Source organism: Lissotriton vulgaris, chromosome 3_2 (assembly GCF_964263255.1).
Source record: "Lissotriton vulgaris chromosome 3_2, aLisVul1.2, whole genome shotgun sequence".
NCBI lineage: Eukaryota > Metazoa > Chordata > Amphibia > Caudata > Salamandridae > Lissotriton > Lissotriton vulgaris.
Genome location: NC_141690.1, coordinates 268,182,433 through 268,470,790, shown reverse-complemented (window position 1 = coordinate 268,470,790; position 288,358 = coordinate 268,182,433). Strand labels below are relative to the sequence as shown.

The 288,358-nt window shown below is 46.8% G+C and overlaps 1 protein-coding gene across 1 annotated transcript; it reads left to right on the top strand.

The window, feature by feature from the left end:
• Positions 1–140,729: 140,729 nt before the first annotated feature.
• LOC147725656 (uncharacterized) lies at positions 140,730–288,148 on the top strand. The gene is made up of 2 exons (XM_086964477.1): positions 140,730–141,682; positions 288,028–288,148. The coding sequence occupies exons 1-2, from the start codon at positions 140,730–140,732 to the stop codon at positions 288,146–288,148; spliced, it is 1,074 nt and encodes a 357-aa protein (XP_086820603.1).
• Positions 288,149–288,358: the final 210 nt, after the last annotated feature.

The window sequence follows — 288,358 nt, the reverse complement described above, 5'->3', positions numbered from 1 at the left end:
AGACAGACACTGTCTGCTCTTGTATGAGCTTCGGCCTGCTCCACACAGATCCTGCCTGATCTGGTGGGAGCCTCGGTCTGCTCCAACCTAGACCTGCTTCGGATAGACAATGCTCGCTCTGGCTTGAGCGTAGACCTGTTTCGGACAGACACGCCCTTCGGCACCCCGGCCTGCTTTGAACAGACACTGCCTGCTCTAGCTTGAGCCTCGCCCTGCTCCTCATACTCCACACAGAAACCACCTTTTCTTGTGTGAGCCTAGGCCTGCTCCACTCAAACCCTGTCTCCTCTGGGGCAACCCTGGACCTACTTCAGACAGACACTGCTTGCTCTGGTGTGAGACACAACCTGCTCCATACAGACACTTCCTGCTCTGGTGTGAGCCTAGACCTGCTTCGGACAGACACTGCCTGCTCTAGAGTGAGACGCAACCTGCTCCATACAAACACTGCCTGCTCTGGTGTGAGCCAAAACCTGCTTCGGACAGCCACTGCCTGCTCTGACATGAGCCTAGGTCTGCTCAACACAAACATTGCCTGCTCTGGTGTGAGCGTAGGCCTGCTAAAGTCCGACACTGCCTGCTCTGGTGTGAGACACAACCTGCTCCATACAGACACTGCCTACTCTGGTGTCAACCTAGACCTGCTTCGGACAGACACTGCCTGCTCAGCGTGAGCCTAGGACTGCTCCACACAGATCCTGCCTGTTCCAGTGCCAGCCTACACCTGCTCAGTACAACGTGTGTCCTCTAGTGCGAGTCTAGACCTGCTTCGGACAGACACTGACTAGCCTGGTGTGAGCCTCAGCCTCCTTCACACAGACCCTGCCTGCTCAGGTGTGAGCCTCACCTCCTTCACACAGACACTGCCTGCTCAGGTGTGAGCCTCGGCCTCCTCCATACAAACAAGGCCTGCTCCAGTGTCAGCCTAGGCCTGCTTCACACACACCCTGCCTGATCTGGTGTGAGTCTAGTTCTGTTTCGAACAGACACTGCCTGCTGTGGTGTGAACTTCTGCCTCCTCTACATAGACACTGCCTGCTCTGGTGTGAGCCTCAGCTTCCTCCACACAGACCTTGCCTGCTCCATTGCCAGCTTAGATTTGCTTCAGACAGACACTGCCTGCTCTGGTGTGAGCCTCTGCCTCCTCTACACAGGCAGTGCCTGCTCTGGTGTGAGCCTCTGCCTCCTCCACACTGCCTTCTCTGGTGTGAGCCTCGGCATCGTACACACAGACACTGCCTGCTCTGGTGTGAGCCTTGGTCTCCTCCACACTGCCTTCTCTGGTGTGAACCTCGGCCTCGTCCACACAGACACTGCCTGCTCTGGAGTGAGCCTCGGCCTCCACCACACCGCCTGCTCTGGTGTGAGCCTCGGCCTCGTCCACACTGCATGCTCTGGTGTGAGTCTCCGCCTCCTCAACACAGACACTGCCAGATCTGGTGTTTACCTAGACCAGCTTCAGACAGACACTGCCTGCTCTGGTGTGAGCCTAGACCTGCTTCAGACAGAAACTGTCTGCTCTAGTGTGAGCCGCAGCCTGCTCCACACAGATTCTGCTTGATCTGGTGGGAGCCTTGGTCTGCTCCACACAGACACGGCCTGCTCTGGTGTGAGCCGCGGCCTCCTCCACACAGACCCTGCCTGCTCTGGTGTGAGCCTCAGCCTCCTCAACACAGACACTGCCTGCTCTGGTGTGAGCCTAGGCCTGCTCCACACAGACCCTCCCTGCCCTAGTATGAACCTTAGCCTCCACCACACAGACACTGCCTGCTCTGGTCTGAGCGTAGACCTGCTTCGGACAGACACTGCCTGCTATGGTGGGACCTAAACCAGCTCCACACACACACTGCCTGCTCTAGTGTGACCCTAGACCTGCTCCGGACAGACACTGCCCGCTCTGGCTTGAGCGTAGACCTGTTTCGGACAGACAAAGCCTGCTCTGGTGTGCACCCCTGCCTGCTTTGAACAGATAGCTCTAGCTTGAGCCTTACCCTGCTCCACACACTCCACACAGACACCACCTTTTCTTTTCTTGTGTGAGTCTAGGCCTGCTTCACTCAAACCCTGTCTCCTCTGGGGCCACCCTGGAGTTACTTCAGACAGACACTGCTTGCTCTGGAGTGAGACGCAACCTGCTCCATACAGGCACTGCCTGCTCTGGTGTGAGCCTAGACCTGCTTGGGACAGACACTGCCTGCTCTGGAGTGAGAAGCAACCTGCTCCATACAAACACTGTCTGCTCTGGTGTGAGCCAAGACCTGCTTCGGACAGCCACTGCCTGCTTTGGCATGAGCCTAGGTCTGCTCAACACAGATCCTGCCTGTTCCAGTGCCAGTCGAACAGACACTGCCTGCTCTGGTGTGAGCTTCTGCCTCCTCTACACAGACACTGCCTGCTCTGGTGTGAGCCTCAGCTTCCTCCACACAGACCTTGCCTGCTCCAGTGCAAGCTTAGATTTGCTTCAGGCTGACACTGCCTGCTCTGGTGTGAGCGTAGGCCTGCTAAGGACCGACACTGCCTGCTCTGATGTGAGATGCAACATGCTCCGTACAGACACTGCCTACTCTGGTGTGAACCTAGACCTGCTTCGGACAGACACTGCCTGCTCGGCGTGAGCCTAGGACTGCTCCACACAGATCCTGCCTGTTCCAGTGCCAGCCTAGACCTGCTCAGTACATCGTGTCTGCTCTAGTGCGAGTCTAGACCTGCTTCGGACAGACACTGGCTAGCCTGGTGTGAGCCTCAGCCTCCTTCACACAGACCCTGCCTGCTCAGGTGTGAGCCTCACCTCCTTCACACAGACACTGCCTGCTCAGGTGTGAGCATCGGCCTACTCCACACAGACAAGGCCTGCTCCAGTGCCAGCCTAGACCTGCTCCGCAGTTATCCTGTCTGCTCTGGTGTGAGACTAGGCCTGCTTCACACACACCCTGCCTGATCTGGTGCGAGTCTAGATCTGTATGAACAGACACTGCCTGCTCTGGTGTGAACTTCTGCCCCCTCTACACAGACACTGCCTGCTCTGGTGTGAGCCTCAGCTTTCTCCACACAGACCTTTCCTGCTCCAGTGCCAGGTTAGATTTGCTTCAGACAGACACTGCCTACTCTAGTGTGAGCCTCTGTCTCCTCCACACAGGCACTGCCTGCTCTGGTGTGAGCCTCGGTCTCCTCCACACTGCCTGCTCTGGTGTGAGCCTCGGCCACCTCCACACTGCCTTCTCTGGTGTGAGCCTCGGCCTCGTCCACACAGACACTGCCTGCTCTGGTGTGAGCCTCGGCCTCCTCCACACCTCCTGCTCTGGTGTGAGCCTCGGCCTCCTCCACAATGCCTGCTCTGGTGTGAGCCTCGGCCTCCTCCAGACTGCCTTCTCAGGTGTGAGCCTCGGCCTCGTCCACACTGCATGCTCTGGTGTGAGCCTCGACATCCTCCAGACAGACACTGCCTGCTCTGGTGTGAGCCTCAGCCTCCACCACACAGACCCTGCCTGCTCCAGTGCCAGCTTAGACCTGCTTCTGACAGATACTGCCTGCTCTGGTGTGAGCCTAGACCTGCTTCAGACAGACACTGTCTGCTCTTGTGTGAGCCGCAGCCTGCTCCACACAGATCTTGGCTGATCAGGTGGGAGCCTCGGCCTGCTCCACACAGACACTGCCTGCTCTGGTGTGAACCTAGATCTGCTTTGGACAGACCCTGCCTGCTCTGGTGTGAGCCTAGCCCAGCTTTGGACAGACCCTGCCTGCTCTTGTGTGAGCCTAGGCCTGCTCCACACAGACACTGCCTGCTCTGGTGTGAGCACCGGCCTCCCCCACACAGACCCTGCCTGCTCAGGTGTGAGCCTCGGCCTCCTTCACACAGATAAGGCCTGCTCCAGTGCCAGCCTAGACCAGCTCTGCACTCATCCTGTCTGCTCTGGTGTGAGCCTAGGCCTGCTTTAAAAACACCCTGCCTGATCTGGTGCGAGTCTAGATCTGTTATAAACAGACACTGCCTGCTCTGGTGTGAGCTTCTGCCTCCTCTACACAGACACTGTCTGCTCTGTTGTGAGCCTCAGCTTCCTCCACACAGACCTTGCCTGCTCTAGTGCCAGCTTAGATTTTCTTCAGACTGACACTGCCTGCTCTGGTGTGAGCCGCTGCCTCCTCCACACAGGCACTGCCTGCCCTGGTGTAAGCCTCAGCCTCGTCCACACAGACACTGCTTGCTCTAGTGTGAGCCTCGGCCTCCTTTACACTGCCTGCTCTGGTGTGAACCTCGGCCTCCTCCACACTGCCTGCTCTGGTCTGGTGTGAGCCTCGGCCTCCCCCACACTGCCTGGTATGATATGAGCCTCGGGCTCCTCCACACTGCCTGCTCTGGTGTGAGCCTCGACCTCCTCCACACAAACACTGCCTGCTCTGGTGTGATCCTCAGCCTCCACCACACAGACCCTGCCTGCTCCAGTGCCAGCTTAGACCTGCCTAGACAGACACTGCCTGCTCTGGTGTGAGCTTCGGCCTCCTCAACACAGACACTGCCTGCTCTGGTGTTTGCCTAGACCAGCTTCAGACAGACACTGCCTGCTCTGGTGTGGGCCTAGGCCTGCTTCAGACAGACACTGTCCGCTCTTGTATGAGCCTCGGCCGGCTCCACACAGATCCTGCCTGATCTGGTGGGAGCCTCGGTCTGCTCCACACAGACAGTGGCCTGCTCTGGTGTGAGCCTAGATCTGCTTTGGACAGACCCTGCCTGCTCTGGTGTGAGCCTAGACCAGCTTTGGACAGACCCTGCCTGCTCTTGTTTGAGCCTAGGCCTGCCCCACACAGATCCTGCCTGATCTGGGGTGAGCCTTGGTCTGCTCCACACAGACACTGCCTGCTGTGGTGTGAGCCTCGGCCTCCTCCACACAGACCCTGCCTGCTCTGGTGTGAGCCTCGGCCTCCTCCACACAGACACTGCCTGCTCTGGTGTGAGCCTCGGCCTGCTCCACACAGACCCTCCCTGCTCTGGTATGAGCCTTGGCCTCCACCACACAGGCACTGCCGGCTCTGGTGTGAGGGTAGACCTGCTTCGGACAGACACTGCCTGCTCTGGTGGGATCTAAACCAGCTCCACACACACTGCCTGCTCTGGTGTGACCCTAGACCTGCTTCAGACAGACACTGACCGCTCTGGCTTGAGCGTAGACCTGTTTCGAACAGAATTACCAAAACAATGGAGGAGTATCCCCTCGTAGGCAGAGAAATGTTTCTCTGGATCTAGGCTTGAGTGCTCTAGTCAGCACAATATGCCCCAACCTGTTATCGGATAATGCATATCCTTATAGAAGACCCCTCACTCACCAACCTAGTTGGTGACATGCTTCATCATCGGGGTCCCACCCCATAGGCCGAGTGCCTACAGGGTGTGCTGCGACACCTGACTACAGTGGAGCTGGTTAGTATTTTCTTTTATGTGTGCATAACTATCAAGAAGTGTGTTTAAAAAGGGTCAAAACTACTCACTACAAGTATTTATTCTTAAGTGCTTGAACCCTTATTAAAAATGGTGTGGCACCTGTGCCTAATTAGGTAGGCTTTGGTGTCATAAGTAGTGTATTAAAAATAGCGAAGTGTGCTATGTGAGATGTGAAATTTACAAAACTATTGATTAAAAAGGTCTACATGTTTCAACCATTAAATACATTCATAGGTTTTCGTCAGGACCGTGGTATTTTGAACTGGGTGGTCCGCACACGCTAAGGCGCGTCCTGCCCTAGTCCAAATAAGAGACCGCAAATTGCGATCTCATGTAAAAGGGTGCGTTTTTCCTTGTTCAGGAAAAAACCTGTAAGGAAACAGGAGAACAAAAGACAGGAAGGGGTCACATACCAGGGTAGACAGAACAAATGTACAACATTTAACACATATGTCACTAGTCTTTTCCCCAATCGTATGATCAATAGATGGGGTCATGCCAGCATTTGAAATCAAACAATAGGGTCCATCTATTGCGGTCACGCAACAGTACTTCAGTGATTATTACCGGACTGTGCCTTTCGGTAAAGAACCAGCGCCAAACAAAGAGGTGTCGGACTCGTTTTGGCGTCTGGGAATATGGTGTAAAAAGGGGGGGCCATATTATGGGAGAGTGATCTTTTATCGTGCTGCGATGTGGGCGGCTGCAAAAGTTAGTTTGTGAGCAGTCGTGACGTCGCTATCGTGAATCATAGAAGCGACTTGTTTTTAGCTTACGCTTAATTGCGGCACTACCGCTTCATGGGCACCAGCGTTTCCAAGACGTTAAGAGTCCGTCTCCTGTAAAGTGATAAAGAACAGATGCCAAATGTAAGCTATTAGCTGCCCTGGTCGGGCAGTTCGGTACAACATGGGCGATCGTGCGGTAAATGGTTTCCGCATTCAGGTCAGCCAGATAGTACTTACTTGCAACTTCTGATCATCAAGCGGAAAACCTACTTGGTTCCTGCTGGAAGTGCCCCGAAGAATGACCGGGTTATCCGTGCAGTGCCGGTAATGTAAAGCGATTACATTTCCTGGTTGGGCATGGCCTCGTCACGTGGTCTTAGCACGTGGTTCCGGGAGAGCCAATCGGATCGTTTTGGTGGAGAAGGTAGGAAGTCTACTCCTTCCCCGAGCACCGATTGTTAGAGGCCTGTTTACGTTGCCATGGAGATTATGCTGGCTTTATATTCATTAACATGAGAGGGTAATGGTATGGCATGGGAAACTACCATGCAGGCTCTCAGTATCAGTGGGAGTTTACTAGAACAGAGGACAGAAAAAGGGGGTTAAAAACCACAAGGGTTGATTTTGCAATATTGGCTTTGAATAATCAGAGGATAGTGCGTGTAGCAATTGAGAATAGCTGTTTGTTTTAATAATCGTATGGCTATGAGGACAGCACTTAAGTCATCACGCTATTCCCCGGGGTATTGTCATTCAAACCGTATTTGTGGGTGGAGAGTCTGTAAACCCTCCTCTGTTCTTTTTCGAATAATCGTTGGGTCAGGTTGGCTCCTGGTTTGACTTGTTCAATGATTGTCCATTGGAGGTCATCTGGTGTATGACCTACGGACAAAAAGTGTTCAGTAAGTCTTGTATTAGTCTTTTTGCATCTAATAGTGCTTCTGTGCTCTCCGATGCGTAACTTGATCTTCCTACTCGTCATTCCTATGTAGTGTAGGTCACACGGGCATGTTAGTCTGTAGATGACATTTTCACTATTGCAATTTGTCTGCCCTCTGATTGTCCAGATCTTATTCGGTTCCAATTGTAATGTTTTGGTATTCTTGGTGTACGGGCAAATGCTGCAACTTCCACATTTGTAGTGGCCTGTCACCTTCAGTAGACCCCATAGGTTGGCTTGTGTTTCTTTCTCAGGGGACACCTTTATGGGTCTTGTATTGACGACTGCATCTTTTATGCTCCGTGCCCTCTTAAATGAGAAAAGGGGTTTCACCCATCTCAAATTGCCTGTATTCAGGATGTTCCAGTGTTTCTTTATTATTCTGGAGACATCATTGGATATGGTGTTGTATGTAGTAACACTGGTCAAGGGGATTTCTTCCACTATTGTATGTTCCAATAGGGCTGCACGCGGTTGATTCCGCGCTCGCTTTTGGCTTTTTTGGAGAATTCTGTTTGGATATCCCCGGTTATGCAATTTTTGAGTGAGATCCTCAAAAATTGCATAACCGGGGACCCGCGCCAGGATACTATTTTCTTAGTAACAGAGCGCGCTACAAAAGCCTCTATAATAATAATAATAAGCTCCTGAGCTTGTTTTTTATAGTCTTCCAGCTCGCTACTATTTCTGCGGATCCTTAGGTATTGCCCGTAGGGTAAATTTTCACGTAAGGGTCTGGGGTGGAAGCTTTCAAATCGCAGTAGGTTGTTTTTGGAGGTTGGCTTGTAGCAGACCAAAACAGCTACCGCAGATTACCAATGGACCCAACAGAAGACCTGAGAAGTGAGATAAAATCACTAGTGGAGTACGGTGAAACAGAGGGATTCATATCAAAACAGGAGGCAGATTTCCTTTGTAAAAGTGAGGGGAGAATCCCCTACTTCTATACACTCCCGAAAATACATAAAAACAAGACACCACCCCCTTTTACATTACAATTGGAACCGAATAAGATCTGGACAATCAGAGGGCAGACAAATTGCAATAGTGAAAATGTCATCTACAGACTAACATGCCCGTGTGACCTACACTACATAGGAATGACGAGTAGGAAGATCAAGTTACGCATCGGAGAGCACAGAAGCACTATTAGATGCAAAAAGACTAATACAAGACTTACTGAACACTTTTTGTCCGTAGGTCATACACCAGATGACCTCCAATGGACAATCATTGAACAAGTCAAACCAGGAGCCAACCTGACCCAACGATTATTCGAAAAAGAACAGAGGAGGGTTTACAGACTCTCCACCCACAAATACGGTTTGAATAACAATACCCCGGGGAATAGCGTGATGACTTAAGTGCTGTCCTCATAGCCATACGATTATTAAAACAAACAGCTATTCTCAATTGCTACACGCACTATCCTCTGATTATTCAAAGCCAATATTGCAAAATCAACCCTTGTGGTTTTTAACCCCCTTTTTCTGTCCTCTGTTCTAGTAAACTCCCACTGATACTGAGAGCCTGCATGGTAGTTTCCCATGCCATACCATTACCCTCTCATGTTAATGAATATAAAGCCAGCATAATCTCCATGGCAACGTAAACAGGCCTCTAACAATCGGCGCTATGGGAAGGAGTAGACTTCCTACCTTCTCCACCAAAACGATCCGATTGGCTCTCCCCGAACCACGTGCTAAGACCACGTGACGAGGCCACGCCCAACCAGGAAATGTAATCGCTTTACATTACCGGCACTGCACGGATAACCCGGTCATTCTTCGGGGCACTTCCAGCAGGAACCAAGTAGGTTTTCCGCTTGATGATCAGAAGTTGCAAGTAAGTACTATCTGGCTGACCTGAATGCGGAAACCATTTACCGCACGATCGCCCATGTTGTACCGAACTGCCCGACCAGGGCAGCTAATAGCTTACATTTGGCATCTGTTCTTTATCACTTTACAGGAGACGGACTCTTGCCGTCTTGGAAACGCTGGTGCCCATGAAGCGGTAGTGCCGCAATTAAGCGTAAGCTAAAAACAAGTCGCTTCTATGAGTCACGATAGCGACGTCACGACTGCTCACAAACTAACTTTTGCAGCCGCCCACATCGCAGCACGATAAAAGATCACTCTCCCATATTACGGCCCCCCCTTTTTACACCATATTCCCAGACGCCAAAACCAGTCCGACACCTCTTTGTTTGGCGCTGGTTCTTTACCGAAAGGCACAGTCCGGTAATAATCACTGAAGCACTGTTGCGTGACCGCAATAGATGGACCCTATTGTTTGATTTCAAATGCTGGCATGACCCCATCTATTGATCATACGATTGGGGAAAAGACTAGTGACATATGTGTTAAATGTTGTACATTTGTTCTGTCTACCCTGGTATGTGACCCCTTCCTGTCTTTTGTTCTCCTGTTTCCTTACAGGTTTTTTCCAGAACAAGGAAAAACGCATCCTTTTACACGAGATCGCAATTTGCGGTCTCTTATTTGGACTAGGGCAGGACGCGCCTTAGCGTGTGCGGACCACCCAGTTCAAAGTACCACGGTCCTGACGAAAACCTATGAATGTATTTAATGGTTGAAACATGTAGACCTTTTTAATCAATAGTTTTGTAAATTTCACATCTCACATAGCACACTTTGTTATTTTTAATACACTACTTATGACACCAAAGCCTACCTAATTAGGCACAGGTGCCACACCATTTTTAATAAGGGTTCAAGCACTCAAGAATAAATACTTGTAGTGAGTAGTTTTGACCCTTTTTAAACACACTTCTTGATAGTTATGCACACATAAAAGAAAATACTAACCAGCTCCACTGTAGTCAGGTGTCGCAGCACACCCTGTAGGCACTCGGCCTATGGGGTGGGACCCCGATGATGAAGCATGTCACCAACTAGGTTGGTGAGTGAGGGGTCTTCTATAAGGATATGCATTATCCGATAACAGGTTGGGGCATATTGTGCTGACTAGAGCACTCAAGCCTAGATCCAGAGAAACATTTCTCTGCCTACGAGGGGATACTCCTCCATTGTTTTTGTAATTCATTTCGGGGACCAGGAGTTCCCACCTCACATAATACTTGTAAAATTTCCCTCACTCTCTCTTTTGTAAAATTTCCCTCACTCTCTCTTTTGTTATTAAAAAAAACTGTTTCGAACAGACACAGCCTGCTCTGGCGTGCACCACGGCCTGCTTTGACAGACAGTGCCTGCTATAGCTTGAGCCTAGCCCTGCTCCACACACTCCACACAGACACCACCTTTTCTTTTATGAGCCTAGGCCTGCTCCACTCAAACCCTTTCTCCTCTTTCTCCTTGTGGAGAAGTGTGGCTCAGGGGTTAGAGGCGGCAGACCCGGAATCTGAGATCGGCCCTGGACCAGGGTTCAATTCCCCTCCCCGGCGGGTCTTGGGCTCAAAAATTCCACGGACTCGATAATTCTCGCTCCGGTGCCTTCTCGACTCACGGGTTCACACTCTGTGACTCTGGGCAATAGCTTGCCCCTTGCGGCGGGATGCCTGGCTTTCACCTTGTGGATACCCTGCCGGGGTTATCTCACAGGGGAATACCAGGACGGGTTCCCTAAGCAAGCGCCGGGAAACCCACTGCGGGTAGCTGTGCGCTATATAAGCTCAAATACATTTACATCCTCTGGGGCCACTCTGGACCTACTTCCTCTGGAGTGAGACACAACTTGCTCCATATAGACCATGCCTGCTCCTGTGTGAGCCTAGACCTGCTTTGGACAGACACTGCCTGCTCTGGAGTGAGACGCAACCTGCTCCATACAAACACTGCCTGCTCTGGTGTGAGACTAGGTCTGCGCAACACAGACACTGCCTGCTCTGGTGTGTGCATAGGCCTGCTAAAGACCGACACTGCCTGCTCTGGTGTGAGACACAACATGCTCCATACAGACACTGCCTACTCTGGTGTGAACCTAGACCTGCTCCAGACAGACACTGCTTGCTCGGCGGGAGCCTAGGACTGCTCCACACAGATCCTGCCTGTTCCAGTGCCAGCCCAGACCTGCTCAGTACATCGTGTCTGCTCTAGTGCGAGTCTAGACCTGCTTCGGACAGACACTGGCTAGCCTGGTGTGAGCCTCAGCTTGCTTCACACAGACACTGCTTGCTCAGGTGTAAGCCCCGGCCTCCTTCACACAGACACTGCCTGCTCAGGTGTGAGCCTCAGCCTCCTCCACACAGACAAGGCCTGCTCCAGTGCCAGCCTAGACCTGCTCTGCACTCATCCTGTCTGATCTGGTGTGAGCCTAGGCCTGCTTTACACACACCCTGCCTGATCTGGTGCGAGTCTAGATCTGTTTCGAACAGACACTGCCTGCTCTGGTGTGAGTTTCTGCCTCCTCTACACAGACACTGCCTGCTCTGGTGTGAAACTCAGCTTCCACCACACAGACCTTGCCTGCTCCAGTGACAGCTTAGATTTGCTTCAGACAGACACTGCCTGCTCTTGTGTGAGCCTCTGCCTCCTACACAGAGGCACTGCCTGCTCTGGTGTAAGCCTCGGTCTCGTGCACACAGACACTGCCTGTTCTGGTGTGAGCCTCGGCCTCCTTCACACTGCCTGCTCTGGTGTGAGCCTCGGCCTCCTCCAAACTGCCTGCTGTGGTCTGGTGTGAGCCTCCGCCTCCCCCACACTGCCTGCTCCGGTATGCGCCACGGCCTCCTCCACACTGCCTGCTCTGGTGTGAGCCTCGGCCTCCTCCACACTGCCTGCTCTGCTGTGAGCCTCGGCGTCCTCCACACTGCCTTCTCTGGTGTGAGCCTCGGGCTTCTCAACACTGCCTGCTCTGGTGTAAGCCTCGGCCTCCTGTACACAGACACTGCCTGCTCTGGTGTGAGCCTCAGCCTCCACCACACAGACCCTGCCTGCTCCAGTGCCAGCTTAGAACTGCTTCAGACAGACACTGCCTGCTCTGGTGTGAGCTTCGGCTTCCTCAACACAGACACTGCCTGCTCTGGTGTCTCAGCCTCCTTCACAAAGACCTTGCTTGCTCAGGTGTGAGCCTCACCTTCTTCACACAGACACTGCCTGCTCAGGTGTGCGCCTCCGCCTCCTCCACACAGACAAGGCCTGCTCCAGTGCCAGCCTAGACCTGCTCCGCATTTATCCTGTCTGCTCTGGTGTGAGCCTAGGCCTCCTTCACACACACCCTGCCTGATCTGGTGCGAGTCTAGATCTGTTTCGAACAGACACTGCCTGCTCTGGTGTAAGCTTCTGCCTCCTGCACTCAGGCTCTGCCTGCTCTGGTGTGGGCCTCGGTCTCCTCCACACTGCCTGCTCTGGTGTGAGCCTCGGCCTCTTCCACAATGCCTTCTCTGGTGTGAGCCTGGGCCTCGCCCACACAGACACTGCCTGCTCTGGTGTGAGCCTCGGCCTCCTCCACACCGCCTGCTCTGGTGTGAGCCTCGGCTTTCTCCACAATGCCTGCTCTGGTGTGAGCCTCGGCTTCCTCCACAATGCCTGCTCTGGTGTGAGCCTCGGCCTCCTCCACACCGCCTGCTCTGGTGTGAGCCTCGGCTTCCTCCACAATGCCTGCTCCTGTGTGAGCCTCAGCCTCCATCACACAGACCCTGCATGCTCCATCGCCAGCTCCAGCTTAGACCTGCTTCAGACAGATACTGCCTGCTCTGGTGTGGGCCTCGGCCACCTCAACACAGACACTGCCTGCTCTGGTGTTTGCCTAGACCTGCTTCAGACAGATACTGTCTGCTCTTGTGTGAGCCGCAGCCTGCTCCACACAGATCTTGCCTGATCTGGTGGGAGCCTCGGCCTGCTCCACACAGACACTGCCTGCTCTGGTGTGAACCTAGGTCTGCTTTGGACAGACCCTGCCTGCTCTGGTGTGAGCCTAGACCAGCTTTGGACAGACCCTGCCTGCTCTTGTGTGAGCCTAGGCCTGCTCCACAAAGATCCTACCTGCTCTGGTGTGAGCCTCGGCCTCCTCCACACAGACCCTGCCTGCTCTGGTGTGAGCCTCGGCCTCCTCTACACAAACACTGCCCGCTCTGGTGTGAGCCTCGGCCTGCTCCACACAGACCCTCCCTGCTCTGCTGGGAGCCTCGGCCTCCTCCACACAGACACTGCCTGCTCTGGTGTGAGCCTCGGCCTGCTCCACACAGACCCTCCCTGCTCTGCTGGGAGCCTCGGCCTCCTCCACACAGACACTGTCTGCTCTGGTGTGAGCGTAGACCTGCTTCAGACAGACACTGCCTCCTCTGGTGGGACCTAAACCTGCTCCACCCAGACACTGCCGTCTCTGGTGTGACCCTAGACCTGCTTCGGACAGACACTGCCTGCTCTGATGTGAGCGTAGACACGTTTCGGACAGACACGGCCTGCTCTGGCGTGCACCCCGGCCTGCTTTGAACAGACACTGCTGGTGTGAGCCTAGACCTGCTTCGGACAGACACTGCCTGCTCTGGAGTGAGACGCAACCTGCTCCATACTGACATTGCCTGCTCTGGTGTGAGCCAAGACCTGCTTCGGACAGTCACTGCCTGCTCTGGCATGAGCCTAGGTCTGCTCCATACAGACACTGCCTACTCTGGTGTGAACCTAAACCTGCTTCAGACAGACACTGCCTGCTCTGGTGTGAACCTAGACCTGCTTCAGACAGACACTGTCTGCTCTGGAGTGAGCCTAGACATCTTTTGACAGACACTGCCTGCTCTGGTGTGAGAGTAGACCTGCTTCGGATAGACACTGCCTGCTCGGCATGAGCCTAGGCCTGCTCCACACAGATCCAGCCTGTTCCGGTGCCAGCCTAGACCTGCTCAGTACACATCCTGTCTGCTCTGGTGCGAGTCTAGACCTGTTTCGGACAGACTCTGGCTAGCCTGGTGTGAGCCTCAGCCTGCTTCACACAGACACTGCGTGCTCAGGTGTAAGCCTCGGCCTCCTTCACACAGATACTGCCTGCTCAGGTGAGGTTCCGTGACGATTTGAACCCGTGTTTTCAATATTGTCGGAAATACATAATCTTGGTATCAGCGAACCGCAAATGGTCCATTTAGCATATCCTGGTGTTTTCGCTATGCTACGAGCAAGAGTACTCCTGTTACAAGCACATTTCCGATCTACCCATGGCATCCATCTTAGATTATGGCAGCCATTTTGTGTTTCTTGCCCTCACATAGACAATGGATACGCAATGACCTCTGATTACTCCATTTTGATTAAGGACACGTAGGCTTAGCCGGAGATTTACCTCTCTAGTGACACGTGCACCTTAGAACAGAACACGCTGTGGCTGCATGACTCGACAAAGGCTGCCTCCTCTGCCTGAGGCCAGTCCTGCTATACTGGTTCTCGTGTTCGTTGGCCTGATCATGATTAGGCGGCCGAAGCTGGTAGCCTTGCCCATTTACGACCCACAAACATCTCTTATCCTGCTTTTCTATCTTCCGCACCTGGCTCCGCTCCTTTCTTTCTGAATCTTTATTAGGGGGAGGTAACGAAATTTACGATGAGGAGGTCCGGCTCTTGAATGTAATGTTGACAAGGGATTGTGATGGAATAGTGGGAACCCCTCTTCGTAATGTTTGACATCAGATAATTATCGACGATTCTTGTGCAACGCCAAATATTTATTGTTTAGGACACAAAGGTTTGGGAATGTACCAACATGTGAAGAATTCGCCTGAAGGCCAATATTTTGTATATAAGGAGCAACCTTTCTTGTACAAATCGAACAGGCTCCTAGATACTGCCCGTGTGTAGTTTCTGTGACTTCTGTGTCCCTGCAGTAATAAACCTTTGGTCTTTGACGCCACCATCGAGAAGCCCGTGTTTCTGTTTATTTGTGCACCGAGACAGGTAGAACTCCGGGGTCTTCGGGTGTTATCCCTGACACCTCTGGACGGAACCAAAAAGTCCAGAACTCCAATTGGCGCCCAACGTGGGGCGACGTCATTCGGTACCGGTCCAAAAGCCTGAAGAGTTCGAGAAGCTTCGTGTGAAGATTCCTGAGGGAGGCGCCCCACTTCATCGATCCCGGCATATCGCAAAAGTGGCCCGACGTTCTCTTCCACGAGGGTTCCCGTTCAAGACGGCTGCAGTGGTCCGTTGCCTTGACCGTCGCCCTGTCTTGGACCCGAGGTGCAGTCCTTAGTACGGCGAGACGAGACGGGTTTCTCCTTGGTGACGTCTTCAGTGCCTCAGTTAAGTATTTAGTGGTTGCTAGTTGGTTACTTCGTAAGGGTTGTTAAAATCCTTTTTGGTCCTTGGTTTGGTTTGGTTTCGTAAGATTATCACTGGTTGTTCTGGTTACGATAATCTATTGGTTTAGTTTGGGTATCGATACATTGGTTCGCTTTTGGTAGGCCTAAGTTCTTGGTTCGAGTGCACATTCCTGTTTGTGTTTTTGTTCGTTCTGTGTTTCGAATTACAAAATGGTAAGTCGGAAAAATTGTATGTTGTCGTGTTTTGGTTGCAACAGTGATTCCCGGTTGGAGGACTCATGTCTGGTTCCTCCGATTGGAACTCCTCTTTATGATCTTTATTGTAAGTTTGGTGTGGGTCCTATATCTTATAATGAGGTGTGGGTCCGATATACAGAAAAAGATGGTGTCCTTAGTTGGCCACTGCATGGTAGTTTTGAACCTGAAGTCCTAGACAATTTAGAAGTGAAATTGTTTAAGAAGAAAGCCCGGCCGGCAATGTTTGATTCTTTCCGTTACTGGCGAAAAGAATCTAAACAAAGAGAAATTAAAAGGTTAAAGAAAGAACAGAAAGAGCAAGAGTTGACTTTAGAGCAAGCTGCTAAACAGCTGCAAGTCAACGAGTCTGAGAAGGCATTAGAGGTGGCTACTAGAGAGCGTAATTTAGCGATAGACAAGTGCTATCCTGCCTTGCCATCGAGTACGGCTAAGATAGTAGAGGACCCCGAAAGTGATCCTCTGTTGTCTTACTTGTTACAGTCACCTCCACCGTATGCACAAGGTGCAACGGCTCCGCCTTTACCGAATGTTCAATTGCCGGTTGCTGGACAACCTGGTATTCCTGCTCCTGCTCCCCTGAACCAAGCTCCTGTACCACCTGTGGTCAATGTGAATGTTCCTTCGGCACCCCCTCTTCCTGGGTTGCCGGCTTCTTTGCCTATACCTGTATCGCTTATACCTGCTGTTTCACAGGCTACCTTGCCTGATACTCCTACTGTTTCTAGTCTATCTGTTCCAACTGCTACTGTGTTTTCTACATCTGCTAGTATTATGACTCCGCTTTCCGTTCGTCGAAGAATCACTGATTCTGTCTCTAATATTCTGTCTCCTTTCTATAAAACTTTAATTAAGACTCCTACTTCTGACTCTGTGCAGAGGCGTAGTCAGCTTCCAAGTACTGAGGAACGGGGAATCTTAGATTCCACGGCTCTCAGATGGATTTCGAAGAGTAGGAGATATAGTACTAGAGATGTATTAGATACATTTATGCAGTGGAAAGAACCAACCCAACGATATGTGTTCGACGAGATGTGCTCCCTTTTACGTGAGGAATTAGGAGAGGATGATTCTGAATCGAATTTGGAAGAATTAATTAATGTCCAGAAAGAGTTTGCCGCTGGTATGATAGTTGGTCAAGATATAAAGGAAGCGATGGAGCTAATTTTAAGCTATAGAAATGATCCATCTCTTCGTTCACCGAGAGATTTAGAGAAACATAGTACGAAGCAAAATCGCCAATATCCAATGAGGGAGGTTCCTCCAATTTGGCGCGAAGCTATTCAAGCTGACGCAGTGAATGGTGTTGTTGGCGCCCCGGCGCAATTCCAGAGAGTGTGGATACACATTCCGTGGAAGCGAGCCGAAGTGCTAGCAGTGAAACAGGCCTTGCCAGATCCGCGTAAAAATCCTGCTGGATATTATAAGGAGTTGGCGCAGACAGTTGAGGCTTGTGTGATGAATCTAGCGGACATTGACATGTTATTTGGAAATGTAGTTCCGCAACCAGTTTGGGCTAAAATACGTAAAGAGAATCATCCAGTTGCCCTAGGTGGTGATTGGGCAGCTATCATAGCAGCAGATGGTCAGCAAATAGGTGGTTCCAAACCCGAACCTCTAATTGCTAACCTTCCAGGTAGGATAATTGACTTAATGAAGACTCTGATGCCAGCATTGCGCGTTAACTGGGACAAGTTGTCCGCGTGCAGACAGAAGAAAGACGAAAGTGTCTCCGACTTTTTCACAAGGTTCGAAGAGACTTTTGTAGATCACAGTGGTCAGGATATGAGCACAGAAGGAGGACAGAGATTGTTCGTCGATAAATTTGTACACAATCTGCTACCAGAGCTCTGTAATAAATTGAAAGATTCCGAGAGTGCGTGGGCTGTCTCTACAACTGCGCAAATACTTGCCACTGCACAGTATTATGAAAACAGGGATAAAGAGGAGAAAGAGAAGTCAGATAAGAAAACGAAAGATTTAAAGACTAAAGTTCTTTTGCAACAGGCATATCCGCCTCGTACGAATCAGACAAATACACAGCAAGGGTCATATCAAAGGACAGATTATAGTTCACCGAGGCCGCAATATCAGTGGAACCAGTGTGCCTACTGTAAGAAAGAGGGTCATTATAAGAATGACTGTCCAGTCTTAGCGCAAAATAATGCTGCAGCAGCTCAGAGAGGTCGTGGTGGTTCCATGCACAATTCTAGAGGCCGAGGACGAGGTGCTATGCCTCCGCAAACGAATGATCGCCCTTCTAATCACTTTGATCAGCGAAATGGACAGTCTGCCCAACAGAATAGATCTCAACAGTATCATGTTGAAGACTATTGTGAAGTAGATGAGGGATTTCAACAAACTGAATATTAGGACAGCCATGGACAGAGAGAGGGAGTAGTATCAGTTCCAGTGGATCAGAGTGGGCCTTATGTCGCAGTAGCAACATCAGGTGTAGTCGAACCGTTTCTGTTGGATACTGGTGCCGCAAAAAGTTCTATCATTCATGCGAAACTCCCTGGCGCACCTTTGTCTGGCTTAACAAATGTTTCTGTAGGTTTTTCAGGCGCCCCTGTTTACAACCCCGTGTCTGGTCCTTTGTCTATTTCTGTTGGACCGTGTCAATTGAAGGCACCCCTGATTTTGACGACAGGTTGTAATGAAAATCTGCTTGGTTTAGACTTGTTAAAACGCCTATATGCGACATTGTACTGTTCTCCGTCAGGAGTGCAGCTTACGTTGGGTAAAAGAATCACTTCTCCGATGTACTTATCAATGGATGCACTCCCGCCCGAGCTGCGTTCACTCCCTGATACTCTTTGGGCGACTGGTCCTAACGATGTAGGCCTTCTGGAAATACCACCATATGTAGTTACCTTGAAAGCAAATGTCAAATTTCCACGAATTCCTCAATACAAGATTTCTAGTGAAGGTGAACGTGCGCTCTTATTGATTGTGCAAGATTTGATTAAGAAGGGTGTGGTTGAAGAAACTAGAGGAAATGTCTGTAACAGTCCTGTATTACCAATTTTGAAACGTACTGATCCTTCAAAGCCTCCAGTGTATAGGTTTGTTATAGATCTCAGAGAGGTTAATAAAATTGTGGTTCCGCAGTTTCCTGTGGTTCCAGACATTACTGCCTTGTTAACATTGATTCCTGCTACAGCCACATGGTTTTCAGTTATCGACTTGAAGAATGCCTTTTTCAGCATTCCGATAGCCGAAGAAAGCAGGGATATTTTCGGCTTCTCTCTAGGAGGTCGAAGCTTCAGGTTTAAACGTGCTCCACAAGGCTATTGTGAGAGTCCGTCCATTTACAGCCAGGCATTAAAAAGTCAGTTAGATTCCTTTGTACTTCCTCCTGGTTCTGCCCTAGTGCAGTATGTAGACGATCTTCTAGTGGCTGCCGATGATAAGGAAACTTGCAAAGTAGCTACAATTTCGTTATTGCATCATTTGTCTAGTTTGAATCACAAGGTATCACCTTCAAAAATGCAATACTGCTGCCAAGAAGTGACCTACCTAGGTCATCTCTTGTCAAAGGAGGGAAGGAAGTTGACCCCAGAAAGAATAAAAGCAATTACGCAGATGAGTGTTCCCCGCACACAGAGAGAAGTACGTGCCTTTTTAGGTATTACCTCATACTGTAGGCAATGGATCCCAAATTTTTCTCTTTTGGCAAAACCATTGGTAGCTTTGACTGGGAAAGGTGTTCCGAGTCCGGTGCCATGGTCTGCTGAATGTCAGGAGAGTTTTTCTGAACTACGAAATGCACTATGTTCAGCTCCTGTATTGGGTACACCCGATTACAGTAAACCATTCACGCTCTATGTTCACGAGAGAGAAGGTTGTGCGTTGAGTGTTCTGACACAGAGATTTGGTGATAAACAACGCCCTTGTGCGTATTTTTCATCAACGTTAGATCCAGTAGCTAGAGCGTTACCTAGTTGTTTGAGAGCTACAGCAGCAGCTGCGGCTTCCATTCGACAATCTGCTGGTTTGGTGATGAACAACATGCTAGTGGTCATGGTTCCTCATGCTGTGGATACACTCATGAATCGAACCAAGACGCAACACCTTACCAGTGCTAGATTATCAGGTTATGAGCTGACACTGTTAGCTAGTCATATTCAGATCAAAAGATGCAATGTATTGAATCCAGCAACATTGTTGCCGACTAATCAGGAGTCGAGTGATTCTGAACCCCATGATTGTTGTTTCAGAACCGAGGAAGAGACAAAAGGACGAATTGATTTAAAAGACACTCCGTTGTCAGAACCAGATGGCACGTTGTATGTTGACGGGTCATGTTTTAAATTGGAGAATGGTGATGTGACTGCTGCCTATGCAGTAACGACTTTGAGTACGATTGTGGAGACTGCAAGAGTGAGTCAGAATTCTGCCCAAGCTGCAGAATTAATCGCTCTAACTAGAGCGTGTGTTTTAGCTAAGGGAAAGAGAGTGAATGTGTTCACAGATAGTTAGTACGCGTTCGGCGTGGCCCATAGTTTTGGCCGTTTGTGGAAAGAAAGAGGTTTCATTACGTCCCATGGGACTAAGATTCAACATGGTCAACTAGTTAACGACTTGTTGGAATCTCTAACCTTGCCGACTGAAGTTGCAATTGTGAAATGCAGTGCTCATAAAGCAATCACGGATGATGTTGGTCGTGGGAATGCTTTTGCTGATGAAACCGCTAAACAGACAGCTAGAAATATGATGAGTAGAATGTATGTTGCTACGTCTGCAAGATGGATTTCCGAGTCTGGAATGTGTGAGGACACAGTGGAAAGTGTGAAAGAAATTCAGAAAGAGGCGACTGAGGAAGAAAAGCTTGCATGGAAAGAGAGTACGGGCAAATTGGACTCGAGTGGTTGTTGGATTGATTTGTCAGAACAACAGCGTTGGATGTTGCCTGATGCGTACGTGCTTGCAATAGTAACGATGGCGCATGGAGCAGCGCACATCAGTTCTAAAGGGATTTGTAAGATGTTGGCTCCAGTCTGGAAGAATGATGGGATTAGTAAGTGTGCAGAGAGAGTGGTGAAAAATTGCATGGTATGCCTGATGCATAATCCTGGCAAGGGAGTCCCCACACCAGCTGGTCACTTCGCTCCTCCTTCTTGCCCCTTTGAAGTGATTCAGTTAGATTTCATTCACATGGATCGTTGCAACAATCTCAAATACGTCCTGGTGGTAGTCTGTGCTTTTTCCAGATGGATCGAAGCATATCCACTGAAGGACAATACTGCCTTATCAACTGCTAAAATTCTTCTCAAAGAGTATTTCCCTAGGTACGGAATGCCACGGATTGTATGGTCAGATAACGGAAGTGAGTTCGTAGGGAAAGTTATGCAGAGTGTGTGTGCCGGTTTAGGGATCAAGCAAAAATTTCATAGTGCAAACCATCCCCAGTCTGCTGGTTTAGTTGAGGGTTACAATGGCACCCTCAAGCTGAAACTTGCTAAAATACAAGCATCCACGGGTTTGTCCTGGCCAGATGCACTACCCTTGGCTTTGTTATCAACGAGAGCGACTGTACATTCTAGAGTAGGGCTTAGTCCCTACGAGATAGTTTTCGGTCGTCCCGCTAACGTTTGGGGAGTGCCTAGGCCAAAAGAATTCTGTTCTCTGGAATATCCAATGTTGATTGATTACCTTTACGACTTGACTGCTAAATTGAGTCTTATTCACCAACAGGTTTTCGATGCATTGCCAAAGCCACCGGAGAGTCCAGGTCATCAGCTGAAACCGGGGGACCACGTGGTTATCAGGAACTTTGCAAGGACGAAGAACCTTCAACCCAGATTTGTCGGCCCCTACCAAGTGCTGCTAGCGACGAGAACTGCTATTCGTGTGGCTGGTAGGAAAAACTGGATACACACGACGCATGTCAAACGTGTGCCTCTGCCACTTCCATATGATCACTGGGTGAAGAAGGGAATTGGTGCCTCTGAGTTTGAACGGACACCCAGGTTTATCCCTTTCAGCGATGCCGAATTGATAACTGACACATCGAACTCTGACTCTCCTCCTGAAACTACTCCTTTGAATTCTGAACATTTGTCCTCTGCATCAGAAGAAACTTTGCCATCTGCAAACTTGAACATTGCAACGTCTGCTGAAAATACACTGTTTCCAGATCAAACAGCTCCTGCAAAACTGAGATACAATTTACGGTCTCGCAATATGGACAAATAAAGCAGGAAACTGCCTATTGTAACATTTGAATTTTTGACACTTTTGCCTTCAGCCAGGAAGTTTGCTATTGTTTTGTTGTTTTAAATTGCCTTGCCGTCTGGGTAGCCGTAGGGTCGTGGCTGTGTGCCTAGTTGAATCTGCGGGGGTCAGACACAAGGTCGATCTTTCTGTTAGTTCTGGGAACTCCCAGGGCTGATAGAGGCATTTTCATCTACGTACACATCATCAGTGGTCGCGAGCGGATTGTAGAAGATGGAGCTTCCTGCGCTGCAACGAGAAAATGTGATCTATGTTCGCAGAAATAGACTTTACAGAATTCTCCACAGCAAATGCTTTCTGGTGCAATGTGCTATTACATTTTTGATTGTTTTGATAACGTTGGTGGGTGGAATCGTCTTTGGTGTGAACTTGATTTTTATGCCAGTAACTACAGTACCTCCCCTTGATCCTGCTACTTCTACTGCTTCTTCTATGCACTCTTTTCACCCGTTTCCTGAACATGAGCAAGCTCGACGCTCAGAATTCATAAACAACACTTTCGTACAGCTCTTGCATCAACACCAACTGGTAGTTAACACTACAGACTGCTGGGTGTGTGGATTGATACCCCACACTATGGATAAAGGGATTCCCTATCTGGTTTTGCCTTTTAGCTATAATGGATCATTTCAGGCCCTTCAGACCATTTTTGCCTATGCCCTTGAAACCTATCCTCCGCGTCCACAACGTTCCACTAAATACAACTCTGCCAACAAAGCTTTAGTCCAGGGAATTATTGACATGATCAAGGACGTCAATAATACTCCATCTTACCCTAGAGATGAATTACGAGTATATTTGAGTTGGAATTCTTCAGAGTATCGCCTTAGTTTGGGAGAAAGCAAGCGTAAAAGCTCAACTCCAATCTGGGTCGTACCTCACCGAGGTCAGGTCTGTTTGCAAGGAAATGGGAGAAATCCGAGAGCTCAGCTAGGGAGGAGTGAGTGCGTTGAGACTTATGTGTTTCCGTCTAACTCTTCCCCTGCCTTCCTTACTGCTAGGGGTACCTACTTCATCTGTCAAGACAGAGCGTATACATGGCTGCCTGCTGACTTTTCAGGTTCATGCTATATCGCTCGATTGTTGCCTCCGACATACACTGCTTCTTCTGATTATCACAAGACCAGAGTAGCAAGAGGTGTCTTCAGCAAGGAAGATACCGCTGGTCAGGAAGCTGGAGACTTCTTCAAAGGTTTCCTTCCGTTCTGGGGGCCTATGGCCAATAGTAGAAACATACGTCAGCTAACACGGGTAGTTGAATCTACTATTACCGAAACTGCTGGTGCCCTTAGCAACTTGACAGCTGAGCTTCAGGCGGATAGACTCATGACGTTGCAGAACCGTATGGTTCTAGACGTGATACTTGCAGATCGAGGTGGGGTATGCAGAATGATCCAATCGAGCTGCTGTGTTTTTATTCCCAATAATGCTCCAACTGTCTATGAGGCGATCTCTAAGCTACACAAGATTTCCGACTCTATACACGTAGAACAGGGAAACTGGTCCTTCATGGAGTGGTTTTGGACTCTGATATCAGCGTGGGGATGGAAGGTTCTGATGGTCATTGGTGTCATATTAGTATTTCTGTTCTCGTGCTGCCTGATTATCCAGTGTGGTCCCGCTCTGTGTAGTCTCTGTGCTGCAACATGTTTCAGAAAACCACCTGCGTTTGGAGAAAAGGCTCGAGAAAGGATGATGATACAACAGCATGTCACTGGCCTGATGAGCATAGAATTAGACTCTGACATAGACTGAGTAATTGCCTATGTAAGGGCAAAAGGAGGGTCTGAGGTTCCGTGACGATTTGAACCCGTGTTTTCAATATTGTCGGAAATACATAATCTTGGTATCAGCGAACCGCAAATGGTCCATTTAGCATATCCTGGTGTTTTCGCTATGCTACGAGCAAGAGTACTCCTGTTACAAGCACATTTCCGATCTACCCATGGCATCCATCTTAGATTATGGCAGCCATTTTGTGTTTCCTGCCCTCACATAGACAATGGATACGCAATGACCTCTGATTACTCCATTTCGATTAAGGACACGTAGGCTTAGCCGGAGATTCACCTCTCTAGTGACACGTGCACCTTAGAACAGAACACGCTGTGGCTGCATGACTCGACAAAGGCTGCCTCCTCTGCCTGAGGCCAGTCCTGCTATACTGGTTCTCGTGTTCGTTGGCCTGATCATGATTAGGCGGCCGAAGCTGGTAGCCTTGCCCATTTACGACCCACAAACATCTCTTATCCTGCTTTTCTATCTTCCGCACCTGGCTCCGCTCCTTTCTTTCTGAATCTTTATTAGGGGGAGGTAACGAAATTTACGATGAGGAGGTCCGGCTCTTGAATGTAATGTTGACAAGGGATTGTGATGGAATAGTGGGAACCCCTCTTCGTAATGTTTGACATCAGATAATTATCGACGATTCTTGTGCAATGCCAAATATTTATTGTTTAGGACACAAAGGTTTGGGAATGTACCAACATGTGAAGAATTCGCCTGAAGGCCAATATTTTGTATATAAGGAGCAACCTTTCTTGTACAAATCGAACAGGCTCCTAGATACTGCCCGTGTGTAGTTTCTGTGACTTCTGTGTCCCTGCAGTAATAAACCTTTGGTCTTTGACGCCACCATCGAGAAGCCCGTGTTTCTGTTTATTTGTGCACCGAGACAGGTAGAACTCCGGGGTCTTCGGGTGTTATCCCTGACACCTCTGGACGGAACCAAAAAGTCCAGAACTCCACAGGTGTGAGCCTCCGCCTCCTCCACACAGACAAGGCCTGCTCCAGTGCCAGCCTAGACCTGCTCTGCACTCATCCTGTCTGATTTGGTCTGAGCCTAGGCCTGCTTTACACACACCCTGCCTGATCTGGTGCGAGTCTAGATCTGTTTCGAACATACACTGCCTGCTCTGGTGTGAGCTTCTGCCTACTCTACACAGACACTGCCTGCACAGTTGTGAGCCTCAGCTTCCACCACACAGACCTTGCCTGCTCCAGTGCCAGCTTAGATTTGCTTCAGACAGACATTGCCTTCTCTGGTGTGAGCCTCTGCCTCCTCCACACAGGCACTGCCTGCTCTGGTGTAAGCCTCGGCCTCGTCCACACAGACACTGCCTGCTCTGGTGTGAGCCTCGGCCTCCTCCACACTGCCTGCTCTGGTCTGGTGTGAGCCTTGGCCTCCCCCACACTGCCTGCTCTGGTGTGAGCCTCGGCCTCCTCCACACTGCCTGCTCTGGTCTGGTGTGAGCCTTGGCCTCCTCCACACTGCCTGCTCTGGTGTGAGTCTCGGCCTCCTTCACACTGCCTTTTCTGGTGTGAGCCTCGGCCTCCACCACACAGACACTGCCTGCTCTGGTGTGAGCCTCAGCCTCCACCACACAGACCCTGCCTGCTCCAGTGCCAGCTTAGACCTGCTTCAGACAGACACTGCCTGCTCTGGTGTGAGCCTCGGAATCCTCAACACAGATAGTGCCTGCTGTGGTCTTTGCCTAGACCAGCTTCAGACAGACACTGCCTGCTCTGGTGTGGGCCTAGGCCTGCTTCAGACAGACACTGCCTGCTCTTGTATGAGACTCGGTCTGCTCCACACAGATCCTGCCTGATCTGGTGGGAGCCTCGGTCTGCTCCACACAGACAGTGGCCTGCTCTGGTGTGAGCCTAGATCTGCTTTGGACAGACCCTGCCTGCTCTGGTGTGAGCCTAGACCAGCTTTGGACAGACCCTGCCTGCTCTTGTGTGAGCCTAGGCCTGCTCCACACAGATCCAGCCTGATCTGGGGTGAGCCTTGGTCTGCTCCACACAGACACTGCCTGCTCTGGTGTGAGCCTCGGCCTCCTCCTCACAGACCCTGCCTGCTCTGGTTGAGCCTCGGCCTCCTCCACACAGACCCTCCCTGCTCTGGTATGAGCATCGGCCTCCACCACACAGACACTGCCTGCTCTGGTGTGATCGTAGACCTCCTTCAGACAGACACTGCCTGCTCTGGTGGGACGTAAACCAGCTCCACACAGACACTGCCTGCTCTGGTGTGACCCTAGACCTGCTTCGGACAGACACTGCCCTCTCTGGCTTGAGCGTAGACCTGTTTTGGACAGACATGGCCTGCTCTGGCGTGCACCTCGGCCTGCTTTGAACAGACACTGCCTGCTCTAGCTTGAGCCTCGCCCTGCTCCACACACTCCACACAGACACCACCTTTTCTTGTATGAGCCTAGGCCTGCTCCACTCAAACCCTGTCTCCTCTGGGGCAACCCTGGACCTACTTCAGACAGACACTGCTTGCTCTGGTGTGAGACGCAACCTGCTCCATACAGACACTGCCTGCTCTGGTGTGAGCCTAAACCTGCTTCGGGCAGGCACTGCCTGCTCTGGAGTGAGACGCAACTTGCTCCATACAAACACTGCCTGCTCTGGTGTGAGCCAAGACCTGCTTCGGACAGCCACTGCCTGCTCTGGCATGAGCCTAGGTCTGCTCAACACAGACACTGCCTGCTCTGGTGTGAGCATAGGCCTGCTAAAGACTGACACTGCCTGCTCTGATGTGAGATGCAACAGGCTCCGTACAGACACTGCCTGCTCTGGTGTGAGACACAACCTGCTCCATACAGACACTGCCTACTCTGGTGTGAGCCTAGACCTGCTTCGGACAGACACTATCTGCTCTGGAGTGAGACGCAACCTACTCCTTACAGACACTGCCTGCTCTGGTGTGAGCCAAGACCTGCTTCGGACAGCCACGGCCTGCTCTGGCATGAGCTTAGGTTTGCTCCATACAGACACTGCCTACTCTGGTGTGAACTTAGACCTGCTTCAGACAGGCACTGCCTGCTCTGGTGTGAACCTAGACCTGCTTCAGACAGACACTGCCTGCTCTGGGGTGAGAGTAGACCTGCTTCAGACAGACACTGGCTAGCCTGGTGTGAGCCTCAGCTTGCTTCACACAGACACTGCGTGCTCAGGTGTAAGCCTCGGCCTCCTTCACACAGACACTGCCTGCTCAGGAGTGAGCCTCAGCCTCCTCCACACAGACAAGGCCTGCTCGAGTGCCAGCCTAGACCTGCTCAGCACTCATCCTGTCTGATCTGGTGTGAGCCTAGGCCTGCTTTACACACACCCTGCCTGATCTGGTGCAAGTCTAGATCTGTTTCGAACAGAAACTGCCTGCTCTGGTGTGAGTTTCTGCCTCCTCTACACAGACACTGCCTGCTATGGTGTGAACCTCAGCTTCCACCACACAGACCTTGCCTGCTCCAGTGCCAGCTTAGATTTGCTTCAGACAGACACTGCCTGCTCTGGTGTGAGCCTCTGCCGCCTCCACACAGGCACTGCCTGCTCTGGTGTGAGCCTCGGTCTCCTCAACACTGCCTGCTCTGGTGTGAGCCAAGACCTGCTTCGGACAGTCACTGCCTGCTCTGGCATGAGCCTAGGTCTACTCCATACAGACACTGCCTACTCTGGTGTGAACCTAAACCTACTACAGACAGACACTGCCTGCTCTGGTGTGAACCTAGGCCTGCTTCAGACAGACACTGTCTGCTCTGGAGTGAGCCTAGACCTGCTTTTGACAGACACTGCCTGCCCTGGCGTGAGAGTAGACCTGCTTCGGATAGACACTGTCTGCTCGGCATGAGCCTAGGCCTGCTCCAAACAAATCCAGCCTGTTCCGGTGCCAGCCTAGACCTGCTCAGTACACATCCTGTCTGCTCTGGTGTAAGTCTAGACCTGCTTCATACAGACACTGGCTAGCCTGGTGTGAGCCTCGGCCTCCTTCACACAGATACTGCCTGCTCAGGTGTGAGCCTCCGCCTCCTCCACACAGACAAGGCCTGCTCCAGTGACAGCCTAGACCTGCTCTTCACTCATCCTGTCTGATTTGGTTTGAGCCTAGGCCTGCTTCACACACACCCTGCCTGATCTGGTGCGAGTCTAGATCTGTTTCGAACAGACACTGCCTGCTCTGGTGTGAGCTTCTGCCTCCTCTACACAGACACTGCCTGCACAGGTGTGAGCCTCAGCTTTCACCACACAGACCTTGCCTGCTCCAGTGCCAGCTTAGATTTGCTTCAGACAGACACTGCCTGCTCTGGTGTGAGCCTCTGCCTCCTCCACACAGGCACTGCCTGCTCTGGTGTAAGCCTCGGCCTCGTCCACACAGACACTGCCTGCTCTGGTGTGCACCTCGGCCTCCTTCAAACTGCCTGCTCTGGTGTGAGCCTCAGCCTCCTCAACATGCCTGCTCTGGTCTGATGTGAGCCTTGGCCTCCCCCACACTGCCTGCTCTGGTATGCGCCTCGGCCTCCTCCACACTGCCTGCTCTGGTGTGAGCCTCAGCCTCCTCCACACTGCCTTCTCTGGTGTTCGCCTCGGCCTCCACCACACAGACACTGCCTGCTCTGGTGTGAGCCTCAGCCTCCACCACACAGACCCTGCCTGCTCCAGTGCCAGCTTAGACCTGCTTCAGACAGACACTGCCTGCTATGGTGTGAGCCTCGGAATCCTCAACACAGAAAGTGCCTGCTCTGGTGTCTGCCTAGACCAGCTTCAGACAGACACTGCCTGCTCTGGTGTGGGCCTAGGCCTGCTTCAGAGAGACACTGTCTGCTCTTGTATGAGACTCGGCCTGCTCCACAGAGATCCTGCCTGATCTGGTGGGAGCCTCTGTCTGTGTTCCACACAGACAGTGGCCTGCTCTGGTGTGAGCCTAGATCTGCTTTGGACAGACCCTGCCTGCTCTGGTGTGAGCCTAGACCATCTTTGGACAGACCCTGCCTGCTCTTGTATGAGCCTAGGCCTGCTCCATACAGATCCTGCCTGATCTGGGGTGAGCCTTGGTCTGCTCCACACAGACACTGCCTGCTCTGGTGTGAGCCTAGGCCTCCTCCACACAGACCCTGCCTGCTCTGGTTGAGCCTCGGCCTCCTCCACACAGACACTGCCTGCTCTGGTGTGAGCCTCGGCCTGCTCCACACAGACCCTCCCTGCTCTGGTATGAGCCTCGGCCTCCACCACACAGACACTGCCTGCTCTGGTGTGATCGTAGACCTCCTTCAGACAGACACTGTCGGCTCTGGTGGTACCTAAACCAGCTCCAGACAGACACTGCCTGCTCTGGTGTGACCCTAGACCTGCTTCGGACAGACAATGCCCGCTCTGGCTTGAGCGTAGACCTGTTTTGGACAGACACGGCCTGCTCTGGCGTGCACCTCGGCCTGCTTTAAACAGACACTGCCTGCTCTAGCTTGAGCTTCGCCCTGCTCCACACACTCCACTCCACACAGACACCACCTTTTCTTGTGTGAGCCTAGGCCTGCTACACTCAAACTCTGTCTCCTCTGGGGCAACCCTGGACCTACTTCAGACAGACACTGCTTGCTCTGGTGTGAGACGCAACCTGCTTCATACAGACACTGCCTGCTCTGGTGTGAGCCTAGACCTGCTTCGGGCAGACACTGCCTGCTCTGGAGTGAGACGCAACCTGCTCCATACAAACACTGCCTGCTCTGGTGTGAGCCAAGACCTGCTTCGGACAGCCACTGCCTGCTCTGGCATGAGCCTAGGTCTGCTCAACACAGACACTGCCAGCTGTGGTGTGAGCATAGGCCTGCTAAAGACCAACACTGCCTGCTCCGATGTGAGATGCAACATGCTCCGTACAGACACTGCCTGCTCTGGTGTGAGACACAACCTGCTCCATACAGACACTGCCTACTCTGGTGTGAGCCTAGACCTGCTTCGGACAGACACTATCTGCTCTGGAGTGAGACGCAACCTACTCCTTACAGACACTGCCTGCTCTGGTGTGAGCCAAGACCTACTTCGGACAGCCACTGCCTGATCTGGCATGAGCCTAGGTTTGCTCCATACAGACACTGCCTACTCTGGTGTGAACCTAGACCTGCTTCAGACAGGCACTGCCTGCTCTGGTGTGAACCTAGACCTGCTTCAGACAGACACTGTCTGCTCTGGAGTGAGCCTAGACCTGCTTTTGACAGACACTGCCTGCTCTGGGGTGAGAGTAGACCTGCTTCAGACAGACACTGGCTAGCCTGGTGTGAGCCTCAGCTTGCTTCACACAGACACTGCGTGCTCAGGTGTAAGCCTCGGCCTCCTTCACACAGACACTGCCTGCTCAGGAGTGAGCCTCAGCCTCCTCCACACAGACAAGGCCTGCTCGAGTGCCAGCCTAGACCTGCTCAGCACTCATCCTGTCTGATCTGGTGTGAGCCTAGGCCTGCTTTACACACACCCTGCCTGATCTGGTGCAAGTCTAGATCTGTTTCGAACAGACACTGCCTGCTCTGGTGTGAGTTTCTGCCTCCTCTACACAGACACTGCCTGCTATGGTGTGAACCTCAGCTTCCACCACACAGACCTTGCCTGCTCCAGTGCCAGCTTAGATTTGCTTCAGACAGACACTGCCTGCTCTGGTGTGAGCCTCTGCCGCCTCCACACAGGCACTGCCTGCTCTGGTGTGAGCCTCGGTCTCCTCAACACTGCCTGCTCTGGTGTGAGCCAAGACCTGCTTCGGACAGTCACTGCCTGCTCTGGCATGAGCCTAGGTCTACTCCATACAGACACTGCCTACTCTGGTGTGAACCTAAACCTACTACAGACAGACACTGCCTGCTCTGGTGTGAACCTAGGCCTGCTTCAGACAGACACTGTCTGCTCTGGAGTGAGCCTAGACCTGCTTTTGACAGACACTGCCTGCCCTGGCGTGAGAGTAGACCTGCTTCGGATAGACACTGTCTGCTCGGCATGAGCCTAGGCCTGCTCCAAACAAATCCAGCCTGTTCCGGTGCCAGCCTAGACCTGCTCAGTACACATCCTGTCTGCTCTGGTGTAAGTCTAGACCTGCTTCATACAGACACTGGCTAGCCTGGTGTGAGCCTCGGCCTCCTTCACACAGATACTGCCTGCTCAGGTGTGAGCCTCCGCCTCCTCCACACAGACAAGGCCTGCTCCAGTGACAGCCTAGACCTGCTCTTCACTCATCCTGTCTGATTTGGTTTGAGCCTAGGCCTGCTTCACACACACCCTGCCTGATCTGGTGCGAGTCTAGATCTGTTTCGAACAGACACTGCCTGCTCTGGTGTGAGCTTCTGCCTCCTCTACACAGACACTGCCTGCACAGGTGTGAGCCTCAGCTTTCACCACACAGACCTTGCCTGCTCCAGTGCCAGCTTAGATTTGCTTCAGACAGACACTGCCTGCTCTGGTGTGAGCCTCTGCCTCCTCCACACAGGCACTGCCTGCTCTGGTGTAAGCCTCGGCCTCGTCCACACAGACACTGCCTGCTCTGGTGTGCACCTCGGCCTCCTTCAAACTGCCTGCTCTGGTGTGAGCCTCAGCCTCCTCCACACTGCCTGCTCTGGTCTGATGTGAGCCTTGGCCTCCCCCACACTGCCTGCTCTGGTATGCGCCTCGGCCTCCTCCATACTGCCTGCTCTGGTGTGAGCCTCAGCCTCCTCCACACTGCCTTCTCTGGTGTTCGCCTCGGCCTCCACCACACAGACACTGCCTGCTCTGGTGTGAGCCTCAGCCTCCACCACACAGACCCTGCCTGCTCCAGTGCCAGCTTAGACCTGCTTCAGACAGACACTGCCTGCTATGGTGTGAGCCTCGGAATCCTCAACACAGAAAGTGCCTGCTCTGGTGTCTGCCTAGACCAGCTTCAGACAGACACTGCCTGCTCTGGTGTGGGCCTAGGCCTGCTTCAGAGAGACACTGTCTGCTCTTGTATGAGACTCGGCCTGCTCCACAGAGATCCTGCCTGATCTGGTGGGAGCCTCTGTCTGTGTTCCACACAGACAGTGGCCTGCTCTGGTGTGAGCCTAGATCTGCTTTGGACAGACTGCCTGCTCTGGTGTGAGCCTAGACCATCTTTGGACAGACCCTGCCTGCTCTTGTATGAGCCTAGGCCTGCTCCATACAGATCCTGCCTGATCTGGGGTGAGCCTTGGTCTGCTCCACACAGACACTGCCTGCTCTGGTGTGAGCCTAGGCCTCCTCCACACAGACCCTGCCTGCTCTGGTTGAGCCTCGGCCTCCTCCACACAGACACTGCCTGCTCTGGTGTGAGCCTCGGCCTGCTCCACACAGACCCTCCCTGCTCTGGTATGAGCCTCGGCCTCCACCACACAGACACTGCCTGCTCTGGTGTGATCGTAGACCTCCTTCAGACAGACACTGTCGGCTCTGGTGGTACCTAAACCAGCTCCAGACAGACACTGCCTGCTCTGGTGTGACCCTAGACCTGCTTCGGACAGACAATGCCCGCTCTGGCTTGAGCGTAGACCTGTTTTGGACAGACACGGCCTGCTCTGGCGTGCACCTCGGCCTGCTTTGAACAGACACTGCCTGCTCTAGCTTGAGCTTCGCCCTGCTCCACACACTCCACTCCACACAGACACCACCTTTTCTTGTGTGAGCCTAGGCCTGCTACACTCAAACTCTGTCTCCTCTGGGGCAACCCTGGACCTACTTCAGACAGACACTGCTTGCTCTGGTGTGAGACGCAACCTGCTTCATACAGACACTGCCTGCTCTGGTGTGAGCCTAGACCTGCTTCGGGCAGACACTGCCTGCTCTGGAGTGAGACGCAACCTGCTCCATACAAACACTGCCTGCTCTGGTGTGAGCCAAGACCTGCTTCGGACAGCCACTGCCTGCTCTGGCATGAGCCTAGGTCTGCTCAACACAGACACTGCCAGCTGTGGTGTGAGCATAGGCCTGCTAAAGACCAACACTGCCTGCTCCGATGTGAGATGCAACATGCTCCGTACAGACACTGCCTGCTCTGGTGTGAGACACAACCTGCTCCATACAGACACTGCCTACTCTGGTGTGAGCCTAGACCTGCTTCGGACAGACACTATCTGCTCTGGAGTGAGATGCAACCAGCTCCATACAGACACTGCCTGCTCTGGTGTGAGCCAAGACCTACTTCGGACAGCCACTGCCTGATCTGGCATGAGCCTAGGTTTGCTCCATACAGACACTGCCTACTCTGGTGTGAGCCTAGACCTGCTTCAGACAGATACTGCCTGCTCTGGAGTGAGCCTAGACCTGCTTTTGACAGACACTGCCTGCTCTGGGGTGAGAGTAGACCTGCTTCGGATAGACAGTGCCTGCTCGGCATGAGCCTAGGCCTGTTCCACACAGATCCTGCCTGTTCCGGTGCCAGCCTAGACCTGCTCAGTACACAACCTGTCTGCTCTGGTGCAAGTCTAGACCTGCTTCGGACAGACACTGGCTAGCCTGGTGTGAGCCTCAGCTTGCTTCACACAGACACTGCTTGCTCAGGTGTAAGCCCCGGCCTCCTTCACACAGACACTGCCTGCTCAGGTGTGAGCCTCAGCCTCCTCCACACAGACAAGGCCTGCTCCAGTGCCAGCCTAGACCTGCTCTGCACTCATCCTGTCTGATCTGGTGTGAGCCTAGGCCTGCTTTACACACACCCTGCCTGATCTGGTGCGAGTCTAGATCTGTTTCGAACAGACACTGCCTGCTCTGGTGTGAGTTTCTGCCTCCTCTACACAGACACTGCCTGCTCTGGTGTGAAACTCAGCTTCCACCACACAGACCTTGCCTGCTCCAGTGACAGCTTAGATTTGCTTCAGACAGACACTGCCTGCTCTTGTGTGAGCCTCTGCCTCCTACACAGAGGCACTGCCTGCTCTGGTGTAAGCCTCGGTCTCGTGCACACAGACACTGCCTGTTCTGGTGTGAGCCTCGGCCTCCTTCACACTGCCTGCTCTGGTGTGAGCCTCGGCCTCCTCCAAACTGCCTGCTGTGGTCTGGTGTGAGCCTCCGCCTCCCCCACACTGCCTGCTCCGGTATGCGCCACGGCCTCCTCCACACTGCCTGCTCTGGTGTGAGCCTCGGCCTCCTCCACACTGCCTGCTCTGCTGTGAGCCTCGGCGTCCTCCACACTGCCTTCTCTGGTGTGAGCCTCGGGCTTCTCAACACTGCCTGCTCTGGTGTAAGCCTCGGCCTCCTGTACACAGACACTGCCTGCTCTGGTGTGAGCCTCAGCCTCCACCACACAGACCCTGCCTGCTCCAGTGCCAGCTTAGAACTGCTTCAGACAGACACTGCCTGCTCTGGTGTGAGCTTCGGCTTCCTCAACACAGACACTGCCTGCTCTGGTGTTTGCCTAGACCAGCTTCAGACAGACACTGCCTGCTCTGGTGTGAGCATAGGCCTGCTAAAGACCAACACTGCCTGCTCCGATGTGAGATGCAACATGCTCCGTACAGACACTGCCTGCTCCGGTGTGAGACACAACCTGCTCCATACAGACACTGCCTACTCTGGTGTGAGCCTAGACCTGCTTCGGACAGACACTATCTGCTCTGGAGTGAGATGCAACCTGCTCCATACAGACACTGCCTGCTCTGGTGTGAGCCAAGACCTACTTCGGACAGCCACTGCCTGATCTGGCATGAGCCTAGGTTTGCTCCATACAGACACTGCCTACTCTGGTGTGAGCCAAGACCTACTTCGGACAGCCACTGCCTGATCTGGCATGAGCCTAGGTTTGCTCCATACAGACACTGCCTACTCTGGTGTGAGCCTAGACCTGCTTCAGACAGATACTGCCTGCTCTGGAGTGAGCCTAGACCTGCTTTTGACAGACACTGCCTGCTCTGGGGTGAGAGTAGACCTGCTTTGGATAGACAGTGCCTGCTCGGCATGAGCCTAGTCCTGTTCCACACAGATCCTGCCTGTTCCGGTGCCAGCCTAGACCTGCTCAGTACACAACCTGTCTGCTCTGGTGCAAGTCTAGATCTGCTTCGGACAGACACTGGCTAGCCTGGTGTGAGCCTCAGCTTGCTTCACACAGACACTGCGTGCTCAGGTGTAAGTCCCGGCCTCCTTCACACAGACACTGCCTGCTCAGGTGTGAGCCTCAGCCTCCTCCACACAGACAAGGCCTGCTCCAGTGCCAGCCTAGACCTGCTCTGCACTCATCCTGTCTGATCTGGTGTGAGCCTAGGCCTGCTTTACACACACCCTGCCTGATCTGGTGCGAGTCTAGATCTGTTTTGAACAGACACTGCCTGCTCTGGTGTGAGTTTCTGCCTCCTATACACAGACACTGCCTGCTCTGGTGTGAACCTCAGCTTCCACCACACAGACCTTGCCTGCTCCAGTGCCAGCTTAGATTTGCTTCAGACAGACTCTGCCTGTTCTGTTGTGAGCCTCTGCCTCCTCCACACAGGCACTGCCTGCTCTGGTGTAAGCCTCGGCCTCGTCCACACAGACACTGCCTGATCTGGTGTGAGCCTAGACCAGCTTTGGACAGACCCTGCCTGTTCTTGTGTGAGCCTAGGCCTGCTCCACACAGATCCTGCCTGATCTGGGGTGAGCCTTGGTCTGCTCCAAACAGACACTGCCTGCTCTGGAGTGAGATGTAACCTGCTCCATAAAGACACTGCCTGCTCTGGTGTGAGCCTAGGCCTGCTCCACACAGACCCTGGCTGCTCCAGTGCCAGTTTAGAAGTGCTCCGCACACACCCTGTCTGCTCTGGTGTGGTGTGGTGTGAGCCTAGATTTGCTTCGGACAGACACTGCCTTCTCTGATATGAGCCTAGACACCTGTCTCTCTCTCTCACACCTTCTCTCTCTCTTTCTCTCTCTTACCTTTCTCTCTCTCGTTCTTTCTCTCTTCCTCTCTCTTTTTCACCTTTCTCTCTCACTTTTCTTTCATTCTCCTCACCTTTCACTCTTTGACTTTGTATCTCTCTCCCTCTCTCTCTCTTTGTCTCTCTTTCACCTTTCTCTCTCACTCTTCTCTCTCTTTCACTTTTGTGTCTTTCTCTCTCTCACCTTTCTCTCTCTCTCTCACGTTCTTTTTCTCACTCTCGGATTGAGACACTCATTTACACACACACACACGCACACACAAACACACACAATTCCTTTCTCTCGCTCTTTCTCTCCCTCACATTTCTCTCTAGTTCTCTCTCTTCCTCTATTGTTTTCTCTTCCACGTTTTTCTCTGTCTCTCTCTCTCACCTTTTCCTCTCTCTCTTTCACCTTTCTCTTTCCTTTCTCTCTCTCACTCTGTCTCGCTCTAAATATGTATATATATGTATCTCTCATCCTTCTCTCTTTCACCGTTTCCCTCACCTCTCTCTCTCTCTCTCTCACCTTTCTCTCTCTCTCTCTCCATCTTCCACTCTCTCACACATTTCTCTCTGTCTCTCTCTCACCTTCCTGTTTCTCGATCTTTGTCTCTCTCTCCATCTCCTCCTACATTGCTTTCTCTCCGTCTCTCTCTCTCTCACACCTCTCTCCCTATTTCTCTCCCACCCTCCCTCTCTCACGTTATTTTCTCTCTATCTCACCCTCTCTCTCCACCTACCACCTTTCTCTCTATCACACCTTTTTCTCTCGTGCTTTCTCTCTCTCTCTTTTTCTATCCCTCCCTCTCTCTCACCCTCTCTCTCACATTTCTCTCTCTCTCTCTCACTCTCTTTCTCTCTTCCTTTCTTTCTCTTTAGCTGTCTAGAGGTGTCTTTATTTCAAATAAACTCGAGGCGACTTTAAAAAGTAACATCTCCTTCGGCCGAGGCTGTGTTTCCTGCCCTCTCTGCGGCTTCGGAGACGGAGTCAGACAAACCCTCCTTCCTGCCTTATCTGTGAAATGCTTCGCTGCATCACTCCAGTGAGACTGTTTCTGATTATCGAGCCCACCCGCTGGGCGGGGGCACCCCAGAGGTGTCTGTGATGGCCTCATCGCCCCTCCAGCTAGTGATGGGGAGGAAGGCAGCTCCATCACTGGAGGCTCAGCAGGTGGGAGCTCAAAGAGAGGTGTAGACAAGGAGAGAGATCCTCGAAAGCAGGTTCTCACCGCTGCCCTGCCAAAGAAAACAAACAGGGGAAGCAGTGAGCTGCCATGGAGACAGAAGCTCTTCGACCATGAACCGTGTGCTCTTGTGCACCCCTGGCCGTGCCAGGAGGGTGGGGGGAAGGCTGGCAGGAAGGGCACTCTTTGAGGGTGAGCTGCCATAGAGACAGAAGCTCTTCGACCATGAACCGTGTGCTCTTGCGCGCTCTGGGCCGTGCCAGGAGGGTGTGAGGAAGGCTGGAGGAAGGGCACTCTTTGAGGGTGAGCTGCCATGGAGACAGAAGCTCTTCGACCGTGAACCGTGTGCTCTTGCGCGCTCTGGGCCTTGCCAGGAGAGTTTGCCAGTCCTCCGGAAAGCTGGCAGGAAGGGCACTCTTTGAGGGTGACCTGCAATGTACACAAGTCTGCTGAATGTGGGCAAACGCCCAACAAATAGCAGAGCCTGAACAAGGCCAACCACGGGTAACTGACATCCGACACACAGAAGATTCATCATCTCTGGGTCAAACACTGGCACACAGGGCACAGCACTGCACGGCCAGCACTGTCACCTTACTCGCCTGTGCCACCACCCTGTTGTACATTACTGCGCACAGGATATTGTTTTATCCGCACACAGCTGTACAGCTAGCATAATGCAGGATGCCCGTGGTCCCTGCAGGGGACCCCATAGGAGGGCAGGCCCCGTAGTATCACGGAGGACTAAGACAGTCAGCTTATCCTGGGAGGGTGGGCGGCCCGAGGGACAGGGGAAAGGGGCGGGGTTATAAGTATATAGCGGTGGCCCCTCCTCCCACACGCTCTCTTTGCCTGCTGCCCCCTCTCCTGCCAGGTCGCGTCCTGGTCTGCCACCAGGCCCATTCAGCCGCAACGACTGTAGCCAGTCCCCTCCCCTGACCAGGTCCCCTAGAATCCCCCCTTTTTCATCTCCCCTCCCCACCGCTCACCCGCTGAAAAGGGGGGAAGTTTGTTTTTTCTTGTTGCAGGAGGAGTTACAGGGCGATCCCGATACAGGAAAGGCGCAGGAACAGGACCTGAAGCCTCCAGTCCTAAGCGCACCATGCATAAGTCATACAGGCTCCAAGGGGTCCTTCTTGGGAACTTGGAGTTCGACGGTGCCCCGTTAGTCTTTAGGGCGGTTGTAAACCTGAACAACCGGGGGCTTGCTTTATAGGCTCCGCCCAGCTGGGGAAGGTGTGGGTCCCTCTCCCTTGTTCAGCGGGCGGAGTTGGTGGACGATAGGTTCACCGGTGGGAGGAGAGATCCTCCCAGGTACCACACCGGGCTATGGCCGCTGGTGTTTCTCTTGGCTGAACTTCAGGTGCCCTGCAACGAGGGGTTGCGGGGCGAACGGGATCGCCTGTAAGATAACCCACCTTCTATTTGTATACCAAATAAACCTGCAACTTTATCTCTCCAATAATACTGTGTCTGTGTATTATTGTAGATTATTGTGGGGTTGCGGGTGGCGGTGTACCGATGGAGATACTATGGCCTTTGGCGAGTAAATTGGACATGGACTGTTTCCACATGCCTTATTACTCTTTGATTGAATGCATTACTAATGGACATCAAAGGCAACATCTCACACTGGGGCTACAGCTGTGCTTATGTTGAACCAGTGGTTTCTGGAGCTCGTCACTGACACTTAGGGCTCAATTACGAAGTCGGTCGGGGACACCGTCACGGTGTCAGAACCGTCGACCAACCTACGGTCGAAAATCTCGACACTGCAATCACAATACAACCTCACATGGTGCGGTCGCATACTCCCATTTCTCAACAGGACCTTGTGTTGCTGACGTAAACCGGCCGTAGCACATGCTACCATTGAGAAATGGTAGATTCTGTTAATCCCTGCTCCGTGTGGCAGGCACCCACAGGGTGCAGGGATTAACAGGGGGGCACCAAAGGTGCTTCCTTGGCCCCCAACCAGAGACCACAGGGAGAAGGGCGCCCTGCTAGGGGCCCCTAAACTCGCTTTCCAACAGGCTTTCCATATCAGAAAGCTCAGCATGGAAAGCCTGTCGGAAACCGAGCATTGTAATCCCAACGGCAGAAACACCATACATTGGGACTACGTGCCAGTCTCGGAATGGCCGACGGGCTCCTTGAGCCGGTCGGAAGCCAGCCGGAATAACCATCCGGTTTCAGTTTAGACTGCACACACTGTAAAGCAGCGTTCGGAACTGAAACAGCGAAGAGGCCCTTAATTGTTAACACCGGCACTTACCACAGACTGCCACATGATGGCGCTGTTTGCCCAATTCAGAACCAACAGAGCAGTTGTTTAGTAATTCAAAATAGATTTTAAAAAAAACTAATATCTGCTGCCAGAGCCGTTCATATAGTGGAGGGGGTCGGGAATAGTCAGAATTGTAACACTTATAGTAGTGTGAGGGTTAGTATGCGAGGGTTAGTAGTTGTGCTGAAACTATATTTGGCAGCGATGACAGCAGCAATGGGTGATGCAAGTGGAAGCTGACTCCTGGCAGGGCCTTGCACTTATTTTTTTTACTAATTTAGGGGCCCATTAGGACGGCAGGCGGATCACCCCTGCAGTGCCGGTGGTAGCCTCCCCCAGCCCAGTGGGGGCGATCCGCCCGTCATCCTCACTACAATGACCCCCGCCATATTATGATGGCTGGGGTGTCCGCGGCGGACGGCAAGTGCCTGCATATGGTGGCGGTGTCTGCAAGACACAGCCATCCATGTTAGGTTGCTGGCGGTCAATGTCCTTTCCACGGCGGCGTTGCTGCCGTGGAAAGGCATACGGTCCATGCTTTGGGGGCCCGTTGAGGCCCCCTAGGGCGAAGGGGGGTTGAGGGGTGGACATGGGGGTTACCTATGGTACCCCCCTCATTGCCATGCACTACATGGCAGGCACCATGTGGGGCCTACCATGTAGGGTATGGCAGTGCTGTGCACAGTCCTTTTCTGTTGCGGGTGAATCTGCAGCCAGCAGATCCACCCGCAATGGAAAAGGCACAGGATGCGCCGCCAGTGTGGCGGGCGCATCCTAATGTGCATGGCAGGATCGCCACAGCATCGGCGGGCAGTCCCGTGCTCCGTTACGGTGGCGGGCGGACTATGGGGTCTATTAGGATGGGGGGCGGAGGGCCACCGCCAGACCGGTGGTAGCAACCACTGGACCGGCGGTGGACATCTGCCCTTTATCGAAACTCTGAAAACCGTCGGTCCGATTAGCATTGCGGTAGTGACTGCAGCGGTGTGATTTTCTGCCCACCACTTTTCCGCCAGTTGCATTCAGCCCACTTGCCTGGCGGGTGGAGTGGGACTGCTATTATTGTGGCTGATCAGGGCCACGCACCGCCGGCATGATTATGATGCCAGCGGTAGCCAAACTTTCCGCAGCGGTGGGACCGCCATGGAAAGGCATGCAGAGAATGTCTCGGGAGGTCTATTGCGGGCCCCCAATTATTTGGGGGGGTGTGGGTGTACTGAGGGGTGGTACCATGTCCCTGTACCAGGTGGCAGGCACTGTGCATTGCCTATAAACAAAAAACTTAGGGGTCTAGATTAGAATCCTTTGGTGATTCTTAGGTGTTGTACCTATGCCACTTCGTGTGCGTAGGAACAGAAAATTAGTTACTCTAACAAACCAAATCACCAGAATGCGAAACACCAGCAACTGTAAGCCACCCTTAGTTGAGGATTCCCATCAAAGTCTTGTATCGATCAATATTTTCATCTGGTAATCCTTCCAGGGTATTGTGTCTCTTGATCATTGAGACCACCAACATACCCTGATGACCGGTTCGGGGTAACGGCCCACAATCACTCGGTTGTACCACATGGTGTAGGTATGATGGGAATGTGCAGTGCAAAAATGATATATGTGGTGGTTAAAAAAGGATAGGGAACTTAACAAAAACCTATTTTAATAAACGTCAGCCCCTTCCCAGTTAAAAACAAGAACAGTGTAACACAATCATCGCAGTACACACAAATAACTGCGAAAAGACCAACATGTTTCAGCCTAAACGGGAAATGTCCCAGGCTTTCGTCAGGGTCTCTGTTCTATAATAGTGCTACTGCCTATCAGTGAATAATGTGTGAAAAAACTATATGAAAAAACACACAAGTGAAACACAACAGTAAAGGATATAATGTTCCCTCATCTGTATAGACTCCTCTCTTCGGCACCTGGTGTTTCAGTAGTGTCTGTTGGAGACAAACGTACAAGTGAGTCACATTCAGCTACCCTGGTGTGTTTAGAGAGATACATTGTTCGTAAATATGTACAATATGATAACTCACCCAGTGTGTCCGGGGAGTGGACTTCACCTCTTCCTGGACCTGGCTCAGGATATGTGAGACCCCGCTCTACAAGGACAGAAACCGACTCCGTGATTACCGTGAGCAGAGAGACAAAACGCTGATCTGCTCTGACAATTCACAATCTACGAGGTCACAAGGTCTTCTGCACGTATATTTAACTAGCATATAACAACTAGTTCCTAATTAAAACCTCCCATCCGCTCTATCACTAGCTACAAACTTGCGATGTAGCCATGTTTTTACACATAGTCAAAAGTAACCAAACTAGTTGAAAAGCTGGAAACAGACTCACTATTAGTTAAGCATTAATATCCGGACCAAATTCCGTACAGCAAAACTCTAGAGCTGCAATCCTACCTGTCCGTCGTTGTCTCGAACAGTGACTGAGTCAGGGGGAGGCACCGGGCTCTCTTCGTCACTCCCATTTCAATTGTCCTGTCTGCACTTCCGCTATTTCCGCTACCAATCAGAGCCTCCGAGGGAGGGGCTGGATCAAAAGACCAGTATGGATAACATTATCTCCCTGCAAGAATAGATGCTAAGAATGTTTAAGATTCTAACTGTAACAGTACCAACCTGATCTATCTCCTCACATGCACGTGCAATGAACGTTATGTGGGAATGACCACAAGAAAGGTGCGTGTAAGGATGCAAGAACATAAAAGCACGTTTCGGTGCAAAAAGGACATTTCGAAACTCACTAAACACTTCATAACACACAACCACGGTGAAACAGACTTTAAGTGGCATGTCCTGGAAAAGCCGTTCATTCCACCACATGTGAGTGACGTGTCGAAATTTCTGTTTCAGAGAGAGCAAAAGTGGGTCTTTAAATTGGGCACAGATAGACACGGACTGAATGATGACATACCCTGGTTCAATCTAGCTGGAGATTAGCATGATCTGCCCTTACATGACTACACTAACTTTTGACCATAGCACCTTGTTGGTCACATAGATTCTCCTGACATTTATCTGTCATCCACAGAAAGTTTATGCATTAAATACACTATAGTGCAGAGACCTATATTTAGTTGTGTTTACTGACTGACTAAATCTATTAATGGCAGACTTTTAACGGAAAATGTGAGGTTTTCATTCACGCATGGGCTTACGACAGATTTGAACTACCGACATTAGAAACATCACGTCATTTGGTAGTTCTTAGGACTATCTCGCGAGATCACGCGATGCAGATGATCCGTTGTTTAGGATTCAACACGGAGGTTCAGCCTTTCCCTTCTGTACCCATCTACAACTATTATTGCAACTTTGTCCAATAGATCTTTCTACTGACCCTACGAACGCTTCATAGTTGATAGGCGCTCGATCGGAACCACACGCATTGAGTGTGTGTTGTTGTTTAGCTCTTGATGAGCAAGCGAATAACAGCGCTACTCTCAGCGGAGGCTAGTGAACTACACAAGCTCTATGCACCACATCACTCTGTAGTTCTCTGTACGATAGCCCCGCGTGACTACGCGCTATAGCATTATCCTGACTCTAGTTAAACATCGAGTGCATACTGAGACTTAAAGTCGACTCTTTTAGTCTATAATACATTCTTAGCATCTATTCTTGCAGGGAGATAATGTTATCCATACTGGTCTTTTGATCCAGCCCCTCCCTCGGAGGCTCTGATTGGTAGCGGAAATAGCGGAAGTGCAGACAGGACAATTGAAATGGGAGTGACGAAGAGATCCCGGTGCCTCCCCCTGACTCAGTCACTGTTTGAGACAACGACGGACAGGTAGGATTGCAGCTCTAGAGTTTTGCTGTACGGAATTTGGTCCGGATATTAATGCTTAACTAATAGTGGGTCTGTTTCCAGCTTTTCAACTAGTTTGGTTACTTTTGACTATGTGTAAAAACATGGCTACATCGCAAGTTTGTAGCTAGTGATAGAGCGGATGGGAGGTTTTAATTAGGAACTAGTTGTTATATGCTAGTTAACTCTACGTGCAGAAGACCTTGTGACCTCGTAGATTGTGAATTGTCAGAGCAGATCAGCGTTTGGTCTCTCTGCTCACGGTAATCACGGAGTCGGTTTCTGTCCTTGTAGAGCGGGGTCTCACATATCCTGAGCCAGGTCCAGGAAGAGGTGAGGTCCACTCCCCGGACACACTGGGTGAGTTATCTAATTGTACATATTTACGAACAATGTATCTCTCTAAACACACCAGGGTAGCTGAATGTGACTCACTTGTACGTTTGTCTCCAACAGACACTACTGAAACACCAGGTGCCGAAGAGAGGAGTCTATACAGATGCGGGAACATTATATCCTTTACTGTTGTGTTTCACTTGTGTGTTTTTTCATATAGTTTTTTCACACATTATTCACTGATAGGCAGTAGCACTATTATAGAACAGAGACCCTGACGAAAGCCTGGGAGATTTCCCGTTTAGGCTGAAACATGTTGGTCTTTTCGCAGCTATTTGTGTGTACTGCGATGATTGTGTTACACTGTTCTTGTTTTTAACTGGGAAGGGGCTGACGTTTATTAAAATAGGTTTTTGTTAAGTTCCCTATCCTTTTTTAACCACCACATATATCATTTTTGCACTGCACATTCCCATCATACCTACACCATGTGGTACAACCGAGTGATTGTGGGCCGTTACCCCGAACCGGTCATCAGGGTATGTTGGTGGTCTCAATGATCAAGAGACACAATACCCTGGAAGGATTACCAGATGAAAATATTGATCGATACAAGACTTTGATGGGAATCCTCAACTAAGGGTGGCTTACAGTTGCTGGTGTTTCGCATTCTGGTGATTTGGTTTGTTAGAGTAACTAATTTTCTGTTCCTACGCACACAAAGTGGCATAGGTACAACACCTAAGAATCACCAAAGGATTCTAATCTAGACCCCTAAGTTTTTTGTTTATAGCTATAGTTCCGATGGGGGATAATACTTAGGCATGGTCTTTAAACATCCCTCTAGCCCTATACTACCGTATGGTTTTTTGTTTTACTGTGCATTGCCTACCACACAGTGCAAGGACATGCAGGACATGCTTATTTGGACATCACGGCGGTGCTGCTGGCAGCAGCAACCGCCGCAATGTTAACTGCAGTGATCCGACTGCCGTGGTCGGATTTCGACTGCGGAGCATACTAATTGGACCAGCGATTTTCCAGCGGTCCTAGCAGGCTGTGTTTTCCTGCTACCATGGCGGTCAGAGTGATTTTCCAACCGCCATCCTAATAGACCCCTATGTCCGCCCGCCATCGTAATAGGACCCTAAGTACTGGACTAAATGTGCATCTGAGGATGACTTCTTGAAAACACTTATAAAACACTACAACACAATGTATGTAGGCATCATGTATTACATTTAGAATAAATCTCCTTTTCAGAAAGTTCAGGTGATGCCCAGTAGCACTCTCTCCATCTCTTCCTATTCTAAAGACATCCAACCCCACAACCTCAACAGAGGTGCAATATGGCACACATACATGCATGAGCCACTGCTAAATGCACTTTTAGGATCCTTGGGCCCGATTCACAGAACTAACTTTAGACAAAATCCTAAACTTACTACCATTTGGTATTCACAGAAGGCACTTACTCATTTTGGTATTCACAGAAGGCACTTACTCGTTTCGGTATTCACATTAAGTTAGGAGTCCTAACTTTTGGACTCCTAAAAGCCTTCTGTGAATATGGAAAGTCTTAAAATTAGGATTCTTCTCAGTTTAGGAGTAGTAAAGTTAGGACTCCTAACTTTAGGACTCCTAAATGCCTTCTGTGAATACCGAAAGTCTTAAAGTTAGGATTTTTCTCAGTTTAGGAGTCCTAAAGTTAGGACTTTACTACGTCTAACTTTAGGACTCCTAAATGCCTTCTGTTAATACCAAAAGTCTTAAAGTTAGGATTTTTCTCAGTTTAGGAGTCCTAAAGTTAGGACTTTACTACGTCTAAACTGAGGAACATCCTAACTTTAAGACTTTCAGTATTCACAGAAGGCATTTAGGAGTCCTAAAGTTAGTCCTAACTTTTAAAACCCACCACAGCGTGCGTTTGCACACTGGTGAAGGGAGGGGGCTGAACTGACGTGTGCCAACGCCCTGTGGCTGTTTTAATTTGGTGGATAAAGTCCCCTTGAATCCTAACTGTCCCTTGGGTACAACTAGCCCACCAGGTATCTCTAGTTAGCACCACAGAGCTGAGTTGCAGAGTGGTGTAAAAAGGGGCACGGCCTGGACCACCTCTCTGCAAAGCAGCACAGTGGCGCTTACAGGAAGCACCTGGTGGACTAGTCGACCCCCATGGGCCCTCAGGATTGAGGGGGAATTATTTCCCCAACTTAAAACGCGTCAAAGGGCGTGCTGGCACATGTCACATCAGGCCCCGTTCCCTCCCTTTACCACTGCATAAACATGCACTGTGGCTGTTTTAAGTTGGCTGATTAAGTCTATTTGAATCCAGAGGGTCCCTGGGGTCCAACTAGCCCACTAGGTACCTCCAGTAAGCACCACAGAGCTGCGTTGCAGAGAGATGTCAAAAGTGGCACGGCCTGGACCACCTCTCTGCAAAGCAGCGTAGTGGCGCTTACTGGAAGCACCTGGTGGGCTAGTTAGCCCCCAGGGGCCTTCAGGATTGAACGGGAATCATTTCCCCAACTTAAAACACGCCATAGGGCGTGTTTGCACACGTCACCTCAGGCCCCATCCCCTCCCTTCCCCACTGTGTAAACATGTTCTGTGGCTGTTTTAAGTTGGGAGAATAAGTTCCCTTGAATCCTGAGGGTCCCTAGGGGCAAATTAGCCCACTAGGTACCTCCAGTAAGCTCCATTGCAGAGAGGTGTAGAAAGGGGCATGGCCTGCTCCACCTCTCTGCAACGCAGCGCAGCGGCGCTTACTGGAAGCACCTGGTGGACTAGTCGGCCCCCATGGGCCCTCAGCATTGATGGGGAATTATTTCCTAAACTTAAAATGCACCACAGGGCGTGTGTGCACACATCACCTCAGACCCCGTCCCCTCCCTTCCCCACTGTCTAAACACGCCCTGTGGCCGTTTTAAGTTGGGAGTTTAAGTCCCCTTGAATCCTGAGTGTCCCTAGGGTCCAACTAGCCCACTAGGTACCTCCTGTAAGCGCCACATAGCTGCGTTGCAGAGAGGTGCAAAAAGGTGCATGGACTAGACCACCTCTCTGCAACGCAACAGTGCTTACTGGAAGCACCTGGTGGGCTAGTTGCCCCCCCCCCCCCCCCGGAGCCCTCAGGATTGAAGGGCAATTATTTCCACAACTAAAAAAGTGCCACAAGGCGTGTTTGCACACTTCACCTCAGGCCCCGTCCCCTTCCTTCCCCACTGTATAAACACGCCCTGTGGCCGTTTTAAGTTGGGAGATTAAGTCCCCTTGAATCCTGAGTATATATAGGGGAAAATTAGTCCACTAGGTACGTCCAGTAAGCGCCATTGCAGAGAGGTGTAAAAAGGGGCACGACCAGCACTACCTCTCTGCATCGCAGCGCAGTGGCACTTACTGGAAGCACCTAGAGGGCTAATTGGCCCCCAGGTCCCTCAGGATTGAAGGGAAATTATTTCCCAAACGTAAAACTCGCCACAGGGCGTGTTTGCACATGTCATCTCAGACCCCGTCCCCTCCCTTCACCACTGTGTAAACGCACTCTATGGCCGTTCTAAGGTGAGAGATTAAGTCCCCTTGAGTACTAGTGGAGTGGAGAGGTGTGGCTCACTGGCTAGAGGCGGCAGACCCGAGTGCAGAGAACGGCCCGGGACCAGGGTTCGATTCCCGACGCGGCAGGGTCTTGGACCAGGATCAGCGGACTGATAATTCTCGCATCGGTGCCTACTCCGACCGGGGAGCACACTCGGCAACTCTGGGCATTAGCTTGCCTCATCTCCACAACGGCCCCACACAAACGCCGGGGATGCCTGGTTTCACCTTGGAGACCCCCAGGAGGGACTATCTCACAGGGAAAGCCAGGACGGGTTCCCCAGCGGTCTATAGCGCTACGAGGCCTCCGGGTAGCAGTGCGCTTTACAAGACACAACAATTTACAATTTACTAAGGGTCCCTAGGGTCAAGCTAGCCCACTAGGTACCTCCAGTAAGTGTCACAGAGCTGCATTGCAGAGAGGTGTAAAAAGGGTGTGGCCTCTGAACACCTGTCTGCAACGATGGTGAAGGAAGGGGGCGTGGCCTAATGTGACATGTCTGCAAACACGCCCTGTGGTGCCTTTTAAGTTGGAGAATTAATTCCTCCTCTATCCCGATGGTCCCTGGGGGCCAACTAGACAACCAGGTACCTCCAGTATGCGCCAGAGAGCTGCGTTGCAGACAGGTGTTCAGAGGCCACGCCAGTTTTTACAACACTCTGCAACGCAGCTCCGTGGCAATTACCGGAGGTACCTGGTGGGCTAGTGGCCCCCAGGGACCCTCTGGATTGAAGAGGAATTAACTCCCCATATTAAACCGAGCCACAGGGTGTGTCTGAACACATGTCAACTCAGGCCCGCCCCCTCGCTTCACCACTGTGCAAACGCAGGCTTTAAGTTGGGGGATTAACTCCCCTTGAATACTGAGGGTCCCTGGGGTGCAACTATCCCACCAGCTACCTCCATTAAGCGCCACAGAGCTGCATTGCAGAGAGGTGTAAAAAGGGGCGTGGCCTCAGAACACCTCGCAGCCCCGTAGCGCATACTGGAGGTTCCTTGTGGGCTAGTGGGCCCCCAGGCACCCCCAGCATTCAAGGGGAATTCTTTCCCCATCTGCAAACGCGCCAGGGGGCGCAAATGCAGAGTGCTAAAAGGAGGGGGTGTGGCCTCCGGCGAGATGCCGGTCGTTTAAATTTTTTTTTAAAGGGGGGCTGTGTAGCACCCCTTCTTTTACTAATATTCTTGGCCCTGGAGTGATGTGGCTCACTGGTTAGAGGCGGCAGACACGGAAGCAGAGGATGGCCTGGGACCAGGGTTCAATTCCCGACGCGGCAGGGTCGTGGACCAGGGTCAACGGACTCGATAATTCTCACTCGGTACCTACTCTAACCAGGGATCACACTCGGCAACTCTGGGCATTAAGCTTGCCTCATCTCTACAACGGCCCCCCACAGATGCCGGGGATGCCTGGTTTCACCTTGGAGATACACAGAAGGGACCATCTCACAGGGAAAGCCAGGACGGGTTCCCCAGCGGTCTTCAGCGCCAGGACACCCTGAGATGGGGTAACAGTGCGCTTTACAAGTATCACCATTACATTATATTATTTTATCTGAGGCCATAATCTGCCCTGGAGACCCCATCTCCCGGGGCATGGCCATTTGTTTATTGGAGGGGTTTTTGGAGGGGGGCTGCCTTGCCCCTCTCCTGAGGCCACTTATGGCCCGGGGGACCCAATCCCCCAGGGCGGGCCTTTTTTTTTAAAAACACATTTTTGAGGAGGGGGGTTGCGTGGCCCCCTCCTGGGCTACTTCTAGCCCCGGGGACCCCATCTCCCGGGGCTGGCCCTCTTTTTTGGGGACCATGGGGGGTCCCCAATCCCCCCACTGTCCCATCTGGCTACCCGCGTCCTGCGGGATCCGGCATTGCTTTTCCACATGGGGGGCAGCTAACATGCTGCTCCCCATGGGGAAAATCAATCTGCTTTGCTTCATTGAAGCAAGAGCAGGTTTTCCTGCTCTCGCTTCAATGAAGCAAAGCAGTTTGCAATGACAGGGTGGGAGCCGTGAGGCTCCCGCCCTGTCATTGCAAACTACAGTGTACCTGGGTGCCCACCCCGGGACACTACAGGAGCCGGCCCTAGAGGGTGGCGGTCACTAGGGCCATCATTGGCTCCAGAGGGGGCCCGGGCGGCACCCTCCTAACCTTTTTCAAAACCCCAGGGGGTGGTGTTCCTCGGGGCTTGGGGGTCCGTCACGGACCCTTCATTTCTAATTATTAGTGCCCCGGGGAGGTGGTGGTCCCCGGAGCGTGTAGGGGAGGATCGAGCCCTCCCCACACAGGTTTTTTTATTTTTAAAAAATAGAAGCCCCGGGGGTGGCAGTCCCCGGGGCTTGGTGGGGCCTTTCAGCCCCCCCACCGTTTAATTGTACAAGCCCTGGGGGGTGGCGGTCCCCGGGGCTTGGGGGGCCTTTGAGCCCCCCGCCCATTTATTTATGAAGCCCCAGGGGTGGCGGTCATGGGAGCCCCCCACACATAATTTGATAAAGCCCCGGGGGTGGCGGTCCCCGGGGCGGGGGGCCCCTCTGGGGGCTAACTAGCAATTTATCGGCAGGATCCGCGCATCCTGCTCAAGTTTTTCAATTCAAAAACATTTTTTAAAAAAATTGGGGGGTCCTGGGGGTCCTTGTGGGAACCCTAAGCAGGTCTAGGGGGTCAGGGTGTGTATACCCTGCCCCCTTTTCGTGTTTTCGCATTTTTTTTTGCTGCTTTCTTGTGCCTCGGTTCTACTGAGGCACAAGATGGCTGCCAACACTTCCTGGTTTGGAGGGTTGACAGCCAATTAGCATACAGCTTGTCATCGGGAGGGTGCACGGCTTCTGCGCGGCCATAGATAGATAGATATATATATATATAAATCCAACCTTGATCCCCCATATGCCTTTACCAATCATGATATTACAATGAAATTAATTATAAAGGCATGCGTTGTAAAGGCATATGCGTGGTAAAAGTTTGTGTTGTAATGGCAATTTGTTGTAATGGTATATGGGTTGTGATAGCCACGTTGAAATAGCATGCGTTGTAAAAGCATGCAATGTAATGTCACACAACCAAGAAACGTTGCTCCTGATTTCCTTCTTTGTGTGCAATCCGTTCACTTTGTTGATTATTCCTGTACACTTTCCCACCTCTGACGGGAGCAGTGTGTTAGACTTTTGACTCCAGACAATGTGGCTCTTATATCAATGGATTCATCCACCAACACTAACAACTGCTCTCATTGTGGTCTTGTTTTGTGTGATTTTGTTCCATTTCGTGTTCAAACCAATTGCTCTGCAATAAATTCACTTTTCACAACAACACTAGCTCATGTCATATCAATTACATCTAGCAAGTTTTATTTTATTTACTACGTGATCCCTCAGATGAAAGTATAAGCTACTTCGGTAATGTTAGAAGTGGCTTTAACTGCAGGTTTATCCCCAGATGTCTTTAGCTTTGTGACCTTCTGTTTCTGACCTGTTTTTGTTGGTTTTATGGCTCTGGGCACTTTACCACTGCTTATCAGTGCTAAAGTGCATATGCCCTCCCTGTAAAATGTATCTATGGATTGGTGTTTCCATAATTGGTGGATTTGATTTAGTAGTCAGTCCCTAGTGCAGTGAACTTTGTTTTTGAACGAGGTTGTTATCGTCAACTCGAGACTGCGAGGAAAAACTGACCCGAGTCTCGTTCTTTACCTCCAAAAAATAGCAAGTTCGTTTGTCTGGAATTAAAGATACCAGTATTACGACATCGTTGAATGAGCTCTAACTGTTGATAAGAGCTACGGCAGATTCTTCTGTTCAAACAAAATCCAATCCGAAGATCAGCCCTATACACTAAGTATATCTGAGGGGTTTTACTTGATGAAACACTAGTCCTGATGATGGTCTTATAGATGTCAACAGGCAAGACCGAAACGTCGACCAAAGTCATCAACTCCTCAGCTTTCATGCACTGAAGGACACCTTTATACATTTTTGATTTTGGTTTTCTTCATCAAATTTCTTCAGGAGCTGATGAAATGTTATGAATTGATTAGTGAATGTAGTTATACTGCTTTTCAGGACTTTTATTCAAAGTTTTGTTCTATTATTTGTACCCATGATTTGTTCTTTGTGATTTACTCTAATACAATTTACTTTAAACATAACTCCTTCTGGCTGTGTGCTTCTTCTCTTTATGCTCCATTTTTACTATATTGAATAGATTTATTTGAAAAACTGTTCACTAATGTTGAAGTAATCCTGTGGATACATTGGGCTTAATTATCTAAGGAGCCTACGATGTAAATACACTGAAATCACTGTGAACAAGCTAACAAACAAAATCCCTTGTAGTCACCCTCTACATAAACTAATCAGTAGAACCGAGGCACCAGAAAACCCCCCAAAAACCTCACAAAATGCGAAAAGGGAGCAGGGTAGACACGCCCTGACACCCTAGGCCTGCTCAGGGGGTCCCACAAGGCAAAAGACAGCATCCATGTTTTTACCAGACAGCGGAGAAGACCCGACAACAAACATGGGAAACATTCAACAAATAAAGGCAGATTCAAGCCTAAAACAACTCTTTTTTCAAGTAGAAAAACAATACAAACATGAGATTAATAAGAGTTGGGAAATACTCACTTTGCAAAAATACCTAGAAGTGGACAGAGTGCCGCGAGGGCTAAGGATATTCACCATGCCTACACACCCAGACACGAGGATGGATATGTTGGAAGAATGGGGGATGAATAATATGATGTGCAGTAAAAATATGATGCGCATACTGATTAAATATTCAGAGAAAGATTTAGAGGACATACATACTTTGATCAAAAAGAATTAGAAGAAAAAATATCAAAAAAAGAGAAAAATGATTCAGACAAACTGAGCAAAGAAATGGAGGACCGTCTACAAAGATACGAAGACGATATCCAACAGCGCAAACAGAGGAAATTTCTGAGAAACGAAGCTGATTATAAAAAAGGCCAAATATTAACCTTTTCCAGAAGATTTTATGCTCTAAAAAGCAACTACACCAAAAGACAACCACAAATTGAATCTGAAAGCGAGTCTGATGTAAGTGTAAATGATAATGACGCCACTACAAGTAAGAATACAAAAATCACAACCCCTACTCCATTCTCTTTTTTTAGAGGAAATGCACCTGGTCAACTTAGACCAGAACATCTCTCGCAATCGTGGACAAGACAGAGGCAGGGGGCGAGGCAGAGACGCTTCAAAATCTTCAGAAGCCACAGAAAAACTCGAAGATCAAAGCGCAAACAGATTCTACCCACTCAGAAATCGCACAAAGAGGAATTAATATCGGAAGATCTAGTAATCAACCTATAGGACCATCCTTTGACACAAATAGAACATCAAGTACTCAATAAAGGACTCTCTTTTTGTCCTCAAAAACACTTCAATTATACAGACACAAAAATCGATATGTGTAAATATGTGCGCAAACTCAAACTTGCGAAGATTCATGCAACTAAATCATCATCCACCAGTCGATTACAAGATACATCTCAGATGCAAACTTGCAAACTTCGTAACGCTAGCGCTTGGCAGCGAGCTAGACTGCTACAAGTGATATTGTGTTTTTAAGTGCTATTTTAAAACCTGTGTTTTCTCACCTGTATTCTGCTCGCTCACTCCCCGGTCCACCGCAGCAACTTGTGCTGTTTGTAGTGGAGGGAGGCAAGCGGCACCACTTCCTGGTTGTTCCAGCATAGGCGGCCATCTTAGGAGGGTTGACGCGCTAGTCTACCCTTTGCCCTGACTACTTAAGGGTCAGAGTCTTTCGCGCTCGATAATTGACTTGCAAACTTCGTAACGCTAGCGCTTGGCAGCGAGCTAGACTGCTACAAGTGATATTGTGTTTTTAAGTGCTATTTTAAAACCTGTGTTTTCTCACCTGTATTCTGCTCGCTCACTCCCCGGTCCACCGCAGCAACTTGTGCTGTTTGTAGTGGAGGGAGGCAAGCGGCACCACTTCCTGGTTGTTCCAGCATAGGCGGCCATCTTAGGAGGGTTGACGCGCTAGTCTACCCTTTGCCCTGACTACTTAAGGGTCAGAGTCTTTCGCGCTCGATAATTGACTTGCAAACTTCGTAACGCTAGCGCTTGGCAGCGAGCTAGACTGCTACAAGTGATATTGTGTTTTTAAGTGCTATTTTAAAACCTGTGTTTTCTCACCTGTATTCTGCTCGCTCACTCCCCGGTCCACCGCAGCAACTTGTGCTGTTTGTAGTGGAGGGAGGCAAGCGGCACCACTTCCTGGTTGTTCCAGCATAGGCGGCCATCTTAGGAGGGTTGACGCGCTAGTCTACCCTTTGCCCTGACTACTTAAGGGTCAGAGTCTTTCGCGCTCGATAATTGACTTGCAAACTTCGTAACGCTAGCGCTTGGCAGCGAGCTAGACTGCTACAAGTGATATTGTGTTTTTAAGTGCTATTTTAAAACCTGTGTTTTCTCACCTGTATTCTGCTCGCTCACTCCCCGGTCCACCGCAGCAACTTGTGCTGTTTGTAGTGGAGGGAGGCAAGCGGCACCACTTCCTGGTTGTTCCAGCATAGGCGGCCATCTTAGGAGGGTTGACGCGCTAGTCTACCCCTTTGCCTAATCTTTATAGTCCCCTCTTTGCCGCGCAGCGGTGACGCGCAGCGGTAGCGCCGTAGACGCGCCGAAGAGAAGCCAGTCTGCGCCAGTCCGCGTCCAGACGCTTCCTGCTGACTGGTGGCTAGGTCCTGTTGCATTGTACGATGGTAGGTCCTCCGCGGTGCTATGATTCCTCTGCGCTTCTTGATCTTCTCCCCTCTACTACTCAGACATGTGATCACACGTTCTTACCACACAATACTGACTTTGTCTGTAAAACTTGCAACTGGAGCCCATCCCCCCTTCTATCCCATCCTTCATCTCCTATTCATGAGTGGAAAATGTTTCTACTAAATTGTAGATCTGTCTGTAAACACTACACCGAATTATGCACACTGATCGAAGAGCTTAAACCCCACGCTCTCTTTTTAACGGAAACTTGGCTTCATATAGACAATGACCCAGCCATTGTCTGGGCGATCCCACAGGGATATACGTTAAAAAGATTGGATCGCCAGATTGGGAGAGGGGGAGGCGTGGCTATTGTTTATCGTGACACCTATAAATGTCGAACCACCCCTGCCACTTTAGCAACCTGTGAAAGTTTACACTTTTCGCTAGAACTCTCCCCTACTACCACCTTTTCGGGCATCCTGGCTTACCGTCCTCCGGGCGCTCTTAATGATTTTATTACGAAAATCACAGAGCTTACAGCAAGTATCGTATTATCCTCATCCAATTTCACCTTGCTAGGGGATTTTAACTTGCATCTGGATGATCCCCACGATACTGCAGCTAACACCCTTTGTACTAACCTTCAAGCGCTGGACTTACATCAAAAGGGGTTTTATGTTACCCATAATAGAGGCCACCTGCTCGACCACATTTATAGCAATATTGATGTTCTTATAGTTGAGCCCCCTATCCCATTACCGTGGACGGATCATTTCTTAATTCCTTTTACCTGGCGTACAAATCCACCTCCCCTCGCCCACGGCCTTGTTAAACATCACGGTAGGAAATGGCCCTCTCTTCCCCTTTCGGATTGGGAAGATGCCTTGGTTAGAGATAAACCTAAGAAGACACTGAACGCCTACACTGCAGCTAACAACTTTGATGACTGGATCACCTCCACACTTGATAAGGTACTCCCGGTACAGGTCTGCAACCCCACAAAAAGACATAAAGCTTCCCCATGGTTTACGCCCACTCTTAAGACACTGAAACTAGCCTGTCGCAAACTCGAAAGAGCCTGGAGACAGGACTATTCCGAACTGAGGAAGGACAAATACAGAGTGGCCATTAGGCTTTATAAACAGGAATTAAAGGTGGCACAAGCTTCTTTCTACGGTAGCAAAATCAACACAGCCGCCAATGCCCCTAGGGAAATTTTTAAAATTGTTAAGTCAATCATTTCCCCCCCTGCAGAATGCCCCTCTACGGACGATGCCCAAAACCGTTGTAATGATTTAGCTGCTTTCTTTTCTGATAAAATCCAGACTATATACTCCTCCTTTGGGACTGTCAATAACGATTTGGTACCCCCTATCCCCACAGTCCTTGAGGATTCTGCCCCCAGTAAGCTGGACACAATCCCACTCTTGGATATTCCAGTCCTAGACAAACTTATTTCCAAAACTACCTCTGGCTCCCCTAATGACCCTGCACCCCCTCAGACCCTCAACAAAGCTATGGACGTGATTCGCCCGGTCATATTAGATGTGCTCAACACCTCCATCTCCTCAAAAGTCGTACCTCCTTCATGGAAATGTGCGATGGTGAGGGCTTTGTTGAAGAAGCCCAATCTTGACCAGTCCAACTTGGCGAATTACCGTCCTGTCTCCTTGCTTCCCTGGCTAAGCAAACTGCTGGAGAGGCACGTAAATAACACCTTGATGAGCTATTTGGAATCAAATAGCCTTCTACGTGCCTCCCAGACAGGGTTTCGCCCTTTACATGGGACTGAAACAGCCCTTCTGGCGGTAACAGAGGAGGCAAGAGCAGTGTTAGACCGGGGAGGAAAAGTCGCCATTATTTTATTAGACCTCAGCGCCGCGTTCGACACGGTAAACCATGTCACGCTATTACAACGTCTGGCGGACATGGGCGTGTCGGGCGCGGCCCTGGAATGGTTGACTTCCTTCCTGGCTGACCGCTTTTTCCAGGTTTTTGAGGGCGAGGTGGTGTCGCCTAAACACCCACTCAGGTGTGGGGTTCCTCAGGGCTCATCCCTGAGCCCCACCCTGTTTAACACCTACATGGAGCCCCTAGACAGGATAGTCCAACCCTTCGGTGTGCGTATTGTCACCTACGCAGACGATACCCAACTGGTGGTCTCGTTAGACCACTCGGAGGGATCGTCTAACACCTTAGGCCCCTGTCTAGAGGCCGTTGCCAGATGGATGCAATCTTCCTGTTTAAAGCTAAATGGGGAGAAGACAGATGTCATGCTATTGGGTAATCCTTCACCCTCTGTCTTTTCATCCATCTGGCCACCATGTTTGGGCCCACCTCCCGCCCCCAAGCCCCAAATAAAAAGCTTGGGGATCTGGCTGGACACCGCCTTGAACTTCTCAGCCCAGGCCATAAAAACTGCCGCTACCTGTTTTGGATTAATGAGGATGCTGCGGAAGGTGCTCCCTCTGCTTCCATTTCAAGCAAGGAGGATCCTGGTCCAGGCCCTCGTACTATCTCGCCTGGACTATGGGAATGCCCTCTATATGGGAGCCCCATCCTTTGTCACCCAGAAGCTCCAAGTCGCCCAAAACAGTGCGGCCCGGCTGCTTTACAATCTCCCTCGCTGGCAGTCAGCAAGGAATGCCCTAAGGGAACTTCATTGGCTCCCTATAGCGGCCAGAGTTCAATTCAAGGCCATGTGTATTCTACACAAAACCTTCTATCGCCAAGGCCCTGCAATCTTACAGCCCCTGGTTACTCCCTATGTTCCTCCCCGTGCCCTCCGATCCAGTACCCTCCAATTGGCTACCTTGACCAGAATCAAGAAAGCCCGCTGGGGAGGCCGCTCTTTTTCACACACTGCGGCTAAACTTTGGAATACTCTTCCTTTACCCCTGCGAGAAACCACTAATCATCTCGCCTTCAGGAAAGCTTTGAAAACTCACTTATATGCTAAACTCTGCTGATCTGCCCGAGCCTGCGTTAACTAAGCTTTCAGTCACAAGCGCTACGAGGCCTCCGGGTAGATAGCGCTATATAAGTGCAGTTAAAAAAAAAAAATGCAGTCATGGACGAAATTGACAAAATGGAGAAACTAAGAACTACCAAAACAAGAGAAAATCTGTCAACCTGTGAAAATCAAGCAATCCAGGCACTAGCAAACAATACCAAAATAGTGATAAAGCCCGCAGACAAGGGCAGCAACATCGTCATACAAAACGTGGATGACTACAAAAGAGAGGCTTATCGCCAACTCCTCGATCCCAGCAAATACAGGAAATTATCATCAAATCCAATACACAAAATGATCAATGAAATTTGGAAAAATCAGGATGAATGGCATGAACATAAATTACTAAACACTGAGGAACGTCAAATTTTATTTAAGGTGAATCCAACCATCCCAACAATCTATTTTTTGCCAAAAGTGCATAAAACAATGATAAACCCTCCCGGGAGACCAATTGTGTCCTCATGTGATTCAGCCTATGAAAACATTTCATCTTACATTGATCATTACCTCGCACCTATGGTTACGAATTTAAGTTCATACATTCAAGACACAGGAGATTTCCTTCGTGTTCTTTCAAATATATCATGGAATCCGTCCTATCTATTAATCACAATCGACGTGGTCTCTTTATACACGTCCATCGCACATTCAGTTGGCCTGAATGCATGTGCTTACTTCTTAAGACAAAGGAATATAAATTCATTAGAACATTCTGCCATGCTACTCACCATGATTCAAATGTGTCTCAACAATAACATCTTCTTCTTCAATCATGAAATTTATCACCAACTCTGCAGTTGTCCTTCTCCCCCAGCTATGCCAATCTGACCATGAGTTGGTGGGAGAAGGAGATAGCGTGGGGCCCCGAACATGGTGACATTTTGGACAAAATCATACTATGGACAAGATACATACATGACCTCTTTCTAATCTGGAATGGAAATAAAGAGGAATTCATCAAATACTTCGATTCATTAAATTAGAATGAAATTGGGTTGTCCTTTACTTATAACATCAGCCATCACAAAATAGATTTCCTTGACATCTGTGTATACACCGACCAAGGCCAAATACAAACAACGCTATACAGGAAGAAAACAGCCACCAACAGCATCTTGCACGGCAAAAGTTTCCATCCACACTTGTTAATCAGAAGTATCCCCTATGGGGAATTCATAAGGATGAAACGCAACTGTTCACAAGATGAGAATGCCAAAAAAGAAATTGAGAACAGTGCCAACAGATTGAGGAGAAGAGGTTATCGAGAAAGAAAATTACAAACATGCATGAATAAAACTGAGAATCGAACACGAACTGAAATCCTGATCAAAAAAACGAAAATACCAAATGCAGCCGATCATGAAAACAACCAACAAACTCCAAGATTGATTCTATCATACAGCAAGGAGTCCCACAAAATACGCCAGAGTGTACAAAAATATTGGCCCCTCTTAAAACAAGATCCAGACATGGAGAAACTTATAGGCACAAATCCACAAATTACCTTCAGAAAAGCACCATCAATCCAAGACATACTAGTCCAAAGATATTTTAGCCAGAAAACAAAAACACAAAGTTGGCTAGAAAAACAACAGAAGGGCTTTACAAAATGTAATGTCTGTAAAGCGTGCAAGATCGGCGTAAACAAAAGAAATATAAGAGACCCAGAGGGAAGATTTATCCAAATCAACAAAAGAATCACATGTTCAACGAAATTTGTGGTATATGCCATTCAATGTAACTGTGGAATGCTCTATATAGGAAGTACTATCTGCCTAGTTTTTGGAGATCAAGACCTTTGTGACACTTGCAGTGTAATGGAAGATTAACGGTCAGGTAAGAGTGGAGTGGCCCACTTCTTTGGTGAATTGTATTTTGGTTTTGGGTATTGTTTGACTTTTGCAAAAGCCGAAGCCAGGGGGTAAGTACAGTTGTATACTGTAAATATTAGATTTTACCCTTTGATGTTTGGAATCAGGATACACGTCTAGAGATGCCTGGATTTAGTACGTTTCGGAAATGGTGTTGTTGTTATTGTACACAGGACTCCGCATTGGAGGAACCTTGTCCGATTCCTCCTTTGGGGACCCCTAATCATGAAGTCTATGCTAAACATGGTGTTGGCCCGATTATGTTTTCCTCACTTTGGCACAAATATACAAAAGGTAGTGCTGAATTACAATGGCCAATGTACGGTAGTTTTGAACCTCCTGTATTAGATAACTAGCAGCCCGTCCCGACGTTGTCCGGGTAGGCTTTGCGAGGTGAAAGGTATTCACCAGCATCGCGCACCCCGGACTCGGTCTGCCTGTGAAGCTCAGATACTGACGGCTTCCCTTAAAAGGCGCAAAGCCGTGCTAAGTGTCATCAGGATCGGCCACGGCTGCCATTTTGCTGCAAAAGGATTATTTGAAATCATGTTATTGCCTTGAGCCGTGTGTCTGTGGAAGCGGTGGGTAGTGATACCAGCACTCTGCGTCTCCCCGCTCGGGCCCTCCCTCCAGCCCGGAGATCAGAATCACTCCCCCGTATAATAATGGTTTGAGTGGCTGTGCCTGGTTTTCGCCTAGAAGAGTGTGCCTTTTGCATCTAGCGCATAAATACCCACAGTCTTGTTTAAAGGGGTTTCTCCTACTGCGGGCTGACGTGTTTTACTCTCCATGCCTGCTTTCACTTTCAAACATGGCATAACTTTACTTTAGCGGGCATAACTGTAACTTTCGGGCCGTGGCTTAAAATAGATGTTTGAGATTACATCTCTGTTACGTCAGCCATATAAACACCAAGTATAGTGAATCAACTTAAGAACAGATTGATGCATAAGACCTGCTCTGGGAGTATTCCCTTGTATCACATAGCACTTCACCCACCATCCGAGGGTCCTCCCTCACTCAGGACATTCCCTCTGCCTGATTGGGCGAACCAAGGAGGGAGCTCTCACACTGTGCACCCCACTTGGTAAGGCCCTTCAGGAGAAATGTACCTTATACCCCTACACACCGTTAGAATACACACTGGCGCAATGCATGATGGTCCTGAGCACAGCATCCCTATGTACTGGCACCAGTATGCCTTGTGCACAGGCCCTGCTCAGTCGTCTGTATGTATTAGTAGCAGTATGACTTGAGGACAGGCCATTACCAACTGCTGTGTGCTGCTCAGACGCCCAGTACACACTGGTACCAATATGTAGTTTACACTGCCACTTTCAAAGGCCATACACTGCCCACTGTGCCAGGACGTACAGTTGAAGCATGTACTTCATGCAGGGCATTGACAGAGGCCAGGTCCTGGCTGCAGTGCCAGCGTATAATGACATTCTGTACTACTACCAGTATGCGTGAACAGGCCCATAAACTGTAGACACCAGTGTAGGGAGAGGGCAGCATAACAGTAAGAAATGGTTCCATTATTGTCTGCAAGTGAAGCATAAACAAAGACTGGAAAAAGTATATACGCATGGGCCCAAGGGCTGTATCCACTGTGTAGAGATAATTGTGCACTATACTTACTGGTCATAGGGTTGAGTAAACACACTGTCTGCAATAACAAACTCTCAAAATATCTGCTATTAAAATATCAAAATATCATAAATACCCACAGTCTTGTTTAAAGGGTTTCTCCTACTGCGGGCTGACGTGTTTTACTCTCCATGCCTGCTTTCACTTTCAAACATGGCATAACTTTCTGCTATTAAAATATCAAAATCTCATAAATACCCACAGTCTTGTTTAAAGGGGTTTCTCCTACTGCAGGCTGACGTGTTTTTCTCTCCATGCCTGCTTTCACTTTCAAACACGGCACAAACTTTACTTTTACTGTAACTTTCGGGGCCGCTGCTTGCTCCTAAGTGCCTTAGCGCCCCTGGCCGTGGTGCCTCTCAGAACCTTCTCCTCCCCGCGCTCCTGGCCGCTCTTACCTCTGGGCAGGTCCCATGTCCTGAAGCCATCGGCCACACGCCTCCGTCGGGTGTCGGTTCCGTGCTCCTGGCCGCGTTGTATACAGACGCCCATGACGCCGCGTTTACCTAACGCCACGCCCACACGCCAAGCCGCGTTCTATCACTGTATGCATACGCCCGGACTACTTTTCCCCTAACTTTCTCCCCCCCCTAATGTATATGGTGTGGTGATGTATACCCTTTGTCCATCTCCTGGACCTCCCCTTTCCAACGCTGTATTGGGTGTTGTGATTGGTGGTGTACTTCTGGAGTTTACCCGCCTCAAAGGACACAGTTCTCTCTTTATAATAGTAGTATAGATTACGCTGTGCGCTAGTTTATATGAACACCCCAGGATATTAAAAAAAGAAAAACGTTATGGAATAGTTTGTTTGTTATTTTAACCCACGCCTTTGACCCCGCCCCTCTCTCACTCCACCCCCACACTTCCCGTACTTTTTAATGCACTTCGACCTCTGATTGCATGGTAGGCGCATCCTTCGTCACAGGGCTTCTCGGCGCTAGCATCCCGCTGGTCTGCTCTCCCCCGAAGCAGGCGCGTCCCTCCATGTTTATCAATCCTCGGGGGCGGTGCCAGTGAGAGCCAGGGTGGAAGCAGCACTTCTTTTTTTAATTTCAAGAGTTTTTATTAAGAACATTTCCATTACAGTACAGTAGTGATGCTAGGGCAGTACATTGATTCTTGGCGCCTTCTTGGTTACATTAGGCTTACTGCTGCATAGGCTAGTTTCAGCTGTGGTTATGTAGAGCCCCAAGAAGAGGGTGGCTCACTGCTGAGCCTCCGGGGAAAATTAAGCTTTGACTGAATTCTGCAAATGCAGAAAAATCACTCTTTTTATAGTTTTATGAAACCAAGGGATTGGTTTAGTGACGTAAATCCAAGAAGTCACCTCAAAGTCGGTTCCGGCTCCGAGTCAAATGTTTGTTGTTAATGACACACGTCCCTCCAATTAATTAATGTGCGGCAGGATCAGTGGCACCGGGGCCCAGACTGTCCCTTTTTTTGCACCAGGGTCCCCAAGGCAGCCTCACTGTGCCTCTGCCCGTGTTCCTGGCAGCCAGGGTTTATTGCCGTCTCTTCACTGCAACACCCCACCCCTCCCCTACCCCCATGATGGCCCCGCCGTGACTTCTGCTGACCCAGAAAGCGCCCACTCTGGAGGGCGCTTCCCACCCCGTCCCCACTGCCCCAGCCGAACCCCCATTTCACACCCTCCGGGGTCCGGAGGCGCCCCTGCTCTGTCTCGTTTTATTCTTTTTAAGCACCCCACTTTGCTATTAAACTTATTACGAACCTCTCAGTTGTGTTTTTACTATCAATGTTTGCTTTTCACGAGTAAAACTTTATTGTGCTTTTCTGTTGACACGCAGCGCCAGAATTTTGAACACTCCACACTCAGCACCTGGATCCAGTCGGAACCATTTGTAACTGGTCGACTGGAATTTCAGCCGATATAACTGAATTGTGTTTACAGTCGGTATCGCCGATAGGGGGCGAGTGAGAGAGGGGGGGGGGGGGAGGAGGGTCTGGTTTACATTCCACCAAAACGACAAGTCGTGATATCGGGCGCTATATAAGTAACTCCTTGATGTGAAACCGCAGGAATAGATGCACTTGTGTTGAAAGGTGGGACACGCCGTTCACAATGCTTGTGAATACACACCATCACAGGAACCTCTGCGCGGTCTGTGGTTCTTACATGGACCCCTCAGCCCGGCCCCCTCCCTCCCTCCCTCCCCCGCAGGCAGATTCAGGGCATGGGCGCTGCGCAAGGACTCTTGGCGCTCTCCGTCCCACTCAGGGAATGGGGCTGTAATGACTGACAGACACTTACCACAGGGACTCCCTGCAGTGGAAGGCTCCTGCTGCACTTTACCTGCACCTAAATTAATCTTAACTTACTACAGTGTCCAAGAAAACCTTGCTTTTACTTGCACAGATCGGTTGCGATCGGAGGGGGTTGTAGAGAGCCACCCGGGCTCTCTCCTACAATGTATCTCTTTCTTGCACGCACGCACGCACACCCCGGGGCGGGCTCGCGCCGGGGTATAAATAAACATGCGGAAGACCGCTCGGGGTCTTTCCGGCTAACTGTTATCCTGTGTATGTGTCTTGACTTCAGAGTATTACTTGCCCACGTGCTGGGCCCTACCAGAGTGCCACATTGGCGATGAGGCCGGTCTGTCTCCACGCGTGCCCCACTGTTTCCTGTGGCACCGCGTCGCCTGCCTCCAGCTGCAGTGCCCACCCGCGTTGCTGTGCCGAGCCCCTTTCATCCCGAGGCCCGCCCACGCGTCTCCCGTGAGGGAGCGCCTTCAGCTGGCGGGGCTCGAGGGGGTCGGCGTGCCGCCAGAAGGTCCTGCGGGTGAGTCAGCCGTCTGCCCCGCTTGTGCGACACCCGTGTGTGTCTCTCCCCCGGCCTGCGCGGAGGAAGTGAGCCCCGCCCGCCGCGAGGGAAGATCTCCGCGGCCGCACCACGTGGCCGAGGCCTACAGCGGACCCCGCCTCTCCTCGGCTGCAAGCGCGCGTACCGCGCCCCAGACCACGTGTGCGCCCAAGTCAGCGTGTCGAGCCTCAGCGCGCTCCGCTCCAGGCCGCTCTGCTCGGCGGAATCAAGCACTGGTTCATGCAAATCGGCATCGCCCATCACCAGGCTTCCCAGGCACTCATCCTACCACGCTCTTGGTCCACAGGCAGAAGGAAGGTGCACACTATCAGCTGTCCTCACTCGCATAGTGTCTCCAAACCATCAACCACTGGCACAACCAAGTGACTTTCCTGTTGAGCCATAGAGGGCACCTCCCACTGCCGTGACAAGGCCCTGTCACCACACGACAACGGAAGGTTCCAGGACCACATATTCTAGGCCACACAATGAATCAAGACGCGACTGGGGCGACCCAGGACGGGGCAGGTCAGTCCCCACCTCCAGCGGTCCAGCCGCCACCAGCAGTGCCAGTGCCACCTCCGCAGGCCCAAGCCCAGGCGGGAGCCCCCATGCCAGCGGTGCCTGCCCACCTCCACTCCGGCGCAGCGCCCATCCCGCCCTTCAGCGAGACAGCGGACCCAGCGACAGCGGCGCTCTGGTGGAAGGCGTGGGTGGGGAGACTCAACCTCTACTTTAAGGGCACCAGAGAAACGGACGGTACAGTGAAGAGGTCGCTCCTCATTTCATACGGAGGACCCGAAATCTACGATCTGTTTGAATCGCTCCCCAACACAGGGCCTGAACATGACTACGATGCCGCAGTTGCGGCCTTAAATGCGCACTTTGATCCCCAGCTCAATAATGACTTCGAAAAATTCAAGTTTAAACGCGCCTGGCAGACTGACTCCGAGTTTGTTGATATGTACTATGCCCGGCTCCGCCGGCTGGCGAGCACGTGCCCGTTCACTAACCCACGGGAAGAAATAAGAGACCAGATCATAGTGGGGTGCAAATCAAAGCTACTAAGAAAGCTAATCCTGAGACAACCAGGCATATCACTCGACGAAATACTAATCCTAGCCAGGTCGCACAAACTGTCCGACGCCAGGGCAGAGGAATTGGAGGTAGCACTACGCACACCGGTGATTGCCCCGCCTGCTGCGAGAACAACGCCGATCAAGGAAGAAAGGGTCTACGCGATTCAGAGGAGATTCCCACCAGCGAGACAGCGAAACGCCCCGCCAAGAGGAAACCAATGCGGATATTGCAGAGAAGATCACCCTGCCACGGCCACGTGTGGCGGGAAAGGAAAGACGTGCCTCAAGTGCGGGCGCATGAATCACTTTGCTGCCGTCTGTCGGGGCGGGAAGTTCAGATCAGCAGGCCCACGTGCCAGGGCAGTGACGCAGCGCATCCGTCAGCTGTCCCTCGACCAAGACCCATCTCCTCCGGACACTCAAGCCCAGGAAAGACGACCCAGGTACGAGGACGACGAAGATGACGAAGTGTACGTCGTCTCCTATGTAAGCAGAGCGTCCACAAGGAGGAGACCGCCGCCCATGTGTTCCATAGCTGTAGATGGCAACAAGGTCAGCGCCCTGATAGACACGGGGGCGTCCGTGAATGTCATGGACTCGGACCAGTACGAGAGGATGTCCCCAAAGCCCGTACTGACACCCTCCGCAGCGAGAATCTACACCTACGGGGGAACAGACCCGCTACCCCTTCGAGGAGTAATCCAAGCGACCGTAATTAACGGAGAGTATTCCACGGAAACCAAATTTCACATCACCGAGGGAAAGAAAGGCATTCTTCTGAGCTGCCACACGGCAGAAGACCTCGGCCTAGTTTTCTTCGCCAATCAAGTGCACCAGGCGCACGCGGATTTCATGCTGAAGGACTTTCCGGAGCTGTTCAAGGGCCTAGGAAAACTAAAGGGGCGAAGATTCAAGCTGCACATAGACACGTCAGTCAGGCCTATAGCACTCCGACACCGGCGGGTGCCCTTCAACCTCAGGCCGCAGGTCGAAGAGGAGCTCCGGAAGCTTGAAGACCTAGGAGTAATCGAGAAAGTGTCGGGCCCGACACCCTGGGTCTCCCCGCTGGTTGTCGCACCGAAACCGAAGCAGCCAGGGGCCATCCGTCTATGCGTAGACATGAGGCTCCCGAACACAGCCGTCAAACGCGAAAGACATATCACTCCCACCATGGATGATATAGTAGCAGACCTCAACGGGGCGAAATGGTTTTCAAAGCTAGACCTTAACTCGGGTTATCATCAGCTCGAGCTGGAACCAGCCAGCAGATACATCACCACCTTTTCGACCCACGTGGGGTTGCGACGCTACACCCGGCTCCGTTTCGGTGTCTCCTCCGCGGCGGAGGTCTTCCAAAATGCCATTCGAGAGGTACTGTCGGGACTGAGGGGGGTGATCAACCTCAGCGATGATATTCTGGTGTACTCCGCAACCCTAGAAGAACATCACGTCAACTTGAGGGCAGCCCTACAAAGACTTGCGGACAGCGGCCTGACCCTGCACAGAGCCAAATGCTCCTTCTACCAGGAGTCGATAGACTTTTTTGGGTACATCTTCACGAGGGAGGGCCTGAAAGTAGACCCCAAGAAAGCGGAGGCGATCAAGGCAGCCAGCAACCCCCGCAACCCAACCGAAGTACGCAGCTTCTTGGGCATGGCCACCTACTGCGGTCGGTTCATACCCAACTTAGCCGCAACCGCGGAACCTCTCAGAGCCCTCACCAGAGCCGACCAGAAGTGGGACTGGACGGGAACCGCAAACAAGGCATTCCAAACAATCAAGGCCAGCCTTCTGGGTGACACCACTATGGCCTACTTCCAGCCACGGCGTCGGACCGAGTTAATCGTAGACGCCAGTCCCGTTGGCCTGGGAGCAGTCCTCCTGCAAAAATATGGGCCCGAAGAGTGGAAACCGGTTGCCTACGCCAGCAAGGCACTGTCTGACACCGAGACCAGATACGCGCAAATATAAAGAGAAGCCCTGGCCATCAAGTGGGCATGCCAGCACTTTCACCTCTACCTCTGCGGGCAGGAATTCACGGTGGTAACCGACCACAAGCCACTTCTACCCCTCTTTGCGGGGTCATCACGGCTAGCACCCCCACGCATTGAACGATGGGCAGTCCAGCTGCAGGGTTACCGCTTCAAAATCGTATTCCGCCCAGGGGCCCACAACCCGGCCGATTACCTGTCCCGGCACCCGGATGTCATCACCCAGTGTCCGCCCAAAGAAGAAGGAGAAGAGGTGGAGGAAATTGTCCACATGATCACGCAGGCCGCGTGTCCGGAGAACATGTCGCTCAGAGAAATTGGAGAAGCCACCGCTGGGGACGGGACTCTGATGAAAGTTCGCCGAGCTCTGGAGGAAAATCGTTGGGCCCACTTCCTCGATGGTGCGTCAAGCCTCCGGCCGGAGGTGAGCCACGCAAGACAGCAACTGTGGCAGGTACGCAGCGAGTTAAGTGTAGGAGATGAAGGAATCATCTTACGAGGACACCTCATCGTCATACCAGAAAGCCTCCAACAAAGGGCTTTGAGTCTAGCACATGTGGGGCACCAAGGCATGGCCAAGACAAAAGCACGGCTAAGGAGCAAAGTGTCGTTTCCTGCAATGGACAGCCAAGTGGACGCCATGATACGATCCTGCCATGCCTGCACGATCACGGGCGGAGAACCCGCCCCGGCACCGGTTATCACAGAGGACGCACCTCAGACACTCTGGACACACCTCTGCATAGACTTTGGCAGTTTTCCAGACGGAAGACACATGCTGGTGTTAGTTGACTCGTTCTCCAAATTCCCTATAGTTGAAGTCATACCATCAACAGCATTCCCGCAAGTTAAGAAGGTGCTGAGCCGCGTCTTTGCTACGATGGGGCTCCCCGAAGAAATCAAGTCCGACAACGGACCCCCTTTTCAGGGGAGAGAATTTCAGTCATACTTGGAGGCCCTCCGGATCAAGCATAGAAAGATCACCCCACTGTGGCCCCAGGTAAATGGGGAAGTGGAGAGACTAATGCGGACACTGAATAGGGCCCTCCGGATCGCGGTGGACAATGGGGAAGACCCGGAGGCAGCCCTTGACCAATTCCTAGGAGCGTACCGACAAACGCCCCACTCAACAACCAAATGTGCTCCTGCCCACGTGCTGTTCAAGCGTGCACCTCGGGACAGCATCCCGACCGCTAGCACATGGGTGCCAGAGGAGAGAAATGCCGAGGCTACTCAAGCGAGGAGACAGAACACAAACATCAAGGCGAGCGTGTATCGCCATGCCAGAGAACCGAACATTAAGGAAGGGGACTTGGTAGTCGTCAAAGACCGCCATCCAGGATGGAAATTCCGAACTCCCTTTGAGTCGGAAGTGTGGAGAGTGGACAAGGTCCAAGGGACAATGGTCACCGCAAAGAGGAATGGACAAGTCGTGACACGGAATGTGTCATGCTTCAGAAAAGTAACAGAGACCACTGGGGGACAAAGAGTGGAAGAAGAAGTGGAATCTGGGGAGTGTGAAATCTGGACGTCCGCAGGAGCTCCCCGAGGCCACCTGTGGTACAACAACGAGGCGAAAACCAGTCCAGGCCGACACCACAGGACCCGGGTGCAGAGCAAGGTCAACCAAAGGCGACTGATGTGATTGAAAGCACAGAGGCAACCCCGGCTGGGGTTGTCGAATCATCAGGGACCCGGAATCCCCGATATGGTCTGAGGCCCAACCCAAGGCCTAGCCAGCGGATGAGAGACTTTGCCTGGACATCGCCGTAAAAGTGAAGTCCGGGGCATGCAGTATGAACAGAACTAAATCAAGGGAGGGATGTAGAGAGCCACCCGGGCTCTCTCCTACAATGTATCTCTTTCTTGCACGCACGCACGCACACCCCGGGGCGGGCTCGCGCCGGGGTATAAATAAACATCCGGAAGACCGCTCGGGGTCTTTCCGGCTAACTGTTATCCTGTGTATGTGTCTTGACTTCAGAGTATTACTTGCCCATGTGCTGGGCCTTACCAGAGTGCCACAGGGGTTTGAAAACAGGTCTGTCTCAGAGCTCTACTTTTCGTTACATTGAAGCGCCCAAAAAGCCCATGAAGTTTTATGGGCGAAAGACGCACAAGAGCAGCGCCTAGTTACACGCTCTGTAGTTTTAGGTGCTATAAAAACTCAGTTCGATAGTGCCCGTATCATTGTCTCTGTGAAGATGAAAGCATGAGTCTGGCCGCCGGGATTCAAAGGTGTGGCCTCCGTGCCCCTAAATTGGCTGCAACCGAAAGGACTGACATCAATACATCTACCAGGACTTTAAAACACACCTTCAATAAGTTATTTTTAAAATCACTTCAAAGTTAGCTTAATTCTTCGTACTGCCTGATTAATACACCCCGAGGCCCGTCGGCGCTTTTTATGCGCTTTATAAACGAATAGCAGCCCGCCCCGACGTTGTCCGGGAGCAAAAGGCTTGTCAGCTGTCAGTGTTCATGGCCCCCGCCCGCGCTCACCGCTCCTCCCTTTTGATTCTGTGGAGCCATTTCAGCGCCGCACCTCCCCGCGCTCCGTCCACCGCTGTTCCTCTTCCTCCTATACGCCGCTCCTCCCCGCGCTGCTGATGTCAGCACGCACGTCGCGGCCGGCCAGCGCTACTTCCAAGGGACTACTTTTTTTTAATCGTAAATTTTTTAAATAAGGTATATATTTTTTTTTTATATAGCCTATGTCCTCCTGCTTGTCCTGACGTTTTCAAAAATGTATTGGATGTTTGGATTGGTGGTGAAGTTTTCGAGTTTACCTGGCTCAAAGGTCACAGTTCTCTCTTTATAATAGTAGTATAGATATAGATTTAGAGGAAAAGTTGTTTCAAAGAAAAGCTAGACCTGCGATGTTTGATTCCTTTCGGGTTTGGCACAAGGAGTCCTAAAAGAAAGAAATCAAACACAAAAAGAACAAAGCTAAAATAATGCGTATGAGTGTGATTCAGAAAACCCAGAATCATGATCATCAGAGAATAGAAGAGGGTATAGTAATACAGGATAGATTAAATAGAATGCAGGTAGATGGATGTTACATTACAAAGAAGGTTCCCGAAAAGGCCCGGGACAAGGAGGATGACCCTCTAATGTCCTCCATGTTGAACACCCCTCCACCCTATACTCCCGCCATGTATCCGACCCTTGATCCCGCCCAATTGACCCCCGCTACTGCTCCAGTTATTGCACCTGCCCATGCCCTGGTTTGTCCGATTCCTCAGCCACTTGTTCCCAACGCCCCGACTGTTTAGGCCACTGTACCAATGCAAGTCCACCCTTCTTTTTCTCTTGTTGCACCTTCCACTGGTCCCGTACCAGTCCAACCTAATATGCCTTCAACTCCCTTTGCAACCAACCCATTTCTTGTTGACAGTCATCCGACACCTTCCCCCAGTGCAGGGCTATTAGCGAATGCCTGGTCAGTGGTCCGTGATTACATCCCTTATGAAACTCCGCATAGACCACCCACTTCCAGACGACGCACCTTGCGCAGACTGATAGGTAGTACACAGGAACAACTCGCTATGAGTCAACAAGCTCGTATGTGGATGGAAAATAACACTATGTACACCGCTCAGGATATATGGATGACAATGGATCAGTGGACACGCATTCAACAGATTGACATTTTTTGTGAAATGTGTGACATACTGATCCAAATGTGGGAGGATTTTGTAGAATCAGGTACACCCCCAGGTCTGTCTGACCTTCGCCATAAGGTGGTTGAAAAAAGGGGACATTCAGGGCCCAGCACTATTATGCGATCTAATCACGTTAGTAACCTACTGAGACTCCTTATCTGGTGTTACGTTAAATAAGGGTTTCCCAATGAGGGAGGTACAGCCTGCTTGGAGAGACTGCGTTGTTGACATAGATGGCAACCCTGAAATACCGTCAGGTTTTAGGCAGATGTGGGTCCATGTCCCTTGGAAAAGGTCTGACGTCCTCCAACTTAAAAACCAATTGCCTGACCCGCGTAAAAATCCAGCAGGTTATTATAAGGAATTGACTCAGACACTCCAATCTTGCGTAATGACTTTAGCAGATATAGATATGTTAATGGGACAGATAGTACCGACTGAAGAATGGTCCAAAATACGCCATAATGATCAGACAGAATTTGGCCATACGTGAAAGGATTTTGAGGAAGCTGACAGAGCTCAAACTGATTGTGAGAAACCCGATCCCATGATTTTAGCCCTTCCGGCCCAGATACTTACTGCCTTGAAAAAGATGTTGACACCTCACCGTATCAATTGGGACAGATTAGCTGCTTGCAAACAGAAGAAAGATGAAAGTGTCTCTGACTTTTTCACACGATTCGAAAGGACATTCACCGACTATAGTGGACAGGACATGACTTTAGAAGGGGGGCAGCGACTGTTTGTGGATAAATTTGTGTCCAATCTATTACCAGTGTTCGGAACTAAACTAAAAATGTCAGAAAGTGCATGGCCCATCTCCACCCGTCTGGTATTTTGACAATGACCCAGTACTGAGAATAGGGAGAATGAAGAGCGAGATAGAAAGGATAAAAAGACTATAGACTTAAAGACAAAGTTATTACTCCAACAAGCATACCCGACCCAGACCCAAAACAGAGGTGCCCCTAAGTTTCAACAAATAGCTCAGAAACTGCCCCTGTGACTCCTCGCCCACCGATGGGAATCAACCAGTGCGCTTAATGTCGCCAGGAGGGTCATTGGCGCGATGAGTGTCCCTTGTTGGGCCAGAACAACTCTGCCCCCACTGACCGCTTCACAGGACAACGTCCCCAGAGAGGACGAGGGCGAGGCGGGCCTAGACCACAGTTGCAGGACAGGCGCCCCCTTATGCAAGAGAATAGATTTGATACTGCTAATTATAAGGACCGCAATTATTTTACTGAGGATTGTTAGCCTGAAGAAGGGATAGGGTTCCTGTCTCAATAGTATTCCCAAGGACAAGAGAAGGGACCCATGCCTATTCCTGTTGACCAAAAAGGACTGTATGTTCATGTTACAACACTGAGCTCTACAGAAAAATTCTTGGTCGACACTGGTTCAACCAAAAGTTCTATTGCTAGGTCTAAAGTCCCTGGGGCCCCCTTGTCTGGCGCAAATAACATTTCTGTGGGGTTTTCTGCTACCCCAGTATTTAGCCCCGTTTCACTACCACTGGAACTTACAATAGGACCCTACACAGTTGATTCCCCCTTGGTTTTGACTTCCACGTGTGGCGAACATTTGTCGGGTTTAGATCTATTAAAACGATTACATGCAACCATATACTGTTCTGTTGATGGGGTTTACATTACTATGGGTCCCCCTACCACACACCCAGTATATTTGGCCTCCCCAGATCCCATTCCCCAGGAACTTCAGAATATCCCTCCTGCTCTTTTGGCCCAAGGTGATACTGATGTCAGCCTTTTGTCCATACCCCCTTTTTATGTTACCCTGAAGGAAAATGCTCGCCCTCCCCGGCTTGCCCAATACAAAATACCCAAAGAAGGGGAAAGGGCATTACTCCAGATCATTTCTGAACTTTTTGACAAGGGCGTGGTTGAAGAGACAAGAGGAAATGTGTGCAATAGCCCAATTTTGCCTGTCCTAAAATGCACCGATCCTTCCAAGTCCCCTGTTTATCGTTTTGTCATTGATTTGCGCGAGATAAACAAAATAGTAGTACCTCACTTCCCTATGGTCCCAGATATCACCACCCTACTTACTATGGTTCCCCCGTCTGCATGTTTTTTCTCTGTCATCGACATAAAAAATGCCTTTTTTAGTATACCAGTTGATGAACAGAGTAGGGATCTTTTGGAAGTTTCCGGTTCTTCAAAGCACCACAAGGATATAGAGAGAGTCCCATAATTTACAGTCAGGCCCTCAAGGGCCAACGTGATTCCCTGACCCTACCCCAAGGTACCGCACTACTCCAGTACGTTGATGATTTGCTTGACTCGAATACACGGATGGTTGTGCTGCCTTGAGGATCATGAAATGCGGTTTGACTCTGCTGTGCGACCTGGATCTAAGAAATAAAAATAAGGAGGTCTCAGGACTACCCTCAGATTGATACTATCTGCCACGGTAGCCGGACGAGTGTGTGGACAGTTGGACCTTTTAGCGGATGCCTTCACTCTTTGGAGGGCTCGCCCTGTGTGCACCAGACGAGGAGGCTTCCCTTGTTCCCAGGATTAGTTTCTCAGTGTGGATGACACTTTTCTTTGAAGTACCACTGTCCTGATGAAGCCAAAAGAGACAACTGGTGGAAACGCGGCCGCGACTGCGTCGATACCTTTGTGATAAGGAGTCCCCATATTTTGCACTTTGTGTTTGATGTCAGGCGCCTTGATTAATATATATTTCTTTTGTTTGTTAAAGAGAATTTACACACTCAGGCGCTGCGAGGACTTCCTTTGTTGTGATACTTCACTCAAAGTTAGGAGTGGGTATTGTTAGAAAATTGATTCACTTTATCTTCAGTTTTTTGTAGGGTACACCGTTGTACATATAGTGTATATATTGTATATGTAGGTTGTTGTATATATTGTATTGTTTTGATTACTAGGTTGGTTTGTGCAACCTTGTCTTGTGACTCGTATATATGTCCTTATTAAATTGTATAATTTGATGTCGATACAAATAACTGTAAAAAACAGGATAAATAAATATATCTTGTTGTGAAAGTATATGCTTAATTGATTCCTCAGTACCTCTCGTTTCTACTTCCTCATCTTTTTGATGTCCCTTGCCCAGGTATGGGAGGGTAATTTGTGCAGAACCCCTTTATAATTTTCTATGATTTGCTTATAGCGGCAGATATTGAGGCGTTATGTAAAGAAGCTACAATGAAATTGCTCCTGCATCTGGCACGATTCAATCACAAAGTTTCCCTCTTCAAACTCCAATATTGTCGACATGAGGTGACCTACTTAGGTCATCTCCTGTCGAAGGAGGGACGCCGTCTCACCCCTGAACGAATACAGTCAGTAAGATGCCCCCACCAAAAACGCAGAAAGAGGTATGTGCTTTTATTGGTATCACCTCCTACTGCCGCCAGTGGATACCCAATTTTTCTTTACTCATTAAACCTTTATTGAGCCTCACACTTAAAGATGTTCCCCACCCACTCCCTTGGACAAATGAGTTCCAGCATGCATTTGAAGAACTGAAAATAGCCTTGTGTTCGGCCCCGGTGCTAGGCACCCCTAGTTATCGGAAACCCTTAACTCTTTTTGTACACAGAATAATGGTTGCGCATTGTCAGTGCTAACACAGTGTTTTGGTGACAGACAACGCCCCTGTGCATATTTTTCTGCAGTTCTAGATCCCGTAGCCCGCGCACTACCCAGTTGCTTGAGAGCAGCAGCTGCCGCTGCCATATCCATTCGCCAATCTGCTGGCCTGGTCCTTGACACTGCACTTACAGTTATGGTTCCTTCCGCAGTTGACACTTTATTAAATAGGACAAAAACCCGACACCTTACTAGTGCACGTTTGTCCGGTTATGAATTGACCACTGCGCCCTTGGCCTGGTCGCCCCACACCCCCCGCCTGCTCCTCCTTATCTGCTGCCTGCTGCCTGAGCCTCGCCTTGCATGATGCCCCAGCCGCCGCAGAGCCACACCAGCCGCCGCAGGGCCGCCCCAGCGCCGCCCCAGCCACCACAGGGCCGCCGCCGAGCCCCCAGGCTTTTCCTTTTCCCGCCGGACTCCCACGAAACCCCGCCCCCCTGCCCGCCGATTGGTTGCCGCGCTCCCCGCCTCCCCGCAGACCCTCCCTCCCGGCTCCCCTCTTATGACGCCCCCAGAGCGACCGCGCAGCGGACGCGCGCAGCGGGAGCACCGACTGAGCGCCGAAGGTGCGCCAAAGGTAAGCCCGTCTGCGCCCGTCCACGCCTGGACTGCGCCCAGTGCCAGGACCCCTGGCCCCCGCAGACCCCAGCCCACCCGCCGGACGTACGACGCCGCCACCCTCAACGCACTCAACACCGGCCGAACCCCGCGATGCTACCGAGCCACCCCGAGACGCACCCACGGACCCTTCAGCTGCCACCCCTGCAAGTTCACCTGCATCCGGACCTGCCTCGCACCAGCACCCGCCAAGCCGAACACCAGCAGCAACCACCTCAAGTGCATCCTGCTCAACGCCCGCTCCGTCCACAGACACGCCATCGATCTCTGGAACCTCCTCGACACCACAGCACCTGACGTTGCCTTCCTCACGGAAACCTGGATGAACGACTCCTCATCGCCCGACATTGACATCGCCATCCCAGAGGGCTACAAGATCACCCGGAGGGACCGAACCGCCAACCAGATGGGAGGAGGCATCGCCATCATCCACAGGGACACATCCACATCACGACCAACACCGACGACACCCTGACCACCGCCGAACACCTACACTTCCAGAACCACACCGACCCGAAGACCACTCTCAGAGGCATCCTGATCTACCGACCCCCGGGACCACGCACACAATTCAGCGAGGACATCGCCGACTTCGTCAGCCCGCATGCCCTCCCCTCCGCTGACTACATCCTCCTGGGGGACATCAACTTCCACCTGGAGAACAACAACGACCGCAACACCATCACCCTGCTCGACAACCTCGCCAACCTCGGACTCAAGCAGCTGGTGTCCACCCCCACCCACCTCGCCGGAGATACTCTCGACGCCGTCTTCTCATCCAGCAAAGACATCGCCTTCAGCCACGCCACAGGACTCCACTGGACGGACCACAGCTGCGTCCACTTCACTTTCAGAAGAACCACGATCCACCACCACCAGCAACAGGTTGCTCGAAGAAGCTGGAACAAGATCACAGCCGACCAGCTCGCCGCTTCCCTGAGCCAGCACCCTCCCGCCAGCTCAGCGAACCCCAGCCAGGCCGCCGACAACCTCACGAAGTGGATCAGCAACTGCGCGGACGAACTCGCCCCACTGAGGACCCCGCCCAGCAGACCAGGCAGCAAGAAGGCCCCATGGTTCACCGACGAACTCAAGAGCTCCAAGAAGAACTGCCGAGCCCTCGAGAAAGTCTGGAGAAGGGAACCAACACCGGACAACATGACCACCTTCAAGCTTGCCACCCGGAAGCACCACCAACTGATCCGCGCCACCAAGAAAACTGCATTCAAGGACCGGCTGGACAACAACGCACACAACTGCAAGGAACTCTTCAACATCGTGAAAGAGCTCTCCAACCCCAACGCCGGAAACAACGACATCACCCCATCGCAAGACCTCTGCAACTCTCTCGCCTCCTACTTCCACAACAAGATCGCGGACATACACAACAGCTTCAGCACTCAACCGACGCACGCCACGACCGCACCAACGCCCCCCACCACCACCCTCCGCGCCTGGACTCCGATCAGCACCGAAGACACCGTCCGCATGATGAACTCCATCCACTCCGGATCTCCGACCGACCCCTGCCCTCACCACGTCTTCAACAAGGCCGACGCTGTCATCGCACCCCACCTGCGGGACATCATCAACACCTCCTTCGACACCGCCACCTTCCCGGAGAGCTGGAAGCACGCCAAACTCAGCGCTCTACTAAAGAAACCAACTGCGGACCCCACCGAACTCAAGAATTACCGCCCCATCTCGCTCCTCCCGTTTCCAGCCAAAGTCATCGAGAAGACCGTCAACAAGCAGCTGGCCGCCTTCCTCGAGATGAATGGATCCCTCGACCCCTCACAGTCTGGCTTCCGAGCCAACCACAGCACCGAGACCGCCCTCATCGCCGCCACCGATGACATCCGAGCCCTGATGGACAACGGAGAAACAGCGGCCCTCATCCTCCTGGACCTCTCCGCGGCATTCGACACTGTCTGCCACCGCACCCTAGTGCAGCGCCTCAGCAACGTCTGAATCCAGGAGAGGGCACTGGAATGGATCATCTCCTTCCTCGACGGAAGAACACAGAGAGTCCGTCTACCACCGTACAAGTCAGAGGCCACCGAAGTCATCTGCGGCGTCCCTCAAGGATCCTCGCTGAGCCCCACCCTCTTCAACGTCTACATGAGCCCCCTCGCGGCCATCGCACGCCAACACAACCTCAACATCATCTCCTACTCAGACGACACCCAGCTGATCCTCTCCCTGACCAACGACCCTGCCGCCGCCAGAGCCAACCTTCACGAAGGGATGAAAGACGTAGCCGAATGGATGACGACCAGCCGCCTGAAACTGAACTCAGACAAGACGGAAGTCCTCATCCTGGGCTCCTCGCCCTCCGCCTGGGACGACTCCTTGTGGCCCCCCGCCCTGGGCACCGCACCCAAACCGACGGACCACGCACGCAACCTGGGCTTCATCCTGGACTCCTCCCTCTCCATGACCAGACAAGTCAACGCCGTCTCCTCGTCGTGCTTCAACATCCTGCGCATGCTACGGAAGATCTTCCGGTGGATCCCCACCGAGACCAGGAAGACGGTCACCCAGGCCCTCGTCACCAGCCGACTGGACTACGGCAACGCCCTCTACGCCGGAACCACCGCCAAGCTCCAGAAGAGACTTCAGCGGATCCAGAACACCTCAGCCAGACTCATCCTCGACATCCCACGACACAGCCACATCTCCGGACATCTGAGAGACATGCATTGGCTCCCCGTCAACAAAAGAATCACCTTCCGTCTCCTCACCCACGCACACAAAGCCCTACACGATCAAGGCCCGAGCTACCTCAACAACCGCATCAACTTCTACGCACCCAAACGCCACCTCCGATCAGCCAGCCACGCCCTCGCCGCCGTCCCCCGCATCCGAAGAACGACTACAGGAGGAAGGTCCTTCTCCTACCTGGCTGCCAAGACCTGGAACTCCCTCCCGACCGACCTGCGCCTGACCCAAGACCACCTCTCCTTCAGGAAGAAGCTCAAGACCTGGCTGTTCGAGCAGTAGCAGCACCGCCCCCCCTCCCCCAAGCGCCTTGAGACCCTCCGGGTAAGTAGTGCACTCTATAAATGTCTTGATTGATTGATTGATTGATTGACTCACTTAGCCAGTCATATCACCATCCGCTGATGCACTATGCTCAATCCAGCCACATTGCAACCCTTTGTTGATGAAGACACTGGTTCTGATCCACATGATTGTGTCCTCCGGACGGAGGAAGAGACTAAAGGCCGTGTGGATTTGATTGACACACCCCTAACTGACCCTGATGGTACCTTGGAAATGGATGGTTCTTGCTTCAAACTTCCTGATGGTAGCACAACTGCTGCCTATGCCATCACCATGTTACAGACAGTAGTGGAGAGTGAGAGAATACCTTACCAATCAGCCCAGGCTGCTGAGTTAGTGGCACTGATCAGAGCTTCTGAACTAAGTACATGGATGGCCGTCTACATCTACACTGACAGCCAGTACGCCTTTGGCGTGGCCCATAATTTTGGGCGACTATGGGCTGAGAGGGGATTTTTTACTTCTCACTGTACTAATATACAGCATGGGCATCTGGTCAGCAGGCTGTTAGAAGCATTGACTCTTCCTGCAAAGATAGCTGTGGTCAAATGTAGCGCCCACAAGAAAGTAACTGATGACATAGGAAGGGGTAATGCATTTGCTGACCAGACTGCAAAGGCAACTGCTAAAAATGTCTCTGCCCGTATGTATGTAGCTGGCCCCTCAAACTGGGTATCGGAGAAAGGGATGCACGAGGACACTATTGAGAATGTGAAGGAAATACAGGCAGAGGCGACCAGAGAGGAAAAGGCTCTCTGGGAAGAGCAAACAGGCCTATTAAATGAGAATGGCTGTTGGACGGATCTGTCTGAACAACAGCAATGGTTGTTACCCGATGCCTATGTTTTGCCAGTGGTCACTATGGCTCATGGCCCAGCTCACATTAGTGCAAAAGGTATTTGCAAATTGCTAGCTCCGGTATGGCAAAACAAACACATCCCAAAATATGCTGAGAGGTTAGTCAGGCATTGCATGATTTGTTTGATGCATAACCCCGGAAAAGGCACACCGACACCTGCTGGGAATTTTGCACCCCCCTCTTATCCCTTCGAAGTGCTCCAAATAGATTACATACAGATGGAAAGATGCAACAATCTCCGATATGTCCTGGTAGTTGTGTGCGCCTTTAGTAAGTGGATCGAAGCCTACCCCCTTAAGGACAACACTGCTATAAGCACTGGCAAAATACTGTTGAAGGAATTTTTTCCCAGATTTGGGATGCCCAGAATTATCTGGAGCGACAACGGAAGCCACTTTACAGGGGAAATAATGAAGAAAGTGTGTATAGGGATGGGGATCAGAAGAAATTCCATGCCGCCAATCACCCCCAGTCAGCAGGTTTGGTTGAGCGCCACAATGAACACTGAAATTAAAAATGGCCAAGATACAGGCTGAAACGGGACTGTCTTGGCTGGACGCCCTGCCCCTTGCCCTCCTATCAACTAGAGCCACAGCACATCCTTGTACCAGACTATCTCCGTACGAAATAGTGTTTGGTCGGCCAGCAAATATTTGGGGAGTACCCCGCCCCAAGAAGTACTCTGACATTGAATACCCATTGTTGATTGATTATTTACATGAACTGACCACTAACCTACGTCTCATTCATCGTCAGGTACAAGATATCCTGCCACCCAAACCAGAGGGCCCTGGTCACAACATCCAGCCCAGTGACTGGGTCTGTATCCGGAACTTCCAGAGAACAAAGAACTTGGAGCCGAGGTGGAAGCCGCCCCAGCAAGTGTTGCTGGCTACCAGGTCTGCAGTGAAGGTGGCAGGAAGAAAAATCTGGGTCCAAGGAGTGCATTGCAAGAAGGTGCCTCTACCACTACCATACAACCGGTGGGTCAAGGAAGGCCTGGGAGACGACGAATGTGAGAAGGTCCCGCGATTTGTACCCTTCAGTGACGTCAACATTGCCTGGGCTACATCAGAACGAGAGGATGATGACATCCTGCAATCTGCCGTTCCTCTGCATCTGAGGTTGCGGGACACTCAACAGCCAGAGCCCTTGTTTCCTGATCAAACAACGCCCAGGTCCACCCGGCACAACCTCCGACCCAGAAGAAAGGACTGAAGAGACAAAGGTCTCTGCCCTCTGCTTGACATGGTCCGATAAATCGCTGCAGGGCTGTGATACACCGGCGCATTTTTTTCTCTTTTGACCGGAGCCAGTACAGCGGACCGGAACGTGCCAATAGGGCCGTCGGAATCACTGACCGGTGAAGCAACCACCAATCACAGGCAGCAACTAGGGAAGACCAGGTGAAGCAGACGATGAACAAAATGAACACTGAAAGCTTGAAGAGCAAAGAAATAAAGAAACAAGAGTACAAGAAGACAATACGTGGCCGGTAATCGATCAATCTAATCGTACTAATGACTATTTCACTGGGACTGGCCTGCCTCAGATGGGTAATACACGCTGCCCTTGCAGCACCTGAGCCTCCTACCTCTACAGAATCGCCTTATCAGCATGTGTCATTACCCACCCATGAGAAAAACAGAAGGACAGGTTTCTTTAACAACACTTTCATTCAAATGTTACACCAGCACCAGCTTGTGGTGAACACGACAAACTGTTGGGTATGTGGGCTGCTGCCCCACACTGCAAGCACTGGAATGTCCCTGATTCCCGCTCCTTTCCCTCGAGCTGGTTCGGCCTACGGCTGGTATACTGTGTTCTTTGATGCATTCTATTCAGGTGATACATCCACACGATCCCTGGGGAAGATCAGTAGCAGACAAGCCTTCCACCACATCATGGCTGCGGAGGGGCCAAGCATTAATAAAGATTCAGCAGAAAAGAACAAATATGAGAACAATCATGGGTCCTTTAATCCATCGAACATCAACAATGGTGGGGGTAAGAAAAGACTGCCACCTCTCAGGGATCTCCCTGTCTACCCACATCCCGGAAAATACTGCATGAGGAGCAGTGGAACAGTGCAGATGTCATCAGTGATGTCATGAGTGATGTCACTGACCATGTCATGAGTGAAGTAATATGTGACGTCATCAGCACTGCATTGCGGGCGCGCGAGTTATAGTTAGCTGAACTAACTATAACGGGGGAATTTCAAAGGTTTTGTATGAGTGAGATGCCCAGCTAACTATAACATGTGTGAAACCTATGGTTTTTTCAGTGAATTTCTAAGGTTTTTTTAATGCTAATTCTTAACTATAACGTGCCTGAAACCTATGTTTTTTTCAGTGAATATATAGCAAAAAGCTCCACAATTGGCAAAGAATTGGCTTACTCACTAAAGAAGAATCTAAGTTTTGGATCGTGGAACATCCGATAACTCCAATTCTGTACTTCCTCCCCAAAGTCAATAAGTTGGTTACTACTGTCCCTGGTCGCCCGATAATTTCGGCACAAGGAAGTATCAATGAGAACATTTCCAAATATGTTATTTTTTTCTCCAGCCACATGTTATTAACTTGCCATCGTATTTGAAAGATACTACTGATTTTTTAATCAAGATTAAGAATGTTAATTGGTGTCCTGACTATTTTTTTGTGGTGATGGATATGCAATCATTGTATACTTCCATCAATCACCACCATGGCATTAGGGCTACTGAGCACTTTCTGGATAGCCGTGATGTGTCCTTACATGGACACAACAAAATGGTAACTGAAATGATTGAAATCTGTCTCAATACCAATTTCTTCAGATTCCAGAATGACATCTATCAGCAGTTGCGTGGGGTGGCAATGGGTTTGTGCTTCTCCCCCAGCTATTCATGCTTGCATGTTGGCTAGTGGGAGAGGCACGTGCTCGGCACTACCCACCGACACTGGTGGCAACACATTGTCCATTATTGGCGTCATATTGCTGACGTGTGTATAATCTGGAAAGGATCTAATGATGAGGCTAAGGCATTTGTTCATGACATTAACAGCAATTAACTTAATCTTAAATTCACGGCCACGACAAATGAGAGTTTGGCAGATTTTTTGGATGTACAACTTTATATTGAAAAAGACATGCTACACACTAGGCTTCATAGGAAATCCACGGCGGGCCACTCCATTCTTCATGCCCAAAGTGCACATCCCGTACATACCTTCAACAGCATTCCGTACGGAGAGTTTATTCGTATCAGTCGGATATGCAGTAGTAGAGCAACTGCTGACATTTGTTTAGCAGAATCTGTACAAAGATTCCGCAATAGGGGCTATAAGAATAACGTTCTAGCTCAAGCCTTAGAAAAAGCCAAATTACGCACTTGGTATGATCTATTGCTACCAACGTCCAGGGAACCTGCCATGCATGCAAACCAATGTTCAGTGTGCCTTGTCACCACTTTCTGTGCCCAAGAAAGAGCTATTCGTCGCATTATTTGCGCTGAGTGGCCCATTGTCTTAACTGATAATATCTTGGGTCCCATTATGCCTAGCCAGCCAGCCATCACATTCAGAAGGGCACCTTCTATGCGTGATGCCCTAGACAGACCTATGCCAGAACTTCCTTTTAAAAAAACTTGGCTCTACAAAATGGGTTTCTTCAAATGCACGTCATGTCGTGCTTGCACTTTTGCAAAGAACGGCACCCACTACACAACAGCTTTCAGTGAGGACAAAAAAGCTATTCAAGAGTATTTAACATGCAGGTCAGAATTTGTGATATATAAACTCAAATGTACCTGCAATCTTGAATATATCGGTAGTACTAAGCTCCCCGTTTATAAACGCATCTTGCAGAACATTAGGGCCATCGTGAATTCAGACAATAACTATCCGGTGGCAAGGCATTTCAATTCCATCCATAATAATCAATTAAAGGATCTTGAATACACTGTCTTGAGTTCAGTTTCTAACCCCGGACGGGGTGGAAATCATGAAAAGCTTCTCAGACAGAAGGAAACCCATTTCATTTTATCCCTCGACACTAGAGCTCCAAATGGATTAAACTTAACTGAGGATTTACATAACTTTCTTTAGAGCTTGCCTCATCGTAGGTCCATTTGTATCTTTCTTTCATAACGAGCTTCATCTGTATATATGTCTTTGCTCTGCATAGCAGTAATTTTCCCTAAAAAACTGTTGATTATTAAGTATACACACACACATTGATATGTGCTATTACACATGACCAAGTTTAGTCACTGTATATATATTTGTGTAGAAAAGAAATTTTGAATTTATTAGGAAGATGTTTCATACTTTAGCATCCATTTTGCTGCTAAATGATCGATAATATTTTATGCATTATTTTTGCACTTATTTTACCCACTTTATATCACTTAAGCACTTTTTGACGATAATGTTGATGCCTTACAATATATCATGAAGATTTGGAAAAATATATTTTAGGTGATCTGTAAAGCCACTTTAGTCTACATACAAACAACTGTTCATGATTACGGCAATTTATTCTAATTTGGCTTACCTAGATATGTTTGATTAATTCCATCATTATTTGATTTCAAATATTGTCGGGTTGTCTTTTCCGTAAAAATCATTCAAGGTGGCATTTACACTTTTTTGATGATTTCATAATGTATTGACTTGTGAAACTATACATGTCACGACTGATATATTCTCTGATGTGATTAGACATCCCCATGTGGCAAGCTAATCTTTACTTGCTTTTCTTTTAACTGTAATTGAATATAGGCACTTGCTGTTATTATCTCATTTGCATTCGTGCTTCATATACCTTTAAGCCTTTTTGTCTTTTCAATTGCAACATTTGTTTTTCGTGACACTAGTCAAAACGCATATTTTGCACTGTGGTTTTTTACCTCCTGAAATAAGTTCATTGTAAAATGTATAAACCCCTTTTGCATTCACATGAACGCATATTTCTTTGTTCTTTCAAATATTGCACTACAATATTCCATACAATGTATTAAGGATGCATATGCAATACGTTTTGTATAGAACTTCAGGCCGTTTTTGCATATAGTCTGTTTTTTATATTTATCACTGTGGGTGTGGTGCTAACTAAGCTTTCTATGTTTAATATAAAAACGTAATGCTTTTTGGGGCGCATTATGTGACCAAGCTCCTTTGTGGAGCGAAACGCGTCATGGATTGACACTTGTCGTAAGATTTCCGAATAAAATCTACACTCTGCTTTGCACCTTGAAACTGCGTGCTGGTCGATAATTGCTAAGAGGTTTTTAAGAGGTCCGCACCTGTATCTTTCCGTCATGCATTGACGGCCAGGAACCTACTTTGATATATGACTGTGAACAAGGGCATCCACCCGAAACGCGTCAGTTCGCTCTGCTGCTAAGTTTGCCTCAATAAAATCTTTCATGCCTTATATTGGATTCGTTTGGTCGTCTGTGCCGTTCTTGGGAACTGGAGTTGCAGTCTGGCTACTTTGTGCATATATATATATATATATATATATATATATATATATATATATATATATATATATATATATACATATTAACTACTGGCGGTCGCCAGTAGGTAGTTATAGTTAGGACCTAGTTTCCATAGGAAATCCACAACATTCTATTTGGCGCCGGTGGACGAATCTTTGTGCATTTCTCAGAGAAAATGCCCTCTTCGGTTCCGCTCCTTTCCTGAAAGTTTGGGGGTGATTCGTCAAGGGGGCGAGAAAAAAAGGGTGGTCCCAAAATGTGTTTTCCCCATGCAATTTTCCATAGGGACCTTTAGCCAGGGCTACAGTCCGAATGGCTGAACGGAATTACACAAAATGTGGCAGAGAGGTAGAGTTCTGTTTGCAGATTGTGCTTTTTGTTAAATGGTGTAAATCCGTTCAGGAGTTTCTGAGAAAATTGCAAGTAAAATCATAGCGATATCTAGAGACGGAGTTTAGCACGCGTACGGAAATCCGTTCAATTACGAGCGCGAGCTGCATGCTGATTGGCTGTCAACTGTCTGTCAACACTCGAAACCAGGAAGTGTTGGCGGCCATCTTGTGCCTCAGTAGAACCGAGTCACAAGAAAAGAGTAAAACAAAGTTGCGAAGTAAGGGAAGGGGGCAGGCTAGAAACATTCTGACCCTCTAGGCTTGCTCAGGGAGGTCGTACATGGATGTTTAGGCTCTATTATTTCTTTTTTTTTAAAAGAAAAATCGCGGCGTACGCGTACAAAAATGTGTTGAATTACGAGCACAAGCTGCATGCTGATTGGCTGTCAACTGTCTAGAGAAATGGGAATTCCCTTGAACAGGACTATATAGAATGTGACAAGAAACAATCAAGGCCTAAATGACAAATTCATAAAGAAATCAACAAAAAAAATTTTTTGTAAAAAAGGGGAAATTTCTATTTATTGTGTATACATACATGAATAAAATACACACTAAGGTATTACATTGAACACCAATGAGTAATTTAAAAAGCAGTAACAATAAAAAACACAAATATCATTCAATTATGACCCGCATAATTGGCACTAGAAAAGACAGAAACAGAAAGACATGAGAAATTGTACAATACTACAAGTACATTCGGACTCCTGGCTGATCACATCGATGTCATGTATATAAAGATCTATATATCTACAGCGATGAGGAAGTCATGAATTATACAAATGTTGGAAAGTGTTGACGCGTTTCGGTGGAATTTCTTAATTCTTGCCACCTTTTTCAAGACTATATGTAATGTCTGTCAAAACCAGGGGGTCATACAATTTCCCCTATTTTGTGCTCACAAGCGCTGTGCCAAATGCCGTATTTTTATATATCACAGTTTCACGCGATGCACAAGCTCGGGGCTTTTCAGCTCAGAATTGCAATCTTTAAAATGATCCAGGTATTTTCTTATCTTTCTTTTATTCTGTACTTTTATGGGTAAAACATAGCTCACTTTGCCTTTAAAAGGGATGTTAGGCACCTTCTTGTGGTTATGATATGTCCCTGTATGCAGGTTGTTAATTAGAAAGCGAGAGGGCAATGAAGGGGCATGCTGAGGCACCGGCTCCTTAAGAACGTCGTGTAAGGCACAGCCCAATTGAGTCTGCGCTGCCCGACCACGGAAGTGGAAAGCTGAGATAAATTCTTTGCGCCAAAATCTCCTTAATCCATGGCGTTACCATCTTGTGCCTCAGTAGAACTGAGTCACAAGAAAACAGTAAAACAAAGTTGCGAAGTAAGGGAAGGGGGCAGGCTAGAAACATTCTGACCCTCTAGGCTTGCTCAGGGAGGTCGTACATGGATGTTTAGGCTCTATTATTATTTTTTTTTAAAGAAAAATCGCGGCGTACGCGTACAAAAATCTGTGGAATTACGAGCACGAGCTGCATGCTGATTGGCTGTCAACTGTCTGTCAGAACTCCAAACCAGGAAGTGTTGGCAGCCATCTTGTTCGTCGAAAGAACCGAGTCACAAGAAAACAGTAAAACAAAGTTGAGAAATAAGGAAAGAAGGGAAGATAATGAAACATTTTGACCTTATAGGCTTGCTCAGGGGGTCGTATATGAATGTATGAATGTTTAGGATATATATATATATATATATATATATATATATATATATATATATATATATATATATATATATATATATATATATATATATATATATATATATATATATATATATATATATATATATATATATATATATCCATCAAACAAAGTTTGCCCATGAAGGAGAGCCACACCAGGAAGGTAAGTTTTTCGTTTTTAATCACGGAGGAACAGCACATTGGAAGGAATTCTTCTGTCACATTTAAATGCCTGCCTGACGCGTTTCATGCTTCTTAGCATTTCTTCAGAGGCAGTTCCGGCAAGACAGCGTGGTGCAAAGGCAGTACTTATGATTTTAATTCAGACCACCTGTCCCTGTGGGCGGAGGCTCGCACTGAGCCTGCTGGTCCATGTAGTGCCAAAAAATAAAACTTCAGTGAGTTGCTGCCACGCTCTGCTTATTAAGCCTTTGAAACCCCAGTGGGTATGAAAGAGTCCCAAACTCACTGTGCTGTACTGTTTTTCACCATGAAACGACCTCCTGCCCTTCACGCTGATCGTCGCTTGACTCCAGCCAGGACCACTATACAGCAGCAGGGCTTCTCCCACGACCGGGACCAGCCGTAAAACATCCATCAAACAAAGTTTGCCCATGAAGGAGAGCCACACCAGGAAGGTAAGTTTTTCGTTTTTAATCACGGAGGAACAGCACATTGGAAGGAATTCTTCTGTCACATTTAAATGCCTGCCTGACGCGTTTCATGCTTCTTAGCATTTCTTCAGAGGCAGTTCCGGCAAGACAGCGTGGTGCAAACTTTGTTTGATGGATGTTTTACGGCTGGTCCCGGTCGTGGGAAGTGTTGACAGCTTGGTTTATTTTGAAGTATGCGGGGGGTCACAGGTCTCCTACATTCTTCGGCGACCGCCACCTTCCTGGGGCAGTAATATTTAAAATAGTATTACTCCAGTGACTTTGTCATCCATGTATCTTTTTCACTTTTTCTTTATTTGAATTCCGCTTTATTTACAGTATGTTTCTACCTTTCTTCACAATGAGTTCCACAGCGTAGCGTCCGTTGCAGTGTTCTTTTTTTTTTTTTTTTTTTTCAATTTTTATTTTATTTTCACCTGGTACGAGACAACAAAATATTCACAATTATTTCACATCATACTGTGATTTGATTTGGATGACCTTAATTTTTACAAAAAGTTTGATTAAATACAGAAATTGCTATTAATAAGGTCAAGTATATCACATACATACACAGAAATCTATAATTCAAATAACATAATAGGGAGGCTAAGATATACCAACATAATCCCCTTGTCAGTCAGAATTAATCTTTACGTCATTAAGTTCAATCCAAGTCCCCCCAAATTTTCTCAAATTTCTTTAGCGACCTAATGCCTCTTAATTCTGCTAGAGTACACTCCATTGTTTTGATTTCAATGACTAGATACCACCAATCCATGATGTTAGGTACATTAAGGCTAATCCAGGCCCTTGCTAAGGTTAATTTGGCACATGAAATTAGTATTGATGCCAAAGCAGGTCGTGGTTGATTAGTCAGATGTAGACCAAATAATGCCATAGGCGCCGTTATAAGGGAGCTAAGGATGTTTTTAGCAGCCATAATTTTTCCCACTTCTTCCCAGTATTTCCCGAGCATTGGACAGGAAAACAGCATGTGCACCAAATCCGCAGCATATTCAGCGCATTTCGGGCATTTATTTTTGTCTCCCAAGGCATTGCTTGCAAGCCATTTCGAGAATTTTTCTGGCATATAGTAAAGCATGTAGGTGGTTCTGTATTGTTGAAGTCTTAAACTAGATGACCGTACAGAGTTATGAATATTGGTGTAAGATTGAATTATATGTTTTCCTGTAAAATTTGTTCCAAGTTTGAGGTTCCATTTTTTGGCAAGTATATCACTGTCGTCAGGTCTGAGGCCTGTAAGAAATTTGTACGTCGAGCTGATAATTGATTTCTGTTTCCTAGAGTTTAAGCAATCCCAGATACCACCGGTTGACACGCTATTGATTTTATTTTTGTGCACTAAAAAATCATAGATTTGTAAATATTTAAACCTATGTATTTCAGACAGGCCATATAAATGTTTTAGAGTGGGAAAGTCTAGCATGCCTTGAGAGTTGTACAAATCACCCAAAACTGTTACGCCTTTCAACTGCCATCTACGAGATTCTCCATCGCTGAATATGCTCGGTAGGCCGGGATTGTCCCATAGAATCAGCTGAGAGTGATATATAGTGGTTTTGCAATAATCAAGAATATCCTTCCATACTCTTATTATATCACGTGCAGTCTTAAACTTGACCCGTTTGTAGTAGTTTGGGTCTGTTATGTGTAGTAAGAATTGGTTAGAGTTGCCTTTTAGCAATAATTGGTGGTAAAATAGCGTATGCTCAATATTTAATAATGACCGTATGCGTCTTACATATGATGCCCAAAAGTATAATTTCAAATCAGGAAAATTAAGGCCTCCAGACCCTATCTGATTTTTCAATACCTTTAATGATCTTCTAGCCTTCTTGTACCCCCAGATGAAGTTACCAAAAATCCCATCTAAATGTATGAAAAAAGACCTATTCAGTATCAAAGGAATTGATCTAAACAAATATAAATATTTGGGTATGATTTTCATTTTGATCAGATTCATTCTCCCAATTAGACTTAGTGGAAGTCGATGCCATTTTTTCAGAGTCGAAACGGTAGTTTTCATTAGATCGTTATAGTTTATAGTGTTAAGTTCTTTAATGTTTGAGGTGATTTTAACTCCAAGATAGGTTGCAGCCTTACAGATTTCTGGTACTGGTGTCGGGGGGGTGGCAAAATTAGCTATTATTTGAGTTTTATGTGTATTCAGTTTATAACCTGAACCTGTGCCGAATTTAAGTGCTTCGAGATTAATGGCTCCTAGGGACTCGATTACTTCAGACGTATAAATAGCAATATCGTCTGCATATGCAGTAATTTTTAGGCTATGCGTGCCAGTCTTGAATGGTGTTATTCCAGGTTGGGTATCCAAGGCCTGTAAGAACGGTTCAAGTGAGAGGGCAAATAGCAAAGGTGATAAAGGGCACCCTTGACGAGTGCCCCTCAAGATTGAAAAACACGGCGAAGTAAGCCCTCCATAACTAATGTGTGCCGTGGGTTTGTCGTAAAGTGCACGGATCCCGTTTAAGAATCCCCCTTCAAAGCCCAAAGATCCCAGTGTGCGCCATAAATAGTCCCATCCCACCCGGTGAAATGCCTTTTCGGCATCAAGCATTATCATAGCAAGAGGGGTGGCCTCTACCTCTGCTATGTCAAATGCTGTTATTGCTGTATTGACATGGGCTGATGTGTCCCTCCCTGTTATAAATCCGTGCTGTTGTATATTTACAATTCTGGGCATTAATGGTGCAAGTCTTTTGGCCAAACATTTTGCGAAAATTTTTGCGTCTGAGTTAATCAGGGATATGGGTCTATATGAGCCCATCTCCTCTTTAGGTTTGCCCTTTTTGTGGAAAAATATTATTTTAGCTTTATTCCAGGAACTGGGGGCCAATCCTGTCCTGCCAATATGTAATATCACTTCTAAAAGAAAAGGTATTAGTTCATCTGAGCAAAGTTTATAGATTTCCAATGGAATGGTATCTTCCCCTGTGGCTTTCCCTATAGGCGATGATAATATAGCCTATTTTAGTTCTTTTCTCGTTATGCCTATGGCCAGAGCATCTACTTCAGGCGCGGTTAGCTGATTCGTTAGATTTTCTCTTAAGTAATCCTCAATTACAGAACCGTTAGGCGTACATTCCGGGGTATACAAAGCTTCGTAATATTTAGCGAATTGTTGGATGATATCATTTGGTTGACTATATTTCTTGTTGTCAAGTCCCGTTATTTTAGTAATCGTAGAATCTACTCTATCTTCTGCCACTTTAAAGGCCAAAATTTTGCCTATTTTGTCTCCACCCTCATAATTGGAAAATTTATATTTATGTATCTGAGCACTATTTTTAAAAAAAAGATTTTCTTTGGTCTTACATTTTAGCTGGCTGAGATTTGCGCAGATTTCCAGAGTAGGTAAGTTATCTTTTAAGGCTAGTGCTAACCGAATCTCTCCAGTAGCAATATCAGAAGTCAAGGCTGCATCGTTCTTACGTCTTTCATAGTTCTGTTTCAGGACATACGATTGCGTGAACCCTCGGATGCTTGCCTTACAAGCGTCCCATACTATTAGACATGAAGCGGTATTTCTGTTGATGTCTAAAAACTCTATTATATGATGTTTTAACTGCAAGATATAGGACGTGTCTGATATTAAATTCCTAGGGAACGTAAAAGGTCTGGGAGGTTTACGACTCGAAGAGATAGAAAATTCCACCATGATGGGGTTATGATCAGATGAGATGCGGGGGTAGATTACTATTGATGCAGAATTCATCAAGAAATCTGAAACAAAGGCCATGTCTAGTGGGGAGCATAATTTGTGAGGTGCTGAATAGTATGTGTAGCCAGGAGAATTTGGGTGTAAGTATCTCCATACATCTTTGACATTGTGCGTCTTACATAGATCTAGAATAAAAGCTCTAGTTTTGGACATTCGTTTGTGATTACCCGGCCAAGTAGTGTCTATTTGGCAATTCAAGATACAGTTGAAATCTCCCATCACTATTAATTCTCCCTCCCAGTCTAGTAATGCTATATTTAGCTGATCAAATATTCTGGGTTCATCTTTGTTAGGGCCATATACAACACAGGCTACAAACTTCGTATTGTTGATGCAGAGTTGAGTAATCGCCCATCTTCCCCTTTTGTCGTGTGTTGATTTAATTATTTCTGCTTTAAATCTTTTATCTTTCAAGATTGCTACCCCCCTAGTTGAAGAAACCACAGCTGAGCTTATTACCAGCTCCAATCCCAGTTGATTCAGCAGTTTCTTGTCTTTATCTGTGATATGTGTTTCCGACAAGAATACTAAATGGGGGTTATAGAGTCTTAGCTCTTCTGCAACTAACCGCCTTTTGCGTTTGTTATTCAGCCCTGAGACGTTCCATGCCAAACATTTAATATTATACATCACTGATATAAAGTAGAATGACAATAAACAACACCCATTCCATCAGCTCTATTAAGCCATATAAATTGTTCTTCAAATACTGTTCAAAGACAAAAAAGTTTTTTACAAAATCAAATCTTACGTTGTGTCCCTCTACCAGGTTGAAAATATTTTTCATTTTTCCTTCCACCCTCCCCCCCTACCCTCTCCTTCCACATCCTCCCCTGACTGAGGAGACCCACCCCCCCACACCCCCCTCACCTTCTGCTGCCGTTGGTGAGGCAGCGCCTGCGGCAGAGAGTCCGAGCCTCCCTCCCCCCTCCCCCTGAAGTTGCAGCTATTAATAATGCAGCGTCGAACCATGATACCATAATGATATATTTAATAGAGTAATTTGTAAGTTCACCACTATCTGGTAATACCTAGTAATACCTTGTGATTAACAGTTCGATCACCCCCCTCAACCTTGAATTTCCCGTGTCCCTTCACATTCCCTTTACTATCTGTCTAACATATTTATATCATATGCGAAAAATAGGGGTAACCCCCCCCAAAAATTATTTTTTTTCTCCTTTTTTTTTTTCCCCCTTTCCTTTCAGTCCTTGCTCCTATTGATACTAGACAAAAATGCCTGTGCCTCGTGAAAGTCACTAAAGAAATTTGTACGCCCGTTCATGGTCACTTTAAGTCTGGCAGGTTCCTGCAAATATGCTTGACCTCCCAGTTTATTGACTGGATCGATTAGTTTTCGCATTTCCCATCTTTTGTCCATCGTAGTTTTACTAAGATCTGAGCGAGTAAAGATGGAGAGATTGCCAATAGTTATTGGGGTGTTGGGTTTGGCTTTTTGCCATACGGCTTGTCGAAGCAGGAAATTGCCAAAGTATATTAAAAACGGGTGTGGAAATTTATTGTTCTGCCGTTTTAAGCCGTGTGGAAGTCGGTGTGCTCTTTGTTTTTGGGAGTCCCAATCCCAGTCAGAGAGTTCCGGAAAGGCTTGAGGTAACAGTTTCACCAGAAATGCCCTTGGGTCAGACCCCTCTAGCCCCTCCGGAATTCCATAAACTTTAAGGTTGGATCTCCTTTGCCGGTTTTCCAAGTCCTCGACTTTCCCCTGTAATTGGGCTAACTGGGCATCATGACGCTCCGCAGTGAGACCTATCCGTGATGTCTCCTCTTCTACCGCGACTGTGCGTTGCTGAAGCTCTATTATCTCCTGTGTGACGCCATTTAAGCTGGAAGTTAGGTCTGATATGGAAGTTTGAAGTTTTACATTGTCACTTTTCAGTTGTTGATAATGCTCTTCCGAGTCTCCCCTTTGGCTAATCAAAAGTTTTAATATTTTATCCAACTGGGATTGGCCGGTATTCCCCGTCCCAGTCCCCTCTGTTGGGTTCAGTGTCTCATCAGATGATTTATTTGGGTTTGTATTTGTATTTACAAAAACCGGCTGATTTGAACCTGCAGCTGATGACAAATTATCCTTCTCTCCTGTGGCGGTCTCAGAGGGAGTGCTCCAGGGGGTTTGCGCACTGATTGGCCCCGGTATAGGGACCTGTGACGTCTCGATATCTGTGGGGCTACCCCCTGAAAGCCTTAGTGCCATGCTCTTGACTAGCCCCTTGGCCTCAATCCATCTCCTTAGCGGACTTTTGTCAGTAGCTAGTTTTTTAGCAGTTAAGGGCACTGCTCCTGCAGGGCGCGCCAGGTTAGACAAAACTTTCCCCCTCTTCTTGTAGCTTGCCTTGGCTTTACCTCTACGTCTTCGTGAGGACAACCTAGTCAGAGAGTTGTCTGTAGGCTTATCCTGCTCCTCCTCTGTCTCATCATCAAGGTCCTCAAAGGAGGGCTGCTCCTCAACCAGTTTCAAAAAGGAATCGCCGGTTAGACTCACCCCAAGTCCATTATCTTCTTCCATTAGCGCTGAGGTTGTGGCAGTGGCCGTAGAGATATCAAACAGAGTCTCTCTAGAGCTCTCGGGAGCGCCGGGCGACATTGTGGAAGTTTCTGCTGAGGGTAGCCCCCCCGCTGCCTCATTAACTCCTTCTGTTACCTCCAAGTCCTCTAGGATCTCCTGGGTCCCTTGAGTCTCATTGCCCCTAGGAGAGGTGGCGTAGTCATCGCAGCTGATTTTATCCACTAATGGCACAGTTGGGGGGACTATCTCTGCTGGCCCTATTTCTGAGATGGGGGTGGTTCCATCCTTAGACAATCCTGATGGTGGATGTGTTAGCGCCTGTGTTTCGATTTCATCATTTATTGCTATGGTAGTGTCTTGTGTCCTGACATTAAGCGGTGGGGCTGATATCTTCCCCGAAGCCACCCCAGTCTTTGAAACATCAGCAGTGTCAGCAATAATGCCCTTCTGAACAAGCACTTTTGGTATTGTTCCACAGTTTGTTAGTACAGGAGGGTGCAGAATCGTCTTACCTGCTGCCTTCCTGTTGCTCCCCTTCAGAATCACAGAGTCTTGGGATGCATTGTGCGAAGATAGGGGCTGTAAGGAAGAAGCAAGATTCGCCATGAAATTCACCTGGGCCAACACTGCTGCCGTCGCCCCCGAGGTTGTAGTAGTAGATGCTGCCATTGATACAGCTATCGCAGGGGTCGAGGTAGCCAAGGCAGTAGAGGCCACAGAGATAGAGGGAGCGGCCGCCGCCGCTGCCGCTGCAGTTGCGGATTTTTTTGTGTTCCGTATGCGGGGGGTCACAGGTCTCCTACATTCTTCGGGGACCGCCACCTTCCCGGGGCAGTAATATTTAAAATAGTATTACTCCAGTGACTTTGTCATCCATGTATCTTTTTCACTTTTTCTTTATTTGAATTCCGCTTTATTTACAGTATGTTTCTACCTTTCTTCACAATGAGTTCCACAGCGTAGCGTCCGTTGCAGTGTTCTTAGCCTATTTGTTCTTCTGGTGACTTACCAGTTTGTGTTGCTTTCCTTTGTGTATCTTTTATGCAGCCTTTTTTTGTGTATGTTGTTTTGTATCTAACTTTATTTATTCAGCTCTTCATCCAGTGTTCTAAATATAGGAGTACATCTGTAGACATGTAGTTTACTCCTTTCCTTTGCCTCCCTCCACCCTAATTGAGAACGTAAATGGGGTGAGTCAAACTTAGGCAGTGCTGTTGTTATTGTTTTAAGTTTGCAAAACAGTAGGTAGTATAAATAAATAAATAAAGCACTTGACACAATTCAGATTGAAACTGTATTTACTGTATTTAATTTTAGAATATTTTGAAAATAATATACACTCATGTACAAAATATTGTTAGTTTAATTGTAAGATATTTCATATACATCATATATTATGCTGATATTACAGTGAAGATAAAATTAAGTGTTTATGTTTTTGTACAAGGACCTACAACATAGGAAATTCAGTATGGAAAATCAACAAAATTTGAAAGACAGTTTCGACGTTAGTAAGTGTCATAGAAGAGCTAAACATAATTTCTATAAGCAGTGAGAATGAAGAGGAAGATATAAATGTTGTAGATATCTGGTGTGATTTTCTAAACTAAACTTTAGATGCTGATTTTGTGGAAGCATTAGATAAGATCAAGTATGATCATATGAATTTGTGTAATCAAGAAATTGAAGTAAATCATCCCAAGCATAGTCAGCAGAGCTTAGCGTAAGGAACTATGTAGGAGTTTCTAAGTTCCTTAGAATACATTTTAGTTCTCCATGACAAAGGTACCAGTACTCATTACTACAACGCTGACATGCCATGAGATTAATGAGGTGAGATTCCAAAATATTATCTTTCTGCTGTACTTTATGCATACATTTGTTTGCTGAAACATTTTGCAGATGTACACGTGTTTTCAATATATTGCTTTGTGCATAAGGAGTCCAGACAAATCACTCTCAAACAAAAGATGGAACAAATATGGAATACATTGTTGAAATCTTGGATTTTCTGCATATAACATTGATGTCTGGTATTCAGATGCAGGAATCTGCACAGGTCGGTCATCATATCGTCCTCTTTTTCGTGTGGGAAGGAACTGAGGGAAAGAACGATCTTCCAAGCTTTTTTCGCATACAGTAATGGGACTTCCCTTTGCTTCTTTCATTTGGAATAACTCTATAGTATTCCCCATCACTTCTTTAGAATGAAGTGGATGAATACTGTAATGTTCGTAGATTTCTTCAGTTATTGAAACATCCAGTTTTATAATTTATCCAGATGGGAAGTCAGTATCTTCTACAGTTATTTATTCTTTTCTCACATACACATTTTTGTAATATTAAATTTTTTATAGCAGACAGAACAGAACGTTGCCTTTTTCACTTTCCTAATATCTGCAAATGTTTGCCATATTTTCTTACTCTTAGAAGGAACACCATTGACAAGAAAAACTAAATGTTCATAGTGTACATTTTCTACACCAATTGTCTGTGTTTTAAGTAAATCAAGATTGTATTGAATGTTTTCTGTAGTGCTAGCGCTCTTGGTGTCTAGTTGTGAACTATACTGAGCGGATAATTGAATGAAGGTACTTCTAAGCACACATAGTGAAGAGAAGTTTACATTGAAAGCTGAATTAAAGTTGTGATTCCCGCTGTCTGTAATGTAGATCGAAGGTACTAATTGATACAAATATTGATGAATGCTATTTTGTACAGTTACCAGAATCTGAGGACAGAGTACAATTGTCTCTACGTTAAGGAAAGCAAGGGTAGATCTAATGGTGTCCTTAATGTACAAGGAAAGCTGAATTGAAGTTGTGAATCTGGCTTTCTGCAGTGTACATTTAATGGTGGACTGTATCATCTGTAATCACGATTGAAATGAAAGAAAGAACTTGTATGGAATGCATTGTCAAAATATGTATGTTTCAGGGACATAATAGTTCAAATTGTGACCTGTGTTGTCTGTAGTGTAGACTGTCATTCAGTGTTCTTTTGGACTTGCCAGACAAATTTTGTATTGTACTAAACCTATAACTGATATAAAAGAAGTTCATGAAATTCAAGAATAATTGATAACCCTAGCCAAGTAAGGTAGCAAGTGTGCAAATGTTTAACTGCATTTGGGTGGGGTAGTAGCTACATCAAAAAGGCTTGATAAAGGGCCTTGAGTGAGCGGAAAATTGATTGAAAGCCCTTCTCAGGACACATAGTGAAGAGAAATTTACATTGAAAGCTGAATTGAAGTTGTGAACCCCGCTGTCTGTAATGTAGATCGAAGGTACTAATTGATACAAATATTGATGAATGCTATTTTGTATAGTTAACAGAATCTGAGGACAGAGTACAATTGTCTCTATGTTAAGGAAAGCAAGGGTAGATCCAATGGTGTCTTTAATGTAGAAGGAAAGGTGATTTGAAGTTGTGAATCCGGCTGTCCGCAGTGTACATTAAATGGTGGGGTGTATCATCTGTAATCACGATTGAAATGAAAGATAGAACATGTATGGAATGCATTGTTAAAATATGTATGTTTCAGGGACATAATAGTTCAAATTGTGACCTATGTTGTCTGTAGTGTAGACTGTCATTCAGTGTTCTTTTGGACTTGTAAGACGAATGTTGTTATTGTACTAAACCTATAACTGATATAAATCAAGTTCATGAAATTCAAGAATAATTGATAACCTTAGCCAAGTAAGGTAGCAAGTGTGCAAATTTTTAACTGTGTTTGGGTGGGGTAGTAGCTACATCAAAGAGGCTCGATAAAGGGCCTCGAGTTTGAATCAGAATATGAAATAGAAGAATAGTTGATAACCACAGTGAAGAAAGGCAGCAAGTAGGTTTGTGTATGTGTGGATGATATGTTGATTGAGTGGAAGATGAATAAGGTAAAAAATAGGAAATGCTGAAGATGTGCAAGCTACCCATTTCCTTGTAAGGGAAGTGGGTGTTTGGTTTTCCAGTCCATTACACCGAAGGGGTGTCGGATTCTGCAGTGGGAGCCTGAGAAATGGGTACCATATATAAGGAGGCAAGCTAGTGCAGAAAGTACACACTCTGTGCGGTAGAAAGGACGCAAGAAAGGACGTAAGTGTACAAATTACCCATTGCTATTCATGGGTAGTAATTAACAAGAAGGGTCAATGAAGGGCCTGTAGTTTGAATTTCAATTGCAAGAATAATAATTGATCGAAGGAAGGCTGCAAATGTGGAAACTTCTACAACAAAAAGGCTTAATAAAGGGCCTTGACTTTGAATCAAAATATGAAATTGAACTATAATTGATAATCCCAGTCAGGAAAGGCGGACGCGCGCAGCGAGATTGGCAACCTTGCTGTGAGTTCGTTTGCGCTCTGATTTGTGCGGGATTGGGGGTTAAAACATCAAAGTGAAAGCCAGTAAACTGCTTTGTGTCTAGAACGTGCATTCTTTTAAACACTGATCATGGTGACTACAACCGCGTTATTAACTATGAGTGCATTTCTGTTCTTTTGTTTTTAAATTGTTGCGGTGACTAAAGATCGCATTACTCTCACCTGTTTACTTTAGTGCTGGTCCCTGGTCTGCCACGGCTTGTGCCGTTTGTGCGGAGGGACAGGAAGCACTCGGCGTATTAGCAGCGTCATCAGAGCTGCCCACCCCTTCCCTACTTAAATCCACCTCATAGCGCGGACGCGCGCAGCGAGATTGGCAAACATGCTGTGAGTTAGTTTGCGCTCTGATTTGTGCGGGATTGGGGGTTAAAACATCAAAGTGAAAGGAAGGAAACTGCTTTGTGTCTAGAACGTGCATTCTTGTAAACACTGATTGTGGTGACTACGACCGCGTTATTAACTATGAGTGCATTTCTGTTCTTTTGTTTTTAAATTGTTGCGGTGACTAAAGATCGCATTACTCTCACCTGTTTACTTTAGTGCTGGTCCCTGGTCCGCCACGGCACGTGCCGTTTGTGCGGAGGGACAGGAAGCACTCGGCGTATTAGCAGCGTCATCAGAGCTGCCCGCCCCTTCCCTACTTAAATCCACCACTTCTCACGTCGCCTGAGTGACTCGTATATTCACCATGTTTCGCTATAACCGTCAGGAACTGCTTCTATTAAATCAAAATAATTCATCAGACCCCCAGTTGGCTTGTTCAACGGATTGTCCTCTTAGGAAAGATTCGGTTGCTTTGGCTGCCGGTTCCCCCCCGTGTAGGGTTGTGGAGGAAATTAAGTCCGATAATTTGCAAGAACCTAGCAACATCTGTTTGAATATGGACGCCAAACTATTAACTGCCCTGTACCTTAATACAAGATCCATTCCCAAACATGCTTTAGAACTTTGGTGTCTACTAGATACTCAGAAGCCAGACATTTGCTTTTTTACGGAGACATGGCTCCATAACCAGGCTTCTCCTGACATTGTCACTGCATTCCGCAGTGAATACCATCTGATCAGGTTGGATAGAGAGGGCAAGCGAGGAGGCGGCCTCGCTGTTGCTGCTAAGGCCCCCTTAGAAATCACACGTGTTGACTCGTTGTTATCCGACTCACTCGAAATACTGATAATTAATATAAAATATAATATGGTGGTGGTTGGTAGAGCTGCCCTGGTTTATAGACCTCCGGGAGGTAAATCCGAATTTGTCAACAATCTACTGGATTTACTAGTCTCGCACGTGTTGGCTACAGATAATTTTATTTTACTCGGTGATTTTAACTTTCATGCCGAGCTATCACACGATGTGGACTCCTGTAACTTAATTTCCACCCTAGAAACCATGGGACTAACCCAACGGGTTCAGGGCCCCACACATTTAGCTGGTCACTTATTGGACCTGGTATTTTCTAATATGACTGATTTGCACTGCGACCCCCCTCTGCAGATGCTTTGGACGGATCATTTCTTAATAAATTTTAAAATTCCCACACCTTTTCGGTCCCAGACCGCCACCCATAAAGAATCTCGGCATATTCGACCGTGGCATAAAATGACACTTGAGGCATTTATGAGGTTCTTTTGGTCCCAGGACAATTATCTCAATGATGTAGGATCAATGGTTTTGTCATTGGAAACGTCTATCAGAAATTCGCTTGATAAAATCATCCCGGAATGAGAGGTAAACTTAAAAAGAATTGCTTAACCCTGGTTCACCGATACCTTGAAAGGAGAAAAAACTGATTGTAGGTTGGCAGAGAGACTATGGCGCAAGTCCAAAACTCCTGAAAGTCATTTGAAGTATAAATTAATCCACCATGCTTATATGAAACACATAAAGGAAGCCAAGTCTCTTTACATTACGCAAAGAATAAATAAGGCCTCCCAATCTTGTAAAGAACTGTATAATATAGTTAAGGAGTTTACCACCCCGCAGGTTGAGCAATCTGATTTTACGCCTTCGCAAGAATGGGTGAGCTCATTGGCTTCTTTCTTTTATAGTAAGATCCAGTTAATATACTCCTCATTTCCTCCTTCACCGCAAAGAGCGGTCGCAAGTGAGGTGGCTCATCTTAACTTGGAGCATACCCCCGAAATTACAGATCTTCCATCCTTGACAGAATTGGAGCCAACTTCTCCAGCTGAAGTGCTATTGGCTCTCAAAGAAGTTAAGTCAGGTTCTCCCAATGACCCTCTGCTCCCTTGTAAGTGCAGTGAATTATTTCCATTGTTAGCTGATGAGTTAACTAGTATTTTTAACATCTCCTTTGAGAGTGCCTCTTTTCAGAGTAGCTGGAAATTGGCGCAAGTTAGGCCAATTCTTAAAAAACCTAACAGTTACCCCTCTATTTTCTCCAACTACAGACCTATTTCTTTGTTACCTTATTTTGGCAAAGTCCTAGAATATTTGGTTAATAAACGTCTGTCTTCTTATGTTGAAATCCATTCACTTTTGGACCCGTCACAATCTGGCTTCCATGCCGCACATGGCACGGAAACCGCAATCATAGAAATAGTGGATAACCAGCTCTGACGCCAACCTCGCCAACTCCGAACACCTTCACTTCCAGATCCACATTGACCCCAAGACCACACTCAGAGGCACCCTCCTCTACAGACCACCAGGACCCCGCGCAAAATTCAGTGAAGACATCACGGACTTCATCACTCCTCACGCGCTCCCCTCCAAAGACTACATCCTTCTGGGAGACCTCAACTTTCACCTTGAAAAGATCAATGACCGCAACACCGCCACCCTCTTAGACAACCTCGCCAACCTCGGACTTAAACAACTGGTCACTTCCCCCACTCACATCGCAGGTCACACACTCGACCCCATCTTCACCTCCAGCAATCATGTCTCCTTCAGCCACACTACGGATCTCCTCTGGACTGACCACAGCTGCGTTCACTTCACCTACAACAAGCCAAAACCCACCAACCACCTCCAACCAACTCTGCAAAGAAACTGGAACAAAATCACCACGGACCAGATCGCCTCATCGCTCCTTCTTAACACCCCAGCCCACTCTTCTAACGTAAACGAAGCCGCCACCAACCTAACCCTATGGCTATCCAACACCGCCGACACCTTAGCACCACTGAAGAAACGTCAAAGCAAACCCGGCAGCAAAAAGGCCTCATGGTTCAACGATGATCTCAAGAAGTCCAAGAAACTCTGCCGCTCCCTTGAAAAGGCCTGGAAAAAAGACCCAACCACTAGCACCAAGGACGCCTTCAAAAACGCCACCCGCACTCACCACCAACTAATCCGAAAGGCCAAGAAAACAGCATTCAAGGATCGACTTGACAACAACGCCCACAATAGCAAGGAACTTTTCAACATCGTCAAGGAATTTTCCAATCCCTCAGCCAACTCCAACGACATCACCCCCTCTCAAGCCCTCTGCGACTCCCTAGCCTCATTCTTCCACAACAAGATTGCAGACATCCACAACAGCTTCGACAACCAACCCGGAAACCAACCCACCCTACCATCTGCTGAACATTCTCCCCCCGTGAACATCCTTAACGACTGGAACCCAATCTCCATTGAGGACACAATCCGCCTGATGAATTCCATCCACTCAGGATCCCCCACAGACCCATGTCCTCACCACATCTTCAACAAAGCAGACTCCGTCATTGCACCGCACCTCCGAGACGTCATCAACTGCTCCTTCAACACCGCCACCTTCCCGGAAGACTGGAAACACGCTGAACTCACCGCCCTCCTGAAAAAACCCACAGCGGACCCCACCGAACTCAAGAATTACCGCCCCATCTCGCTCCTTCCATTCCCGGCCAAAGTCATCGAAAAAGCTGTCAACAACCAACTCGCCGCCTTCCTCGAAGCCAACAAATCCCTCGACTCCTCACAATCTGGTTTCCGAGCAAAACACAGCACTGAGACCGCCCTCATCGCAGCAACAGACGACATTCGAACTCTATTGGACAATGGAGACACAGTCGCCCTCATCCTCCTCGACCTCTCTGCAGCTTTTGACACAGTCTGCCACAGCACCCTTTTACAACGCCTCAATAACATCGGAATCCAAGGAAAAGCACTTGATTGGATCACCTCGTTCCTCACCGGAAGGACCCAGAGAGTCCGCCTCCCACCATTCAAGTCTGAGGCCACTGAAGTCATTTGTGGCGTACCACAAGGATCCTCACTCAGCCCCACCCTCTTCAACGTATACATGAGCCCCCTCGCGGCCATCGCCCGCCAACACAACCTCAACATCATCTCTTACGCGGATGACACTCAACTAATCCTTTCCCTCACCAATGACCCCAGCACCGCCAAAACTAACCTACACGAAGGAATGAAAGAAATTGCCGAATGGATGAAACAAAGCCGTCTGAAACTGAACTCAGACAAAACAGAAGTCCTCATCTTAGGTACATCCCCCTCTGCTTGGGACGACTCCTGGTGGCCGGAAGCCCTCGGAAAAGCACCCATCCCGACAGACCACGCACGGAACCTAGGCGTCATCCTTGATTCTTCACTCTCAATGAACAGACAAGTCAGCGCCGTATCCTCTTCCTGCTTCAACATTCTTCGCATGCTCAGAAAAACATTTCGCTGGATCCCCACCGAAACAAGGCAAACAGTCACCCATGCTCTGGTCACGAGCCGTCTGGACTACGGAAACACCCTCTACGCAGGCACTACCGCTAAACTCCAGAAGAAACTCCAACGAATCCAAAACGCCTCAGCCAGGATCATACTAGACATCCCACGCAACGAACACATCTCTGGTCACCTTAAAGACCTCCACTGGCTACCCGTCAATAAGAGGATCTCTTTCCGACTGCTAACCCACGCACACAAATCACTCTACAACATCGGACCAGAATGCCTCAACTCACGACTATCCTTCTACACCCCCTCCCGCCAACTACGTTCTTCCAGCCAAGCCCTCGCCACTGTACCTCGCATCAACAAGACCACCATGGGAGGCAGATCCTTCTCATACCTGGCTGCTAAAACATGGAACTCACTCCCCGCTTACCTCCGCCTTACCCAGAACCACCTAGCATTCAGAAAGCAACTTAAAACGTGGATATTTGACAAATAATCCTCCTCCCCTTTCTAAGCGCCTTGAGACCCTCTGGGTATGTAGTGCGCTATATAAATTCTCTGACTTGACTTGACTTGACTTGACTTGACTTGACTTGACTTGACTCTCCTTGGATAGGGGCGAATCAGCTTTCTTGGTATTATTGGATCTTTCCACTGCCTTTGATACCATCTCCCACAGCATTTTGAAACATCGGTTGTGGGAGGTTGGTGTCAGAGGCAGTGCCTTGGCCTGGTTCGCGGACTATCTCACGGACCGTCATTCTTATATCGGGATGAATTCTTTTTCATCTGACACCACTCCCCTTTCGGTTGGGGTCCCACAGGGATCTATCCTCAGCCCTTTATTATTTAATCTCTATCTTCGCCCTCTGGCCCTCATTATAAAATCTTATGGCTTCTTTACTGTGTCTTACGCAGATGACACGCAGGTAAATATTACCTGTAAATCTAATATTCAGGAGACCTGCACCAGTTTTAAACAATGTATGACTCACATTAAAAACTGGATGAGTGAAAACAAACTCCAACTCAACTGCAGTAAGACCGAAATATTACTATTTGGCAAGGCCAAGACCTTCTGGTCGCAGGACTGGTGGCCCTCTGATTTAGGGCCTTTCCCTGAGCCTAAAGAAGCTGTAAGAGATTTAGGGATTTTGTTTGACGAGGATCTCTCCATGAAGACTCACGTCAACCATGTGGCTGGGACTTGTTTCGGCGTTCTCCGATTATTGCGCAAAATCTTTAAATGGCTCCCAGTTGAGGCCAGACAGCCTCTGGTTCAGGGATTGATTGTCAGTAGGCTCGATTATGGTAATGCTTTATTTGCTTCCATTAATGCGAGCTTGCTGACTAAATTACAAACTATACAGAATGCGGCGGCAAGGCTGGTGCTGGGCCTGCCTCCTAGGTCTGCTTCTAAATCCTCCCTTAAACAGCTGCACTGGCTCCCTGTGCGCCAAAGATGCCATTTCAAAATCCTAAGCTTAACTCACAAACTCTTACATGGGATCGGCCCGTCTTATCTAATAAAGAAATTGGCCTGGTATATTCCATCTAGAGCTCTTCGTTCTAGTTCTAGGTTCTTGTTGACCCAGCCTAGAGCTCGATCAGCTAGGAATGGGTGCCGCTCTTTTTCATATGTGGCTCCCCAACTATGGAATAAATTACCCACTCACATTCTGTCCCTTGTTAATCATTTGGAGTTTCGAAAGGCTCTAAAAACGTGGCTCTTTCCCAAATAAAGTCCCCCCATACTTGTGTTTCTCCAGGGGGTCAATGCCTTTTCCTGCAAAGCGCCTTGAGACCTTTCTGGAGATAAGTGCGCTATATAAAAGCATTTGACATTGACATTGACATTGACTCTGCAGACATTTTCAGCCAAAACGGTGACTGTAAGGGAGACAGTGTTATCAGATTTTTCGAGCACTCCCTAGCTCAGTCACGAGAAACAATTCTTCTTTAGAAAGCATTAACAATAGTGAATAGTGTGAGTGCACCGGGATTAGTGTGAGGGCATTGTGATCTCTGTGTGTGCAGGGTGAGCGTGAAAGCATGTTGTGAACAGCGGCGTAGGGTTTCAGATATAAGTTAAACTTTTGTTATAATGGCATTAACCAGGGATCAGGGTGGAGGAAATAAATGTGCTGATCTTGCAATAAACTTCCAGTTTTATGGTTAGGGTTGCCAGCTCATTATTTTGATGTCCCAGGCGGTACAAAAATGAGCAGTCACCTAAAGATGCATTGCCAGCACTTGTCTGTGCATACTTTGAACCTCAAATATAAATAGAGGGCACTTTTGCTTGTGTTCTATGGTTTCCTGAATGATCCATGATTGATGATAAAAGGGAACAAAGGCAAAAAAGTCACATTACAAATGGAGTGGTGTGGCTCACTGGTTAGAGGCGGCAGACCCGGAAGCAGAGGTCGGCCCGGGACCAGGGTTCAATTCCCGACGCGGCAGGGTCTTGGGCCATGGTTAGCGGACTCGATAATTCTCGCCTCGGTGCCTACTCCAACCATGGGTCCCACTCAGCAACTCTGGGCAATAGCTTGCTTCATCTCTACTAACGGCCCCATCAGTGCCGGGGATGCTTGTCTTCACCTTGGAGATGCTCAGGAGGGACCATCTCACAGGGAAAGACAGGATGGGTTCCCCAGCGGTATACAGCGCCGGGACGCCCCTTTGCTGGGGCAGCTGTGCGCTTTACAAGTATATGACGACGACATACTTCTTTATTTATAACCATATTTAGTGTCAGGACCAGCAATTTATAGGCTGTTTGAACAACACAACGTCCTCTGGGCGTTGTGCGCCTGCCTGCCTGTGTACTTTTAAAAGAAACTTTGTCACACTTTCTGCTAAGAGCTAAGCCTCCCAGGACGGGGTTAAATTGGTAGAGCTCATAGCTGCCATGGTTTCAGATTGCTATGTGTGACATTTTCATAATTTGAGTTAAAATATGAGTGACATTTCAACGACTGAGAGTGACACTTTCTCGGGAGCAAAAATCAAGCAATGAAGATGAGAGAAACATATAAATATCAGAAATTACATCCATTTGAGCATCAATAAACTCTAAGAAGATCTTACAACTGCTGGAAAGCACCAGAAATGGAACAATGCTAATCTGAAACACACTGCGTGACTGAAGTTCTCAGTAACCAAGGACAGGCAGGCACTTACTGCTCAGAAGATGATCTAATCATTCATGACCACGCACTAGCCTAAAAAGCACATTTTATAGCATTGGTCAGCTTGTTATTGAAACTACCCTCACAACCCTATCCCTCCTGCATCTCTCCCACCCCAGAGAACAATTACTATAGCCAGATATACAACATATTAACCAACATACCCTAAAACACGCCAGTCCTGTTGGTGTAACTTATGCTTGTTGGTAGTACGAGGTGAATGAGTAATTAATACATATTTTGTTGTGAATTAGAGTTCAAAATGATGGAATTCTAAAAATGTTAGACTATGATTTAAACATTACTAAGGTGTGTGGAAGGGAAGCAGTCTTCGCAGTGCTTCAATCTATCACTTTTTTTTCCTTCATACTGTCTTCTGCATTTTCTCATTTTGTACACTTTCATTCTTTCTCTCTCAACATGTCTCTGAATGTATCCATAAGCACCATCTAACTGTTGTAAAACTCTACAGAAACATAACAGTTGGTAAAACGAAATAGAATAGTCTTCAGGAATGCAATATAGAGTAAACCATCTGAAATGTAAGCTGGCACAGCGTGGGTGTTGTGGATTGCCTTCTTTTAGGGTGCTAGGTTTTCTTGAGCAATCGTTTAGCACTCTTAGAGAACTTCCACTGCCAGTCACAGTAGCCACTCTGCTGGTTTTGCTGCAGAGTGGACTGGCCTCCGTGGACAATGATCTGCTCTCTGAGTCACACCGGCAGCCTGGGACCGAAATTGTGTTTGAGGGCTGGAGGGAGCGTTCCATTAACTGCCAGGAGGCCCTTTGGTAATTGCAACAGTAAGGGGAAAAACATCCTGCCAACACCACTCAAGTTTAAAAGCAGGGGCAGCCTTAGTGAGGCAGCCCGGTAAAAAAAAAATGGCCCGTTTTCGCCTGGAATGTCTACACTGCTAGTGTATAGTAGTGACTGGGGTGCCTTGCCAGCTTTTACACGGAAAGCTAGACACCACCAGATCAGCGTGGGGGCTGCAGCCAGGGTCCCGTTCGGATAATAATCTGAAAGCCTGTGAGGCGGCGCAGACTTGAGGCTTGATTGATAACAAATTTTGAACCGGGCAGGTCTTGAACTGAAATGCTTCAGCTGCAGTGGGAGGCAAGGAGTCTCCTCTGAAACCGAAAGCGAAGGAACAGGACTGTCTCTTCCTTTGCTTTCGGTTTTAGCAGAGGAGACTTCCTGCCTCCCACTGCAGCTGAAGCTTCAGCTCGAACAATTAACCCCCGCCTGGGACGGTGATTAACAGACAGAAGCATGGGCTGGTCGGCCGATGATTTCCCCTCCCTCCCCTCTACCAGAGTTCTCTAGTGAAAGACAACAAAGGTAAGATTTTTTTTGGAGTGCGCACCCCCCCTGAGATGGCGTCGCGCCCCCCTGAGGGGCGCGCCCCACAGTTTGAAGAACTATGATCTAAAGCAACAAAGTTCTGTGGAGTGTGTGATGATGTGTGGTGCAAGCAGCACGGATTGGTAGGAAAATCTTTAAAATCCAGTTTTCTAATAAATATTGGTTGTCCATTCACAGAAGTAAGTTGAAGTATATTTTCAAAAAGTATGATGTATTTTTTTCTAAATAAGTCATCTCATTCAATATGGTGACGTGGTGATGATTTGTGGTGCACTGAGTTAGTAATACCTTTGGCGCTGAGCTTGAATGTACCCTGTGATGATATGTGGTCGGGGTGAGGTACAGTAATTGAAGTAATGTCTTTTGTTGATTGAATCCGGCATCAATTCCATTTAAAACGGACAGTATGTCTCACTGTGACATAAAAGTGTTCACTCTTGTTTGTGATTATTTATGGTGCGCTGAGTAAGTAGTATCGTTGGCGGTGAGCTTGTATGTTCCCTGTGCAGTGTGGATTGAAGGCAGTTGTTAACAGACATAGATTAATGTTTTTGTCACTTATTTAAATTAAATGTGAAACACATATAGTAGTATTTTGTCTGCATTAAATCAATGAAGGCTGAATTTCCTAGTGTTCAAAGTTTAAGAAAATGTGAGGATATTGTGCATTTATCTGTGTTTTAAGTAAATAAAGATTGTATTGAATGTTTTCTATAGTGCTGGCGCTCTTGGTATCTAGTTGTGAACTCTACTGAGCGCAGAATTGATTGAAGGCAGTTCGCAGCACACATACTGAAGAGAAATTTACATGGAAAAGTAAATTGAAGTTGTGAACACTGCTGTCTGTAATGGTATTTTGTACAGTTAACAGAATCTTAGGACAGAGTAGAATTGTATCTGCGTTAAGGAAAACAATGTTGAATGTAATGCTGTCCTTAATGTAGAAGGAAAGCTACATTGAAGGCCTGAACGCATCTGTCCGCAGTGTAGATTGAAGGCAGTTGTTGACACAAAGATCGATGAATGCTATTTTGTACAGTTAACAGAATGTGAGGACACAGTATAATTGTCTCTGCCTTAAGGAAAGGAAGGCTGAATTCAATGTTGTCCTTTATGTAGAAGGAAACCTGAATTCAAGTTGTGAACCCAGCTGTCCGTAGTGTAGATTGAAGGCAGTTGTTCACACAAAGATTGAAGAATGGTATTTAGTTACAGAATGCTACTTTATCTTAGTTAACAGAGTCTGTAGTGAGGCACAGTATAATTGTCTGTGCGTTAAGGAAAGGAAGGCTGAATATAATTTTGTTCCTAATCTAGAAGGAAAGCTGATTTGAAGTTGTGAACCCAGCTGTCTGGAGTGTAGATTGACGGTAGTTGTTGATAGAAAGATTTGTCAATGTAAGTTGTACAAGATAACAGTATCTGTGGACGCAGTATAATTGTGTCTGTCTTAAGGAAAGTAAAGCTCAATACAATGGTGTCCTTAATGTAGAAGGAAAGCTGAATTCAAGTTGTGAACCCAGCTGTCTCCAGTGTAGATTGAAGGCAGTTGTTGACACAAAGATCGATGAAAGCTATTTTGTCACTGTTTGCATAACCTGAGGACACAGTATAATTGTCTCTGCCTTAAGGAAAGCAAGGCTGAATACTATGCTGTCCTTAATATAGAAGGAAAGCTGAATTAAAGTTGTGAACCCAGCTGTCTGCAGTGTAGATTGAAGGTAGTTGTTGACAGAAAGATCTGTCAATGCAAGTTGTACAAGATAACAGTATCTGTGGACGCAGTATAATTGTGTCTGTCTTAAGGAAATTAAAGCTCAATACAATGGTGTCCTTAATGTAGAAGGAAAGCTGAATTCAAGTTGTGAACCCAGCTGTCTGCAGTGTAGATTGAAGGCAGTTGTTCCCACAAAGATCGATGAAAGCTATTTTGTCACTGTTTGCATAACCTGAGGACACAGTATAATTGTCTCTGCCTTAAGGAAAGCAAGGCTGAATACAACGCTGTCCTTAATGTAGAAGTAAAGCTGAATTGAAGTTGTGAATCCAGCTGTCGGCAGTGTAGATTGAAGGTAGTTGTTGACAGAAAGATCTGTCAATGCAAGTTTTACAAGTTAACAGTATCTGTGGACGCAGTATAATTGTGTCTGTCTTAAGGAAAGTAAAGCTCAATACAATGGTGTCCTTAATGTAGAAGGAAAGCTGAATTCAAGTTGTGAACCCAGCTGTCTGCAGTGCAGATTGAAGGCAGTTGTTGACACAAAGATCGATGAAAGCTATTTTGTCACTGTTTGCATAATCTGAGGACAAAGTATAATTGTCTCTGCCTTAAGGAAAGCAAGGCTGAATACAATGCTGTCCTTAATGTAGAAGGAAAGCTGAATTGAAATTGTGAACTGAGCTCCGTAGTGTAGATTGAAAGCTCTTGTGAGCAGTTACAAATGAATACTATTTGTGACATTCTTTTACAAAATCGGAAGTCATAAAATCCATTAGTCTCTACCTTAAATAAAGCGAGGCTGAATTCAATGTTTTCTGTAGTAGTGGAGCTCTTGCTATGAAGTTTTAATTTTTACTGACCGCAGATTATATTGAATGTTGTTGTAAGGAAGATATTAAAGATAATTTTAGTTCTAAAGCAGAGTTGAAGTTGTGAACCCTTCTGTCCGTTGTGTAGATTGACACAAAGGTCGATGAATGCCATTTAATCACAGATAATAGAATCTCAGGATACAGTATAATTGTCTATGCTTAAGGAAAGCAAGCAAGAATACAATGCTGTCCTCAATGTAGAAGAAAAGCTGAAGTGAAGTTGTGAACCCTGATGTCTGCAATGTATATTGAAGGTGCTACTCGACACAAACATTGATGAATGTTATTTTGTACAGGTAACAGAATCTGAGGACATAGTACAATTGTCTGTGCCTTAAATAAAGTGAGACTAATATGTCATACTCTGTTTTAAGACTTTGCAGCATTTTTAAAAGCACAAAGGCAAGCATTAAGTTTGATACCATGCTTATGTCATCAATAATGAGAAGTTTCATTTTCTTCAAGAGTCTTCACAACAACTTCTCCAGATATCTTGTGGTATTGTAATTTGTTGTTATGCTCCATAGGTAGTATAAGTAAATGATGTAACGTAGCATTGGTAATGTTAACATTTGGTTATATTTTTAATAGTAGGAAGATATTACAAATATGCAATAAGGAAATGATGCTGAATATGGAACTTTTCTACAAGAAATAAGAATTGGAGAAATGACTGAACATGTCAAAGAAGTTTTACAGAGACGATTAGTTTGAAATTTGTTTCCAAAAGAAAATATTGTTGCTAAGCTTGTAGGTACTTTTAAAATAATTGACAACCCCAATGAAGAAAAGCAGCAAGTGTGAAAATATCCTACTTTGTTCGGCCGGGGTATTAGCTACAATAAAAAGATTTGATAAAGGTCCTTGACTTTGAATCAGAAAATGAAATTGAACAATAATTGATAACCCCTAGCCAAGAAAGGCAGTTAGTGTGCAAATTTTCACTGCCTTCGGCTGGAGTTGTAGGTACAACAAAAAGCGTTAAAGGGCACGGGTTTTTATCAGAATATGAAATTCACAAACAATTGATAAACCCTAGCCAAAAAAGGCAGTTAGTGTGTAAATTCTGACTGCCTTCGGCCGGAGTCGTAGGTACAACAAAAAGCCTCAATAAAGGGCCATGAGTTTGTATCAGAATATGAAATTGCTAACCCCAGCCAAGAAAGGCAGCAAGTGTGCAATTTTTTACTGCCTTCGGCTGGGGTAGTTGTTACAACAAAAAGGCTCGATAAAGGGCTTGTAGTTTGAATACGAATATAAAATAGAATAGTTGATAACCATAGTCAAGAAAGGCAGCAAGTAGGTGTGTGTACGTGTAGATAATGTGTTGACTGAGTGGAACATGAATAATGTAAAAACTAAGAAATGCTGCAAGTGTGCAAATTACCGAGTGCCATTCAAGGGTAGTAGTTACCAAGAAGGCTCAATAAAGGGCCTGTACTTTGAATTACAATAACAAACAGAAGATTTGATAACAAAAGACTATACTGGCTCTTTTTTAATATTGGTAGACTTTTGTTAAGCTTTTTTTTTAGACAGGAATGGCAGAAAGTGCGCAAATTACCCACTGCCATTCACGGGTAGTAGTTATGAAGAAGGCTCAATAAAGGGCCTGTACTTTGAATTTCAATAACAAACAGAAGATTTGATAACCATAGACTATACTGGCTATTTTTTAATATTGTTAGACTTTTAAGCTTTTGTTTATACATGAACGGCAGAAAGTGCACAAATTACCCACTGCCATTCACGAGTAATAGTTACCAAGAAGGCTCAATACAGGGCCTGCACTTTGAATTTGTATTACAAGTAGGATAATTGATAACCCCAGCCAAGAAAGGCAGCAAGAGTTCAAATTTCCTACTGTCTTTGGCCGGGGTAGTTGATAGAATAAAAAGGGCTTGATAAAGGGACTGCAGTTTGAATAGGAATATGAAATTGAACAATAGTTCATAACCCCTGCGAAGAAATGCAGCAAGTATACAAATTTCCCACTGCCTTCTACCAGTGCAGTATCTATATGAAAAAGGCTTGATAAAGGGCCTTGACTTTGAATCAGAATATGAAATTGAACAATAATTGATAATCCCAGTCAAGAAAGGCAGTAAGTGTCTAAATTTGCCACTGCCTTGGACTGGGGTAGTAGCTACAACAAAAAGGCTCAATAAAGGGCCACGAGTTTGAATCAGATTATGAAATTGAAAAAGAATTGATAACTGCAGCAAAAAAAGGTAGTAAGTTGGTGTGTGTTATGTGTAGATGATGTATTGATTGAGTGGAAGATAAAAAAGGTGAAAAATTAGAAAGGCTGCAGATGCGCAAACTATCCACTGCGTTGTCAGGGAAGTGGATCCTTGGATTTCCAAGTCATTATACGGATAGGGCATCGAATTTTGCAGTGGGAGCATAAGAAATGGCTACGACATTGAAGGAAGCAATGTAAGTGCATTAAGTTACCATTGTGGGGGGTAGGGCGGAGAAATTACAACACCGGGCTCATTTCAGGGACTGTACTTTGAATTAGAATAATACTTGGCAAAGGCTGCAAAAAAGTTAGGAGGTATGTGTGTTTTAGGTAGTGGATGCAGAATAAGGTGAAAAGGAAGAACGGTAGCAGATGTGGAAACAACCCACTGCCTTTTAAAGGAAATGGGTGTTTGGTTTTCCAGTCCATTACAAACTGTGAGTCGGATTCCGCAGTGGGAGTCTGAGAAACAGGTATCTCATCTAAGGAGTTAAGCAAGTGCACAAAGTACACACACTCCGCGGTAGAAAGGACGCAAGAAAGGACGTAAGTGTGCAAATTACCCACTGCCATTCTCGAGTAATAGTTACCAAGAAGGCAGAAAGGCAGAAAGGCAGCAAGTAGGTGTGTGTATGTGTAGATGATGTGTTGATTGAGTGTTAGATGAATAATGTGAAAAATAAGAAAGGCTGCAAGTGTGCAAATTACCTAGTGCCATTTATGGGTAGTAGTTACCAAGAAGGCTTAATAAAGGGCCTGTACTTTGAATTACAATAACAAACAGAAGATTTGTTAACCAAAGCCTATACTGGCTCTTTTTTAATATTGGTAGACTTTTGTTTAGCTTTTTTTTTAGACAGGAATGGCAGGAAGTGCGCAAATTACCCACTGTCATTCACGAGTAATAGTTATCAAGAAGGCTCAATAAAGGGCCTGCACTTTGAATTTGTATTAGAAGAAGGATAATTGATAACCCCGGCCAAGGAGGGCAGCAAGTGTTAAAATTTCCCACTGCCTTCGGCCGTGGTAGTTGATTGAAGAAAAAGGGCTCGATAAGGGGCCTGCACTTTGAATAGGAATATGAAATTGAACAATAGTTCATAACCCCTGTGAAGAAATGCAGTAAGTGCGCAAATTTCCCAGTTCCTTCTGGCAGTGCAGTATCTACATGAAAAAGACTCGATAAAGGGCCGCATTTTGAATACAGATATGAAATAGAAGAATAGTTGATAACCATAGCCAAGTAAGGCACCAAGTAAGTGTGTGTACATGTAGATGATGTGTTCATTGAGTGGTAGATGAATAATGTAAAAAATATGAAAGGCTGAAAGTATCCAAATTACCAACTGCCATTCAGGGGTAGTAGTTAGCAAGAGGGCTCAATAAAGGGCCTGTACTTTGAATTACAATAACAAACAGAAGGTTGATAACCATAGACTATACTGGCTCTTTTTTAATATTGTTAGACTTTTAAGCTTTTGTTTATACATAAACAGAAGGAAGTGCGCAAATTACCCACTGGCATTCATGGGTAGTAGTTACCAAGAAGGCTCAATAAAGGGCCTGCACTTTGAATTTGTATTACAAGAAGGATCATTGACAACCCCAGCCAAGAAAGGCAGCAAGTGTGCAAATTTCCCACTGCTTTCGGCCGGGGTAGTAGGTACAACAAAAAGGCTCAATAAAGGGCCATGAGTTTGAATCAGAATATCAAATTCAAGAGTAATTGATAACCCCAGCCAAGAAAGGCAGCAAGTGTGCACATTTTCAACTGCCTTCGGACGGAGTAGTTTTTTTACAATAAAAAAAAGCTTGATAAATGTCTAATAACTAATGTTGAGGACAGCGCTGCTCCTGTTTCTTGTTTTTGATGAGGTTGATATAGTGTTTGCATAACACAAAAGGTCATCACAATAAATGCATAGAAATTTAAGTTTACGAAACTCAAGATCAATATGCGAGTATGGACTGTTTGCTAAAGATGGTGTTACAGCTGTTGATGTGCTTGGTGTAGCAGCAAGTGGTTGTCCTTCAATCTCTGTGTTGCAGCTCAAGCAAAGTTGTTGGGGTGCAAGTAGTTTATGTGTTTTGTACTATATTAGATGTGCCAAAGGAGTAATTTTTGGCTTGATCACACCTTGAAAGAGTTGTTGGCAAATTTTATAGGTTACTATTGGTCGGTGTGTTTCAGTTAGTATGTGTTTGGGCTTCACTTAAATGTTTAAGGGACGTATTAGGGATTCCATAATACAGAAATACTTTGTACTTAGTGACATCCAATTCTATTTTATGAAGAACGGTTGAATTCTACATCCACCTCTAGGACTAGTGGGAGGGTAGTATTTCAAAGTGTTGGACAGGTTGCACTACATGTTTCTATGTAGCTAAAGAAAAGTTAGCTTGGTTATGTATGGGCATGCTCTCATACAAAACTCAGCAGTCAGCATTCAGGATTGTAAAGGCTTACCATAGGAGTGAGTTTACATATGTCAGTTTACAAAAGAGAAAACAAGTACGATTATTTTACATTAGAGATATACAGACCTGATAGATTATGTATGTAAATTCATGAAATGTTTTTTAAGGTGAAAGGGTGTTTAGAAGCAATACTGTCCAGCATAAAAAGTGCATAAGTCTTTGGACACTCCTGCAGTCTAGTCTTGTGTCCAAATTATCTTAAAAAGTAATGTTGAGACACACTTTTTTTCACCTGTTATGATTTGCACAATGCTTTTAGAGTTGGAGCAGGCTTCGTCTAACATTCCTACTTAATTTTCTTTTTGAAATTAAGTCATTATTTTGTTTATCTGTTGAAATATAAATTTAAATCTTCCTCTTTGAAGGTGAAAAAGCAACACTGCTCCTTTACACATTATTGTTGTCTAAAAAGTAGTGGTAATTCCACTATCACCAAGGTAGATATCTGACAATAGAATGAATTATATTTTTATACCACTATTCAATAGTCCTAATCCGAAAGGTGTGTTTAGACTCAAGAAAATTAATACATTTTTCCATATACAGTCAGAAAAAGGCAAGTATGATTTACATTTGCTTCTGTGAATTGAAGGTTCTGTGATCTGCTGCATTCGAAACATTGGGCTTGTAGAGAAGAAAATGAAAAGTACGTCGTAATTAATATTGCATTGTTTCAAGGTGAATAGCTTTTTGAAATAAAAACTTTATATGTATTTACATGGTAAACATAGTTCCAGGGTCAGAATGGCCTTTTGAGTCTGTGCAAACCCACTAACCTCCATGTTTTTTGCATTTTTAACAACTCTTCTCTAATTTTTTGTCATAGTGAAGAATGTTGGAAATTTCTTCCCGGCAATGGCAGACATCAACAAAAAGGTGTTGGAGGAAAAGTGAATTTGTAAACATTCAGATTTTCGCATGAGCAAATCTACACATGCAAATTTGCTCATGTTAAAATGTAGTTCACAAATATTTTCTATGAGTACTATTTCTTGTCCTACTTGTGTACATTTTTGGGAATTCACAAAAGCTGTATAGCTGCACTTAATGGTAGGACATATTCAATGGGTGCACTTTTGAGACTTTCTTGAATAATTGGGCCCTTAATTTGGTCTGGCATTAACCGTGACCTTTTGCTTTTATTACATCTCTCTCTCTCGCTTTCTCTCTCTCTCTTTCTGTTCCCGCCACTCTCATCCACTCTGCTCTCTCTCCTGTCTCTCTCTCTCTCTCGCTCTCTTTGTATCGGATGGCTTCACTGTGAGTCACAGCATTATGCTGTTTCACAAGGAGTATATCAGCACACAAAGTAGTTTTGTTCAGTGCCAGTAACTACTGTGGAAGTTTGTGCTTTTTAAAACCAAAAATATTTTTTGATTTTGCCAAAGTTTTTTTATAATAGTGAGGGCGTAGCAGCTTACATGGCAATAAAGATTTACAAACACGATGCCAAAACGAGTCACACAATGACAAAAGTAAAAAGGAGACCATCATTTTCAGACCTATTGTGTTTGCCAATGCATGTTGAATTTTGTTTCCCATAATCTTATTGAAAGTAGTTACAGAGATTTTCCATAATGAATACTTTTGGGAAATACTAGCATAGAGGAGCATGTTATTAAATGATGCTGCAAAAAAATGGTAACAGAAATTTTATAGTAGTTTAGCAAAATGTTTATTTTCCTGCTTTCTCTTTTTTATGAACATTTTATTTTGAAAGCAAAGTATTATCAAACTTGCTTTTAAGCTTCTGCAGTTATTTGCGTCAAATCGCAGAGTATTCTGAGAGCAGTATACATAGCCTCATAGTGCTAAACTTTGGAAGTGTGTGTACACTTTTTTTACTACAGAAACTGTCAGTAGTGCAGTCTGAGTTTACAACATTTATTTGGAAGAGTCACTCTAACTAATAATAATGACTGCATCAATGTCGTACAAGTTTGAATGTCTTTAACATGGACACAAATATTAACTTGGCAGTAGACATTTCTGATAAGCATACGTGGGTCAGGCGTGTTTCAGAACTGCATGGTTTTGTATACTGGAGCCACTGACTTGTGCACTCAGAGGTTACAACATTTACTTAGAGTGCGCGCCCGAGTAATAAATGCATTCAATTAATGAACTATAAATACAGGTTTGAACAGTATTAACATATGGGCAAACATATTACATTAACTACAGACAGTGCCCTTCTCTGACCCATTATGTGGTACTGCTAACTGTCAGCCATAGGGTTTGTGCTGGTGGGAGTTGGGCCTACTTGTGCCAAAGACACAATACAAATGAAAACTTGTTGCCCTTGACCTCAAACAATATGTGCTGTGCATCAGGCTATAGGAATTACACATCCTTGACGGTGCATAGTCAGCTTTCAAATATGGTGCAGGCAATTCAGAAAAGATTCTTACCATAAAGTTTTCTGTTTAAGTTGCTGGAGCTTTTTGGTTGCAGACACCACGATACCTTTCAATAAACTGTAAATGTAAAAAATATGTATATTAGGGAATCATAATAGCAATGCTAACCATTGAAAAGGTAGTTTGAAAAATAAATGTTATCCTTGAAAACCCTCTTTGGTATTTACGAGTATTTTAAAGAAGTTGGATAAAGCAAAAAAACGGTCGCAAACGGGCAGATTCTCAGAATCTTTCCATTTGTGACCGGTATTTTTGCATTTGGGATGCATCTTCCCAAATGCAAAAACTCTAAATTCAGATTCCTTAAATTGCGATTGCATTTAAGCAGCCACGGCTCGTGCAGGGCGTTACGCCGGGCGGTGACGTCAGGCAGAGGAGGGGCAGGGTGGGGGTTGTAAAATGCGGGATATGGACAATGTCAGGTAAGTACCAAAAAAAAAAAAAACGAATTTCGTTACCTGCATCGCCAAATGTGATGCAGCGCGGGCAACGAAATATATTTTTTTTTTTCGGTACTTACCTGACATCGTCCATATCCTGCATTTTACAACCCCCCACCCTGCCCCTCCTCTGCCTGACGTCACCGCCCGGCGTAAATCCCTACACGAGCTATGGCTGCTGACGTCACCGCCCGGCGTAACGTCCTGCACGAGCCGTGGCTGCCAATTACATTCGTTTAGACTTACAAGTATTCGAAAACGAATACAGGCTTGGGAGTGTCACGTAACGCAGTAATAAATATTAAAACTAATGGGAGAATTAGGAGGGAGCAAATACGATGAACCAGAAAGCATATATTCTAGAAAAATAAAGCAAAGCAGAGCTGGGAGGGCCATGTGATGGATAGAAGGAAACATTTGCGCATTAACTCACTGTCCACAACTTCCTGGTTAGCAAGAAAGGCCACTTTATTAAGACAGGTGCAAATTAATTTCTAATCAAACATCTTGCAATTCATTATTTAATAAACCAAAAATTCCTTATACTTATGTTAGCATCCTTATGAAAGATGAAACCACCACCAAGTTAACCTAAACAAACCCAGGAGCTATTGACTCTTGTTGATACCCCCCTCCTTTCCGTTAAGTGCCCTTTGAGGAAGGACCTACCCGCTCCAGGCTGCCCACCCCCCAGAAAAAGCGCCTCCCAACTAAAATTGCACCTAGACCTGTCTTAGCGTGGCAACCAGGAATAAACAGCTTCGGCAGTACCCAAAGCACAATAAAACAACAAACAGGACCTGAAAGAGAAAGAGGGAGGGTGGGTGGGGCAAAAACAACCTTCGCCACCCGCCTCCCCCGGCACAGTTCCATTTCCCGCCCTTTTTACCCCTATTTATCCCTTTTCCCTTCCGCTCCAACTAGCTAATCACCTTTCCTTGCACATGTGGCCAGTTCCCTTGCACGAACCAACCCAGGGGAGAGAACGGCTCGCACACAGCTCCCCCTGGGTCCCCCCCTTATACTATGTACATACAAAATCATTGAGGGGTAGGAGGGGCACGTGATGCAGAAAAGAATACCATCATGAACATACAATAAAAAGAAAACATTGTAAAGCAAAAAATAGGATACAGAAATTCATGGAAGCTCACTTTATAAAAAAAGGCGTGGGAGTGCTCCGTTTAACAGAAGGAAATATTAGGATCAACAAAGGAAGATCAATAAGAATGGGGACCAGGGCCGGGCTGGGAACGAAAACCGGCCCTGGCAAAGTGCCAGTTGAGACATTGTCTTATTGTTATAATACTTGCCCGGTATCAGATGGGATAACGGGTATACTCCTGTTTCTATTTACTTACTAAATAATAAGAAAGCACAGGAGCCCAAACTTTTTTTTTTTTTTCCGGCAAATTCTCGCTGGGTGCGCGAATCTCGCCGATTTATTATTTTTTTAATGCTTTTTTTGGGTAATGGGTCCTTGTGGGACCCTTTGGGCAGGCCTACCTTTCTACCCTGTCCCCTTTTCCTTTTTTTCACCTTTTTTCCCTGTTTTCTTGTGACTCTGTTCTACCGAGTCACAAGATGGCTGCCAACACATCCTGGTTTGGAGTGTTGACAGCCAATTAGAATAAAGCTTGTGGTTGGGAGGGTCCGTGGATCCACTGGTCCTCTAAATATCAAAACTGTTACTTTTTTGATTTTCTCAGCAACTACTGAATGAATTTACACCATTTAAAAAGGGCGCTTTTTGAGCCAAGCACCACCTTTTTGCCAAATGTGTGTAATTCAGTTCAGCAGTAGCCGTGTCTAAAGTTTCCTATGGGAAATTTATTTTCCGACCTCTTTTTTAAAAATTTCTCTGGAACTACTGAACAGATCTACACCATTTAACAAAAAGAGTTAATCTGAAACAAGGGCTATATTTTTGCCAAATTTGGTGTAATTCCATTCAGCAGTTTGGGCTGTAGCCGTGTCTAAAGTTTCCTATGGAAAATAAAAAACCTTAGAAATTCACTGAAAAAAACATAGGTTTCATTCATGTTATAGTTAGCTGGAAATTTCTCTCATACAAAACCATTGAAATTCCTTCAGTGACGTCATCAACAGCTGAACTAACTGTAACGGGTGAATTTCTATGGTTTTGTACAAGTGAAATGTCCAATTAACTACAACGCCCCTGAAACCTATGTTTTTTTTCTGTGAATATATATATATATATATATATATCGCCTTCTACACTGTATCCTTGGACTCCCCTTCCGCAGGAAAGGACAGAATGCGAACCACCATTCACTGCTCAGTACGTTTTTATTTTCTTGCCTTCAAAACCACCACGACTGCCATGACGCGTTTCTGGAGTTTGTTTGCTCATTTAAAGTGCAAGTGCAAACACAAGTGATTACAACAGTCAGTCAGTCAGTCAAAAATCTTTATTTCGGTTAATAAAACCATAAATGCAGTGCAAAATTCATTATTACACTAGTTAAAATTATAAAAATTGTACACATGATTACAATTCAGTATTTACAGAATTAAAATGTTTAAAATCTTTGATACAAAACAGAATAAATGGGTATCATAAATCTATAAACCAACCGCAATTTAAGTCCGTCCATAGTGCATTATTAAATGAATAGGTTTGGTTTTAGGCAATTTCACCCTACAAGTGAATTCAGCTGGGGGAGTCTCTTTTTGTTTATACACACTGCCGCTACCAAAAAACTAGCTACACTGTAGGTGACCTGGACGGAATCTAGCATTTGTAGATGTAGGAGGGCAGGCCTAACCTGAACAAAATTTAATTCCCGCAGGATTTGATTTAAAAAATGTTTACGGGCCACCGAGTAATGCTCACAGAACATCACTAGATGGAGCGTATCCTGTGTGGAAAAAAATCACAGGTACATGGTGGAGTATCTTCTGGGGTCCCCCATTTAGGAAAAATACCCAACGTAAGGTGAATGAGATTAAACCTAAATCTGACCAGAAGGAAACGATGGTAGGGCTTGGTCACATACTTCAGGTTCGGTTCCATGACTGGGGAGATTGCCAGACCATAAATTGATCTCACTGTGGGTTTCCTAAGTTCAACCTCCTCCCTCTCTAACTCCAACAGATTGCGAAAGTTTTGCTTGATCCACCCTACATCCTCATTCCTTAGACCCTGTGGTGATAGATACATTTCCAGATGCCCTAGCCTACCGCATGCCGCTCTAACATACGAAAGCCAGGGTATTCTATGCGCTTTGTCTAGGGCCACACAGTCCTTGAGTATCAGGTGGTTTAACGTAATCTCCTCGTTCAACCAGGTTTTAACCCATCGTAACAACGGGGCCATTTTCAGATGGTCAGAAACATATCCCAAACCCACTTCACAGTGAATGCAAAATGTGGGGGATGATTGTGGGAGTGACAGGAGTGATCTAATAAACTTATTTTCTAATATTTGGATCCCAGGTGATGGCACATAGCCCCAGATGTCAGACCTGTATGAGGCAATTGCCATACACTTTGACTTGTAGATCCTAGTCATAGCCTCCATGGGTCTTGCTCCCAGTCTCTTTGAGAAGTTCAAAAGAGCTGTGGTAGATCTTGCAACCACGTTGCTCTTGAGCTTCAACTGGGGACCCCAGTTCCCCCTCTCATCGAATACAACTCCCAAGTAACAAAAGAAAGGCACCCTTGAAATTTCTGTACCATTACATGTGAAGGTTTTAACCTTCAAGCTCTTTTTACGTGTTCCAGTCACCATTATATGGGATTTTGAGGTGTTGATTTTTAAGTCTAGTGCTTCCATAAAAGTACCAAAGTGATCTAACAATCTCTGCAGTCCTATGCCTGTACGTGCTAGTAGGACGGCATCGTGCACGTACAGGAGGACCGGGATGCCCGACCCGCCCATACGCGGAACGTCCAGGGTGGCCAGGTCCAGGGATTTTCCCAGGTCATTGATGTAGATAGTAAATAGAAGAGGGGCCAGAATACAGCCTTGTCTGACCACTCTTCCCGAACTGAAGTGTTAAGTACACCTGCCATCCCTTGTTACCCTAACGGAAGCCGACAGGTTCTGATGGAGATCACTTAAAAAATTTACCAAGGAGGCATCAAGACCCATATCCAGCAAAATAAACCAAAGTTTTGAACGATTAACTAAATCAAATGCAGAAGATAAATCCATGAAACCCAAATATAAAAGTCCCTCCTTCGCCACTGTGTATTTACTAATAATAAAATGCAAATTCAGACATTGGTCCATGGTCCCCCTGTGAGCTCTAAAACCATACTGCAGGTTAGAGAGGATCCAACTCCCCTCGAGCCAATCCCCCAGTCTCTGTAAGATGACTCTGCCCAGAATCTTGACAGCAGAGTCTAGCAGGGAGATTGGCCTGTAGCAAGCGGGGTCCCCTCTATTCCCCTTCTTAAAAATCGGAACAATGATGGATGATGACCAGGAAGACGGGAAACCAGCGGTGGGTATTGCATTAAAAACATTAGTTAAAATTTTAGACCAAAATTGTGGGTACAGGATATACAAATCTGCGGGGACCCCATCGGGGCCCGGGGCCTTATGTTTACTTGTATCTTTTATCGCCCTTTCCACCTCAGAAGTGTTAAACTTGATGGGCATAGTATTTTGGGCCACAATGGTGTCAAAGGGAGTTGAGGCCTCATTCTCTGTGTTCAAATACTGGGAGTTAAGAGGGATTTTTAGGACTAGGTAGCCCTCCACTCATTCAATCACAAATCACAGAAACCTAGTCCAAAAGGCAATAATTATTATAAATCTATGGGCATACTTGGCTTTGTCAAAAGATCATTCCAATAACTCTCCTAAATGTAGAAGTAGGTGTCGTGCTCAAGATACTTGCCAAAAAAGTAATAAAAGTAGCCACTCTCTGATAAGTCTAACACTAGACAACACAGTACAAACATTCACTAGAAAGACGACATTTGAAAAAATGTGTGAATAGCTAGAAGACACCTCACGGGCGCACCACCAATGGGGCTCCTGGTTGGTACTCACCAGGTTAGCCCTGTTCTCATCATCGGTGTCAACTAGCTTAACGCAAACGTGTCCGACTCCCAAAAGTAAAGAGACAGTGAATGGTGCAGTGTACACAAACTTATATGTGACAAGGACTAACAACGTTCAACATATAACGCAACAGATACTGTGCAAGCAAGAAACAAGAACCTTTTTATTTGTATCCTCTTGTCTGCCACAGTAAACATATATACTTAAAAAGGAGAGAAGCGAATACTACCTATCGATTCGCTTTCAGCTCACTGCCGACATGTTTCATTGCCATGGTAGGGATTCAGGCAATTTCTTCAGGGCAAATGTTTTTAAAAAAGGCCACTGCCAGCAATACTATGTTGAGCGTGCTGGCTCTCGGCTTTTGCTATCATACCATTTATGATCACGTCTTTACAAGTCAAAAGACCCACTTCCAGTCGGTAAGTATGGTCTAGTCCTCCCTTATATTTTATCTGTGGAGAAGGCATAGACGGCGTCCGGTGTTGAGAAGACGCCGTCTATGCCTTCTCCACAGATAAAATATAAGGGAGGACTAGACCATACTTACCGACTGGAAGTGGGTCTTTTGACTTGTAAAGACGTGATCATAAATGGTATGATAGCAAAAGCCGAGAGCCAGCACGCTCAACATAGTATTGCTGGCAGTGGCCTTTTTAAAAACATTTGCCCTGAAGAAATTGCCTGAATCCCTACCATGGCAATGAAACATGTCGGCAGAGAGCTGAAAGCGAATCGATAGGTAGTATTCGCTTCTCTCCTTTTTAAGTATATATGTTTACTGTGGCAGACAAGAGGATACAAATAAAAAGGTTCTTGTTTCTTGCTTGCACAGCATCTGTTGCGTTATATGTTGAACGTTGTTAGTCCTTGTCACATATAAGTTTGTGTACACTGCACCATTCACTGTCTCTTTACTTTTGGGAGTCGGACACGTTTGCGTTAAGCTAGTTGACACCGATGATGAGAACAGGGCTAACCTGGTAAGTACCAACCAGGAGCCCCATTGGTAGTGCGCCCGTGAGGTGTCTTCTAGCTATTCACACATTTTTTCAAATGTCGTCTTTCTAGTGAATGTTTGTACTGTGTTGTCTAGTGTTAGACTTATCAGAGAGTGGCTACTTTTATTACTTTTTTGGCAAGTATCTTGAGCACGACACCTACTTCTACATTTAGGAGAGTTATTGGAATGATCTTTTGACAAAGCCAAGTATGCCCATAGATTTATAATAATTATTGCCTTTTGGACTAGGTTTCTGTGATTTGTGCCTCATTCTCTGTGTCATAAATGTTTTTAAAGTGCTCAAGCCAGCTCTCATCCGCGATTACACAGTCCATGTCCGATTTCCCATCCTCTGTAAAAAACGACTGATTAATAATGGCCCAGAATTTCTTGCTATCCCTTAACACATCTGTGGATTGCAGACTGTCCCAGGCCTCTTCCTTGATTTGGTGCTTGCGTGATGCGAGTGCGGATTTATATTCCTTACGAAGATTCACCACTAATGCTTTGTTCGTCGGTCGGTGTTTGAGTGCTTTGAGTAAAGTACCATGAGCAAGTGAACACTTTTTGTCGAACCATTTATGAACCCTCCCAAAGTGTGCGCTATCGCCGGACTCCAACTTCTTAGAGATCTGCGTGCAAACCTCAACATAAGCAGCCACAACCTCGGCCCCTGATGAAGTAGCATCTAATCAGACGGCCATCTTAGCCTCTGTTTCTTGTGCGAGTTCCTCAAAAAAGGCCTCTGGAATGACCCTGTCCCACTTAATCCGCCTACCCTGATCCCTGGTTAGCAGGTGCCTTGGTGCCTCCACTCCTAGGTCCCTCCCAGACATGAAGGCACCAAGGTCCACCACCAACAGAACCGGGTTGTGGTCACTAAAGATTGCGGTCACTACCCTATAGGCCAAAGTTTTAGCCAATACCCCAGGAGATAAAAAAAATATAATCAATAATAGTATTAGCACCCCTACCTATAAATGTAGGGGCTCTGACCTCACCTTTACCCACGCCTGGTTTGAATAAATTTAAATTGGAGAGGAGGCTCTCAAGGGCATCTCCCTCCTTACTATGCTCAAAATGGGGCATCCCCTCCGCAGACAAACCTCCATATCCGTCATTGTAGCAATCCCCCAAACAGGGGTGAATATTAAAATCTCCCAAGAAAACCATCTCTGGGACAGAAATGCAATCATGTTTATAAACTGACAAGAAATGTTCTAGGGTAATCAAATGCTCATTCCACGATGAGCTCTCCCTAGAATTATAAAAATTATTGAGTAAAAATTTCTGATGGTCCGAGATGGACCATTCAATTATAAGGGAGTTCCTAGGAGCAGATTCTACTTTCTTAAATGCCCCTACCAGGTTTAATGAAAACAGGGTGAGCAGACCCCCTTTAGGTCTTCCCACTATTCCAGGTACTGCCGGAGTAGAGGAGCTGAGGTAACCATCCAATGAGAAACTGGATGATGTATCCCAGCTCTCTTGAAAAGCTAGTATATCATACTGTTTCACAAACTTCTGCCAATTAGGATCAGAGGCTTTAGAACTGACTCCCGCCGCATTCCAGGTGAGAATTTTACATCAGGACCTCTGTGGACTAGGCTCCCCCCTATCCTCAACTAGGCTCCCCCCTATCCTATAACAGTCTAATAGACAGGAAAGAAATACTGTGTCTTTGTGCAAAGCAGCAATAAATAGCGTAAAAAAATGTCGGTTCAACAAGAATAAATACTTAAAAACAAATATACGTAAAATACATAATTTGTTAAAATTCACGTTGATCTTGTTGAAAATAAGTTTATATTGAGAACTGGCTCCAGTGTATGTGTCTTAATACATGTGTAATACAATGGATAAAAAACAAACTGCATGTCAAATATCATGAACCCTTGACAATTTTCCATTTGCATGTCACAAATCATTTTATACAAACGTTGGCCTATTTACCAACCCTCTGGGTTTATCTACACAAAACTGTATCGCTGATGTGCTGGCCCATATTTATAACCCCAGACAAAAGCAAGTCCCTGTGGACAAGTCTATAACCATGTTTTGTTTATATCTAAAAGTGCTAGGTGCCTAAAGTGCAAACCTGTTACAATATTGAACATATTGTTCTTAAAAAAGAGTGTGTTAAAAAAAAGGGGGATTTTTATTTTTGTTAGTTAAAAGATCAATAAATAAAGTATAATGCTAAATGCAGCGTATTGCTGATGCATGTAGGGACAGTCACACTCAAAGTGTTTGTTACTGGTGGGGATTCCGTCCGTCTGTATTTAACTTAACTCCATTTACAGGCATGTATAGAAATCCTCACTAGAGTTGTGACCATTGGGTGTCTTGGTGTCTAACTGTGTAATATATCTTGTCTCCAATTGTCGGAGTTTGGCCTCCCGGTTGCCCCCTCTTCTTGATACTCGGATGGTGTCAATCAAGAAATATTTGAGGTGTTTCAAGTCATTGTCATGGACCTGCCTGAAATCACTTGCAACCGGGTATGTTGGGTCCGAGTTTGTGATTGCTCTCATGTGTTGTAGTATTCTTTTGTGGGCCTGAATTGTGGTACTGCCCACATACTGCACCCAAGAAGAGCACTCTCAAACATAACACAAACTCGGTACGGCAGGTAAGATCAGGGCTCAACAAATCCACTCGACCGCTCGCATTTGTGAGGTAAATTTTATGAGGTTGAGCTATTTTTAGGTCCTACTCGCCCTTTCTGGCGAGTAGGAAAATATACTAACTTTTGTCCTCCATCTTTAAAAACTGAGCAAATGTGACAAGATAACAAGATTTAAAGGCCTTTTTTTTTGCTCACAAAGTGAATGAGCAATAAAGATGCCTTTAAATCTTGTTATCTTGTCACATTTGGTCAGCTTTCAGAGACGGAAGTCAAGTAAGTTACTGTTAGGTCGAGGAGATTTTTCAAAGTACTAGACCTGCAGGACTAGTACAATTTTTCAGATATGTCGAGCCCTGAAGATGCTTGTTGATTTTAATGGGATCTGCCCTGAATGGGATTTTATAAGCTCTTTTGCTGATCCCGTACCTGCAAGCCCGACAATTGCACCATTTAATAAATCACTTGCGGGTAGTTGACCAACTGGTTGTGGGTTTCACCTCTGGGCTACTATTTACCAAGGCGTCTTTCATTGATCTCGATTTTCTAAAGGTAATGCTGGGATACCTGGGGAGATCTTTGCATATTACAGGATCACTACGCACTATTTTCCAACTCTTATGGATGATCTCACGTAAGACTTTGTGTTGTCTGTTGTACATACATATCAGTCTAGTCTCCTGATCTAGTGTCTCCTCTCTCATTGCTGGCTTAGGGACAGTTTTGGATAATAACAATATTCTATCCTGTTTATCAGCCTTTTTTATTGCAATGTCAATAATGCTTTCTTTGTAGCCCCTGGCCCTAAATCTGGCTTTGCTTTGTTGCTGGGCTTCTGCAAGGTCTGTGTCAGTGCTACATGTATGCCTAATCCTTAACACTTCACAGTAGGGTATACTGTGAATCAAATGTTGTGGATGATAACTGGTGGCGTGTAGTATGCTATTACCTGCAGTCTATTTGTGGTGTAACCTGGTCTCAATTTTCTGATTTTTAATAAAGACCTCTACATCTAGGAAGCACACTGCCTGATTGCTCATTGTGGCTGTGAAGTGTAAATTTAAGTTATTCTTATAGATTTCCTTTACACATTCACATGCCATTGCCTCTGTTCCATGCCATATTACAAATAAATCATTTATATATCTTAACCAGGCTATGACATGATTATTAACCAATTCTCTGTGTGTTGTGTTCAAAACCCTCTCCTCCCACCAATGCATATGGAGGCAAGAGTAGCTGGGAGAAAAGCAAGCCCCCATCGCTACTCCTCTTGTTTGTTGGAACGATTGGTTCTGGAATAAGAAATAGTTATTTTCAAGGCAAAATGTTATCATATTGATCAGCATTCTGTTATGATGGAAAAGATGCAGTGCTCTAGATCCTAAGTAATGTTCAGTGGCATTTATACCGTCCTTATGATGGATGCTCGTATAAAGTGACGTCAGGTCTAGAGACATTAGGAGATAGTTTGAATTCCACTTGTATTTACTCGGGTGCCTTATAAAATCTCCGGTATCTTGAATAAACGATGGTAATCCACGGGCAGACTCTTGCAGAAAGAAGTCTATGTATTTTGATGTATTTTCTTTTTTTTACATTTCGATATATTTTTTATTGTTTTTACAACATAAAACATAGATCATGTAATCGTCAGCGCTTTGTCGTTACAGGGTGGCAGCCCAAACTGGCTGTGTTAGTTGTAGTACAGTATCGGCTTATATATACTTGGCTGTCCCCTATCCACTGTCACAGTAAGAGGAAAGGAAAAAGTGAAAGGGGAAAGGATAGGAATTAAGGTAGAGAGAAAAAGAGATAGCATACCAGAAGTTTTACTTTCTTCTCGATAGTTTCTCGATCCACTGGGGGTGTGCTTTCGATCTGATTGCTTTGTTGTCTTAGAACTATTCAAGTTGGATCGTATGGGTCTAGGTACTTGTCAAAGAATGACCACATTCCCCTGCAGGGTTGTCTCTATGGTGAGTTTTGTAGGGCAGTTGTGTCAGCACCTCTAAGGTATGTCACCCAGTTGAGCCAACCCTTGAAAGTTGCCTTGGAAGTGTCTTTCCATTTGGTGAGTACTATTTTAACTGTCGCTGTTAGTAGGAGATCCCGTAGGTCTCTGTCCTGTTGTGAGTCTAACTCAGTTGTCATAAATGCGATGGTAAGGGTGTCAAATTCTGCTTTTAGTGTGCATCCTAGCGTTTTATTTATGAAGGTGAAAATTTCCTCCCAGAATTTTCTAACTTTGGGACAGTGGTAGATAAGATGTGCCAGGTCCCCCATTTCCTTGTCGCAGTTCCAGCACTGGTCATTATCCCTCAGGTCCAGGGTTGCCAGGCGAGCCGGGGTCCAGTAAGTTTTGTGAAGGAGCCAGAATTTTGTCTGTGCTAAAACCGGGGAACTTTTGTTTTGCATGGGGGAGGACCGTAGGAGGTGGAGTTCTTCCACGCTGAGTGTAGAACCAAATTGTTTCTCCGAGTATGTGATTGTTTTGTCATTAAGTTTGATCAAGCTGGGTCGTAGTAGTCTGTATAGATGGGATACCTGATGGCCTGTTCTGTTGAGATTCGCCATGTATTGGATGATAGAGGGCTTGTGCTGAGTGAGTTTTGCTTTGGACAGGGCTGTTCTGATTTTAAGGAGGTTGTACAGTTCTATGTCTAGTAAGTTGTGCTTTGTTTTTAGCATGTTGAAGGTGGATGGACTTTCCCCCTCTTCCAGCTGAGCTGGGTAAGAGATTCCTAGTTTTTTCCATGCATCTATGGCTAGCGGTTTCCCCTGTATTTTATCTTTGTGTTTGCCCACAGTGATTCCCACGTTGAGTTTTTTACGCTGTGTTCCATTTTTTGGTATATTTTAAGCACAGCATTTCTTGTGTTTTTGAGTATTGGATTTGCGACCTGTGTTTGTTTGTTGGCTGTGAGGAGAGCTATTGGCTCAAGGTTGTTTAGTATGGCTCTCTCAACTGTAGGCCAGACCGGCGTGTAGTCCTGGCTGGGCAGGACCCAGTAGGCCCCCTGTTTCGCCAAAAAGGCAGTTTGGAATGTTTTAAAGTCTGCCACATTTAGTCCCCCCATTTTCTTGTCTAGCCTTAATTTTCTAAGGCGTATTCTCGCTTTTTTATCCCGCCAGAGGAATTTATTTATCATCTTGTCTATTTTTCTGTGGTACTCATCCGTGAGTATAAGAGGAAGCATATTCGACAGGTAGTTGACCATTGGAGCGATCATCATCTTTATTGTCTCTATCCTCCCCCACCATGTTATAAATTTGGGCAACCAGGCCTCCAACAGCGTCTTGGTCTTTTCTATCATTAGCTTTTCATTCTGGTCGAGCGTGCTTTTGAGATCCTTGCCGAAATGCATACCTAGATATTTGATGAACCCGGTTTGCCAGGCTAGGCCAGAGTTCCCCACGACCTCTCTAGTGGTGTGGATGTTAAGTGGCTTGCATTCCGACTTATCCTTGTTCAACTTGTAGTCCGAGTGGATTGAATAATTTTCTATGGTCTCCATAAGGGCCGTGATGGAGGACTTTGGAGTCTCTATGACAATCAGAATGTCATCCGCGTACATGTAAGTTTGACTGTGGCCTCATTGATGGTGATCTCTCTCATCTCCTCGTTGGCCCCGATATCCCTGATCAGAGGTTCCAGTGCCAGCAGAAACAACGAGGGGGACAAGAGGCAGCCCTGACTTGTCCCTCGCTGTAGTGTGAAGGGTTCTGAAACCGCCCCTTTGACTACTATTCGTGCTCTGAGGTTTTCGTATAAGGCCATTACTTTCTGTGTATACAATTCTCCCAAGTTGTATGCCCACATGCACTGCTCCAGGAAGTGCCAGGATACCCTGTCAAACACTTTCTTGGCGTCTAGTGTGATAGTCACCGCTGGATCATCAATCTTGGTGGCCCGTTCCAGTATGTGGCACAGGAGTCTGGTGTTATCATGTGACATGCGTGTCTTTAGAAACCCTACCTGTGCATTGCTTATCAATTGTGGTAGTACCAAATTTAATCTTGAGGCCAGGATTTTGGCTTACACCTTGCAGTCAACAATGATCAGTGAGATGGGCCTAAAGTTTTGGGGCTGCTGTGTGTCCTTGCCTTCCTTTGGGATAACTATTATGTGTGCCTTTGACATGGTTTGTGAGACCGCTCCCACCCCCTCGCAGTGGTTGAACACTTTTTTCATAGTTGGGTGCAGGTGCGTTAGGAACGTTTTGTAGAAAGTGGCTGTATACCCGTCTGGCCCCGGTGCCTTGTTGTCTTTAAGCGACTTAACTGCCATCTCGATTTCTGCTGAGCTTATTTCCTGTCCCAGTGTCTGTGCTTCTTCACTCGTTATCTTTGGGAGGTTTAGTCTGTCTAGGTATCCTGTACAGCCAACCTCATCCAGACATTGGTCCTTTCAGTAGAGTTCCTGATAGAACTCACTGAAAGTTTGTAGGATCTCCTTGTGCCTTGAATGAGTGTTGTTTTGTGAGTTAGTGATTGATGAGATGGTGTGCTGTATTTGTTTGTGTTTCAGGTAAGAGGCTAGGATCTTCCCAGCTTTGTTCGACTCACAGAGATTAATTGCCTTATATTTCTTTACCACAGCCCGGCCCTCTCGCTCAAGATTTTGTTGTATTGGTATTTTTTCTTTGTAAGCTCTGTTAGGGCACTACGGTTCTTTGAGTCTATTTATTGGCCTACCGGGTGATTTCGTTGCATGTTTGTGCACTTTGGGAATAAAGTAAATGAGTGGCATGGTGGGATGGTCATTTTTCAAAAATTTAAACTCATCTATGCTCAGAAGGCCTGCACTGTGCCATGCCATTAGTTTGGAGTAGAATTATTTCCATGATGCTTTACCAGTTTGTATATTACTCCTTTTGTAGCAATTGCTGTCACTTAATTTTTCAGTTCCCTCTTTCATATACACCGGTCTTGGCCATATTACAATATTCCTTCCCTTATCAGAGTTCCTGATGATGATTTGATCAGTTTTCTGTAATCAACCGATTGTATTTTTCTTGTTGATGATTGTATTTTTTACGTACACTAGCTGTTTGATATTTCAATTTCTTTATTTCGGTGGTTACCAATGCATTACAAATCTCAAGTGAGTTTCTTGACACAACTGGTTGGAATGTAGATTTTGGCTTGCAATTATTGTGCACAGTTCCAAATGTGATTCCTATTGGACTTCCCATTTCAATATTGTCCTCACTGGTTTCACGTACTAATTGCTGTAAATCCACGAATAATTCAGCATCTGCTGCTGTTAATGCATTTGAACTCTCCAGATTAGCTGACTTTGTTGTATTTCTCTTTCTCTTTTCCATTTGATTTACTTGATGGAATTTTCTCAGTTTTAGTTTTCTGATGAATTTGTAGACATCTATGTGTATCTGTACATAGTCGAAATTGCTTTCAGGGCAATACGAAAGTCCAAGTAGTTGGATTTCTGCTTTACCAAGGACCATGGGTGAGAAGTTGACTAATGTATTGCAGTTCTGATCTGGGCTACATATTTGTGTTTCCATTTTTTGTTGGTCTGTGGCTTGTAAACGTCTCTCCCTCTGCTTATAGTTGCGTCTTTGTTTTGTTGTATTGTATTGTATTGTATGTTGGATTTATATAGCGCTTATAACCCAGGGGTCTCTAAGCGCTTGCCTTGGGAACCCGTCCTGGCTTTTCCCTGTGAGATAGCCCCTACAGGGCATCCCCAAGGTGAAAGCCAGGCATCCCGCCGCGGGGGGCCCGTTGTGGAGATTAAGCAAGCTTAATGCCCAGAGTTGCAGAGTGTGAACCCATGATTAGGTCAGGCACCGAAGCGAGAATTATCGAGTCCGTGGACATTTTGAGCTCAAGACCCTGCCGCGTCGGGAATTGAACCCTGGTCCCGGGTCTGACCTCTGCTTCTGGGTCTGCCTGCTCTAACCAGTGAGCCCCACTTCTGTTGTGAGGTTTGTTTTCATGGGCGAAGGGTTTGTCTCCTGTCTTGTCTTAGACAGTTTGCTTCTCTGCCAGAGAAAGCTTTTGAAAGCTCAACTGTGACACTCCTCTTGTGTCTTCGGTCTCGGATTTGCTTCCTACTGCCGAACTCATATCAGAGGCTGATGTAGAAACATAGCCGTAGATCTACTACTTGTTTGTTTTCATCTCTGGGTCTTCTTTTACTTCCCGCCTTTAGAGAGTCGTATTTCTTTGCAAAGATAAACACTTGCCCTTGCTCATAGTCCTTTTTATCACATTAAAACTTATAAGGTTTTTCTTTTTAATAATCATTTCCTCCTCTTTTTGCAACCTAGCAAGCATATCGTCACGATACTTGGAGATCGTCTCAATGCCCTCTCATTTATTTATTTCCATTTTAAAATTCATCAATTTTCTTTTGTAAATCAATTCTGTTGCTTTCAGCGTATTTCACTAAAATCTCAACCAGTCTTTTGGACGATTCGAGATGACACTGTACCCACTCGTGTAGCATTCCGGGGTCTGGGTTCTGCTAACTCGGGGCGATCATGATTTGCAAACCCCTTGGAATTTGGCCGCCTTCTAAATATCTATTCAGAGAATTGTGCTCCAACCACTTAGATTATTCAGTTTTCATTGGTTTCTCCAAATGTTTGTAGATATCCCTAATGTTTGTGTTTGCCCCTGTCGATGGTCCTGCTAGAGCCTTAGCTTGTTGCGGGGTACTCGGTGCATCATCAAACATTAAATCTGCCGCTGCCTCTCTCCTCCGCAATACGTAGGGGCAATGGTCCCAGAAAACAACCATACACTGTAAACAAATTCAAAACAAATATTCAAAACAGAACATAGAACACAAGGTATTTTGTTAGAAACAGTGTTTAATTCACACTGAACAATTTGTATTTGTATTTTTGTATTTAATTTATTTATAAAGCGCTAACAATCATCCTAGGTAGGATATCACGGCGCTGAGGTTTGGTGCTGAGGGGTACGGTAACCGCATTGATTACTGATTATTCTGGTTTAGGGAAGAGTAGTGTCTTTAATTGTTTCCTAAATGATAAGAGACATTCTGTCAGTCTGAGATTGGGAGGTAGTTCATTCCACTTGGTTGCAGCTAGATGAGAGAAAGCCCGCTCTCCCATCCTGACAGTCTTCACGTGGGTAGTGTTTGCTCTTCCTGAAGTTCTGGATCGAAGGTTCCTCGATGGTCTATGGAATTTGACTTTATTGTGTAGAATGGTAGGGCCTGTATTGTAAAGTACCTTGTGTGTGATACACAGTAATTTGAAGTTGGCTCTTTGTCGCATTGGGAGCCAATGTAGTTCTCGCATGCAACTTTTGGCCGAATCATATCTCTTCTTATTGCATACAGCCTTTGCAGCGGCATTTTGCACTATCTGCAGTTTAGAGAAAAGATAGTCTGCCATTCCAACAAACAGAGAGTTGCCGTAGTCCAGTCTGCTCATCAGCAGCGACTGGACCAGGGTCTTCCTACACTCAGTCGGAATCCAGGGGAAGACTCGTCTGAGCATTTTCAATAATGCAAAGCCTCTGCCACAGACAGTGGAGACATGTGATTTCATGGACAGAGCACTGTCCAATACCACACCCAAGTTTTTCGCTTTTATGGTAGGATTTGGGGGCAAGCCCAGGTTACTTGGCCACCAGCTGTTGTCCCAGAGCTGGGGATTTTTGCCAAACAGGAGGATTTCTGACTTGTCTGCATTTAATCTCAGACAGTGCTCTTGCATCCAATTGGCCAGCTCAGTCAGGCATTTTAGTAGTCAAGTTTTAGGATCATCTTTCTCATCAATGGTGACCATCAGCTGGGTGTCGTCAGCATAAGAACACATTTCAACACCCCACTTTCTTCCAATGGCTGCCAATGAGGAAACAAATACATTAAACAGGGTTGGGCTTAATGAAGCCCCCTGAGGAACCCCATATTTAATGTTTCGCGGGGGAGAAATGAAATCACCCAGACACACTGATTGTGTTCGATCCGCCAAAAAGGATTGTAGCCATTCCAGTGCCTTGTCTCGAATACCTTTCCCTTCCAGGGCTTTCAGTAGTTGGTCGTGTGGTACGGTATCAAAAGCCGCCGATAAATCCAAGAGTATCAGGACGACTGTCTTACCCTGATCCACCTGGGCCCTGATATTATCCGTCACCGCTAAAAGTGTTGTTTCAGTACTGTTGTTCGCCCTGAAACCTGTCTGAGAGACATCCAACAGTTCATTGGCTTCCAAATAAGTGGATAGCCGTCTATTGACCAGTTTCTCCAGCACTTTTGAGAGGTAAGGTAACTGGGATATTGGTCGATAGTTGGCAGGGTTGTTTACATCTAATCCTGCTTTTTTTACTAGTGGGGTGACTAGGGCCTGCTTCCAAGATCTTGGAAATTTAGCAGAGCATAAGGAAAGATTGAGTGCTTTCGTTACGGCAGGGCAAATTACAGGGGTTAGCTGAGAAAAAATGTGGTGCGGACATGGATCTAGTGAGGATCCTGACTTAACTTCGAGCATGACTTTGCCTACCTCGGCTTCTGAAAAAGGGCCAAAACTTGAACAGGTAACTTGAGTTGTGGTTGGCATACTGCGCTCAATAGTTTCTGGCCTACAATTAGGAAAAGAGGCATAAATGATATCAATTTTCTCACAGAAAAAATCATTTAATTTATTGCAGTTCTCTGGTGATGGAGTAAGTTTTACTGAAAGATTTGTTGGGTTACATAATTCCACGACAATTTTAAAAAGTTCCTTTGAGGAATTTTTATTCTCAGTGATTCTACGTGTAAAATACTCCTTTTTTGCCTTCTTGATTGCTTTATTGTAGAGTACGAGTGCTTGTTTATAAGTGTTTCTGGTCTCGTCTGACTTGCCTATTCTCCATTTATGTTCCAGAGATGTACATTTTCTCTTTAGAGATTTCAATTCTGGTCCGTACCACCTTTCCGATTTTGTAGTTCTGGGTTTGTGATGAACTCGGAGGGTGGAACAGAACTCAAGTGCAGTCTTAATACTTGTGTGAAGTAAATCTATTTCTTCATGAATGTCAGTAGATGCTAAACTCGGGTGTGAAAAATGTTGTTTGAATTTGTCTATTGTTCTCTTAATGAAATATTTACATATTATTATATGCGACAATGTCCCAAGGCGGGATCCCTGTGAGGGATGGGAGAAAGAAGGGTCAGGTAATGGTGCTTCACTGAGGGTAGAAAAGTGATTGAAGGATAAAAGTGCCAATCAAAAGCAGTATGTTATTTACAATACACAAGGCTCAATCAATTTCCATTTCAAAATAAACAATATGACGCCATGCTTACAACAGTTGCACAGTATGAAATATCTGTTGATTGCTGGCTTGTGCAGTAAAATATCGACGTTTAGATCCTATGGAGCTGTAGGTTGTTGCATCCCATACGTCAGGGTCTTCATCAGGACAAAAAAGTTGGGGTGGAGCTGGTGACCAACTATTTTTGTGGACACATTTTTTTGGACTCTTTACGATTATTTTTAATTCATCCCCTTTGAAAATAGACTTGTTCTCTTGACATGTTATGCCTTGTTTATATTATTGCCCCACCCCCCTCAAAGTTTATATTTTTATCTCAAATGAGACTGAATTATTTCGTTTTGCCCACTCCCAAGAACATTTATATTGTTTCCCAATCATAATTGTAAAAAATCATCACAGTGACAGAGATTGGATCCAGGTGCCTGTCCAGGAAAAACGTATGCCAGTTGAATCTCGGAGAACGTCTCCTTCACCTGCTTCCTCTCATCGTGCCACTTCTTTTTAGTATTCGCCACTGTGCATGCCTCCTCCCCCAATGCAATAACAGAGTCTGTCACCATCTGAAATAAGCTACCTTCTACTTTCCTAAGGAGCGGCTCATTAATTAGGGCGGAGGAGCATCACCCCACTATTAAAATGCCCCAGAAAATGCCACAGAGATGAAAAATAAAATGGTAATAAAGTTAATTTATTACCATTTTCTTTTTCACTAACCCGCATCCTGAGCAGAGTGTCAGGCCGGGGTGGGGCCATTGCTGCTGAGTGGCAGGAGCAGGGAGGAGTGGTGGGCTGGGCACTTAAGTTTAAAATGCGCATATCGCTTTGTCCGGCAGTCTGGCGACAGCTAGCCAGACATGTGCACTTTAAACCTCTCCAACCAAGCTGTCTTACATAGCTGGGTTGAGAGCAAGCACAGCCTCCAGGGCCCTTGAGAGCTATGAGAGAGCCAGCTCCATCCAATCCTGGCACTTCGCTCATCCTGATTAACAGCAGTGCCAGGATTGGTTAGGGGAGTTGGCTGGGGCCTGTGCTATGGGGAGAAGAATATCAAAGTTCCAATCCAAGCACACAAAAAGTCCAAAGTTAAATGATGTTCATAAACACAAGTGTTCTCGTTGTACTCTTTGATCCAAAGTATTCAGTCCGGGTCAATCAGTATTCAATTCCTTTACAACAAATGCAGATTCCTTACAACAGTTCTACATTGATCCATTTTATGTAATCAGCAAATATGTCTTCAGTTTACTGATTGACCCGGACTGAATACTTTGGATTAAAGTGGACAACAAGAAGACTCGTGTTTATGAACATCATTTAACTTTGGACTTTTTATTTGCTGGGATTGGAAATTTGATATGGTTATGTTCCCTACTTTGAGGAGTTATTTTGGGGTTATATTGGTAACTGACCCTTCCTTTCCTAGTAGCACCACCAATACTGTGTCCTATCCACTCTCCCGTATATATATATTGCAGAGCGCCTCTAACTAGTGTTATACCTGGGTACACCTGGTTACCAAAAGTACAACAAATAAGGAGAGATGAGCACTGGAACCGGAGCGAGGAAGTGCAGCAAGGTAAGTGACTATCAGCTAGATTCATGAAGCCAAATTGCGATTGCAATAGCTGCGAATAAGTAATTGCGATCGCAATTTGAATAAAAGGAATTCATGACAGTGTAATCTCTAAAAATGCGAATTCGCTAAAGAAAAATTGCGATTTCGCAAATAAATTCGCAGAATCCTGGAAGAAGCCCATTTGCGATTCTGAAATTGCGAGGAACCATGGAATCTGCGAATTAATTTGCGAAATCGCAAAACAATCGCAATCGCTATTCATGTAAAATCGCAGAATGCGAAAATCCCAAAAATCGCTATTTGCGACACGCAATTTAAGGAGAACCCAAACCAGGTGCTAACTTGTAAGGAAAAAAAAAATATTCAAAAAAAACGTTTACAAACTACCAACAGGTGCAGGCCTGACCAAACACACTTAAGGATATGCAGCTGGAGCATGAGGACTCTTACAATGCCAGGACTCTACATGGTGGTCAGGCGGCGAAGGCTACAGCGAGCAGCACGGAACAGACGTAGGATTCAGGAGCGGATATTCTGCCAGCAGGTCACCCTTCTGGGCCAAACCAGGGAGCAAATTTACGCTAAGTACCGCCTGAATGGGGCAATGATCACCAAGCTGAACCGGGACCTAGACCCCCTGATGCAGCACCCAACAAGGAGGACCAATGCCGTGTCCACCCATGTCCAGGTATTGTGCAGCCTGCACCTTCTGGCCTCCGGACGCTTCCAGGGGATAGTCGCTGTTGCAGGGGGGATATCCCAGCCCACCATGTCCCGCATTAAGGAGTTTCCTGGAGGCTATGCTGACCCGGCTACACCACTACATCTCATTCCCGACCAGCCAACAGGACTTGATTGACACCAAGCTACAATTTTACAACGTAGCACAATTTCCACATGTAATAGGATGCATTGCCTGTACCCACATCCACATCTGCCCACCAGCACAAACGGAATACATGTATCGCAACCGCAAGTCCTACCACTCTCTCAACATCCAGATGGTGTGCAATGCTAAGACAATCATCACGGACATAGTGGCACAGTACCCGGGGAGCACACATGACTCCTTCATATTCCGGCACAGCGGCATTCACACACAACTGGCCAGGGAAGACTTCGGGGAAGGACACCTACTGGGCAAGTACACATGCCCCACAATAGTACACTGTGATAATGTAGCTGCGCTGAACAGGCACTCACCCTATGCTCCTATCATTTAGGTGACAGTGGCTACGCTCTCCGTGAGAACCTCCTCACCCCATACCTCAACCCTGCAACACCACAGCAACGACGTTACAATGCTGCACACATACGCACAAGAAATTGCATTGAGAGGACATTTGGCCTTTTGAAGAGCAGATTCCGCATACTGCACAAGACTGGTGGGGCCATCAAATACGAACCAGAGGTCTGCTGCCGCATCGTGGCCATGTGTGCAATCCTCCACAACATTGCTACCAAGCGCAGGATACCTGTAGATATCTCTGGCAGTGAGTCGGAACGGGACAACCGACCACCTGCACATGTGCGTTATGCACGCGGGGAGAATCCTGCAGAAGGACACAGGCGCCGTAACCAAATCAGTATGAACTATTTCTAGTGCACCCACTCCCCACACCCATTACTTCCCTCATGCATGACAACAGAAATAATTTCACGAGGCAGATTAAGTTAGACAGAATATTTGTTATTGTTACAGCACAATAAAGTGGGGATTCCCCAAACTGTTACATGATTGACATATTGTGTCATATGTCCCATGTTATTGAGGAGGGCATGCTTGTAGCAGCAGCATGGCCCCTCATGGTAATGTTCAAATGTTCAATGCCGCCTCCGGGCAGATGCTCCCAACCTCCTTTCCACATCCTCCTCCTGATTCGGCCGTGAGGCAGCAGAGGGCCTGGTGCTGCGGCGGGGTGCTACCACCAGTGGCACGGACTGGCTACTCTGGCTGGAATTAGCCTCACTAGTGTCGTCACCCCCCGCCTGGCCATGGCCAGTTACCTGCATGCCCTGTACTGCTGTTGTCACTTGCTCCAGAGCTCTCACGATGTCCTGACAGCACTGGACCATTTGGACCTGCATGGCCAAAGAGCGTCGCGAGAGCTGGGAGGTCGCGTTGCCAATAATATAATTGGACCGCATGTATGCTGACAGGCGGGTCAGCAGCTGCCGGTGTCTGCGCCGGTTGATGTCCTGCTGGCTGTACATAGCCTGGGTGTTGGCCTGTGTAGGAGAGTAGGGTCTGCTATCCTATGGTCACCCCAATTTTTGCTTTTTGCTTCACTGGTTTTCGACTTACTGAGGCTGTGGGCCTGCTAATCAGACCCCCAGCCTGCTGTTCTCTCTCTAAATTTATAATACATGTGCTATAGGTACATACCACAATTGGAAATGGACTCCTTGTCAGCCCCTGTACCATGCACTATAGGTGCTCAGGGCATAGGTGCCACCAAGGCCTACCGGGGGCTGAAGCATAGCTTTTGCCACCCCTGGCTGGTTCTTAAATTGACACAACTGGCTGATCACTCAGCTGGGGCAAGTGGGTGTAATCACCCCTTGCTTAGATATAGTATACCTATATCTAAACCTATATCTGGACACATATATAGCCTGTAAGCCACTCCTATGGAAGGCCTCATCAATCCTGGAGGCAGAGTGCTTAGTTTTATGTGAGATGGAGCTCTCGCATGAGCTGAGCCTGTCTGCAGCTGTCGGGAACAACTCCCTAAGCTGATCCGGGATAATGCCATACCATATACTCTTAAGCGCCTTATAATCCTCGCGGTTATATAGCAACTTTGGTTTGGCTTTATCAAAACATGTCGTGTAAGGTGTCATACGAATTGGAATACTACCCCCTCGCCAGTTCTGGCGACGGGGGTAGCATTCCACCCTTCTAGAGGGATAAGACATGTTACTTTACTGAAACGCGGTTGATTTAAAATGAGCCTCAGATCCACAAAATGGATGCCCCTGCCACAGACACGGGTCTGGTGTCCTGCTGCTGACCGAAACTCAGCATATGGTGGCCTGGAAAAAGGGTTTCCTGTCGCAGGGCGGTGATAAACCACCCCAGACAGGAGATAGTGGATTGGAGTAGGGAGGTTTCAAAGAAACCAGACACTGCCTGGGGAGCACCAGGCTGCCCCTTGCATAATCCGGCCAAACCGGTTCTGGGGCACACCAGCCCCAGTCCCAGCGCGGCCTGGATCAAAGGAAAGGGGTGTAACCACCCCCTTCCTGGGTCCCACCCATAGGAGGGGACCTAGCAGGATGTCCAGCCCACCAGATTCGAATAAGAGTGGGAGCAGTGCCAATGCAACTCAGATCATCCTGAAGAAACATAAGAAACGAATTCTGGACCCTTCGACTTTCTACTCGACGTTAGAAGACTGAAGAATCTCCCTTGTGGTCAAGGAGTGACCACCCTGTGCAAACAGGCAACATCCAGCCCTCGACCCTTGCTTTGTTGCAGTTCCCGCCGGAACTCGAGCGACAGAGATCGACGAGATCAAGCTTGCCTGCCTTCTCCCAGCCCGATCCACAGTCCCTGCAGAGCTGAGACCCGTGGAGGCGACCGGAAGCGTGGGGCACGCCATCTTGAAAAGGCCACGAGACGCTGACCGTGCAGCCCACGAGTGACCCTCGAAGCTGTACACCGGGGTTTGAGAAGCCCCAGCCCCGAGCTCCACTTGCACCAAAGCTCACCCCTCCACACTCGACGAGTGCTGCGTGGGGCCCTTCTGCTTGTGTTGGCTCGACGCGTTGGCCCAGACACTTGCCAGCTGGCTTGTGGCCCCTGTGCCGACGAAAACTGAAATACGACATGCTTTTCTGGTTGCTCCAGACCTGCACCAGCTCCTGTGAAAAGGAGCCCCCACTCTGACCCTCCTGGTTCGAGTGATAAGCAATCTCCCGGTTCCGCGTGGATTGCTTTTGCCAAGTGCTGTTTGCTGCAATCTTGAAGCCGACGGTGCTGACGGCGAGAGCCTACGTGGGACAGATCGTGACCTGCTCCTGGACGTCACAGATGCCCCAGAGCCCACGTGACAGCGGAGAGAAGCCTATCGACAACCACCTGATTGCGCCCGACATTGCCTGGTTCCGTCCTGGTTCCACCCTGGTCACTGCTGAGTGACCCAGACTCTGTCCCCTCTGCTTTCAGGTACTTTTCTACTTCGATCCACCCTTGGATCGCACCGGACACTTCTGCTTCACAGCGCCTGCAGCTGCAACAGCTTCAAGCACCAAGAACCTGCGTGTCAGAACCCGACGCCACTTCGACCCTGTGCACCCACGGCCTGTGGGTGAGGTAACATTGCAACGCCGGTGTTCTTACACTGGTACACACCTCTAGGGTCTGTGTCTAAAGTTTTGTTCCTCTAGGTTCAGCGGAAGTATCTTTTAATTCACTTTGTCTAACTTTTACGCACCATTGACATTGCATTGGTGCGAGCCGCACTTTCCGTGCTGCACCCGTCTCCTGTGGGCTACTCCCGACTTCAGCATTGCTAGTCCTGACTGCTCCCAGCGAATCTCTAGGCCCTAGGCCTAACCACTGTTCGATTGGTATCTCTTATACCACTTTTTTAGTATATGGTTTGAGTGGCCACCCGCCCTCATCCATAATTGTGCAACTTTATATGTTATACTGTGCTTTTGATTTAAACGCTTGTGCCCCTTTCCTCATAAAGAGTACTGGGGAGTAATTTAGAAATAAATACATATATTTTTACAATATATACTTGTGTGGTGTCCTTTCATTTGATTACAGGATTGTATGTGGTAAAACAGCTCGCTTAACACGACCTCTTAAGTTAAGCCTTTAAGGCTGCTTAGTCCATGCTACCTCTAGGATAGCTTGTCTAACAAGGTTGACTTACAACCAGACATCTTTGGGGTTTGTTTGGACTGATACCAAGTGGTTCCAGAATTGGAAACACTACCTATCAGGCCAACTTCTCACATTGGTGGCAGCGGTGGGATTTGAGCTTGCTGTTTGTTTTACCATTGCAATCTTTATATCAAATTGAAAGATCACATCAAGTACCTCTAGGTACATATAAATCAAAAGCTTAGCATATTAAGTTCTACTGAACTTAGTAGTTGTAGATTAAAGGGACTAGCACACCCTGACTACAACTCACTAGCAAGGTACAGTAGGAAAACACTTAGTGTAGGTAAGTGCACCACTTACACCTCACTAGCAGTCATGTCTGACACAGGAAACGCCTCAGGGTCTGCTCCTGTGACAGTTGACCTTACCAAGGCAACTTCCAGCTATGACAAGTTAACCCGAAAAGACTTGATTGCCTTGTGCATCTCAAGAGGGTTAAAAAGGGGCAGAAGTCCCACCTGTCCTATCCTGATAGCCATTCTAGAACAGGATGACTTAGAGAAGGCGAATGAAGTTCCCTTAGAGTCAGGAGATGGAGTGACCCCCCCTGTAACTGATACCACTCCAGAGGAGGAAGAAGAAGAGGAGGAAGAGGAGGAGGAAGGCTCAGATTTAGAAGAGCCTGAAGATCAGGATCAGAGGGTAAACCAGGTACAGGTTGCCAGGCTTAACCAGGCCAACCTAGACCTACATGGGAATGGAGAGGGCCAGCACCTCCCCAGGTCTCATAACCAAATTCTCCCAGGTAACAGGAGGGTGAGATCTCAATCAGGGGATTCTCACCTTTCTAGTGCCTCAAGAGAATCTCAGAGAGGGATGACTCCCTCCCAGAGGAAAGAGCATAGGGCCAGAATGAGGGCTGTCCAACTCCAGATAGAGAGGGAGGAGGTAGCTCTGGCTCAAGCTAAGCTTACCTTGGCTCAAGCTAAACTTACCTTGGCAAGGGAGCAGAAATTGAGTGGCTTAGATGCCACTGGTGGCAGCAAAGTTCCTAAAGAAAAAGACAGGGCCTATGACAATAGAAACCTGACAAAAATTGTGCCCCCCTACAAGGAAGGGGATGATATCCACAAATGGATGACTGCTCTTGAGAGGGCCTGCATGGTACAGCAGGTCCCTGAGGATCAGTGGGCAGCAATTTTATGGTACTCCTTTTCTGAGAAAGGGAGGGACAGGCTCCTCACTGTTAGACCTGAGGATGCCAAAAACTACTCTGTTCTGAAGAGTGCTCTTATTGAAGGGTTTGGCCTAACCACTGAGCAATACAGGTTGTTGTTCAGAGACACCCAAAAAGCACAGACTCAGGACTGGACTGATTTTGTTGATTGTGCCACTAAGGCTCTGGAGGGTTGGCTGCAGGGAAGTAAAGTTTCAGACTATACAGGATTGTACAATCTTATGATGAGAGAGCAGATCCTTAATAACTGTCAGAACCAGCTGTTGCATCAATACCTTGTTGACTCTGATTTGACCTCTCCCCAAGAATTGGGAAAGAAGGCAGACAAATGGGTCAGAACAAGGATTAAGCAGAAAAACCAGAACCAAGGTGACCAGAAGAAAACAGACCAGAAGGGTGGGAATCAGAAAGATAAAGAAAAGGACCAGAAGTCTTCAGGCCCCCAAACTAGCAATAAGGAGGGGGGTTCCCAAAATGGAAACAAGAAAAAGAAGAATGATGGCCCAAAGAAACCTTGGTGTAATACCTGCAAATCAGTTTCACACTGGGGCAGTGAATGCACTAAGAAAAATCCAGTCCCCACCACTGCAGCTCCTAAAGCACCTGCACCCCCTAGTACAGTTAGCAGTGGTGGTTCACAGCCAAAGGGTTTAGTAGGGTTGACCCTGGGTACTGAGGTGGAATCTGGCCTAGTCAGAATCCCCACACAGGCAGTTCTCCTATATGATGTGGACTTACCTTTGCCCACTGCAGTAAGCCCCAGTAACCTGGGCAAATATAGGCAGACTCCCTTAATCAATGAGAAACTGGCTCAGGCCTACAGGGACACTTGTGCCAGTGTCACTATGGTGACACCTGACTTTGTGGACCCTGGTCAGATTGTACTAGGTGAAAGTTACCTAGTGACCAATGCAAGCAACTCCACTACTTCACATAGTGTGGCTGTTGTGAACTTCTCCTGGGGAGGGGTAGATGGCCTAAAGAAAGTTGTTGTGAGTGCAGACCTCCCAGTAGACTGTCTGTTAGGCAATGATCTTGAAAGCTCAGTTTGGTCAGAAGTGGAGTACAGGACTCATGCAGAAATGCTAGGGATTTCAGCTCATGTCCTTGCAGTGACAAGGTCTCAGGCTAAGAAGTGCCTTCCTGAACCAGTGGTGGATCTTGAAACAATAGACCAACCACAACCCAAGAGAAGGAGCAAGAGGGTTAAGGCTGTGCCTTCCCACTTGCCCCAGGTTGAGGATCAAGTTTCACAGGAAACTGATTCTGCAGTCCAAGAGGAGACTGTCTCAGATGAGCTTGAACCTGAACAGGTTGAGTTTCTGGGGACAGGGGGACCCTCAAGGGCAGACCTGGGGCAGGCCCAATTAGATTGCCCTTCACTTGAACCCCTCAGACAGCAAGCTGCTGCTGAGGCTGCAGGGAATGCTCAAGGTACCCATAAAGTGTATTGGGATGAAGGACTCCTTTATTCAGAGGCTAGAGACCCCAAGCCTGGCACAACCAGGAGGTTGGTCATACCTTTGAAGTTTAGGGGTTTCCTTCTTACCTTGGCCCATGATATTCCCCTTGCAGGACACTTAGGCCAGAATAAGACTTGGGACAGGCTTGTTCCACACTTTCACTGGCCTCACATGTCAGAAAATGTCAAGGAGTTTTGTCGCTCCTGTGTCACTTGCCAAGCCAGTGGTAAGTCAGGTGGCACAACAAAGGCCCCCCTGATACCACTACCTGTGGTGGGGGTACCCTTTGAAAGAGTTGGAATAGACATTGTGGGTCCCATGGATCCTCCAACAGCATCTGGGCACAGATTTATACTGGTGGTAGTGGATCATGCCACCAGGTACCCAGAGGCAATTCCCCTGAGGACCACCACAGCTCCTGTGGTGGCAAAGGCCCTCATTGCAGTTTTCTCAAGAGTGGGCTTTCCAAAGGAGGTTCTTTCAGACAGAGGTACCAACTTTATGTCTGGATACTTAAAAGCAATGTGGAAAGAGTGTGGAGTAAACTATAAGTTTACCACACCCTACCATCCACAGTGCAATGGGCTTGTGGAAAGGTTCAACAAGACCCTAAAGGGAATGATAAAAGGTTTACCAGAGAAGCTTAGGCGGAAATGGGACATCCTTTTACCCTGCTTGCTCTTTGCTTACAGAGAGGTCCCACAGAAGGGGGTTGGCTACAGCCCTTTTGAACTTTTGTTTGGCCACCCTGTAAGGGGTCCATTGAGTTTGGTGAAGGAAGGATGGGAGTTACCTCTCAAAAAGCCTAAACTAGACATTGTGGACTATGTACTTGGTCTCCGCTCCAGGATGGCTGAATACATGGAGAGAGCATCCAAAAACCTTGAGGCAAGTCAAGAATTACAGAAAGCTTGGCATGACCAAAAGGCTGTTCTGGTTGAGTACAAGCCAGGGCAGAAGGTGTGGGTGTTGGACCCAGTGGGGCCAGCAGCTCTCCAGGACCAATGGACTGGACCCTACCCTATCATTGAAAAGAAGGGAGAAGTCACCTACTTGGTTGACTTTGGTACCCCTAGGAGCCCCCACAGGGTGCTCCATGTGAACAGATTGAAAGCATTTGTTGACAGGGAGGACATGAGTCTCCTCATGGCCACAGATGGGGAACAGGAGGAAGAGAGTGACCCTCTCCCAGACCTGCTTTCCCAGAACCCTGATGATGGTTCAGTTGATGGAGTAGCCTTGGCAGGCAGCCTCACTGAGCAGCAACAGGTGGACTGCAGACAGGTGTTGCAAGCCCACAGACATATGTTTTCTCTCACACCCAGCCAGACTAATTGGTGCACCCATGAGGTGGACACTGGTGACAGTCTGCCTGTGAAGAATAAGATCTACAGGCAACCTGACCATGTCAGGGATTGTATAAAGGCTGAGGTGCAAAAGATGTTGGAGCTTGGAGTGATTGAGCCATCAGAGAGCCCATGGGCTAGCCCAGTGGTCCTTGTGCCAAAACCTCATACCAAAGATGGGAAGAGAGAAATGAGGTTTTGTGTGGACTACAGAGGTCTCAATGCTGTCACTAGGACAGATGCTCATCCCATTCCAAGAGCAGATGAGCTCATTGATAAATTGGCTTCTGCCAAGTTTCTGAGCACATTTGATTTGACAGCTGGCTACTGGCAAATCAGACTAGCTGAAGAGTCAAAAGCCAAAACAGCATTCTCTACCCCTAGTGGGCATTATCAGTTTGTGGTAATGCCCTTTGGTTTGAAGAATGCACCTGCCACCTTCCAAAGGTTGGTGAATCAAGTCCTTGCTGGGTTGGATGACTTTTGTGCAGCATATCTGGATGATATTTCTGTCTTTAGCTCCACCTGGGAGGATCACCTGATCCACCTGAAGAAGGTTCTGGAGGCCCTGCAAAAGGCAGGCCTGACTATCAAGGCTACTAAGTGCCAGATAGGGCAGAGCAAGGTTGTGTACTTGGGCCACCTAGTAGGTGGGGGTCAAGTTCAACCACTGGAGAGCAAGATCCAGACCATACAGGACTGGGCTCCTCCAACTACCCAGACACAAGTCAGAGCCTTCTTGGGCCTGACTGGGTATTACAGAAAATTTGTAAAGAACTATGGGTCCATTGTGACACCATTGAATGACTTGACATCCAAGAAGATGCCCAAAAAGGTTCAGTGGACAGTTAGCTGTCAAAAGGCATTTGATGACCTGAAGAAGGCCATGTGCTCTGCACCTATCCTGAAGAGTCCTGACTACTCCAAACAGTTCATTGTACAGACAGATGCTTCTGAGTTGGGGGTGGGAGCTGTGCTTTCACAACTTAATCAAGATGGTCAAGACCAGCCCATTGCTTTTATTAGCAGAAGGCTGACCCCCAGGGAGAAACGTTGGTCAGCTATTGAGAGGGAGGCCTTTGCTGTGGTTTGGGCCCTGAAGAAGTTGAGGCCATACTTGTTTGGTACTCACTTCCTAATTCAGACAGACCATAAGCCCCTCTTGTGGCTAAATCAGATGAAGGGTGAAAATCCCAAACTGCTCAGGTGGTCCATTTCCCTACAGGGGATGGACTTTCCAGTGGAGCACCGCCCAGGGACTGACCATGGTAATGCAGATGGTCTCTCCAGGTACTTCCACTTAGAACATGAAGACTTATCTGGTCAAGGTTAAGTTTAATGTCCCTGCGTTTGGGGGGGGGGTTATGTAGGAGAGTAGGGTCTGCTATCCTATGGTCACCCCAATTTTTGCTTTTTGCTTCACTGGTTTTCGACTTACTGAGGCTGTGGGCCTGCTAATCAGACCCCCAGCCTGCTGTTCTCTCTCTAAATTTATAATACATGTGCTATAGGTACATACCACAATTGGAAATGGACTCCTTGTCAGCCCCTGTACCATGCACTATAGGTGCTCAGGGCATAGGTGCCACCAAGGCCTACCGGGGGCTGAAGCATAGCTTTTGCCACCCCTGGCTGGTTCTTAAATTGACACAACTGGCTGATCACTCAGCTGGGGCAAGTGGGTGTAATCACCCCTTGCTTAGATATAGTATACCTATATCTAAACCTATATCTGGACACATATATAGCCTGTAAGCCACTCCTATGGAAGGCCTCATCAATCCTGGAGGCAGAGTGCTTGGTTTTATGTGAGATGGAGCTCTGGCATGAGCCGAGCCTGTCTGCAGCTGTCGGGAACAACTCCCTAAGCTGATCCGGGATAATGCCATACCATATACTCTTAAGCGCCTTATAATCCTCGCGGTTATATAGCAACTTTGGTTTGGCTTTATCAAAACATGTCGTGTAAGGTGTCATACGAATTGGAATACTACCCCCTCGCCAGTTCTGGCGACGGGGGTAGCATTCCACCCTTCTAGAGGGATAAGACATGTTACTTTACTGAAACGCGGTTGATTTAAAATGAGCCTCAGATCCACAAAATGGATGCCCCTGCCACAGACACGGGTCTGGCCTCCTGCTGCTGACCGAAACTCAGCATATGGTGGCCTGGACAAAGGGTTTCCTGTCGCAGGGCGGTGATAAACCACCCCAGACAGGAGATAGTGGATTGGAGTAGGGAGGTTTCAAAGAAACCAGACACTGCCTGGGGAGCACCAGGCTGCCCCTTGCATAATCCGGCCAAACCGGTTCTGGGGCACACCAGCCCCAGTCCCAGCGCGGCCTGGATCAAAGGAAAGGGGTGTAACCACCCCCTTCCTGGGTCCCACCCATAGGAGGGGACCTAGCAGGATGTCCAGCCCACCAGATTCGAATAAGAGTGGGAGCAGTGCCAATGCAACTCAGATCATCCTGAAGAAACATAAGAAACGAATTCTGGACCCTTCGACTTTCTACTTGACGTTAGAAGACTGAAGAATCTCCCTTGTGGTCAAGGAGTGACCACCCTGTGCAAACAGGCAACATCCAGCCCTCGACCCTTGCTTTGTTGCAGTTCCCGCCGGAACTCGAGCGACAGAGATCGACGAGATCAAGCTTGCCTGCCTTCTCCCAGCCCGATCCACAGTCCCTGCAGAGCTGAGACCCGTGGAGGCGACCGGAAGCGTGGGGCACGCCATCTTGAAAAGGCCACGAGACGCTGACCGTGCAGCCCACGAGTGACCCTCGAAGCTGTACACCGGGGTTTGAGAAGCCCCAGCCCCGAGCTCCACTTGCACCAAAGCTCACCCCTCCACACTCGACGAGTGCTGCGTGGGGCCCTTCTGCTTGTGTTGGCTCGACGCGTTGGCCCGGACACTTGCCAGCTGGCTTGTGGCCCCTGTGCCGACGAAAACTGAAATACGACTTGCTTTTCTGGTTGCTCCAGACCTGCACCAGCTCCTGTGAAAAGGAGCCCCCACTCTGACCCTCCTGGTTCGAGTGATAAGCAATCTCCCGGTTCCGCTTGGATTGCTTTTGCCAAGTGCTGTTTGCTGCAATCTTGAAGCCGACGGTGCTGACGGCGAGAGCCTACGTGGGACAGATCGTGACCTGCTCCTGGACGTCGCAGATGCCCCAGAGCCCACGTGACAGCGGAGAGAAGCCTATCGACAACCACCTGATTGCGCCCGACATTGCCTGGTTCCGTCCTGGTTCCACCCTGGTCACTGCTGAGTGACCCAGACTCTGTCCCCTCTGCTTTCAGGTACTTTTCTACTTCGATCCACCCTTGAATCGCACCGGACACTTCTGCTTCACAGCGCCTGCAGCTGCAACAGCTTCAAGCACCAAGAACCTGCGTGTCAGAACCCGACGCCACTTCGACCCTGTGCACCCACGGCCTGTGGGTGAGGTAACATTGCAACGCCGGTGTTCTTACACTGGTACACACCTCTAGGGTCTGTGTCTAAAGTTTTGTTCCTCTAGGTTCAGCGGAAGTATCTTTTAATTCACTTTGTCTAACTTTTACGCACCATTGACATTGCATTGGTGCGAGCCGCACTTTCCGTGCTGCACCCGTCTCCTGTGGGCTACTCCCGACTTCAGCATTGCTAGTCCTGACTGCTCCCAGCGAATCTCTAGGCCCTAGGCCTAACCACTTATCGATTGGTATCTCTTATACCACTTTTTTAGTATATGGTTTGAGTGGCCACCCGCCCTCATCCATAATTGTGCAACTTTATATGTTATACTGTGCTTTTGATTTAAACGCTTGTGCCCCTTTCCTCATAAAGAGTACTGGGGAGTAATTTAGAAATAAATACATATATTTTTACAATATATACTTGTGTGGTGTCCTTTCATTTGATTACAGGATTGTATGTGGTAAAACAGCTCGCTTAACACGACCTCTTAAGTTAAGCCTTTAAGGCTGCTTAGTCCATGCTACCTCTAGGATAGCTTGTCTAACAAGGTTGACTTACAACCAGACATCTTTGGGGTTTGTTTGGACTGATACCAAGTGGTTCCAGAATTGGAAACACTACCTATCAGGCCAACTTCTCACAGCCTGCATAGCAGTTGTCATCCTCTCCATGCGGTCTGACATCTGACCAACATTCCTGGCGGTCTTGTTTAGCTGGAGGTGTATAACCGCGAGATGACGGGCTTGTGTCTGGTGGACGTGGAGCATACGGCGCTCAATAGAGAGCCCACCTGGCCGCATGTTCGATCCCCTGCCAGAGCGGGAAGTGGCATTGCGCTGCTCCCTCACCAGTCCGCTTGACTGGCTCCGCACAGCAGCAGGGCGGCGGGTTTGTCGGCGTGCTGCTGCTGGTGTTGTCAGCCCCACTGGTGGTTGAGTCACGCGCTGTGGTACTGCTGCGCCTGTTGGCGCAGAGGTGGCACTGTCCACAGGGGCAGGTGGTGGTATGAACGCTGGTACGGCAGCTTGCCCTGATGGTCCTGGCTGTGGGGATAGATGTAAGTCTCCCTCAGTGTCCTCTGTGATATCCTCAATTTGCAGGGCCTCTCTCTCCGTACTGGGGACTTCACCGCCACCTGTGATGTAAAGTGGACGTTGATTAGTGACATGTTTCTTCCACATTTAAGCTTCCTACATGCATGCAGGCTACCATTCCCTGACTCGCTGCAGGATTGACTCTCACTAAACAGGTCTGGCTTTATGGGGCTAGATGGTAATTGTGGTCAGACTACACGTCCCACAATGCAATAGCGCTTTTGTGGTGTGCTTTGGCTGCATGACTGGGGTTTGAAATGGGATGATCTGGAGTCATGGACATTGTTAGGGGACAGGGGGTCGCAGTCGCATGACACTTACCTTGTGTATCTTGGGTGGGTCGGAAGGAGTCCAGCTGGATCACCCCCACGCATGCATGCGGATTAATGGTGTCCTCTACTCAGTCCTCGAGTGGTGTGTTTGGTGGGACAGCGGGCTCCCCTCCACCTGTCGCACCCAGCCTCTCTGCGATCTTCTCCTTTGCCCGCCCTCTGAGGTCGTACCATCATTTTTTCAACTCATCCACAGAGCACTGTGTCACCCCCACAGAATTCACTTTTGCGCGGATGCGCACCCAAATCCTTCTTTTATCGGCCTCAGGCACCCTTCTTGAGTCTTTCCCGAAAATGCGGTTGTGGTCCTTGCAGACTCTCTCTATCAAATATTCGGCATTGAAGCCCATAGGAATCAATGTGCATTACCAAATCGGTATTTACCGATTCGGTAAATACCGATTTCAGCAAGGGTGCAGGGGGTGTCACTTTAACACCCTCTAGCACCCCAAATACAGGCATGTGTGCCATGTGGCACACAGACATGCCCTAAGTGCATGTCTGTGTGTCACATTGCACAGGTGTGCATGCACACATGTGCATGCACACCTGGATTCAGTATTTTACCACCCAATAGGATTGGGTGGTAAAATACCGATTCTTAAGGGCCTGTGGCACTTTTAGGAGTGCCACCTACATGTGGATTTACCAAATCGGTAAATATAACGATTCGGTATTTTACCGATTCTGTAAATTTACCGATTCGGTAAATTTACAGAATCGGTAAAATATAGGCCCCCTACATCTGAAAACCCATTTACCGGTCGGTAACGGCCGAATTCGGCTGTTACAATGCGCTATCTCACCAGAGCTCCAAAATGCACCAGCAGCCACATAACACGCCATCCCAATATCCTGTTGGATGAGCTTGGCTCCATATCACACCTGTCCCACTCTCCTGCTGGCTCCATACCACATCCATCCCACTCTCCTGCTGGATGGGCATGTCTCCATACCACACCCGTCCCACTCTCTTGCTGAATGGGTGTGGCTCCATACCACACCCGTACCACTCTCCTGCTGGATGGGCGTGCCTCCATGCCACACCCGTCCCACTCTCCTGCAGAATGGCCATGGTTCCATACCACACCCGTCCCACTCTCCTGATGGATGGGCGTGGCTCCATACCACACCGGTCCCACTCTCCTGCTGGATGGGCATGGCTCCATACCACACCGCCCCACTCTCCTGCTGGATGAGCATGGATACATACCACACCCGTCCCACTCTCCTGCTGGATTGGCGTGGCTCCATACCACACCGCCCCACTCTCCTGCTGGATGGGCGTGGTCCATACCACACCTGACCCACACTCCTGCTGGATGGGTATGGCTCCATACCACACCCTTACCACACTCCTGCAGAATGGGCGTGGCTCCATACCACACCCGCCCCACTCTCCTGCTGGATGGGCATGGCTCCATACCACACCCACCCCACTCTCCTGCTGGATGGGCGTGGCTCCACACCCTTACCACTCTCCTGCAGTATGGGCGTGGATCCAAACCACACCCATCCCACTCTCCTTCTGAATAGGCGTGGCTCCATACCACACCTGTCCCACTCTCCTGCTGGATGGGCGTGGCTCCAAACCACACCCATCCCACTCTCCTGCTGAATGGGCGTGGCTCCAAACCACACCCATCCCACTCTCCTGCTGGATGGGCGAGGCTCCATACCACACCCGTCCTACTTGCCTGCAGAACGGGCATAGCTCCAAACGACACCAGCCCCACTCTCCTGCTGGATGGGCATGGCTCCATATCGCACCCACCCCACTCTCCTGCTGGATGGCGTGGCTCTACACCCTTACCAATCTCCTGTAGAATGGGCGTGGCTCTATATCACACCCTTACCACTCTCCTGCTGGATGGGCGTGTCTCCACTGTCCGACTCTCCTGCTGGCTGGGTGTGGCTCCATACCACACCCTTACCACTCTCATGCTGTATGGGCATGGCTCCATACCACACCTGTCCCACTCTCCTGCTGGATGGGCATGGCTCCATACCACACCCACCCTACTCTCCTGCTGGATGGGCGTGACTCCACACTCTTACCACTCTCTTGCAGTATGGGCGTGGCTCCAAACCACACCCATCCCACTCTCCTGCTGGATGGGCATGGCTCCATACCACACCGGTCCCACTCTCCTGCTGGATGGGCATGGCTCCATACCACACCGCCCCACTCTCCTGCTGGATGAGCATGGATACATACCACACCCGTCCCACTCTCCTGCTGGATTGGCGTGGCTCCATACCACACCTGACCCACACTCCTGCTGGATGGGTATGGCTCCATACCACACCCATACCACTCTCCTGCTGGATGGGCGTGGCTCCACACCCTTACCACTCTCCTGCTGGATGGGCATGGCTCCATACCACACCCACCCCACTCTCCTGCTGGATGGGCGTGGCTCCACACCCTTACCACTCTCCTGCAGTATGGGCGTGGATCCAAACCACACCCATCCCACTCTCCTTCTGAATAGGCGTGGCTCCATACCACACCTGTCCCACTCTCCTGCTGGATGGGCGTGGTTCCAAACCACACCCATCCCACTCTCCTGCTGAATGGGCGTGGCTCCATACCACACCCGTCCTACTTGCCTGCAGAACAGGCATAGCTCCAAACCACACCAGCCCCACTCTCCTGCTGGATGGGCGTGGCTCTACACCCTTACCAATCTCCTGTAGAATGGGCGTGGCTCCATATCACACCCTTACCACTCTCCTGCTGGAAGGGCGTGTCTCCACTGTCCCACTCTCCTGCTGGATGGGTGTGGCTCCAAACCACACCCTTACCAGTCTCCTGCTTGATGGGCGTGGCTCCATACCACACCCTTACCAATCTCATGCTGTATGGGCATGGCTCCATACCACACCTGTCCCATTCTCCTGCTGGATGGGCATGGCTCCATACCACACTCTTCCCACTCTCCTGCTGGATGGGCATGGCTCCATACCACACTCTTCCCACTCTCCTGCTGGATGGGCGTGGCTCCATACCACACCCGCCCCACTCTCCTGCTGGATGGGCGTGACTACAAACTCTTACCACTCTCTTGCAGTATGGGCGTGGCTCCAAACCACACCCATCCCACTCTCCTGCTGGATGGGCATAGCTCCATACCACACCCGTCCCACTCTCCTGCTGGATGGGCATGGCTCCATACTACACCAGTCCCCCTCTCCTGCTGGATGGGCATGGCTACATACCACACCTGACCCACTCTCCTGCTGGATGGGCGTGGCACAACACACCCTTATCACTCTCCTGCAGAATGGGAGTGGCTCCATACCACACCCTTACCACTTCCTGCTGGATGGGCTTTGCTCCATACCACACCCTTACTACTCTCATGCTGTATGGGTGTGGCTCCATTACACTCCCGTCCCACTCTCCTGCTGGATGGGCATGGCTCCATACCACACCCGTCCCACTCTCCTGCTGGATGGTCGTGGCACAACACACCCTTATCACTCTCCTGCAGAATGGGCGTGGCTCCATACCACACCCTTACCACTTCCTGCTGGATGGGCTTTGCTCCATACCACACCCTTCCCACTCTCCTGCTGGATAGGGGTGGCTCCATACAACACCTGTCCCACTCTCCTGCAGAAGGGGCGTGGCTCCATACCACACCCACCCCACTCTCCTGCTGGATGGGCATGGCTCCATACCATACCCACCCCACTCTCCTGCTGGATGGTTGTGGCTCCACACCCTTACCACTCTCCTGCTGGATGGGCGTGGCTCCATAAAACACCAGTCCCATTCTCATGAAGAATGGGCATGGCTCCATACAACACCCGCCCCACTCTCCTGCTGGATGGGCGTGGCTCCAAACCACACCCTTACCAGTCTCCTGCTTGATGGGCGTGGCTCCATACCACACCCTTACCACTCTCATGCTGAATGGGTGTGGGTCCATACCACACACGTCCCACCCTCCTGCTGGATGGGTGTGGCTCCATGCCACACCCGTACCACTCTCCTGCTGGATGGGCGTGGCTCCACACCCTTACCACTCTCCTGCAGTATGGGCGTGGATCCAAACCACACCCATCCCACTCTCCTGAATAGGCGTGGCTCCATTCCACACCTGTCCCACTCTCCTGCTGGATGGGCGTGGTTCCAAACCACACCCATCCCACTCTCCTGCTGAATGGGCGTGGCTCCATACCACACCCGTCCTACTTGCCTGCAGAACAGGCATATCTCCAAACCACACCAGCCCCACTCTCCTGCTGGATGGGCATGGCTCTACACCCTTACCAATCTCCTGCAGAATGGGCGTGGCTCCATATCACACCCTTACCACTCTCCTGCTGGAAGGGCGTGTCTCCACTGTCCCACTCTCCTGCTGGATGGGTGTGGCTCCATACCACACCCTTACCACTCTCATGCTGTATGGGCATGGCTCCATACCACACCTGTCCCACTCTCCTGCTGGATGGGCATGGCTCCATACCACACTCTTCCCACTCTCCTGATGGATGGGCATGGCTCCATACCACACTCTTCCCACTCTCCTGCTGGATGGGCGTGGCTCCATACCACACCCATCCCACTCTCCTGCTGGATGGGCATGGCTCCATACTACACCAGTCCCCCTCTCCTGCTGGATGGGCGTGACTCCACACTCTTACCACTCTCCTGCAGAAGGGGCGTGGCTACATACCACACCTGACCCACTCTCCTGCTGGATGGGCAAGGCTCCATACCACACCTGTCCCACTCTCCTGCAGAAGGGGCGTGGCTCCATACCACACCCACCCCACTCTCCTGCTGGATGGGCTTGGCTCCATACCACACCCTTACTACTCTTATGCTGTATGGGTGTGGCTCCATTCCACACCCATCCCACTCTCCTGCTGGATGGGCATGGCTCCATTACACTCCCGTCCCACTCTCCTGCTGGATGGGCATGGCACAACACACCCTTATCACTCTCCTGCAGAATGGGCGTGGCTCCATACCACACCCTTACCACTTCCTGCTGGATGGGCTTTGCTCCATACCACACCCTTACTACTCTCATGCTGTATGGGTGTGGCTCCATTACACTCCCGTCCCACTCTCCTGCTGGATGGGCATGGCTCCATACCACACCAGTCCCACTCTCCTGCTGGATGGGCGTGGTCCATACCACACCTGACCCACTCTCCTGCTGGATGGGTGTGGCTCCATACCACACCTGTCCCACTCTCCTGCAGAAGGGGCGTGGCTCCATACCACACCCACCCCACTCTCCTGCTGGATGGGCATGGCTCCATACCACACCCACCCCACTCTCCTGCTGGATGGTTGTGGCTTCACACCCTTACCACTCTCCTGCTGGATGGGCGTGGCTCCATAAAACACCAGTCCCATTCTCATGAAGAATGGGCATGGCTCCATACAACACCCCCCCCACTCTCCTGCTGGATGGGTGTGGCTCCAAACCACACCCTTACCAGTCTCCTGCTTGATGGGCGTGGCTCCATACCACACCCTTACCACTCTCATGCTGAATGGGTGTGGGTCCATACCACACCCGTCCCACCCTCCTGCTGGATGGGTGTGGCTCCATGCCATACCCGTACCACTCTCCTGCTGGATGGGGGTGGCTCCATACCACACCCATCCCACTCTCCTGCAGAATGGGCGTGGCTCCATACCACACTCTTACCACTCTCCTGCTGGATGGGCGTGGCTTCATACAGCACCCTTACCACTCTCCTGCTGGATGGGCATGGCTTCATACAGCACCCTTACCACTCTCATGCTGAAGGGGCGTGGCTCCATACCACACCCATCCCACTCTCCTACTGAATGGGCGTGGCTCCATATCACACACTTCCCACTCTCCTGCTGGATGGGCGTGGCTCCATACCACAACCGTACCACTCTCCTGACGAATGGCCGTGGCTGCATATCACACCACTCTCCTGCTGCATGGGCATGACTCCATAACGCACCCACCCCACTCTCTGGCTGGATGGGCGTGGCTCCATACCCTTACCACTCTCCTGCAGAATGGGCGTGGCTCCATACCACACCCTTACCACTCTCCTGCTGATGGGCGTATCTCCACTGTCCCACTCTCCTACTGGATGGGCGTGGCTCCATACCACACCTGTCCCACTCTCCTGCAGCATGGGTGTGGCTCCATACCACACCCGTCCCACTCTCTTGCTGGATGGGCATGGCACAACACACCCTTATCACTCTCCTGCAGAATGGGCGTGGCTCCATACCACACCCTTACCACTTCCTGCTGGATGGGCTTTGCTCCATACCACACCCTTACTACTCTCATGCTGTATGGGTGTGGCTCCATTACACTCCCGTCCCACTCTCCTGCTGGATGGGCATGGCTCCATACCACACCAGTCCCACTCTCTTGCTGGATGGGCGTGGCACAACACACCCTTATCACTCTCCTGCAGAATGGGCGTGGCTCCATACCACACCCTTACCACTTCCTGCTGGATGGGCTTTGCTCCATACCACACCCTTACTACTCTCATGCTGTATGGGTGTGGCTCCATTACACTCCCGTCCCACTCTCCTGCTGGATGGGCATGGCTCCATACCACACCAGTCCCACTCTCCTGCTGGATGGGCGTGGTCCATACCACACCTGACCCACTCTCCTGCTGGATGGGTGTGGCTCCATACCACACCTGTCCCACTCTCCTGCAGAAGGGGCGTGGCTCCATACCACACCCACCCCACTCTCCTGCTGGATGGGCATTGCTCCATACCACACCCACCCCACTCTCCTGCTGGATGGTTGTGGCTTCACACCCTTACCACTCTCCTGCTGGATGGGCGTGGCTCCATAAAACACCAGTCCCATTCTCATGAAGAATGGGCATGGCTCCATACAACACCCGCCCCACTCTCCTGCTGGATGGGTGTGGCTCCAAACCACACCCTTACCAGTCTCCTGCTTGATGGGCGTGGCTCCATACCACACCCTTACCACTCTCATGCTGAATGGGTGTGGGTCCATACCACACCCGTCCCACCCTCCTGCTGGATGGGTGTGGCTCCATGCCATACCCGTACCACTCTCCTGCTGGATGGGGGTGGCTCCATACCACACCCATCCCACTCTCCTGCAGAATGGGCGTGGCTCCATACCACACTCTTACCACTCTCCTGCTGGATGGGCGTGGCTTCATACAGCACCCTTACCACTCTCCTGCTGGATGGGCATGGCTTCATACAGCACCCTTACCACTCTCATGCTGAAGGGGCGTGGCTCCATACCACACCCATCCCACTCTCCTACTGAATGGGCGTGGCTCCATATCACACACTTCCCACTCTCCTGCTGGATGGGCGTGGCTCCATACCACAACCGTACCACTCTCCTGACGAATGGCCGTGGCTGCATATCACACCACTCTCCTGCTGCATGGGCATGACTCCATAACGCACCCACCCCACTCTCTGGCTGGATGGGCGTGGCTCCATACCCTTACCACTCTCCTGCAGAATGGGCGTGGCTCCATACCACACCCTTACCACTCTCCTGCTGATGGGCGTATCTCCACTGTCCCACTCTCCTACTGGATGGGCGTGGCTCCATACCACACCTGTCCCACTCTCCTGCAGCATGGGTGTGGCTCCATACCACACTCGCCCCACTCTCCTGCTGGATGGGCGTGGCTCCAAACCACACCCTTACTACTCTCATGCTGAATGGGTGTGGCTCCATACCACACCCGTCCCACTCTCCTGCTGAATTGGTGTGGCTCCATACCACACCCGTCCCACCCTCCTGCTGGATTGGTGTGGATTGGTGTGGCTCCATACCACACCCGTACCACTCTCCTGCTGGATGTACGTGGCTCCATACTACACCCATCCCACTCTCCTGCAGAATGGCCATGGTTCCATTCCACACCCGTCCCACTCTCTTGCTGGATGGGCGTGGCTACATACCACACCTGCTCCACTCTCCTGCTGGATGGGCGAGGCTCCATACCACACCCGCCCAGCTCTCCTGCTGGATGGGCATAGCTCCATACCGCACCCACCCCACTCTCCTGCTTGATGGGCGTGGCACAACACACCCTTATCACTCTCCTGCAGAATGGGCGTGGCTCCATACCACACCCTTACCACTTCCTGCTGGATGGGCTTGGCTCCATACCACACCCTTACTACTCTCATGCTGTATGGGTGTGGCTCCATTCCACACCCGTCCCACTCTCCTGCTGGATGGGCATGGCTCCATACCACACCAGTCCAACTCTCCTGCTGGATGGGCGTGGTCCATACCACACCTGACCCACTCTCCTGCTGGATGGGTGTGGCTCCATACAACACCTGTCCCACTCTCCTGCAGAATGGGCGTGGCTCCATACCACACCCACCCTACTCTCCTGCTGGATGGGCATGGCTCCATACCACACCCACCCCACTCTCCTGCTGGATGGGCGTGGCTCCACACCCTTACCTCTCTCCTGCTGGATGGGCGTGGCTCCATACCACATCAGTCCCACTCTCCTGAAGAATGGGCATGGCTCCATACAACACCCGCCCCACTCTCCTGCTGGATGGGGTTGGCTCCAAACCACACCCTTACGAGTCTCCTGCTTGATGGGCGTGGCTCCATACCACACCCTTACCACTCTCATGCTGAATGGGTGTGGCTCCATACCACACCCATCCCACCCTCCTGCTGGATGGGTGTGGCTCCATGCCACACCCGTACCACTCTCCTGCTGGATGGGCGTGGCTCCATACCACACCCATCCCACTTTCCTGCAGAATGGGTGTGGCTCCATAGCACACTCTTACCACTCTCCTGCTGGATGGGCGTGGCTTCATACAGCACCCTTACCACTCTCATGCTGAAGGGGCATGGCTCCATACCATACCACACCCATCCCACTCTCCTACTGAATGGGCGTGGCTCCATATCACATCCGTCCCACTCTCCTGCTGGATGGGCGTGGCTCCATACCACAACCGTACCACTCTCCTGACGAATGGCCGTGGCTCCATACCACACCACTCTCCTGCTGGATGGGCATGACTCCATACCGCACCCATCCCACTCTCCGGCTGGATGGGCGTGGCTCCATACCCTTACCACCCTCCTGCAGAATGGGAGTGGCTCCATACCACACCCTTACCACTCTCCTGCTGGATGGGCGTATCTCCACTGTCCCACTCTCCTACTGGATGGGCATGGCCCCATACCACACCCTTCCCACTTTCCTGCTGGATGGGTGTGGCTCCATATCACACCTGTCCCACTCTCCTGCAGCATGGGCGTGGCTCCATACCACACTCGCCCCACTCTCCTGCTGGATGGGCGTGGCTCCAAACCACACCCTTACCACTCTCATGCTGAATGGGCGTGGCTCCATACCACACCCGTCCCACTCTCCGCTGAATGGGTGTGGCTCCATACCACACCTGTCCCACCCTCCTGCTGGATTTGTTGCGTTCTAATCTAGGACCCCGATCAATACTATGACCTTATGCCCCTATACGGCTATAATCCATTCATACCCCTATAATGGCATAAACGATCAAGAGCAATATTTCAGAAACTCGTCTCTGGCCTAACACGATCAGAGCCACATTTCAGAATCTCTTCCTCTGCAGCTCATTACAGCAGATGACACAGCAGAAGCCACTATCTAAGATTCCTAGATTACACTCCGAGTTCTTCAACAAGATAAAACTCAGCAACCTGGGAAAGCCCCGCTTGCTATGTTTTGATTAGTAATAGAACTCTAATGAGCACTGAGAGACGATCACTTCCTAGTGACAAGACCTCCAACATTCCATTTCAGAGGTATGGTGTTGACTAAACCCTTAGAGAGAATTCTTGAAGCAAACCTTGGCAAAACCAACTTAACTAAAACTACTACTTACTTGCTCCCTCCCAAGTGTTAGGCTTAGGTCAGGTACACTGGGGTAAGGCGTAGTTAGAAGCACCAGTTGAGTACGTTAGCTAAATGTATATATGAATGTATATATTTTATTCATTTTAACCATTGTATGGCTAAGAAACCATATCAATGCTTTTACAGTGTTATTTCGCAATCCTCATTTTACTGTATGCACTTTTTATAATAACTAGTCTTGCAATTGTGGAAATTCATTTCTCTTGCATGAGAAGAAAGACTGTTCAATAAATAATACCTTTTATTGAAAACGCCCGTCTCTCTATTATCTGCATCTTGGTGAAAGTAATCTGCACAACTGACTGAGTAAAATAACTGTCTATTGTTTCACACGACTCTAGAGATTGACTCTTATTCTAAGGAGCAAAGTTGTCATGTTTATGCGGTTGTTGGAAAACTGAATCCCTTCTTGTCTGTACCAGGGAAGCTGATCACTTCCTATTCAGGCAAGAAAGTTTCCAGTGACCTCTGAGCTAGTTGGTAACAAACCCAATTAAGTTTAGCATAGTCAGTAGAGACCTGGAAGACCGCACTTCTACGTCAAAACTGCTGTTTATGTTATTCCAATGCGCAGGGCCTATAGGGAAAATAGGAACTACACTACATGGCGCCCAACGTTTGGTAAGGCAATAAAACTAACGCAAGACGTTAGAGTAACTCAGTCGTGCATTTTTCACACAGACCCCTTTCTACCGTAAATACTCCAATAGACATCTGGAGTGGGTGAAAGTTTAAAATCCGCCCGAACTCAGTAGGAAGAGATTCCTATGTAAAGCTCTGGTTTATTCAATGTTGAAGGATACAGTGTTCCAAAATATTGTGCACCTAATCTTTGTCTCCCTGGAGACCTGCTCTGCAAAAAACCTGCATTTCATAAAATGTCAGACTTAAAAAACGGAATCGCTGCACCCGCAGAAAATGCGACTGAGCAGGGTCCCGACGGTGTTAATGAACCGGGTGCGATAATCATCCCGGTCAACATAAGAAAATCTATAACGTCAAAACTTATAGAAAATGGACTGACCACACAAGGTGGCACAGTCGTATTCGTGATAGAGGCACACGAATATCGGCAGACAGAGGTATTCTATTCATGGATAAAATTTCCAGCGGCAAACACCGCAACACACGAGTTCCACTATTACAAAATAGGGGATCCACCGGAAGAGTACGCTCCTTTCGAGGAGATTGAAATCCCATTAAAATTCCAAGAGCACCTGCTCTGGTTTAAAGGCGCAGTAAAACATAATGATCATATTACCAGGCTCGGTCCACTAGGTAGACCAGGAGCAACGTGGCCGGTTCTAGCCAGCTACACACCACATCCAGACATTGATAAAATGTCAAGTGAAGAACTCTTAGTTAAAATAAGAAAATTAACAAAGGCATATAGAGAGTTAGTTCAATTGACAATGGAGGATAAAACGATCTGCCAGAAATTGAAGGAAACAGATATAACAGATCAACCAATTGAGCTTGCCAGAATTATAGAAAAATATTATGAAGAACTAGGTAGAAACAGCTTGGGTGGAAAACCAGTGAAGCCCCAACTGCTCGAAAATCCTGAAAAATTATTTATTAAAAATAATTCAAATACTCCTAAAAAGAGCTGGGACAGAAATAAACAATCCACTCCCAAGGAAAAAGTTTTCCAGTCCAGAGGAAGGTCTCCTCGACGGAGGGAAAGAACTCCGACTCGAGAACACCAGTCTCCCCAGAGGGAGCCATCTTAGAAAAGATATAACCTTAGAAATAGGGATAATTTGAAGAAGCCTGATAGATATCAAAGTATTGATACACGTCCCTCTCGATCTTTTTCGCAGAAATCGGAAAGAAGAGGACGGTCAGACCCAGGAGAGCACACCAAGTCCAAAGACAAGGAACCTGCTCAAAGTAAAAAATCTCAATTTCCAAGAAAGAAGGTAGCCAGCATTAGAGTAATCGAACATGCCGAGAATACTGAGGACACAGTTGAAAAACGGGGAGTGGGCACAGACAATGCTTGACAGTGCAGCAGAAATCACCATAGCTCGCAAGATCCTGATGAGTCATCTGGAGACAGTGGACACGAATGAATACATTCAAGTAGAAACTGCCGATACCAGAGTTAGCGAGCCCCATAAGATATACGAAATAACACTGCGTATAGAGGGTGATAAGACTAGGAAAATAAAGGGTCTATTTTGGGATAAACTCTCAAAAGGCTATGACATTCTGTTAGCTGAAAAAGATTGGCCCCCGGAGTTTGTCAGGGAGTGCCCTCGTGGCGAAGAAATGATTATGCCTGCCTTCTCGAAACAGATTCCGATTCACACTAAATATATATATGCAAGGAAATGGGCAGTAGCCCAGGCACCAGCACTATATAAAAATCATGTAGGATGGGATGAGGACTCTCCTCCTCACAAAATCCAATTAAAAAGTCAACCGACTGCACAAAGGCAGTATCCCATTAGGCAAGAAGATAAAAAACAAGTCAGGGAGATTTTAGATCAACTTGAATACAAGGGGGTGATTGAAACATGCACCTCTCAAATGAACAATCCTTTGTTTCCTGTCTCCAAACCAGACAATTCATATCGTCTAGTTTTGGACTACAGACACCTTAACTCATGTTGCAAAACATTTGCAGTACAAAATTCGCATAGTGCTGCACTAATGAATAACATAGTTCGGAAAAAATATAAAACGACATTAGACATATCTAATGGTTTCTTTTGTCAAAATATTGCAGCAGATACTTGACCGCTTTCTCAGTAATGGGTTCTCAGAAAAATTTCTGTAGGCTCCCACAGCGATTCAAGAACAGCCCAGGACTATTTTCAGCCAGAGTAACAGAGTTACTACAAATATATGATGATGAGGCATTATCTTATGTGGATGATATCTATCTCACAGACGACACTTGGAGACTCACTTGAAAAGAGTGAACACCATTATACTTGGGTTCGCGGCAGAGGGTTACAAATTCAACTTTAAAAAGTCTAGAATTGCCCATCTGACAGTATTATTTTTAGGATACAAATTATCAAGTGAAGGAAAAAGCCTAGCGGACAACTTCTTAGAGAAGTGCGCTTTACTCCAAGCACCGAAAACGCTGAAGAACTTACAATCGATTCTAGGTTTCCTGAATTTCGGAAGAACTTACATTCTAAATTATGCGGACAGGGTTAAACCTCTCTACGAACTAATTAAACCTGATTTTAAACCAATCACTTGGACTCAAAAACACACAGAAATTTTGAGATCACTGCAAACAGACATGTTAGCAAAAACAAAATTATATACACGTGACAACACACGTAATCTTGTAATCTGAGTAATCCCAGGAAGATGCGGATTCACGTACCTGACCTCTAATGTGGGAGAAACGGTACCAATTGCTTACAAATCACACTTGTACACACAAGCAGAAAAAACATTCAGTCTCACAGAAAATACTGTGAAAGCAGTAGAAACTGCATTAGCAAATGAGCGAGAACTAGCACATGGCAAAAGGATCAATATCCTCACAGCGGAATCCGCCTTCGAGGCGCTATTCAGCCCAGTAAACCTGCCTACAGTGTCACTGGATCCGAAATGGATACAGTGTGTAAATTCTCTTGGAGCGGAAGATGTGAAATACTATTTCGCCCGCAACTCGAAAAACTGAATGTTTTGACTTATGAAGAAGAATATCCTCTGCCAATCGAACTTCTGCCTCTCCAACAATACTCCTGTATAATCTATACAGATAGATTTGTACAGAATTTCAACATAGAGAACAAATCCTACGATGCAGCCTTCGCGATTGTTAAAGGTCGCTGGCTGTGCGGTAAATTCAGGCCGAAAATAACAAAAACTAAATCAGTTAGAAACTGTTCGGCTCAGAGAGCTGAAATCAGATGTTTAAAGATGGCGCTTGAAAATGCAGAACGTGAATTCCCGACACTAATCGTGTGAGATTCGCATTTTTACGTCAACTCTTACAATAATAAGTTGCAGAGCTGGATTCAAAATGATTACAAAGACGACACAGGTGCCACAATAAAGCATAAAATGCTTTGGAAACAGGTAGTTCTTTTACAGAAAGAACTATAAAAGACTCACGTGATACACACTCTGAGTCATCAACGTGATGGGGTTCACGTTGCAGGGAATTCATTGGCTAACACAGCCACAGCGGAAGCAACTAAACGGGCTTCCGTAGCCACAAAAAAGCGTTCACAAAAATACATAGACGGAGAAACCATGCTGGCAGTAAAAACATCCTTAAAAGGCGACTGTGCAGCACTACCCGTGAACTATCCACTCAATTATGCATACGTAATCGATGCAAACTCCGTTCCTTTTGCTCGAATCCTTGGAGTGGGGGATAGGGTAATTCCAAACATGAACCGGAGAAACTTATTAATAGCAGACGCACACATGGGTGAAGGTCCGAGGCACAAAAAGATCAAGGAATCTCTAACTGAATTACAATCAGTATACTGGTGGCCGGGGATGAGCGTGCAACACCAAATACATGTGAAGAACTGTCCCAACTGTGACAGGGATCGCAGTAGTGAACCGGTCCAGTCTGCTGCCCAGCTACCGTTTAGAGACAGGGTAATGCTGTCTACATGCCAGCCAGCGTCCTATTAATCATTAAGACTAAAACTCACTTAAAAAATGTGGCACCAGCGCTCGGCTGACGCCAGAACGGTTATAAAAGATCTGCGAGTCTTTATCGGCACATACGCAATTGCCATGTTCCATTCTGACCAGGGTCCTGCTTTCAGCTCTCGAGCTTATAAGGAGGCCATGGCCGGCATGGGCGTTGGCTTGCGATACTCTTGTCCATCACAACCCGAAGGGAACAGTGTAGTGGAAAGAAAAAACCGGGACATAAAGCAATTTATAACAGCGAAGGTATTAGGTTCGGGTGATGGGTGGGTCAAACATTTAATAAGTGTCCAGCTTAGTCTAAACAACTTGCCAAGAAATTCTCTAAAAGGTTTCAGCCCATACGAACTATTGTTTGGAACTAGAATGTACATTCAGGACTTAGATATTCAGGTATCAGTGGTAAAAGATAAAAATAAAGACTTTGACATCAAAGACCATTTGGCTGTTTTACAGGACTTGAATGAAACAAGAAAATCCTTAAGCAACATAAAGTTAAAGCAACAGCCAGCTACCACTGACGAGGCACCAACAGCCCCAGCAAGGCCTGTCTGGATTCCAAAGATTGGGGATCTAGTCAGAGAGAAAATAGCGGTGAAGAAGGAATTTGGGCCTTCTTACAGAAAAGCAGTACCTGTCTTGGCAATCAATGGAACAAGATCAGTAGTACTACCGCCCCTTGCTGGTAAAAAGGAGAACAGAGTTGTATCAAGCGACCGGGTAAAACCACAAGCATGTGGCCTATAATCAACAGTAGGCCAAGTGGACTCCCAAGAATCAACAGAATACCCAAACTTGCAACAATTCAAGAGGTTCAAACTGAAAGATTAATCACATTTGATAAACCTGCAGTGCACAGAGAGGGACTACGCAATAATGCCATGGAACTCGTGCCTCTTGAAACACAGATTGAAACAGTTCGTCATGAAACACCAGTCTACAATGATGTGGCATCAGAATGTGCTACCGAAAGACAAATTGAGAGAACAATTCCAACAATCCACAGAACTGCCTCTGGCTACTTCATTAACTTCGACAACTTTTTTGAAGATCTAAGCAACCCCGAAGTGATGCCGGAAACGAAGACTTTTAAAGAAAAAGCAACAGAACTCTTTCATCAACTCAGGGAAATTTACCTTGTTTCTCCATGGTTAGAGTTTTGGTTTGGTCTAGGTGTATTTTTCCTCCTGCTTTGGCTCATCATGGTACTTTGTTTGGGAAAATTCATTGAGGGAAAATACAGTTCAATGGACACAGCAAGTCAGAACATCAACTTAGTCCTCAAATCACACAGATCATCCCACGTGAAGAAAAGAGAACTGTCAACAGTAAATGTCACAGCCATTCCAATACCCGGCGGGGTAGTATGGGACAAAACTGACTATTAAGTATATGGTCCGGTTGAAATCCTGAAATATCCTCACCAGTTCAAGGTTTCCTTAAGTGACTTTGTAAAACCAAGTACATTTTCTGATGATTGGGATTTTGAAAGTATTAATAATATGATGTCTGATTTAGTGTTGTCAGCAAGATTTACAGAACATGATTATTTACAAGGTTCGTCTAGTTATGAACAAATGTATTGCTTCTCACATTATGGAGATCATTACTTACATAAATCTGCACAACCTAGAATTTTTTTTAAATATAACCAATGGGAACATTGTGCTACTCCACCTAAAAGCAGTTCTAAAACATTCTATGAGAAATGTAAGTACTTCTCAGGGTTTAACACCAGTGATGCAGAAACTTTTTATTATAAACTGTTAGATAAAACAGGGTTGAAAACTATGCTGATAAATACTAAATTGATATATTCAGAAGCATTTTATGAAAAAATTATGACATTTGGTTTTGATTTTTGGAAAAAGAATATTGAAACAAAAACAATCTGGGGTACAAAAGATTGGCAGGTACAAGGCCTAGAAGCATTATTTCGAGCCTGCATGATCCCAGAGCAAATAATGTTTTTAAATGACACAATTCACCAAACAACCTGTCTTGGCCTAGCTAAGATTAAAGACCTTAACAAACGGTCTATTCCGAAGCCAATACCTGATAATGCAACAACAGATATTGAAATAGACGTATCTAAAATTTTACATCTAAACAGAACACATCCTGATTGGAAAAAGTGGTTAATCTGGCCTATTGAAACGAATAACTGTCAAGATAGATTCCTGAATAAAACACAGGGGTTAACAATGACCAGACCAGACCCTAGATACTCCCAGAGACAACATCCAGGGATAGTAACAACATACAGTGTAGGGAAGTTGTGCCTTGAATGGCTAGAATCAGACATCCACACTGGCAGAAATTAAGCAACACTTATCTTTACTTAAAGATGGTGCTGATTAGCGCGATTTCATTCTGGGACCACGCAAACAGCGTCAATAGCGTTTCATAGCGACCAGTATATATGCGGCTTACAACGAGGCTTGGAAAGTCACACAAATTGAAACAGCTGAAAAAATACGAGAAATTGATCGTATTCATTTGGAAAAATCACTTTCTGTAGTGGACAATGGGTTAATGACTCTGTCCTCCAGAATATATTCACTGGACAGTATTGTATCATCTGCCATAGATATAATAGACAAAGACTTGTTAATGTTACAGCATGGCCAGTCACAATTGCGTTCTATTGTACGGTACACAGACAAAATATTGAGTTTTAAATTTCGATATACAATTATATCGAAGTTTAAATATCGAAGGGACATAATATAGAAGGTAAGTAATATCGACACTTTTAATATCGATATTATTAATATCGAAGTTTTAAATATCGATGTCAGTAATATCGAAGTAAATAGTTTCGATGTTACTTATATCGATTTCTAAATAAATTTAGTGTATATTATATAGTATTTATTATGTTTTATCATGTATTTTTTATGTAATTTAATTAAAAGTTGTGTTTTAGTACTGTAGCGGGTTGTGGGTTTATAGGGGAATAGGGTGGGAAGTGATTTAATTATGTTAAATTAATTATTAATTAGTAGGAATTATTAATTATTTAATTGAGAATAATTTTTAATTAATTTTAATTAATTGATTAATTGATAAATATGTTCTGTAGCGGGTTATGGGTTTATAGTTGAATAGGGTGGGAGGTAATTTAATTATGTTAAATTAATTATTAATTAGTAGGAATTATTAATAAATTAATTGAGAATAATATATAATTAATTTTATTTAATTGATTAATTGATAAATATGTTCTGTAGCGGGTTATGGGTTTATAGGGGAATAGGGTGGGAAGTAATTTAATATTGTTAAATTAATTAGTATTATTTATTAATTAATTAATTGAGAATAATTTTTTATTAATTTTAATTAATTGATTAATTGATAAATATGTTCTGTGGCGGGTTATGAGTTTATAGGGGAATAGGGTGGGAAGTAATTTAATTATGTTAAATTAATTATTAATTAGTAGGAATTATTAATTAATTAATTGAGAATAACTATTATATAATGTTAATTAATTGATTAATTGATAAATATGTTCTGTTGCGGGTTATGATTTTATAGGGGAATAGTGTGGGAAGTAATTTAATTATGTTAAAATAAATAATAATTAGTAGGATTTATTAATTAATTAATTGAGATTTTTTTATTTTAATTAATTGAATAATTGATAAATATGTTCTGTAGCGGGTTATGGGTGTACTGTTGCATTCTCTGGAGTTGGAATAGTAATTGTTACCCCTACGCTATCCAACACTTTCCCTACTGTTGCACTCTTTGGAGTGGGAATAGTAATTGTTACCCCTACGCTATCCAACACTTTCCCTACTGTTGCACTCTCTGGAGTTGGAATAGTAATTGTTACCCCTACGCTATCCAACACTTTCCATACTGGTGCACTCTCTGGAGTGGGAATAGTAATTGTTACCCCTACGCTATCCAACACTTTCCCTACTGTTACACTCTCTGGAGTGGGAATAGTAATTGTTACCCCTACGCTATCCAACACTTTCCCTACTGTTGCACTCTCTGGAGTGGGAATAGTAATTGTTACCCCTACGCCATCCAACACTTTCCCTACTGTTGCACTCTCTGGAGTGGGAATAGTAATTGTTACCCCTACGCTATCCAACACTTTCCCTACTGTTGCACTCTTTGGAGTGGGAATAGTAATTTTTACCCCTACGCTATACAACACTTTCCCTACTGTTGCACTCTCTGGAGTTGGAATAGTAATTGTTACCCCTACGCTATCCAACACTTTCCCTACTGTTGCACTCTCTGGAATGGGAATAGCAATTGTTACCCCTACGCTATCCAACACTTTCCCTACTGTTGCACTCTCTGGAGTTGGAATAGTAATTGTTACCCCTACGCTATCCAACACTTTCCCTACTGTTGCACTCTCTGGAGATAGAATAGTAATTGTTACCCCTACGCTATCCAACATTTTCCCTACTGTTGCACTCTGTGGAGTGGGAATAGTAATTGTTACCCCTACGCTATCCAACACTTTCCCTACTGTTGCACTCTTTGGAGTGGCAATAGTAATTTTTACCCCAACGCTATCCAACACTTTCCCTACTGTTGCACTCATTTGAGTTGGAATAGTAATTTTTAACCTTACGCTATCCAACACTTTCCCTACTGTTGCATTCTCTGGAGTGGGAATAGTAATTGTTACCCCTACGCTATCCAACACTTTCCCTACTGTTGCACTCTCTGGAGTGGGAATAGTAATTTTTACCCCTACGCTATCCAGCACTTTCCCTACTGTCGCACTCTCTGGAGTGGGATTAGTAATTGTTACCCCTACGCTATCCAACACCTTCCCTATTGTCGCACTCTCTGGAGTGGGATTAGTAATTTTTACTCATACGCTATCTAAAATGTATTTTGGTTTTGTATTAATTTTATTTTGTTATTAATTGTTATTTATATGATTATTTAATGTATATAAATTTATTAGTAATTTATTATATTATTATTTCTTTATAAGTTATGAAAATAATGAATTTAGAGTTATTATTAATGAAAAAATATTATGTATTATATATTTTTTAATATTAATTTGTATTAAATTATGTATTATTTTTAACTATTATAGTACAATTTTAAATATGTTTATTACATTTATAAGTATATTTTTGTTAATATTACATAATTATTTTATATTAAAAAAACGATATTTTACAAAAAACGATATTTTTGTCATTCTATATTTTTTTTCAGATATATTTGTACTTACCTTGTTAGGGATAGGATTCCGATATTTTTGGCATCGATATTTTGGTTCCGATATTTTTGTATATCGATAATTGTGACTTCGATATTTTGTCAGACATTCCTATTGTACAGCTAGGCTGGACGCTGCAAAATCTTCGTTCAGGCTATGTGCCTTGGCGTTTAAATCAGCACAACGTCATTGTTTTCCATCTTTAACCTTACTGATAAACAAATCAGCTTGGCACAGAAAGGAGCAGACTATACAATCCTGAGCATCGAAAAACTTGAGAGATTACCTTTGACAATGTCAGAAAGTCCTGTCATTGAATGGATAATACACGGGATTATCACAATTCCGATAACAACTTTCCGATTTAAAAATTGCCTTGAATACATACCCACTGGCCAGTATGAACGTTTGGGTAAAGGGTACATTAAGTCAGCATGGAAATTACCATATACACACACATGCTATAGTGACAGCAACAAAAATGTATTTCTTAGTGGTGAAAACTGTAAACATTCACTAAGCGGTATACTTTTGTGCCAGGGTATTAATTTACACGGAGCCTGTGAAGGAAATTCAAACAACCTTTCATGCCACCAATATGTCACACCTGCAACACAGATAGAGCCTTTCTTTAAGCAACTCTTGAACGGGAGTTACATTCTAATAACGGATCACAGCTGTTGTGGCCTTTTGCCAGGGAAAGCATATCTCGTAAGCGTAACTTCCATGGTCAAATGCTGTATGCAAGCATTGTTTCCAAACGGCCCTGGAGACACGGAGACTCCCATATGGCCTCGCTTGAATGTCTCTTCTATACGAATTGATACTTTAAGCAGAATGAAGTCTGTGCTTTTGCAGACAACAGTGCCCATCACGTCATCGAAAGAGACGTATGATCTCCTAGTTGCAAGGACAACATCAGAGATTGATGACCTTTTATCAACAAATTGCCCCGTGCATTTCACAGAAATGCTTAGCCAAATTCTTAACATGTCGAGTGCCATAGGCATCCCAGGCGTATTTAAGACCATTTTTACGGGACTGTTAACACCATTCAAAGCAATTCTGGAAATCATTCCCAATTTTGTCCATTCAGTCTTTGGCGGCATACCCCTACTTTTGGGACTTGTAGCAGGCATTTTATTTTTGACCCTCCTGCTCCGATATGGCAAGCCAAAACTCAGACATGACTCCGGCAGGTATGGAAGAAACTATCCTAGCAATACGCTACCGGGACCGAATAACTAGAGTCCTTGGATTGGCCAGGCCGAGAGATCTGAACATGACCTAGTTTCTTTCATTCAGACCTATATGGCAGACCTGTATCTTACCTGTGCTTCGATGTATGTTATGCGGAGATGAATGCGTGTTGGACACCTGTCTTGCACTTCCATCAGCAGTACCAATGGATATCGATACTTTGCTAAGTCCTGTAACGGCTCACGCATTGTTTTGTCCCCAGCGGCTATCAATCCTCTTGACGGCATTCGTTGAGACTCCTGTGCTACGACTAGGTGGTAACAGTGGAGCGAGAAATAAAAGCGACATCACCCAGGTACGACCCTCTGTGAGCATTGCTGATCCAGACTTTGATGATAGCAATCATTCTCACACCTGCCAAGTTACAGCATTATCGAACTTGGTCGAACTGTCACCTGATTTTGTAGACCAATTTTTTGAGAGCCTGTCTGATATGATGTTCTCCCCTGAACAGAAACAATAACTTTTGAAAAGCATTCTGACACACAGCGTTCCCATGAACTCTGAATTCGGCCTTCAGTTTTGATCAACAAAAACTGCTGAAAAGCGTTGGAACTCTATTCCCCCGTTCACCAAGAATTTTTTTTTTAATTGAACACTTTTTCAAAATATTTACCTTTTTTCCTGGCACAAAATTCTTTGCTTAAAATAGACCTATTCATAAAGAACAAAACTTCTATTTTTAGGTAAATCTAGAGACATAATAACTTTACATCAGCCTCTGCCACATGTTACAGCAAATGCATTTATATGTGATGAAATTATCTCACCCTTCTTTTCTTTATAAAGAGATATTTCATGTGTCATTTTTTCGCAAAATCTTTCATTGATTACATATGCTATAACTTTTAATGATTTCTATGCTTCAAGACGTACAGTACCAATATTACCATGTATTTCAAATACGTCATTTCAAATGCAAATATGTATTTTGGGGTGGGTAATGTTACACATGCATCTTATTGCTATAGTTTTTAGTAATTTGATGGACATAAATTTGTGGAGTGGTTGTCGCGTTCTAATCTAGGACCCCGATCGATACTGTGACCTTATGCCCCTATACGGCTATAATCCATTCATATCCCTATAATGGCATAAACGATCAAGAGCAATATTTCAGAAACTCGTCTCTGGCCTAACACGATCAGAGCCACATTTCAGAATCTCTTCCTCTGCAGCTCATTACAGCAGATGACACAGCAGAAGCCACTATCTAAGATTCCTAGATTACACTCCGAGTTCTTCAACAAGATAAAACTCAGCATCCTGGGATTGCCCCTTCTTTCTATGTTTTGATTAGTAATAGAACTCTAATTAGCACTGAGATGATCACTTCCTAGTGACATCTTTATTGACGTCTTATGCCCAAAAACTTACGTCAAACAAGGCACCTTTCAGGTATAAATATTACCAACGTTGCCTTAAGCAAACGCTGCCTCAACGACATCGATGATAGTGATGGTGTGGTGAATACAGGAGCAGAACAGCTGTCCCCTGCAGAGCCCAGCAGATGCAAGCTGCCCACGGACGCTGCCCCTCCTCCTCGACGCGCTGAGAGAGACGCTGTGTTTTCTCCTGCCGAGAAAATCCAGCTCCGGCGTTTCCAGCCTACTCTTGCGAGTAACTGGGATACAGAGTCCTGGAAGGAGATACAAGACCTCCAACATTCCATTTCAGAGGTATGGTGTTGACTAAACCCTTAGAGAGAATTCTTGAAGCAAACCTTGGCAAAACCAACTTAACTAAAACTACTACTTACTTGCTCCCTCCCAAGTATTAGGCTTAGGTCAGGTACACTGGGGTAAGGCGTAGTTAGAAGCACCAGTTGAGTACGTTAGCTAAATGTATATATGAATGTATATATTTTATTCATTTTAACCATTGTATGGCTAAGAAACCATATCAATGCTTTTACAGTATTATTTCGCAATCCTCATTTTACTGTATGCACTTTTTATAATAACTAGTCTTGCAATTGTGGAAATTCATTTCTCTTGCATGAGAAGAAAGACTGTTCAATAAATAATACCTTTTATTGAAAACGCCCGTCTCTCTATTCTCTGCATCTTGGTGAAAGTAATCTGCACAACTGACTGAGTAAAATAACTGTCTATTCTTTCACACGACTCTAGAGATTGACTCTTATTCTAAGGAGCAAAGTTGTCATGTTTATGCGGTTGTTGGAAAACTGAATCCCTTCTTGTCTGTACCAGGGAAGCTGATCACTTCCTATTCAGTCAAGAAAGTTTCCAGTGACCTCTGAGCTAGTTGGTAACAAACCCAATTAAGTTTAGCATAGTCAGTGGAGACCTGGAAGACCGCACTTCTACGTCAAAACTGCTGCTTATGTTATTCCAATGCGCAGGGCCTATAGGGAAAATAGGAACTACACTACATGGCGCCCAACGTTTGGTAAGGCGATAAAACTAACGCAAGACGTTAGAGTAACTCAGTCGTGCATTTTTCACACAGACCCCTTTCTACCGTAAATACTCCAATAGACGTCTGGAGTGGGTGAAAGTTTAAAATCCGCCCGAACTCAGTAGGAAGAGATTCCTATGTAAAGCTCTGGTTTATTCAACGTTGAAGGATACAGTGTTCCAAAATATTGTGCACCTAATCTTTGTCTCCCTGGAGACCTGCTCTGCAAAAAACCTGCATTTCATAAAATGTCAGACTTAAAAAACGGAACCGCTGCACCCGCAGAAAATGCGACTGAGCAGGGTCCCGACGGTGTTAATTACCCGGGTGCGATAATCACCCCGGTCAACATAAGAAAATCTATAACGTCAAAACTTATAGAAAATGGACTGACCACACAAGGTGGCACAGTCGTATTCGTGATAAAGGCACACGAATATCGGCAGACAGAGGTATTCTATTCATGGATAAAATTTCCAGCGGCAAACACCGCAACACATGAGTTCCACTATTACAAAATAGGGGATCCACCGGAAGAGTACGCTCCTTTCGAGGAGATTGAAATTCCATTAAAATTCCAAGAGCACCTGCTCTGGTTTAAAGGCGCCCTAAAACATAATGATCATATTACCAGGCTCGGTCCACTAGGTAGACCAGGAGCAACGTGGCCGGTTCTAGCCAGCTACACACCACATCCAGACATTGATAAAATGTCAAGTGAAGAACTCTTAGTTAAAATAAGAGAATTAACAAAGGCATATAGAGAGTTAGTTCAATTGACAATGGAGGATAAAACGATCTGCCAGAAATTGAAGGAAACAGATATAACAGATCAACCAATTGAGCTTGCCAGAATTATAGAAAAATATTATGAAGAACTAGGTAGAAACAGCTTGGATGGAAAACCAGTGAAGCCCCAACTGCTCGAAAACCCTGAAAAATTATTTATTAAAAATAATTCAAATACTCCTAAAAAGAGCTGGGATGGAAATAAACAATCCACTCCCAAGGAAAAAGTTTTCCAGTCCAGAGGAAGGTCTCCTCGACGGAGGGAAAGAACTCCGACTCGAGAACACCAGTCTCCCCAGAGGGAGCCCTCTGAGAAAAGATATAACCTTAGAAATAGGGATAATTTGAAGAAGCCTGATAGATATCAAAGTATTGATACACGTCCCTCTCGATCTTTTTCGCAGAAATCGGAAAGAAGAGGACGGTCAGACCCAGGAGAGCACACCAAGTCCAAAGACAAGGAACCTGCTCAAAGTAAAAAATCTCAATTTCCAAGAAAGAAGGTAGCCAGTATTAGAGTAATCGAACATGCAGAGAATACTGAGGACACAGTTGAAAAATGGGGAGTGGGCACAGACAATGCTAGATAGTGCAGCAGAAATCACCATAGCTCGCAAGATCCTGATGAGTCATCTGGAGACAGTGGACACGAATGAATACATTCAAGTAGAAACTGCCGACACCAGAGTTAGCGAGCCCCATAAGATATACGAAATAACACTGCGTATAGAGGGTGATAAGACTAGGAAAATAAAGGGTCTATTTTGGGATAAACTCTCAAAAGGCTATGACATTCTGTTAGCTGAAAAAGATTGGCCCCCGGAGATTGTCAGGGAGTGCCCTCGTGGCGAAGAAATGATTATGCCTGCCTTCTCGAAACAGATTCAGATTCACACTAAATATATATATGCAAGGAAATGGGCAGTAGCCCAGGCACCAGCACTGTATAAAAATCAGTTAGGATGGGATGAGGACTCTCCTCCTCACAAAATCCAATTAAAAAGTCAACCGACTGCACAAAGGCAGAATCCCATTAGGCAAGAAGCTAAAAAACAAGTCAGGGAGATTTTAGATCAACTTGAATACAAGGGGGTGATTGAAACATGCACCTCTCAAATGAACAATCCTTTGTTTTCTGTCTCCAAACCAGACAATTCATATCGTCTAGTTTTGGACTCCAGACACCTTAACTCATGTTGCAAAACATTTGCAGTACAAAATTCGCATAGTGCTGCACTAATGAATAACATAGTTTGGAAAAAATATAAAACGACATTAGACATATCTAATGGTTTCTTTTGTCAAAATATTGCACCAGAAAGCAGATACTTGAGCGCTTTCTCAGTAATGGGGTCTCAGAAAAATTTCTGTAGGCTCCCACAGCGATTCAAGAACAGCCCAGGACTATTTTCAGCCAGAGTAACAGAGTTACTACAAATATATGATGATGAGGCATTATCTTATGTGGATGATATCTATCTCACAGACGATGACTTGGAGACTCACTTGAAAAGAGTGAACACCATTATACTTGGGTTCGCGGCAGAGGGTTACAAATTCAACTTTAAAAAGTCTAGAATTGCCCATCTGACAGTATTATTTTTAGGATACGAATTATCAAGTGAAGGCAAAAGCCAAGCGGGCAACTTCTTAGAGAAGTGCGCTTTACTCCAAGCACCGAAAACGCTGAAGAACTTACAATCGATTCTAGGTTTCCTGAATTTCGGAAGAACTTACATTCTAAATTATGCGGACAGGGTTAAACCTCTCTACGAACTAATTAAACCTGATTTTAAACCAATCACTTGGACTCAAAAACACACAGAAATTTTGAGATCACTGCAAACAGACATGTTAGCAAAAACAAAATTATATACACGTGACAACACACGCAATCTTGTAATCTGAGTCATCCCAGGAAGATGCGGATTCACGTACCTGACCTCTAATGAGGGAGAAACGGTACCAATTGCTTACAAATCACACTTGTACACACAAGCAGAAAAAACATTCAGTCTCACAGAAAATACTGTGAAAGCAGTAGAAACTGCATTAGCAAATGAGCGAGAACTAGCACATGGCAAAAGGATCAATATCCTCACAGCGGAATCCGCCTTCGAGGCGTTATTCAGCCCAGTAAACCTGCCTACAGTGTCACTGGATCCGAAATGGATACAGTGTGTAAATTCTCTTGGAGCGGAAGATGTGAAATACTATTTCGCCCCGCAACTCGAAAAACTGAATGTTTTGACTTATGAAGAAGAATATCCTCTGCCAATCAAACTTCTGCCTCTCCAACAATACTCCTGTATAATCTTTACAGATAGATTTGTACAGAATTTCAACATAGAGAACAAATCCTACGATGCAGCCTTCGCGATTGTTAAAGGTCGCTGGCTGTGCGGTAAATTCAGGCCGAAAATAACAAAAACTGAATCAGTTAGAAACTGTTCGGCTCAGAGAGCTGAAATCAGATGTTTAAAGATGGCGCTTGAAAATGCAGAACGTGAATTCCCGACACTAATCGTGTGAGATTCGCATTGTTACATCAACTCTTACAATAATAAGTTGCAGAGCTGGATTCAAAATGATTACAAAGACGACACAGGTGCCACAATAAAGCATAAAATGCTTTGGAAACAGGTAGTTCTTTTACAGAAAGAACTATAAAAGACTCACGTGATACACACTCTGAGTCATCAACGTGATGGGGTTCACGTTGCAGGGACTTCATTGGCTAAAACAGCCACAGCGGAAGCAACTAAACGGGCTTCCGTAGCCACAAAAAAGCGTTCAGAAAAATACATAGACGGGGAAACCATGCTGGCAGTAAAAACATCCTTAAAAGGCGACTGTGCAGCACTACCCGTGAACTATCCACTCAATTATGCATACGTAATCGATGCAAATTCCGTTCCTTTTGCTCAAATCCCTGGAGTGGGGGATAGGGTAATTCCAAACATGAACCGGAGAAACTTATTAATAGCAGACGCACACATGGGTGAAGGTCCGAGGCACAAAAAGATCAAGGAATCTCTAACTGAATTACAATCAGTAAACTGGTGGCCGGGGATGAGCGTTGAGCGTGCAACACCAAATATATGTGAAGAACTGTCCCAACTGTGACAGGGATCGCAGTAGTGAACCGGTCCAGTCTGCTGCCCAGCTACCGTTTAGAGACAGGGTAATGCTGTCTCCATGCCAGCCAGCGTCCTATTAATCATTAAGACTAAAACTCACTTAAAAAATGTGGCACCAGCGCTCGGCTGACGCCAGAACGGTTATAAAAGATCTGCGAGTCTTTATCGGCACATACGCAATTGCCATGTTCCATTCTGACCAGGGTCCTGCTTTCAGCTCTCTAGCTTATAAGGAGGCCATGGCCGGCATGGGCGTTGGCTTGCGATACTCTTGTCCATCACAACCCGAAGGGAACAGTGTAGTGGAAAGAAAAAACCGGGACATAAAGCAATCTATAACAGCGAAGGTATTAGGTTCGGGTGATGGGTGGGTCAAACATTTAATAAGTGTCCAGCTTAGTCTAAACAACTTGCCAAGAAATTCTCTAAAAGGTTTCAGCCCATACGAACTATTGTTCGGAACTAGAATGTACATTCAGGGCTTAGATAGTCAGGTATCAGTGGTAAAAGATCAAAATAAAGACTTTGACATCAAAGACCATTTGGCTGTTTTACAGGACTTGAATGAAACAAGAAAATCCTTAAGCAACATAAAGTTAAAGCAACAGCCAGCTACCACTGACGAGGCACCACCAGCCCCAGCAAGGCCTTTTGGATTCCAAAGATTGGGGATCTAGTCAGAGAGAAAATAGCGGTGAAGAAGGAATTTGGGCCTTCTTACAGAAAAGCAGTACCTGTCTTGGCAATTAATGGAACAAGATCAGTAGTACTACCGCCCCTTGCTGGTAAAAAGGAGAACAGAGTTGTATCAATCGACCTGGTAAAACCACAAGCATGTGGCCTATAATCAACAGTAGGCCAAGTGGACTCCCAAGAAACAACAGAATACCCAAACTTGCAACAATTCAAGAGGTTCAAACTGAAAGATTAATCACATTTGATAAACCTGCAGTGCACAGAGAGGGACTACGCAATAATGCCATGGAACTCGTGCCTCTTGAAACACAGATTGAAACAGTTCGTCATGAAACACCAGTCTACAATGATGTGGCATCAGAATGTGCTACCGAAAGACAAATTGAGAGAACAATTCCAACAATCCACAGAACTGCCTCTGGCTACTTCATTAACTTCGACAACTTTTCTGAAGATCTAAGCAACCCCGAAGTGATGCCGGAAACGAAGACTTTTAAAGAAAAAGCAACAGAACTCTTTCATCAACTCAAGGAAATTTACCTTGTTTCTCCATGGTTAGAGTTTTGGTTTGGTCTAGGTGTATTTTTCCTCCTGCTTTGGCTCATCATGGTACTTTGTTTGGGAAAATTCATTGAGGGAAAATACAGTTCAATGGACACAGCAAGTCAGAACATCAACTTAGTCCTCAAATCACACAGATCATCCCACGTGAAGAAAAGAGAACTGTCAACAGTAAATGTCACAGCCATTCCAATACCCGGCGGGGTAGTATGGGACAAAACTGACTATTAAGTATATGGTCCGGTTGAAATCCTGAAATATCCTCACCAGTTCAAGGTTTCCTTAAGTGACTTTGTAAAACCAAGTACATTTTCTGATGATTGGGATTTTGAAAGTATTAATAATATGATGTCTGATTTTGTGTTGTCAGCAAGATTTACAGAACATGATTATTTACAAGGTTCGTCTAGTTATGAACAAATGTATTGCTTCTCACATTATGGAGATCATTACTTACATAAATCTGCACAACCTAGAATTTTTTTTAAATATAACCAATGGGAACATTGTGCTACTCCACCTAAAAGCAGTTCTAAAACATTCTATGAGAAATTTCAGTACTTCTGAGGGTTTAACACCAGTGATGCAGAAACTTTTTATTATAAACTGTTGGATAAAACAGGGTTGAAAACTATGCTGATAAATACTAAAATGATATATTCAGAAGCATTTTATGAAAAAATTATGACATTTGGTTTTGATTTTTGGAAAAATAATATTGAAACAAAAACAATCTGGGGTACAAAAGATTGGCAGGCACAAGGCCTAGAAGCATTATTTCGAGCCTGCATGATCCCAGAGCAAATAATGTTTTTAAATGACACAATTCACCAAACAACCTGTCTTGGCCTAGCTAAGATTAAAGACCTTAACAAACGGTCTATTCCGAAGCCAATACCTGATAATGCAACAACAGATATTGAAATAGACGTATCTAAAATTTTACATCTAAACAGAACACATCCTGATTGGAAAAAGTGGTTAATCTGGCCTATTGAAACGAATAACTGTCAAGATAGATTCCTGAATAAAACACAGGGGTTAACAATGACCAGACCAGACCCTAGATACTCCCAGAGACAACATCCAGGGATAGTAACAACATACAGTGTAGGGAAGCTGTGCCTTGAATGGCTAGAATCAGACATCCACACTGGCAGAAATTAAGCAACACTTATCTTTACTTAAAGATGGTGCTGATTTGCGCGATTTCATTCTGGGACCACGCAAACAGCGTCAATAGCGTTTCATAGCGACCAGTATATATGCGGCTTACAACGAGGCTTGGAAAGTCACACAAATTGAAACAGCTGAAAAAATACGAGAAATTGATCGTATTAATTCGGAAAAATCACTTTCTGTAGTGGACAATGAGTTAATGACTCTGTCCTCCAGAATATATTCACTGGACAGTATTGTATCATCTGCCATAGATATAATAGACAAAGACTTGCTAATGTTACAGCATGGCCAGTCACAATTGCGTTCTATTGTACGGTACACAGACAAAATATCGAGTTTTAAATTTCGATATACAATTATATCGAAGTTTAAATATCGAACAGACATAATATAGAAGGTAAGTAATATCGACACTTTTAATATCGATATTATTAATATCGAAGTTGTAAATATCGATGTCAGTAATATCGAAGTAAATAATTTTGATGTTACTTATATCGATTTTTAAATAAATTTAGTGTATATTATATAGTATTTATTATGTTTTATCATGTATTTTTAATGTAATTTAATTAAAAGTTGTGTTTTAGTACTGTAGCGGGTTGTGGGTTTATAGGGGAATAGGGTGGGAAGTAATTTAATTATGTTAAATTAATTATTAATTAGTAGGAATTATTAATTAATTAATTGAGAATAATTTTTAATTAATTTTCTTTAATTGATTAATTGATAAATATGTTCTGTAGCGGGTTATGGGTTTATAGGGGAATAGGGTGGGAAGTAATTTAATTATGTTAAATTAATTATTAATTAGTAGGAATTATTAATTAATTAATTGAGAATAATATATAATTAATTTTATTTAATTGATTAATTGATAAATATGTTCTGTAGCGGGTTATGGGTTTATAGGGGAATAGAGTGGGAAGTAATTTAATAATGTTAAATTAATTATTAATTAGTATTATTTATTAATTAATTAATTGAAAATAATTTTTGATTAATTTTAATTAATTGATTAATTGATAAATATGTTCTGTGGCGGGTTATGGGTTTATAGGGGAATAGGGTGGGAAGTAATTTAATTATGTTAAATTAATTATTAATTAGTAGGAATTATTAATTAATTAATTGGGAATAATTATTATATAATGTTAATTAATTGATTAATTGATAAATATGTTCTGTTGCGGGTTATGGTTTTATAGGGGAATAGTGTGGGAAGTAATTTAATTATGTTAAAATAAATAATAATTAGTAGGATTTATTAATTAATTAATTGAGATTTTTTTTAATTTTAATTAATTGAATAATTGATAAATATGTTCTGTAGCGGGTTATGGGTGTACTGTTGCATTCTCTGGAGTTGGAATAGTAATTGTTACCCCTACGCTATCCAACACTTTCCCTACTGTTGCACTCTTTGGAGTGGGAATAGTAATTGTTACCCCTACGCTATCCAACACTTTCCCTACTGTTGCACTCTCTAGAGGTGGAATAGTAATTGTTACCCCTACGCTATCCAACACTTTCCATACTGGTGCACTCTCTGGAGTGGGAATAGTAATTGTTACCCCTACGCTATCCAACACTTTCCCTACCGTTACACTCTCTGGAGTGGGAATAGTAATTGTTACCCCTACGCTATCCAACACTTTCCCTACTGTTGCACTCTCTGGAGTGGGAATAGTAATTGTTACCCCTACGCCATCCAACACTTTCCCTACTGTTGCACTCTCTGGAGTGGGAATAGTAATTGTTACCCCTACGCTATCCAACACTTTCCCTACTGTTGCACTCTTTGGAGTGGGAATAGTAATTTTTACCCCTACGCTATCCAACACTTTCCCTACTGTTGCACTCTCTGGAGTTGTGAAGGACTGAGTTTTTCTAAGACCAGCGGTGCCAGGGGACAACACCTGAAACCTTCGTGGGTAACCTGTTCCGGCGTACAAATGACAGAGACACGGGACACTTCCTTCGGCGTCAAAGATTCGAGGTTTATTACTGCAGGGAACACAGAAGTCACGAGAAGTACATAACACGTAGGTTCACGGAGCCTGATTCGAATTGCTACTGTGGGTCGCTCCTTTTATACAAGTTTCTCTCATAGGTTAACATGGTACACAAAGGTTTATAACTTGGTTCCCATTGTAAAGACCATAAGGGGGTCGCTTTCATGTATTCAGGGCCCGGAACATAAGTACAGAAACATTCGGTGGTTCCCAACTGTAAAAACCCATCTTCCCACCAATCAGCAGTAAACAGATCGAAGAAGGAACAGAAACAGGTGCAGAGGAAGACGAAAACAGTGGGGAGATCGAAAAGGGTGTAAAAGGGGTGGTATCGGGAAACACGAGCTGCAGGCATCAAAGGGACGTGCCTAACGAGATGCACGGCTAAGACAATAGACCGGCACGGCAAGATGAGCCTCGAGCGGGGCCATCTGCCTTACAGTGCCATCCCCCTCATCATAAAGACACTTTCAAAGGAAACGTGTCTTCCGCAAAAGTCTTGGGAATCCCAGGGTCGCGAAGCGGACAGCGTCCGTTCGCTGGCTACTTGAGGGCAAGAGACAAAATGGATGCCATATCTAAGATGGAACCCGTGGGTACAGATAGAAAAACCCACGAAACAGACGAACGGTTTAGGCTAGCACAGCGAAAACGCGTACACCCACTAAACTCGTCATTTGCGGTTCGTAGATACCAGACTCGACCATATTCGTGCGAGTCGAAAACACCACTTACGATCGTCACGGAACCTCAGACGCTCCTTTTGCCCTCATGTAGGCAAGCACTAGTCGGAATCATATTTGATATTCATCAGACCATCTAGATGTTGCTGCAACATAATTCTATCCATCAGAGCTCCTTTGGTAACAGGCGGCTGTCTTATACACGTTGTAGCACAGAGGCCACATAAGGCAGGACCACACTGCACACAAAGGCAACACGTGAACAGGAATGCTACAACAACTCCGATAATCATCAGAATTTTCCAACCCCAAGCCAACATCAGGCCCCAAAACCACCCAAGTAGCGTCCAATCCCCTACGTCCACGTGTATGGACTCAGAGATCTTATGCAACTTTGAGATGGCTTGATAGACAGTCGGAGCGTTATCTGGAATGAAAATACAGCAGCTCGAATGGATCACCTTACATACTCCACCTCGATCCGCTAAAACAACGTCTAAAACCATACGATTTTGTAGCGTCATAAGCCTATCCGCCTGAAGTTCTGCTGTGATATTACCAAGGGCACTGGCAGTGATATTAGCTGTCGATTCCACCACTCGGGTCAACTGTCTCAGGTTCCTACTATTTACCATAGGTCCCCAAAACGGAAAGAAACCCTTGAAAAAGTCTCCTGCCTCTTGACCGGCAGTGTCCTCTTCGCTAATCACGCCCCTCACAATTCTAGTCTTGTGGTAATCTGCATCAACAGTAAACGTCGGAGGCAACAAGTTTGCAATGTAACATGTGCCCGCAAAGTCAGAGGGCAACCATGTATACGCACGATCATGACAGACAAAGTACGTACCCTTGGCAGTCAGAAACACAGGAGAAGAGAGCATCGGTAAGACATACGTCTCGGAGCAAGCACTCTCTCCAAGATGAGCTCTCGGACTTCAGCCACGACCTTTTAGACAAAAATTACCAAGGTGGGGTACAATCCATATTGGAGACGAGCTTTTAAGCTGTCTTTCACCCAGGAGCGCACTATACTCAACCTCACTCAGATCCCTATAGGCTCGCACCTCTTCCTCCTGGATGAGCGACAGCTCATAGATATCCCTATCTAAATCAGCGATCGCTATAGGCAAAGGCTTGTGGTACGGACCGGGACCAAAGTGCGGAGGACGTGGCTCTCGATTGGGGTAGGAATCTAGTGCACTTCGAAACATTGTTTGCAATGCTCGAGCTGAACCCTGGGAACTATAAGGGAGGACCAGGTATGGAATTCCCTTATCCGTGGTATGTGGCATTAACCCACACACCCAACAATTGGTAGTGTTAACCACTAACTGATGCTGATGAAGGAGCTGAACGAAGGAATTATTCCTGAATTCCGCACGTCTAACCTGCTCGTGTTGAGGTAGGATGTGGAAGGAATGAGGGGACACAGTGGTGGTAAGTTTAGGTTCAGAAGTAGGGGTAGGTAAGGCAGAAGGTAGGAAATACTGTATCATATAATACACCCCACCCGCTAATAACAAGGAAACAGTTAGAAACAGAAGGAACACCTGAAACATGAAGCATTTCGTACGAGTAATTTGCTGCAGTTTGAATCTTTGTGCCTGAGCTTTTTCCAAATCCACCAGCTTCGAGAACGCCATCCTCTAAAACCGTCTGCAACATTTCTTGACGCACTTCGTTCTGTGTAGCAGTAGTCAATTCCCAGGAGTTCCCAGGAACCAACGGTCTCCGACCTAGTGTCAAAACCTAGTAACCAGAAGGAAGTACGCGCGCGGCCCTACGGTTCACCCAGATGCAAGGTATCTTAATTTACAAGTATATACAAAGTCTCTTAGCTGTGGAAGCAAAAACACATATAAAAAAACTCAATATTTACAAAATCACAGTTGTACAAGTGTGTAGACTGATCGTGGCAATGGGGTAACGTAGATGTCGAGGGACAAAACAAACTTTTTATTAGTCTTTGGTATTGGACCGCAAAAAGTATCGGCTTCTCCCAGGACGTGTCTGCTCATCAAACAATGGATCTGACGAGGGTACAGAGTTCTGCTGATCAGTCAACTGGTCAGATCTTGAGTTTTGTGGTGACAAATGTTCAACAATGTCGTTCTGCTGCACCGAGGATTCTCCGACAGGCTGAGCGTCGCTAAAAGGTACAAAGGTCTGCAATGTTTCTGTTTCAGACGAGGCAATGCCCTTCCTCACCCACGAGTCCGCTGATAAAGGTATAGGTACCTTTTTGGTGTGGGTGGTATGCACCCAGTTTTTGCGGCCTTCCAAACGAACCGCAGTTCTCGTGGCAAGGAGGACTTGGTAGGGTCCAGTGAAGCGGGGTTCAAGATTGCGTTTTCTTCCAAAATTACGAGTCACCACCCAGTCTCCGGGCTGGAGCTGGTGGCCTGGACCCTCCGCCTGCATCGGCAGTGCTTCAAAGACCTGTTGGTGAATTAACCTCAGTTTAGCAGTCAGATCATGAAGATAATCGATCAACATTGGGTACTCAAGATCAGAAAACACACTCGGTCTAGGGATCCCCCAAACATTCGCAGGACGGCCGAACACTATTTCATAGGGACTGAGCCCTACTCGGGAGTGTACAGTCGCCCTTGTTGACAACAGAGCTAGAGGCAAAGCGTCAGGCCACGAAAGACCAGTCGTAGCCTGAATCTTCGCTAACTTTAATTTAAGGGTGCCATTATACCCTTCAACCAAACCTGCTGACTGGGGATGATTGGCGCTATGGAATTTTTGAGTAATTCCAAGGCCCTTACACACGCTCTTCATCACTCTCCCCACAAACTCACTTCCGTTATCAGACCATACAATCCGTGGCATTCCATACCGAGGAAAGTATTCCTTCAGCAGTGGACAGAGCCGTGTTATCTTAGAGAGGGTAGGCTTCAATCCATCGAGAGAATGCGCAAACCACAACTAAAACGTACTTAAGGTTATTGCATCGCTCCATATGGATGAAGTCTAACTGAATCACCTCAAAGGGGCATGAAGGGGGAGCAAAATGGCCAGGAGGTATAGGGGTCCCCTTACCAGGATTGTACATCATACATATCATGCAATTCTTAACCAATCTTTCAGCACATTTAGTGATACCATCATTCTTCCACACAGGGGACAACAATTTGCAGATACCTTTCGCACTAATATGTGCTAAACCGTGTGCCATCGTCACGACAGCTAGCACATACGCATCCGGCAACATCCATCTTTTATGCTCCGACAAATCAATCCAGCAGCCATTCGCGTCCAACTTTCCCGTACTCTCTTTCCACTTCGTCTTTTCAGTCTCGGTGGCCTCATTCTGTATCGCTTTCACACTCTCGATAGTATCCTCACACATACCAGTCTCTGTAGGCCACCTAACCGAACTCGTCACATACATTCTAGTGCTAAGGTTCCGGGCAGTCTCCTTAGCAGTCTCATCCGCAAACGCATTACCACGACCAACATCATCCGTCACTTTACGGTGCGCACTACATTTGACAATCGCCACCTGCTTAGGCAATGTAAGTGCATCCAAAAGATCATTCACGAGCTGTCCATGCTGAATCTTGGTGCCATGCGACGTCATAAAACCTCTCTCTCTCCACAACCGTCCAAAACTATGCGCGACGCCAAAGGCGTATTGGCTGTCGGTAAATATATTCACCCGTTTCCCTTTCGACAACACACATGCTCTAGTCAAGGCAATCAGCTCTGCAGCCTGGGCAGAATTCTGATTCAATCTAGCAGTTTCCACAACAGTATTCAGAGTTACCACAGCATACGCAGTCGTCACATCACCATTCGGCAATTTAAAACATGAACCATCCACATACAGAGTCCCATCGGGATCTTCCAAAGGAGTGTTTTTAAGGTCCACACGACCTTTTGTTTCCTCTTCTGTCCGTAAGTAGCAGTCATGAGCTGCTACTTCATCTGATTCCATACTAATTGGCAACAGAGTCGCTGGGTTCAGGACATTACATCGTTTTATCTGAATGTGACTTGCCAACAGCGTCAACTCGTACCCAGACAACCTCGCACTCATCAGGTGTTGGGTTTTCGTACGATTCAAAAGAGTGTCAACTGCATGCGGAACCATCACCGTAAGCATATTATCCATGACCAATCCTGCAGATTGTCGGATGGACACCGCAGCTGCCGCTGTCGCTCTCAAACAACTCGGCAATGCTCTAGCTACCGGGTCCAAGGACGAGGAAAAATATGCACATGGACGCTGCTTACCACCAAAAGGTTGCGTCAAAACACTCAACGCACAACCTTCCCTCTCGTGAACGTATAATGTAAACGGTTTACTGTAGTCAGGGGTACCTAACACAGGAGCCGAACACAACGCGTCACGCAATTCAGAAAAACTTTTCTGACATTCCTCCGTCCATGGCAAAGGAGTTGGAACATCCTTGCACGTAAGAGCCACTAATGGTTTCGCTAGCAATGAAAAATTTGGGATCCATTGCCTGCAGTATGACGTGATACCTAAAAAGGCACGCACATCTCTCTGAGTCGTTGGCACAGTCATTCGAGCAATCGCTGCAATTCTCTCTGGGGTCAACCTCCTTCCCTCCTTTGACAATAAGTGACCTAGATAGGTTACTTCTTGACAACAATATTGTAATTTAGAAGGTGACACCTTATGATGTAACAGAAAGGGGGTGGTGATGAACAGAGTGTCTGAATTAAGCAGACCACTCTTACCCAGTCCAAAGATCCGGGCTTGATCCATCACCGTTATTTATCTCACTGCCCCATCCCAGCTCAGAACCTGGCTATATGCAAATTAGTCTGTCCCTGGCCCAGTGCATCATGGGAACAGGGCAGACCAAACTACCAAGCCAATTCTTCACCAGAAAGGAGACAAGCTACCGGGGACCGGTTTCTGGCATTTCAGCCTCTTCGGCCCGGCTTGCTTGAATCCTGATGGAGCAGTGAGAAAGGGACTCATGTCTGAGTATACCCTGCCACACCTATAGTGGCCAAAAACGATACAGAAAGGGGGTGGTGATGAACAGAGTGTCTGAATTAAGCAGACCACTCTTACCCAGTCCAAAGATCCGGGCTTGATCCATCACCGTTATTTATCTCACTGCCCCATCCCAGCTCAGAACCTGGCTATATGCAAATTAGTCTGTCCCTGGCCCAGTGCATCATGGGAACAGGGCAGACCAAACTACCAAGCCAATTCTTCACCAGAAAGGAGACAAGCTACCGGGGACCGGTTTCTGGCATTTCAGCCTCTTCGGCCCGGCTTGCTTGAATCCTGATGGAGCAGTGAGAAAGGGACTCATGTCTGAGTATACCCTGCCACACCTATAGTGGCCAAAAACGATACAGAAAGGGGGTGGTGATGAACAGAGTGTCTGAATTAAGCAGACCACTCTTACCCAGTCCAAAGATCCGGGCTTGATCCATCACCGTTATTTATCTCACTGCCCCATCCCAGCTCAGAACCTGGCTATATGCAAATTAGTCTGTCCCTGGCCCAGTGCATCATGGGAACAGGGCAGACCAAACTACCAAGCTCATTGCACCATCAGGATTCAAGCAAACCGGGCCGAAGACGGCTGTAATGCCAGAAACCGGTCCCCGGGAGCTTGTTTCCTTCCCAGTGTAAGAATTGGCTTTTGTAGTTTGGTTTGCCCTGTTCCCATCATGCACTGGGACAGGAACAGACTAATTTGCATACAGCCAGGTTCTGAAACTGGGATGGTGCAGTGAGCTAAAAAACGGTGTTGGATCTAGCCCTGATCTCTTGACTGGGTGAGAGCTTTCTGCTTAATTCAGAGACTCTGTCCCTCACCACCCCTTGTTGTAAATATTTTTGTCCACCCTAAGCGTGGAAGGGTATTCTCAGATGTGAGACCCTTGCTCATTGCACCATCAGGATTCAAGCAAACCGGGCCGAAGACGGCTGTAATGCCAGAAACCGGTCCCCGGGAGCTTGTTTCCTTCCCAGTGTAAGAATTGGCTTTTGTAGTTTGGTTTGCCCTGTTCCCATCATGCACTGGGACAGGAACAGACTAATTTGCATACAGCCAGGTTCTGAAACTGGGATGGTGCAGTGAGCTAAAAAACGGTGTTGGATCTAGCCCTGATCTCTTGACTGGGTGAGAGCTTTCTGCTTAATTCAGAGACTCTGTCCCTCACCACCCCTTGTTGTAAATATTTTTGTCCACCCTAAGCGTGGAAGGGTATTCTCAGATGTGAGACCCTTGCTCATTGCACCATCAGGATTCAAGCAAACCGGGCCGAAGACGGCTGTAATGCCAGAAACCGGTCCCCGGGAGCTTGTTTCCTTCCCAGTGTAAGAATTGGCTTTTGTAGTTTGGTTTGCCCTGTTCCCATCATGCACTGGGACAGGAACAGACTAATTTGCATACAGCCAGGTTCTGAAACTGGGATGGTGCAGTGAGCTAAAAAACGGTGTTGGATCTAGCCCTGATCTCTTGACTGGGTGAGAGCTTTCTGCTTAATTCAGAGACTCTGTCCCTCACCACCCCTTGTTGTAAATATTTTTGTCCACCCTAAGCGTGGAAGGGTATTCTCAGATGTGAGACCCTTGCTCATTGCACCATCAGGATTCAAGCAAACCGGGCCGAAGACGGCTGTAATGCCAGAAACCGGTCCCCGGGAGCTTGTTTCCTTCCCAGTGTAAGAATTGGCTTTTGTAGTTTGGTTTGCCCTGTTCCCATCATGCACTGGGACAGGAACAGACTAATTTGCATACAGCCAGGTTCTGAAACTGGGATGGTGCAGTGAGCTAAAAAACGGTGTTGGATCTAGCCCTGATCTCTTGACTGGGTGAGAGCTTTCTGCTTAATTCAGAGACTCTGTCCCTCACCACCCCTTGTTGTAAATATTTTTGTCCACCCTAAGCGTGGAAGGGTATTCTCAGATGTGAGACCCTTGCTCATTGCACCATCAGGATTCAAGCAAACCGGGCCGAAGACGGCTGTAATGCCAGAAACCGGTCCCCGGGAGCTTGTTTCCTTCCCAGTGTAAGAATTGGCTTTTGTAGTTTGGTTTGCCCTGTTCCCATCATGCACTGGGACAGGAACAGACTAATTTGCATACAGCCAGGTTCTGAAACTGGGATGGTGCAGTGAGCTAAAAAACGGTGTTGGATCTAGCCCTGATCTCTTGACTGGGTGAGAGCTTTCTGCTTAATTCAGAGACTCTGTCCCTCACCACCCCTTGTTGTAAATATTTTTGTCCACCCTAAGCGTGGAAGGGTATTCTCAGATGTGAGACCCTTGCTCATTGCACCATCAGGATTCAAGCAAACCGGGCCGAAGACGGCTGTAATGCCAGAAACCGGTCCCCGGGAGCTTGTTTCCTTCCCAGTGTAAGAATTGGCTTTTGTAGTTTGGTTTGCCCTGTTCCCATCATGCACTGGGACAGGAACAGACTAATTTGCATACAGCCAGGTTCTGAAACTGGGATGGTGCAGTGAGCCAAAAAACGGTGTTGGATCTAGCCCTGATCTCTTGACTGGGTGAGAGCTTTCTGCTTAATTCAGAGACTCTGTCCCTCACCACCCCTTGTTGTAAATATTTTTGTCCACCCTAAGCGTGGAAGGGTATTCTCAGATGTGAGACCCTTGCTCATTGCACCATCAGGATTCAAGCAAACCGGGCCGAAGACGGCTGTAATGCCAGAAACCGGTCCCCGGGAGCTTGTTTCCTTCCCAGTGTAAGAATTGGCTTTTGTAGTTTGGTTTGCCCTGTTCCCATCATGCACTGGGACAGGAACAGACTAATTTGCATACAGCCAGGTTCTGAAACTGGGATGGTGCAGTGAGCTAAAAAACGGTGTTGGATCTAGCCCTGATCTCTTGACTGGGTGAGAGCTTTCTGCTTAATTCAGAGACTCTGTCCCTCACCACCCCTTGTTGTAAATATTTTTGTCCACCCTAAGCGTGGAAGGGTATTCTCAGATGTGAGACCCTTGCTCATTGCACCATCAGGATTCAAGCAAACCGGGCCGAAGACGGCTGTAATGCCAGAAACCGGTCCCCGGGAGCTTGTTTCCTTCCCAGTGTAAGAATTGGCTTTTGTAGTTTGGTTTGCCCTGTTCCCATCATGCACTGGGACAGGAACAGACTAATTTGCATACAGCCAGGTTCTGAAACTGGGATGGTGCAGTGAGCTAAAAAACGGTGTTGGATCTAGCCCTGATCTCTTGACTGGGTGAGAGCTTTCTGCTTAATTCAGAGACTCTGTCCCTCACCACCCCTTGTTGTAAATATTTTTGTCCACCCTAAGCGTGGAAGGGTATTCTCAGATGTGAGACCCTTGCTCATTGCACCATCAGGATTCAAGCAAACCGGGCCGAAGACGGCTGTAATGCCAGAAACCGGTCCCCGGGAGCTTGTTTCCTTCCCAGTGTAAGAATTGGCTTTTGTAGTTTGGTTTGCCCTGTTCCCATCATGCACTGGGACAGGAACAGACTAATTTGCATACAGCCAGGTTCTGAAACTGGGATGGTGCAGTGAGCTAAAAAACGGTGTTGGATCTAGCCCTGATCTCTTGACTGGGTGAGAGCTTTCTGCTTAATTCAGAGACTCTGTCCCTCACCACCCCTTGTTGTAAATATTTTTGTCCACCCTAAGCGTGGAAGGGTATTCTCAGATGTGAGACCCTTGCTCATTGCACCATCAGGATTCAAGCAAACCGGGCCGAAGACGGCTGTAATGCCAGAAACCGGTCCCCGGGAGCTTGTTTCCTTCCCAGTGTAAGAATTGGCTTTTGTAGTTTGGTTTGCCCTGTTCCCATCATGCACTGGGACAGGAACAGACTAATTTGCATACAGCCAGGTTCTGAAACTGGGATGGTGCAGTGAGCTAAAAAACGGTGTTGGATCTAGCCCTGATCTCTTGACTGGGTGAGAGCTTTCTGCTTAATTCAGAGACTCTGTCCCTCACCACCCCTTGTTGTAAATATTTTTGTCCACCCTAAGCGTGGAAGGGTATTCTCAGATGTGAGACCCTTGCTCATTGCACCATCAGGATTCAAGCAAACCGGGCCGAAGACGGCTGTAATGCCAGAAACCGGTCCCCGGGAGCTTGTTTCCTTCCCAGTGTAAGAATTGGCTTTTGTAGTTTGGTTTGCCCTGTTCCCATCATGCACTGGGACAGGAACAGACTAATTTGCATACAGCCAGGTTCTGAAACTGGGATGGTGCAGTGAGCTAAAAAACGGTGTTGGATCTAGCCCTGATCTCTTGACTGGGTGAGAGCTTTCTGCTTAATTCAGAGACTCTGTCCCTCACCACCCCTTGTTGTAAATATTTTTGTCCACCCTAAGCGTGGAAGGGTATTCTCAGATGTGAGACCCTTGCTCATTGCACCATCAGGATTCAAGCAAACCGGGCCGAAGACGGCTGTAATGCCAGAAACCGGTCCCCGGGAGCTTGTTTCCTTCCCAGTGTAAGAATTGGCTTTTGTAGTTTGGTTTGCCCTGTTCCCATCATGCACTGGGACAGGAACAGACTAATTTGCATACAGCCAGGTTCTGAAACTGGGATGGTGCAGTGAGCTAAAAAACGGTGTTGGATCTAGCCCTGATCTCTTGACTGGGTGAGAGCTTTCTGCTTAATTCAGAGACTCTGTCCCTCACCACCCCTTGTTGTAAATATTTTTGTCCACCCTAAGCGTGGAAGGGTATTCTCAGATGTGAGACCCTTGCTCATTGCACCATCAGGATTCAAGCAAACCGGGCCGAAGACGGCTGTAATGCCAGAAACCGGTCCCCGGGAGCTTGTTTCCTTCCCAGTGTAAGAATTGGCTTTTGTAGTTTGGTTTGCCCTGTTCCCATCATGCACTGGGACAGGAACAGACTAATTTGCATACAGCCAGGTTCTGAAACTGGGATGGTGCAGTGAGCTAAAAAACGGTGTTGGATCTAGCCCTGATCTCTTGACTGGGTGAGAGCTTTCTGCTTAATTCAGAGACTCTGTCCCTCACCACCCCTTGTTGTAAATATTTTTGTCCACCCTAAGCGTGGAAGGGTATTCTCAGATGTGAGACCCTTGCTCATTGCACCATCAGGATTCAAGCAAACCGGGCCGAAGACGGCTGTAATGCCAGAAACCGGTCCCCGGGAGCTTGTTTCCTTCCCAGTGTAAGAATTGGCTTTTGTAGTTTGGTTTGCCCTGTTCCCATCATGCACTGGGACAGGAACAGACTAATTTGCATACAGCCAGGTTCTGAAACTGGGATGGTGCAGTGAGCTAAAAAACGGTGTTGGATCTAGCCCTGATCTCTTGACTGGGTGAGAGCTTTCTGCTTAATTCAGAGACTCTGTCCCTCACCACCCCTTGTTGTAAATATTTTTGTCCACCCTAAGCGTGGAAGGGTATTCTCAGATGTGAGACCCTTGCTCATTGCACCATCAGGATTCAAGCAAACCGGGCCGAAGACGGCTGTAATGCCAGAAACCGGTCCCCGGGAGCTTGTTTCCTTCCCAGTGTAAGAATTGGCTTTTGTAGTTTGGTTTGCCCTGTTCCCATCATGCACTGGGACAGGAACAGACTAATTTGCATACAGCCAGGTTCTGAAACTGGGATGGTGCAGTGAGCTAAAAAACGGTGTTGGATCTAGCCCTGATCTCTTGACTGGGTGAGAGCTTTCTGCTTAATTCAGAGACTCTGTCCCTCACCACCCCTTGTTGTAAATATTTTTGTCCACCCTAAGCGTGGAAGGGTATTCTCAGATGTGAGACCCTTGCTCATTGCACCATCAGGATTCAAGCAAACCGGGCCGAAGACGGCTGTAATGCCAGAAACCGGTCCCCGGGAGCTTGTTTCCTTCCCAGTGTAAGAATTGGCTTTTGTAGTTTGGTTTGCCCTGTTCCCATCATGCACTGGGACAGGAACAGACTAATTTGCATACAGCCAGGTTCTGAAACTGGGATGGTGCAGTGAGCTAAAAAACGGTGTTGGATCTAGCCCTGATCTCTTGACTGGGTGAGAGCTTTCTGCTTAATTCAGAGACTCTGTCCCTCACCACCCCTTGTTGTAAATATTTTTGTCCACCCTAAGCGTGGAAGGGTATTCTCAGATGTGAGACCCTTGCTCATTGCACCATCAGGATTCAAGCAAACCGGGCCGAAGACGGCTGTAATGCCAGAAACCGGTCCCCGGGAGCTTGTTTCCTTCCCAGTGTAAGAATTGGCTTTTGTAGTTTGGTTTGCCCTGTTCCCATCATGCACTGGGACAGGAACAGACTAATTTGCATACAGCCAGGTTCTGAAACTGGGATGGTGCAGTGAGCTAAAAAACGGTGTTGGATCTAGCCCTGATCTCTTGACTGGGTGAGAGCTTTCTGCTTAATTCAGAGACTCTGTCCCTCACCACCCCTTGTTGTAAATATTTTTGTCCACCCTAAGCGTGGAAGGGTATTCTCAGATGTGAGACCCTTGCTCATTGCACCATCAGGATTCAAGCAAACCGGGCCGAAGACGGCTGTAATGCCAGAAACCGGTCCCCGGGAGCTTGTTTCCTTCCCAGTGTAAGAATTGGCTTTTGTAGTTTGGTTTGCCCTGTTCCCATCATGCACTGGGACAGGAACAGACTAATTTGCATACAGCCAGGTTCTGAAACTGGGATGGTGCAGTGAGCTAAAAAACGGTGTTGGATCTAGCCCTGATCTCTTGACTGGGTGAGAGCTTTCTGCTTAATTCAGAGACTCTGTCCCTCACCACCCCTTGTTGTAAATATTTTTGTCCACCCTAAGCGTGGAAGGGTATTCTCAGATGTGAGACCCTTGCTCATTGCACCATCAGGATTCAAGCAAACCGGGCCGAAGACGGCTGTAATGCCAGAAACCGGTCCCCGGGAGCTTGTTTCCTTCCCAGTGTAAGAATTGGCTTTTGTAGTTTGGTTTGCCCTGTTCCCATCATGCACTGGGACAGGAACAGACTAATTTGCATACAGCCAGGTTCTGAAACTGGGATGGTGCAGTGAGCTAAAAAACGGTGTTGGATCTAGCCCTGATCTCTTGACTGGGTGAGAGCTTTCTGCTTAATTCAGAGACTCTGTCCCTCACCACCCCTTGTTGTAAATATTTTTGTCCACCCTAAGCGTGGAAGGGTATTCTCAGATGTGAGACCCTTGCTCATTGCACCATCAGGATTCAAGCAAACCGGGCCGAAGACGGCTGTAATGCCAGAAACCGGTCCCCGGGAGCTTGTTTCCTTCCCAGTGTAAGAATTGGCTTTTGTAGTTTGGTTTGCCCTGTTCCCATCATGCACTGGGACAGGAACAGACTAATTTGCATACAGCCAGGTTCTGAAACTGGGATGGTGCAGTGAGCTAAAAAACGGTGTTGGATCTAGCCCTGATCTCTTGACTGGGTGAGAGCTTTCTGCTTAATTCAGAGACTCTGTCCCTCACCACCCCTTGTTGTAAATATTTTTGTCCACCCTAAGCGTGGAAGGGTATTCTCAGATGTGAGACCCTTGCTCATTGCACCATCAGGATTCAAGCAAACCGGGCCGAAGACGGCTGTAATGCCAGAAACCGGTCCCCGGGAGCTTGTTTCCTTCCCAGTGTAAGAATTGGCTTTTGTAGTTTGGTTTGCCCTGTTCCCATCATGCACTGGGACAGGAACAGACTAATTTGCATACAGCCAGGTTCTGAAACTGGGATGGTGCAGTGAGCTAAAAAACGGTGTTGGATCTAGCCCTGATCTCTTGACTGGGTGAGAGCTTTCTGCTTAATTCAGAGACTCTGTCCCTCACCACCCCTTGTTGTAAATACCTTATGATGTAAGTCACAGAGATGTTGCAACAACGACACTGTAGCAGTTTTGCAAATGTCCTGAGTGTCTGCAGCCACCAATAGGTCGTCGACGTATTGGATCAAAGCTGCACCAGCCGGCAACACAAACGCATCAAGTTGACCTTTCAAGGCTTGACTGTATATCGATGGACTCTCACAGTAGCCCTGAGGAGCACGTTTAAACCTAAAGCTGCGGCCACCAAGAGAGAAACCTAAAAGGTCTCTACTCTCTTCAGCAATCGGAATGCTGAAGAACGCATTCTTCAGGTCGATCACTGAAAACCAAGATGCAGAAGCTGGAATCAGAGTCAGTAGAGCCGTAATGTCAGGCACCACAGGGAACTGAGGAATCACAATTTTATTCACCTCCCGTAAATCGATAACAAAACGATAAACAGGAGGCTTCGATGGTTCAGTACGTTTCAAAATGGGCAGTACAGGACTGTTGCACACGTTTCCCCGAGTCTCCTCAATGACATCTTTCTCAATCAAGTCATAGATGATCGCTAACAATGCTCGCTCACCATCAAGGCAGATACTATACTGGGGAATACGTGGCAATCGCACATTAGATTTCAGGTGAACAACATAAGGGGAGATATCAAGCAGGCCCACATCATTGGGACCCGTTGCCCACAAAGATGCAGGAAGAGAACTCAATTCCGGTGGAAGCTTATCGAGAGACAAGTACATTGGAGAGATAACTCTCTCACCCAAAGTAAGCTTTACTCCCGCAGGAGAACAATACAAAGTCGCATACAGACGTTTTAGCAAATCCAGGCCCAAAAGATTTTCACCACAACCAGTGGTCAAAATCAACGGAGCTTGCAGCTCACGAGGCCCAATTGTAAGAGGCAAAGGGCGCGAAACTGGATTGCTAACGGGGGCGCCAGAGAATCCAACGGAAACATTTGTTAAGCCAGACAAAGGTGCGCCAGGGAGTTTTGAATGCATGATGGAACTTTTCGCTGCACCAGTGTCCAACAGAAAAGGCTCAACGACGCCCGAGGTTGCAACTGCGACGTAAGGCCCTCTCTGATCAACCGGAACTGATACTACTCCCTCTCCTTGTCTATGGCTGTCCTAGTAATTACCATCGTCAGTTCCCTGATCGACGTAATAATCGTCTACATTGTACTGCGCAGATCTTCCTTGCGACGATCCACGTTGATCGAAACAATTATTAGAGTCTGACGAATTGTCTGAACGATCATTTTGAACACCTCGGCCCCTACCACGTGATGCCTGTTGTGGACCACTACGACCTCCTCTAGATGAGCTACCACTATTTCGATCACGTAAAACTGGACAATCGAATTTCAAATGACCCTCAACCCTACAATAGGCACACTGATTGTACCCCAACGAAGATCTCTGTGAAGAGGAGTCATTTCGTGATTGCGACCTATTTGACTGTGACTGTGATCGATTACGCTGTTGCGAATCATTCTGATTCGAACGCGGAGGATACGCTTGTTGCAACAATACTTTAGTTTTGAGCTCTTTTGTCTTTTTATCGGCACGATCATTTTCCTCTTTCTCCCTATTCTCATAATACTGTGCCGTAGCCAATATTTGAGCAGAAGTTGAAACAGCCCACGCACTCTCAGAATTTCTTAATTTGTTACTTAAGTCCTGCAACAGGTTAGAGACAAATTTGTCCACAAACAACCTCTGACCTCCCTCGGTACCCATATCCTGACCACTATGATCGATGAATGCCTCCTCAAATCTCGTAAAGAAATCAGAGACACTCTCGTCCTTCTTCTGTTTGCAAGCGGACAACTTGTCCCAATTCACCTTCATAGCCGGCATAAGCGTTTTCATAAGGGTGATTATTCTCTGCGGAAGATCTGTAATGAGCTGGTCAGGCTTAGCTCCGCCGACTTGTAAGTCATCTGCAGCTCTGAGTGCCGCCCAGTCGCCGCCTAATACTGCTGCATGATCTTGCTGACGAATCTTCGCCCATACCGGTTGCGGTACTACGTTACCGAACAACATATCAATTTCGGCAAGATTCATTATCGTGGCATCCACGAGCTGCGACAATTCCTTATAGCACCCTGCCGTTTTTTTGCGAGGGTCAGGCAACGATTGTTTTACTTGCAAAACTTCTGACCGTTTCCATGGAAGATGTATCCACACTCTCTGGAAATGCGGTAAAACCGCAGGGTTACCACCAGGATTACCTGGCATCCACACTGGCGGAACTTCACGCATAGGATACTGACCAGGTGCTCCTAGCGGTCCCTCAATGTCCTCTACGAACAATGCTCGGGGCATTATAGAGGGATGAAAAGACAGCAACTGCTCGACAGCACGTCGAACATTGGTGCCTACTAACATTCCGCTCGAAAACTGAAGCTGAAGATCAGTCAAAGCACCTAATACCTCATCAGATGCATCAGCCGATATTAGATCACGTCATGACTGACACATTTGTTCGAAAACAAACCTCTGTGTCGGCATATTGAATTGACAGAACGTATCTAACACCACACGAGGAGGATTTCTAATGGTGTATTTCATCCAGTTCATCGCCATAGTATACAATGTGTCACGTTCCCTACTACCGGGAAGCTGACTACGTCTCTGAGGACCATTCGAACCAGCGGACTCAAGTATAGGTCCAAGCGAATTGAAAAAGTTAGCAGCAACAGAGGGAGTACGACGTCGAACAGACGGAGAAGAATAATTTAAGGGATTAACAAGGGAAGTGTCGGAAACAGAAGGAACAGCGGGAGTAAGTAGAACAGGAGCAGCAGCAGGAGCAGGAGTATGAGGAAGTACAAGCGGAGGAGCAGTAGGAACAGAAGTAGGCAAGGGAGCAGGAACAGTCGGAAGAACGGGTACAGGTTGAGGGATAGGTTGGGGAACAGGTACAGGAGCAGGTACAGGGGGAACCACAGGAGCTGCGGTACCCTGTGCATACGGAGGTGGTGACTTCAAGAGATAGGACAGTAATGGGTCCTCAACTGATTCCTCCTTCTTATCCGTATTGCCCGTCGGTAAAGCGGGATAACATTTATCTATAGACATACGCTGCAATCTATCGAAAACTTCCTTCTCCTTTTCCTCCTTATCTCGCTGGAACTGCTCTGCGTTCTTTACCGTTGTAACAATTCCTTCTCTCTTATTACGTTTTACTTGTCTGATTTCTCTCTGTTTGGCTTCTTTGCGCCACAACCGAAAAGAATCAAACATGGCCGGCCTTGCTTTTCTTTGGAACAATTTAGCTTCAAGATTATCTAAAATCGGGGTCTCGAAACTGCCATGAGGTGGCCAACTAACTACACCATCCTTCTTAGTGTATCGAACCCAATACTCATTGAACGTAATTGGACCTAATCCATGTTTACTATATAACTCGTACGTTGGAGTTCCAACCGGAGGTATCGGACACGAGTCCTCCAGTCGGGAATCCGTACCACACTTTCTAAAACAACTGAACAAAGTACTGCGGCCAGGCATCTTGCACACCAGCCGAGTTTCACAAACTTCAAGGGTTATAGGATTTACAAAGTCCCTGTAAAGAGCAAAAACCCTCGGTTTTTGGCGACTGCAGACGTCAAATATCACAACAAAGAACCAAGTACTAAGAACCACAAATGCAATGGAACCATGCAACAACTAAGCACCCACAACTAAGGACTATGGGAGCGACCCACAAATACTTAACTCAAAGATCGATGGCGTCACCAGGAAGGCCCGTCAATCGTCTCGCTGTACCAAGGTCTACGCCAGGCGCCAAAACAGGTCTACAGTCAGGGCAGCAGTCCGTCGCAGCCGTCAGGAGGCGGGAATCTTCGCGGGAAAAGTCGTCGGGCCACTTGTTTCGACAACAGGATCGATGAAGCGGGGTGCACCTTCCCTCGGAGATTTCACACGAAGTTCCTCACGATCGTCGGGCTTGGACCGGTACCACTGATGCAGCCCCACGTAGGGCGCCAACTGAAGGACTGGGTTTTTCTAAGACCCAGCGGTGCCAGGGGACAACACCTGAAACCTTCGTGGGTAACCTGTTCCGGCGTACAAATGACAGAGACACGGGACACTTCCTTCGGCGTCAAAGATTCGAGGTTTATTACTGCAGGGAACACAGAAGTCACGAGAAGTACATAACATGTAGGTTCACGGAGCCTGATTCGAATTGCTACTGTGGGTCGCTCCTTTTATACAAGTTTCTCTCATAGGTTAACATGGTACACAAAGGTTTATAACTTGGTTCCCATTGTAAAGACCATAAGGGGTCGCTTTCATGTATTCAGGGCCCGGAACATAAGTACAGAAACATTCGGTGGTTCCCAACTGTAAAAACCCATCTTCCCACCATTAGTACATTCCAATCAGCAGTAAACAGATCGAAGAAGGAACAGAAACAGGTGCAGAGGAAGACGAAAACAGTGGGGAGATCGAAAAGGGTGTAAAAGGGGTGGTATCGGGAAACACGAGCTGCAGGCATCAAAGGGACGTGCCTAACGAGATGCACGGCTAAGACAATAGACCGGCACGGCAAGATGAGCCTCGAGCGGGGCCATCTGCCTTACAGTGTCATCCCCCTCATCATAAAGACACTTTCAAAGGAAACGTGTCTTCCGCAAAAGTCTTGGGAATCCCAGGGTCGCGAAGCGGACAGCGTCCGTTCGCTGGCTACTTGAGGGCAAGAGACAAAATGGATGCCATATCTAAGATGGAACCCGTGGGTACGGATAGAGAAACCCACGAAACAGACGAACGGTTTAGGCTAGCACAGCGAAAACGCGTACACCCACTAAACTCGTCATTTGCGGTTCGTAGACACCAGACTCGACCATATTCGTGCGAGTCGAAAACACCACTTACGATCGTCACGGAACCTCAGTTGGGAATAGTAATTGTTACCCCTACGCTATCCAACCTTTTCCCTACTGTTGCACTCTCTGGAGTTGGAATAGTAATTGTTACCCCTACGCTATCCAACACTTTCCCTACTGTTGCACTCTCTGGAGTGGGAATAGTAATTGTTACCCCTACGCTATCCAACACTTTCCCTACTGTTGCACTCTCTGGAGTGGGAATAGTAATTGTTAACCCTACGCTATCCAAAACTTTCCCTACTGTTGCACTCTCTGGAGATAGAATAGTAATTGTTACCCCTACGCTATCCAACATTTTCCCTACTATTGCACTCTGTGGAGTGGGAATAGTAATTGTTACCCCTACGCTATCCAACACTTTCCCTACTGTTGCACTCTTTGGAGTGGGAATAGTAATTTTTACCCCTACGCTATCCAACACTTTCCCTACTGTTGCACTCATTTGAGTTGGAATAGTAATTTTTAACCCTACGCTATCCAACACTTTCCCTACTGTTGCATTCTCTGGAGTGGGAATAGTAATTGTTACCCCTACGCTATCCAACACTTTCCCTACTGTTGCACTCTCTGGAGTGGGAATAGTAATTTTTACCCCTACGCTATCCAACACTTTCCCTACTGTTGCACTCTCTGGAGTGGGAATAGTAATTGTTACCCGTACGCTATCCAACACTTTCCCTACTGTCGCACTCTCTGGAGTGGGATTAGTAATTGTTAACCCTACGCTATCCAACACCTTCCCTACTGTCGCACTCTCTGGAGTGGGATTAGTAATTTTTACTCATACGCTATCTAAAATGTATTTTGGTTTTGTATTAATTTTATTTTGTTATTAATTGTTATTTATATGATTATTTAATGTATATAAATTTATTAGTAATTTATTATATTATTATTTCTTTATAAGTTATGAAAATAATTAATTTAGAGTTATTATTAATGAAAAAAATATTATGTATTATATATTGTTTAATATTAATTTGTATTAAATTATGTATTAATTTTAACTATTATAGTACAATTTTAAATATGTTTATTACATTTATAAGTATATTTTTGTTAATATTACATAAATATTTTATATTAAAAAAACGATATTTTACAAAAAACGATATTTTTGTCATTCTATATTTTTTTTCAGATATATTTGTACTTACCTTGTTAGGGATAGGATTCCGATATTTTTGGCATCGATATTTTGGTTCCGATATTTTTGTATATCGATAATTGTGACTTCGATATTTTGTCAGACATTCCTATTATACAGCTAGGCTGGACGCTGCAAAATCTCCGTTCAGGCTATGTGCCTTGGCGTTTAAATCAACACAACGTCATGGTTTTCCATCTTTAACCTTACTGATAAACAAATCAGCTTGGCACAGAAAGGAGCAGACTATACAATCCTGAGCATCGAAAAACTTAAGAGATTACCTTTGACAATGTCAGAAAGTCCTGTCATTGAATGGATAATACACGGGATTATCACAATTCTGATAACAACTTTCCGATTTAAAAATTGCCTTGAATACATACCGACTGGCCAGTATGAACGTTTGGGTAAAGGGTACATTAAGTCAGCATGGAAATTACCATATACACACAAATGCTAAAGTGACAGCAACAAAAATGTATTTCTTAGTGGTGAAAACTGTAAACATTCACTAAGCGGTATACTTTTGTGCCAGGGTATTAATTTATACGGAGCCTGTGAAGGAAATTCAAACAACCTTTCATGCCACCAACATGTCACACCTGCAACACAGATAGAGCCTTTCTTTAAGCAACTCTTGAACGGGAGTTACATTCTAATAACGGATCACAGCTGTTGTGGCCTTTTGCCAGGGAAAGCATATCTCGTAAGCGTAACTTCCATGGTCAAATGCTGTATGCAAGCATTGTTTCCAAATGGCCCTGGAGACACGGAGACTCCCATATGGCCTCGCTTGAATGTCTCTTCTATACGAATTCATACTTTAAGCAGAATGAAGTCTGTGCTTTTGCAGACAACAGTGCCCATCACTTCATCGAAAGAGACGTATGATCTCCTAGTTGCAAGGACAACATCAGAGATTGATGACCTTTTATCAACAAATTGTCCCGTGCATTTCACAGAAATGCTTAGCCAAATTCTTAACATGTCGAGTGCCATAGGCATCCCAGGCGTATTTAAGACCATTTTTACGGGACTGTTAACACCATTCAAAGCAATTCTGGGAATCATTCCCAATTTTGTCCATTCAGTCTTTGGCGGCATACCCCTACTTTTGGGACTTGTAGCAGGCATTTTATTTTTGACCCTCCTGCTCCGATATGGCAAGCCAAAACTCAGACATGACTCCGGCAGGTATGGAAGAAACTATCCTAGCAATACGCTACCGGGACCGAATAACTAGAGTCCTTGGATTGGCCAGGCTGAGAGATCTGAACATGACCTGGTGGAGAAGTGTGGCTCAGGGGTTAGAGGCGGCAGACCTGGAGCTTGAGTTCGGCCCGGGACCAGGGTTCAATTCCCCGCCTCGGCGGGTGTTGGGCTCAAAATTCCACGGACACGTTAATTCTCGCTCCGGTGCCTTCTCGACTCACGGGTTCACACTCTGCGACTCTGGGCAATAGCTTGCTTAATCTCCACAACGGCCCCTCGCGGTGGGATGCCTGGCTTTCACCTTGTGGATACCCTGCCAGGGTTATCTCACAGGGGAATACCAGGACGGGTTCCCTAAGCAAGCGCTGAGATGCCCCAGGGTAAGTCGTGCGCTATATAAGTTTCATTCATTTCATTTCATTTCATTTCATTCTTTCATTCAGACCTATATGGCAGACCTGCATCTTACCTATGCTTCAATGTATGTTATACGGAGATGAATGCGTGTTGGACACCTGTCTTGCACTTCCATCAGCAGTACCAATGGATATCGATACTTTGCTAAGTCCTGTAACGGCTCGCGCATTGTGTTGTCCCCAGCGGCTACCAATCCTGATGACGGCATTCGTTGAGACTCCTGTGCTACGACTAGGTGGTAACAGTGGAGCGAGAAATAAAAGCGACATCACCCAGGTACGACCCTCTGTGAGCATTGCTGATCCAGACTTTGATGATAGCAATCATTCTCACACCTGCCAAGTTACAGCATTATCGAACTTGGTCGAACTGTCACCTGATTTTGTAGACCAATTTTTTGAGAGCATGTCTGATATGATGTTCTCCCCTGAACAGAAACAATAACTTTTGAAAAGCATTCCGACACACAGCGTTCCCATGAACTCTGAATTCGGCCTTCAGTTTTGATCAACAAAAACTGCTGAAAAGCGTTGGAACTCTATTCCCCCGTTCACCAAGAATTTTGTTTTGAATTGAACACTTTTTCAAAATATTTACCTTTCTTCCTGGCACGAAATTCTTTGCTTAAAATAGACCTATTCATAAAGAACAAAACTTCTATTTTTAGGTAAATCTAGAGACATAATAACTTTACATCAGCCTCTAGCACATGTTACAGCAAATGCATTTATATGTGATGAAATTATCTCACCCTTCTTTTCTGTATAAAGAGATATTTCATGTGTCATTTTGTCGCAAAATCGTTCATTGATTACATATGCTATAATTTTTAATGATTTCTATGCTTCAAGACGTACAGTACCAATATTACCATGTATTTCAAATACGTCATTTCAAATGCAAATATGTATTTTGGGGTGGGTAATGTTACACATGCATCTTATTGCTATAGTTTTTAGTAATTTGATGGACATAAATTCGTGGAGTGGGTGACGCGTTCTAATCTAGGACCCCGATCGATACTGTGACCTTATGCCCCTATACGGCTATAATCCATTCATACCCCTATAATGGCATAAACGATCAAAAGCAATATTTCAGAAACTCGTCTCTGGCCTAACACGATCAGAGCCACATTTCAGAATCTCTTCCTCTGCAGCTCATTACAGCAGATGACACAGCAGAAGCCACTATCTAAGATTCCTAGATTACACTCCGAGTTCTTCAACAAGATAAAACTCAGCAACCTGGGAAAGCCCCGCTTGCTATGTTTTCATTAGTAATAGAACTCTAATGAGCACTGAGAGACGATCACTTCCTAGTGACATCTTTATTGACGTCTTATGTCCAAAAACGTACGTCAAACAAGGCACCTTTCAGGTATAAATATTACCAACGTTGCCTTAAGCAAACGCTGCCTCAATGACATTGATGATAGCAATAGTGTGGTGAATACAGGAGCAGAACAGCTGTCCCCTGCAGAGCCCAGCAGATGCAAGCTGCCCACGGATGCTGCCCCTCCTCCTCCTCGACGCGCTGAGAGAGACACTGTCTTTTCTCCTGCAGAGAAAATCCAGCTCCGGCGTTTCCAGCCTACTCTTGCGAGTGACTGGGATATCGAGTCCTGGAAGGAGATACAAGACCTCCAACATTCTATTTCAGAGGTATGGTGTTGACTAAACCCTTAGAGAGAATTCTTGAAGCAAACCTTGGCAAAACCAACTTAACTAAAACTACTACTTACTTACTCCCTCCCAAGTATTAGGCTTAGGTCAGGTACACTGGGGTAAGGTGTAGTTAGAAGCACCAGTTGAGTACGTTAGCTAAATGTATATATGAATGTATATATTTTATTCATTTTAACCATTGTATGGCTAAGAAACCATATCAATGCTTTTACAGTATTATTTCGCAATCCTCATTTTACTGTACGCACTTTTTATAATAACTAGTCTTGCAATTGTGGCAATTCATTTCTCTTGCATGAGAAGAAAGACTGTTCAATAAATAATACCTTTTATTGAAAACGACCGTCTCTCTATTCTATGCATCTTGGTGAAAGTAATCTGCACAACTGACTGAGTAAAATAACTGTCTATTGTTTCACACGACTCTAGAGATTGACTCTTATTCTAAGGAGCAAAGTTGTCATGTTTATGCGGTTGTTGGAAAACTGAATCCCTTCTTGTCTGTACCAGGGAAGCTGATCACTTCCTATTCAGTCAAGAAAGTTTCCAGTGACCTCTGAGCTAGTTGGTAACAAACCCAATTAAGTTTAGCATAGTCAGTAGAGACCTGGAAGACCGCACTTCTACGTCAAAACTGCTGTTTATGTTATTCCAATGCGCAGGGCCTATAGGGAAAATAGGAACTACACTACAGATTGGTGTGGATTGGTGTGGCTCCATACCACACCCGTACCACCCTCCTGCTGGATGGGTGTGGCTCCATGCCACACCCGTACCACTCTCCTGCTGGATGGGCGTGGCTCCATACCACACCCATCCCACTTTCCTGCAGAATGGGTGTGGCTCCATAGCACACTCTTACCACTCTCCTGCTGGATGGGCGTGGCTTCATACAGCACCCTTACCACTCTCATGCTGAAGGGGCATGGCTCCATACCACACCACACCCATCCCACTCTCCTACTGAATGGGCGTGGCTCCATATCACACCCGTCCCACTCTCCTGCTGGATGGGCGTGGCTCCATACCACAACCGTACCACTCTCCTGACGAATGGCCGTGGCTCCATACCACACCACTCTCCTGCTGGATGGGCATGACTCCATACCGCACCCACCCCACTCTCCGGCTGGATGGGCATGGCTCCATACCCTTACCACCCTCCTGCAGAATGGGAGTGGCTCCATACCACACCCCTACCACTCTCCTGCTGGATGGGCGTATCTCCACTGTCCCACTCTCCTACTGGATGGGCATGGCCCCATACCACACCCTTCCCACTTTCCTGCTGGATGGGTGTGGCTCCATATCACACCTGTCCCACTCTCCTGCAGCATGGGCGTGGCTCCATACCACACTCGCCCCACTCTCCTGCTGGATGGGCGTGGCTCCAAACCACACCCTTACCACTCTCATGCTGAATGGGCGTGGCTCCATACAACACCCGTCCCACTCTACGCTGAATGGGTGTGGCTCCATACCACACCTGTCCCACCCTCCTGCTGGATTTGTCGCGTTCTAATCTAGGACCCCGATCAATACTATGACCTTATGCCCCTATACGGCTATAATCCATTCATACCCCTATAATGGCATAAACGATCAAGAGCAATATTTCAGAAACTCGTCTCTGGCCTAACACGATCAGAGCCACATTTCAGAATCTCTTCATCTGCAGCTCATTACAGCAGATGACACAGCAGAAGCCACTATCTAAGATTCCTAGATTACACTCCGAGTTCTTCAACAAGATAAAACTCAGCAACCTGGGAAAGCCCCGCTTGCTATGTTTTGATTAGTAATAGAACTCTAATGAGCACTGAGAGACGATCACTTCCTAGTGACATCTTTATTGACGTCTTATGTCCAAAAACTTACGTCAAACAAGGCACTTTTCAGGTATAAATATTACCAACGTTGCCTTAAGCAAACGCTGCCTCAACGACATCGATGATAGCGATGGTGTGGTGAATACAGGAGCAGAACAGCTGTCCCCTGCAGAGCCAAGCAGATGCAAGCTGCCCACGGACGCTGCCCCTCCTCCTCCTCGACGCGCTGAGAGAGACGCTGTCTTTTCTCCTGCCGAGAAAATCCAGCTCCGGCGTTTCCAGCCTACTCTTGCGAGTGACTGGGATATCGAGTCCTGGAAGGAGATACAAGACCTCCAACATTCTATTTCAGAGGTATGGTGTTGACCAAACCCTTAGAGAGAATTCTTGAAGCAAACCTTGGCAAAACCAACTTAACTAAAACTACTACTTACTTGCTCCCTCCCAAGTGTTAGGCTTAGGTCAGGTACACTGGGGTAAGGCGTAGTTAGAAGCACCAGTTGAGTACGTTAGCTAAATGTATATATGAATGTATATATTTTATTCATTTTAACCATTGTATGGCTAAGAAACCATATCAATGCGTTTACAGTATTATTTCGCAATCCTCATTTTACTGTATGCACTTTTTATAATAACTAGTCTTGCAATTGTGGAAATTCATTTCTCTTGCATGAGAAGAAAGACTGTTCAATAAATAATACCTTTTAATGAAAACGCCCGTCTCTCTATTCTCTGCATCTTGGTGAAAGTAATCTGCACAACTGACTGAGTAAAATAACTGTCTATTGTTTCACACGACTCTAGAGATTGACTCTTATTCTAAGGAGCAAAGTTGTCATGTTTATGCGGTTGTTGGAAAACTGAATCCCTTCTTGTCTGTACCAGGGAAGCTGATCACTTCCTATTCAGTCAAGAAAGTTTCCAGTGACCTCTGAGCTAGTTGGTAACAAACCCAATTAAGTTTAGCATAGTCAGTAGAGACCTGGAAGACCGCACTTCTACGTCAAAACTGCTGTTTATGTTATTCCAATGCGCAGGGCCTATAGGGAAAATAGGAACTACACTACATGGCGCCCAACGTTTGGTAAGGCAATAAAACTAACGCAAGACGTTAGAGTAACTCAGTCGTGCATTTTTCACACAGACCCCTTTCTACCGTAAATACTCCAATAGACGTCTGGAGTGGGTGAAAGTTTAAAATCCGCCCAAACTCAGTAGGAAGAGATTCCTATGTAAAGCTCTGGTTTATTCAACGTTGAAGGATACAGTGTTCCAAAATATTGTGCACCTAATCTTTGTCTCCCTGGAGACCTGCTCTGCAAAAATCCTGCATTTCATAAAATGTCAGACTTAAAAAACGGAACCGCTGCACCCGCAGAAAATGCGACTGAGCAGGGTCCCGACGGTGTTAATGAACCGGGTGCGATAATCATCCAGGTCAACATAAGGAAATCTATAACCTCAAAACTTATAGAAAATTGACTGAACACACAAGGTGGCACAGTCGTATTCGTGATAGAGGCACACGAATATCGGCAGACAGAGGTATTCTATTCATGGATAAAATTTCCAGCGGCAAACACCGCAACACACGAGTTCCACTATTACAAAATAGGGGATCCACCGGAAGAGTACGCTCCTTTCGAGGAGATTGAAATCCCATTAAAATTCCAAGAGCACCTGCTCTGGTTTAAAGGCGCCCTAAAACATAATGATCATATTACCAGGCTCGGTCCACTAGGTAGACCAGGAGCAACGTGGCCGGTTCTAGCCAGCTACACACCACATCCAGACATTGATAAAATGTCAAGTGAAGAACTCTTAGTTAAAATAAGAGAATTAACAAAGGCATATAGAGAGTTAGTTCAATTGACAATGGAGGATAAAACTATCTGCCAGTAATTGAAGGAAACAGATATAACAGATCAACCAATTGAGCTTGCCAGAATTATAGAAAAATATTATGAAGAACTAGGTAGAAACAGCTTGGATGGAAAACCAGTGAAGCCCCAACTGCTCGAAAATCCTGAAAAATTATTTATTAAAAATAATTCAAATACTCCTAAAAAGAGCTGGGATGGAAATAAACAATCCACTCCCAAGGAAAAAGTTTTCCAGTCCAGAGGAAGGTCTCCTCGACGGAGGGAAAGAACTCCGACTCGAGAACACCAGTCTCCCCAGAGGGAGCCCTCTGAGAAAAGATATAACCTTAGAAATAGGGATAATTTGAAGAAGCCTGATAGATATCAAAGTATTGATACACGTCCCTCTCGATCTTTTTCGCAGAAATCGGAAAGAAGAGGACGGTCAGACCCAGGAGAGCACACCAAGTCCAAAGACAAGGAACCTGCTCAAAGTAAAAAATCTCAATTTCCAAGAAAGAAGGTAGCCAGTATTAGAGTAATCGAACATGCAGAGAATACTGAGGACACAGTTGAAAAAACGGGGAGTGGGCACAGACAATGCTAGACAGTGCAGCAGAAATCACCATAGCTCGCAAGATCCTGATGAGTCATCTGGAGACAGTGGACACGAATGAATACATTCAAGTAGAAACTGCTGACACCAGAGTTAGCGAGCCCCATAAGATATACGAAATAACACTGCGTATAGAGGGTGATAAGACTAGGAAAATAAAGGGTCTATTTTGGGATAAACTCTCAAAAGGCTATGACATTCTGTTAGCTGAAAAAGATTGGCCCCCGGAGATTGTCAGGGAGTGCCCTCGTGGCGAAGAAATGATTATGCCTGCCTTCTCGAAACAGATTCAGATTCACACTAAATATATATATGCAAGGAAATGGGCAGTAGCCCAGGCACCAGCACTGTATAAAAATCAGTTAGGATGGGATGAGGACTCTCCTCCTCACAAAATCCAATTAAAAAGTCAACCGACTGCACAAAGGCAGTATCCCATTAGGCAAGAAGCTAAAAAACAAGTCAGGGAGATTTTAGATCAACTTGAATACAAGGGGGTGATTGAAACATGCACCTCTCAAATGAACAATCCTTTGTTTCCTGTCTCCAAACCAGACAATTCATATCGTCTAGTTTTGGACTACAGACACCTTAACTCATGTTGCAAAACATTTGCAGTACAAAATTCGCATAGTGCTGCACTAATGAAAAACATAGTTTGGAAAAAATATAAAACGACATTAGACATATCTAATGGTTTCTTTTGTCAAAATATTGCACCAGAAAGCAGATACTTGAGCGCTTTCTCAGTAATGGGGTCTCAGAAAAATTTCTGTAGGCTCCCACAGCGATTCAAGAACAGCCCAGGACTATTTTCAGCCAGAGTAACAGAGTTACTACAAATATATGATGATGAGGCATTATCTTATGTGGATGATATCTATCTCACAGACGACGACTTGGAGACTCACTTGAAAAGAGTGAACACCATTATACTTGGGTTCGCGGCAGAGGGTTACAAATTCAACTTTAAAAAGTCTAGAATTGCCCATCTGACAGTATTATTTTTAGGATACGAATTATCAAGTGAAGGAAAAAGCCTAGCGGACAACTTCTTAGAGAAGTGCGCTTTACTCCAAGCACCGAAAACGCTGAAGAACTTACAATCGATTCTAGGTTTCCTGAATTTCGGAAGAACTTACATTCTAAATTATGCGGACAGGGTTAAACCTCTCTACGAACTAATTAAACCTGATTTTAAACCAATCACTTGGACTCAAAAACACACAGAAATTTTGAGATCACTGCAAACAGACATGTTAGCAAAAACAAAATTATATACACGTGACAACACACGCAATCTTGTAATCTGAGTCATCCCAGGAAGATGCGGATTCACGTACCTGACCTCTAATGAGGGAGAAACGGTACCAATTGCTTACAAATCACACTTGTACACACAAGCAGAAAAAACATTCAGTCTCACAGAAAATACTGTGAAAGCAGTAGAAACTGCATTAGCAAATGAGCGAGAACTAGCACATGGCAAAAGGATCAATATCCTCACAGCGGAATCCGCCTTCGAGGCGTTATTCAGCCCAGTAAACCTGCCTACAGTGTCACTGGATCCGAAATGGATACAGTGTGTAAATTCTCTTGGAGCGGAAGATGTGAAATACTATTTCGCCCCGCAACTCGAAAAACTGAATGTTTTGACTTATGAAGAAGAATATCCTCTGCCAATCGAACTTCTGCCTCTCCAACAATACTCCTGTATAATCTTTACAGATAGATTTGTACAGAATTTCAACATAGAGAACAAATCCTACGATGCAGCCTTCGCGATTGTTAAAGGTCGCTGGCTGTGCGGTAAATTCAGGCCGAAAATAACAAAAACTGAATCAGTTAGAAACTGTTCGGCTCAGAGAGCTGAAATCAGATGTTTAAAGATGGCGCTTGAAAATGCAGAACGTGAATTCCCGACACTAATCGTGTGAGATTCGCATTGTTACGTCAACTCTTACAATAATAAGTTGCAGAGCTGGATTCAAAATGATTACAAAGACGACACAGGTGCCACAATAAAGCATAAAATGCTTTGGAAACAGGTAGTTCTTTTACAGAAAGAACTATAAAAGACTCACGTGATACACACTCTGAGTCATCAAACTGATGGGGTTCACGTTGCAGGGAATTCATTGGCTAAAACAGCCACAGCGGAAGCAACTAAACGGGCTTCCGTAGCCACAAAAAAGCGTTCAGAAAAATACATAGACGGGGAAACCATGCTGGCAGTAAAAACATCCTTAAAAGGCGACTGTGCAGCACTACCCGTGAACTATCCACTCAATTATGCATACGTAATCGATGCAAATTCCGGTCCTTTTGCTCAAATCCCTGGAGTGGGGGATAGGGTAATTCCAAACATGAACCGGAGAAACTTAATAATAGCAGACGCACACATGGGTGAAGGTCCGAGGCACAAAAAGATCAAGGAATCTCTAACTGAATTACAATCAGTAAACTGGTGGCCGGGGATGAGCGTTGAGCGTGCAACACCAAATATATGTGAAGAACTGTCCCAACTGTGACAGGGATCGCAGTAGTGAACCGGTCCAGTCTGCTGCCCAGCTACCGTTTAGAGACAGGGTAATGCTGTCTACATGCCAGCCAGCGTCCTATTAATCATTAAGACTAAAACTCACTTAAAAAATGTGGCACCAGCGCTCGGCTGACGCCAGAATGGTTATAAAAGATCTGCGAGTCTTTATCGGCACATACGCAATTGCCATGTTCCATTCTGACCAGGGTCCTGCTTTCAGCTCTCTAGCTTATAAGGAGGCCATGGCCGGCATGGGTGTTGGCTTGCGATACTCTTGTCCATCACAACCCGAAGGGAACAGTGTAGTGGAAAGAAAAAACCGGGACATAAAGCAATCTATAACAGCGAAGGTATTAGGTTCGGGTGATGGGTGGGTCAAACATTTAATAAGTGTCCAGCTTAGTCTAAACAACTTGCCAAGAAATTCTCTAAAAGGTTTCAGCCCATACGAACTATTGTTCGGAACTAGAATGTACATTCAGGGCTTAGATAGTCAGGTATCAGTGGTAAAAGATCAAAATAAAGACTTTGACATCAAAGACCATTTGGCTGTTTTACAGGACTTGAATGAAACAAGAAAATCCTTAAGCAACATAAAGTTAAAGCAACAGCCAGCTACCACTGACGAGGCACCACCAGCCCCAGCAAGGCCTGTCTGGCTTCCAAAGATTGGGGATCTAGTCAGAGAGAAAATAGCGGTGAAGAAGGAATTTGGGCCTTCTTACAGAAAAGCAGTACCTGTCTTGGCAATCAATGGAACAAGATCAGTAGTACTACCGCCCCTTGCTGGTAAAAAGGAGAACAGAGTTGTATCAATCGACCTGGTAAAACCACAAGCATGTGGCCTATAATCAACAGTAGGCCAAGTGGACTCCCAAGAAACAACAGAATACCCAAACTTGCAACAATTCAAGAGGTTCAAACTGAAAGATTAATCACATTTGATAAACCTGCAGTGCACAGAGAGGGACTACGCAATAATGCCATGGAACTCGTGCCTCTTGAAACACAGATTGAAACAGTTCGTCATGAAACACCAGTCTACAATGATGTGGCATCAGAATGTGCTACCGAAAGACAAATTGAGAGAACAATTCCAACAATCGACAGAACTGCCTCTGGCTACTTCATTAACTTCGACAACGTTTCTGAAGATCTAAGCAACCCCGAAGTGATGCCGGAAACGAAGACTTTTAAAGAAAAAGCAACAGAACTCTTTCATCAACTCAAGGAAATTTACCTTGTTTCTCCATGGTTAGAGTTTTGGTTTGGTCTAGGTGTATTTTTCCTCCTGCTTTGGCTCATCATGGTACTTTGTTTGGGAAAATTCATTGAGGGAAAATACAGTTCAATGGACACAGCAAGTCAGAACATCAACTTAGTCCTCAAATCACACAGATCATCCCACGTGAAGAAAAGAGAACTGTCAACAGTAAATGTCACAGCCATTCCAATACCCGGCGGGGTAGTATGGGACAAAACTGACTATTAAGTATATGGTCCGGTTGAAATCCTGAAATATCCTCACCAGTTCAAGGTTTCCTTAAGTGACTTTGTAAAACCAAGTACATTTTCTGATGATTGGGATTTTGAAAGTATTAATAATATGATGTCTGATTTTGTGTTGTCAGCAAGATTTACAGAACATGATTATTTACAAGGTTCGTCTAGTTATGAACAAATGTATTGCTTCTCACATTATGGAGATCATTACTTACATAAATCTGCACAACCTAGAATTTTTTTTAAATATAACCAATGGGAACATTGTGCTACTCCACCTAAAAGCAGTTCTAAAACATTCTATGAGAAATTTCACTACTTCTCAGGGTTTAACACCAGTGATGCAGAAACTTTTTATTATAAACTGTTGGATAAAACAGGGTTGAAAACTATGCTGATAAATACTAAATTGATATATTCAGAAGCATTTTATGAAAAAATTATGACATTTGGTTTTGATTTTTGGAAAAATAATATTGAAACAAAAACAATCTGGGGTACAAAAGATTGGCAGGTACAAGGCCTAGAAGCATTATTTCGAGCCTGCATGATCCCAGAGCAAATAATGTTTTTAAATGACACAATTCACCAAACAACCTGTCTTGGCCTAGCTAAGATTAAAGACCTTAACAAACGGTCTATTCCGAAGCCAATACCTGATAATGCAACAACAGATATTGAAATAGACGTATCTAAAATTTTACATCTAAACAGAACACATCCTGATTGGAAAAAGTGGTTAATCTGGCCTATTGAAACGAATAACTGTCAAGATAGATTCCTGAATAAAACACAGGGGTTAACAATGACCAGACCAGACCCTAGATACTCCCAGAGACAACATCCAGGGATAGTAACAACATACAGTGTAGGGAAGCTGTGCCTTGAATGGCTAGAATCAGACATCCACACTGGCAGAAATTAAGCAACACTTGTCTTTACTTAAAGATGGTGCTGATTTGCGCGATTTCATTCTGGGACCACGCAAACAGCGTCAATAGCGTTTCATAGCGACCAGTATATATGCGGCTTACAACGAGGCTTGGAAAGTCACACAAATTGAAACAGCTGAAAAACTACGAGAAATTGATCGTATTAATTCGGAAAAATCACTTTCTGTAGTGGACAATGGGTTAATGACTCTGTCCTCCAGAATATATTCACTGGACAGTATTGTATCATCTGCCATAGATATAATAGACAAAGACTTGCTAATGTTACAGCATGGCCAGTCACAATTGCGTTCTATTGTACGGTACACAGACAAAATATCGAGTTTTAAATTTCGATATACAATTATATCGAAGTTTAAATATCGAACGGACATAATATAGAAGGTAAGTAATATCGACACTTTTAATATCGATATTATTAATATCGAAGTTTTAAATATCTATGTCAGTAATATCGAAGTAAATAATTTCGATGTTACTTATATCGATTTTTAAATAAATTTAGTGTATATTATATAGTATTTATTATGTTTTATCATGTATTTCTAATGTAATTTAATTAAAAGTTGCGTTTTAGTACTGTAGCGGGTTGTGGGTTTATAGGGGAATAGGGTGGGAAGTAATTTAATTATGTTAAATTAATTATTAATTAGTAGGAATTATTAATTAATTAATTGAGAATAATTTTTAATTAAGTTTAGTTAATTGATTAATTAATAAATATGTTCTGTAGCGGGTTATGGGTTTATAGGGGAATAGGGTGGGAAGTAATTTAATTATGTTAAATTAATTATTAATTAGTAGGAATTATTAATTAATTAATTGAGAATAATATATAATTAATTTTATTTAATTGATTAATTGATAAATATGTTCTGTAGCGGGTTATGGGTTTATAGGGGAATAGAGTGGGAAGTAATTTAATAATGTTAAATTAATTATTAATTAGTATTATTTATTAATTAATTAATTGAAAATAATTTTTGATTAATTTTAATTAATTGATTAATTGATAAATATGTTCTGTGGCGGGTTTTGGGTTTATAGGGGAATAGGGTGGGAAGTAATTTAATTATGTTAAATTAATTATTAATTAGTAGGAATTATTAATTAATTAATTGAGAATAATTATTATATAATGTTAATTAATTGATTAATTGATAAATATGTTCTGTTGCGGGTTATGGTTTTATAGGGGAATAGTGTGGGAAGTAATTTAATTATGTTAAAATAAATAATAATTAGTAGGATTAATTAATTAATTAATTGAGATTTTTTTTAATTTTAATTAATTGAATAATTGATAAATATGTTCTGTAGCGGGTTATGGGTGTACTGTTGCCTTCTCTGGAGTTGGAATAGTAATTGTTACCCCTACGCTATCCAACACTTTACCTACTGTTGTACTCTTTGGAGTGGGAATAGTAATTGTTACCCCTATGCTATCCAACACTTTCCCTAATGTTGCACTCTCTGGAGTGGGAATAGTAATTGTTACCCCTACGCTATCCAACACTTTCCCTACTGTTTCACTCTTTGGAGTGGGAATAGTAATTGTTACCCCTACGCTATCCAACACTTTCCCTACTGTTGCACTCTCTGGAGTGGGAATAGTAATTGTTACCCCTACGCCATCCAACACTTTCCCTACTGTTGCACTCTCTGGAGTGGGAATAGTAATTGTTACCCCTACGCTATCCAACACTTTCCCTACTGTTTCACTCTTTGGAGTGGGAATAGTAATTTTTACCCCTACGCTATCCAACACTTTCCCTACTGTTGCACTCTCTGGAGTTGTGAAGGACTGGGTTTTTCTAAGACCCAGCGGTGCCAGGGGACAACACCTGAAACCTTCGTGGGTAACCTGTTCCGGCGTACAAATGACAGAGACACGGGACACTTCCTTCGGCGTCAAAGATTCGAGGTTTATTACTGCAGGGAACACAGAAGTCACGAGAAGTACATAACATGTAGGTTCACGGAGCCTGATTCGAATTGCTACTGTGGGTCGCTCCTTTTATACAAGTTTCTCTCATAGGTTAACATGGTACACAAAGGTTTATAACTTGGTTCCCATTGTAAAGACCATAAGGGGTCGCTTTCATGTATTCAGGGCCCGGAACATAAGTACAGAAACATTCGGTGGTTCCCAACTGTAAAAACCCATCTTCCCACCATTAGTACATTCCAATTAGCAGTAAACAGATCGAAGAAGGAACAGAAACAGGTGCAGAGGAAGACGAAAACAGTGGGGAGATCGAAAAGGGTGTAAAAGGGGTGGTATCGGGAAACACGAGCTGCAGGCATCAAAGGGACGTGCCTAACGAGATGCACGGCTAAGACAATAGACCGACACGGCAAGATGAGCCTCGAGCGGGGCCATCTGCCTTACAGTGTCATCCCCCTCATCATAAAGACACTTTCAAAGGAAACGTGTCTTCCGCAAAAGTCTTGGGAATCCCAGGGTCGCGAAGCGGACAGCGTCCTTTCGCTGGCTACTTGAGGGCAAGAGACAAAATGGATGCCATCTCTAAGATGGAACCCGTGGGTACAGATAGAGAAACCCACGAAACAGACGAACGGTTTAGGCTAGCACAGCGAAAACGCGTACACCCACTAAACTCGTCATTTGCGGTTCGTAGATACCAGACTCGACCATATTCGTGCGAGTCGAAAACACCACTTACGATCGTCACGGAACCTCAGACGCTCCTTTTGCCCTCATGTAGGCAAGCACTAGTCGGAATCATATTCGATATTCATCAGACCATCTAGATGTTGCTGCAACATAATTCTATCCATCAGAGCTCCTTTGGTAACAGGCGGCTGTCTTATACACGTTGTAGCACAGAGGCCACATAAGGCAGGACCACACTGCACACAAAGGCAACACGTGAACAGGAATGCTACAACAACTCCGATAATCATCAGAATTTTCCAACCCCAAGTCGACATCAGGCCCCAAAACCACCCAAGTAGCGTCCAATCCCCTACGTCCACGTGTATGGACTCAGAGATCTTATGCAACTTTGAGATGGCTTGATAGACAGTCGGAGCGTTATCTGGAATGAAAATACAGCAGCTCGAATGGATCACCTTACATACTCCACCTCGATCCGCTAAAACAACGTCTAAAACCATACGATTTTGTAGCGTCATAAGCCTATCCGCCTGAAGTTCTGCTGTGATATTACCAAGGGCACTGGCAGTGATATTAGCTGTCGATTCCACCACTCGTGTCAACTGTCTCAGGTTCCTACTATTTACCATAGGTCCCCAAAACGGAAAGAAACCCTTGAAAAAGTCTCCTGCCTCTTGACCGGCAGTGTCCTCTTCGCTAATCACGCCCCTCACAATTCTAGTCTTGTGGTAATCTGCATCAACAGTAAACGTCGGAGGCAACAAGTTTGCAATGTAACATGTGCCCGCAAAGTCAGAGGGCAACCATGTATACGCACAATCATGACAGACAAAGTACGTACCCTTGGCAGTCAGAAACACAGGAGAAGAGAGCATCGGTAAGACATACGTCTCGGAGCAAGCACTCTCTCCAAGATGAGCTCTCGGGCTTCGGCCACGACCTTTTAGACAAAAATTACCAAGGTGGGGTACAATCCATAATGGAGACGAGCTTTTAAGCTGTCTTTCACCCACAAGCGCACTATACTCAACCTCACTCAGATCCCTATAGGCTCGCACCTCTTCCTCCGGGATGAGCGACGGCTCATAGATATCCCTATCTAAATCAGCGATCGCTATAGCCAAAGGCTTGTGGTACGGACCGGGACCAAAGTGCGGAGGACGTGGCTCTCGATTGGGGTAGGAATCTAGTGCACTTCGAAACATTGTTTGCAATGCTCGAGCTGAACCCTGGGAACTATAAGGGAGGATCAGGTATGGAATTCCCTTATCCGTGGTATGTGGCATTAACCCACACACCCAACAATTGGTAGTGTTAACCACTAACTGATACTGATGAAGGAGCTGAACGAAGGAATTATTCCTGAATTCCGCACGTCTAACCTGCTCGTGTTGAGGTAGGATGTGGAAGGAATGAGGGGACACAGTGGTGGTAAGTTTAGGTTCAGAAGTAGGGGTAGGTAAGGCAGAAGGTAGGAAATACTGTATCATATAATACACCCCACCCGCTAATAACAAGGAAACATTTAGAAACAGAAGGAACACCTGAAACATGAAGCATTTCGTACGAGTAATTTGCTGCAGTTTGAATCTTTGTGCCTGAGCTTTTTCCAAATCCACCAGCTTCGAGAACGCCATCCTCTAAAACCGTCCGCAACGTTTCTTGACACACTTCGTTCTGTGTAGCAGTAGTCAATTCCCAGGAGTTCCCAGGAACCAACGGTCTCCGACCTAGGGTCAAGACCTACTAACCAGAAGGAAGTACGCGCGCGGCCCTACGGTTCACCCGGATGCAAGGTATCTTAATTTACAAGTATATACAAAGTCTCTTAGCTGTGGAAGCAAAAACACATATAAAAAAACTCAATATTTACAAAATCACAGTTGTACAAGTGTGTAGACTGATCGTGGCAATGGGGTAACGTAGATGTCGAGGGACAAAACAAACTTTTTATTAGTCTTTGGTATTGGACCGCAAAAAGTATCGGCTTCTCCCAGGACGTGTCTGCTCATCAAACAATGGATCCGACGAGGGTACAGAGTTCTGCTGATCAGTCAACTGGTCAGATCTTGAGTTTTGTGGTGACAAATGTTCAACAATGTCGTTCTGCTGCACCGAGGATTCTCCGACAGGCTGAGCGTCGCTAAAAGGTACAAAGGTCTGCAATGTTTCTGTTTCAGACGAGGCAATGCCCTTCCTCACCCACGAGTCCGCTGATAAAGGTATAGGTACCTTTTTGGTGTGGGTGGCATGCACCCAGTTTTTGCGGCCTTCCAAACGAACCGCAGTTCTCGTGGCAAGGAGGACTTGGTAGGGTCCAGTGAAGCGGGGTTCAAGATTGCGTTTTCTTCCAAAATTACGAGTCACCACCCAGTCTCCGGGCTGGAGCTGGTGGCCTGGACCCTCCGCCTGCGTCGGCAGTGCTTCAAAGACCTGTTGGTGAATTAACCTCAGTTTAGCAGTCAGATCATGAAGATAATCGATCAACATTGGGTACTCAAGATCAGAAAACACACTCGGTCTAGGGACCCCCAAACATTCGCAGGACGGCCGAACACTATTTCATAGGGACTGAGCCCTACTCGGGAGTGTACAGTCGCCCTTGTTGACAACAGAGCTAGAGGCAAAGCGTCAGGCCACGAAAGACCAGTCGTAGCCTGAATCTTCGCTAACTTTAATTTAAGGGTGCCATTATACCCTTCAACCAAACCTGCTGACTGGGGATGATTGGCGCTATGGAATTTTTTAGTAATTTCAAGGCCCTTACACACGCTCTTCATCACTCTCCCCACAAACTCACTTCCGTTATCAGACCATACAATCCGTGGCATTCCAAACCGAGGAAAGTATTCCTTCAGTAGGATTTTCGCAGTGGACAGAGCTGTGTTATCTTGGAGAGGGTAGGCTTCAATCCATCGAGAGAATGCGCAAACCACAACTAAAACGTACTTAAGGTTATTGCATCGCTCCATATGGATGAAGTCTAACTGAATCACCTCAAAGGGGCATGAAGGGGGAGCAAAATGGCCAGGAGGTGTAGGGGTCCCCTTACCAGGATTGTACATCATACATATCATGCAATTCTTAACCAATCTTTCAGCACATTTAGTGATACCATCATTCTTCCACACAGGGGACAACAATTTGCAGATACCTTTCGCACTAATATGTGCTAAACCGTGTGCCATCGTCACGACAGCTAGCACATACGCATCCGGCAACATCCATCTTTTATGCTCCGACAAATCAATCCAGCAGCCATTCGCGTCCAACTTTCCCGTACTCTCTTTCCACTTCGTCTTTTCAGTCTCGGTGGCCTCATTCTGTATCGCTTTCACACTCTCGATAGTATCCTCACACATACCAGTCTCTGTAGGCCACCTAACCGAACTCGTCACATACATTCTAGTGCTAAGGTTCCGGGCAGTCTCCTTAGCAGTCTCATCCGCAAACGCATTACCACGACCAACATCATCCGTCACTTTACGGTGCGCACTACATTTGACAATCGCCACCTGCTTAGGCAATGTAAGTGCATCCAAAAGATCATTCACGAGCTGTCCATGCTGAATCTTGGTGCCATGCGACGTCATAAAACCTCTCTCTCTCCACAACCGTCCAAAACTATGCGCGACGCCAAAGGCGTATTGGCTGTCGGTAAACACATTCACCCGTTTCCCTTTCGACAACACACATGCTCTAGTCAAGGCAATCAGCTCTGCAGCCTGGGCAGAATTCTGATTCAATCTAGCAGTTTCCACAACAGTATTCAGAGTTACCACAGCATACGCAGTCGTCACATCACCATTCGGCAATTTAAAACATGAACCATCCACATACAGAGTCCCATCGGGATCTTCCAAAGGAGTGTTTTTAAGGTCCACACGACCTTTTGTTTCCTCTTCTGTCCGTAAGTAGCAGTCATGAGGTGCTACTTCATCTGATTCCATACTAATTGGCAACAGAGTCGCTGGGTTCAGGACATTACATCGTTTTATCTGAATGTGACTTGCCAACAGCGTCAACTCGTACCCAGACAACCTCGCACTCGTCAGGTGTTGGGTTTTCGTACGATTCAAAAGAGTGTCAACTGCATGCGGAACCATCACCGTAAGCATATTATCCATGACCAATCCTGCAGATTGTCGGATGGACACCGCAGCTGCCGCTGTCGCTCTCAAACAACTCGGCAATGCTCTAGCTACCGGGTCCAAGGTCGAGGAAAAATATGCACATGGACGCTGCTTACCACCAAAAGGTTGCGTCAAAACACTCAACACACAACCTTCCCTCTCGTGAACGTATAATGTAAACGGTTTACTGTAGTCAGGGGTACCTAACACAGGAGCCGAACACAACGCGTCACGCAATTCAGAAAAACTTTTCTGACATTCTTCCGTCCATGGCAAAGGAGTTGGAACATCCTTGCACGTCAGAGCCACTAATGGTTTCGCTAGCAATGAAAAATTTGGGATCCATTGCCTGCAGTATGACGTGATACCTAAAAAGGCACGCACATCTCTCTGAGTCGTTGGCACAGTCATTCGAGCAATCGCTGCAATTCTCTCTGGGGTCAACCTCCTTCCCTCCTTTGACAATAAGTGACCTAGATAGGTTACTTCTTGACAACAATATTGTAATTTAGAAGGTGACACCTTATGATGTAAGTCACAGAGATGTTGCAACAACGACACTGTAGCAGTTTTGCAAATGTCCTGAGTGTCTGCAGCCACCAATAGGTCGTCGACGTATTGGTTCAAAGCTGCACCAGCCGGCAACACAAACGCATCAAGTTGACCTTTCAAGGCTTGACTGTATATCGATGGACTCTCACAGTAGCCCTGAGGAGCACGTTTAAACCTAAAGCTGCGGCCACCAAGAGAGAAACCGAAAAGGTCTCTACTCTCTTCAGCAATCGGAATGCTGAAGAACGCATTCTTCAGGTCGATCACTGAAAACCAAGATGCAGAAGCTGGAATCAGAGTCAGTAGAGCCGTAATGTCAGGCACCACAGGGAACTGAGGAATCACAATTTTATTCACCTCCCGTAAATCGATAACAAAACGATAAACAGGAGGCTTCGATGGATCAGTACGTTTCAAAATGGGCAGTACAGGACTGTTGCACACGTTTCCCCGAGTCTCCTCAATGACATCTTTCTCAATCAAGTCATAAATGATCGCTAACAATGCTCGCTCACCATCAAGGGAGATACGATACTGGGGAATACGTGGCAATCGCACATTAGATTTCAGGTGAACAACATAAGGGGAGATATCAAGCAGGCCCACATCATTGGGACCCGTTGCCCACAAAGATGCAGGAAGAGAACTCAATTCCGGTGGAAGCTTATCGAGAGACAAGTACATTGGAGAGATAACTCTCTCACCCAAAGTAAGCTTTACTCCCGCAGGAGAACAATACAAAGTCGCATACAGACGTTTTAGCAAATCCAGGCCCAAAAGATTTTCACCACAACCAGTGGTCAAAATCAACGGAGCTTGCAGCTCACGAGGCCCAATTGTAAGAGGCAAAGGGCGCGAAACTGGATTGCTAACGGGGGCGCCAGAGAATCCAACGGAAACATTTGTTAAGCCAGACAAAGGTGCGCCAGGGAGTTTTGAATGCATGATGGAACTTTTCGCTGCACCAGTGTCCAACAGAAAAGGCTCAACGACGCCCGAGGTTGCAACTGCGACGTAAGGCCCTCTCTGATCAACCGGAACTGATACTAGTCCCTCTCCTTGTCTATGGCTGTCCTAGTAATTACCATCGTCAGTTCCCTGATCGACGTAATAATCGTCTACATTGTACTGCGCAGATCTTCCTTGCGACGATCCACGTTGATCGAAACAATTATTAGAGTCTGACGAATTGTCTGAACGATCATTTTGAACACCTCGGCCCCTACCACGTGATGCCTGTTGTGGACCACTACGACCTCCTCTAGATGAGCTACCACTATTTCGATCACGTAAAACTGGGCAATCGAATTTCAAATGACCCTCACCCCTACAATAGGCACACTGATTGTACCCCAACGAAGATCTCTGCGAAGAGGAGTCATTTCGTGATTGCGACCTATTTGACTGTGACTGTGATCGATTACGCTGTTGCAAATCATTCTGATTCGAACGCGGAGGATACGCTTGTTGCAACAATACTTTAGTTTTGAGCTCTTTTGTCTTTTTATCGGCACGATCATTTTCCTCTTTCTCCCTATTCTCATAATACTGTGCCGTAGCCAATATTTAAGCAGAAGTAGAAACAGCCCACGCACTCTCAGAATTTCTTAATTTGTTACTTAAGTCCGGCAACAGGTTAGAGACAAATTTGTCCACAAACAACCTCTGACCTCCCTCGGTACCCATATCCTGACCACTATGATCGATGAATGCCTCCTCAAATCTCGTAAAGAAATCAGAGACACTCTCGTCCTTCTTCTGTTTGCAAGCGGACAACTTGTCCCAATTCACCTTCATAGCCGGCATAAGCGTTTTCATAAGGGTGATTATTCTCTGCGGAAGATCTGTAAAGAGCTGGTCAGGCTTAGCTCCGCCGACTTGTAAGTCATCTGCAGCTCTGAGTGCCGCCCAGTCGCCGCCTAATACTGCTGCATGATCTTGCTGACGAATCTTCGCCCATACCGGTTGCGGTACTACGTTACCGAACAACATATCGATATCGGCAAGATTCATTATCGTGGCATCCACGAGCTGCGACAATTCCTTATAGTACCCTGCCGGATTTTTGCGAGGGTCAGGCAACAATTATTTTACTTGCAAAACTTCTGACCGTTTCCATGGAAGATGTATCCACACTCTCTGGAAATGCGGTAAAACCGCAGGGTTACCACCAGGATTACCTGGCATCCACACTGGCGGAACTTCACGCATAGGATACTGACCAGGTGCTCCTAGCGGTCCCTCAATGTCCTCTACGAACAATGCTCGGGCATTATAGAGGGACGAAAAGACAGCAACTGCTCGACAGCACGTCGAACATTGGTGCCTACTAACATTCCGCTCGAAAACTGAAGCTGAAGATCAGTCAAAGCACCTAATACCTCGTCAGATGCATCAGCCGATATAAGATCACGTAATGACTGACACATTTGTTCGAAAACAAACCTCTGTGTCGGCATATTGAATTGACAGAACGTATCTAACACCACACGAGGAGGATTTCTAATGGGGTATTTCATCCAGTTCATCGCCATAGTATACAATGTGTCACGTTCCCTACTACCGGGAAGCTGACTACGTCTCTGAGGACCATCCGAACCAGCGGACTCAAGTATAGGTCCAAGCGAATTGAAAAAGTTAGCAGCAACAGAGGGAGTACGACGTCGAACAGACGGAGAGGAATAATTTAAGGGATTAACAAGGGAAGTGTCGGAAACAGAAGGAACAGCGGGAGTAAGTAGAACAGGAGCAGCAGCAGGAGCAGGAGTATGAGGAAGTACAAGCGGAGGAGCAGTAGGAACAGAAGTAGGCAAGGGAGCAGGAACAGTCGGAAGAACGGGTACAGGTTGAGGGATAGGTTGGGGAACAGGTACAGGAGCAGGTACAGGGGGAACCACAGGAGCTGCAGTACCCTGTGCATACGGAGGTGCTGACTTCAAGAGATAGGACAGTAATGGGTCCTCAACTGATTCCTCCTTCTTATCCGTATTGCCCGTCGGTAAAGCGGGATAACATTTATCTATAGACATACGCTGCAATCTATCGAAAACTTCCTTCTCCTTTTCCTCCTTATCTCGCTGGAACTGCTCTGCGTTCTTTACCGTTGTAACAATTCCTTCTCTCTTATTACGTTTTACTTGTCTGATTTCTCTCTGTTTGGCTTCTTTGCGCCACAACCGAAAAGAATCAAACATGTGTGGTAAATTTAAATTACCTATACTTAATTTATGCGGTAAAGTTCAATAAGAATAACTCAGTCAAAAAAATAATAAGAGGCAGAGTCCGTGGCATCTGAGGTTTAAAAAGGGGTTTTATTCCTTAAAAAGGAATTGGTTCGAACCAGGCATCATGTTCCATCACCACGAAGGTTCAGGAAGGGATAGACAATACTTTATTGACAGAATACAACTTATATAGTAAAATGCATTTCAATGGTGATGGATGCAGAAAACGTAACAGCTGAGAGAAACGTGATAAGAACACATGTACGTAACAGGAGGCGTGCACAAGGGCGTACACGGAGGTGTGTGCTAGAAACGTCACATAAAGGTGTTACAAGTGGGTGGATCCATAAGAGAATCCTGCAGTGTCAGCAGAAACATGTGGCATAGATGCGCGCGCAGCAGCATGACGTGTGATTGACGTGGAACTGGAGGGTGAAGGGGACTTGACATTTAGCCTTACACGAGGAGACAGAAGTCTGGCGTGTCAGAACAACCTAATCCCAAATCATATCTAATATCTTGTGTTTGAGGAACTGTATTATCTAGAAGGAAAGGTCTCTCGGACAGAGGCTATTCTATACTGACTGCTAGTGCGTGCATATGCGTCTACGTGTCTATGTGAGATGCGAGGGGGGCATGGGCCTGCCATGGTAACAGGAGCAGTGAATTACTTGCACGGAGACAGTGAGGCCGGGCCCTTTGCTCTGCAGCTGGGAAGGATGTTTACCTAAACTACTAGACAGGAATGTATTTTCGAGGAGCGGAGCAGATAACTTGAAGGCAATACAGTCTTGGCAGGCAAGCAGGCCGAGCCAGGCACCGCTAGCCGCGCAGGAAGTAAGACAAGGGTCAGGGATACAGATGCAGGTCCAGGCTGTAGCTTCCAGAGACAGAAGGCAGGAAAAGGCTCGATAGCAGAAATCAGGGCCTAGTTCGCCAGGGCTAGAAAAACGTGAAAGTGCACCATGTAAAGACGGTGGCAAGGCATACTTAGGAACGGAATATTCGACCCATTCATGGTGGATCTGAAAGAGGACATGTTAACGTTGGACGCAAATGTATTTGCGTCTTCATAGCTGGAAGTGGAGGGAACATACATGTACTTGAAGCACGTACATGGAGCCGTTGGGGTCTACGATAGGGGACACAATTGACCATAAAAATTCATATTACCTCATTCCCTCCTTGTCCCCTACGGACCCTTCATGATATATCAATCCTCATTAATCTATCAATCTGTTCATGTAACATCATTTGCTCTTCTTTCTTCTTACGGGATTTTGAATGTGGACTTGAATGAGGAAAACATGATGTGGCGCACAGGCCGCAAATCGCTGGCCCACACTGTAGACATAGGCAACAACTGAACACTATGAGGAGGGCAATACCGAGGAAGGATAGGACCTTCCATCCCCAGGCTGACAACACGCTCCAGAACCAACCGGACCAAGTCCAGGTGCCTGGATTCTGGTGTATCTGACTTGCAATCTTGTGAAGACGGGTTATGGCTCTATATACTGATGGCGCGTTTTCTGGAATGAAAACACAGCAGCTCGATCCAATGACTCTACAGGCTCCGCCCCTATCGGCCAGGATGACGTCAAGGACAAGACGATTTTGAAGAACAACAATCCGCATCGCAGACTGCTCCTCCGTTAAGTTGCCTAGGGCAGAAATAGTTTCATTCACTACTGCTTCGAGAGTTCTGGTTAATTTACGTATCAGTTTACTATTAAAGACAGCCCCTAAGTAGGGAAAGAAACCTTTATTGAAGTCTGTGTATTGCTCCCATGCCGTTTCAGTGTAATCGACAATCGGGAGATCTTTCTGGGGTCTATTGTGTACTAGATGGGAGTTCCTATGATAATCAGGAGGGGCTAGAAAAACAGGTGGCAGAAGGAATGCAATGTAACAGGTACCATCCCAATCTAGAGGTAAGCGTATATATGCGGTATGACCACAAATGAAATAGGAATGACGGGACGCTTTAAATGTAGATTTGCCTTTATCACTGAATTCGATCACAGTAGTACATTTACTATGACCCAGATGTACGGAACCATTCTTTCTGACACATAATTCACCTTTGACTGGTAATACTGACATAGCAGGCAAAACTGGTACGGTTTCAGATTCAACATTCAGAATCATGAGGTTAAGTGTAAAGTTACCTAATCCATATACTTCATTTTCTAGGTCAGTTCCTGTCCTTGTGGGAAGACCCTCCTTGTCAGGGAAACATACTTTCTGCAAAACGGTGTTCAGATTTCCCCATACCCAGTTGCCCTGGTAAACTACGGATTCAGAATCTAAGGAATTAATCAAACTAAACCATGCACCACAGGAACCATTGTGTGTGAACGGGTACGGAAAGAGGGGCAGAACTCCCTTGTATTTCTGATAGGGAGGGAGTCGGCCACATATCCAACAATTTGTAGCGTTGCTGGTTTGATGGGAATGATGTAACATACTAATGAATGTATTGTTGCGCAGCGCAAGTCGGTAAGATAACTCATGCGGAGGTAATTCACTGAAAGAGTGCTCGGCAGTAACATTGGCAGAAGAGTGTGCACGTTTGAAAATAGGAAGGTACATGTGTAACAGAAAACCGGCAGGAATAATCAGAAGACTCAGAAGAAACATAATCAGTAATGCAACAATGCAATAGCTGCGGAGAGATTTACAATATTTCTTTTTCTTGAGCTGTTTCTGTCTATCTCTCTCTCTATTGGGGTCTAGGGGATACATGTCAGAAACTCGTCTAACCGATTCACCTAGGGGAGAACTTAAACAATTAAACTGTCTGACTTGCTAGACCTCAGCTTTAATTTATATTCTTGAGAAGAAGTTTTCTCTACCAGGGGGAGTTTCGAGTCAGTCTGTGGAGGAGGGCAGGGCTGAGAGTTCAAGTCTGGCGGCAGTCCATGGAATCTTTTGACATGACTCGAGTGAAGCCAGCCCTTGCGGCCCTCCACTTTTATAGCAGTCCTTGTAGTCAAAAGTACTAGCTTCGGCGCCTGCCAACGGGGCCCCAGCGGACTCCTCCTGTCGAAGTTCCTCACGAAGACGAGGTCTCCTGGAACAACTTCATGTGGCTTCACCTCGGTGTTGTCGGGAAAGGCTGCAGCGACCTGTGAATGACATGATTGTAGTGCAGACATCAAGGAGGCAAGGTAATCTGTCAGCATATTACAATCAACATCGATAATTTTTCTCGGCAAAGGCGTCCCCCACATATTTGGTGGCCTACCAAAGACCACCTCGTACGGGGATAGCCCTGTTCTGGAGTGTGCGACCATTCTTATATAAAAGAGCGCAACTGGTAAAGCTACTATCCAGTCGACGCCTTTCTCTCTACAGATCTTGGCAAGACGAATTTTCAGAGTCTGATTATGACGTTCCACGAGACCTGCTGCCTCGGGGTGTCGGACACAGTGGAATTTCCACTGATATCCTAGCAGGAGTGATACCTGCTTCATAAGCTCGGACGAGAATGGCTGACCGTTGTCTGAGTATACAATACGGGGCAAACCATACCGTGGGAAGAATTCACGAACCAGCTGCTTGGCAGTGGTCGCAGCAGTGTAATCTGGGACTGGATATGCTTCTGTCCAACGGGAGAGTGCACATACAACTACGAGGACATATTTGAATCCTCGACAACGTTCCATCTGGATATAATCCATCTGGAGGACTTCAAAAGGGTGATCAGGAGGGTGAAATCCACCTTGCTCTACGGGAATGCTTTTACCTGGGTTGAACTGACAACAACTCATGCAAGTACGCACTTTCTGTTTGGCTGCTGCTCGTAAATGTTTATTGAACCAAAGGTTTTGAATACTGTCTAACATGGCTTTTTCTCCTAGATGTGCTGGACTATGTACTGTATTAATGATAACTTGAACCATAGAGTCGGGGAGAAACCATGTAGATTTTCCCTTCGTCATCCATCCCTGATCTGTCTGGATCCCTCCTAGTTCAGTCCATTTCTTGATTTCGTCTGGTGAAGCATGTGTCTGTATGTCAATTATATCAAGGGCGGGATCCTTAACTGTCATGCAATGTGTCGGTGTCGGGACTATTGTCTTTGTCAGGTCAGTTGCGTGAGTCCGATTATGAGCTGTATGCTTGGCTGTTCGGTCTGCCAGGTCGTTATCCTGGGAAATGATATCTGTGACTTTCGTATGTGCCTTGCACTTCATGATGGATATGGCTGTAGGCAGATGTATTGCGTCTAACAGAGCTTGAATGAGGGGACCGTGCTGAATTTTGGCGCTGTGAGAAGTCAAATAACCTCTCTCTCGCCAGAGTACTCCGAAGTCGTGTACAACTCCAAATGCGTAACGTGAATCTGTGTATATGTTAACTCTCTTATTTATGGCTTGAATACAGGCCTGTGTCAGAGCGATGAGCTCTGCTGCTTGAGATGACAATGTGTCAATACAATTCGTTTCTATGACTTCAGTTTCTGTCGTGACTGCGTAAGCGGCCACTAACTCTCCTGTACTTGTTCTCATGCATGAACCATCCACATAAAGTGTCAGGTCTGGGTCTGGTAATGGAGTGTCTGTCAAGTCTTGTCTGGGTTTCGTCGTAATGGTGATGACTTCAATACAATCATGTGCCAATGGGTCTGTCTCACTTAATGGCAAAAGTGTAGCAGGATTCAGTGTATTACAGCGTCTGATTTCTATATGTGGCTGAAACAATGTCAATTCATAACCTGTCAGTCGTACTATAGTCAAGTGCTGGGTCTGTGTTCGGTTTAAAAGAACTTCCACGGAATGTGGAACTTGCACTGTCAATTGATGTCCTAACACTATGGAATCGCTTTGTCTGATTGCTAGAGCTGTTGCTGCTACTGATTTCAAGCACGCAGGCAGAGCCTGGGCTACTGGATCTAATGTACTAGAAAAGTAAGCACACGGTTTGTGTGAACCTGCTTGTTCCTGAGTGAGTACTGACAATGCAGTACCTTCGCGTTCTGTAACAAAAAGTGTAAAAGGCTTACTGTAACATGGTGTCGCTAAAACAGGTGCTTGACATAAGGCTTTCTTCAAGTCGTAAAAAGCTTGTGTATGTTCCTGAGTCCAAGGGAGGACAGTCGATGTCGCTGCCTCCTGGGTTGTCAACTGTATGAGCGGCTTTGCTAGAAATGCGTACTGGGGAATCCATTGTCTGCAGTAAGAAGTGAGGCCTATGAAGGCCCGCACCTCCTTTTGTGTCTTCGGTGGTGGCATGTTTACAATTAACTGGATGCGGTCAGGTGTGAGCTGTCTCCCCCCTTTGGACAGCAAGTGCCCAAGGTACACAACTTGCTGAACACAGAATTGCAGCTTCGAAGGGGACACCTTGTGCCCCTTGTCGGCCAGAAAGTGCAAAACCGTCAGTGATGCTCGTTCACATTCAGGTTCGCTTCGGGCGGTGATCAGAAGATCATCGACATACTGAAGTAGGGCAGTGTTGTCAGGCATGTGAATACTGTCAAGTTGTCTTTTCAGTGCTTGGCTATAGATGCTGGGGCTTTCTGTGAATCCTTGAGGTGCGCGTGCAAATTTGAAGCTTCGTCCATTTAAACAGAATCCGAAAAGGTATTGGCTTTCCGGATCAATGGGGACACTAAAGAAGGCGTTCTTCAGGTCAATTACAGTAAAGAACGTTGCTTCTGAATCAATAGCTGTCAGTAGTGAAGAGATATCTGGGACCACAGGATACTGTGGTACAATGCATTTATTCAGTTCTCGTAAATCGATAACTAATCGATAAACTGGGGGTGCATTTGGATCGGTGCGTTTAAGAATTGGAATGATAGGGGAATTACAGAGATTTGAGTCGGTTTCCACAACCACTCCTTGTGCAATGAGCTCGTCAATGATTTTCAGTAAAGCCACTACAGCATCTGGGGGTAACTTGTATTGTCGCATTCGTGGTAATACCACTCCTGACTTGAGTGTGACTCGATATGGTGTAATGTGCATACAACCTACATCAGTGGGGCCTTGTGCCCATAAATGTGCAGGTACATTCTGTAATCTGGGATCAATATCTCTCAACACGTAGTGACCCTTAAAGTCACGCAAGAACAATCTTACTCCTTCCGGAGAACAGCAAATAACGGCTCCTAGAGCCTTCAGGGTCTTGATACCTAACAAATTTTCTGGACATGACTTTGTCAGTAATAAATCTGTAGTACGTGTCAATGGACCAACTGCAAGGGGAAGTGGTTGAGATACTTCATTAACAATAGGCTTTCCTGAAAATCCAAGGGAAACATTCTGTGAGCCTGAGAGGGGTGCCCCTGGAACCTCGTCGTGACTTATAGTTGTCCTGCTTGCCCCTGTATCAATTAAAAACTTTCTGTCTTTCCCTAATACTTGATTATGTACATAAGGACCCTCTTGATCTACAGGAACCTCAATAAGAGGCAAGCCAACCTCCCTCTCTAGGCTGTTTCATGTGTATCGTTGATAATCGGGATAATCATTTTGTGCATACTGGTACATCTGTTGTGTCGTGTTTTGTGTTGCGGCAATGGGCTGTGGCTGTGGTACTGCTACGGTCTGTACTGTCTGTTGTGAAGCATGCATAGGTTGTACATTCTGGGGTACTTGTTGTTGGGCCTGATCTTGTCTGGGTGGACGCGGTCTCTCTTTAGTTTTACCTGTAGAGATATTGTGTTTCAAAACTGCACAATCGTTTATATAGTGACCTGGCTGTTTACAATAGTTGCATGTCCCTTTATCAGGAGCCGCCGAATTACTGAACTGTGTCATACCCTTTTTCTGACCGTCAGCTGGAACTGACTGAGCAACTAGCATTTTCATTTTCGTGTCTTTCATACGTCTTTGCTCGTGCTCATGTTCTTCTCTAATTCTATTCTGGTGGTACTGTAACATTTGTAACATTTGTGAAGGTGTGTTTGCTTGCCATGTGCTCTCGACTTTCAGTACCCGATTCTTAACTTGGGGTAGGGAATTTTCGACTAACTTGGTAACAAAAAGATGTGGATATGACTTGCTACTTGCTTTCAGGCCACTATTAATACCAAAACATTTCTCAAATCGGGAATAAAAATCACTAGTGTCTTCATCGGGTTTCTGTTTGCAGGCTGAGATTGCACCCCAGTCCTCCTTTTTCGTTGCTAATAAACGTGGCAATACTTGTACTAACAATCCTGGTAATGCTTTAGTTTTGTCCCCAAGCCCTAGGCCTGGAGTACGAGTGTTTTCTTCGTTCTCTAATGCAGTCCAATCAATCTTTTGCTCTCCCACCTCCCATTCCTTTTCTTTGAGTTTCTCGTAAATACCGGCAGGCAGTAATACTTTCAGTATTTTCATGATGTCAGGATAGGTATAATCACCCATGAGTAACATGTCTTTTATTTCACGGTGAAAACCTGCTGGATCTTTGTCATGGCTGGGCACTAATTTCTTCATTTCCAATAGCTCTATTTTAGTTATGGGCGTGTACACAAACACGCGTCTAAAAGTATTATCATCATTCCTGACTGGGTGCACTTCTCGTAAGGGATTCTGTCTGTCTATGTAATACGTTTTTCTTTCTATGGGTGGAGCTGGAACAAACTGTGGACACAGGAAGGCACTATATCTGTGCCGATGTTCTAGAATTACTTTAATTAAATCGGTACCTAGGCCTCTCCATTTATTCATGAGTAGCTCTATTAATATATCAGGTAGGGGACCAGGATCAGAGTGTTGGCTTTTATACAGTATAAGGAGGTGTTGTATCATGTACATACCAGCTAATCGCTGTTCGTCTGGGGAAAGGCTCAAAAACGTTTGTGCTATTGCGTCATCATTATATTTATCGGAATTATCAGCCCATTGTACTGCTGACCTGGCTAATTCTTGTTCATCCATGGAATCGAGTACGTGGTACCCCATTCGTTCTTGAAGTATTTTATCGGTGGCCTGAAACAGATGTTCAGGGGTCTTTGGATTTGACATGGCAGTATGAAAAAGTCTCTTGCTTTTCGGGCGTATTGTGTTATTAAAGGGTCTTCCCTTACCTACATATGCTATCATTTCTCTAGCTGGTAATTGCAATGCTCCTGTTGTCGTTTCTGGTTGTTCCTCCTCCTCCGAGGATTCATTTTTGTCTGTATCTATGTCTATTTCAGGCTGTCTCCTTTCATGTATTTTTATTACTGCTTTTCGGATCCTTCGGTACATGTTGTCTATACAGCTCTGTTTATCATGTTTTCCGTCTGCTATATTCTGACCCCATTTGTTAAGTGCTTTCATTTCTTCCTGGTCTACACCAGGCCTATCTTGGTCTCTTATCAAGCAGTTTATGAAGAAACGTAATATCATACTTTGAGTGTCAACTTTCTGATGTGCCATGGCCTCGCCAATACTTTCAGGACCTTCCCCCGTTTGGACAAAATGATATATTCTGTCTAGATGATCAATCATTCCTGGTAGTAACATTAAATAGTTTGCAACTCGTCGTAGACGTACTGATGCTAGCATCATTCTGTCGTCTTTACCGGGTACTGGATCATATCTACAGTCTGTAAGAGGCTCTTTAAGTATGTTGTAACTCGCTGTTTGAGGTGTACGTTGTTGTGCTAAATCCCTATAAGTCAATCGATGTGTTTGTGGCGGTGTTTGAAAACCTCCTGTCGCACCTCCTGAGGTGCCAGGTCCAAAAGGATTTAGTGGGTGAATGCCAGGAATAATAGGTGCAGGAAGGGGTGGGGGAACAGGCGCAGGATGTGGAACGGGAGGAGGAGTTTGCTGTTGTGGAAGTGGGTGTAGATTATCTTGGGGTGGCGTGCCGTCAGCGGGTGGTGCATTGATATATTCGGGAGCTACATCGTCTAAATAGGACGAAAGGAAAATGTCTTCTGCGGTCTGGTGACGTAATTTAGTCGGGAGCAATGGAGGCGGCAGATCTTTTGGTACTTCCGGGGTGGCCTTAGGTAAACCCTCGGCCAAAAGAGGATACATACCATTCGCAAGAGTATTTCGCTGTCGGTCTACTTGTTCTGCTTTAACTCGTATACCTTCCTCAACTAATACGTTTTCTCGGGCTTTGTCTGAATCCTCTCTATGTTTTTCTGCTTTTCTGAATTCTTTCTCTGTGCGTCTATGCGATTCTTTACGCCATAATTCAATGGCACCTTTCTGTGACTGTCTGGCTTTCTTTTTCCATAACGCTTCTTCTACTCTCATGATGCAATCTGCATCCCATGTCCCCGTAACGGGCCATCTCAGATTCTCTGCTAAATCTTTGGTGTAGTCCACCCACAAGTCAAGAAATAATACGGCATCCAGGCCGTGCTTATGGTACATAAAATATCCGGGAGTGTCCCTGGGTGGGATGGGAACAGCTTCCTCGAGTATCCCTTTTCTAGTTCTTATTTGTCTTAGTTTGGAAAATAAAGGCATCTTGAACCTTGCTACTTGATACTTACTCGAACTTGAACACAGTTAATACAATAAACACAGTAATGAAGAACGAACAATCACTCATGCCACGACATTTAAAAACACACTAAGACATATTAAAACGAACAACAATAATTAGAATAAAACTAGCTAACTGCATACTGGATATACTGCTAAACAGTACAGATACACCGCTAAAACAGTGCAGACCGGATATACTGCTAAACAGTACAGATACACCGCTAAAACAGTGCAGACCGGGTCTGTGTACCCTAACCCGTCTAGATGCGTCCCCAGCAACGGTACTCACCGGGAAGCACGGAACGGAAGGCCTCGGAAACTCGACACTGGACTGGACCGGACTGGAATCGACTCGACTCGTGACGTAGGTACTTCAGAACTTCGGAACTGGTGGGCCTCTGAATACCTCGGACCTTGCTCTCTCAGCTGGGCTCTGGTCGGGATCCTCCGCACTCCTCACCGCCTCGTCTGGGTGTCGATCGCAGCCTCAGTCACCTCCGTTGGCCTGAGGGAGGTACAGGAAATCCTGCGGGTACGCGTAGTTGTCCGTCACGGCTGTGGCAGGGGACCGGGCCTGCAACGCACCGCCGGCGCGTAAGGTGGGGGAGGGGTCCCTGTTCGGGCGCCAATTATGTGGTAAATTTAAATTACCTCTACTTAATTTATGCGGTAAAGTTCAATAAGAATAACTCAGTCAAAAAAATAATAAGAGGCAGAGTCCGTGGCATCTGAGGTTTAAAAAGGGGTTTTATTCCTTAAAAAGGAATTGGTTCGAACCAGGCATCATGTTCCATCACCACGAAGGTTCAGGAAGGGATAGACAATACTTTATTGACAGAATACAACTTATATAGTAAAATGCATTTCAATGGTGATGGATGCAGAAAACGTAACAGCCGAGAGAAACGTGATAAGAACACATGTACGTAACAGGAGGCGTGCACAAGGGCGTACACGGAGGTGTGTGCTAGAAACGTCACATAAAGGTGTTACAAGTGGGTGGATCCATAAGAGAATCCTGCAGTGTCAGCAGAAACATGTGGCATAGATGCGCGCGCAGCAGCATGACGTGTGATTGACGTGGAACTGGAGGGTGAAGGGGACTTGACATTTAGCCTTACACGAGGAGACAGAAGTCTGGCGTGTCAGAACAACCTAATCCCAAATCATATCTAATATCTTGTGTTTGAGGAACTGTATTATCTAGAAGGAAAGGTCTCTCGGACAGAGGCTATTCTATACTGACTGCTAGTGCGTGCATATGCGTCTACGTGTCTATGTGAGATGCGAGGGGGGCATGGGCCTGCCATGGTAACAGGAGCAGTGAATTACTTGCACGGAGACAGTGAGGCCGGGCCCTTTGCTCTGCAGCTGGGAAGGATGTTTACCTAAACTACTAGACAGGAATGTATTTTCGAGGAGCGGAGCAGATAACTTGAAGGCAATACAGTCTTGGCAGGCAAGCAGGCCGAGCCAGGCACCGCTAGCCGCGCAGGAAGTAAGACAAGGGTCAGGGATACAGATGCAGGTCCAGGCTGTAGCTTCCAGAGACAGAAGGCAGGAAAAGGCTCGATAGCAGAAATCAGGGCCTAGTTCGCCAGGGCTAGAAAAACGTGAAAGTGCACCATGTAAAGACGGTGGTAAGGCATACTTAGGAACGGAATATTCGACCCATTCATGGTGGATCTGAAAGAGGACATGTTAACGTTGGACGCAAATGTATTTGCGTCTTCATAGCTGGAAGTGGAGGGAACATACATGTACTTGAAGCACGTACATGGAGCCGTTGGGGTCTACGATAGGGGACACAATTGACCATAAAAATTCATATTACCTCACATGGCCGGCCTTGCTTTTCTTTGGAACAATTTAGCTTCAAGATTATCTAAAATCGGGGTCTCGAAACTGCCATGAGGTGGCCAACTAACTACACCATCCTTCTTAGTGTATCGAACCCAATACTCATTGAACGTAATTGGACCTAATCCATGTTTACTATATAACTCGTAAGTTGGAGTTCCAACCGGAGGTATCGGACACGAGTCCTCCAGTCGGGAATCCGTACCACACTTTCTAAAACAACTGAACAAAGTACTGCGGCCAGGCATCTTGCACACCAGCCGAGTTTCACAAACTTCAAGGGTTATAGGATTTACAAAGTCCCTGTAAAGAGCAAAAACCCTCGGTTTTTGGCGACTGCAGACGTCAAATATCACAACAAAGAACCAAGTACTAAGAACCACAAATGCAATGGAACCATGCAACAACTAAGCACCCACAACTAAGGACTATGGGAGCGACCCACAAATACTTAACTCAAAGATCGATGGCGTCACCAGGAAGGCCCGTCAATCGTCTCGCTGTACCAAGGTCTACGCCAGGCGCCAAAACAGGTCTACAGTCAGGGCAGCAGTCCGTCGCAGCCGTCAGGAGGCGGGAATCTTCGCGGGAAAAGTCGTCGGGCCACTTATTTCGACAACAGGATCGATGAAGCGGGGTGCACCTTCCCTCGGAGATTTCACACGAAGTTCCTCACGATCGTCGGGCTTAGTCCGGTACCACTGATGCAGCCCGACGTTGGGCGCCAACTGAAGGACTGGGTTTTTCTAAGACCCAGCGGTGCCAGGGGACAACACCTGAAACCTTCGTGGGTAACCTGTTCCGGCGTACAAATGACAGAGACACGGGACACTTCCTTCGGCGTCAAAGATTCGAGGTTTATTACTGCAGGGAACACAGAAGTCACGAGAAGTACATAACATGTAGGTTCACGGAGCCTGATTCGAATTGCTACTGTGGGTCGCTCCTTTTATACAAGTTTCTCTCATAGGTTAACATGGTACACAAAGGTTTATAACTTGGTTCCCATTGTAAAGACCATAAGGGGTCGCTTTCATGTATTCAGGGCCCGGAACATAAGTACAGAAACATTCGGTGGTTCCCTACTGTAAAAACCCATCTTCCCACCATTAGTACATTCCAATCAGCAGTAAACAGATCGAAGAAGGAACAGAAACAGGTGCAGAGGAAGACGAAAACAGTGGGGAGATCGAAAAGGGTGTAAAAGGGGTGGTATCGGGAAACACGAGCTGCAGGCATCAAAGGGACGTGCCTAACGAGATGCACGGCTAAGACAATAGACCGGCACGGCAAGATGAGCCTCGAGCGGGCCATCTGCCTTACAGTGTCATCCCCCTCATCATAAAGACACTTTCAAAGGAAACGTGTCTTCCGCAAAAGTCTTGGGAATCCCAGGGTCGCGAAGCGGACAGCGTCCGTTCGCTGGCTACTTGAGGGCAAGAGACAAAATGGATGCCATATCTAAGATGGAACCCGTGGGTATGGATAGAGAAACCCACGAAACAGACGAACGGTTTAGGCTAGCACAGCGAAAACGCGTACACCCACTAAACTCGTCATTTGCGGTTCGTAGATACCAGACTCGACCATATTCGTGCGAGTCGAAAACACCACTTACGATCGTCACGGAACCTCAGTTGGGAATAGTAATTGTTACCCCTACGCTATCCAACACGTTCCCTACTGTTGCACTCTCTGGAGTTGGAATAGTAATTGTTACCCCTACGCTATCCAACACTTTCCCTACTGTTGCACTCTCTGGAGTGGGAATAGTAATTGTTACCCCTACGCTATCCAACACTTTCCCTACTGTTGCACTCTCTGGAGTGGGAATAGTAATTGTTAACCCTACGCTATCCAAAACTTTCCCTACTGTTGCACTCTCTGGAGATAAAATAGTAATTGTTACCCCTACGCTATCCAACATTTTCCCTACTGTTGCACTCTGTGGAGTGGGAATAGTAATTTTTACCCCTACGCTATCCAACACTTTCCCTACTGTTGCACTCATTTGAGTTGGAATAGTAATTTTTAACCCTACGCTATCCAACACTTTCCCTACTGTTGCATTCTCTGGAGTGGGAATAGTAATTGTTACCCCTACGCTATCCAACACTTTCCCTACTGTTGCACTCTCTGGAGTGGGAATAGTAATTTTTACCCCTACGCTATCCAACACTTTCCCTACTGTTGCACTCTCTGGAGTGGGAATAGTAATTGTTACCCCTACGCTATCCAACACTTTCCCTACTGTCGCACTCTCTGGAGTGGGATTAGTAATTGTTAACCCTACGCTATCCAACACCTTCCCTACTGTCGCACTCTCTGGAGTGGGATTAGTAATTTTTACTCATACGCTATCTAAAATGTATTTTGGTTTTGTATTAATTTTATTTTGTTATTAATTGTTATTTATATGATTATTTAATGTATATAAATTTATTAGTAATTTATCATATTATTATTTCCTTATAAGTTATGAAAATAATTAATTTAGAGTTATTATTAATGAAAAAAATATTATGTATTATATATTTTTTAATATTCATTTGTATTAAATTATGTATTAATTTTAACTATTATAGTACAATTTTAAATATGTTTATTACATTTATAAGTATTTTTTTTTTAATATTACATAATTATTTTATATTAAAAAAACGATATTTTACAAAAAACGATATTTTTGTCATTCTATATATTTTTTCAGATATATTTGTACTTACCTTGTTAGGGATAGGATTCCGATATTTTTGGCATCGATATTTTGGTTCCGATATTTTTGTATATCGATAATTGTGACTTCGATATTTTGTCAGACATTCCTATTATACAGCTAGGCTGGACGCTGCAAAATCTTCGTTCAGGCTATGTGCCTTGGCGTTTAAATCAACACAACGTCATGGTTTTCCATCTTTAACCTTACTGATAAACAAATCAGCTTGGCACAGAAAGGAGCAGACTATACAATCCTGAGCATCGAAAAACTTGAGAGATTACCTTTGACAATGTCAGAAAGTCCTGTCATTGAATGGATAATACACGGGATTATCACAATTCTGATAACAACTTTCCGATTTAAAAATTGCCTTGAATACATACCGACTGGCCAGTATGAACGTTTGGGTAAAGGGTACATTAAGTCAGCATGGAAATTACCATATACACACAAATGCTAAAGTGACAGCAACAAAAATGTATTTCTTAGTGGTGAAAACTGTAAACATTCACTAAGCGGTATACTTTTGTGCCAGGGTATTAATTTATACGGAGCCTGTGAAGGAAATTCAAACAACCTTTCATGCCACCAACATGTCACACCTGCAACACAGATAGAGCCTTTCTTTAAGCAACTCTTGAACGGGAGTTACATTCTAATAACGGATCACAGCTGTTGTGGCCTTTTGCCAGGGAAAGCATATCTCGTAAGCGTAACTTCCATGGTCAAATGCTGTATGCAAGCATTGTTTCCAAATGGCCCTGGAGACACGGAGACTCCCATATGGCCTCGCTTGAATGTCTCTTCTATACGAATTCATACTTTAAGCAGAATGAAGTCTGTGCTTTTGCAGACAACAGTGCCCATCACGTCATCGAAAGAGACATATGATCTCCTAGTTGCAAGGACAACATCAGAGATTGATGACCTTTTATCAACAAATTGTCCCGTGCATTTCACAGAAATGCTTAGCCAAATTCTTAACATGTCGAGTGCCATAGGCATCCCAGGCGTATTTAAGACCATTTTTACGGGACTGTTAACACCATTCAAAGCAATTCTGGGAATCATTCCCAATTTTGTCCATTCAGTCTTTGGTGGCATACCCCTACTTTTGGGACTTGTAGCAGGCATTTTATTTTTGACCCTCCTGCTCCGATATGGCAAGCCAAAACTCAGACATGACTCCGGCAGGTATGGAAGAAACTATCCTAGCAATACGCTACCGGGACCGAATAACTAGAGTCCTTGGATTGGCCAGGCTGAGAGATCTGAACATGACCTGGTTTCTTTCATTCAGACCTATATGGCAGACCTGCATCTTACCTATGCTTCGATGTATGTTATGCGGAGATAAATGCGTGTTGGACACCTGTCTTGCACTTCCATCAGCAGTACCAATGGATATCGATACTTTGCTAAGTCCTGTAACGGCTCACGCATTGTGTTGTCCCCAGCGGCTACCAATCCTGATGACGGCATTCGTTGAGACTCCTGTGCTACGACTAGGTGGTAACAGTGGAGCGAGAAATAAAAGCGACATCACCCAGGTACGACCCTCTGTGAGCATTGCTGATCCAGACTTTGATGATAGCAATCATTCTCACACCTGCCAAGTTACAGCATTATCGAACTTGGTCGAACTGTCACCTGATTTTGTAGACCAATTTTTTGAGAGCCTGTCTGATATGATGTTCTCCCCTGAACAGAAACAATAACTTTTGGAAAGCATTCCGACACACAGCGTTCCCATGAACTCTGAATTCGGCCTTCAGTTTTGATCAACAAAAACTGCTGAAAAGCGTTGGAACTCTATTCCCCCGTTCACCAAGAATTTTGTTTTGAATTGAACACTTTTTCAAAATATTTACCTTTTTTCCTGGCACGAAATTCTTTGCTTAAAATAGACCTATTCATAAAGAACAAAACTTCTATTTTTAGGTAAATCTAGAGACATAATAACTTTACATCAGCCTCTAGCACATGTTACAGCAAATGCATTTATATGTGATGAAATTATCTCACCCTTCTTTTCTGTATAAAGAGATATTTCATGTGTCATTTTGTCGCAAAATCGTTCATTGATTACATATGCTATAATTTTTAATGATTTCTATGCTTCAAGACGTACAGTACCAATATTACCATGTATTTCAAATACGTCATTTCAAATGCAAATATGTATTTTGGGGTGGGTAATGTTACACATGCATCTTATTGCTATAGTTTTTAGTAATTTGATGGACATAAATTCGTGGAGTGGGTGTCGCGTTCTAATCTAGGACCCCGATCGATACTGTGACCTTATGCCCCTATACGGCTATAATCCATTCATACCCCTATAATGGCATAAACGATCAAGAGCAATATTTCAGAAACTCGTCTCTGGCCTAACACGATCAGAGCCACATTTCAGAATCTCTTCCTCTGCAGCTCATTACAGCAGATGACACAGCAGAAGCCACTATCTAAGATTCCTAGATTACACTCCGAGTTCTTCAACAAGATAAAACTCAGCAACCTGGGAAAGCCCCGCTTGCTATGTTTTCATTAGTAATAGAACTCTAATGAGCACTGAGAGACGATCACTTCCTAGTGACATCTTTATTGACGTCTTATGTCCAAAAACTTACGTCAAACAAGGCACCTTTCAGGTATAAATATTACCAACGTTGCCTTAAGCAAACGCTGCCTCAACGACATTGATGATAGCAATGGTGTGGTGAATACAGGAGCAGAACAGCTGTCCCCTGCAGAGCCCAGCAGATGCAAGCTGCCCACGGATGCTGCCCCTCCTCCTCCTCGACGCGCTGAGAGAGACGCTGTCTTTTCTCCTGCCGAGAAAATCCAGCTCCGGCGTTTCCAGCCTACTCTTGCGAGTGACTGGGATATCGAGTCCTGGAAGGAGATACAAGACCTCCAACATTCTATTTCAGAGGTATGGTGTTGACTAAACCCTTAGAGAGAATTCTTGAAGCAAACCTTGGCAAAACCAACTTAACTAAAACTACTACTTACTTACTCCCTCCCAAGTATTAGGCTTAGGTCAGGTACACTGGGGTAAGGCGTAGTTAGAAGCACCAGTTGAGTACTTTAGCTAAATGTATATATGAATGTATATATTTTATTCATTTTAACCATTGTATGGCTAAGAAACCATATCAATGCTTTTACAGTATTATTTCGCAATCCTCATTTTACTGTACGCACTTTTTATAATAACTAGTCTTGCAATTGTGGCAATTCATTTCTCTTGCATGAGAAGAAAGACTGTTCAATAAATAATACCTTTTATTGAAAACGCCCGTCTCTCTATTCTATGCATCTTGGTGAAAGTAATCTGCACAACTGACTGAGTAAAATAACTGTCTATTGTTTCACACGACTCTAGAGATTGACTCTTATTCTAAGGAGCAAAGTTGTCATGTTTATGCGGTTGTTGGAAAACTGAATCCCTTCTTGTCTGTACCAGGGAAGCTGATCACTTCCTATTCAGTCAAGAAAGTTTCCAGTGACCTCTGAGCTAGTTGGTAACAAACCCAATTAAGTTTAGCATAGTCAGTAGAGACCTGGAAGACCGCACTTCTACGTCAAAACTGCTGTTTATGTTATTCCAATGCGCAGGGCCCATAGGGAAAATAGGAACTACACTACAGATTGGTGTGGATTGGTGTGGCTCCATACCACACCCGTACCACTCTCCTGTTGGATGGGCGTGGCTCCATACTACACCCATCCCACTCTCCTGCAGAATGGCCATGGTTCCATTCCACACCCGTCCCACTCTCCTGCTGGATGGGCGTGGCTACATACCACACCTGCCCCACTCTCCTGCTGGATGGGCATAGCTCCATAGCACACCAGCCCAACTCTCCTGCTGGATGGGCATGGCTCCATACCGCACCCACCCCACTCTCCTGCTGGATGGGCGTGGCACAACACACCCTTATCACTCTCCTGCAGAATGGGCGTGGCTCCACACCACACCCTTACCACTTCCTGCTGGATGGGCTTGGCTCCATACCACACCCTTACTGCTCTCATGCTGTATGGGTGTGGCTCCATTCCACACCCGTCCCACTCTCCTGCTGGATGGGCATGGCTCTATACCACACCAGTCCCACTCTCCTGCTGGATGGGCGTGGTCCATACCACACCTGACCCACTCTCCTGCTGGATGGGTGTGGCTCCATACCACACCTGTCCCACTCTCCTGCAGAATGGGCGTGGCTCCATGCCACACCCACTCCACTCTCCTGCTGGATGGGCATGGCTCCATACCACACCCACCCCACTCTCCTGCTGGATGGGCGTGGCTCCACACCCTTACCACTCTCCTGCTGGATGGGCGTGGCTCCATACCACACCAGTCCCACTCTCCTGAAGAATGGGCATGGCTCCATACAACACCCGCCCCAGTCTCCTGCTGGATGGGGGTGGCTCCAAACCACACCCTTACGAGTCTCCTGCTTGATGGGCGTGGCTCCATACCACACCCTTACCACTCTCATGCTGAATGGGTGTGGCTCCATACCACACCTGTCCCACTCTCCTGCTGGATGGGTGTGGCACCATGCCACACCCGTACCACTCTCCTGCTGGATGGGCGTGGCTCCATACCACACCCATCCCACTCTCCTGCAGAATGGGTGTGGCTCCATACCACACTCTTACCACTCTCCTGCTGGATGGGCGTGGCTTCATACAGCACCCTTACCACTCCCATGCTGAAGGAGAAGTGTGGCTCACTGGTTAGAGCAGGCAGACCCTGAAGCAGAGGTCAGACCCGGGACCAGGGTTTAATTCCCGACGCGGCAGAGTCTTGAGCTCAAATGTCCATGGACTCGATAATTCTCGCTTCGGTGCCTGACCTAATCATGGGTTCACACTCTGCAACTCTGGGCATTAAGCTTGCTTAATCTCCAGGCGGGATGCCTGGCTTTCACCTTGGGGATGCCCTGTAGGGGCTATCTCACAGGGAAAAGCCAGGACGGGTTCCCAAGGCAAGCGCGGAGATACCCCTTCGGGGGTCGATTCTGGCGCTATATAAGAAACATAATAATAATAATAAATAATAAGGGGCGTAGCTCCATACCACACCCATCCCACTCTCCTACTGAATGGGCGTGGCTCCATATCACACCCGTCCCACCCTCCTGCTGGATGGGCGTGGCTCCATACCACAACAGTACCACTCTCCTGACGAATGGCCGTGGCTCCATACCACACCACTCTAATGCTGGATGGGCATGACTCCATACCGCACCCACCCCACTCTCCGGCTGGATGGGCTTGGCTCCATACCCTTACCACTCTCCTGCAGAATGGGCGTGGCTCCATACCACACCCTTACCACTCTCCTGCTGGATGGGCGTATCTCCACTGTCCCACTCTCCTACTGGATGGGCATGGCCCCATACCACACCCTTCCCACTCTCCTGCTGGATGGGCGTGGCTCCATACCACACCTGTCCCAATCTCCTGCAGCATGGGCATGGCTCCATACCACACTCGACCCACTCTCCTGCTGGATGGGCGTGGCTCCAAACCACACCCTTACCACTCTCATGCTGAATGGGCGTGGCTCCATACCACACCCGTACCACTCTCCTGCTGGATGGGCGTGGCTCCATACCACTCTCCTGCTGGATAGGCATGCCTCCACTGTCCCACTCTCCTGCTGGATGGGCGTGGCTCCGTGCCACGCCATTGCCACTCCCCTGTTGGATGGGCGTGGCTCCTTGCTACACTTATGTTTTTTGCATGAGGCTTACATCTTTCACAATCCTTATGACTTCAGGGATATATTAGTATTGACTGCATCCCACACCACTGATCCGGTCTGGGTTTCACACCCATCACAAGCCCGTCTGATACCCCATATATCTCCCTTGACACTCTGGGCATCCAGGTATTCGATACCCGCTCCTCACTGCTCGTTTGCCTCTTCAGCTGCAATAAATATTGAATATTTTGAACATTTTGAAGCGAAGTTTGGAATGACCAGATGGGCAAATACAAGGAAAACGTCCTGAGGCACAGAAAGAGTCGTTTCCTACTAATACTTGTTCCACAGCGACCAGGGAGTGAGCCGGCTCCTCTGCAGGCAGCTGGCAAACCAAACGTGGGTCGAGAAATTCAGGCTATTATTGATTGTCCCATTACCATATTTCAGTCCCACACACGGATTCCAAATCACAAAACCTCTGAGACACTAGTTAGTGCCTTGAGGAAAAGGCACACACTGCAATGCACGCAGTACGCTAGAGCAAACAAATAAAAAATCTAACTTGTGAAAGTTCTTTTGGAGAAACGAGAACTTGATTCATCTGGGGGAGCAAATGTGTAAAGAATTTTAAGCGCGTCTTGCAGGCGATGACTCACGCGGAAGGCGGGGGTGACGATTCACAACCCACTGCAATGGAATGAATGATGGCTGCGAAGGCTGCTTGAGGCAGGTTGTTGAGGCGGTCTGTTTTGATTCCTTGGGAGAACGTTTTGGGAATAGAGGGCGGGTCGATGATGGAGCCTGGAGATTTACACTTTGCTCCTGGCAGGTGTATTCACCCGGAGGTAAACACACACATGCAGGGCTCTGCTGAGCATCAAGCTACCCCTGGGATGGGCCTGGACAGTGTCAGGCAGACAGCTGTGTCCAGAGTTACACAGAGAGAGCTGCTAAGAGCTCTGAACTCTGAGCTGGGTTCAAGATAGCCGGGCTAATGAGGATTATGAATCCGAAACCGGTCCCAGGATGCTTGTTTCTGGTCCAGGGTAGACATGGCTTGGCAGTTCGGGCTGGACTGTTCCCATGAGGCACAGGGTCAGACTGATTTGCAAATGGCCATCTGAACTGGGGTGGCAGAGTAGGCTAAAGAACGGTGATAGATTAAACACAGATCAGTTGACTGGGGGTGAGTGTTTGATTTGCTCAAAAGCTCTGTCCATCATCCCCTTTGGTATCGCTCTGAACTCTGAGCTGGGCTGAGAGGAGAGAGGGGAAGCTGCCGCTACACTGTCTGGTAAAGCCAACTAGGGGCTCATTTATGGCATTTTGGCGTAGGGCAGCGCAGCAACCTTGCGGTGCTGCCGAACACCAAAGTGACAGGGCTGGAATGCACTGTATTTAAGCAATACAGTGCATTCCTGTCCTTTTTGCCTGCTCTGGTGCCGTTTCGTCAGCCTACCGCCAAAGCAAGTTCAAGTTCAGAGATTTATATAGCGCACTACTCACCCAGAGGGTCTCAAGGCGCTTGGGGAGGCGGTGCATTTGCTTATCGAATATCCAAGTTTTTAGTTGCTTTCTGAAGGAGAGGTGGTTTTGAGTAAGGCGGAGGTGGGTTGGGAGAGAATTCCAGGTCTTGGTCGCTAAGTAGGAGAAGGATTTCCCCCCCATGGTGGATCTGTGGATGCGCGGAATTGCGGCGAGGGCTTGATTGGAAGATCGAAGTTGGCGGGTGGGGGTGTAGAAGGACAGTCTGGTATTGAGGCATTCGGGTCCTAGGTCTTAGAGGGCTTTGTGTGCGTGGGTGAGGAGACGGAACGTTATTCTCTTGTTGACGGGGAGCCAGTGGAGATCTTTTAGGTGGTTGGAAATGTGAGTTTGACGAGGGATGTCCAGTATGAGTCTGGCTGATGCGTTTTGGATGCGTTGGAGTGCAAGGGGGCCTCTATTGCAGGCAGAATTGTTTTTGTGCAGAAAGGGGCATCTTCCTGCATGAAAACAATCAATGGAGGCATTTTCCTCTTTCTATGTGTGCTGCAGAATTGAAAGAGGAAAAACGAGGAGAAAATAACATATTTCTGCATGTGACACGTACAGATTTGAAACTTCACCAGGTTTACATTGTGAGAAGTTGGCCTGATATGCAGTGCTCACTATTCTAGTGATCACTATGTATCAGTCCAAACAACCCTTATTGATGATTGGTTGTAAATCAACCTTATAGACCAGCTATCCTAGTAGCGTGGATACGAGCAGTCTTCGGGCTAAACTCTAGAGGGCGTGTTAAGCCAGCTGTTATACCATCACATATACCCCTTGAACACCAAGTGAAAGGACACCACACAAGTGTTATGAAAATAAACAGTGTATTTATTAGAATCACAACAGCCCTGTACTCTTTATGAGGACAGGGTACTAAGCACACAACAAAACTCTTATGAAAATACTTCAAGTTGCACAATTTACACAAATGCCCGAGGGGCACGAAAAACCATATACTATGGAAGTGGAATGCAAAATTACTAGCAGGTAAGTACTGTATTAATAGGCTTTGGAATCGCTAGGACTACGTTACTGAACCTTCAGATTACTAGTAGGAGGCCTAGGGGACTCGGGTGCAGAGTGTGCACTCTCACGCGGGATGCGGGACAAAGTCTATGGGAGCTAGTAAAGACAAAGTTAGTGTTCTCGGGCGAACCCGATAAGGTAGATCGAAAACGACAGTGGATCCTGACCCTTGGATAGTGAGGCTATGCTGGGGCACCGAAATGCTGAGTTTACGTAGCCCAGGGGCTGCAGCTGCATATGTCTCAAAAGACGTCGGGAATCCTAGTAGACGAACCAGGAGCCTGAAGAAAGAAGTTGCTGGCAGGCGACCAGTGAAGATAGTTCGAGTTGATCCAAGCCTGGATTGAAGATGGATGAGACCTGAAAGCAGAGGGGACCAAGTTCGTGACTACTAGCCAGTAGTCAGGTGGCACCAGGAGGGCACCGGATGGTAGTCACCTCGACTAGGTGAGTGGGCGACGCTGTGCTCTGCAGATCTCACGGACCAGGAGGCGTTGTCGGCGACCAGGATGGAGGTGCGAGCTGTCCCACGATGGATGAAGCTGTCGACGTCGCTGGACCCAGGATTGGGGCAACAAGTCTTGGCAAATTCAAGCCCACGCGGTGGGCTTAAAATGGCGTCTGGAGTGGACCAGGAGGGTCCGGGGTGCTCCTCTTTTGGAAGGGAGCAAGGGCCAGTCTGGAGCAACCAGACCAGCAGCGGTGATGTCGTCGGGCGTCGTTAAGAAGGCCACAAGCCAGCGGGCTAGTAGCCAAACAACGCGGTGAGCAGCAAAAAGCAGAAGGGCCCCACGCAGATCGTGGAGATGCTGGGAGGCTGGACTTCGGTGCTGGAGCTGCTCAGGGTCGGGGCTTCTCGGACCCCAAAGCACTCACCAGAGGATCCCTCGGCGGTCGTGCTGGATAGAAGTCGTGCAGTTCTGATGATGGCCGGTCCCTCGAGGTCTCGTCGCACCTACGGTTCTCAGCTTAGCTGTAGAGGTAGGTAGAGGTCAGAGGTGCCAGGGAAGCTGGGTCTCGTTGTGCTGGTCGGTCGGATTCCTGAGGAAGGACGTGCAGCAAACCGCAGAGTTCTTAGATGGTGCCTGCGGATGCAGGGTGACTACTCCTTAGTCACAAGGGAGAAATCTTGAGAAGACGTCTTGAGTTCCTTTCGTAGAAAGTAGTTTCAGGATTCAAAGATGATCTAATTTGGAAGGGTCCCCGCTCCTGCCTTTATCCTAAAGAAAGGGGTGGGTACGCGACTAGGTCCTGCCCTAGGGGTGGGACCAGGAAGGGGGGTGGTTACACCCCTCTCCCATGCCGGACTTTCCCCAGGCCAGGGGCTGGTGTGCCCCTGGAACTGGTTCTAGCCGGCAGATGCGTAGTGAGCACCGGGGTGCCACTCAGCAGTCACCTTCCTGTAAAGCCCTGCCTACCCAGGATACACAAAACCCTGTCTGGGATGGTGCTAGCACCGCCCCTGACAGGAAACCCTTTGTCCAAGCTCTCCTCGCTGGAAGGACTCCCAGCAGCAGGAGGTCAGACTCGTGTCTGTGGTGGCAGCATCCATTTTGTGGAGCTGAGGCTTCGTTTAACTTTAACCGGGGTTCACAGTTACATACATGTCGTGTCCCTCTAGAAGGGTGGAATGCTAACCCCGTCACCAGAATTGGCAAGGGGTTAGTATTCCAATTCGTATGACACCTTACTCGACATGTTTTGATAAAGCAATACCAGAGATAGCATTTAACCGTGAGGATTATAATGCACTTAAGAGTATATGGTATGCGTTATCATGGAACAGCTATTAGGACTTGGTTCCGCAAGCTGCAAACGGGCTCAGCTCATGCCAGAGCACCATTTCACACGATTCCAAGCACTCTGCCTTCAGGATTGTCAAGGCCTGCCATAGGAGTGACTGATAGGAATCTGTGTGTCCATTTTTAGGGTTAGATATAGGTATACTATATCTAAAGCAAAGGGTGAGTACACCACCTTGCCCCAGCTGTCGTGCAGCCAGTTGTGTCAGATTTAGATGGCCATCCAGGGGTGGCATAATACATGCTTCAGCCCCTGGTAGGCCCTGGGTACACCTATGCCCTGAGTTACAGGGTCTGATAAGGTGGCCCAGTCCCAATTGGATAATGCACCTAAGGTACACATGTCAATTTAGTGAGAGAACAGCTAGGCTGTGGGTCTGATTGGCAGGCCCACAGCCAGGGAAAGTCGTAAACCAGTGAAACAAAAGCAAAAAATCTGGGTGATCATAGGATTGCAGACCCTACTCTCCTACATGACCCCCCCCCCCAAACTTTGGGACAATAAACTAACCTTGACCAGGTGAGTCTTCTTGCTCTAAGTGGAAATACCTGGAGAGCCCATCTGCATTGCCATGATCAGTGCCAGGTCTATGCTCCACTGTAAAATCCATCCCCTGTAGGGAAATGGACCACCTAAGCAGTTTGGGGTTTTCACCCTTCATCTGATTTAGCCATAAGAGGGGCTTATGGTCGGTCTGAATCTTGAAATGAGTGCCAAACAAGTATGTAAATGTAAATGTATAGGCTTTTATATAGCGCACTACTTACCCGGAGGGTCCCAAGGCGCTTCGACCGCTGCGAAACCCTTCCTGGCTTCCCTGAGAGATGGTCCCTTAATGGGTATCTCCAGGGTGAGACCAGGCATCCCCGGCGGTCTGGTGGGGCCGTTAGTGAAGATGAGGCAAGCTAATGCCCAGAGTTGCCGAGTGTGAACGCTGATCAGAGTGGGCACCGAGGCGAGAGAATTATCGAGTCCGCTGACCCTGGTCCAGAAACCTGCCGCGCCGGGAATCGAACCCTGGTCCCGGGCCGTCCTCTGCTCTCGGGTCTGCCGCCTCTAACCAGTGAGCCACACTACTTCACTACTTCACTACTTCAGTATGGCCTCAGTTTCTTCAGGGCCCAAACCACAGCAAAGGCCTCCCTCTCAATAGCTGACCAATTATTCTCTCTGGGGGTCAGCCTTCTGCTTATAAAAGCAATGGGCTGGTCTTGACCATCAAAATTCATTTGAGATAGAACAGCTCCCACACCCAACTCAGAAGCATCTGTTTGGACAATGAATGGTTTGGAGTAGTCTGGACTCTTGAGGATAGGTGCTGTGCACATGGCCTGCTTTAGGTCATCGAATGCTTTTTGACAGCCTGCTCTCCACTGAACCTTTTTTGGCATTTTCTTACTTGTCAGTTCATTAAGTGGAGTCACAATTGATCCATAATTTCTGACAAACTTTCTGTAGTAACCAGTCAGGCCCAAGAAAGCTCGAACCTGAGTCTGGGTGGTTGGAGGAGCCCAGTCCCTGATTGACTGTATTTTGCTCTCCAGTGGCTGAACTTGGCCTCCACCTACAAGGTGGCCAAAGTATACAACCTGTGTCTGCCCTATCTGGCACTTTGTGGCCTTGATAGTGAGACCTGCTGCTTGCAGTGCCTCTAACACTTTCCTCAGGTGGACCAGGTGATCCTCCCAGGTGGAGCTAAAGACAGCAATATCATCTAGATATGCTGCACAGAAGTCATCCAGCCCAGTGAGAACATGATTCACCAACCTTTGGAAGGTGGCAGGTGCATTTTTCAAACCAAAGGGCATTACCACAAATTGATAATGCCCACCAGGGGTAGAAAATGCTGTCTTGGGCTTGGCATCCTCAGCTAACCTGATTTGCCAATACCCAGCTGTCAGGTCAAATGTACTTAAGTAGTTGGCAGAAGCCAATCTATCTATAAGCTCATCTGCCCTTGGTATTGGGTGTGTATAAGAATGACAGGAGCGAACCCATAGACCACGTTGGGATGGGTGTGTAATATAAATAGTAACAATTCCCAACAGGTATCATGTAGGATCAATTTAAGTAATGTATGCAGTCTGCATTACAAATTAATAAACAAGGAGTCACTGGATTTTTAGAAAAAGGTGGTATTATTCACCAAATAGGCACAGGGAGAGGTCTTTCACATGGTAATACAGTTTAAACAGCACTGTACAGAACAGATCATGTGACAACCCTAGTGGCACTTGGTGCGTGGTGCTATATACAGTGATAATAGTGAAGGTGCAAGTGCTCTGGTGAACAGCGTGATCGGCGCATAAAACCAAGTTGATACATCAATCAAAGGCCCTGTGAACAACAAGTTGTAATCACTTAAAACATGTTTGCATAAATTTAAACAGGAGCACAGAGAGTGATATGCGTCGTATTATTTATGCTGTAGAGTCGACGGCGTTTCGATCCTAGTTAGTCGGGATCGTCATCAGGACAGGGTTGTAGATGGATACAGTGCTGTGGGGGAGACAAGGGCAATTGAGACGAGGCCCAAGGACCGGATGCAGCGAGCGGGGGGCGGGGGAAGGAGGTGGGGTTGTTTATAAGTGACTAGAGGGGGTGTTAAGCGGCTCGAAAAAGTAAAACTAGGTCGTGAGTGATTCTTAGTGGCAATAAGGACAGTTTGTACTTTTATGAGCAGGATAGGTGAATAGGGAGTGCCTATGAGAAGGAGCGACTAAGGAAGTGAGTTTAGAGTGACTGGGGGTGTCGATTTACATAGAGGCTATAAATCAGGTGATCGATCAAGGGCGATCGTGGGTAATGGTGAGGAGTTAAAGTAGCGGGGGTGAGGGCAAGTGGGGAGCGCAGGAATGTATGGAAACTCACAGTGCACCCAGGCTGGGAGGCGTGGGCGTCTGGGGTCCAAGCAGTCAATGGTGACTCGTGAACTGCAGTGAGGCAAGGGAGAGATAAGGGCGGGGTTAAGTCAATCTGTTGATAGAGATGTCTCAAGCCTTCATAAATAAGAATTCCTAGGTGTTACCTGATCGTGTAGATAATTCCGATCAGAGGGCAGGGTACGCGGCGCCTAAGGAAAATAAAGGCGCGGTAAGTGAAAGCCGTTTCCATATAATTGCACAACAATGGGGCTTAATCGATCGTGCAGGCTCCGGACGTACCTGTGTTAATCAGGACGGCGGTCGGCAACTGGGGCTCGACAGGGGACGAACTGCAAGCAATGAATGCAGGAGCTAACTGGTCCCGTTCGGCGTCTCTGTCTAAATCGGGAAGACGAGAGCCGGGGGCGGGGCCGAGTCGGCGCGGGAGACAGGGTGGGGGGCGTGTCAGGGGGTTACCATGGTAACTCAGGGCAAAAAGGAAGGAGGTGTCTCAGTGTTGTCGAGGCAACACTGACACGGAGTAAACAGCAGGGTTTCCGTGTAGACGGGCTGTTAGGCTGCGACTACGCGAGCGGAAGGTGGCAAAATAAACATTATAGCGGACAATTCGCCAGGGTCTCCAATGGGGGCGGGCTAGGCAAGGTGGAGAGGGCTGGAGCTACAGGGGGGTGCCGAATAGTACTCAAGCACGATGTACTGGGTAAAGCGAGGAGGTGGAAATTGTCGATAGGCCATTATTTATTTTAGTGCATGTGGCCTCCTGTAACGGTCAGGGTATCTCAGACAACTAAGAGGTGCCGTGTTTAGAGCGAGGAAGCACGGATCTGGTTAGCTAGACCCTCGGGGCCCGGGGGGGTGGGGGAAAAAAAGGGGGGGGAGGAGGAGGGGAGGGGGGAAGCAGGGCGGGGGGGGGAGGGAAAAAGGGGGTGGGGCTGGGGGGGGGGGGAAGGGGGGGGAGAGGGAAAAGGAACAGGGAAGGCGGGGATGCCCAAGGAGGGAGTTCTGAAACAATTTGTAATGTGAAACAAAGATATTAGACAGTAAACATTTCGAGTTTCACATTGTTTACAAATCTAAGCATGGGAGCGGGTCTATTTACAAGGGATTGATGCCCAGATGGAAATTCGGTCTGAGACCGGTAGGTAATTTAACATCATGATAGACTAAATAGAAAGGGTATTGTATACATATGCCAATGGTAGTCCTATGTAGTTAGGTCCAACTGGGCATGTGGTCTGAAACCAGAGGGTTAAGTACAGTAAGTATATACATCTCAGTGGGCGTTCATAAGGCAAAAGTCATCACACAGTAATGGTGTTAGTCCACATCAAGAGTGTTAAGCCCATGGTTGACAGAGTCAACTCGTGAAATACATTTACACTCAGCCCTATTGAGAAGAGTTGTCAGATTCCCCCCTCTAATGGGTAGTGTAGGTTTTTCAATGACCAACCATCTTAGGTCTGTGTCTGCGTGTGATTTTTCCAGAAAGTGCATGACCAAAGGAGCAGTGAGAATTTTACAGTTAATTCTACTCTTGTGTTGGATTATCCGTTGTTTGACCATTTGGGTGGTCTGCCCAATGTAGATTAAGTCGCATGGGCAGCGGATGGCATAGATGACGTTTTGCGTTTTACAGTTCGAGTGGTGGGAAAGTTGATGGATGTGTCCATTGTAGACAAATTCTTTAGTATTAGTAGTTAACTCACAAACACTACAAGATTGGCATTTAAAATGTCCGATCACTGGGTTCAGGCCCCAGGCAGCTGTTATAGTGTGTTTGCTAGCTGTGGGGATGGGCCAGGTGATTGCATGGACTAGATGGTTCGCGATATTGTTTCCTCTCTGGTATGAAAATAGAGGTGGTGCATGGAATTGTTCATTGAAGCGCAGTACTGGCCAATTTTTCTTGATTATTTTGGCCACCTTTGAGACAAAGGGGATTCTGGTCATTTGTTTTTTGTTGGTGTTGGGCACTAATAAGTCCTCGCGGTGGTTGTACCAAGCCCGTTTCTTTGCTTTTGTCACCAGACGTCGAGGGTAGCCTCTATTGACGAGTTTAGTTACCAAGATGTCTGCCTCTCTGAAATAGTCTTTGCGCCACTTGCAATTGCGACGAATACGCAAGAACTGGCCGAAGGGAAGGCCATCGCGCAGGCCTCTAGGGTGATTGCTGGAGTAGTGTAGCAGAGTGTTCCGTTCTGTTGGCTTGCGGAAGAGGGAGGTACCCAGAACACCTTCTTCAGCATGGATAGTGATGTCCAGAAATGGTAGGTCATTGGACTTGGACTCACTGGTAAATTTGAGGTGTTCCTGTGACGTATTGAGCCAATCAATGAAGGGTTGGAGAGTGTCAGCTGGGCCATTCCAGATCAATAGAATGTCATCTATGTAACGGCGCCATAGATGGATGTTGGGCCGATGTGGGTTGATGGGATTCAGAATCAACGATTTCTCCATATTGTGTACAAAGAGGATCGCAAAATTGGGGGCGAAACAAGCGCCCATGGAGACTCCCTTGATTTGTAGGTAATACGTGTTTTTCTACATGAAATAATTGTTTTGCAGGGCCACACGTAGAAGGTCCATGATAAACTCAGTCGGGATCTTGGTGGGTTGAGGTCTAGCGAGTAAAAGATTTTTAATTACTTCGAGACCCTCTTGGTGGGGGATATTGGTATAAAGGGACTCGATGTCCAAACTTGCCATGAGTTGAGTTTCGAGGTCAAAAGGCTGGTCTTCTATAGTATTAATCAGATCCATAGTATCGCGTATGTAGGTATCAGTTGCAGGTACAAATTCTTTGATGATGGCATCCAGATATTTACCCAGGGGTTCCAGTACGGATTCACAACCTGACACAATAGGCCGTCCAGGTGGATTTCTTGTATCTTTGTGTATTTTGGGAAGGACGTATAGAACGGGTGTTCTTGGATGCGGATTGTTCAAATATTCAAATTCTTTCTTAGTTATAATATTCTTGTCTTTTGCTTCTGTGGTAATTGAAAGGATCTTTTGTTTGATATCCGTCAAGGGATCTTTGGAGAGAATCCGGTAGTGTTCTGCGTTGGTGAGTTGACGTTCAACCTCTTTGTCATACTGTTTTTTTCCCCCACCCCCCCGGGCACCGAGGGTCTAGTTAACCAGATCCGTGCTTCCTCGCTCTAAACACGGCACCTCTTAGTTGTCTGAGATACCCTGACCGTTACAGGAGGCCACATGCACTAAAATAAATTATGGCCTATCGACAATTTCCACCTCCTCGCTTTACCCAGTACATCGTGCTTGAGTACTATTCGGCACCCCCCTGTAGCTCCAGCCCTCTCCACCTTGCCTAGCCCGCCCCCACGGAGACCCTGGCGAATTGTCCGCTATAATGTTTATTTTGCCACCTTCCGCTCGCGTAGTCGCAGCCTAACAGCCTGTCTACACGGAAACCCTGCTGTTTACTCCGTGTCAGTGTTGCCTCGACAACACTGAGACACCTCCTTCCTTTTTGCCCTGAGTTACCATGGTAACCCCCTGACACGCCCCCCACCCTGTCTCCCGCGCCGACTCGGCCCCGCCCCCGGCTCTCGTCTTCCCGATTTAGACAGAGACGCCGAACTGGACCAGTTAGCTCCTGCATTCATTGCTTGCAGTTCGTCCCCTGTCGAGCCCCAGTTGCCGACCGCCGTCCTGATTAACACAGGTACGTCCGGAGCCTGCACGATCGATTAAGCCCCATTCAATCAATCAATCAAATACACTTATAAAGCGCGCTACATACCCGTAGGGTCTCAAGGCGCTGGGGGGGGGGGGGGGTGCCGCTACTGCTCGAACAGCCAGGTCTTCAGCTTCTTCCTGAAGGAGAGGTGGTCTTGGGTCAGGCGCAGGTCGGACGGGAGGGAGTTCCAGGTCTTGGCGGCCAGGTAGGAGAAGGACCTTCCTCCTGTAGTCGCTCTTCGGATGCGGGGGACGGCGGCGAGGGCGTGGTTGGCTGATCGGAGGTGGCGTTTGGGAGCGTAGAAGTTGACTCGGCTGTTGAGGTAGCTCGGGCCTTGGTCGTGTAGGGCTTTGTGTGCGTGGGTGAGGAGGCGGAAGGTGATTCTTTTGTTGACGGGGAGCCAGTGAAGGTCTCTCAGATGTCCGGAGATGTGGCTGGAACGTGGGATGTCGAGGATGAGTCTGGCTGAGGCGTTTTGGATCCGCTGGAGTCTCTTCTGGAGCTTGACGGTGGTCCCGGCGTAGAGGGCGTTGCCGTAGTCCAGTCGGCTGGTGACGAGGGCCTGGGTGACGGTCTTCCTGGTCTCTGTGGGGATCCACCAGAAGATCTTCCGTAGCATGCGTAGGATGTTGAAGCACGCCGAGGAGACGCTGTTGACTTGCCTGGTCATGGAGAGGGAGGAGTCCAGGGTGAAGCCCAGGTTTCGTGCATGGTCTGTCGGTTTGGGTGCGGTGCCCAGGGCGGGAGGCCACCAGGAGTCGTCCCAGGCGGAGGGTGAGGAGCCCAGGATGAGGACCTCCGTCTTGTCCGAGTTCAGTTTCAGGCGGCTGGTCGTCATCCACTCGGCTACCTCTTTCATCCCTTCGTGCAGGTTGGCTCTGGCGGCGGCGGGGTCGTTGGTCAGGGAGAGGATCAGCTGGGTGTCGTCGGCGTAGGAGATTATGCTGAGGTGGTGTTTGCGTACGATGGCCGCGAGGGGGCTCATGTAGACGTTGAAGAGGGTGGGGCTCAGGGATGATCCTTGGGGGACGCCGCAGATGACTTTGGAGGCTTCTGACTTGTACGGTGGTAGGCGGACTCTCTGTGTTCTTCCGTCCAGGAAGGAGATGATCCATTCCAGCGCCTTGTCCTGGATTCCGATGTTGCTGAGGCGCCGTACTAGGGTGCGGTGGCAGACCGTGTCGAATGCCGCGGAGAGGTCTAGGAGGATGAGGGCCGCTGTTTCTCCATTGTCCATCAGGGCTCGGATGTCATCGGTGGCGGCGATGAGGGCGGTCTCGGTGCTGTGTTTGGCTCGGAAGCCGGACTGTGAGGGGTCGAGGGATCCGTTCGTCTCGAGGAAGGCGGCCATCTGCTTGTTGACGGTCTTCTCGATGACTTTGGCTGGAAACGGGAGAAGCGAGATGGGGCGGTAATTCTTGAGGTCGGTGGGGTCCGCTGTTGGTTTCTTGAGTAGAGCGCTGAGTTCGGCGTGTTTCCAGCTTTCAGGGAAGATGGCGGTGTCGAAGGAGGTGTTGATGGTGTCTCGCAGGTGGGGTGCGATGACAGCGTCGGCCTTGTTGAAGACGTGGTGAGGGCAGGGGTCGGTCGGTGATCCGGAGTGGATGGAGTTCATCGTGCGGATGGTGTCTTCGGTGCTGATCGGGGTCCAGGCGTGGAGGGTGGTGGTGGGGGGGGGTGGCTGGTCGGTCGTGGTGTGCGTTGGTTGGTTGTTGAAACTGCTGTGTATGTCCGTGATCTTGTTGTGGAAGTATGAGGCGAGGGAGTTGCAGAGGTCTTGCGATGGGGTGATGTCGTTGTTTCCTGCGCTGGGGTTGGAAAGCTCTTTCACGATGTTGAAGAGTTCCTTGCAGTTGTGTGCGTTGTTGTCCAACCGGTCCTTGAATGCAGTTTTCTTGGCGGCGCGGATCAGCTGGTGGTGTTTCCATTGTTGTGCAATTATATGGAAACGGCTTTCACTTACCGCGCCTTTATTTTCCTTAGGCGCCGCGTACCCTGCCCTCTGATCGGAATTATCTACACGATCAGGTAACACCTAGGAATTCTTATTTATGAAGGCTTGAGACATGTCTATCAACAGATTGACTTAACCCCGCCCTTATCTCTCCCTTGCCTCACTGCAGTTCACGAGTCACCATTGACTGCTTGGACCCCAGACGCCCACGCCTCCCAGCCTGGGTGCACTGTGAGTTTCCATACATTCCTGCGCTCCCCACTTGCCCTCACCCCCGCTACTTTAACTCCTCACCATTACCCACGATCGCCCTTGATCGATCACCTGATTTATAGCCTCTATGTAAATCGACACCCCCAGTCACTCTGAACTCACTTCCTTAGTCGCTCCTTCTCATAGGCACTCCCTATTCACCTATCCTGCTCATAAAAGTACCAACTGTCCTTATTGCCACTAAGAATCACTCACGACCTAGTTTTACTTTTTCGAGCCGCTTAACACCCCCTCTAGTCACTTATAAACAACCCCACCTCCTTCCCCCGCCCCCGCTCGCTGCATCCGGTCCTTGGGCCTCGTCTCAATTGCCCTTCTCTCCCCCACAGCACTGTATCCATCTACAACCCTGTCCTGATGACGATCCCGACTAACTAGGATCGAAACGCCGTCGACTCTACAGCATAAATAATACGACGCATATCACTCTCTGTGCTCCTGTTTAAATTTATGCAAACATGTTTTAAGTGATTACAACTTGTTGTTCACAGGGCCTTTGATTGATGTATCAACTTGGTTTTATGCGCCGATCACGCTGTTCACTAGAGCACTTGCACCTTCACTATTATCACTGTATATAGCACCACGCACCAAGTGCCACTAGGGTTGTCACATGATCTGTTCTGTACAGTGCTCTTTAAACTGTATTACCATGTGAAAGACCTCTCCCTGTGCCTATTTGGTGAATAATACCACCTTTTTCTAAAAATCCAGTGACTCCTTGTTTATTAATTTGTAATGCAGACTGCATACATTACTTAAATTGATCCTACATGATACCTGTTGGGAATTGTTACTATTTATACTTGGTATTGGGTGGGCATCAGTCTTAGTGACTGCATTGAGACCTCTGTAGTCTACGCAAAACCTCATCTCTTTCTTACCACCCTGGGTGTGAGGCTTTGGCACTAGAACTACTGGACTAGCCCAAGGGTTATCTGAGGGTTCAATGACTCCCAACTCCAACATTTTCTGCACTTCTGTTTTGATGCAGTCTCTAACATGATCAGGCTGCCTGTAGATTTTACTCTTGACTGGCAAGCTGTCACCAGTGTCAACCTCATGGGTACACCAATTGGTCTGACTGGGTGTTAGAGAGAACATATGCCTGAAGGATTGAAGAACTTGTTTGCAATCCTTCTGTTGATGTTCAGAGAGGCTGCCACAAAAGACAACACCATCTACTGACCCATCATCAGGATTCTGAGTGAGCAAGTCTGGGAGAGGGTCACTCTCTTCCTCCTGTCCCTCATCTGTGGCCATGAGCAAGCTCATGTCCTTCCTGTCGACATATGCTTTGAGCCTGTTAACATGGAGCACCCTGTGGGGGCTCCTGGGAGTTCCAAGGTACACCAGGTAGGTGACCTCTCCCTTTTGCTCAAGAATTGTGTGGGGCCCAGACCATTTGTTTATGAGTGCTGCTGGGGCCACTGGCTCCAACACCCACACCTTCTGTCCAGGCTGATACACAGTCAGGACAGCCTTTTGGTCATGCCAAGCTTTTTGGAGTTCTTGACTGGCCTTAAGGTTTTCAGATGCCTTTTCCATATACTCAGCCATCCTGGAGCGGAGACCAAGTACATAGTCCACTATGCTGGTTGCAGGCTTTTTGAGAGGTCTCTCCCATCCTTCCTTAACCAAACACAGGGGTCCTCTTACAGGAAGCCCATACAGAAGTTCAAAAGGGCTGAAACCAACCCCCTTCTGTGGGACCTCTCTGTAAGCAAACAAAAGGCAGGGAATCAGGACATCCCATCTACGCCTGAGCTTTTCAGGTAGTCCATGAATCATCCATTTTAGGGTCCTGTTGAACCTTTCAACAAGCCCATTGCATTGTGGATGATAGGGTGTGGTGAACTTGTAGTTGACACCACATTCCTTCCACGTAGCAGTTAAGTAGCTTGACATGAAGTTTGCACCTCTGTCAGAGACAACCTCCTTAGGGAAGCCCACTCTGGAGAACACTCCAACTAGGGCTCTTGCCACTACAGGTGCTGTAGTGGTCCTAAGTGGAATAGCTTCAGCATACCTGGTGGCATGATCCACTACCACCAGTATAAACTTGTGCCCTGATGCTGTCTGGGGTTCCATTGGACCAACAATGTCAATCCCCACTCTTTCAAAGGGCACCCCCACCACAGGCATTGGTATAAGGGGGGCCTTTGTTGTGCCACCTGACTTACCACTGGCTTGGCAAGTGACACAGGAGCGACAAAACTCCTTGGTATCCTCATTCATGTGAGGCCAGTAAAAGTGTGAGACAAGCCTGTCCCAAGTCTTTGTCTGGCCTAAGTCACCTGCTAAGGGAATCTCATGGGCCAAGGTAAGAAGGAAACCTCTCTGAGACAAGGGGATAACCAGCCTCCTGGTCATGCCAGGCTTGGGGTCTCTTGCCTCAGTGTACAGGAGTCCATCATCCCAGTACACCTTGTGGGTACCTGTGGCGTTCCCAGCAGCCTCAGCAGCAGCCTGCTGTCTGAGGGGTTCAAGGGAAGGGCAGTCTAATTGGTCCTTCCCCAGGTCTTCTCTTGAGGGTCCCCCTGAGCCCAGAAATTCAACTTGATCAAGTTCAAATTCTTTAGGCTCAGTTTCCCTCAATTCCTGTAGGTCAGCCTCCTCTGAGACTTGATCCTCAACCTGGGGCAAGGGGGAAGGCAATGCCTTAACCCTACTGCTCTTCTTCTTGGAAGGTGTCTGGTCCATTGTTCCAGGATCCAGCACCTGTTCAGTGGGGCATTTTCTGGCCTGTGACCTAGTCACAGCAAGCACATGTGCTGGCAAGCCTAACATCTCCATGTGAGTCCTCTGCTCCACTTCTGACCATTGTGATGACTCCAAATCATTGCCCAACAAACAATCCACTGGGAGGTCTGAACTAACTACAACCTTCTTTTGGCCATTTAACCCTCCCCAGGAGAAAGCAACAATTGCCATACTATGACTGGTAGTGACATTGCTTGCATTGGTCACCAGGAAATCTGTACCTGGCATGATCTGTACAGGGTCCACAAAGTTAGGTGTCACCATTGTGACACTGGCACAAGTGTCCCTATAGGCCTGAGCCATTCTTCCATTTATTAAAGGTGTCTGCCTGTATTTGCCCAAAGTATTGGGACTGACATCAGGGGATATATCCATATCCCCTGTACAGACAAGGACGGCCTGAGTGAGTGTGCCAACTAAGTTGTCATACCCCTCAGAACCCAAGGTTAACCCAACAAGTCCCTTGGGAGGTGCACTACTACTGCTGGCTGTACTAGGGGGCACAGGTGCCTTAGGGGCTGCAGTAGCAGGAGTCTGCCCTCCTTTCTTGGTGCACTCACTAAACCAGTGAGTTTTACTTTTACAGTATTGGCACCACCTTTTTGATTGGCCTTCTTGATTCTTCTTTTTCTGGGAAGCCTGACCCCCACCCTCTTTGGGTTGTTGGGGACCTGTTGAAGACTTCTGGTCATTTTGTTCACCTTTAGAATCTTTACCCTTCTGGTCTGCTTTCTCCTGACCACCCTGGTTCTGGCCCTGGTTTTGCTTAACTCTTGTTCTGACCCATCTGTCTGCCTTCTTTCCCAATTCTTGGGGAGAGGTCAGATCTGAGTCAACAAGATGCTGATGCAACAACTGGTTCTGACAATTGTTTAAAATCTGTTCTCTCATGATCAAATTATACAATCATGTGTAATCAGTAACCTTACTGCCCAGCAACCAGCCCTCCAAAGCCTTAGTGGCACAATCTACAAAATCAGACCAATCTTGAGACTGAGTTTTCTGGGTATCCCTGAACAGCAACCTGTACTGCTCAGTGGTTAGGCCAAACCCATCAATCAGTGTATTTTTCAAGACTTGGTAATTGTTAGCATCCTCCACTCTAGTAGTGAGGAGCTTATCTCTACCTTTACCTTCAAAGGAGAGCCACAAGATAGCTGCCCACTGACTCTGGGGGACACACTGTACAGTGCAGGCCCTCTCCAAAGCAGTAATCCATTTGTGGATATCATCCCCTTGTTTAAAGGGGGCACTATCTTACTCAGGTGTCTAGTGTCTAAACTCCTGTTTTCCCTTGGGGGAATGCTGCCACCAGTGAGATCTAACCCACTTAACTTTTGCTCTCTAGCAAAGGCAAGTCTCTCTTTGGCCAGGGCAAGTTCTTCCCTTTCAATCCTCAGATTGACTTCCCTCACTTTAGCTTCATACACTCTCCTCTGAGGGGATGTCATCCCTCTTTGAGAAGAGCCCTGAGAGCCATTGGTTTGAATGGATCTGTTAGAGCCTCTGGATAGAGACCTAACTCGTCCATTCCCCACGTTAAGCTGACCTGAGAGGGGACCCAGGGGTCTCCTAGTACCACTCTCATGCCTGCTTAAGTTGTCCCTAGTTAGCTGGCTAACTACTTCTGGACCTTTGTCTGCCTCATCCTCAGATAGCTCTAGATCCTCATCCTCCTCTTCACCTTCTGCAGAGAGATGGATAAGGTCAGGGTCACCTGTGGTTCCCTCTAGGGGAGTCATGTTCCCATCTGGATTAGAAGGGTCTGGGTTACCAGCCCTCCTGGCATCATAAGTCTCTAAGAGACCAATCAGGAATGGGATTGTAGGGTTAGAACCCTGTTTTAGCTTCCTGGAGGTACACACTTGTCTCATCTCCTGGAAGCTAAGAGCAGCATATCTGAAAGTGACCTGTGGAAGGTCCACTGACACAAGGGGACACTCAGAGTTTCCTCCTTTGTCTGACATGCTCATTCTAGTGTGGTGTAAGTGATGCACCTACCTACACTATTTGTTTGCCTACTGATCCTTTGCTAAGAGTTGTAGCCAAGGTGTGCTAAGCCTTGAGGAGCTACAACAGCTGGTTCAGTAGAACTCAGAGTATTCTAAGCTAAGTTATATGTACCTGGAGTACTTATGTGATCTTTCACAAGATATTCTTAGGATACGTGTGGTAAAACAACAGCAAGCTCAAATCCCAACCGCTGCTCACCAAAGTGAGAAGTTGGCCTGATAGGCAGTGCTCACTATTCTAGTGATCACTATGTATCAGTCCAAACAACCCTTATTGATGATTGGTTGTAAGTCAACCTTATAGACCAGCTATCCTAGTAGCGTGGATACGAGCAGTCTTCGGGCTAAACTCTAGAGGGCGTGTTAAGCCAGCTGTTATACCATCACATATACCCCTTGAACACCAAGTGAAAGGACACCACACAAGTGTTATGAAAATAAACAGTGTATTTATTAGAATCACAACAGCCCTGTATTCTTTATGAGGACAGGGTACTAAGCACACAACAAAACTCTTATGAAAATACTTCAAGTTGCACAATTTACACAAATGCCCGAGGGGCACGAAAAACCATATACTATGGAAGTGGAATGTGAAATTACTAGCAGGTAAGTACTGTACTAATAGGCTTTGGAATCGCTAGGACTACGTTACTGAACCTTCAGATTACTAGTAGGAGGCCTAGGGGACTCGGGTGCAGAGTGTGCACTCTCACGCGGGATGCGGGACAAAGTCTATGGGAGCTAGTAAAGACAAAGTTAGTGTTCTCGGGCGAACCCGATAAGGTAGATCGAAAACGACAGTGGATCCTGACCCTTGGATAGTGAGGCTATGCTGGGGCACCGAAATGCCGAGTTTACCTAGCCCAGGGGCTGCAGCTGCATATGTCTCAAAAGACGTCGGGAATCCTCGTAGACGAACCAGGAGCCTGAAGAAAGAAGTTGCTGGCAGGCGACCAGTGAAGATAGTTCGAGTTGATCCAAGCCTGGATCGAAGATGGATGACACCTGAAAGCAGAGGGGACCAAGTTCGTGACTACTAGCCAGTAGTCAGGTGGCACCAGGAGGGCACCGGATGGTAGTCACCTCGACTAGGTGAGTGGGCGACGCTGTGCTCTGCAGATCTCACGGACCAGGAGGCGTTGTCGGCGACCAGGATGGAGGTGCGAGCTGTCCCACGATGGATGAAGCTGTCGACGTCGCTGGACCCAGGATTGGGGCAACAAGTCTTGGCAAATTCAAGCCCACGCGGTGGACTTAAAATGGCGTCTGGAGTGGACCAGGAGGGTCCGGGGTGCTCCTCTTTTGGAAGGGAGCAAGGGCCAGTCTGGAGCAACCAGACCAGCAGCGGTGATGTCGTCGGGCGTCGTTAAGAAGGCCACAAGCCAGCGGGCTAGTAGCCAAACAACGCGGTGAGCAGCAAAAAGCAGAAGGGCCCCACGCAGATCGTGGAGATGCTGGGAGGCTGGACTTCGGTGCTGGAGCTGCTCAGGGTCGGGGCTTCTCGGACCCCAAAGCACTCACCAGAGGATCCCTAGGTGGTCGTGCTGGATAGAAGTCGTGCAGTTCTGATGATGGCCGGTCCCTCGAGGTCTCGTCGCACCTACGGTTCTCAGCTTAGCTGTAGAGGTAGGTAGAGGTCAGAGGTGCCAGGGAAGCCGGGTCTCGTCGTGCTGGTCGGTCGGATTCCTGAGGAAGGACGTGCAGCAAACCGCAGAGTTCTTAGATCGTGCCTGCGGATGCAGGGTGACTACTCCTTAGTCACAAGGGAGAAATCTTGAGAAGAAGTCTTGAGTTCCTTTCGTAGAAAGTAGTTTCAGGATTCAAAGATGATCTAATTTGGAAGGGTCCCCGCTCCTGCCCTAGGGGTGGGACCAGGAAGGGGGGTGGTTAGACCCCTCTCCCATGCCGGACTTTCCCCAGGCCAGGGAACTGGAACTGGTTCTAGCCGGCAGATGCGTAGTGAGCACCGGGGTGCCACTCAGCAGTCACCTTCCTGTAAAGCCCTGCCTACCCAGGATACACAAAACCCTGTCTGGGATGGTGCTGGCACCGCCCCTGACAGGAAACTCTTTGTCCAAGCTCTCCTCGCTGGAAGGACTCCCAGCAGCAGGAGGTCAGACTCGTGTCTGTGGTGGCAGCATCCATTTTGTGGAGCTTAGGCTTCGTTTAACTTTAACCGGGGTTCACAGTTACAGACATGTCGTGTCCCTCTAGAAGGGTGGAATGCTAACCCCGTCGCCAGAATTGGCGAGGGGTTAGTATTCCAATTCGTATGACACCTTACTCGACATGTTTGATAAATCAATACCAGACATAGCATTTAACCGCGAGGATTATGTATATGTATGTATATGGTATGCGTTATCATGGAACAGCTATTAGGACTTGGTTCCGCAAGCTGCAAACGGGCTCAGCTCATGCCAGAGCACCATTTCACACGATTCCAAGCACTCTGCCTTCAGGATTGTCAAGGCCTGCCATAGGACTGACTGATAGGAATCTGTGTGTCCATTTTTAGGGTTAGATATAGGTATACTATATCTAAAGCAAAGGGTGAGTACACCACCTTGCCCCAGCTGTCGTGCAGCCAGTTGTGTCAGATTTAGATGGCCATCCAGGGGTGGCATAATACATGCTTCAGCCCCTGGTAGGCCCTGGGTACACCTATGCCCTGAGTTACAGGGTCTGATAAGGTGGCCCAGTCCCAATTGGATAATGCACCTAAGGTACACATGTCAATTTAGTAAGAGAACAGCTAGGCTGTGGGTCTAATTGGCAGGCCCACAGCCAGGGAAAGTCGTAAACCAGTGAAACAAAAGCAAAAAATCTGGGTGATCATAGGATTGCAGACCCTACTCTCCTACATACATCAATTTGAAAATTCCATGGGTGTTGACTGGGAAATCCCACCGCAACGCCCATGGAACAACTCCTGGGCACAGAGTAAGGTTTCGGGAACCCCAACGACAGCAACTCCACAACCCTGATCGACAACCTATCCAACCTCGGACTCAAACGTCACAACACCCACCCACTTCGCCGGACACACGATCTACCCCATCTACTCCGCCAGCAATCACGTCGCCTTCAGCCACACCACCGAACTCCACTAGACCGACCACCACTGCATCCACTTCTCCTTCGAGAAACACACTGCGCACAACCAACCACAACGAATCCCACACCGCAGCTGGAACAAAGTCACATAAGACCAGCTACTCACCACCCTCGTCCGAGACCCTCCATCCGAGCCCTCTGGCACCAACGCAGCGGCCCACAACTTCAGACAATGGATCGATGACTGCGCCAAAACCCTTGCCCGATCAGGAAACCCTCCAATAGGGGTACAGACATGAGAGCCATCTAGTTTAACACCGATCTGCAGAATTTCAAACAAACCTGCTGAAGAATCGAGAAGCATTGGCGCCAAGATCAGACACCAGACAACCCACAGCCCTCAAGAACGCCAGATGCAAGTACCACCAACTCATCCGATCCGCCAAAAGGACCTTGTTCAAGGAGTGCATCGACAACAATGCACACAACAGCAAAGAGCTCTTCAGCATTGTCAAACAACTCGCCTACTTCAGCTCCAGCGCGAATGACATCCCACGTCGCAAGAACTCTCCGACTCCTTGGCCACCTTCTTCCACCGCAAGATTGCAGACATCCACGACAGCTTTGACACCCAGACACCAACAACAGACGCCACCACCCCCAACTCAACACCCTTCAAACACACCAACCTCCTGCTCTCCTGCAACCTCGTCAACGACGAAGACACCATCAAAATCATGAACACCATCCACTCCGGCTCTCCTTCCGGCCCCTACCCTCACCACATCTTGAACAAAGTAAGCTCCATCACCACACCCAAACTCCGAAAGATCATCAACAGCTCCTTCGAGACAGCCACCTTTCCGGAGAGCTGGAAACACGCCGAGATCAACGCCCTTCTCAAAAAACCTAAAGCGGACCCAAAGGACCTCAAGAACTTTCAACCCATCTCCCTGCTCCTATTCCCGGCGAAAGTCATTGAGAAGACTACCAACAGACAACTAACCCACTTCCTGGAGGAGAACAACATCCTGGACTCCTCCCAATCTGGCTTCCACAGCAAACACAGCACCGAAACTGCCCTCATCGCCGCCACCAACGACATCAGGACCCTGCTGGACAATGGCGAAACCGTGGTCCTCATCCTCCTGGACCTCTCGGCCGCCTTCGACACCTTCTGCCACCACACCCTACGCACACCCCTCCACGATGCAGGGATCTGTGACAAAACCCTGAACTGGATCACCTCCTTCCTCACCGGCCGAACCCAGAGAGTCCGCCTCCCCATTCAGATCCGAAGCCACCACGATCACCTGTGGCGTACCCCAAGGATCATCCCTCAGCTCAACCCTTTTCAACATCTACATGGCACCTCTCGCCAACATCGTCCGAGCGACCGTCTCAACATCATCTCGTATGTCGACAACACCCAGCTGATTCTCTCCCTCACCAAAGACCCGGCCACCACCAAATCCAACCTCCACGAGGGAATGAAGGCCGTCACAGAGTGGATGAAGACCAGCCGTCTGAAACTGAACTCTGACAAGATGGAGGTCCTCATCCTTAGCTCCACCCCCTCCACATTGGATGACTCCTGGTGGCCGGCCACGTTGGGAGCCGCACCAACACCCTCCAACCACGCACGCAACCTGGGCTTCATCCTGGACTCAACGCTCTCCATGACCCAGCAAGTCAATGCTGTCTCCTCCTCCTGCTTAACACCCTCCGCATGCTCCGGAATATCTACCGATGGATCCCCACTGAAACCAGAAGGACGGTCACCCAAGCCCTCGTCAGCAGCAGGCTGGACTATGGCAATGCCCTCTACGCGGGAATCACAGACAAACTCCAGAAAAGACTCCAACGCATACAAAACGCCTCCGCACGCCTCATCCTCGGAATCCCTTGCCACAGCCACATCACCGCCCACCTGAGAGACCTGCACTGGCTCCCGGTCAACAAGAGGATCACCTTCAAGCTCTTCACCCACGCCCACAAAGCACTCCACAACGCCGTACCAGCATACCTAAACAAAAGACTCACCTTCTACACCCGAACCGCCAGCTTCGCTCCGCTGACCTCGCCCTCGCCACCATCCCACGCATCCGCCGAACGAACACTGGCGGCAGATCATTCTCCCACCTCGCCGCCAAGACATGGAACACCCTCCCCATCCATCTGCGACAGACCCAAGACCGGCTGATCTTCAGGAGACTTCTTAAGACATGGCTGTTCTATCAGTAGCTGCTTCTCCCCCCATTAGCGCCTTGAGACCCTCACAGGCGAGTAGCGCACTTTATAAATGTTTTGATTGATGGATTTATTGATTGACTCATGATTTAAGAGGCCGCTCAAAGCCACAAAGGGTGGCTTATCATGGCCTCATTATTCTTTATGAGAGCGTTGTGTCACGCATCATGTGCCACAGTACGTGGTGCAAATGTGACGCAGGGCTTGCATGAATAAGCCCCTAAGTGTGGAGTAAGTGCACCACCGTTTGTAATTGTGGGCAGTGTGCTGTAGGGTTAAAAAGAGGCTATTGTAAGAACAGTCCTGATAAGTGTATTTAAACAATAAACATTTTATAGATGGTAAGAAAGGTATCTCTTGGATGTGGTTATAGCACAGAACCACCCTCACTGTGTTCCTGTCACTATCAGAGCGCAAATACAAACAATGAAGAGTAAGACATTTTTAGAAAGCACAGAGAGTGGAGGAGATGCTTCCTACAGCATACGCTGAACTGTTTTTTTCTGTCAAATCTGTTTACTGAAGATTAAAGAGAGAAACAATTGTCACCATACAAAGCATAAGACAGTTGAGTAATACTGAAAAACTGCGAGGCCTCATGCATGGTGTGAACTTTTAACAAAGGCAGTGTAGCTCAAGGCAAAGGTAAATGTGAAACTCAACACATAGAGAATGACATGAGCTTATCATCGATGATAAGTGAGGGTAAAACCTCGATGGTGATCAAATAACACAACTGGGGAGGAGAAATGGGGAGATGGGAGAGAATGTTGGGGGAGAGGGACGAGAGGGGGTAAAGGGTATCCTGGGAGAGTCAGACAAGTTTGCGTGAGGACTAGGGAGGTAGAGGTTCCTCATTGGGTCTATGAAGTGGAGACCCAGACCGTGGGGTCCCTTTGTCAAATGGCAAGATTGCATCTTCGAAGAGTTGTAGAGCCTAAAGTTGGTGCGGGGTATAGCGGGAGTGTTTTAGCTTGGAAAAGTGATCAATTAGTGGCTGCCAGGTTTTGTGTGAATTTGGTTTCGCTATATGTGATCCGGGACGTCAAACGCTCCATCATCGTGATGTGCCAGAGATGCAAGAACCATGCAGAGATAGGGGAGGTGGAGGGAATCTTCCAGTGGAAGGCAATGGTCTGTTTAGCTGTTCCTAGTATGTGTGCAATGAGGCACCATTCGGAGTGGGGGAGCTTGGTATTGGAAATCCCACAATGTCTTTATTATGGCTCAGGACTTCCTTCCAAAACACAGTCAGCCTTGTGCAAGACCACCAGGTGTGAATGAAGTCCCCCATTGCTGACTGTCAACCCCAGCAGAGGAGTGAAATGGACAAGAGCATTTTCTGTAGATGCGCTGGTGTGTAGTACCAATGGATCATAAGCTTGTAGGCAGATTGGCTCTGGGGAATGCTCCAGTAAATTTTAGGGAAGTAACACCAGAGTTGTCCCCAGCTTTCCAGTGGTATGTCCTCCCCCAAGTCTACAAACCACTGTCTCTAGTATCTGTAGGAGTGATTTGGAGGAGAGTGCTGTAGTACCTGGTCTGTGTGGGAAATAAGGCCCCGGGTCTCACCGAATGTGCATACTAGGGCCTCGAAGGGGTAAGCAGTCTAGCTGCCCCCTGTGTATAAGTAGGCACAAGCAACCAATGTCGGAGTTGGTAATACTGTAGCTTGGGTGAGTCTATAAAGTGAAAGGCCTTCTTACATTGCTCAAAGGTTTTAAAAGTGTTTCCCTCGAAAAGATCCTAAATGATGCAACATTCACCCTCCCCCATGTGGAAAATGAGTGTGGTTGCACGGCTGGAGAGAAGGTCTGATCACAAGCCACTGAGGTATTAGGGGAGGGAAAGGACGTAAGGCCCCTAGAGATTGCTATTTTGTCCCAGATGTCGCAGACTGTTTTAGTGTGGGTTGGCTATGTTTGCGCTTTGGGGCCGGGCTGTTCTGAAGAGCCAAGCCAGGTCCCAAAGTAGTCTACTGGCAACAGCGTGGTTCATATGAAAGTAGTGTTTTTCGTTTTCGGGGACGACCCATTCCGATACATAGTGGAGGTGAGACAACCTGTAGTACTCCAAGAGGTTTTGGCAGGCTAAAACCCACATTTCCGGGACAGCATGAGTAATTTATTGGAAAATCTCAGTCGTCCCTTTCCCCAGATGGAGGAGTTTAGATTGCGTTGGAGTCATTGGATTTCTACTTGGGGAATGGGCGTGGATAAGGTTTGGAATAGGTACAGCACTTTTGGTAGGATGGATATATTGATCGCATTGAGGTGACTAAGTCAGGATATCAGGAGCTTTTTCCAATGACGTAGGTCTTCCAAGACGCCCCACCTGCAGGACAGCCAGTTAACCTGGGGCCAAGAAGACAGAGAGGGGGTCAAATTTAGTCCCAGATACCGGATCAAGAGGGCAGCCCAGTGTAGTGGGGCGAAGGTTTGAAAATCATGTACCTCCGGTTCAGGGAGGGTTAGATGTAGGGCCTGGCAGTGGGCCATGTTGATTTTAAAGCCCAAGGCTTTTTCAAAGGGACAAAGGAGAGAGGCTAATGTTGGTAAGGAGGTGCTAAGGGTGGTTAATAAAAGTAAAAGATCATGTGTGAATATGGCTACTTTATGTTCATGGCCTCCGAAGGGAATGCTGGTGATAGCTTCTGACTGGCGTATAGCGCGACAAGAGGTTCAACTGCTAGGGGAGGAGCAAGGACAGCCTTGCTTAGTGCCCCTTTCGTATAGGAATAGACGGAAAGAGATGACCGTTAATACAAATTCCCGCTGTGGGGGAGACATAGGATGCCATGAGCCTACATATCGTATCCGGACCTATCCGGACCTAAACCTATTTTTTGCAGAACTGCTTTTAGGAAGCGCCAATCGACCCGGTTAAAGGCTTTCTCCACATCCAGGGATACCAGGCAAGCTTGAATATCCCGGCAATGAACCTTCTTGAAGAGGTGAGCCATTCGGCTGATGCTATCTGCCCCCTTGTGGTGGTGTATGAATCTGACCGGATCGGGTCTATCAGTCCAGGAATATATGCTTCAAGACGGTTCACCAGTATCTTGGTGTATATCTTGGTGTCTGTATTGAGCAGGGTGATAGGAAGTAATGATGCGCATAGACAAGGCTCCTTTCCCGGTTTAGGAATGAGGAGGACCTCTGCCTCAGACAACGTGGGGGTAAGGCCCGAGATTTTAGAGAATGCGTTGGAGAGGCGTAGGAGGTGGTCCTGAAGCTGGGGAAGTAAAATGTGATAGAATGAGATGAGGAGGCCGTCAGGACCAGGGGTTTTCCCGGTAGGGAGGTGTTTTAGCGCCCTGCGTAGCTCGTCCAGCCTGACTGGGTCATCTAGTAGTTGGGTGTGTCGTGAAGGAACCAGAATATTAGACTAATGGACTATACTCACCAATAGCCCATATACCTTATTCATGAATAATAAGTAAGTCGGCAATGGAGAAGGTTCAATCGTTTATTCTGCAGATACAAGCCCTGACAGGGGAGCCTCAGTCTACACGACCCTCGGAGGTGCGCAGAGGAGACTGACTACATACAAACAGAGAAAAGCATATATACGTTTCACACACAGCACAATGTCACCTTACTAGGAAAGATACAAGTTGTCAGTGAGCCAGCAGGAAGACCCATATAAAGCACAATTAATTGCTAGCAGCTAGGCCTAAGCTATTCCGGGGGCAGGCCAGTAAGGTGCCTCCCTTTCTATCTGTAGCTCGGGGAGTACAGGAACGGACTCTGCTAGAATGTGCGCATCCCACAAGAAGGGCAGGTGTGACCTTGGGTTTCCCTGAGCTACAAATTAGCGAGTGGAGCAGACAGCTAGGTCTGCCATCATGGTTTCATGCAGAAAGCCTAATCACGTGATTTCAGAGAAACAGTACTTGACACAGAGAAACTAAACAAGATGGCTCCGGTCATACCAATAGGTTTAGGCAATACTAAAGTGACTCGTTCCTTACTATAATAATACAGTGTAAATGATGCAAGGCTAACGTGTGGTTATAAGGTTATATTGTATATATTAGGCCAACTATATGTATTTATCGTATTTATATCCCATCAGACGGCCTTTTTGGCCTACTATAGCCAATATAACTAAATCTATTCTACAAATACTCCCTCATCAATCTGCATAAGACCTGAGACCTCCTTCTGAATCATTTGCTTGTCAATTTTAGCCTGTCGAGAGATCTTCAAGGTGGACGTTATTCTAGCTGCACAGAAAGAACAGCAAGCCGGGCCACAATGGAGACACAGGCAGCAAGTAAATATGACTCCAAAGGCTCCAGCAAGGTTCATAAATATCTTCCAACCCCAAGTAGATAAAAGACCCCGGAACCTTCCACTAAGGGACCAAGTACCATTGTCGACATGTGCTTCACTAGCTAACCGGTGTAGTTTCTGAATTGCAAGGTGTATGGTAGGGGCTGAATCAGGAATGAAAACACAGCAAGAACTGCCGATCACACGACAGGCTCCACCCCTATCTGCTAGGATGAAGTGAAGAACCATTCGGTTCTGGAGCGAAACAAGCCTCGTAGCCTGAAGCTCAACAGTAATATTGGTCCAAATCCCAGCTGTGGTCTGAACCACGTTTTCCACTATTCTCGACAGGCGTCGTATACTACGACTATTGAAAATCGGTCCCCAAAAAGGAGTGAGACCTTTGGAAATATCTTCAAACTGTTGCAAGGAGGTGTCAGTCTGATCAGTACTATCAGTATCAAAGCTCCTAATGCTTCTATTAGATTCCACTTCTTGTCTAGCTAGTTGGTGTGTCTTATGATAATCAGATGGGGCAATATAAACTGGGGGGTAGAGGAATGAGAGGTAACACCGCCCTGCCCATCCCCGGGGGAGGCAAGTATATGCGTTTTCACCGCATACAAAATATACATTAGGGGGAGTAATCACAGGAGGAGTACTGAATGTGTGCAAGATGTAAGTATAGTTACATCTACTGTGTCCTACCTTAATATGACCTTGTCCCTGTATGCAAAAGGGGGAAGTGCTATTTATGATGGGAATTGGCAAAGCTTTATCATTAGTGACATTTCGTTCTTTAAAATGCTGTAAATACATGGTAGAGTTGAAATCCTGCATTTCCTCTTGTAACCAGGTAGCATTTTCATATTCAGTATATACATTCATACACGCATTTGGGTCTAAGGATCCCTCTCCTCCATTTCCTTCAGCATCAAATCCTTGGTGCCGCTCTATATACTTCAGAATAGCCTCATAGTCTTTTTTAGTATATATCTTAGGTTCAGCTATATAGTGGAAATACATCAACGACAATATTTGAAACCAGGCTTCACAGCTAGCTAAGTGGGACAAGGGCAGGGAAATGAAAATTCATGCTGGTGCATTACTGACGGGAGTAACCCACAGACCCAACAATTCGTCTTGTTGGTGGTGCTATGGGTAACATTTCAATAAAAACATTTTTAGCATAAGTTTCTCGGTGTCTAGCCTTATGTGGAGGTAAGGAATAAAAGAGATGTTCTTCTGGGGCAGGGGTAGTTCCTAGCAGTTTCTGTACAGGGTGCAGAAATTCTAAATACACAAATACACACATTAAAATTATGGTAATTACAACAAAAAAAGCAACGAATGCCACCTTCACTCTGGTGGTCCATCCGGAAAATGATTGCGTATTATCAACATATCGTCGAGGGGCAATTGGTCGTTCATCCTCCATGACAAATCGGGCAAAAGGAAACATACTCTCTAAAAGTCCAAATTCTAACTCGGATCCTCTCTAAAAGTCCAAAAACTAATCTTTGTATCCACAAAGCACGCACGCCACCAGAGGTTTCTTCTTTACGCTGAGGGATCTTCTCCCTGTGTCCGTCAGAGTCTCACAGGCAGACTCCTATCGTTCATCAAAGAACAAACTTTTGTATTTACAGCAGTACGATCGCGGCCCTTAACTCAGTCTTTCTTTCTGAACAGAGCTATTTAACACATTGTTCCAAGCTCTCAACGGGTTCAGTCCAGTGTCTCGCTCAGTACCCCAGTAATTCTATCCGATGTTCCTCAACTCAAGTCTCTGTCTAGCTCCTACAATTGGAAACTGGGGTACTGCGCTGTCTTCGGGCCGCAGGTCGTATTTACAACAGCCAGGTTGCTCCCGGTCAGAAAACAATTCTGCTGCATGGGCATCTGCTACATGCAAAATTTGTGGTGCCTTGGAAATGACAGCCTCCGCTGATTGGGCTGTCTCACTTTCAACAGTGGGCAACTCCACACTTGGTTGCCCTACTTCTTGGGCGTCTGAAAAAGGCACGAAGCTTTGAATCAGCTCTCCTTCCTGACTCGGAATTCCTTCTCGATTTTGTAAATCAAACGGTAAAGGCAGCGGCAGACGTTTTAGATGGCTGACGTGGATCCAGTGCTTTCTTCCCTGCACTTTCACCGCTGTTCTCGTAGCCAGGAGGATCTGATAGGGCTCAGACCACCTGGGCTCCAAACTCGATTTCCACTGGTAGTTCTTCACCAGTACCCACTGGACAGGTTCCAATCGATGTCCAGGACCCTCCGGTAGTGGCTGCAATGCTTCTGATACCTGTTGATGAATTGAAAGTAAATCTTTAGTCAAAGCGTACAGGTAATCTGTCATCAAAGGGTAATCAATATCTCTAAAGGATCGGGGTCTGGGAACTCCCCACACATTGGCAGGTCTGCCAAAGATCACTTCATAAGGAGACAATCCAGTCCTAGTGTGAGGGGTTGTTCTTAGAGATAGTACTGCCAATGGGAGGGCATCAGGGCAATTTAATCCAGTACTCTCACAGATTTTAGCCATTTTTAATTTCAGTGTGCCATTATATTTCTCGACTAGTCCAGCCGACTGAGGATGTCTGGCGGCATGGAACTTCTGTTTAATCTGCAATCCTTTACAAACACTCTGTACTAGCTGAGCATTAAAATGGGGCCCGTTGTCGGACCAGATGACACGGGGCAAGCAGTATCGTGGCAAGTATTCTTTAACCAGGGCTTTAGCAGTTGCAACTGCAGTGGCTTCTTTTGTAGGGTAGGCTTCAACCCATTTGCTAAAAGCACATACCACCACTAATACGTATTTTAAGTTATTTATTCTTTCCATCTGGATGTAATCAATTTGTATTACCTCAAAAGGTAAGGACGGTGGGGCAAAATTTCCACTCAGAACAAATTCTCTACCTCCTGGATTGTGGCGTAAACACACCAGGCAATATTTCACTATATGTGCTGCAGTTTTGGAAATGTTTGGGTAATTCCATACTGGATCTAATACAGCACAAATACCTTTCGCGCCTATGTGGGCTGGACCATGGGCCATTGTCACTACAGCATATACTAATGCATTGGGCAGTAACCATCGCTGCTTTTCAGATAGGTCTATCCAACAATCATTCTTGTCCAGTTTTCCTACTTCCTGCTCCCATCTCTGTACTTCATCTATTGTTGCTTCCTTCTGTAGTTCTCTCACACTTTCAATAGTATTATCAAACAGGGATGTTTCTGCTACCCATCGGGCCGATGTGCTAGGGAACATGGGGTTCATTCTAGTCTGGGCTGTTTCTTTCGCTACTGAATCAGCAAAAGCATTTCCCTTTCCAGTGGAATCAACAGCTTTTTTATGGGCGCTACACTTAATGATTGCCACTTTCTCTGGTAGTGTCAAGGCAAATAACAGTTGATCAATTAAGGGGCCATGTTGGATTTTCTGGCCATGCGTAGTAAAGAAACCCCTCTCCCTCCACAGCCTCCCAAATCTATGGGCTACGCCAAAGGCGTACTGGCTGTCCGTAAAAATGTTCACTCTCAATCCTTCACTCAATTCCCATGCTCTTAACAAGGCTATTAGTTCAGCAGCCTGGGCTGAGTGATGAGAGATCCTTGCGGTCTCCACCACCGTTTTCAATGTCGTGATAGCATAAGCAGCTGTCGCAGTGCCATTTGGTAACTTAAAACAAGAGCCATCCACATACAACTCTCCTTGATGTTCAGATAAAGGGATTTCAGTAAGATCTACACGTCCCTTCGTTTCTTCTTCTGTCCTAAATATACAATCATGGACGTCGTCCTTTTCATCATTTGAAGGGAGAGGTAGTAATGTGGCTGGGTTCAGAGTGGCACATCTTTTAATCGTGATATGAGGTGCAAACAAGGTCAGCTCGTACCCTGTCAATCTAGCACTTGTAAGGTGCTGGGTCTTAGTTCTGTTCAAAAGGATATCCACAGTATGCGGTACCATGACTGTGAGGTCTGTATTCAAAACTATTCCCTCTGATTGCCGAATGGCCACTGCTACTGCAGCCGTGGCCCTCAGGCAACTTGGGAGGGCTCGTGCAACATTATCCAAGACTGATGAAAAGAATGCACAGGGTCTCTGTTTTCCACCAAAACCCTGTGTTAATACTGAAAGCGAACAACCGTCCACCTTGTGCACATAAAGTGAAAAAGGCTTCCGGTAGTCTGGGGTACCCAAGACAAGTGCAGATCAAAGAGCAGACTTTAAAGAATTAAAGGCTTCTTGACATTCATCCGTCCAGGGTAAGCGTTCATGCACATCTTTGGTTGTCAAATGCAACAAGGGTTTAGAGAGAAGTGAATAGTTAGGAATCCACTGACGACAGTAAGAGGTTATGCCAAGAAAAGCACGAACATCACGTTGAGTACGAGGTATTTATTTATTTATTTATTTATTAATCTTATAGAGCGCGACAGCTACCCGTAAGGGTTTCCCGGCGCTAATTGACAGTAAACAACATGATTGATCCTGAAGGAGAAGGATTATTGGGCAAACAGCCAGGTCTTTAGGGCTTTTCGAAAACGGAGATGGCACTGCTCCATTCGTAAGTCTATGGGAAGAGAGTTCCACAGTTTGGGTCCCAGTGCGGCAAAGGAACGGCCTCCCACTCTGGAAAGCCTGAACCTAGGTACGCAGAACAGATGTTGGGAAGAAGAACGGAGTGAACGTGTGGGTAAATAAGGCTTAACGAGTGCTCGAAGGTAAATGGGAGCAACATCAATTTTAATCTTATGCATAAAGCATAGTGCCTTAAATTTTACACGATTTTCAATATTGAGCCAATGAAGTTGCTTAATGCGTTTCGTGATTGGATCATATTTCCGGCATCCACACAGGAGCCGGGCAGCAGCATTCTGAACCAATTGGAGACGACGCAAGATCGCCTTGGTAACCCCCAGATAGAGCACATTACTGTAATCTAATCTAGAGGTCACCAGGGCCGTCACAACAGATCTTTGGGTGTCAGATGGCAGAATCCAGAAGATCTTTCTCAGCCATCTAAGAATAGTAAAACAGGTGGCTGAGACTTTATTGACTTGGTCCTTCATCGACAGATCCCTGTCAATGAGAACCCCGAGGTTCCTAGCACGTTCAGATGGAGTAGGTAGAACGCCCATGGTTGACGGCCAGTGTTTCGGACTCCAAAGGTCAGGCCTGTTGCCGAAGACAAGCACCTCCGTCTTATCGCTGTTAAGTTTTAGAAAATTACGGCTCCTCCAGCGAGAAATGTCACTAAGACCAGATTGCAGAGAGGAAGGTGAAGAAGGGTCTGCTTGAGATAAGGAAAACACAATCTGAGAATCATCAGCATAAGTGAAAAGATTGAGGCCAGAAAGCTGTGCAACATGAGCCAACGGAACAACATAAAGATTGAAGAGGAGAGGGCTAAGGATAGAACCCTGGGGAACACCATGAGGGGAATTGTGGATGTTCGAAGTGGAAGTATTAGAGAAGATTTGAAAGGTCCTATCAGAAAGAAAGGACGAAAACCAGAGTAAGGCTTTGTCACAAATGCCAAAAGAAGCAAGGCTATCGAGAAGGATACTGTGGGAGACAGTATCGAAGGCTGCACTGAGATCAAGCAAAATCAGTGCAGCTGTTTGACCTTGATCTAATAATTGGTACAGACATGTTAGTTATTACAGATATTCGCTCTGGAGTCAATCGTCTCCCCGCTTTCGACAGTTAGTGGCCTAGGTAAGTCACTTCTGTCGACAATATTGGAATTTAGAAAGGGACACTTTATTACCCTTGTCAGCCAAATGTTTCAATAATTTACCTGTGGCCTCTTTGCAGCCTTCCTGTGTATTGGAGGCCACCAAAATATCGTCCACATACTGGATGCTCGCGTTCACCGCAGGCAAAATTAATTCATCGAGGACTGCTTTCAAGGCTTGGCTATAAATGCTAGGACTCTCTGTATAGCCTTGAGGGGCCCGTGTAAATCTAAAGCTTCGGCAAGATAATGAGAATCGGAAGATATGTCTGCTATCAGGATGAATCAGAATGCTAAAGAAAGCATTCTTTAAATCGATTACTGAAAAATACTGAGCTATAGGGGGAATCATTGTCAGAATAGCAGTTATATCAGGTACCACCGGATATTGTGGAATTACAATTTTATTGACTTCTCTAAGGTCAATTACAAAACGGTATGTATTTTTATAATCCGGGGCACCGTCAATCGGTGTTTTCTTCAAAATTGGTAAAATCAGACTGTTACAAACATTCGCAGCTGTCTCTTCCACCACTCCCCTCTGAATGAGGTCACGTATAATGTGCAACATGGCCTGTTCACCTTCTGGTGAAATTTTAAACTGCGGAATGCGAGGCAGCTGGACATTAGCTTTCAGGGTTATTGACACAGGGGCTATTCTTAACAGATCAACATCAGTATCTCCTGTAGCCCACAGTGTCTGAAGAATCGTAGAGAATTCAGGGGGAAGGCTTTCATTTTTGGCAAAGTATTGGGCTACATTTGGGGGTGGTTTCTGCATTGTCAAATAGACACCATCGGGGGAACAATACATTTGTGCATGTAACCTCTTCAAAATGTCCAGACCCAAAAGGTTTTCTCCACAATTTGAAGTTAAAAGAAAAGGTGCATGTATAGAAATGGGGCCTACAGTGAAAGGCAAAGGTTTAGAAACAGGGCTTACCACCGGTATTCCAGAGAATCCCACTGATACGTTATTTTGGCCAGACAGAGCAGCCCCTGGGACCAGTGTATGGGCAACTGAGCTATTCATTGCCCCAGTATCCACTAGAAATTTTCCCGATGTTCCCAACAGTTCCCCTTGTACATAAGGTCCCTCCTGGTCAACTGGTACTGTAAAGTGGCCCCCGCTCTGTCCTTGGCTGTCTCATGCATAATCCTGTCCGTCGTACCCATCATCCCTATAATTTTGGTTGTAGTACTGTCTGGTTTGGGGATTGTCAAAGTAATTTTCCCGGGAATCCTCATGTTGCATCTCCTCTCGTCTCATGCTATTTCGGTCTATATTCCCTCGACCTCTTCCTCGTCCTCTATTAGGACCATTCTTTGTCTGCAACAGAGGGCAATTTGCCCTCCAGTGCCCTTCCTGTTTGCAATAGGAACATTGATTTATACCAATGTTCAGGGGACCTCCTCTACCTCCTCCTGCCTTCGTACCCCTCTGGAATGAACCACGCCCACGCCGTCCTGAGCTCTGCCCCCTACTTACTTGCTGCAACAAACCCCTACTCTTCAAATCCTTAGTCTTCTTTTCTGACTTTTTTTTACTTTCATTCTCTCGATGTTCATAATATTGGGCCATACTGAGAATCACTGACGGGGCAGCCGTAGTCCATGTGCTCTCGGCTGCTTGAAGACGGGACATACGGGACATAACTTCGGGGAGTAAATTCGTAACAAATCGATTCACAAACAACCGTACCCCATCTTCCGTGGATAGGTCTTGCCCACTAAAGTCTATGAAGACTTTCTCAAACCGGGTGAAGAAATCTGACACACTTTCATCCTTCTTCTGTCTACAGGCGGTTAATTTGTTCCAATCAACTTTTCTAGGAGGGAAGAGAGTCTGCATGTAAGTAATAATTTTAGCTGGTACGGCTAGTACCTCATCTCTAGGTTTTTCTCCAGGCTTTCGTTCCTTGTCCCAGGTTTTTAGTTGATCCCATGTCCCTCCCAACTCGGGGGCATGGTCCGTGTCATGTATTTGTCTCCAAATATCTACCGGGATCAAAAGGCCAAAGAACAACTCTATATCGGGTATTGTCATGATAGCGGAATTGGCGGCCTCAGTCAATTCCTTATAGTAAGCAGTGGGATTTTTACGGGGATTGGAGTGCTGAGCTTTTAGAGTGAGGACCTCGCTTCGTTTCCAAGGGGTATAAACCCATTGTTCCTGAAGCCTAGAATCCACACGAGCCCTAGTTACTGTGCCAGCGCCATCCCTTAATTCCTTAATTCAGGTAGTTCAGGATGAAAGAGTGGATGCACATCTCTCATGGGGTGCTGCGCTCCCCAATCGGCGCACTTTTAGTGCATCCGTTTGCGATAATGCACCAGAGTTGCTACATTATGATATACTTCATCTGCCTGTAATTGAAATTTAAAAGCTCGATCTCTTATATCACGCAGTATCTGAGGAGGTATTCCTTCCTCGAAACACTGCTCCCATAGTGAAATCAATCGGATTGCCATATTCTCCAAAGCCAGTTGCTGCGCAACCGGTTCAAAATCTTTCATGGTACTCCAAATGTCCTCAAAGGTGTAAATGGCGTGCCACATCCACTGAGATGCCTGTATCACTATGGCCTTCCTTTCTCCCGCACCCAATAACGAACAAGTATAGACTCGCTGATCACTCAAGTCCGGTCTAAGGCGTTTGGGCGTGGTATCTAGACACGCCATGTATCGGGTATCTATGGCGGTCTGGGTTGGAGGGGAGAGAAATACCGGGTGCAAAGGGGAAGGGACAGTTGCGTCCGGCTGCAGGGATATCAAAGGTGAGGTAGTTGGTCGGAGAGTGGGAGGGGGAAGTAACGAACTTCGCACTGATCTGTCAGCAGGGGCCGTGGCAGCCGTTACCGGTGCTCCTGCGGCCGCTGCTGCTCCAATTTGGCCCGCTCTTGGCAAAGGCATGGCTGGGTACAATCCCTGCGGGGCATAAGGAGGAGGTGGTCGGGCTTCTAATAAATCCTCTATTTCATCTCCGGTCTCAGGTCGAGTCATATAACTTTTGTCCATCTCTAAACGGAATTGCGTATCTATTTGTGCGATATTCTCTTCCACCTTCCCTTTGTCATAAGCTATAGCTTTCTGGGTGACTTTCTGTCCTGATTTAAGCTTTCCCAATTTCTCTTCTCTTATCCGTCGTCGCTTTGCCTCCTTCAACTATAGGTTCAAGGAGTCAAACATCGACTGGCGGCTTTTCTTCATAAACAGTTTGTTTTGAATGTAATTAATCTTTTTCCCGTCAAACGACCCTGTTAGAGGCCATTACAAATCGGAATTATCTTTGGTGTACTTATTCCAAATTGTATTAAACAAAATCGGTGTAAGACCGTGTTTCACATACATATCATAACTGGGGCTGCCCTCAGGAGGGGCAGGCTGTTCCTCTTCCAGCCGTTTATTTCGTGACAGCAGCACCCAAAACATATTTTACTAAAACAAGACATTTTTGTAATGTTCACGCAGTTCTATTCATATACTCCAGAAATCATTCACATTCGGAGGCGTCCTCTTCACCACTCACACTCTCATATTCTTCTATTTTCTCACAATAAAATGCTGTAAAGTGTCGCAAGGCAATAACGTTTCAGTACTGGTTACTTGTTCTATGCAAATGACATGTCTTCAAAACGAACAGAGCCCGTCGACTCCTGTTCGGGGAATCGATTCAAAAGAATTCTGGACCAACAAAATACAACAAAAGGAACAGTTGTCAGACTGTTCTGAGATCACCTCGTAGGCGAACCACGAACCCTCTTACAGGCCATCCCATGGTCCTGTTCTGGTTGGGCCGGGCGTCTGGGCACGTAGCTCCAGAACCCTAGCTTACCCAGTTGCTCCCAGGGCTTTCCTGAAGAGGATTTGGCCGAGCGAGTAACTCAGTACACCGCTAAGGCACCAGGTGTTGTTTCAAGTTTTCAACAAACAAGTCCGTGAGGTATCTACCCGCGCTGCCACTTCGCTGCAACGTCAGACCCTCAGATCCCCTCGTGGTCCGGCTTCCCCGGCCACCTTCAAAAAGCAGTTAACCGTTACCAAGGAGACACTTCTTCCAAGTGTTTCTCATCCAATACAATCAAAAGTCACTCACCTGGTGCACTCAGGTCGATTACGAATTCTCCACTGCCGACTCCTAGACAGACCGGCACAGTCTGTTTTTCTCTCGGGTTAAGCCCGTAGGACTCCGGCGTAGGGTCTTCAGCAGCTGGGAGGGCTACTGGGCTCGAGAGTGGAATTTCTTGTTTTCGTACCACAAAACGGGTGTTCCAGATCAGGCTTCTTTTTCCGTCCACCCACTCGGCCAGAACTCCTCCCTGTCCCCTTTACTCCTGTTTATAGGAGGGGACGACCCTATCGCGGAGTCCCGGCGGAGTCGCCAACTGAAGGAACCAAAATATTAGACTAATGGACTATACTCACCAATAGCCCATATACCTTATTCATGAATAATAAGTCAGTCGGCAATGGAGAAAGTTCAATCGTTTATTCTGCAGATACAAGCCCTGACAGGGGAGCCTCAGTCTACACGACCTTCGGAAGTGCGCAGAGGAGACTGACTACATACAAACAGAGCAACGCATATATACGTTTCTCACACAGCACAATGTCACCTTACTAGGAAAGATACAAGTTGTCAGTCAGTCAGCAGGAAGACCCATATAAGGAACAATTGATTGCTAGCAGCTAGGCCTAAGCTATTCCGGGGGCAGGTCAGTAAGGTGCCTCCCTTTCTATCTGTAGCTCGGGAAGTACAGGAACGGACTCTGCTAGAATGTGCGCATCCCACAAGAAGGGTAGGTGTGACCTTGGGTTTCCCTGAGCTACAAATTAGCGAGTGGAGCAGACAGCTAGGTCTGCCATCATGGTTTCATGCAGAAAGCCTAATCACGTGATTTCAGAGAAACAGTACTTGACACAGAGAAACGAAACAAGATGGCTCCGGTCATACCAATAGGTTTAGGCAACACTAAAGTGAATCGTTCCTTACTATAATAATACAGTGTAAATGATGCAAGGCTAACGTGTGGTTATATTGTATATATTAGGCCAACTATATGTATTTATCGTATTTATATCCCATCAGTCGATGGTCAAGTGGTTCCCAGGGGCATGTGGCGAAGAAGAAGGAAACATCCTGTAGAGAGTGGGAGTCCTCAGCGTAGATATCCGTGTAGAAGTTGCAGAGTGCTTGCTTTTTATTGTGCTCGGATGTAGCCCAAGTGCCCTCTGCTTGTTTGACCTTTGAGGTGTGGGCTTTAGCTAACTGGAGCCCTGGTAGCAGGAGCCCTGCTTAAAGAACAGCGTGCCTCATCCCTAAAACCTATTGGGGCACTCCTAGATATTTATAGGGCAAGGGTTGTAAGCGCAGCACTATACGGCGCAGAACTGTGGGGCATTCAGAGAGTTGACACCTTGGCCTCCCTCGATAACAATTTTCATAAAGACCTCATGAAGCTACCCCACAGTACCCCCACAATCCCCCTCTTGCTAGATGCGGGCTCCCGCCCAATATGTGAGCAAGCTAAATTACGTCCCCTTTTACTATGGTCCAGAATATGGAATGTCCCTGAACTCCGCAGCTACGCAGATGCTCTAAATGATCTCCTGTCCCTTCCGGGTTGCTATAAGATCACCTAGCTTAGGGAGGTCAAGTGCCTTCTCTATAAACTGGGTCTAGGAGATGCTTGGGACAACAAATCAGCACCTCCAAAACAACTGCTAAAGAAGGCTTACTGGTCATGGGTGGACAACGAGAGAATGTGCAATCCAAATCACTGCAAATCTGTTGCCCAGTTTTTGTTAGTAAAAGAGCTCCCTTTTAGGGAACCCTATTTGGATCTTATCCATAATTCTGGCGACAGATCTCTGTACATCAAATTCAGGGTGGGGGTACTCCCTCTAGGCCAGTTTACCTGGACCTGGAAACCACCCTTACAAACTGTACCATTCTGTCCTTTCTGCGATATGAGGGTTGAGTCCGTTGCGCACTTGTTGTTCGAGTGCAACACTTATGCAATGCCTAGAAGGTTGTGGTTGAAGCCCCTATGTAGGAGCTTGGGAACGAGATCATATCTGGAAGCCCTGCGCATATTGCGCACAGATGCAAGACCTTTCTTGCTTGCTGTATGGCAAAATTTCTAGGCTGGGCTTGGCGTTTATGAACTGCAAAAAAGCTGTTGATCCAGTAATATGCTCTTTCCCTATCTTGCCCTTTCTTAAAATTATTGATTGTTTTTTAAATTTTTCATGTTGATTCTGTCGGTCATTGTATTGACTGTGTTAAAATGTCTTTTAATTGATGTGATGTGTTGCTTTTATGATATGTTTTTATGTCGAAATAAAGCTCAACTACTAAGCTAACTGGATATGGAGACAGCGGGTCAAACATGATCCCACCTTGCTTCCCTTGTCGCCGTCCCTGTTGTGTGGGCACACCTTTGCCTCGATCCTGGCGTTCCCCACCACTGACTTGAGAGTCCAATGTGTCCTGTAAAGAATGAGGCGAGCACTGATCAGGGACCTGAAATCTATTTTTGTGCCGTTGCGCAAGTCATAAGTATGCTCAGGAGACTCAAGTGTCTTGAACCAACACGCGAACCCTGCTTCTGTTGTTGCTGCCACTGATTTTTATTTCTCCAGTTCTTTTTAGGAAAGAACGGGCGCCCATCTTTATCAGCCTGAGCTTTTTGTTGAGTTTGAGCTTGAGCTTGTCTTTGAGTAAAAGGCTTTAGCAATAATATTTGGCAATTTGCTCTGTTTGTCTGCGTCAGCAACAGCCTCCAAGCGTTGTGCCACTTGTAAACTTACAGCAGCACCCTTAACATTAGCAAGGACCATATCGCAAACAATATCGAACACTCCCACCAGTCTCATTACCAACTCAAGGGCCGCCTCGGCCCCATGTTCATCCTGAATAGGTTTAATCACAGAAGGGAGAATGGTCATTGAGGGAGTGCCGAAACACATAGAATACACCGCGGCAAACACTCTACCTCAAATGTTACAATCAGCCAATTCGGGAACCAGGTCTTTAGGCAGACTCATGGTCAATATTCTGTGTTTCTCCACAAGCGTGATATTTGGAAAAACAGCTTCGAGTTGTCCATACTTCTCAGCAAGCCAATAAGGAAGTTCATCCTGATTTTGCGGACGCTTGCCCATCACAGAATTAATCATTAAGGAACTGATGAACCCACCACCAGGTGCAGGTGGTTGCACAGCAATGCCAGGTGGTCCCACCTGGAAGTTGCGTGACATGAACTGTATAACAGCTCTATGTACATGTATCAACAAAGAATGTAATATTAGGAGCTCTGTGACTGTAGAATTGAGATAATTTGGGTGCGGGGTATATCCAGCCAAAATGGGCCACGTGGCCCAATCTATCGATAAGGGGCCTACAAGGACCGATGTAATAGGGTGAGGAAAGGCACCATTAAACCATATAGTGTGTTGCCAAGCCATTCACGGAACATCAAGAGATCTATAAGTTGATAATCCAGCGGTACCGCAGTGGCAGTAGACTCGTGAAATAAATGATCTGTTCCATCGACTGCCGGAAAGGTGACCCAAGAATAAAACACCTCGAAGTGGTAAGCTGCATTCGCTTCTACAACAAAAATTAGCACAGCACCAATATTAGGGGCTCCAGGTTGGGCGCCCTATTGTGGGTATTCTGCACATACACAGAACTATGCGCAGGAAAACAGGACCCCTGTGTATGGGGGTTGTACCTTCCTACCACCTTAGTACCCAAAATCCCAAAACCGACTAGCTATAGTGTCTCATTCGTTCTCCAACATAATCACAAAGCTTAAATTGATTATACAACCCAGAACACAACACTCCTGACTCTCTCAGGAATTGCTGTAGCAAGACATAGCCTTTCGCTCACTCACTTGTATTTCTACACAATAAGAATTGTCAGAGTCACGGTTATAGTTCAAAATTATTATTTTAACTATTGTGCTAATGCAGTATATGTGCCACTACCAGCAGCGAAATGCATAAACCTAATACAGTAAGCATTGTTACAATTCCATAGAATATAAAGAGGGATGTCATCATATACAGACAGTGGAAAAGCTACTATAAGACCTAACCACCATACCCTTGGTTAGGTGAAGTTTATTATATAAAGGAAGATCTCTGGGCTTTGTCAGCAGACCTCATACCTTAGTGCCTAGATGGAGCTTTATATCATAGGAATAACAAAGCTCTACTCGCTGGAAAGGTCCCTCTCCAAGTATGGGTTTGAACAACATGCATCTCCGTAATATTATAGCACGAGTTTCCGGCAGTGCAGCTGTGTTAGCATGTTATCTAGGTGCTAGGAACTGACCAGAACAGGTTGCCCACGCGCCTGATGAAGGCACGTATGCCGAAACGCGTGTAGTTTGACACCTGCCGCACTGCCTCCATCATCTTCACGTCTGTTATGTATATTGGATATACAATTATAAATGTATTTATGTGATGAATATAAAATATAAAAAAGAAATAATATATATATGAAACAAGAAAAATAAAAAATATATGTTTTGATACTTATATCTGTGTATACCCATTTTTAAGGGTGATACTTTCATGGTCCTTGTCTTTTTCACTGTAACGTGATGTAACATAAAATAGACAGAACTTTTGAATGAAATATCTAGCTAAAACCTTTCTTAATGGTATATTATTCCCTATTTTTAGCTAGTTGTTAGATAAAAATAGTAAATTGATACTTGTATAGCGCACTACTCACCCGCAAGGGTCTCAAGGCGCTTGTACGAATACCGCTGTGGAACCCATCCTGGCTTTCCCTGTGAGGTGTCCACTCCTGGGCACCCCCAAGGTGGAGGCCAGGCATCCTTAGCGTTGTGGGGGCCGTTGTGGAGATTAAGCAAGCTATTGCCCAGAGTTGCAGAGTGGGACTCCATGATTGGAATAGGCACCGAGGCGAGAATTATCAGGTCCGTGGAATTTTTTAGCCCAAGACCCGCCGAGGCAGGGAATTGAACCCTGGTCCCGGGCTAGACCTCTGCATCAGGGTCTGCCGCTCTACAACAAGCCCACCCCTCCAGCCCCTGGCTCAGTGCCGTGTGACGACGCTCAGACTAATCACAATCCTGCATGCAGCATTGTGATTGGTCAAGTTATCCTGGGTGCTTACTAATCACAATTCTGCATTACAACGTTGTGATTGATCAGTGGGGCCTGGCTGAGCTTCCTGACCCAAGACAAGGAGATCAGGAGCAGAGACGTGGGATCCGGCGGCAATGTAAGGTGAGTTTATTCTTTTTTTATATTGCTCACCCCACCCCGTGAGCCCTGTCCCCCCCGCCACTACGTGACTGTACCCGCCCTGCCCCGCCACCCGCGAACATGCCGGTGCTATTGCCTAGAATTTCACACATGTGCACACTGAAAACATGGAAATGTCACACATAGGCAAATTTAAAACTTGCCAGCTATGATGCCAACTTCCTACATACGCCCCTGTCTTGTCTTTGTCACTCTTTCTGGAGCAACAGCAGCTTGTAACAACCACGATCACTGACTATTAGCGGCACAAGGCCTTTTTCTTAAAAGCTCGAGCTAGATGCCCGCCTCTGGCTCAGCTCGGGGTCCTCGTGGACCCTCGAGCCCAACAGGATTTGAGCCCAGACCCTTCCTCTTCCTGGGTCAAGGAAAACAAATCCAGACGCATTGAATATCGGGGTCTCTTACCACTGGACAGTGTGTTCCTGTTGGTGTTTTTTTAAGTTGTAACAGAATGTTGGTTTACACAGACAGTGAAAAGCACCTTTGTGCTAAAACTCTAAAAACATGAAAATGCTGAAACTCAAAAAACACCAACACAACCATAGTGCCTTCCATAAATTATCTACTGGACTCGGAGACCCTCAGGCTAAAGCCCCCGGGGAAGGGCTGTGTTATTTACTTAACACCTTGGCTGCTAAGGCAATTCCCAACCTGTGCTGGAAATTGCTATTCTTCTCTATTCATGACGAGCTCAGCTCGTCATAAGCACAGCTCCAGTGTGCCTCATGACGATCTGAGCTCGTCATGAGCAGGGAAGGGGTTAAAAACTGAAGAATGAGCTGGGCAGGCTGAATTCAGAGGGCTGCAAGTCGGGTTGCCACATGGCTAGTTTACTACCAGCAATTTAATGACTGAAAAATACGTATGTTTTCTACAAAAGTAATATCACCCAAAATAAGCTTCCCCCCCCCCTTAATAGAATATATTTGAAACAAATATAGTATGAAAGCACTGTAAAATGGCTCCACAGCTGCCTAACGTTCCCTGACTGGTAAGTAAAGTAAACAAAAACAGAAAGGCCATGTTAGAACTGAATACTGACGTCTTTTGACTAAGATCAGTTTAGTATTTATTCTCTTTAAGACCAGGCTCTTACAAATGGCTATTATTCTTATTTTTGGAAGGTGGCAACCCTTGGAAGCCAATGACAATGCAGAGAACCATGGAATGTTCAATCCCCCCTCTAGCACTGCCCTCTCAGGCCCGGATAGGGTGGAAACCATCTGTGATGAGCCGTTCATGCAATAAACAGACCACGCTGATGTCTTGAGCGTAAAAGGCCATTTATTAGGACCAGGCTCCACAACATAATCAATAACCAAATAACAGCAAACATCAATACCAAAACCCCAACATCAACTCTTCATCCCTTCACTCTCTTCACCCACTTCGAACTCACTTCTCCTACCACTCCATGACCCGTTCCGTTCTTCATCCTTTTCCACAGATCTCTTAGCATCCTCCCTGGTATCACCTGGCATTCCACTCATGCCTCCAGCTTCCCGCATCATTCACCCCCCTTGAGGGATGGGTGCACCGCTATTGACTCCCCTGCCCCTCCAAAGTATCGCCAACCAGGGAACACCCTTTAGGGCGGTTACTTGCCCCCCCCTGGGTCCAAACTGTGCATCTTTCGCCCCCACCTACTCAAGCATTCCTGTGACACCAAATCGCCTCATTCCATAAGTTGCTAATCACGTCTCTCATCTCCATCATGTAGTAAGCATTCCCCAATCTCGAAAGATGCACACCGTCGTCCCTAAACAGTAGTGGTTCCTCCAGTCAAAGTCCAGTATGAGCAATGACTTGGATGTCCTTTTCCCCACAGAAAACCTGCATTGCTCTGTTGAGCCTCCTTTGTGCTTTTTCCACAGCCCTGTGGTTGATTGCCCCCTCCATACTTTACGAGGAACAAATTCAGTCCCAGCCAACCTTTGTTTCAAAACCTCCAAGTCTCTTTGCATCAGCTGTAAGAGCGCCAAACCCGACAGCTGAATCAAATTGTTCTCTCCCAATGGTTTATCAACAGATCAGGGCATCCTTTCTAGGGGACCATCTTCGCGAGCCAGGGCAATAGTGCCCCCCATGGCATCCCCCCTTTTCCCCACCAGTGCACCTCATGATGTTGTCCTTTGAGTCCCAGGTTTTGGCCGTACACCTGTTGCTCTGCATACTTGGAGGCCCAATGCACAAACGAATGCCCCA

What these genes read in the sequence shown, in the direction of transcription:
- LOC147725656 (XM_086964477.1), top strand. Translation starts at nt 140,730, where the DNA reads ATGTCTGACACAGGAAACGCCTCAGGGTCTGCTCCTGTGACAGTTGAC. An exon ending in CTAACCACTGAGCAATACAG is followed by an intron (nt 141,683 to 288,027) that starts GTTGTTGTTCAG and finishes CTTTTTCCACAG; the next exon opens with CCCTGTGGTTGATTGCCCCC.